The sequence below is a fragment of the Hemibagrus wyckioides genome, linkage group LG09 (genome assembly GCF_019097595.1).
Source record: "Hemibagrus wyckioides isolate EC202008001 linkage group LG09, SWU_Hwy_1.0, whole genome shotgun sequence".
Lineage (NCBI taxonomy): Eukaryota > Metazoa > Chordata > Actinopteri > Siluriformes > Bagridae > Hemibagrus > Hemibagrus wyckioides.
In genome coordinates this window covers 12,306,655-12,541,954 of record NC_080718.1, presented here as the reverse complement: position 1 = coordinate 12,541,954, position 235,300 = coordinate 12,306,655, and the positions used below count along the sequence as shown (strand labels likewise).

The window sequence follows — 235,300 nt, the reverse complement described above, 5'->3', positions numbered from 1 at the left end:
GTAGAGTAGAGTAGAGTACAGTAGTGTAGAGTAGTGTACAGTAGTGTAGAGTAGTGTAGAGTAGTGTAGTGTAGAGTAGAGTACAGTAGTGTAGAGTAGTGTTTGAATAAGAGTAGAATTTGCATATTAATTAAATCTGGAGCTGCAGCAAGAAGGTGGCAGTCTTGAGTGTATTTATCTCCAGGCTACTCACCTGCACATAAAGCTATGTGATTTCTTTTAGTGAGATATTGTTCTAACTGCGGTGCGAGTAATCATATTCCAACCCACACACATCCTTACATTAGCCTACAAGGCAGAAAGACAGAAACGACAGAACAAGAAAGAGATTTTTTTTTTTTGCTGTAAATATAATTCAAGCATCCAGCTACTGCTTATTTTTTCTGTTCTGCACCTCTGGTTCTTTGAACATAGTTTTTCTTTTATGATCACTCTCATCTGGTCAGTTATACATGTGCTAGTAGCTATATTTTAGGAGATAAATGCGATGCTTTCAAATATATGCTTTTTTGTATTGGTTAGTTATTTGTAATGATTTAAAATAAAAAACAAAACAAAACATAAAAATAAAAAAATAAAATAAAAAGCTACTAATACTAATAAAGCTACTAATAAAAAGCCCAGCTACTGTACTTAACTGTCTAGAAATATACCATGATGGGACATGTTTATATAGGAGAATAATCAACACTAAGGTGGTTATTAAAAACAACACAAAGCTTTTTATCAGTTTATAGCTGCATATACTGTCTAGTTAAGACAAGTGAACTGATGCTATCACATTGTAGCAGCTATATATAGTCATTCCCTCACCCAATAACTTAACCAATTTTATTTATATTGCATGTTTAAAAACTACAGAGTTGATCAAACACAGTAAACTGGCAAGCACCATCATCACACATACTGACAACATTATAAACTCCATTAAAAACTGCATACACAAAGTACGACCAGTATCAGAACAAATATCTCCAGTATTCCCCCAGTTCTTGATGTTAATCAGACAAAAATAATACAGCTTGCCATGTTACAGAGATATCAGAGTTTTCTAATGCCTCAAAGCAACATAAGTAATTGTTTTATCCTGATCAGGTGCACAATGGATCCAGAGCCTATCCTGAGAACACTGGGCATGAGGCTGACATACTGGGAAAACTGGAAAAAAGCCTTCGCACTAGAGACTCCATTCATAAATGTTAAATAAACATTATTATTATTCGTAGATTGGAGCATCTGCCAGGGAACTCCCTGTAAATTTAATTCAATTCTATTTTATTTATATAGCACTTTTAACAAAGGACATTGTCACAAAGCAGCTTTACAGAAATCTATCATTTCAGAATGAAACATATAAAATGGAAATTTATTTATTTTTTCCCTAATGAACAAGCCAGAGGCAAGGGTGGCAAAGAAAACCTCACTGAGATGATATGAGTAATAGGGAATTCATCCTCATCTGGGTGACACCGAATAGTGAGATTGTGTAGTAAATGAGTTGTTGCTCCAGAAACAAGACTTTATTACAATTAATACATGATTAAATTCAAATTTTAATTTTATATGTCACATATACACCCAAACACAGTACAACATTCAGTGAAAATAGAATAAAAATAAAAATAGAATTGACATATTTGCATAGGAAAGGTAAATATATGTAAAAAGAAATATGTAAATAGGTGACAGAATAGCATGAATATTATGAATTAAGTGCAAATGTATGCAATTTTAATGCAATGTGTGCTATTATTATTATTATTATTATTATTATTATTATTATTATTATTATTATTATTATTATTAAAGCTACAAAAGCTTTCCCTTCATTTGAATTACAGCTTGTGTTACTGCTACAGACTTGCTGTAATAGAAAATTAATCAATATGTTCTGAGCAGTCAGATTTGTCTGTATCTTTGTGAGTGGAGCCATTTTAGCTGTTCTGCCAGTAGACAGTATAAGATTAACTGGACAGAGATGTGAGGTCTAAGTCTTTCTTTCTCATGGGATCATGTGTAGGTGTGTAAGGAAACACTGATATCTTACTGTTCATTACATGACCATTATATCAAGACCAGTTAAGTCTTTCTGTTTATTTAAGCCCAGTTATACGTTTTTTAGCAGATGGGATGATAAGAGAGAAAAGAATCCCAATCCCTCTCTCAGTATATAACTCTATCATTCTGTCCATCTGTCTGCCTGTGTATCTGTCTCTTTGTCATTATTGTGCCTTGCAGCATATCTCAAATTCCCTCTGGGACAAACTCTTGGACTTTTACACTATCATAATATCCTTGCTATCTTTTAGACAGAAGATCATCCTGACATGCCCTTACACCTTCCTGGGCTGCATGCTACAAGGCAGTGTTACTAAGTGACAAGAGATGTGTGTGTGTGTGTCATGAGCTCTGCGAGAGCAGGCAGGGATGAGACCAAACACAGGGAAGTAGCTTCTTCTGCAGATGCAATTAGGCTAAATCGGATTAAGCCTATCGCATTGCAGCCGGGCCTGGCCCCATGGCCACCTGGGAAAGGGGGATGGGCCCGTCCTAATGGCAATGCGGCAACCAGGGAGGAAATCAAACCAAGAGAGTGAGCTTCTAAACACAACCTTGGCTGAAGTGGTTTGTACATTCTGATACTGTACAGCATATCTTCACCGTACATACTCGCTAATATTTAAACGATTTAAATGTAATATTTATCTGTTTTCTTTCCCTTGCAATCAATCCAACAAGCCGAGAGAATGTGAGATAAGTCCGTTTCTTAAACAAAAAAATACTTCTTTAAGCCTCATTCGGCTTCACACGGATAGCGTTTTTCTTCCCCTGTGCTAAATGTCAATATAAACAAAGAACTAGGCTAAAGAAAAGGGTGACATTTTCACACTGTGTGTCTCATCAGATTGTCATACATCCTTCGCTCTGCCTCTGGGCTGTGAAGAAGAAAAAGAAAAATGGTAGGGGGAAGAAAAAAAAAAGGTGTCCGATGAAACAGAACTAATGGTGTGCTGGAATGGCCTTTCTTAGATGAGGCTCTATCCAGCTGTGACGTCCCATCTACAGAATACATTGATTTCATGTCTTTTGTTCGTAGCCTCGCACAAATTTGATATCGCATCACTATGACAATAGGCCGTGTGCAGTGAGCCGAACACTTATTCATACACCACGTATCAATGTGTGCGTGTGAGTGTGTGTGTGTGTATGGCACAGTCTGACTCAAACTCCTATTCACACACACACACTTACTAAAAGCAAGCGTTCGTCCTTATTCGAAGCTCACCACTGTGCTTGGTGGCAGCAGCTGTATTAGGACAGTCTCTGGGAGAAAGCAGCACTCTCGGCCTCTGCCATTGTTCCCTCTCACAGCGGCACACAAGCTTCCTCCAGCTGTCCAAATGCTGTGTTCCTGTGTGTTTAGAGACTGCATACACCTCACATTTCCCTCAAACAAGCACACAACTATGTGAGAGATTTCACTGTGTATTTTTCCCATTCCAGTTTTTAGCATCTATTCTCTGCTGCTTCACCGTTCAATAAAACACACTGTAAAATAATTCATCAGACTGACTTTTGCTCTACTGTAATCAGTATAGTGCAAATAATATCACAATATTAACGTAAAACAGTACTTGCTTGTTTTTGGATGAAATTAGTTTGAAATAAACACCAGATTTCTAAAATGCCGACATGTCTTTTTAACAGCAAAATCAATGAAATAAATAAATAAATAAATAAATAAATAAATAAATAAATAAATAAAACTCTGCTGCAGGCTGCCTTTTTTTAAAAAACAAAAACATGTAATGTCTACTCTTCTTTTATTTATTTATAACTAATTTTAATCACGTTTGGCTACTTTACTACAGACTGACTAATTAAAACATAATGGATTCTAAATCTAATATGATTTAATTTAATATAATCTAATAATAAATAATATCAATAAAGGCACGATGTAGTAAGATATAATATCAATAAAGTTATTGGTAATGATTTTTTAGTCTAGTCTTTTAAATCTAGTGTACTGTATCTATACCTAATGTATGGTTATAATATTATTAGAATGGCATATTTACATAAATGTAATGTAATGTTTTTATACTTTTAATGTTATTGTTGTTTCAGCTGCTCCCTGTTTGGGGTCACCACAGCAGGTCAGTTGGTCCTCACATTTCAATTTGGCACAGGTTTTATGCTGGATGCTCTTCCTGATGCAACCCTCCCAGTTAATCCAGGCTTGGGACCAGCATTGACAGTTATCACTTCATTGGCTGGGTTAGCTTTAAAGATGTAAAGGTGCATCATCAATTGTAGTATTTTTGGGTTAAACTTTATGAATACAGAGCTCATCAGCTGGGTTAATTAAAGGACAATAATAACACAGTAGTTATAATTCTTTAATCAATAAGAGGATGATCGTTTACATCTTAGTACTGCCAAGCTGTCACTGCTGCTCTCTAGTCTGTAAAGAACCAGCTGCATGAGGGACGTCTTACCACAGCTGACCCTGTGCTCTGAGGCTGTGACACAACATGCAGAAAATAAAAGCATTTCAGTGATGTTTACAAATGCAGGTGGTATACTGTCTTTCATCTGTGCTTGCATTAATGTAGTATGTTTAGGGAAGAAAGGAGTCTAGGAAAGAGACAGGACAATACTCGGGGTGCTGATACATTACTGCACTTCCTCGTCATGTCATCTCAGGACTATAGGCTGTATATATATATATTCTCTGCCTCATCAGCTAGGAGAGCTCCTTTAGCATGCTTTATTGTTGATTTACAGCTGTGTGCGTGTGTGTGTGGACACTCACAAGTGTAAGAAAGCTCCATTTCACGACGTAAATAGTAAATAGATAAAATAAATAGATGTCTGCCAGAGCAAAGCAATTGTTCCTTAATGATGAGGGATTATAAAGAAACACAGTGGCAGCCGCAGAGTGCAATATGGTTCCTGTGCTGAAGCGGTGGCCTGGTGAACTGGCCTGGCGCTACGGCCCATTAATTACCCAATCCGCTGACGGTGTAACAAATGGCTGTGTGTCCTGTAGCCCTAAAACCATTCACTAACAGACAGAGCACTGCGGCCCAAAGTCAGCACAGTAAAAGTAAATGCAGCACATGGGATTTAGGTTATCATGTGCAGGAATGTTACTAATATGTGTATTTTTGTGTGGATTGTTGGATTCACTTTAATTAAAAGTGAGTAGTAACTACTACTACTACTAATAATACTAATAAAAGCTGTTGGTATTTTAAACCATTAGCAATAATTATTAATGAATTATTAACTAATAATTATCAATTTAGGCTTAATTTGGGTTTTGTGTGTGTAGGTAACAAGATTGAGATTTTAATAACTGTATTGTTCATTCTACTTCCTTCTCCTTCTTCTTCTTCTTCTTCTTCTTCTTCTTCTTCTTCTTAATATTATTAAATACATAGCAGCAGAGGCCATTAGAAATAGTCTAAACGTTTTGGCTATAAACATGCTGGTCCATTAACACAGCCCTGTACCTCCTTATGCTCTGGATTTCTTGCAGTCTTTCTGCCTAACATTTCTCCTCTGAGGTATTTTTTCATATATTCATATCTATATAGCAGCCTTTTTATAGTCTATGCTAGAATAAGAAAAGCTATCACTCAGAAGGGGGTTGGTGCAACAGAAGGCTTGTTAGCTGAGTGAGGCTTGTGAAGTAAAGGGACAGTGTGTGGAGGTGAGGCACGGTCAAACACAGCGTTTATGTACTCAGCTGAGGCTTTGAGCTGAACACCGTGGGTGAACTGTAGATACCTCGAAACACCTTCACCTTCTCAAATGAAATCTCATGGCTTGGATAAGCAATCAGGACAATCAGAATACTATACATTGGTCTGATTTGTCTCTATTGTGACATTTAAACTCCCCCTGAAAAGTGTTCTTATTATACTGAAAGATATTGGATATGGAATATTTGCTCGTGTCTATGGCAGAAGGCATACAAATGTGACAGTTATGCCTTTTCTTCCTATCTAAATGATTACTAGTTACACCATGCTTCTGCTAATTGTTCCGTAAATCAAGCATGTTATTTGACACAAAGATTAATTAATGTAATAGTAAATGACCTTGCACGGTGCTGAGCCCTGTTGGCCTTACTGGCTGTAATTCTGAATAATGATTGTTTTATGAATGCAAATAATTTTTAAGAAGAATGAAAATATGAAATTATCAGTGCAAATATGCACAGGTTGTTTTCCAGGGGTAGAAAATAAATGGATTTCTCTGAGCTAGTGGCTGTGACATTGTGTCCTCTTTGCGTGAATGGGTTCCTCTGTTGCTTTCATTAACAGCCAGTCAAAATGCCAAGCCAAGTTTGTCAACATATTTTTTACTAAGACATGCGCAGCTCAGTGTCACGCTTTTCCCTAGCGTTAAACGTTTGCAGTGCTTCTCAGGAGAGGTCAGTATGGATTTAAGAGCTAATTAAGATGAGCTCTATTATTTGTTTCTGCATAAATGACTGGTCCCTTAGGTGTGCTGTAACAAAGTGCGGCTTAAATGCTTTCATTTTTCACTCGCTCTTCCTCTGGTGAGACCTCACACTAAATAATGGGCCTGTTTTTTAGGAAGTCAAACGGTAGGTTGAGAGCCGGAGGAGTATATTTCAAAACGAAACCTTTACCTCGGATCGTGAATACGCAGACGTACACTCGTACACAAACATCTGCACGCATATTTATCCTGCACACACATTTTCCTGGCTGTTTTCTCTTGGGTCGTGCAAAGGTGATTTGAACGTGGAGAGTGCGAAGGTGCCGGGGGCCACGCTTCATCTCGAGATAATGACAGTCCCTGCAGACCTAAGCAAATGCCAGATGCTGCGTACTGGCTGCTGTAAAAGATGGCAGCAATTAGACCTTGCTCTTAAAACAAGGTGAGTCAGGACCTCTTAATGGTGAGCCGTTCCTTTAGCTCCCACACATGTGGCTGTTAGCGTTCCGCAAGCCAGAAAAAAAAATGCATATGAATATGCAGCTCCACAGTTATTCAGGCACATTTTACATGATTTATGCAACCATTAATCCTTATTGAAATTCAAGAGATGTCATCGGGTTCAGCATCGCTTTAATAACATTATGTTTATTGACATTTTTAATTATGTTTTTAATAATAGCTCATAACACATTGTCATAGCGGTTTAATAAAACAAGCCGTCTTCTCTGCTTTTGTAAATACATCACACAGATGAAAAAAGAGGCTCTGTTATTATACATACAATTCATCTGTTTCTGCATGTATTTCACCCCCCCTCTGATCTCAGACCTTGAGGGCAATGAAATTAAATAGCTGATGTTTAGACTATCGGTTGTTTTCCAGTCCCTGAGACATTAGCCTTGAGTGGAGCATGCACACCCAGGACTCAAGAGTGATGCTCATGTACTTTGAAGAAGGTCAGGGATAACAGCACCTACATCATCAGCATTTCATATGCTGCGTATGCAGCTGCAGTCTTCTTTGTTAACTTATTTATTCATCTTCACAGTCTTCTCTATTGCATCTAAATCAAATAATAATAATAATAATAATAATAATAATAATAATAATAATAGACCACTACACACTCGCTACACTAGTTTAAATCAGTATCGAAAATTAATTCTTTTTTATTATTGAACATTTATTTGTTTATTATTATGAAATTATGTTAAGTAAACCATGTATCACTTAGAATAATGTATTTTATACATTATTATTAAAATAATCTTTTTTTAAAAAATAATAAATGCATTCCTGTAATGTCTGTGCTCTGAACATGAGTCTAAACACATAATTAGAATAATTAAATCTGTACATTAAACATGCACAGGAGGTCTTCTCTCAGAAACATGTCTCTAGATCACATTTACAGCATTAGCGCTGTATTTTTTAAGGTTGTAGTGTCCATAGATTTTTCTGCTCGTTCTCCTTCTCATAGCTATTCTTTATTTTTGACAATATCTGGGATAATAATTTAAGAAATGTTATTTATTTACTGCTGAACAGACTATTAACATTTGATACTAAAAGAACGTATTGCAATAATTTTCATAATATCAAAGAGGCAAAGTGTGATAAATAGTGTTGCTGCCTCCAAGGTCCAGAATAAGCTCAAATCCATAATCAGAATCAAGAAAATTAATGACTTAGTCCTAATATGGCAACTGGATACACTAATATGGCCAGTTTTAGGTTTTAGTAATGGTTTGTTTTTTTGGAATGATTTTATTACACAGACATGGCAACCTTGCTGACCAGTTTAACTTCCAGCCTAAAACTTAGCAACTTAGCAGCAATAATCCAAATTTTCCAAAGCGAATAGTTTAAACTGGCAATTTTTAAGACCATGAACCATTTCATTTGACACCTACCCAAATAAAATGGAGCAAGAAATAGACTTTATCTGGTTGATAAAGTATATTTATAATTCCAATCCTGCAAGCACTTCTCTATATAATGTTAGAAACACGAAAAAAAGAAAACTGCCCTGTTCTTTTCCCCCCTTTTCTTTCCTTTCCAGTGAAACAGTTAATAGTTTCATGATGTAGTAGTTAAGGATGTGTGCACGTTTTCGATTAGCATTTGCGTCACCACATAATGCTTGCCCACCCTTTTGTTCTGCTGTTAAGAGCCTTTAAACATTTTAAAAGCATATATTTATCAATTCATTGAAACAATAACAATTATACACTGAGAATTAGAGTATAATGCAATTATGTAAAATATGCTGTGCATTCAGAGAGTTTTCCACCAGTGTACATTACAGTCTTAATCTGTGGAAACAAGAAATGTTCCATAATGAAAATGCAGGAACAATGTTTTGTCTATTAATCATGAATAGGTGACATCACACTTACATAAGACCCTTTGCTATTATTTCCACCAATCAGCCTTAACATGATTCTACAACTTGATTAAAGTTAATCTGTGCTAAATTCAGTTGATTAGACATGATTTTCGAAAGGTAAACATCTGTCTTTATGAATCCCACAACCGGAGATAAAAAAAAGTAAATAAATAAATAAGCTAATAATAATAATAAGTGCAACAAATTGTATGCACATTGTGTTGAGACAATGATCTGTTCACTGGAACGGTCAAAATCTGATTTGACTGTTCCAGTGAACAAAATGGCTTGCATTAAATGAATGAAATAAAATACATTCCAGAATCTCAAAAACTCTTCCTAGAGATAGTAGAGGATGAGACCAAGTCATCCGTCCTGTACAGGGATGAGAGATCATCATTTTTCCGGTCAGAAAAATAACTTATTCCACCAATCAGACCTTCCCATTAAAGTTGGCAGATGGAAGACTTTCCCCAGTAAAAGACACATGATGATGTACTTTTCTAAAAGGCAACAAAAGGACTGTCAGGGCATGAGTATATAGAGTTTGATAAACCAGTATTACACTATTTGGTCTGAAATGTGATCATGTGATGTGTTTCATATTGTCATGAAACATGGTGGTGGTAGCACTGGGTTGTGGTAAGGCTTTTTAGCATCAAAGACTGGTGGTGGTGGGGGAGATTGCGAAAATCTGTTTGGGAACACTCAGAACCTCCAATTGGGCCAAGATTTCATTTCATAGTGCAAAATAATTATAAATCTATACACAGCCAAGACAACACAGGAGTCACTTTAAGACAAGTCTTTCCTAGATGGCCATCCAAAGCACAGATTTGACCCAGACTGATATAACTGTCAGAGAAGAATGGGAAGAGCTTCCCTTTAAATAAGACCTATTACTGTAAATGCTGCCAATTAGATTAAACAATTGTATTACTTTTATTTATAATAAATGTATACATGGAATAATTAATATTATGATTATTATAACAATTACAGTGATTGGCAGCATTGTGGTTTAGTGGTTAGAATGTTTGCCCTGTACCTCCAGTGTTGGGGATTTGCATGTTCTCATTGGTTTCCTCCGGGTTACTTCAGCTTCTTCCTTAATCCAAAGACATGTGCTGTAGGCTGATTAGCATCTCTAAATGGTCCATAGAGTGTGAATGGGTGTATGAGTGTGTGCACTCTTGTGCCATGTGATGGGGTGGCACCCTGTTTGTGGTGACCCCAAGTCTTCTGGCATAGACTCATAGACGGCATAGACGACGAGCATGCAGATGAGCTTCCCTGAGTTTCTGACAGTTTGTGCAGAAATTCTTTGGTTATGCAAACCGATTGTTGCAGCAGCTGTCCGGGTGGCTGGTCTCAGACGATCTCGGAGGTGAAGATGCTGGATGTGGAGGTCCTGGGCTGGTGTGGTTACATGTGGTCTGCGGTTGTGAGGCCGGTTGGATGTACTACCAAATTCTCTGAAACGCCTTTGGAGACGGCTTATGGTAGAGAAATGAACATTCAATTCACGGGTAACAGCTCTGGTGGACATTCCTGCAGTCATCATGCCAATTGCACGCTCCCTCAAAACTTGCGAAATCTGTGGCATTGTGCTGTGTGATAAAACTGCACAGTTTAGAGTGGCCTTTTATTGTGGCCAGCCTAAGGCACACCTGTGCAATAATCATGCTGATATGCCACACCTGTGAGGTGGATGGGTTATCTCAGCAAAGGAGAAGTGCTCACTAACACAGATTTAGACAGATTTGTGAACAATATTTGAGAGAAATAGGCCTTTTGTGTACATAGAAAAAGTCTTAGATCTTTGAGTTCAGCTCATGAAAAATGGGGGCAAAAACAAGTGTTGCGTTTATAATTTTGTTCAGTATATATATATATATATATATATATATACACACAGAGTGTGTATAGAGTGTGAATGGGTGAATGGGTGTATGTATGTATATATATATATATATGATACATTCTGCTGTAACCTTTATCACACTTTAATTCAATGTAAATGTTCTTGAGGCATTGGCATGAACATAAAGTGCTAAAAACACAGTTATCACATGTGTTTGTTAAATTCCACCATGTCTGATTTAGACTAATTAGACATGTAGACATGTCTGCTGTACTATATATACTGTGTGAGTATATTAATAAATTGCTAATTACATATCCTAGGGTGAGTCTGTTTTGAATGCACATGACTGACATAACTGACAGACAGTTTTGTATCAGTGATTTTGTCAGAAGGCCTGAGCTATGAACACTAAACTGGACTTTTAATATACAGACATAAACATGGAGTATCCTGTGTAAGACCAAAATCTTTGTCTTTAAGATTTTACATTTTACTTTTAGAAGATGATTTTATTGTTGGACCCTATAGTGGCCACAAAAATCCAGTAAATCCTACTATTTTAGTGTTCATAGTCGTTCAATGTGTGTCACTCCTCTTAACAAATAATAAATGAAATTTATGTTAATTTACTTTCTCTGGTTGTTAAATCTTCCCATCTTTCTGAGCAACAATAAAGAAAAAAAACTAATAGCATGAACAAGAAATCTGCCTCCTGTCCAGGCTAAAGATATATCCACCCTTGAGGTATGTAAAAACAAGAGCAAGAGCATTAATGCAGGATGGATGACTGAGTGAATATATAAAACTACTAGGCAACAGATTAAAAAGTAACTCTTAGACTGTTATTTAGAAAATCTCCTGAAACCTTGAGTGATCATATAAAGTTGATTATAGAAATCCTTCTGGGTTTGGGCTGAGTCTGGGAATCACCAGGGGTCCCTGACACATGGGCAGAGGATGTCCTGATTTATTATATTTATTTGTAGTTGTGGAAATCATAAATCACCATTATCACTGTCATATATAGAGTTGTAGCCTCTTTGACTTGGCAATTTGGTTTAATCTAGACTTTAAAAAAAAAAACAAATAGGTCTATAAACATTGTCACATGGGCTTAATGTATTCTACTGACAGAAAGTTCAGAACTTCAAAGAACTTTATATCCCAGATGAATAGACTGAATGAATATCTCATTGTACAAATTTACATCATGTGATAATTCTGTACTGAGGGGTCCAGAGAATATATTTTCCAGTTAAATGGGCAACAAAAGCTTTGAGAACCACTACACTACATGACTTTTGATGTCATGCATTCATCTCAAAATATCCATCTCTATATATTAGTTTCTGCACTGAGTTTATTAAACGTGAACTCTGGGAACTCAAGGCCACAGTTGTAAACGGGGCTCTCACAGCTCTCCAAACAGCCATGAAGTAGTGACGACTCTGTCCATCTTTCTTTTTGAGTTAAAAGTGGCTGCCATGCTGAGCACCATTAGCCCAGGATGACTGCTGCACAGTCGTAACCGTGGAGACGGAGGAGTGAGTCTGGTCACAAAAGCTGCGACTGTTTCACCTCAAACTGAAAAAAAAGTGCCAAAAAAATCATCTCAGCTTGGCTTGGCCTCACAGACAGAGTGTGTGTGCACGTGCCCAGTATAGATTAAGCCCCGAGCTGTCACAGCTAATTGAAAGTAATAGAGCCTGCAGTTATTGGATTAGCGTGTCAGACATTGATACTTTAGGGGTGGAAACAGTTGGTCTGGAGATTGAATGATATTAGAATTGGCAGGGGCTGTTTCCAAAACATGACTGTGAGATAGTTTGTGGAGCATTTGTTTATTAGCTGTTTAAATCTTTTATAATAGTGTCAGAATGTAGTTCTGAGTGCTGAAATGAAAGCAGGCCGCAAGGTGAAAAGCGTGCTCATTGGTTCCCCACCTTACATACCTCTCTTATTACCTGCCACTTTACAGAAAGAAGAAGAGGTTTGTATGTACGCCTGAAGAAAATCATACATGCCTGAAATATCTGACATTGATCGATCTAATCTGATTGGTCAGATGGTGTGCAGATGTAATGTGTATCGCAGGTGTGTATATATATATATAAATGCACTTGTTCTAATATATCATTGTTTCTATAGTAACAGCTCATTCACAATGACTTGTATGGCAGATGCTACACAACATCTAAAGAGAAACATGAATAAAAAAGCAAATGTGTTGTATTTTTTTTAAACAAAGAACTACATAATAATTGCAATTAAAGCTTTATACATTCTTGGTTATCGTTACACTAAACCCCGGGTACAGGAACGTTTCACACTTGTGCTTTAGAAGCAGGGTAGGCAAAGCTTTTCACCCTAGGTGATGAAACCCTACTCCAAAGCAGGCTTAGCACCACTTTTGCAGTGTTATCCCGCATTGTGGTGCCAAATATGTACAGTGTGAAACTATGCATTGTTAGAATGTTATGGCTTGATGCTTAGCAACAGACATCCAATAAGAAACTGAACAGAGCGCGCCTCAAATCACATGCATTGTACAGTCACAGAAACCTGGTGTGTTGTGTAAACAGTAGTTAAAAAGTTTTTTCTTTTGTCTTTCTTACCTTTCTTTGTTATGCAACTTTGTGCAGCTCAGCAGGCTTTAAACAGTCAAGGAAGATTTAATGTGGCAACATTTTTTTCTCAGTGATAAGAAAGCGTGAGACAAGCCGTTATTTAAACCGGTTGCAAGCTGTATTTATCCAATCATGGTTGTTGACACTGCAAGGATGCAAGTAAGTATGTTAAGCCAGGGTTTAGGAATGTACATCGTGAAGCATCAGCTTATGAATAACCAGAATTAATTGTGAACCCTGGGTAAAGTATGAGCAGTGTGAAATGTGAAACAAGATATCCCAGGATTACATTTACCCGGGGTTTATAATGACTTAGGACTATTTGTTAACTGTAATTGTGAAAAGCACTATTGTCTTCTGTAAAGAGCTGTGTGTTTAACATTGAAAAAGTCACCAGGGTCAGCATATAACAATTAGCAAGTTTTCCACCTTCAGGACAGAGGACTTCTTAAAAACAATTGGTGGGCACAAGGCAGAAATATACCCTGAATCAGATGCCAGCCCATCGCAGATGTTTAGCCCCTAAAGTAGAGAATTATTATTAAGTTATTCATTTAAAAATGAAATGCTGAGCAGTTGGTCGAGAGCTGCTCAGTAGACAATCAATTATGAGACCCTAGGGATCAGCAGAACCATCTATCACAGAGCAGAGCCCCAAAATGCCCTTTGCAATGACATCACTATGGCACACATTAGTTTTGCTTTTAGCGCTACACAAAGCTGAGGACCTTCACTAAACCCCCACCCTCCTGCTTTAGCTAAGAAAACAGAGCAGACAGGGGATCAAGGTTTATTTTGTCCCTTATGCTTTTTGGGATGGAGGCAGGAAGGGGGAGTATTTATTCTGCCTAAGTGGGTGAAACATCAGCGTCCTTGGCCACAGGAATCTCCTTCTCTGCCACAGGACAGATCTCATTAGGAGATAAAAGCGACAAAGATAACTTGGGATGCTTCAGAGAAATTTAAAACCATTAGCAGGTCATTGTCATAGCTATAATGTGTCCCTTTAAGCGGCTTAGTGAGCTGGTGGTGAAGTGCGATATGGGGATTAACCTATGAGGGAGTATTGCTGAGCGGCATCGAGCTGGCACTGATGAAATTGTGACAGAGCTCCAGAGGGCAGAGCAGAGCAGACGCTATGCAAAGAGGCATTGCAGGAATGAAAGTGAATGCGTGAAAACATGAGTGGGCCTAATAGGTGTGTGAAGTGATTTCCACTCTTCTTTCATGCAAGAAATATGGTAACACTTTACAATAACAGCACATGAAGGATCATGCACTATACATGAATTAATACTGACTTAACTGTGAACTAATGATGAGTTACGGTGTGACTTAATCATGACATAATGAAGAGCTAACCTCACCTAGAATGTGAGTCTTATGAATTCATGCATGAATAAATAACGACCACCTTAAGTACGTTAGTACATTTACAGACATTTTGAGGGGCAGATTATATAAACAATGTGAAATTATGCACATTTAATTCATCTTCTTTGTTACAGAGCATGTTTGAGTTTTCCTCTACATGTTAATGAATACATTAACTAACAAACATGTACTAACATGAACTTAAGGTGGTCGTTATTCATGTATGAATTCATAAGACTCATGTTGTAGCTCTGCTCATTAGCTCATATTTGGGCCATTCTCAGGAATGGGAACTCTTTGTGCCTAAAAATTAAAATAAATAAATAAATGTTATAATTTCTTATCACTTAATTTGAAAAGGCTATTGCTGAAATTTTTAAAAAATCATGCTTTCCCACCTCAGGCCCAAAGTATTAATCGTTATTTTTTTTACAGATTTATTTCTGGTAACAGGTTATTTCATCCCTGTCAGTTTGTAATTTACAGACTTATCATTTGACTAGATAACTGTTGAAAATTTTTTATAAATCTTTACCTATTTTGGGTGTCCCTTGTAACAGATTAAGCATTCAAATTGTATTAAAAAAATAACCCATTTCTCTTCTAAGTTACGTTTTGTGCTTCATGCTCTAACACTAGGTCACTCATTTTCTATGTAAATGTCCAGTATGACACATACAATTCTATTTACTTTGCGAGTCCACACACATTTCTATTAATCGCTGACTTACATTTAATATTAATCAGAACAATACCCAAACGTATTAATTCAACTATTAGTGCATGTTTAGTTATATACTGTTATATAAAGTGATGCCAAAAATAGTATGCAGCCAGTAAATGTATTCATAATACAGCATTTTGGGCTGTTTTTTTTTTTTTTAGATATTGCAATATGATGTCCTAAATAAAGTTCACTTTATTTCCTATATATCAGTGGTCTGTAACCTTGTTTCTGGAGAAGCTCTGCCCTGCACATGTGTTAAGCGTGCTCTAACACAGTATGTAGGCCAGAGTTGGAGCAGGGCTGAGAACTTTATGACTTACAACTGTTTAAGAATACAATGCAACCATGAAGCTTAAGTATGTTCCTCAAGGGTCCAGTACTGATTCTCTGGAAGTTCTAGGAAAGAGATGCGGAGGAACAGTGTGTAGGAACAGTGACCTATAATCGCATTACTTGATGTGACACAGATGAGGATCCTCTCAAGGATTCTTTCTGTTTTTATTTCAGGGTGATTTCCCTATCTTTTTTTGGATCTTGCTTGCTCATCAGACATCTAAAATGCTACATCTGGATTTCTGTGAAGCTGTTTTGTGAGAACAAATCATTGTTTCAAGCACCATACAGATAAAATTGTACTGAACTGAATTGCACTGAAATGGGATATGTGATTCAGGTTATTTAAAAAATGTCAGTAAACATTTTAATAGTCATCCTGCTGAGATCCTTTACATTTGAAGGTCTGGAAATGTAAAAAAAAAAAAATCTATTTGTCAATTTAAAATGATTCAGGTTAACGCATGCCATTCAACAACTATGAATTATTCAGTAAGTACGGATAAGAAATGTAAATTTGCAGAGAGTTTAAAGAGTTAATTACATGTGGCATAATGTGTTCAAGAAACAATAATGTAGTAGGTAATGAATAAAACACATGCTGTTATATACTGGTAAATAATTAAAAGCAGGGTGATATGATGTTATTACACAGAAGTTGATTATTTTCCAACAATAGCACATACATTTTTTTTTTGCCTTTTATCCCACAGCATTTTGCCAATGCTAAAATAAATATATCATTTATTTAAAAAAATAAAATAAATATAGTATTATTGTGTTTCCTGTTACCCTGTAATTTCTTATTTTATATCAGCTATAATATTTCAAGGAACAATTTATTCTCTAACTGTAATTAAAAAGCACTGACACTGGAGACTCCTTACAAAATGAACTCCATAAAAACAAACTTCTATAATTTTTTTTAAATAGAAAGCTTCACTATTGTAACTCTGAAAAGAATAATCTGTTGGAATAAGTGCATTAATATAAACACACGATTTGCCTCCCAGCCGGAACTACTTTCTGACCATTTTTTCATTTACACTGTTGCATATGGATTAAAAATCCTCACAAAACACACTTGTGTAAATCAAAACCATATGTGTGCAACTCTAAAAAGCTAAAAATCCTGAGTGTAATTGTGTTATTGTGTATGATGCCACGATATAGATTAGATTAAATTCAGCTTTGTCGTTATTGTGCATCCTACATGTACAAAGCCAAAGAAATGCACTATATATACTTTGTAAGAGAATGCCTCTAACATTTATGACAGGTTTAGTTTGCATGTGCACAAAGTGTTGCTTTCCAACTGCAAGTCTTGTTTATGAGCACAAATCAAAAGAAGTGACAAGCGACAAATTATGCCAGCACGTTTGCAGACATTAAATGATGAGTGAAAGAGAAATCGATCACACAGAGTGTGCATGCGTGGCGTTCACATCCGTTCTCCAAGCATGATGTGAGCGGGCAAACAAATTATAAATTATCAAACTATCGTAAATACTGTGATTGAGGATTTTGCAATCAGACGTTACAAAAACAGGATGATGCTCAGTATTTTTTTTTTTTAGTTTTCTGCCCATACAGTATTGATTTACGTGTATGTGGTTTTTTTCTCATTTCTTTTTATTCTGGAATTAATTAGTAATTAATATTAACATTTCACCCTACAGTGGTAAAGTAATAGTAATTCCCTTCAACAGCAATACCTAGATATTTCATATAGTATAGTGATACTATATGCTGAAATCATAGTAATGTTATATTTCTGTACATAGCAGAGGGTCATATATAGTATGCTAGCATGCACATTGAAAACTGCCCAAATCTAATCATTTAAAAAAGAGCTTTTGGTTTGGCACACAGCACAATTAAAGACAGGACTGGATTTTGGAGTGTCTGCTCTGCACTAATAAGTTATTACCCAATCCTATCAATCTGTATCATTAACTCTGAGCAAGCCTTTGACATCACATTACTGAGCGTAACCCATTATGTAGATGGAAATGAGTCTGGTGAATATTCAGCTATGCGCCATGTCTCTTTGCCCCTGCTCTAGAGAACACAGAAATGTTTGATACTTATATCTCCTAGAATTGATGTTGATTAAGTAATGGCAGATAGTCTATCTACAATCACACTCAAATCTAATTTATCATTAGTGGCAGCATCACAGGTCGGTAGTCTTACGCAGCTGAGGAAAGCTGTGACATTTTCACACGTTCACGCGAGTAGCATCCAAAATATCAAACTTCACAGATAAGCGGGCCAAATCGCACAATAGCGAAATTAGCGAACGCCCAAGCATACTGTTGAGTTGTGAAGAAAATTGTGAACTTGTTTAGGAGAAATATCCCTGGTCGAGAAACAGAGACAGTGAGCTCCTGCTAGCTAAATCTGTTTCGCAAGCTGCCACAGATATTAAGAATCAAGTCAAAGATGAGTTACCACGAGCAGCGCACACACTCGTAAAGCTGATTCACTGTGCCGTTCAAAAGCCCTTAGGTCAGGGGCTAAATTAGTGAGCTCCCAGGCGTTTACAACATTCTGCTCGAGCAGATGCATCATATCCAATCCCCTTTTGATTACATTCATACAGCTATGACCTTCGATGGGGTAATAATAATCAATAGAGTGGTCATTAACATCCAAGTAATTGCCACAGAAATAATTATCTAACAGCCTCCAAATCTTCTCTCCCATTTGTTTAGCAAGCAGATGGAGGAGCCTAAAGAGCTTGTAGGGAAGATGGATTTGATAAATTAAAACCCAGGATGCAAATTCAGATTTCTGTGATTACACTAGCTGATCATAACAATTTTTCACCGCAAACGCCTTGCTGCCTCATCGTTGCTAGCACGTTAGTCCTTAATAAATTACTCCGAACACATGTTCACTGGGACTGATGTTCAGTTCTAGTGATGTTCAAGGATGACCTTCTCTACACAGCGATGCAACAAAGAACAAAAGTTGCACTTTTTTTTTTTAATGGAGTTTATTTGCATGCAGTCATTGTAACAAGTGCCTTCAATTAATCCATGCCTTTAGATTTCCATATTTCTAAAAAAAAATACTTATATTATGCACATAACTATTCAGAATTCAAATTGTACCTGATTAAACATGTAGACATTGTATGCGAACCCAGCCTTAATATTCAGTTTGTCTAACTATATTGCATGAAAAGCATACAAAAGATGCAAAAGAGCATAAAGAATGAGATTTGCTAATGGCAATAAGCTATGCTCTCACACATGGTAATGGAGGCATGGTTCAGTGTCTCACACTCACACACACGCACATAAAAAAAAATCCATTTGGACCTCTTACTCTAATGGAGGATAGGAAATGTGCACATTGTTTAATGGCATTGATCAAGCTCTACTGAGTACCCAGGCCTTTTCTCATTACAGCCTCTTTATTCATGGTTTTTTAGGTAATGATGCCCACACACCAATTACTGCCAGCTTCATATTTTTTTTATGAAATAATACATTGACTGTATGAACAAAATAATGTATTATAATAATGCATTGATGTGCTGAAATGATGTTGAATAGAGCCAGTGAGATGTGCTATTTTGTCCAGACAGAATACTGGTCACGAGTCGCTCCTCCTGCTTTTCTTATTGGCTCTCCTTCTGTCTGTGTCTCGCATACACACACTGGCATTATGACAGCAGGACAGTGCTTGGCATGTACAAATACACAACAGAGTGCTTAGGGATATCTTCTCTGCTACAAATCTGCAACAGCTGGAGTGGTGCTGAATGCATGTAAACTTTGTATATATAATTTGGTGACAAGTCAGGCTTAATAACGCACAATACTCAGTGTGCCTAAGTAGAAAAGACCATGGGGGAGAGGCATATGGGCTGTAACTGTCAAACAACGAGCATTAGCATTAACATGTGAGCTACGGGGCTGCACGACGAGCTGCCTACCACACTCTCCTTCCTACAGCTGCTGGAACTGTCACAAATACAAACTTTCTTCCTGCAGCGCTAGGTTAAAACATATGACGATTTCAGCATGAGCCTCTGAAGCATGTTCTCAACAGACGAGCTCAGATTTACCTCAAATGAGTGTGTTCTTCCAAAAACGTGTGTTCAGAGGATGCGTTCAGCACATATGGACTACAGATGGCTTGTGCCGATAATTAGACCATATGACGGTGGCCGTTTTGCTGACTACCGTGACCCTCTGACAGACATTCTGCTAACTTTTTTTTTTTTTTTTTGAAGCTGCCATAGTCCGGATATGTGTGTGTTCGAGTGTCCTCAGTCGCAGACTGGTGTGAGGATGAGTGCTGGCGTAGGAGCTGTGTGCGCGTTGGAGAGAGCTCTGAGTCACAGGTCCAGCTGGTCCTGTCTCCACACACATCTGCACAGAGAGAGAGAGAGAGAGAGAGAGAGAGAGAGAAGAAGAGACAAATAGAGAGATAGAGCTCAGAGGGACACCAGAGAGGCTTGTTTACCGAGTAGCCATCTGATATATAGTTTGTGTAACGTGCATTCACCATGACACACGTAGATCCCAGGTGTGTCTGACTTTTTTTTCCTTCAACTTTGTATGTAAAGCACTTACTTGATTGACTCTATATTAAAACTGACATGATTATTAAAAGTGACATACTGTAATTAAAGCCATAAATGATCTCTTCTTAGAGACAGAGCGATGTTTACCTCCATGTTTGGATCTGTTTCTTAGTACTAATTGGAGAAAGAAAAAAAATATATATCTGCCAAGCCTCCTTGGAAACAAGTGACCCACACAACATACAAACAACATGTGGCCTTGCACCAAGGCTGTTCTTGTGACAAAGTGCTTTTTCCTAGCATCTCGAAAATACATTTCATCCAAACGTTAAATGACACACAAGCCAGTAATCACCAATCTGGAACAAAAAAAAAATCTATCCAAATGCGAACAAGCCGACTCGAACGCATGTTGATATTCGATACGGACAAAAGAGGAAGAAGTGATGATGTGTATGCGCATGTTTGCCCTCTTCTCTTTGTCTTAGTGCTGTCGTGATGCATTCTAGTTCCTCCCCAGGAACACATGGCAAGGTATTTACCGAGCCATCTGCTCCAAACTGCCATGCTAACTCTATCTGCTGTTCAGTTGCTAAGCAATGAATGTTTTTTAAAATGAGTGAGTCAGTAGTATTACTCACCTGTGAAAGTTAAGGTCTCTTTGTTTGTCTTTATCCATCAGGGGCTGATGATGAAGGTTCGTTTGTGATACAGCTCATAGCTTTATTCAGGGTCAGTACATTTTTTTGGTCTATGCAGAGCGTGTACACTGAATTTGAAACATTTTGAAGGGGGGATTCTGATAGTAAACTTAAAAAGTAAACTCTCATAACAGTCCATTCTCCAGATCTGGTGATGCAGAAAATTGTTGTTTTGGTATTTAAATATATTTCCCTACTTTTTCACGTTTGATTTAACTTATTTGAGAATTAGATAATGAATTGGCAAAACGTGAATCTGTGGAGAGCTTCTTTATCTGTATTCTGTAGAACTAGGCTTTGCATTGTATCCCTTGTTTGTCTGGAAAAACCCCTCAAATGATAAAATTAATCTTTTACAGTATATAAGTCTGGAAAGTACAGGCTTTCTTGATCTCAATTATGTTCTCCTTCACATATCTCTTAGCCCTTTTTACCAGTATTGGACTATTTCCTCATTTTATTCTAGCGAATTATTTTATTTTATTTTATTTTATTTTATTTTATTTTATTTTATAATCATTTTATATTATATGTTGGCTTTCAGTGTCAGGTGTTTTTACCTCTGATCGGTTAACCTTACACAGAATTTTAATGGTTGAAGATAACGCCTTCACATTTCAGATGCCTGTCTAAGAGCACTTCAGGCATCTCAGCGAGCAGAAATGGGTATGATGTCACCATGTACTTTGAAGACATAAACATTTGTCTAAAAAAAAAAAAAAACCAACTTTTTTGTTTGGATGTGTGTGCGGTCTTGAAGCTCCACAAATAAACATAAACATAATACATAATACATACATTCTTAATACATAAAATAGAAAAATAGAATAAATCAGAAATAATTCTAGTCAAGTCAGGAAGCTTTTATTGTCATTTCAACCATAAATAGCTGACGCAGTACACAGTGAAATGAAACAAGGCTTCCCCAGGACCCTGGTGCTGCATAAAACAACAGAGGTAAGGATTAAAAGTAAGTTGTCCTAGTCTCATAAAGTGCATCATGTGCAACCTTGTGCAAACAGGACAGATGCACAAAATACACAAAATAGCGCTCAACAGTATACATTCTGTATATTATGTTATACAGTACAATTGTTCATTCAGCCACAAGTTCTCCCACACCACCTCACTGCTACAGTACACTCCCTCCACTGGCTTACTCTAGCAGATTTAATACACTGATTCTTGCCTACAAAGCCAAAAACAGACTTACCTTAAAGCACTCGTCACACCCCAACTGCATTACACTCCTTGTGATTCTCCACCACTGGTTGACCGATCCCATAATCTCTCATTGTACAAGGAAGACATGCATCAATACACTTCTCTGTTCTGGCATCAAGGTGGTGAAATAAACTTCCTCTAGATGTCTGAACAGCTGAGTGACCGGCTGTCTGGCTGCCAAACCACGTCTAAAGACCTACCTCTTCCTGGAGTACTTAAACTGGCACTTAAAAATAACAAAAGTTGTCTGTGTCCTTCTGTTGTTGTATTACTCAATAACAGAGACTCATGGTATTCTTAGTCTGTGTCCTATGGAGCTTGATTTTAGCTGGTACCAGTTACATCCGGTAAATGCTACAGGACACAAAGACATTGTGTGTTTCAAACTATGGAGACAGCAGCCTGGAGAAGGTCCAAGGTCCATTTAGGTTTGATGGTCAGGTGTCCACATACTTCTGGCTATATAGTTAGTATATCAGCATATTAGTTGTATTAGTGTAGCTTATCCTATGCAGGAAAATAGCCAATGTTAAGAATAAAAATTTAAGAAAAAGATTTTGAATCTTTTTTTTAAAGCATGTTTATGATTTCACAGATTTTAAAAAGTATTTTCTGACAGAAAAACTCAGTTTGGTCATCATACAGCACCATTGCAATGGGGTTTACCGGATCATTGGGAACATTAAACCATTAGAGGGTATTTTGCATTATCTGAGAGGAACATAATCCAGGCACAACTGAAACAGACACAATAAGGGTCAAATGCAAATTCTCCAAAGGTAAAGAACAATAGCACACTTCAGCATAAAAGCAGGTTAGCAGGAAAATTGCAACAACATATTAAATGTCACTGTTCATCTACCTTCATCTAAAAGCCTGGTACACAAATCACATACTGCAAGCAACTCAGTATAAGATCATCCAGTCCTGATATTACAGTCAGGAGTATGACAAATGACCTGTATTCTTCACTCTAGGTTGGGTGTATGGATTCTCATCAAATGACCCTGAATATGTCAAAAATAATATGTAGCTGTAGTACTTTTTTTTTCTTTTAAAGCATCATATATGGTTTTCACATGCTAAGCTCTCCCAGGTAACAGCTCATTTCCCCATTTCTAAAATTGCCATATGAGACATTTATAATCTAGTGTACCCAATTAAGGGGGGAAAAATGGTTTGAATTTTTATGAAATTATTGTTCAGTGATGCTGTCCAGATCAGTGACAAGCTCCAGAATATATAGCTTTGAGCCAGGTCATGACCCCAGGACAGGAGCTTTGTCATTTTCAGCTGAGCCTGTCCCTGCACAGGTGACACAAATAAGAGGTCAGCATGAGGGCACTTCGTTTGGTCATAAATCACCAAGAGGAACATGGGACATGGTGTCCTTTGCTCCTGGCCTGTCCTCTCTGGGCCTTGTCCTAGATACACAGAAAGGCTATGAAATCATATCAACCCAGGACCTGTCCTACTGTCACATAAAATGCAATTAGGAGACAGTGGAAAGGTCAAGAAGAAGTTTGAAAGGGAAAAAGGAAGAAAGTTTGGGCTTTGTGAAGCTTGTTTTGTTTTTTTGTTTTTAATCGGATATTCCGGTGCATCAGTATGCAGAGGTTATGCTCAGTGGCATGATTCACAGATCTGTTTGGCTGGTCATGGAGTTTATTTTCTAGATAATTCCACTCTAGGGATGAATAAGCCACTTCTTTGCTGTAGAAGATCGGTATGCTCATAACACTGGATATGCATTAGCTTTCTATAGATCTGAGGTGGAAATGAACCCTGTGTGCTATGCTATATCCGTGGCACGACAATGTTGACCTTAACCATATATCTGGATGTAGAGGTTTGAAGCAGCACGATGTACAGGAGCATCTCTTAGAAACATGAACATGCTTTCAATATGTAGCAGAAAGCAAACTTAAATAAAGCACCCTTGCAAGCACAGAACAAAACCAGCATCTTAATTTCCCCCACAGAATACATTAGCTCTAAGTGGCACTGCGGTTATTGCAGGGGTCTGAATCTACAGCGGACACCTGGGATTCTCCAAACTGTTTGATCTGGCCCTTTCAAGCACTGCGATCATCCTGCTAAATTGCGCCTAATGGACAGTGCCTGCCACTCGGAAGCGAGACGAGGTAGGTGGTTGGGAGGGAGTTGGGGGGGTGGTGTGTGGTTGAGGGGGGTGGGTTACAATTTAGTGTGCTTACACACCTGTCCTTTGTAGTTCAGAGACCACATTGTGAGCACCGGCGACATTAGCCTCGATTCGCAAACAGCACTCCCGAGCTACAGAGCTTAGACTCCATTTAGGGACCTTGAATAGCCGTGGGATGCTATTAGCCTTGGTACCTGGGTATGCTTGCCGGCTCCCCGTCAGAACAATGTGGAACGAAGGAGGGAGGACATGAGAGGGGAAAAAGAAAGAGAAAGAGATGCATCACCGCACCTGTCCCTTCAATGGCATCCCCACATGTGCAGCTTGAAGTGATATATGGGAGCTAGTTAGCCACACACAATAGGGCCAGCTAGCTCATGAATAATATGCCAGTCCAGCTCTGAGGAAAACAGCAGCTTTTCTGAAAAAAATGCAGCTCGTGTGCTTCCTATTGTTGATAAAGAACTTCCTATTGTTCTAGTGATTGACTAAGAAGTTGTATTATGAAGAAGATTTACTCACACCTCATTCAGTCGAGAATATAAAATCCTCACCGCCCACAGCTGCTGTTTTATCACTCTTTTGTGATGCTAAGCCAGATGCTAAGAATCATCATATAAAGCTACTTTCATGCTAAGTGAGAATTAGAAGACAGAGGTGTAGCTAAGTGCCTTGGCTTAGCAATCTCAGAGCTCAAGACTTAGATAGTTTGTGAAGTCACTGCGTACTCTATCCACACCGTTTCTTTGTTTTAAGGCTAGAGAGAAGCACACTGCAAAGTAAATACCATACGAAGCGGACAGAGAAAAGGAGCAAGCAGCTTGCGGCTAGTCTGAAATTGCCGAGCATTTGTCATGTGGTTGGAATACGAGGAGGAATGTTATTTTGCAAACGCACCAGGAGATTTTTTGTTTTGTGCGTGGAAGACAATTACAATTCTACCGCTGCCAATGCATCTACTGAGCAGGTGGCTAGAGTGGGAAACAGAACATATTATCTATCCCTCCCTCCTCGCTATTCTCCCTCTCTCATTCACACTGCCGTCCTTGCTAAATGTTTGCTTTTAGCATGTGTTCTCAAAGAGAATTTCCCTGAAAAGATTCTCATACGCAAGTATCAAAAAAAAGCAAGCTATAGAAAATGTCACATACAACCGACACATTTTACACTGCATGTGTTGAAAAAGGCTTTGCTGCTGTCCCTGAATCTCTACTCATAATGAGGAAAGGTGATGAATTATTAATTAAGGTGATCTGGTTATCGGATGAGGATCTGTTAAGACACGGGTCACTGTAAAATGTGAGGGGAACCTGCAGATATCTTTAACACACACACACACACACACACACACACAAGAAAGACAAGCTTAGTAGCTCAGGCTTTTGAATTACATATGACAGGAAGTAAGTTTCACTCCTAGACACACAAATCACATTTGCGGTAATAGCGTGATTGAATGTTTATGTTTCCTGTCAACCATTTTTTATCCTTCAACAGTATCTTATATCTTTCAATATTCATGCCATATTTTAAATGTCATGTACAGATAATAGTAATATACAGAGCCATATTATAAATATAGGTGTGTCTATGTCATGGACTATTGCATGTGTCACATTCCGCAATTTAATATTTAGTGTATATTGCTAAATGTTAATCAATTCATTAATTGTTGTATCGTTAGAGTGGTTCATGCCATGTAACTCAGCACCCCTTCCATTCATGGGTTTTCTAAGCATGACCTCCTATAAGGTACATTCTTAATATGTGTGCACTGTATGCATGGCTAATCTGTTGAGACAGTGTAAGGTTTCTCTTTCATTCAAGCAATCAGGTGTGGAATGGCTCGATTACGGTATGTTCATGTTGCTGTATAATGAAATAGTGTGGAATAGTATTGCATCAGGAACAAACGGCTGCAACAGCTGGTGTATCATCTAATAATCACTTGTATCATCATGTATGAAGATGTTTATATATGTATATATATATATATATATATATATATATATATATATATATATATATATATATATGCATAGTACTGTGAATACTGTGCAAAGTCTTAGGCGTCTTAATTATTTAGAATACTAATGTTGTCTTAATTTATGCATTATTGGTTTACGAAGTCATGTGTATGTCAGATGAAGTAGGCATTTCTTTATAAATCTAATTTTCTGCTAAACAAAATGTACATGAGACTACTGATGCATGTGTAATAAATATTGATTTATTGATTAATTTTTCTGTTACTGTTCATTTTTATGTAGAAAAAGCTTAATTGCAACATTTCTGAAGGCATTTTAGTTTTACAGCATTTATTCACAAGTCTCTTCAGGTTTTTGCCATTTACAGTATATCAGATCATATATAGATACATTAAACATCATCATATGCATGCAATTCTGATACATATATAATATATAAAATCTAAATAATTCAGATTTTCATGTCAAAATTTATGACTTTGATATAGTGTCTTCCAACAACTTTCACATACTGTACTTCACTATTCACATACTGACATAGCCTTATTTATTGATGCACCATTTTACATATTTATCTGCACTTGTTCATTTGCACAATTAGTACTAGTTGCACTTCTGGTTAACAGCTAAACGGCATTTCGTTGCCATGTACCTGTACTTTGCAATGACAATAAAGTTGTATCTATCTATCGATGTATTGTTTTCACACAAATTGCTTTAACAAAAACAAGAAATGGGAATAAAGTCCAATATTCTTGAATAAAAGGAAATTCTAGAATAAAAAATAAGAATAGGTATAAGTGAAATGAGAACTATTTGTTAAGAATGTTTTAAAAAGTTAGACATTTCTCTTTGCACTTATATTGAAATTTTTTTCTTAAAAGGAAACTGTTTCCTTTCATTACAATACTGTGTATTTGTCTTGGAGTTTATACCTGTACTGTATATGAGCTTTACAAACCTACGTGTCACGATCCATGTGCTAATTTAGCATCTAGTTATAATCTTGTGGAGAGTGTGGTCAAAAATGTAGGGATTTGATACAGAATGGTGCTACAGAAATTCACATTTAATAGCTCCTCGTTGCTTTTCCTAAAACGGGTAAACCCACTTCATCAAAAACGATATTTAATCGCAAATAAATGCGTAGTAAGGTTTCTACACAATTTTTAACATAATTTTAAATACCTTTTTTAAGACTATTAAAACAAAAAATAATACAACGGTGCAATAATAATAATAATAATAAAAAACAACAACATTCAAACAGAGCAATCCTTATATATAATTTATATACTGTATGTTTATATATTCATAGTTATTTATTTTATAAAATAGAAACACATGTCAATCTTTAACAGTTATTAAAATGTCTTCAGACTATTTTAACTACTATGCAGTGTTTATTTATTTATTTGTTTATTTATTTATTTATTAATCTATTTATTTTTTTAATACAATTACAGCTGTATCATTGAGTGGCCTTTAAGCATAAACTGTGCAGTGGAATGTAAGAGAAATGCATCACTTAAATGGAATACCTCAGGCCATATTGTGTATCCCAGTCATGAATTATCAATGTTTGCACAGAACTTAATTGACTCAGGGTTCACTGAAGGCTAGTGACACAGATCTTAGATCAGCCTGGATAAATTTCCAAGCCTTTGTAAGAGGAGAGTGAGTTACCAAGCTGCTGTACACTAGAGCCACATATGCCTTGGGGCAATTTCACATTTGCAACAGTGTTAAGTATGCAAATACCCCTGATATTAAGGCCTCGTTTGAATACTGGTTTTCATATTAAAATATTAATGTCGTTTTAACTGGGGCCAGTCTCAGTTCTCATTATAGACTCGAATACACATCAGTGCTGTACTGTAGCCTCATGAATTCAAATGAGCGCTTGTGAACGTCTAATTAGTTTGTAGATCAAGGTCGAAGTTTTTTGTTCCTTTTTGTTTTGGCACAACAATTAGGTCTCAAAGCAAGCGCAACAAATTCGAGCTGTTGTCGTGATTTAACACATTATAAGAAACATATCAAGAAAAAATGGCACTTGAATAGTTTAATCATTTCCGAAAATGTTGTAGCTTTGCTTAACGGGTGTATATCTGAAGAAGAAATTTTGGTTTTCGGTGAGATTTTACAAGGAAATAATAGACAGACCTGCATAGCATCACATTTCTATGGCTGTCACAGAGAAAATCCTTTGTTCATATATGAGTGAACATTCCAGCATTCAGCACAGCGTTTATAGGCTTTACAGTGGTTCATTTTCAGCCCACACATATTTGGTCTGTTTTGGAATAAAAAGGCATGTGGCAAGCTGCTGTTTTTCAGTAAAAGGCTGTCATTGCTGTCAGGAGTGCAGAAAAAGAACGCATATCCTGTTTCCTTTATAGTGTGTTAAACCGAATCCTGAATTCTAGGAACAGACTTATTTGTCTCTCTTTGTCTGCTTTTGTGATTCATAAAAACCAAAGGCGTCGTTTTCCGCAATACAATATAAATTGTACATTTTCCACACACTAGGGCAGAAAACAAACTACAACAGAGTAAGAAAAAGGTCACGCCTTTGGCACGTGCTGTTTGTCATGCAGTGAAACTGCAATTGAAACATACTAAATGTGCAGGTGTCCTGTTTGTGTGTGCGTGCGTGTGTGTGTGTATGGGTGCGTGTGAGTGTGTGTGTGTGTGTGTGCATGTGTACTGTATGCCCAGTTGGGAGTGAAGATTCAGGAGGCTCTCTTCCATCTTGGCAGTGGCTGTGTGCCACTGGGACGCCAGCAGTGTGTGCAGTGATAATTGTGTGAATTGAGCTGTAAGGGGGAACTGCCCATTGACCAGCACACTGGGCCTGTACATTTTGGCAGGTGCAGGGAGGGGAAACGAAGAGAGAGATTGAGAGAGAGAGAGAGAGAGAGAGAGAGAGAGAATCTCTCCAGTGGGCAGGCCACAGCTGCTAGTACAGGGCCTCCATTAGCCAAAGCCTGCCTATTGATTCACTCTGTGGGATGTTTCCTCTTTCTATCTGCCTGTGCTGCTTTGTGCCGAGTGCATTTGCATGGCTCTGAGCGCCGCAGCATAGCCAGAGGTGTTCCGCTTCTCTGATTTGAACCGGTCTCATTTCGATCAGTAGGGACTGCCTTTACCAGAGGCTCTGGTTCCTATAATTAGACAGTATGTTAATAGCCAAGCATCCAAAATGCACATATCATCCTGCTAATATAATTACTTTGACTGTTCAGTGGGAAAAAAAGAACAAATGGAATAGTGTCAATAAATGGGGTCAGTTTCCTCAAACAATGAGGGCAGCTACTTATGACATGTCAGTGGTCTAAATAAAACACAAAACTCAGCTGGGCTAGATTCACTTTTGTAATTTAATCAATTATGTTTTTAAAATTTAATTTATCATAATATTTTAGATTCCTCAGTGAATTCTTAATGATAGATTTGTACATGTGCACACATCATCATCATCATCATCAATAGTTATGTGAGTGCAAGAGTGGGAACTTTGGGTAATTGAGTTCTTGTGTTATAAATGTAATATAAAATGTTTTAAACCAAAAAAAAAAAACACACAAAAACATGAAAACAACACTGCTTTAATGCTTTAGAGTTGTAAAATGCATCCCTTCATCAAGATAGTTATTAGCTGCTGTGTATCTAGATTTCATCATTAGGGTTGCCAGATTTTTCTTGAATAGTATTATACAGAATAGAGGGTTGTTTTTTTTTTTTTTTTTAAATATAGTGTCTATCCAACTATAATATAAAATGTACAGTTATGTAGCAGGTCATAATTGTTTTTATATGATTTTCTGATATAAAAGCAAGAGACAGTATATAAAATAAATAAAAAGAAAGAGTAATGTAATGATACAGTAAATGAATAAGAAAACTGGAAGTCTTGAAATAAACATAGCAGGGTTAGGGTTAAGGTTAGGGTTGGGGTTAGAGTTTGTCAATAAGGGTTAGTGGGATAGAGCCCCAGTATTTAAAAACAATGGACATATATTAATCTTTATAAAAGCTCTATACATTTTACATTATGTTGATTTATAAAAGGTCACAATTTGGCAGATATAAGCCAATATTCTTTAGACCTGATTTCGATTTCTCAATGTTGCACAATCACATAACACGGGGATTACTGCCCCACATAGCTTCCATAAAGTTACTATTGCCTGTAATGGACAAAAATTTGAACAACTGTGAACCGTGAACAGTGAACCATAGTGTCAGGAATCATTCTGTCTCATGCTGATTGTGTGAGTACTTGTTTCATTTCAAGGCTTGAGGAAAAAAGCAAAACAAATCTCCCTTTTTCCAGACCTCAATGTTTATTGGACTAGCTTCAGGTCTTTTGATGGTTTTTGAGACAGAGGCCGGAAATTTTGGTGGTTACTCTTATCATATGTACCACATTAGGCTGAAAGTAGAGAGCTTCAAAATGAGCGTCTACACTATATGCTGTATGGTTATATATTGCCTGCTTATTACAATTACAGCATTTGCCAGACACCCTTATGCAGAGCGACTTACAGTTATCTAATTTATACAGTTGGGCAGTTGAGGTTTAAGGGCCTTGCTGTGGTCCAGCAGTGGCAGCTTGGTAGACCTAGGATTTGAATTCACAACTTTCCAAGCAATAGTGTGATGTCTTAACCTGTGAGCTTCCCATAAAAGATGAAGCCTTTATATTACATATACATTACAGTGCAGTGAAATTTGTTTTTTTTGCATACCCCAGTTTAGGAGGTTGGGGTCAGAGCACAGGGTCAGCCAAGATACAGCATCCCTGGAGCAGAGATGGTTGAGGGCCTTGATCATGGGCTCGACAGCGGCTGCTTGCTGGTGGACCCTGTCGCCCGGTTCACCATTGCTCCTTACTTAGACCACTTTTGAAAGATACTGTACAATGCAGACCGAGAACACCCCATAAGAGCTGCAGTTTTGGAGATGATCTGATCCAGTCGTCTAGCCATCACAATTGTCAAACTCGTTCAAATCCTTACACTTGCCCATTTTTCCTGCTTCTAACACATCAACTTTGAGAACAAAATGTTCACTTGCTGCCTAATATATCCCACCCACTAACAGGTGCCATGATGAGGAGATGCTCAGTGTTATTCACTTCACCTGTCACTGGTCATAATGTTATGCCTGATCGGTGTATGTCTCTTTGTGGTTTGCATGTTTTCTATAGTGTAAATATGTAAGTCAACAATACAATGCTGCTTTGTGTGGTTTTTGTATTGTTGGACAAAATAAATATGGGTATACAATAATTAAATAAGACATTCATTCTATTTTCTTATCAAATATTTGCAGGTTCAGAACACATAATGTACATATAGATTCCTCCAGAGGTAATGGGACAACAAGGCCAGTTCTTTTCTTTCGGTTATACATCATTTGGATTTGAGAACAAAATATGAACATGAGAGGAAATTTAAATACATATTTAGATATTAGTTAGTTAGATATATTTAGTTAGTCTTGATGTGTTATATCATGGCACCTTTAGTGGCACCCAATTTATTGGTGAACAAAAGTATACAAATGAACTAAGCCAAATCTTTGTACATTTCACTGTTTCACTGCAACTAGGCCATGTTTAATGTGCTCTCAGACTTGCTTCAGGTAAGTGCAGCCTTGATCTGTAAGCAAATGTAAGCATCTCTCTCTCTCTCTCTCTCTGACACACACGCACACACATTTTCTCTTCTTAAAAGCCTGGGAACAGAAGGAGTGTCCATCAGTCCTCAGGCTCTTGGTCTTCTCAGCGGCTGCTGCTCTAAATGGGGTCTACACAAATGATGGCAAACAGATGTTGCCCAGATTACCAGTAACACAGAGTGACCTCTTCTTAGCTGTCTTGTACACACACACACACACACACACACACACACACTGACAAGCAGTCAGGATCTTGTTCTTTAAAACCTTATCTCTCTCACCAACCCAGTTTAGGAATTGGTCATGGCCATAAGAGTTTTGCTGTATTAGACGAACTAAGGTGGTTTTCACTCAGGGCACGTTTGCTATGGTCCTCATCTGAGTGTAATTGTTCCTGGTGCCCCCTCCACATTGGTCTGGTTTCCAACTTGATCGTATCGAGCCCCAATGTATTTGTATGATCTTACATTATGACAAACATGCATGAAGAACACAACGCATCTCACCATTTTATTTATTTATGCTACGATGAACAGTAAGGTACTTCATCTCTTCTGTGTCCCACAACATTCCCTTGCATCTCATGGTGCATGCACGTTGCGGAAATTCAACTAAAACTTATGCACAGGTTATTTCATTTCCTTTTTATTTTATTATTGTTTTTATTTCAAGTGCAGACCCGAGTATGAGTTGCTTTCACATTTACAGGAATCCCAGCACCGTTCCAGTGCAACCGAACTCACACCACCTCCTACAAGTAGTCTAGAGTTTGCTACTGCAGTGTGCTTCATGGTCCATATGACCGCTTTTACATTACCAATTTTTCATGTGAACCTACTCTGTTTCAGACTGTTTTATGGAGTGAAAGTGCTCAAAGAATTCAAGACATATTTTACTAGAGGTAATCTCTATTAGTGCTTGAAAAACTGGGAAACCTTCTGTAAACCTGCAAAATATTTGCCCTGGGTATTTTTAATCTCCCTCATTATACCTCATAGTATGACTGCAGTTCACACTTAGCATAGAAAGTTAAAGAATAAATATATTTATTCATCTTCAGTATTTGATTTATCCTGGTCAGTGTCCTGGTGGATCCCAGAAATACTCAGAATCAAGAAAACATTCTGGATCACCAAGCAAACACACACACATATAACCTCAACTTATCCACCTATTGGCTTGTTTTTGGGAGCTGAGAGGAAATTGGAGAACCCAGAGGAAACCAAATTGCACACAGGGACTATATGCCAAACTCTGCACAGATCATATCCCGAGCTGAAGATTGAACCAGGAACTCTGAATCTGTTAGTCAGCAATGCTCCCTGCTGTGCAAACATGCCTCCTGGGTTGAAGAATATTCCCTGTACAATGTATTCAGGCTCATGATACTGGATCATGAGAGTATATTTGAGGAGATTTTTTCAAATCCTTCTTGTACTGTGCTGGATCCTAAGGTTACTTGTCAAAGGTATACAGTGAAAGACTGAAAAACTTCCATTCAAGTCATTCAAGGTGAACAAGAAGAGCAGTACATGATTATTAATGTCTATTAATGTCTATGATTATTAAAATTCAGACACTTGGATAAACTGAGCAGTCATTCTCTTACAAAAAATGAATTTCAAAATGAATTTCAGCAGTGAAACAGAACAAGTCTACTTTAAATCTCTCTAGACAGACATGTAGTATATAACTTAGTCCCGGTTCACCTTACCTGAGCTCATATGTTGCTTTCTGGTATCTAATACTGAATCTTCAGAGCACATAGAAAGATCTCAGTTATGAGATAAAAATGCAATAACCATTCATTTCTCTAGTTTTGTAATGGCCTCATGAGCACTAGACATCACGAACAACAAATAATTCAGACCTTGCAAAGCAGATAAACACCACACAACCAGAGATGATCAATGGTTTCAATTAATATCTCCAAAAGCAGTTGCTGGCCATCGTTTTATGGATTCAGTTCAAATATCAGGATTATCCGGAGCATTTGTGGTGACAAGTCCTGGAGTGGCTGGATTTCTAAGTAGAACTAACAAACTGTCCTGCATGTCCCACATTATAGCAGAAGGAGCCACAGTGCATCGATGTCCCTTCTATGAAGTACCAAAGACAAGCGATGGAGACATTTCAGTAATGGGCCTCTATTGATCCCGGCAGACATTCAATCCAATTCAATCATAGCTTTAAAAGCTTTTCACAATTCTGCTGGCTCACACATGAAAACCAGATCCACACATAAGCTGCCTCTCTGGTATAGGACCTCAGGAATACACTTGCTGACCAATTTATTAGGAACACCTGTACATCCACTCATTCATGTAATTATCCAAACAGCCAATCATAGCGCAGCAGGTATCTCAGTGAGACCTGATCATGACATGGTTGTTAGTGCCAGATAAGCTTTTTTTTGAGTCTTTCAGAAACTGATGATCTGCTGGCATCAGACAGGAAATCAATCTTTCACTGCCCAATATAGGTGTAATATACTCCTAAAGCATTACTCAACTTATTTATATAATAGTAGATTTACTAAAAATAATATTTTCATTTTGTATATTTAAAATAATGTGTAATTCATTTTGTATAATTCGCTGTAAAACTAATTAGTTCAGTAATTGTTATTTGTTATGATCATGTCACTTGCGGAGTTTCAGGAGCTGTTCCGTCGGGAAAAAAAAAATCATCAGAGCGCATGTTTTTGCTGTCGGCATAATCGCTAGTTTTCTGTACATGCATCATACACCTTTAGCAGCATTGTGGGTATGTATTGTTTGTTATTATCTTTTTCTCATCGTTAAGTCATTGTTTGAATGCCCGAGTTATTGTGTTTCGTGAGCGCTGCTGCTAATTTGTTAGCGTAATGCTAATGTGTCACTAGCTCGTTCGGAATTCATATCAGGATTAGCGATCTCTGTCCATGCATTTTTGAGTTAAATATGCTGTGAATAACATGCAGTGATGTAAACTATGTCTACTAGTACATGTACAAGTTCGTCTCAGTGTACTTGTTAAAAGCCATCATATTCATTATGCTGTATTGTACATTGCAATTTCACACTTTCCTAACAACAGTAAACCTGTGGACAGAATGTCTTCAGAGTCTTGCTGTCAAGAGAGAGTTTATCTAACTGTTATAGTGTATCACAACACATATACCGAGGGCAGCACAATAAATTACCCATTTACAGTAATGAGCCTGTAGCAACTGCTACTGTTGTCACTTGTGGTCAAGTACCAATGAGAAACAGTATGACTTATAGCTGGTTGTTTAATTAACATTTATGGCATCATTCAGACGCCCTTATCCAGAGCGACTTATTATATAATATATAAGGGCCTTCTGCACCATACCTCCTGCACCATAGGATGGACTGTTTTCACAAAAAAGGAACACTTTTCTCATTTTGTGCTTAAAATTGAAAGATCTTTCAGAGCAGTGAGACTTAAAAAAAAATGTCTAGAATAGTTTGTGAGAACAATAAACAGCGAAGGATTCCTACTGTATAAAGAATTTAATTTCCTCATGTTTAGAGTAACTGAAGATGAGTAGCTTGACATGTGAGTAGCAGGGACACTGTGTATGTATGTATGAACACATTTCAGTTCATTTCCATTAATCATTTGTCAAAATAATACTGTGAATAAATAATGTGAAGGAGTCTGAAGGAGTTACAGCACCTTTTGCTAATGTTAGCTAGATGTATTACTAGTTAGCTGAGAGACTCATAGTGAGAATAATGAGGGTTTTTTTTACGTTAAACTCACTGGTTAAACTTAGATTAAGAGCTACATTCACATATCAAACCATTTCTGCTCACTGTGGTTTCAGTTTATGTGTCCATAACCATTTCATATGTTAATATTTCACAATTATTCTTTGATTCTCAGCTATTTTTGTTGTTGTTGTTGTAGGTAAGTAAAGTAAAAGTATTCTGCAGTGCTCATTGATCCAAGGAATCAATCACAGCTTTGCTGTGTCATACCTAATTTGTATACAGTAGCAACCATCTCAGTTCAGATGTTGTGTGTCATGCTGTTCTTGCTGCTGGCAATGAAATTGGAGTTATGTAGAATCTGAGCAGTCACCTGTCACTTTCTGGCTTGTTAGTGTGATCAGAAGGTGAAAGTGTTATGTTAATAACCAGAACGTGGCCAATAGGTTGGTAAGTCAGGTACAGGACATGGTTAGATGACTCCCGGGCCTTATTAGAAGCAGGGGATGGAGTCTTGATTAGTGCAGGGCGAACACCCTCTCACTTGCCTGTTTGTAAACAGTCCATTAGTCGCAAGCTCCAAGGTAAACATGTTTACTGGCATGACACTGCCAGGGAGACTCCTCCTCCAGTAGTGGCAACATCACGCAGGGGAAAATTAATGTGCCATTCAGGATGACTGCTCTTCTTTCCCATTGACAGGATCCCAGGCAGAAGCTGGAGGCAAGAAAAGATTCACACCAGTCAGAAATAAAACCAAATGCTGGTATATATTAGCAGCTTTATAAAATTTACAAAAAAATTAAGTCTTTAATTTCTGTCTAATTTCATCTATTGAAATGCATCCAAATGTTTTTCTTTTTCTCAACAAAGACCTTACTTTGTAAATTTGATGTCCACAGTGCAGCACGGGTGATGTATAACTCATCAAAGCCCCGTACCAACTGGCTCCTCCTTGTATTAATGAACTGCTAGTACTTGACCTTGAAGAGGTCAGAGCACAGTGTTTTCAGCTGAGGCGACAGCTGCACATCAAGTCTGCAAGAGATGCTGTCATAGATATTAATACCTCTTTGTTTATGCTTCAGTTGTGCTTCACCTGAGGAGCAGGTGTGGGGCTCTGATAATAACATAACAGAGAGGGCACAGGTGTGAGTACACAGGAAGGAGAGAACACACTTGCTGGTTTTTGGATGTTGCAGTGGATGATGTCAAAACATGACTGTTGCATTAGGAAATAGTTCTATGGGTAATTGCATGTAGCTCTTTTTTTTTCTATGTGCCATTTTGTGTAGTGTGTATAAAAGTTTGTTATATATTCTATTACACAGGGGCTTTGACAGAGAAAAGAAAAAAAAAATTCCTAAAAATGAATGAATGAATAAATAAATAAAATAAATAAATAAATAAATGCTTCCTTGTTATTTGTTTTTAATTAATAAACTATTTAACTTAATTGCTTAATTACATTTTATTTGCTTGCTCATTCATTAATTCATTCATTCATTCATTTATTCATTCAAATTTTGGCTTTTTTGTGTCCCTTGCATCTGATAAAAGACTAGGTAGGTCCTAGAAGCAAGTCTACATCTTAAATGTTTGTTACAAGGAATCTGAAGTTTACACTGCCACTCAATATTGGCATCTCACTAAACAAGGTAGAACAATCTGGGCATGAAGTCTATCAAGAGATTTGGACTGGAACCGTTGGTACTTTCCTACACACAAGGAAGTTACGTTATATAATCTTTGTTAATGGAAATACAGCATATTCATGGATATCTTATGCCTACTCCCATAGACAATAGTCATATTTATTACAGTATAGAAAAATGAAATAAAGAACAAACAATGATAGCAAAAGAAATGACTGCAAAGAGTAATAAATGTTCTGATAATGTACTGAAAGTTTGATTTAGTTAATCTGTAACGTTTTTTTCTTTTTAAATACCAAATGCTGTTTTTGCAAAGATTATATACTATGTATATATAATACAGTGTAATATACCGCTAAATATAATGATAATTGAGGCACTTCACTGTGCTGAGGAGTGTGGTACAGTATTCAGGTCGCAGAGGGTCGCGGCTGCCTGGCCATGTGACACACTAATAACAGGCTTCACAGGGTTCACAAAAGCTGTGGGAACCAAGTGACTCTAGGATTGAAAATACAGATTCCCTGCTGTTTATTCTCAAAATGACAGATTGAGATTCTAAAGATCAACAAGCGCAATATTTTTGTGGTTGTGGTTACTGGCCATAATCTGCGCTCAAGCATGTGTACATGAACAGATTTGAAAAATGAGACGAAGCACGATCGCACCTAAACAATATGTAGGAAAGAAATCAGAGGAATGAGGCATTGCAGAGATAGTACAATCTGTCCAGTCACCTAATTTCAATACAACCATTCAAGAAATGTCTGGGAAGTCCTTTAAGAGGAGGAGCATCTCTGTAGAAAGGATCACAATGCAACTGGTTAGTTCATTTATTACAGACCAATAAGGAAAGAAAAAATAATAAATGTCATTTATTATTGACTTTTTAAAAAGCTAGGGTGACATTTGACGTGAATTGTCATTTATACAACAGTTAGTTCCAGTCCACTAATTTAATTGGATGAGAGGCATTCCAAGACTGCTTATGTTTAATATAGCCACACCGGGACATTTCATTGTTTGTATCACATTGGTATGTGTTTGCCACATAAAATTCCAGTTCTAGAGAGAGTTTGAAATGGTTTGCAGCAATATATTTTTTAACTTCAATCCATCTTTCCATCCTTTTTCTGTACTGCTTATCCTGGAGTCTTTTCCAGGAGACTCGAGCCACAACCTGGAGAACACTCTGGATGTGGTGTCAACCCATAGCAGCAATCACACACCGCTTCACACACTACAAACAGTTTTTTTTAAAAGATGCCAATCAGCCTACAACGCATGTCTTTGGACAGGGGGAGGAAACTGGAGTACCCAGAGGAAACCCCAAAAGCACTATGGGATATTATCCTGGTCAGGGCCACGATGGATCTGGAGCTTATCCCAGAAACAGTGTGTGTGCGCCAGGAATATTCCCTTGGCAGGACATTTGATGATTGCAGATAAATATGTAATTATAATGTAAATATATGTTAAAAATGCATCTGGAGATAAGTCTTCGTATGTTTACTCAAACAGCATTTACACATTTCACTCACAGGATCAGCTCATGATTCAACCACATACAGAATCATATGTTCCTCGATTTATTCACACATGTAAGCAATGTACCGTTGAGCTTAGTTCAAAATATGTAAGAGGAAATGACTGATTTACTAGCAGATTTCCGGAACATCTTACAGCTCTACAGCTCTGTCTCCTAATCCTCAGCGTAATGAATGTATCCTGCGTGTGAACAGCCAGTATGAAACTTGTTTTAGACTCCGCTCCTAACTGCATACAATCTCATCTGCTGCACCATCAAGTGGAGGGAAAAAGTACAGCACTGACTTTAAACACCACTTGCTGACTTTCCTTATGTCACAGTTCGACTAATGCTGCAGTGTTCTATTTAAAGTTGTTGTTTTTTTTGTTTTGTTTTTCCAGGCAGGAAATGATCTTCATGCGGCGATATCTATTAAACTGCAAAAGGTGTTAGTAATCTGCATGAAGGAGAACATTGTGTGCAAGTTTGAGATGCTCGAGTGAGATTTTGCACAAAAAAATGCACAGTTGTTAACAGCAGTGTAAGGATAGCACAGTCCTGCTGAGATCAGCCGAAACGACTGAATGATTTTTACGAACCGGATATGCACTGTGGAATAAATTGTGGGACATTAAGATGATCTTTTCTGTTCATTAACATGTCTCCCTTTTTTTTCATCATCAGCATTCACCTACCAGTCACCACAGCCGTTTAACCAAATCTGTTACAGTTTGCTGATTAATTGCAGGACTGAGTATGTGCTTTTTTCCCCCCATCTTGTAAAATGTTGATAATTACTAATAAGAAATGTTTAATATTTCTACTAGACTTAGTACGAATACAGTGTCTCAGTTACCGGCTCCAGAAAGAAAACAAGAAAAACATGGCTTAAAAAATGCACGATTTTCAACCTTGCTAATTGGTGGTGTTATTGCAGAATCAAAGACACTGGACAGGAATGCTGAACTGCGACAGAAGTGTCAGTGTTCTATCCGCAAGCAATCTGTGTCATGTTTGAGAATGTTGCCACATGAGACAAACAAGGGAAGTGGCATTTTCTCATAAAGCAGAGCACTGGGTTTGAATATGTTATTAGATCTGTCACTAAATTAAAAGCTCCCACATTGTTTGGTTATTTGGGTTACAGGGAATCCTGTGTAAATTCCCTTCTTGGCAAAAATTACACTAAACCTACTGCAATAACTACACTACAGATACTAGGGGTTGCATGACTAGTAGTTTTGTGAGTAATTCAAAAAAAGAGGTTACGGAACAAACACTGTTGTTTACAGGTATTTCAGGCTCCTTTATTAGTGCAGTTATATGCTGATATCCTGTCTTTCTATGTTTAACTTTAAATATACTATTTAGCCCTTTTTTTGCCAGTACACTGAAGTTCCATTCTGTCAGAGGAATTGTAATCGACTTATCAGACATTTCCAATCAGTGTAAAGAAATGCATTACTCTATCACCGCAAGTCTGATATAAAATTAGTCGGGACAATGTTGGCTTTCAGTGTGTGGAGTTTTTACACCTGTTTGCGATAAACTTACACAGAATAACAGTGATTCAAATTTTAGATGTTTATGAGCAAGCACTTGGGGCATCGAAATCACCATTTACTTTATTTTTTTGTGTGAAAATGTAGTCCCTAGGTAAAAACAGAAATACTTGTGAAACACTGCATATTAAAACTCTGAGTATCTACTTTTATATGAGCCATTAATCACCAGTGTGGAGTGTGACATGACAAAGAAATTCAATGCTGAACATGGAAACCCCAAAATAATTCTATTTTTTTTTTTTTTGGCTTTTGGTAAAAAGAGTTCATTCTTACAATGCACTCATGTGGATGAACTGATTCTTTAACTGAGAGCACACAGAATGGAGGCTCATGTCCATCACCAGAGTAATCTTTATAGCTCAAAGAAGCTGTCTTGCTTGGATGGAGGATGCAGCATCTACATCACTCTCTCGAGATTTACACTGACTCATGAATTGAACCATGTTCAGTTCTGATCTCAGAAATATCTAATAAAGAGCCTGGATTAGCCTTCGTGAGCTAGCATGCACCACTGACTAGCTCTAAACTAGCTAAACAGGATTGAATAGTGACATATTTTTCTTTCTCAAAAAATATATGACTAACCTCGATGGGGTTCACTATGCCACAATGCAAGGATTTGTTTTAGTATTATTTTTCTTTAAAAGCCAACAAAATTTTCAGAGTGTAGTCTTATGCAGTCAATGTGCAGTTGACTACAAAATTAGCTTCATCTTTTCTGATATATGTGCAGAATAATAAAGTACATTTTGCTTGCTTTCTTCTTTTTTCTTATCTGCCTGTATTTCTTAACTGTCTGCCTCAATGTTATTTTTTTAGCTGCACTGACTATTCAACAACTCTCCACAGCAACAATTATGTAGCAAACGTACAAGTCAAATATTTTACACAGCTCATACGTTCTACTACGCTTCAATTTGTTTGATATGGCAAAGGGATTAGAAGACATATATTTTAGCAGCTGCTTCTCATCCTCCTTAATGTATGGCTGACCTTACGAAACAGAGAGGGGATGGAGGGACAGACATTCAGCTTTTGGGTGTAGAAATTCTGACATGTGTGATCCTGTTTGTGAAAGTAATGGAAAAATGATTTGCTGCAATTTGGGCATAACAAACAAACATAAAAATTTGCTTACAAACACAAGCATGATTCTATCCAGCAGATGGATATGAGGTTTTCATTGACCATGTGATCTCCCTTTAATCCCCCTCACCAGCACCAGCACCAGCACCACCAGCACCCCACCTACCCTCTTTGCTCTCATAAATTTACAGATTACCAGACCGGGGGGTGGGGGTGGGGGGGCAGAATGAGGTTGGAAGGCCGTGTCTCTGCTGATATCCATTCCAGATGCTGGCTAGACTCGATGGAGTCAGGCCCGTGGTACTGGAGCTGGATTTAGTTGTCTTTTCCTCCAGGTGTGATGCCTCATGCTGATTCCTCCACATGTTTGAGCGACCTTATCCAAACATGTCGAGCCTAGGGATAGCGGCGCCTCCTCTCATATGACTCCATACGAGCCCACCCACAGTAGCAGGGATCTACTGCACAGCTCTTCTACAGACACCAGTCTGTTTGGCTCTGCCTGTCACTAACATCATGCTATAGCCTGCGTGTCAAACACCTTCAGGATTTTATTAGCCTCAAAGAAGAAATAAACCGACTGAGTGGCTTTTTTTTTCTATGTTTAATCTCACTCAATCCTGGTTCATGCTAGAGCCCCTGTTCACATCTGTAGCAACAGTGTTAACGCTTGACCTTCTAGTAGGTCATCTGAGCTATAGACCTGCCAGCCTAATTATTGCTGTTGCAACGTGAGTCTGGTCGACGCTCTTGTACAGCATATTAAAGCTGTCACATTTTAAGCCTGGTGGGTATTTTACGATAATGTACTACTAAGTAATGAGGGTGGAGGTTTGGAGACAAAAAAAAAAAAGGCAAAATTTGCACCATTACTAGAGCTCATTATTGTCATAAATATGGCATGGCTAAATAAAGAGAAACTAAAATGATGGTGCATTTACCGAATTTGTTCAGATGGCATGAATTCCAGGAACTTCTTGTTTTATTTATTTATTTATTTTTAAGCAATGTGTTATGCAGGCTTAAGGGATAAAAAAAAAAAAAACATTCTTCTATTCTTACTTCTGATTCTTACTGAATATGGCTCTACATACCAGACCTTGGAACATGTGGTAGGTAAGTATTCAGTGACGTCTCAATCCATGTATCAAACACGACTGGAAACGAAAATCAGATATTAGAACCTGTACAACTGTACTGTTTAAGTTTAATATGCTCGAATACACACCTTAGAACATGCGAACGCAAGTCAAAGGATGATGGAACATGATATAATAAATTCATTTGGCAGTAATAAAGGCTCTCATTATTATTGCTTATTAATGTGTGAATCTCACTATTTATCGCGAGGCTAGTGCTATATCACCATAAATCAAATGGAACTGTTTTCTGTGGTGTAAAAGTAATTACCAATGTGAAAATGGATCATCCTTCCACATGGATGTGCAATAGCACACAGATGACAACTGCAACATATTTTAGAGCCAATTCTGCATTATTATTATTGTTATTATTCAGAATATTTCCATTCAAATCCATCCCATCATGGATTCATTATAGATAGAGGAAGTGATGCGTGTTATTCGTGACTGTTTTTTTTTTTTTTTTTTTAAACACATCTTTGTTGTAGAATATTGCCTGAACTGTATTAAAGGTTCATTACAAGAAATGCTTGGATGGATTTCTTTTTTTTATTTTACTAGTAGTTATTGAATCTTGTAGACCTCAACATCCAAAAGTGCTTCTCTCATCCAACTCTGGACATATGTTAATAATTCCCAAAGAAAAAAAAAGGTTTGAGTACTGGGAAAAGAAGCTCGAGATAATTATATGTTGAACTATCAAGATCCCACTACAAGTAAATATTATTGTTCAAAGCTCATTGCAAACATGGGGCAGAGGATTATCTTAAGAGCTTTCAGATGGTACCAAAGACTCTGAAAAGACATACGACATCAGAGACACGTTCTGAATGGGTTCTGACTCCATTGTCTCGGTCCAAGTATGGAGAGACCAAAACCATCAGCATCATTTCCAGTCAGTGCTGAGAAGCAGCGTAAGGAGCGTCTAGCTGGAGCCTAATGCAAAAAAAAAAAAAAAAAAAAAAAAGGAATTTGGACCCTTATAGAGCCCCGGAGCTGGTATTAATTTCTGGTGCCTATTGGCCTGCATTCCCTGGCACACTCAAACACTGTTTTTGTAAAGGAGTGTTACTGGAACGCTGGATAGCAGATCTGGAGTTGATAATCAGTTCTGTCCAGATCTGCCAGCATCTGTACCAGATCTTACAGGAGAGTTGAACTGACTGTTGGGGAAAATGAAAGCATTCTAAAAATCATTCATCATCGCCAAGATAAAATGAGGGAAAGTTAACAACGTGTTGCTTTCTGACAAGAAGGATGACTGATCCCACAACCTCAAAAACCTTTGTGAAGTTTTCGAAGTTTTCTCTTTGTCCAAACAATTAAAACCAATTAAAAGCTAGTTAGGGAGATGAATGTAAACGAAAGGCAAAAGCACCATGGAATCGATGTTACAGCACTTTGGTGTAGATAACTGGGATCTGTTGTTGTGCAAGAAATTGCTTAATCATTTGTATTTCCTTATTTAAGCTCACAATCACTACAATCACCATCCTACAGCGTGCTAAATAACACCCTCAGCGTTTCCTTGCTTTTCCACCTCTAACTGTTCCAATGTTGTGCGATCCCTTCTTCCCAAAGCTAATGTGTTTCTTATTTAGGCAGATAGAAGGAGGAGAGCGAAATGACTCATGGCACACAGGCTATATATCATAATACAGCACTCCAGGGAGACTAAACGCTTCCAGCAACATTCACTACTGCGCTGTTAAAAAAGTGTCAACTTCGGCCGGAGTGTGTGCCGCCGACGCTCCTGCTCTGGAGTCGACCGAGGAATATGCCTCTTGGAAATTCCAGCGGTTTGGGAGGCCACGGTTTCTAGGCAATAAGCGAATGATACTAATGAGGAAATACACTGCCTGTTTCAGATGCCAAGTGATTTTCAGCTCATCAAAATATCTTGTGTTGAGCCTTTAAAATAAATAGAAATGCTTGTGGGAGTGTTTAATTTACTGGCATATGAGACAACTTCATAAAAGTTCTTTAGCAAATGGCATATATTTTCACACATGCTTAATGGGGATCTGTGTAAATATGTGTATCTATTTCATGTATTAATGGTATTTTTAGTGGGCAGCGTGGTGCTGCAGCAAGTAGAGTTGCCATCTCACGGCTCCCAAGCTCAGGGTAGTGTGTGTGTGGGGGTGGGGTGGGGGGGGAGTGTACGAATGTGTCACTGGCATCTCATCCAGGGTGAATTCCTATCTTGCATCTTGTGTCCAGTGTTTTTGGGCTAGACACCAGATCCACCAAAACACTGACCAGAATCAAGCGATTACAGAATATGAATGAACATGAAGATGCACTTCTTAGTGTGATGAAATGTGTTCAATGGAAACTAAAACAAAAACACTTCAGTAAGTCATGCTGGACAAGGGGTTAGGAAGCCATTGACTCTACAATGAGTCAACACTGAGGATGGGAACCGGTGTGGACACTAGATCCAATAGACATACCGACTAATTTGGTATACCCAACTATTACATTGCACACATTACATGCATTTACATATTGTCCTTGAACATTCTTACACACTGTATTTACGACTTAATTATAACCACTCTACATTTATTTTACACTTATACTCCCAAACTGCAGATATACACTATATTGCCAAAAGTATTCGCTCACCCATCCAAATAATCAGAATCAGGTGTTCCAATCACTTCCATGGCCACAGGTGTATAAAATCAAGCACCTAGGCATGCAGACTGTTTTTACAAACATTTGTGAAAGAATGGGTCGCTCTCAGGAGCTCAGTGAATTCCAGCGTGGAACTGTGATAGGATGCCACCTGTGCAACAAATCCAGTCGTGAAATTTCCTCGCTCCTAAATATTCCACAGTCAACTGTCAGCTGTATTATAAGAACGTGGAAGTGTTTGGGAACGACAGCAACTCAGCCACGAAGTGGTAGGCCTCGTAAACTGACAGAGCGGGGTCAGCGGATGCTGAGGCGCATAGTGCGAAGAGGTCACCAACTTTCTGCAGAGTCAATCACTACAGACCTCCAAACTTCATGTGGCCTTCAGATTAGATCAAGAACAGTGCGCAGAGAGCTTCATGGAATGGTTTTCCATGGCCGAGCAGCTGCATCCAAGCCATACATCACCAAGTGCAATGCAAAGCGTCGGATGCAGTGGTGTAAAGCACGCCGCCACTGGACTCTAGAGCAGTGGAGACGCGTTCTCTGGAGTGACGAATCGCGCTTCTCCATCTGGCAATCTGATGGACGAGTCTGGGTTTGGCGGTTGCCAGGAGAACGGTACTTGTCTGACTGCATTGTGCCAAGTGTAAAGTTTGGTGGAGGGGGGATTATGTTGTGGGGTTGTTTTTCAGGAGCTGGGCTTGGCCCCTTAGTTCCAGTGAAAGGAACTCTGAATGCTTCAGCATACCAAGACATTTTGGACAATTCCATGCTCCCAACTTTGTGGGAACAGTTTGGAGCTGGCCCCTTCCTCTTCCAACATGACTGTGCACCAGTGCACAAAGCAAGGTCCATAAAGACATGGATGACAGAGTCTGGTGTGGATGAACTTGACTGGCCTGCACAGAGTCCTGACCTCAACCCGATAGAACACCTTTGGGATGAATTAGAGTGGAGACTGAGAGCCAGGCCTTCTCGTCCAACATCAGTGTGTGACCTCACAAATGCGCTTCTGGAAGAATGGTCAAAAATTCCCATAAACACACTCCTAAACCTTGTGGACAGCCTTCCCAGAACAGTTGAAGCTGTTATAGCTGCAAAGGGTGGATCGACGTCATATTGAACCCTATGGATTAGGAATTGGATGCCACTTAAGTTCATATGCGAGTCAAGGCAGGTGAGCGAATACTTTTGGCAATATAGTGTATAATATGTTTTGTACAGTTAATCCTTACATAGACCCGAGTTTCTGTCTATAAATAACTTGAGAGCTCTGTATACATATTTCTTTATTATTTGTATTTGTGAGTATATTGTGCACTTTAGGTTTGCTCTTGTGTTAAGTCCAAGTCGTCCCTGTTGCTTTTGTGCTGTGGCTGTTGACAGCAGATTTCCCCTTGGGATTAATAAAGTACTCTACACTACTCTACTCTACCCTACATTACTCATGCTACTCTATTTTGCAATGCTCTACTCTACGCCTCACTATGCTACACTATTCTACAATACTCCTCTAAAGTCAACTCTATTCTACTCTCCTCCTCTCTACTCTACTCTGTTCTACAGTACATTACTACTCTACACTTCTCTACACTACTCTATTGTACAATACTTCTACACTGCACTACTCTACTCCTCTGTACTCTGTGCTTTACTACTCTACACTGTTCTACACTACAGTATTCTATGCTACTCTATCTTAAAATACTCTACTCTCCTCTACTCCTCTATTCTATAATACACTACTTTACTCTACTTTACAATATTCCACTCCTATCTACTCTACTCAAATATACTCTACTCTATTCTACAGTACTTCACACTGCTCTACTTTACTCCTCTCCATGCTTCACTACTCTATTCTACACTGTTCTACACTACTGTACTCTATACTACTCTATTCTAAAATACTCTGTTTGTCTCAACTCAATTCTACTCTACTTATATCTAAGATAACATAAGATAAGATAACTTTATTAACCCTGAATTAAGTACTGCTTTCTACCCTATTCTACACTTCTTTATTCTACAATACTCTTCTCTATACTACTCTACACTACTTTACTACACTGTACTCTAATCTACACTCTCTACTGTACTCTACTCTACTATACTGTATTCAACTCAGTTGTGTTAAGGCACAATTGTCATTTAACTTCTTATCAAAGTATAATTTCTCTTTTTTTTACTTTTGCGTTAAATGAACATTTACAGGATTTGTAGATTTTAATTAATGATGTCAATATTACTGTTTATTGTAACTTAAGTTTTGTTATGCTACAACTATATGGCTGATTTCTCTTTAACTATAATAATGTTTGGCTTGTTTTAATGTTCTTAAAGTTGCCTACAACACACTGAAGGATCAATCTGATTTTCTACTTGCTTAAAACTTGCTGCCTCTTTCTCATTACTTTTCCCCATTCATTGTGAAATGCCTTTCAGCTCACGGTTGGAATGAAGGTGACCCAGAATTTCCCGCGACTCCTCGGCTGCCCGTTCCGCTGGTGTAGCGCTCGCGCAGCTCAGCCTGTGCGGCTCCCTAATGCACCATCCCTGAGAGCTCCTTCCCATTTGTCACAATACTGAGACAGATAGCCCTCTCCCCACACCCAGATGAAGGTGACCCACTTGCCCACCGGAGATGGAGGCCAAAGAGAATCGTTCTGTGCTCGTCGCGTAACATGCGTCTCCTAAGCTTTTGTTCTGCAACATATCATCAAGGACGGGTATTTAAATTAATTTTATTAATGACACTGACGAGCAAGGTGGTGCTTGACCTCAGGCTTTACCCACTGAAAATGGAAGAAAAAAATCCATACTGGTGGTGGCATCCAAAATGATACCTGGCATAAAAGGTCATGAAATATGAAAAGTATGAAGTTTCACACGGAAAAAAAAAAAAAAAGTGTGATAGCAGAATTGCATCCTGAGGTGGCTCCCACAAAGATACGTGACATGAGAGGTTCTGAAGTATCAATAAAGCAGGACTGTTCTCTCCCAGAGGCTTGAAGGAACGAGTATGATGGAGAGAGAATGAGCCGTGAGAGGTGGCATGATGGGGTCAGTGACGTGGGAGCACGTGGCAGTGCCTCCACACATGGCTCAGGGACCAAGGGAGCCTGACAGATGGCACCTGGTGGGTGACAAACAATTAACAAACCTACAAGAATAGCTGGCACGACATTGTTCTCATAGGCTCCGGAGAAAGAGCGGGCCATCTGAATGCTGAATGCAGACCAAGAGCTGATTTTATCCATGCATTTGTTAAGAAGTCTGTTTTCGATCATAGATTGAACTGCTACCTCGCTGTGTTTTGTCGCTTTCTTTGGTAATAAGAACAGACATGTAATGACATATAATTGACTTGATCTGATGAGTATCAAAACAATAATTAAGGATTCTGTAGTGCACAATTAACATCAATTGGGGAGTTATTCTTTAGCATTTTTTAGTTCACAACTGGTAGAAATTGCATGTTAGCTCAGTCTCAATCTGTCAGAAGAATTTAAGGACCAGCAGTTTCACTTCTTTATCCCTCAAGGGCTTTAAAACAGATTTGAATTGTCCACTAAAGTTTCTTCATCTCAGTGAGATGGCTTGGACCGTGGCTATATATGTGTATGTGTGCGTCTGTACGAACACATCTGGAGTCTAGACTCTGTGACTCTGTGGGCAGGGTTGTATCTGCACCAGGCCCAGAGCTCTGTGCTGTTTACATAGCTGGCACCAGCCATCGTCTGTTTCAACATTCATCTGTAGAGCCCTCAGCTTGCCCACAGTCTCTAACTGTAGAAGCTGAGTGAAGCAGACATGAAGCTGCTGGACTACATTGCTTTTAATACTATAATCAATTCTATCATTTTATACATGATAACAGACTATATGATGATGACTGTGCCTATCAAATCATCCCAGGAGGCCTGGGGTAATCGTTGCATTGAAGAACCCAAATCTCTTGTTGTAGTGCCAAATGAATTTTATGAATTGTCCCAAATGATGTACTGCACACTTACACTATGCACTATGTACTCTAGCATCTAGTGTATGAATATTAGAAGTGTAGCATAATCTCAAAACAAACACTAACATTTTTAATAAGCCGAAATATAAGCTGCTTTCCAGTTGATTCCAAATGACATCAAACGTATGTAATGACCTGTCGCTAACTTTAGCAGAATTCAGTGAATTTTTAAAATGCTAAAAAAAATAAATCACACAATGTTGGCTCATTTAAAATATATTTGTAAGACATTCAGTCCACCACAGTGTCATTGGCTATCTTGAAAAATATTTCTTATCTAATATCAGTGTGGGGTAGCCCCGCCCCCATCCACAATGTAAGCAAAGCTGCAACCATTGAGTGTATGAAGTGTCCAACATTCCACACTTCGTTTTTTTAGCTTAATGCACTTTTTCTTGTTGGTATTTTTGGTCTGAACACACTACCCACACTATTTATACTACACCATAGCATAGAGTAGAGTGTAACCATGTGATTTGAGATGCACCTTTGGTTTAAGATGTGGAGTAGAATAATAGTTTGCCATTATATATATACACATATATATATATATATATATATATATATATATATATATATATATATATATATATATATATATATATATATATATATATATAATGTAGTTGACTGTTGAGTATGAATTTCATTTATAAGAGTTACTATATAGTTAATCATAGAAATGGCCTTTCATTTTCTCAGAGTTGGTCTTGTGGGTTTGCATGAAGTATGCCCTTTGAGAGCTCTTGGCTCTAACAATTGCTTTATTGGACTCTAGATGCTTGCTTGGTTTAATTTATGTCTGTATGCAGAGCAGACTCAGTGTACACACCAGGAAAAATTAGTGATGTAATATTTCTCAAGGAGTTAATATATTCTGCTGAATTATGAACAGAATAGAGCAATGCTTTCCACTAGATTAGAAGATGACTGTGCCTCAGCTATTAAATATTAATTAACATTTCAAATACTGAGACAAGTTGAGGAATTTAGAAACCAAGTTAAAAAGCAAGGCTAATTATTAGGATTATAAAAACGTGTAATGCACATTCATTAGTGAACATGAAATTGCCAAATCACCAGTTTATCAATAAATGATCCTAGGATATCAACAGATTTTGAATTAGTCTTATAAAGCTGTTGTTTCTGCTTCGATTTTTTTTTTTTGACAACAACAAGGAGTATAATTAACAGAAAAGGAATTAGTATTAAAAAAACCTTGCTTGGAATATTAATAAAGTTGTAAAATACAGGAGTTTTATAGGGACTGTGTTTTAAAGATTGCAGAGACAGAGGTTTAAGTGTGTGTGTGTGTGTGTGTGTGTGAGAGAGAGAGAGAGAGAGAGAGAGATAGAAAGAGAGAGTGTGTGTGTCCTAACTCCCTAAGGAGGAGTGCATCAGGGCACCACTTTCAGCCCACCAAAGATGACCGCCATAAAAGCTCTACCAAAAGATTCATGGTGAACCTAAAAACAGCATTGCCCTTTTCTCATCCACTAGAATAAACCCGAGCACTCAAAGCAAGCCTTAATGCTTCATTAAGTGCAATAGCGAATCATTAAAAGAATTACAAGTTTATACATTTTACCATCATACAAACCATATATGGTGCTTCAGCTGCAACAGCATTTTCCAGTGTTGGCAGGTATGTTAACAATGTTTCACTTACAGCTACGTTTAGATCTTTGAACTGACTGTGGGAAAATGTAACACTAACAAATGCAACAAATTGCTTTCATTTCCCTTATTTGGCTTATATGTGCCAAATTGAGACAAACAGCAAAAGAAAACTTAAGAATTCAACCAAATTTTGAACCCATTCGGTAATAGAAAAACGATCCTGTATCCAGTAAGGCATGTACTGTATATACTTTGTCACTCTACTGCCAAGAACTAGTGTTTTATTTACAGCAGATCCTGATTGTGAATTTAAATCCCTGCTCACCTGGACCCTCTGTTTTTGGATGCCCTTCTCTAGTTGCCTCCATCCCTCTGCCCCCCCGGCCTCATCTAGCTAACAATAACAAGAGTCATTTAGCACGCTGAATCACAGGGACGGGAGCCAAGGTGGGCTCTGAGGTGCGCAGTCCTTTTACTCCTGTCTAGGCCTCTGTTCTCCACAGTCCTGCCCTAACACACTTCACAAAACCTCATTGTTGTGCCCAGAGATAAGGATGGGCCGTTTGGTCTGCAGGCCGTCTCCAGAGGCGCCACAACTATCTCCTCTATCTCTCCCTCTCGAGAACCGACATTCCAGGCAACACAGACCCACAGCACATAGCCTAAAGATTTATGTTACAGTAACTTAATAGGCCATGTGACACACACACACACACACTTATCCCTGACCAGTTCTTTGAATGTGAATGTTTTTAAATTGCTTTCACAAGAGGCTGTTTAAACTGGAAACCATTTGTTCTCTGTATCTTTTGGTCATGGTTGATGTAATGTGTGGCTTTCATAAAACACATGTGGGATGATTTATATATACATACATATATGTATATATATGTATGTATATATATATATATATATATACATATATATATATATATATATATATATGTATATATATATATATATATATATATATATATATATATATATATATATATATATATATATATATATATATATATATATATTTATATATATGTATGTATATATAAATCATCCCACATGTGTTTTATGAAAGCCACACATTACATCAACCATGACCAAAAGATACAGAGAACAAATGGTTTCCAGTGCATATATATATATATATATATATGCATGTAACAAAATGGAAATCTACAAATGGATTTTTTAATTTGTGAATTTAATGAACAATTTGAATGTCATGAAGAATTTTGGAACAGAAAAGCAATTATACCTTGAAAAAAATGAGTTCTACTAGGTAATAACAAGAAACAAATAGTTTCTTTCCATATAGTGGCATATGTGGGTCAGGTTTAATTCAGACAGAAAGTATCATGCAATACAAGCTTTCATCACTCTTACATACAATAAAATAAAAAATTTACATGCAACATGTAATACCTTGCAATCCAAGCTGCAGCAACAAACAAGCTGCTTACATATTAAAGCTCAATATGTGGTAAACCTAAATTTGTTGAATTGTATTTCAACATACATATTACAACAACATTTTCTCGTTGTACATTAATCTGACATTGAGATTGTGGCACAGCTAAAGGCAAATGAGGCAACCACAGAAGAGTGCGCTTCGTAAAAAGTTGATGATGAAAGAAAAGAAAAGAAAGAAAAAAAAAACTCTTGCACACACATGGCACACTCCAAGCTGTCGAGAGTTGTCAAAGCACGACTATCTATAGCCCGTCTATCGCACCCACGTCTTCTCAGCATCTTCTGAACATGTGTGGACCCCTAGGAGGGCTCTCGTTCCCCTCCCTCCCTCCACAGTGATCAAACGGTGCGAGTTTTCAGGCCTGGCAGCGCATTCTGTCTGTGGCAGCACACTGAGCTTCACACCCTGGGAGGTGGTAGAGGAAGAGGAAACAGCAGGACAAGGCCCGGTCGGAACGCAGAGCCAGCGGGGGGACAGCAGCCCACCTCTGGGTAAACGTCAGGAAAGCAAGGGCCCAAGGCTGAGCTGATAATAAAGATGAAAGCAGAAAGCGTCAGGGAGGCCTGTTCATGCTCTGCCTGAGGCGTCCAGTCGGCACACACCTCGGACCTGTTTATTAGACTGGAGAGCAATGCTCTGTTATCTTGTACTGGTGGGGCATTTGGTATCCCTGTGTCTGTTTTGTTAATATAAAGTTTTATATGCGCTAGGATTTAGGACTCGAAATCCAACACTCCTTTAATACACATCTGCAAGGAAATCAAATATCACTCTCTGGCCCTGTCCTTGGTACCATCTTTTGTATTTTGCATCGCTTGCTCAAGATTAGTAGAATTTCTGCCTCTGATTTATGCTATGCTTTTCAAGATCCGGCCCTGAGAAAAGATTGCATGGTGAGATTCAGATTTAATAGTGTGTGTCAGTTCACTGTGGGTAGCCAATTATGAACAAATTTGGAAGGAATGCTGTCAGGCACTCCTGGAGATTGAGTGACATTAGAAGCACAGGGCCAATGTTCTTGTGTCAGAGCAATTAGCATTCACTAAAGTAGCCATGCTAGGCCAATTAGCCTTAGATACCAGCAGACACAATCGTCTCTAGCCCCAATTCCAATTGACTGCTCACTATGCTGAACCAGAGTCTGAACTGTTTCCAAAGAAGATGAAAGCAATTTGATAATAAAGTCAAAATGGTCAAAAAGGCATTCTTTGATTAAAAAATGATGAATCAGTGGAGGATAAGGTCATGTCAGAAGGCCACAGTGCTGGGAAGTCAAACCATGATATAAAATCCTCTGCGGTTGAGTTTGAATGAATACATTATCAAGAGGTGTGGTTAAGCTTGCTGATGCAATAAACAATCCAATCATAATCATAATACTTACATAAATATAAACTAATGATGAGTTGATATATGAACTAATGCAGAGCTAACCTAAACTATGATGTCAGTCTTATAAATTCATGCATGAATAACAAACACCTGTTTGTTAGTTAATGTATAATTATAACACAGAAGTAAACTCAAACATGCTCTATAAGAAACAATATGAATTAAACATGCACCCTTTCAAACTGTTTATATAATCTGCCATACAGTATGCAGCTGTGTACACAAACATCACTGGATGACGCTGGATTACTTTCATAATTTATACTGATCCTCCTTATAGAACATAGAAAGACGCACTAATAATGCCGTTTTAACACTGATAATTTAATCTTAACAATTCCTTTTTTCTAAATCCATTTCTCTATAAATACTGTAGGCACTAGTACATGCTCTGGGTGGATTGGACCTCCGGGCTTTGCTTTTTTTACTCACAAGCGAGAGATTAATACAGTAACATTTCTTCCTTTAGCAGACACTTTTATCTATGAACATTTAAATGGATTATTTTCTGGTGTTTTAGTCTTAGATGCATCTATTTTGACCACTTTTCTGTGTGTCAATGTGGTCTCCTGGCTTGAAATCATTGTAAACAGTCACCCATTTCTTTCTTAGGTTCTTACTCATGTTTTGGGTTACCGCTTGGGTTACATGTTTGATTAGTTTTCTTCTATATGTTAATTAATACATGCATGTACTCACATGTACTTAAGTTGGTCGTTATTCATGCATGAATTCATAAGACTTCTGTTGTAGTTAAGGTTAGCTCATCATTAGTTTGTGATTACTTCATGCCTTAACTCATCATTAGTTCATATTTAAGTCAGTATTAATTCAGGTATCAGTGCAGTGTTCTTTAGACCAATCATAAAGTCAGTTTACCTGCAGCCTCCTTTATCCTCAACTCCCACAGCTTTATTCCAACCTGCATTTAGGCCCCGCTCAGTAGCTTTTGGAGCTCTGAAATGGGTCGAGCCAACAGTATGGACTGTAGAGTAGATTGCAACAATTGTGGCTACTATCATCTCTATCAGAACTTAAAATCTCTGAACACAATCATCATATGACACCAATGACTTGAGATTAAGGATTTATATCAGTTTTTAGTAAGGCAGTAATCAACTGATTGTCAGAAATAAGCGCAAATCATTTTCCTATGTTATTAGATATGATGTTGATCTTTACTGGACGTAAAATAAATTCATAAGCCAAACTCCAATCATGCAAGGTGCCAAATATCAGGCTAATGCAAACAGTGAACTGTACTAAAGAGAAAAACGAGCATAAGGTATTTGAGGAATAAAGACGAAATGGAGCACAGTTCATAAGCCACAAACAAAGAGCACATTTTTCCCTTAGGCACAGGTTTCCCATTATAAACACTATAAAATAAGTTTCTTTGTAAAAAAAAAAAAAAATAGAATCCCTGCCACATCTGTTTTTAACAAATTGTTACATACCGCAGGAGAATAAAACTCCTGTGCCCATGAGCTTTATCTAGATAATCAGCTTCACACCAGCTCTGTGCAGTGAACAACAATTCTCACAGTTTTATATATTTATGTTAAGATCATCTTTCTAAGCATCAGAGGAATGCTAAGATTCTGGACATTTTTCAGTACAAAACTGATAATGCTGCTGTTATTCACTCAGCATTGTAATTACTGACGATTATGTAAATAATTTAGCGATTTTAATCATTTCAGTTACACATGTGCAAAAACGAATGTGTGTGCATTTTAACAGTCTCACAGCTGGAGTGGATTTAAACACTATGTAAAATAGAAGCTCGTGTTACTAAAGGGTGCTTCATAATATTTTTTTTTTCATAATTATTAGCTATAGCTGAGTTTTTTGTTACAGATAAAGTACTTGTGTGCTTTATTTAGTTGTTAATAGTTTTCTTCGGGAGAAGTGATTTAAATGGGGAACATGATGTACACAGGGAACATCCATGAAACCAGAGAGTGAGACATGGGGCTAAACTTCTGCAAGTGCACTTACGTAGCAAATAATGGTTAGCAAAATATTGTCTTAATCTTATGTCTGGGCTAAGAGGACAGTCATAAGATATAAACATTTAGGGGACAAAAAATCAGAGCAGATTTTGAATACCACACCCCCTTTTATGCATTAAACAGCATTAAAACACAAAATGCAAAAAGAACACAACCAAAAATAGCAACACACCAGAGATTACTAGCAAATCATGCTTGCATTGGTAAATAAAGGGAATAGTGTTACGCATATTTGTGTATAAGTTTAACAAATGAATATTGTATGTGATAATTCAGTGTTAGGGATTTAGCTGTGCACGTAAAAGGAATGCATAATAGCAGTAAACTTTTTTGACCTCATAGCCAGAGGGCCGATAGGCTGCCGGGTGTGGACAGATTGCTAGGGCATGTGAGACACACTTTACAGCCGGTGGACGAGAGAGAAAGTGAGAGAGAAAGTGAGAGAGAGCACCCTGGAGGGAGCAGGAAGCACGACAAGGTTAATGTACTATGACAGACAGGAGCCAGCAATTCTCTTTAATGTCGTCCCATTAGGGCGCCCCTGGTGCAGGCATCTTTCGCATCTTTCCTTTAGGAGCCTCGCTGCCAACAACTGGTGGGGGAGAAAGCAGCGGACCAGCTGCCAAACATGACATTTGCTGGCTAGGGCCACTGAACCCCAGCAGGTGACATCTGTGGAGCAGCCTCCGCTCTGCCTTTCATCCCTCCATCTCCCCTTGCCTGACGGTGGAACTGGTACCTGTGCGGGGCCTCTGGAGACGAGCAGATGATTGTGCTTGGTCTCCGTGCCCCAGCTGGGGCCTGCGCATAGCCACAGGGCCCGGGCGACCTGTGCCATGAGACTTCCAGCAGCAACATCTGCACCCACGGCCGCTTTTGTCTGTCTCCCCCATCAGCCCAGCGCTTTTCAGAGGCAGCAGCTGCATTAGAGGAGAACGAGGCTGCCACAGCGTAAAGTTATTGCTTCATAGCAGGGTTTTGATCAAATATGGATGAACACGTTGGGAGGATATGAAACAAACTAGACCAGGGGAGGAGTGCTGAGGTATTTCCACGTCCGATCATCTGGAGTTATGGACATGTTTGCACTGTCGCTTTAGTTTAAATTAAAAAAACTAAGAGAAGTTTTTATTATTAGTGTTATAAAACATTTCATGCTGTAGTGAAAAATGAAGCTATGTATTTTTTGCATAATATAGTGGTTTAACTTCCAAACTGTTAAAACTTCACGTGTAATGAAATGAAATTCAAAGCAAATCATTTCTAATCAGTCCATCTGAATCACTCAGCTTGCCCAGCAGCATGCTTAGCATTAAAAGAAGTGACAGATTTGATTTGGGTACACTCGTCTTCCCAACGTGCAGGGCAGACATGACTAATCTCAGCCTGCCATCTGGTTAAAGACACAGCCGCTGCTGCCACCTGCCTCTTCCGTGACTCCTCGCCGCTTCTCTCGCCGCAGGGACGTAGCTGCAGGGGTCAGAGGTCAGCCTAGGGACCTGTGGAGAAAAGCTGGTCCTGCTGCCGTGAGGTCACACCTCCCCTGTGGCACGCTGAGAGACATGAAAACCTGGATGGTGCCGAGCCTCAGGGATTCGGCAGTGAAGTGTTGGAGCTTGTAGGTATTGAAGGTATGCGGATCTTTGGAGGAGGTTTTTGATATGACTCGAAATTCTACATAATATCCAAACATTTGGGATTGGTGAGGTAAAGCTGTTATCGTGCATGCTCCAACAGTGAACTGTATCTACGCATTGATCTTGCAACGATGATTCATCTGATGAAATATTTTTCACACAAAGCGTATGTTTAACACACACCAACAGTAAGCAGTCTGTAGTGAGTAATGTCCACAATGCAATTCACAAGCTACACAGTAGCGCTCTTTGTTCCAGTATTTGGCCTTGTGGATGATTTAGAAAGACAGGATTATTTGCCTCCTGTGCCGATTCCACTGGCAATGGTTCTTCTCTTCCATAGCCTGACGCCTGTTAATCTTAACCACTGGTCCATACCTAAAAATCTCAGCGAGGTAAAACTGTGCCAGTGGTGTATCAGGATGAGTGGAGGAACTATTGTGAAGATGGGTTGTGTTGCTATGGTATATGAGTCTTACGGCTATTAGAGCTTTCTAAAGTGATTAACTGTTTAAGCTTAAATCCATTCACTTATGGGAAAATAAGATTTCTGTAACATATTTTAAAATGTGAACAATATATAAACACTTATGACGTTAAACTTCACCTTGCGTTATGCCTAGAAGTAAACACACACATGATAATACACTATATTGCCAAAAGTATTTGCTCACCTGCCTTGACTCGCATATGAACTTAAGTGACATCCCATTCCTAATCCATAGGGTTCAATATGACGTCGGTCCACCCTTTGCAGCTATAACAACTTCAACTCTTCTGGGAATGCAGTCCACAAGGTTTAGGAGTGTGTTTATGGGAATTTTTGACCATTCTTCCAGAAGCGCATTTGTGAGGTCACACACTGATGTTGGACGAGAAGGCCTGGCTCTCAGTCTCCGCTCTAATTCATCCCAAAGGTGTTCTATCGGGTTGAGGTCAGGACTCTGTGCAGGCCAGTCAAGTTCATCCACACCAGACTCTGTCATCCATGTCTTTATGGACCTTGCTTTGTGCACTGGTGCACAGTCATGTTAGAAGAGGAAGGGGCCAGCTCCAAACTGTTCCCACAAAGTTGGGAGCATGGAATTGTCCAAAATGTCTTGGTATGCTGAAGCATTCAGAGTTCCTTTCACTGGAACTAAGGGGCCAAGCCCAGCTCCTGAAAAACAACCCCACACCATAATCCCCCCTCCACCAAACTTTACACTTGGCACAATGCAGTCAGACAAGTACCGTTCTCCTGGCAACCGCCAAACCCAGACTCGTCCATCAGATTGCCAGATGGAGAAGCGCGATTCGTCACTCCAGAGAACGCGTCTCCACTGCTCTAGAGTCCAGTGGCGGCGTGCTTTACACCACTGCATCCGACGCTTTGCATTGCACTTGGTGATGTATGGCTTGGATGCAGCTGCTCGGCCATGGAAACCCATTCCATGAGGCTCTCTGCGCACTGTTCTTGAGCTAATCTGAAGGCCACATGAAGTTTGGAGGTCTGTAGCGATTGACTCTGCAGAAAGTTGGTGACCTCTTCGCACTATGCGCCTCAGCATCCGCTGACCCCGCTCCGTCAGTTTACGTGGCCTACCACTTCGTGGCTGAGTTGCTGTCGTTCCCAAACACTTCCACGTTCTTATAATACAGCTGACAGTTGACTGTGGAATATTTAGGAGCGAGGAAATTTCACGACTGGATTTGTTGCACAGGTGGCATCCTATCACAGTTCCACGCTGGAATTCACTGAGCTCCTGAGAGCGACCCATTCTTTCACAAATGTTTGTAAAAACAGTCTGCATGCCTAGGTGCTTGATTTTATACACCTGTGGCCATGGAAGTGATTGGAACACCTGATTCTGATTATTTGGATGGGCGAGCGAATACTTTTGGCAATATAGTGTATGTAAATAAGAATTCATTGGGTGAGAAATTAACATGAAATATCCATGCACTATTTGAGACAATAAATTAATTGTTTATTAATGAAAACTGAAATCTGAAAAATGCCTGAAACACAACCGAACCTCATATGTTATGTTGATAATGTGACATTTTTGACCGTTTTTTTTCGTGCATGTATTAAAAAAAGGTCTTAAATCTACATATTACTCAGTATGAGGGAAAAAACAACTCTGCAGTTCCTAACAAGTGGAGTTGCTTTTTTTCCACAAATGTCATGCAGGACATGGAGAGCCTATGAAGATATGAAGAGTTTTTTCGGTAACACTTTACAGTAGATGAACAATCATTAAATAAATTAACATTTAAAAGCAAAGTTCTAGTCAGTTTTTTAGTTTTAGATAGAGATTTACTTTACCTCTACATGTTATTTTTATACGTTTATCTAACAGTCATGTACTAATGTGTGCATAAGGTAGTCGTTATTCATGCATGAATTCGTAAGGTCTCCCGATGTAGTTCATTAGTTTATGATTAGTACATGCCTTAACTCACCATTAGTTCATATTTAAGTATTAATTCAGGTGTTCATGTGTGGTTATTCATGTACTGATCTTTTAAAGTGTTACTGTTTTCCTCTGTTTGTTAGCAAGCTTTCAAAAATACAAAAATATAGCAAAAAAAAAAAATCTAGTTAGATCTATAACCCCCAACGACAGAGCACTTCCCTATCAGACGGGGATCCATTAAGAACCTAATAAGAACGCTTGAAAAATACCCCAAATAATGTTGAGCAGCAGAGACACTTGCTGTAAATACTATACATATGCAGAATGCCCCATTTATGTTCAGTTAATCCTATCAGCACAAAAAAAGCACTGAGAGATAATTAATGAGCCTGCTTTCTTAATCCCAAAAGGTAACCTCTTTGCTGTTTGACACGAACACCATCCGCTTTAAATACAAACATGTGGCAAGTGTGGAGGGGGTGAATGATCCCGCAGAGACCAAATGCAATTATGATCATCAATGATAGGTCTCATTCTCCTTCAGTGTCTGCAATTAAACTCCAACTGCTGGGAGCTGCCCTGACCCAATAAAGTAGCCCCTCACACCTCCTTCACGGCACATACCGATTATTGCAACCCACTGGAATTAAGGAGGAGTCATTATTTATGCCATATGCTTACGAGATATTTTTAATGCCAGAAATCAGGGCTGACATATATAAATTGGTTTGATCCTTAACCCTGGGCTAAAACTCGAATGCTGTCTTTAGTCTTCTTCAAACATAGCCTTGAGACTATCCCTGATAAAGATGCAAACAAATGCAGAAATACACTAAATGCTTTGCTTAGATTTTCTGCTTAACTGTGCACATATTAATGTTTTTGCATTTGGGAATGTTTCTTCACTCTAAAACCATAACCTCATCTGCCACACGCACACACCGAGTGTGAATGTGAACGCATCAGCTAATAGTGTGATGTGTTATTTCTTCACTTTGTTTTGCTGATGTCTCCGCACTGTGTGTCTATGTAAATATGTGTAATGCCTGTAATGAGGGGAATTTATTCTGAGGACTTAAGATACTACTGTAGAGCTTTATTATAAATCAACTCAAGTCCATTCATCTACTCTCTCTCTCTCTCTTTATCCATTTACTCACTCACTCACTATCTATCTATCTATCTATCTATCTATCTATCTATCTATCTATCTATCTATCTATCTATCTATCTATCTATCTATCTTCTCTCTCTCTCTCTCTCTCTCTCACACACACACACACAACACACACAGTTTAGATGAGTACAAATGATGATAATGTTTAATAATGGCATTACTTCTCCAGAAAGTCCTCATGTGATTAACATCCAAACCTGTGTGACTTCTATGACAAGTTGCAATGTCATATACACCAACACCTTAGTGAAACAGCCAGCAGGACATTTCACTGCCACGTTTCTGCTCCAGGTAGAAAACATTGCCACATGGCTGAAATTCCCAAGTGTTGCTGGGCTACTGCTGGCTACTGAGACAAGTGTGTGTGTGTGTGTGTGTCTGTGGTGGGGTAGCGTTCTCTATGGTGACGATCTCCCCATCCCTCAGAAGCCTGCATGTTCGAAGCGTCCATTAGTCATAATGGCGTGGAGCCGCTCCGCTCCGCTGTGCTATCTTGAAACAAAATAAAGGAAGCAGGTGTGGGCAGGAAATTAATGTAAATCCATCAGCGTTCAATTAGGCCTGCACAAAAAAAAAGGAGGAAGAACATCCAAACCAATAGGGCCCACCTTCTTTTGTATGAATGCAGGCTGTCTTTCATTCCATCCATCTCTTTGTATTCGCAAACAAATGGAGCTAACTTTAATTATGAAAAAATAGTTGTATGAATTTATCCAGGTGCAGCTCCTTTTTTTCCTTTTTTTCTCGGCCGAGCAGCCGTGCTGGTGGGTTTCTCCATTAGGCTGACAGCATGGCGGTGGGTGTAATTCGTGTGAGTGCCTGGAGGTGCAGAGAGCATTGGCCCTTAGTGCACAGCCCCCAAAAAAGCACTCTAACCTAATTTGTTTCTAATTAAAAAAACAAACTCACAGGAAGTACACCTGCCACGGTTCTGGCCATGCTGGTCCAGACCAAGCTACAGAATGCCATCTTGCTCTTGAGCACTACACAGGATGACTATATTTACTAAATCTGCTCTCTAGGTGATGCTTTAATACATAAATCCAAAGCTAGGAACCAAATGAAACACTCTGTGTATATTTTACACATGCATTATGGTATTACTCATTGTCTCAGAGGGATATTTTGGATGGATGCAACTGGAACTCAGTTTAGAACAGCGATAGTTTTGTAAACATCCTGAAAAGCACTGATAGATGTAGCACTAAATGATGAAAGGAAACTCATTAAGTCTGACACAAGCATGGATGAGTTACACTTGGGCTGTATGTAATACTGATTAGCAATTAGCACACGACGTCTAAAGAAAAAGAGCGTTTAAACAAGAGAGATGGAGAATGAAAATGAGAGTATCACATTTTGATCAGCATGCTGCTGTCATTCCGGTCACTGGTATTAGTGCAAATATACCAGCAGAGGGCTGGCAGAGCTTCAATGCTGAGGTCAATGTTAATGAAAAACTAGCTACACATATTTCACTCCTCAACAGAAAAGTGGTGTAGATGTATGTAGCGTGAAATTCATGTGTCATGGTGAAGTGAAAGAGCGCTTCTTGCAAAGTTTTCAAATAGAAAGCTTACTATTTCTATTATATCGTTTATTTTATTCGTTACATTCATTGGATGCCAGGCTTGATCATTTCCAACTCTATTTAGCTTTTGTTGAAGTCATTACTCTAAGGTTTCACATCCTTTTTTCCAGTCTATACTAATATATACTGAATTACATGTACAATAAATTAATTTCTGATTAATATTAATTAATATTCTGAATATAATAAGCCCTGTTGAATTCTCAATTGGTGATTGGTCATCTTTTTTTTTAGATCACAGCATGGGTCTGACATTTAGTGCTAGTGTTGTTCCTTCGGCTGCTCCCTGTTCGGGGTTGCCACAGTGCATCATTTGGTCCGCATATTTCGATTTGGCACAGGTTTTTACCCCGGATGCACTTCCTGACGCAACCTTCCCATTTTATCCGGGCTTGGGACCGGCACTGAGAGTTAACTCTTCAGTGTTTATATTATATAATATATTGTATAATTGTTTCTTAAAGGAAGGAAAAAGATCTCTATTTAGGAGATGTCTGTTTAGCATTTATGGAAGGAGTCACCAGTTTCAGCACACTGTAGGTCACTCACTATGTGAGTCATAAAGGCATATGACATTGTGTTTTGTGCTTATTCCAGCTTCAGGACAAAAAAAGAGTCATGAGGAAATATAAGGGAACCGTAACTGATAATAGGAACAAACTGATGATCAACAACACTGTTAGAAAGCATGTGTGTAGGTGCTGTGGTATAAGAGTAATAAAACACAATGCAACATGCTGTTAAATTGCTAAAAACAACTTCAACTTCATTGTGTTAACAGCATCACACCATCCTTATTTTGGTTATTTTCCTATAATAGCACTTCCTCTGACGTTTTATTATATATTACTTCCTTCAGTGATAGACTGCAAGTGGAATATGAAAGCACATGCAGTAAAAATGAATATGAACTACAGCGAGTATACATTAGCACTTGATGTTGAAAAGTGGCATTGTAGTGTTGTTGCTAAAAACAGCTTCAGCAAAGACATCTGGCAGAAAAAGGACAATTAGCAAATGTGTAATAATACTGTTAGTGTTATTAATTATCATTTGTGAAAGTAAATGGCTACTGATAAAGTCTTGTGTAAATATTGACAGTAACTCTATACCTGGCATTTTGTCATATGATTTTGTTGTTCAGTCTAAACCTGACGTCATTTTACAGTATGTGTTGTTCTATCTTATATCTGGTTACAGAATAAGGACACCACTCAGATCACATAATGGCTGTCTCATGGAGGGCATTTGTGTAAGCTGAGCCAGACTGTGCCTATTTACATCCACCGTCTCCATCCGTGAAAGAGAGGGTCACTCCATCTGTCACGGTTTATCAACTGACAAATTCCCACCGGTGCTAATGGTAAGTCTGTGGCTGCCGGCTATTGCATTAGCTAACAAGATAGGAGCTTGTTCCTTTAACGCATCACTTCCTGTGGCATGCTGTCCTAGCAGTGGCAGGTTAGATAGCTTGGGACAAAAGCTTTCTGTGCCACATGAGAAATGTTAGCTGGAATATCAGCCTGCTTTTAGGATAGCGAAAAGAGTGCGAGTGGTGCATGCCAGGGCAGAAACTGAATGTCATTTTGTGGAATGTATCATTCCTGAAAAGCTTGGCTTCTCACCAAGCAGATCTAAACAAGTGAAGAAGAAGCTGTGAAGAAGCTGCAGAATGCATATACTTGCTAGGTTTAAAACGACACTGTGTTTCATCCTTTTTTATTTCATTTAAGTAAAAAAAGAAAAAGAAAGTTATTCTGTTGTGGTGTCCACATCAAAAATTTGCACACCCCTTCACTACTCTGATCTTGAGGTATTAGCGTGAAATCGTGCCGTAATGAAAACAGAAGCTGTAAGAGAGAGATAGTGGTGATGGTAGAGGAGCCTGTTTGGCACACTTTAGCTGCCTCCAAGAAGGAGTGGGTCAACTTCTTGGCAGAGAAAGTGCAGCGTTGCTATGGCAATGGGAGATTCTGTCTCTTTCTTTTTCTCTGCCCGATGTCCCAGGTTAAGGGCGCCATCATCAGCGTGAATGAAACTTAAGAAACAGCATCCATGTTGCCAGATCAGGCCATCAATCTAGTTGCTTTCTTTTATAGGTCAAGCATTTGGCTGCATGGACAAATAGGGCCTGGTTTGTCATGACATGGTGAACTTTTAAATGCAGCCGTCATACATTACATTAATTACATTAATTAGCATTGGTTGCTTAATCATGCAAACAAAATGCACACCAACACCAACAAACTCTATTCATATCTCGGGTTTCAAAGAATTGCTGAGCTTGTACCTGGGTCACTTGTGAATCCGTTGGCTTGAGGTCAGGTTGCCATTTAAAACCAATCCTTTCCTTTGCCTTTAGAAGCTTTGGAGCTGCTTTCTCATTATTTTTTTTTTGGGGTCTTCTGTACTTCAAAGTGCTGTCCTATCAGTTTTGCAGCATTTGACTGCATCTGAGCAGAAAGTAAATTTCTATGCGCTTCAGAATTCATCATATTCCTTTAAGAGTCATACAGTACAGGTACATGCTATAACACCATGTCTGACAGAAGATGTGGTATGCTTTGGATCATGAACCCTTCCCATCATCTGTCCAAGAAATCTTGCTCATGAACTATGCAGACTTTTTTATGATGTTTTCTAAAAAAAAAAAAAATTCAAATCTGTTATTTGAGTGTTCTCACTCTATTCTTGAGTGTTCCCAGTGGTTTGCATCTTGAGGCAAACCCTCTGTATTTACGTTTATGAAGCTGTCTCTTGATTGTAGATTTTGACATGGATTACGCACACTTACTCCTGAAGAGTCTTCCTGACTTGGCTAGATGATGTGAAGGGGTTTTTCTTCAGTTAGGAAAGTATTCTGTGATCATCCACTTTACAAGCCTTTGGTGTTTGCTGAACTCACCAGTATATTCCCTCTTTTTATGAACATACCAGATTGATTTGGCCATTTTCTGCTATCTGCCATGTTTTATTTTTTCTTTCTAAAGATGATCTCCTTTACTTGCACCAATACCTCTTTGGATGCCATATTAAGAGCGCCAATAAACAACTCCAGACCTTTTATCTCCTTAAGGAGTCATTCAATAATGAGGAAATAGGCCACAAAGCCTGGACATGAAGCTGCTTAGTCAACTGTCCAATTATTTTTGAGGCTGTGAAAAAAATGCCTTAATTCCTAAATGATGCAAGCAATACTTTTGTTAAACCCCCAGAATTAAAGCTGAAAGTTTATTCCTCCATCTCATCTTGACTGAATCTTTCTAGTCCATTGTGGCGTATAAAATTACAAAAACTGTGTTTCTGTACAAACACTACACTGAACAGTACAGTATACTGGATATATCACATATCCAACACAGGGTCTATCCCAGGGGACCTGGGCCACAAGGCAGGACAGGGGACACACTGGGACAGGGTGCCACCCCATCACAGGGCACAACTGGGACAATTTAGAGATGACAATCAGCCAACAATGCATGTCTTTGGACTGGGGGAAGAATTCAGAGTACCTGTAGAAAACACCAATGCAAGGCAAGAACTCTCAAACTCCACAAACACAGGGGAATAGAACCACCAACCCACAGGGTGTGAGGCAAACATGCTTTATTAACAATATTATTTACTGTTCACATTAGGCAGAAAGTGAAGAGTTTATTCTTGAAGTTGATGTGTTTAACGCAGGAAAAATGGGCAAGCATAAGGCTCTGAGAGACTTTCCCATTTCTGTAGGAGAATCTGTGGGATGTGAACAAACAAGCCCAATCCATAGAGGCCCACCTCCCAACTTACAGGATTTAAAAGATCTGCTGCTAACGTTAACATCATGGCACCAGATACCACAGCTTCAGAGTTATTTGGGAATCAGTGCTGTTCTAGTGGCACAAGAGGGATCTACATGTGTCTATTAGAGCGCCTATACTCTATTGTATAATTGCACATTTAATTATGGCTTTAGTTTGATGATGGTATAATCATTCATTTGGCTGACATAAGGGTTTGGTAAATACGTTGTGTTGGAATGATGCATTACAGTGGAACCTCAGCGTGCAAATTTCATTTGTTCTGGAGGCGAGTTTTTCAGGCAAAAATTTGTATTGCGAAACAAATTTTCTTATAAGAAATAATGTAAATGCAGATAATCCCTTACAGCCACCCAAAAATATTACCAATATTACCATTACAAAGTGTATGTAAACTGTATGGCTGCTTACAAAGAACTGACCCAAGCCAAGCATTCCATGTCAAGGGTCCTCACAGGAAGTCATGCTACCAGTCTTGGGCTAAAAATAGAACAGACCACCCACGCCACCAATCTGTCAACAAAAAAAAAAAAAACACCCAAAAAATCACCTAGCTTTTGAACACATGCAGAAGGCAAAGTTGGTATCGTGGGTTGACTTTTTTGAAACAGCTTTTGCTGACTAAAAATTTTTTTGTAAAATTGTTAAACTCACTTCTGTTGGCTTTGCTTGGCTTTCAAGTTTTGAATGGCTCCCAGATGTACGTGCAACTTAACTGGTGTTCACTTCGGTTGAAAATGGATCTGAATATGCTAATGCAAATGTCTTGCAAAATTTCAAAAATTCATAAGGGAGAGCATTCGTATGCTGAGCTTCCACTGTATATGAATAAAGTGTTCAAAATGCAAAATGGCTCGTGTATCATAGATCTTGTCTTGATACATTGTCTGATATTTTTTCCTGGATTTAAAAATAAAAATACCTTAAATAAACAAAAAAACATGATACAGGAAACATGTGGAATACGGTAAAGATGAGCATTAATAATATGATAACAATTCTCTGTGTTTTGAATGAAATGAGAAAACGAAACACTTGTTTAATTTTCTTCACTTAAACAGTTTGGAAGCAGAGTTGTAATGTCCATTCCCATGAATAATTGTGCAAAACAGGAGCATTAATACCTGACAGAAGTTGACAGTGTGTTTATAAATTTATTGCTCTTCTTTGCCTTATCAGGATTAACTATTGTGTTACTAATGAGAAGCACTGGCATTTGGAGACGTGTGATAAAAACCAGACAAATGGAGAAAAAGTGTTTAAAACTTTCTACAAATGTGATTCCTCTTTAGCCGAGCTCTTGGTAAAACGTGCAAGGCTACACAAGCTGCTGTTGGAGATTTCAAGAGTGCTTATTATTAAATTATTTGTCATCTTTCGTGCTCCCTCCCACAGCATGCTGACTGAGATGTAGCATTCTCTGTACATCTATGCAAAGGACTTTGGAGGAGGGAAGGGACACTGTATGGAGAAGAGCAAAAAAAAAAAGAGTAAACCTTGGCAAGCATAAGTGAGCGCTCGTGGACTCTCAGTGCCAAGGAGACGTTATTTATGTTTGGATGTCAGCACTCGGTTCAGGTTGGCACAGCTTGTGGGCTGCACTCTTTGGCTTCATCCTGCTGTCTCCTCCATGCCCGTGCTGGGCGCTTGCCTTGCGCCCTGGCTCTGCTCTCTGTCCTGTGGAGGGTGAACGAGGCCTGCTGTGCTCCCATTAACCCCCCAAAATCATGCTCCGCTACTCAATTATGAACTAACTTCAGAAGTATGAACCGCACGCTCAGCGAAGTTGGAGAAGTTGCTTGGTTGCGACGTCACTCGAAGGCTATGCATGAGTCATGCTCCTTTGCTTCTCGCGCTCATGGGCCCGCTTCTCTCTCTGCTTCCGCCTGTGCTGTGTGCTCAGACGGCTGCCAGAGCTAAAACTGTACTCAGTCCCGTCGCATAATGCTCTCAGGGTCAAGCGGACACATCTGTTATCAGTTGAGGATGAAGCAAAAAAAAAAGGAATACTGGCAGGTTTTTTTTTTTTTTTTAACAAGAGCCTTTCACGCTCCATCCTTGCCCATCCATGTTCTTGTTTCACATCAAAACACAGATCTGAGACTTTGTTTTTGGCTCTCTATGCATATAATTATATGGAGTATATATATATATATATATATTTATGTGTCATAGGCAAGCTCAGGGCCTTAAAAGGAAGAAAGGGCCTTTTCCTGGGGCCATCAGAGTCGTAGTCTGTGGAGGCTCAAGCAAGGGTCCTGTGCTTGCCTGGGACTCTTCATCACAGAGCGGATGGCGGATGGAGTTGAAGGAGGAGAGAGCAGCCCAGGCCTGGCAGCCTCAGCAGGGCCAGATAACAGCTGATACTGGGACTAATTTGGTAATGTGCAGGACGGGTGAGTGACGTGGGCCGTGGGCTGAGGGTGCTGCTGATAAAAAGCATGCCTGTTGAACTGGAGCCTGTTATCCTCATAGTCAGTTGAACTGGATCCATTCTCTCACACACACACACACATAGTTGCTATCTACAGTGTTTACATTGATATAGCTAGATAGTAGAACGTAAATACTAACAGGAGTGTCACTCATCTATCATTTCACATTATTTCAGCTGTTCTGAGGCCTTTTTGCTTGCGCCGCACCGCTTAATGTAGAAGTGATGTTGTGTGCACCTCTGGCTATACAATCCTCATGTGCCACTTTATGTATGTTGGTGCTCTAACCATAAAGAGCTATCATGGTAATGAATAATACAGCTTAGCCTGTGAATAATTGAGAATAAGCAAGAGATAATTGCATCTGGCTCAGTGTTATTACCATTTAAATTGAGGCCCTCGAGTTGAGTGCCTCTCTACTGAACAATCTTACAATCTTAAAACTAAGCACACATGTAACACTGAAGCTCTTTTAACCACATATTTTTTTCCAGTTATTTTTCCTCCCACTCTTCCCATACCCATGTTTGAAACATGCAAAGCTTAATGTTAATAATTTTAATTTTTGAGTAGGTGCCCATATGTTCCCATAGCCTGCACAATCTGCAAAAAGGGAAGGATATTATGTAAACACCACTGTTGTCATGGGGGACAGATTGACATTGGCCGACAACAATACACAGTGCTGTTTGGTATGGCTGATAGAGGCTGGCCTGTCTCAGGGTAAATAAAGCCCAAGAAAACCGTGTGCTGCTGCTGTGCTGGAAGGATGAGTGACTAACTGAATGACTGCGTTATGTCTTTGTCACATGTGCTATCCAGAGCAGATGTGAACGCAGAACAGGAGTCAAGATGCTAACTTGGGCAGCCTGTTCTTGATTCACATTTTTATGTAATGTGTAGAATTGCAATGAGAAAAAAAAATATTAATAGAAAAAGAAATACTTACCCTTGATTCATGTACAGTATATATTGAATAAAATCTGTTGGACTATTATGCTTGAATATCATGACTATAACAGACATAATGACAGTCACATTCTGTTGTATATAAACTGAACACAGCAAATCCATTACCTGCCCAATTATCTATTAATCCGAGGTGTAGAACAAGTACACAATAAGAGTTCAGAGTTTCTATGTGCAAAATGTGGAATGTTTTTGCTGGAAGAAAGAGAAGGAGAATGTAGATCATTCAGAAAGACATGACAAACACTTTTTTTTGTTCTACATGAGAGCTACTCCTCAGTGTCCTCAGTGTCTACCAAAAGCCAAGCTGACAGAAGGTAACTAGCACCCCCTTTTGAAATTGCAACTGACTTGAGCTAGAGTTTCTGCTGAGCAACTTGTGTTTCTGTTCATTCTATATCTCTCACACACACTCTATTTTATATTTATATATGCCTCTTTTCATTTCTTTTAGTTATAGTAGATAACATATGAATAAAAAACACACGCCAAGGGGTCCACAGATTCTCTGGGATCTAAAACAAGGTGAACAATGCTGAAAAACAAAGCTGGCCCATTAACTACCAGGTAAAGCTGACAAGGCCCAGACCCTGTATTTGGTCCAGATGTGATTTCTCTCTCGTCTTAGTTAATAACAATATTTTAATGAATAATAAATAGCTTTAAATAAATAAATAAAGCTTTAATTCAAATGACTGGATTATAAGAATAATATGAGAATAAGATACTGTAAAATATTAAAGAAGCTAAGAAAATTACTTCCTATTAGAGATCATGTTGTGAGAGATAGAGCGACCCAATGCACACCAATCGTGCACTTCCTGAAAATATGCTACTGTACCTGTCCTTGTCACTTGTCACAGGAAATGGACCGTAAAGGTTTAGAGGTATTGTACGCTCTATGCACTTTACTAGATAAAAGATATGTACTACATATATAAACATGCATACTAGAGCAACAAGGAATGGTACATTCATGGTTTAGTACCATTTTCCCTGTGAGTGTGCTTTAACAAACCCTTGAATATTTTCTGCACAGATGCAAGATCACTGCTGGAGCGTCTCAATGCTCTTTCTTTTAATTTTTATCCCGGTGAAGAGGATTGTGGAAGCACTTAAATATGCAGCATATCATAAAGAGGATTGGGGTACCAACTGTCTCCTTCTTTCGCTTTCTCTCTCCTCTTGCCATGGAGCAGAAGGCCCTAGTTTAAGCTGCTGTCACTTTCCACAGCTTTCTCATCTGTGTGTGTGTGTGTGTGTTCTTTTTTTTTTTTACAGAGTTTGGAGCTGCTGTAGGTCAAAGAGGAGACTGGCTGGGCGAGCGTTAAGCTGGTCAGGTGCTGCGCCACCAGTGATCATTAGGGTTACAGCTGCTTGGGCCAGATTGTCTGCTGCCTGTGCCGGGCGAGATGTCTCACCCTGGGAAAAAGAGCGAGCATCTGTCTGTCCTTCCCCATAGACACGAACCTCCTACCAGCCTGTCCAACTCAACCCGACTGGTAACAAGGTCACCTAGCTCTCTCTCTCTCCCTAACTCTCTCTCTCACTCTATGCAGACGTTGTTAACTCTTTCCTCACAGTTTGGATCTGAATGGTGTTGGACTGCTTTCTACAAATGTTTCACAAAGTAATGCATTCAAGCTTTAAAGACAGGGATTCATTATTAAGACATGACAATACGAATCAATACAGTATGTTTCTCATCATTTTTGTTATAGATAGATAGATAGATAGATAGATAGATAGATAGATAGATAGATAGATAGATAGATAGATAGATAGATAGATAGATATTAAGCCACATACGCCATTTAAATGTTTAAAAACTGTAGACCACAGCAGACACCAAAGCAAAGAAATCAGGCCATGACCTGAGAAAGCAACCAAACAACAAGTTCATGGATTTAGCTTTTAATCCTTCCAACATATGAAACATCATTGTTGATTATTCTATGCTTCGATGCCCCGGTAATCCCAGTTAAATCAGATAAAACATAATAGATTTTAATCAATGTGAGTGTACCTTTGCCTTTATAGTCATTAGTGTCAGGAATGAAAATTAGAAGCTAGCCTCACTAGGCCTCAAAAAGCGTCAAGCCTGATCCAGGAAACATACCAGAGACTGAAGAGCAATGAATTACACTCATTTAAGTCAGACTGAGATAAAGAACTGAAAAAATGATTTTTGGTGTGAGAACATAGCAAATTTGAAATGTATGTACTTGAACAGACGTTGGATGCATAACTGATCAGTACGGCACCTCAAGAAGGAGAGAGAGAGAGAGAGAGAGAGAGAGGGAGGGAGAGAGGGAGGGAGAGAGAGATTGACAACAAAACAAAACAGGATGAAACAGGTGTGACTCCAACTTTCTACCTCACAGGAGAAAATGAAGCATGCTGTCAATGACATTGCACCTGGACCATTGTCTGTGACGAATAGCTTTTAAGTGCAAATTACTGCCAGGCTTTAAGGAGGTCTACGGCCTTTGCACTTATTTTACTCATCTGAATTCAGACAATCTGCATAATGATAAGAAATGTAAAACAGGACTCGCGGATGTTTCTTTAGAAGTACATGAGGAGAAAGCTTAACTAAATACATTGTACTGTATTTCTTTGTACTGTATTTCTTCATCTGTTAGACACATGTGGAATAAGGACAGCCTTACTTTGATCTTTTTTAAGCAAATTTGCTAATGACAATTTATAGGGTGCTTAAATTTTATTATTAATATTTAAGTATGAGTTAATATATATTATTACATTATTATTAAATGTAATAACAACTATGAGGCATTCAAATATGTTCTCTTTTTAAGTATAGTAGTTCTATATTCAGTAGAATATATAAGAATTACTGGGACAGATTTGGCCATTAATACTAAGTGTAACATGAACATTGACAATGAAAGCCTCAAACGCTAAGTGCAAATTAAAATAATCTATGCCACAATGCTTTTGAATTCTTAAATCTGACTGGTCAGAAGGTGTTGATCGATTTTCTGGCAAATCTGAGAATTCTTTTTCGATGGAGAAAAACATATTTGTTCATATAGTAAAACGTTCTGAAAGATAACATATACTTATCAGTTTTGGGAATGACTCTCCAGTGTCAGCACTTTGTAAAAGTTAGACGTAAAGCTCTTGGATTGTTTTTTTAAACAAATTCTCAATTAGCTAACCTAGCTAGCCGGTTTACATAAAGTTACATCATGACCACTATATAAGTGCACACTAGAAGAAAATGACTGTAAATTTTAGTCATTTGCTGCCAACAGTGTTTATATAGAATTATAATGTATATGTAATACATAGTATAGCCTTTTTTTTATCTTAGATTCAACTTTATTGTTATTGTGCGAAGTACATGTACAAATTCAATGTAATACAGATAGTAACTAACCTGAAGTGTATACGTGGCATATTCACATTATGAGTAAAGATACAGCTATGGGGGTGGTATGTACAGTGGAGAGGAAGTCTTATGTACAGGAGGTGCAGTAGATATTATAAATAGGAATATGCAGGGGTTGGACAATGAAACTGAAACGCCTGGTTTTAGACCACAATAATTCATTAGTATGGTGTAGGGCCTCCTTTTGCGGCCAATACAGCATCAGTTCATCTTGGGAATGACAGATACAAGTCCTGCACAGTGGCCAGAGGGATTTTGAGCCATTCTTCTTGCAGAATAGTGGCCAGGTCACTACGTGATGCTGGTGGAGGAAAACGTTTCCTGACTCGCTCCTCCAAAACACCCCAAAGTGGCTCAATAATATTTAGATCTGGTGACTGTGCAGGCCATGGGAGATGTTCAACTTCACTTTCATGTTCATCAAACCACTCTGTCACCAGTCTTGCTGTGTGTATTGGTGCATTATCATCCTGATACATGGCACCGCCTTCAGGATACAATGTTTGAACCATTGGGTGCACATGGTCCTCCAGAATGGTTTGGTAGTCCTTGGCAGTGACGCGCCCATCTAGCACAAGTATTGGGCCTAGGGAATGCCATGATATTGCAGCCCAAACCATCACTGATCCACCCCCATGCTTCACTCTGGGCATGCAACAGTCTGGGTGGTACACTTCTTTGGGGCTTCTCCACACCGTAACTCTCCCAGATGTGGGAAAGACGGTGAAGGTGGACTCATCAGAGAACAATACATGTTTCACATTGTCCACAGCCCAAGATTTTCGCTGCTGGCACTATTGAAACCGACGTTTGGCATTGGCACGAGTGACCAAAGGTTTGGCTATAGCAGCCCGGCCATGTACATTGACCCTGTGGAGCTTCCGACGGACAGTTTTGGTGGAAACAGGAGAGTTGAGGTGCACATTTAATTCTGCAGTGAGTTGGGCAGCAGTGGTTTTATGTTTTTTGGATACAATCCGGGTTAGCACCCGGACATCCCTTTCAGACAGCTTCCTCTTGCGTCCACAGTTACTACTGTTGGATGTGGTTCGTCCTTCTTGGTGGTATGCTGACATTACCCTGGATACCGTGGCTCTTGATACATCACAAAGACTTGCTGTCTTAGTCACAGATGCGCCAGCGAGATGTGCACCAACAATTTGTCCTCTTTTGAACTCTGATATGTCACCCATAATGTTGTGTGCATTGCAATATTTTAAGCAAAACTGTGCTATTACTCTGCTAATTAAACCTTCACACTCTGCTCTTACTGGTGGAATGTGCAATCAATGAAGATTGGCCACCAGGCTGGTCAAATTTAGCCATGAAACCTCCAACACTAAATTGGCCAGTGTTTCAGTTTCACTGTCCAACCCCTGTATGTGGTCTATATATGTATGTACAAACAGTGTGCAGTGGTGAAGACATGTTAAGTATATAACATACTGAACAGGATATACATATGTAGATATATGCATGTTTATATAATACAATATATACAGAATAGATTATGGATGAAATACACAGTAGTGCAAAGACTGTATTGTAAGTCATGTGTTGTGCAATAATGGATAAACCGTGTGGTAAAAGTAATTAAATGTAAACAGATAATACAGTGAGATAGGGTGTTCAGTACGGAAACAGCCATAGGGAAGAGGCTATTTCTCAGTCTGTTTGTGCGGGAGCTGAGGCACCGGTAGCACCTTCCTGATGGGAGGAGGGTATATAGTTCATGGTTAGGGAGAGAGGTGTCTTGAGAATGAGAAATGTATTAGCCTTAAAATTAGCCTTAAAATTAAAATCTGATTTTTATACATTTATGTCATTAACCTAACAGAAGTCTATCAGACACTGAAGTGTGAACAGTTAAGCTCAGGTTATGATTCATCATGGTTTTATAGATAAATTATTACAGAAGTGCAGAGCAATGTAAAATAAAAGATATGTCCACTGAGATATTGTATTTAATATCTGGCAACAGTTACAGTAACTATATTAAAACAAATGTGGATTTTCAGCTGAAAGTAGATAGGCCACTATGATCCAATGCTGACTCAATGTAAAAATGGCAAAAGTTTAAAATGTGTGTAACCGACTTTGACTTGTAGCTGACTGTAACTGTTCAGTCAACATCATAATTTTCAGCCAGCAATGAATGGTCTCTGAAGATACTTTGAACTGTTAAGACTCGGGTAAGTTGATTGACTCTTTTTTTCTAGCAGCAAATGAACTTTTAACCATATGAACTGCAATGTGTGCAATGAAGGATACACATGCCAACCGATTGTTGGATGCATATAGGACCTAGTCGTCCAAATACGGCAGTGGATGGTGGCCATTAAAGGTGACTGCACTATGCATGTGTCTCTAAAATCCATGGTTTTATTGACTGAAGGGTAGACCTTCTTGTGGAAAATCTGTCTTTGGAAGCACTACCTTGAAAAGCATCTGTGCTTCAGAGTGGTGGAAATTAATATACATGACTGTAAAATAACAACAAAGAATTATTCTCAATTCAAAATTTACAAAATTAATGTAATAGAACCTCTTGTCCTTAACCACACAGTCTACGATTTTGAGTTGACTTCCTGGGACAGAGTGGCAATTTTAGTAGGGTCTTATATAACTCAGAAAACTTTTAATCACTGCAAGACTGCCACCAGGACGTACTGCCTTGGTGTAGTAACTGCTTGATGATCAGTGTTTTGGGCTTGGAATAGGTGAGCACTGTGGGATGCCAGGGGAATTCTTCTTTCTAATTTACTAAAGCTAATCTGTTGCATTTTAATTTTATGTTTATATTTATTTATTTTCTTGTGAAAAGTAACTTTTTATTATCTATAACTGTGAGGAGATTTTTGTTTTGAAGCTACATTACTGTTTTACTTGAAAATATTATTAACTACTTATTGCAGGACAAAATTGAGAAATTTTACCCATGTATTTGGACAGGAGGAAGAAACCAGAGAACCCTGGGGAAACCCCTGAATCATGAAGAGAACATCAAACACTCAACCCTGGAGGTGGGAGGCAAATGTGCTAACCACAAACCCACTGTATACACAAACACCTACAGTGCACACTGCACTGAATAGCATGAGGTGACCTGAAGTGGCAACTTCTTCAGTTTTTTTTTTTACACTGATGAACTTGATGTCAAACTGAAATGATTGGATGCTAATCTGAAGCCATTTGACTGATTATAAAGCATACAGTGATGGACTGGATGAAAGAAGAACAGATTTTCAGATTATTTAGTAGTAGGTTTAAATAAAAATGTAGGGAATTAAAAGACATTTTTCTTGGAAATGTAATTAATAAAGATGCCACTGATCCAATACCCACTATCAGTATTGGATACAGATAACAGAAAACAAATGGTGGCTTGGCTGATAGAAAAGAACATCTGAAGAATGTATCATATCTGATCATGTTTTAGCTGAATGGTTTCTGATCCTGTAAAAATGGAAAAGATGCAATTGGATTTTGGAAGTTTAGTTTTGGAACTAGGAATGTTTACATATAAATAGACTTAATTGCAATTGCTTTTATTTTATATTACATATTATATTTACTATGAATGTGAAAAAAAATGTATATAGGAGGGGCACCAGTATCAGCTGATACTCAAGGTTTGGTACCAAACATTGGTATTGGTATTGGTATTGGTATTGGTATTGGTAAAGATAAAGTGGTATTGTATCTAGTAAATGATTAAAAACGCAGATATTTGCATTCACAAATATTTTCCAACCCTGGACAATAGCTACCTGTATTTTTTTTAAGTCAATATGTGATTTTGTTGATAGTGCATGTTAAAGAAAATTTCAGGATTATAAGTTAAATTGCACTGCCCCTAGTGGTTAGGAGAGGTTAAAAAGATCCTAGAGATATTTCAAGATGTTAGTTAGTGAGCAACCTTTACTTAACCAGGATAAAAATTCACTGAGATTAAATCTCTTTTATAAGTGACTTGATATATGTTAATTAATGTATTACAGGGAGGAGAAAGAAAAAGAAAATACAATATATTTTAAGTAATATATAATCATATATCACACACACCAAAGAAATACAACATAGCTGTATTCAGTTATTTACTGTGCCATAAATTATCTGCCATACTGTCTAGTCAGTGAAGGAAGCACAGTATGTGTTAATTGTTCCTGTATTAATTATTACTGTTTTTTATTATTTTTATAACACTACAGTCACTTTGTGGCTTTGATGTTTAATATTTTATGACATGAGAAATTAACCAGTTAAAATTCACTGCCCCTAGTGGTTAGGAGAGGTCAAATAGATCCTACAGATTTTTCAGGAAGTTAGTTAGTTAGTAACCTTTAACCAGGATGAAAACTCATTGAGATTAAATCTCTTTTACAAGAGTGACCTGGCCAAGGCAGCAAAAGACATCAATTAAAATCACAACAACAATTAATATATTTCTTTTTTAAAAATAGTAATAAATAAATAATAATAAAGAACATCCCCCTCACAGGGATGGGAAAAACGAGGAAAAAGTAAAAATAAATAGAAAATAAAAATACAAAGTGATATACAAGCACATCACAAATCACAACAACAATTAATATATATTTTTTAAATAATAAACAACAATAATAATAATTGTGATTTTAAATTACAGAAATTAAAGAAATTAAATATTGCTTAAAAAGTATTTCCCACTTTCACAGAGAGGTTAAAAAATAATGAAAATGTAAAATAAATAAATAAATAAATAAATAGAAAACAAAAATACAAAGTAATATACGATGATATCACAAATCACAAACATCACAGAAGCAAATTCCAGCACTTAAAGTTATTTACAAGTGCTATAAAATTCAACAAGTGAAGAAAATACTGTAAGTTTGAAGTGTTAATGTCCATTGAGGCAAAGCCCATTTATTTATATATATATATATATATTTAACTTTGTTAATTTTTACAGAAATATAATAATAATAATAATAATAATAATGAATGGCAATTAATTAGGTAACAAGCCACATATTGATTTATAATTAAAACAGAGGCAGTGTGAGCATCATAACAGTAAGAGGTTACTGATGAGTCTGATAGTCACAACCAGTAGCTATGGAAAAGGTTGTCTAAAAATAGTGGGTTTTTTTGTTTTTTTTATTGGAGTGGAGGGTGCATTTGTAATACATCACCATAATTAAATATGGCTAAAAAGTTTCAGTTTAGCTGTGAAGTTATCGCAGTGTGACTGATTGACAGCTCTAGTCGGAGCTGCACTATGAATGAGCTGTAAATGCCCCAGGGTTAATAAAAATACACTTACATCTTAGAGGAGGGACATGAATTGAATAGGTTATGTTGTGTGCCACTCGCTCTGGAACGGGCATTGCTTGTGTGTTGCATCAGCCTTGCAAGTTTGTTTCCTGAACTGGTTCTTGCATATAAAATTGTGGTGTGTGAAAGCCTGCTATAGTACTGGGTTTCCTCTTGATGAAATTATGCATGAACTTGTGCTGTTGTTTGCTTAGTAGTTCAGACAAGTAATACATTTGATTTCAGAAACATGTTATGCAGATCCAACCCTACTATTAAATTTGTAAGCTATTTGCTGCAATTACATGATTGTTTCGGAAATGGAAATGCCTTCCTGTTTTTGAAGATCTCTTTTTGAGAGAAAGTTTCACCACAGCTGACTGTACATGAGCGTGTTTACGTCAGCACTCGATTGGAATAGATACAGCAATGTGTCTATCAGAGTAGCTGATACTAAACCAGCACTCCATACAAGATAATGATGGTTTCTTGCAGCATCTATGTTAACACCTGTGCTCTGCAGTGAGCGTACAGCTGCAGCATCAGTTGCGGTCATCCTTAACTGATGCAGTGCAAACTGTAGAGTGGATCTGCATCATCAGGATTGGCTTCCAGTAGTATGGCTGAGTCATTTCTGCTTGACTCCTGGTTTCTCATGGCCTTAAAAGCTAGAGTGAGTCATGGGTAGTGCATCACAGCTGAAATGCAGAGATGTAGACTCTCACATGAATATGTTTTGTGGTCTGAATGTTTTGTCTTATAAGCTTTGCTGATATTTTCAGAGTAGTAGATCAGCAATGGAAATATGACTATCACTTCAAGTTGATAGAGCAGGTCTGCACCTGGTTCATCTAATTTCATTTCATGTTTCTGGAGTGTTTCTTAATCTTAAGCCCCAATTTTTTGGACCATTTTTTTTTTTTTTTGGACCTGGTACTATACTTGCACACCAAATACCCTCACAGAGTAGAGGACATTACTTTCCTAAGCCAAAAAGAAATAAAGAAATAATAAATCAAAACGTAATTTGATCTGTTTGTTAGACCTCATAATTAGCTGGAGAGAGACACCATAAACAGGCCATTATACAAATTATTGTAATAATAAACTGTAGTATATATATATATATATATATATATATATATATATATATATATATATATATATATGAATCAAATATCACAGAAAAAGTGTGAAAAAGTCCCATAAATCTGTGGTTTATTTGGACGTATGAGTTCAATTTGAAAAATAAGAACTAGTGATCTAGTTTAATTAGCTGACATGCTAAATGCAAGCTACCTAGCATAACATTGCTGAAACATGTAAATCTTTTTAAAGCTCACTAAAAGCTAGTTGAAGCTGTTATAGTTAGTTAGTAGATTAGTTTCACTAAACCTTAAATATGGATTTTTCCATTTTTACTTTGCAGTAACTTAAACAAACCAAGACAGCTGCTCAGGCTGGTTGTCTATGTTTCCTTCTAATCTGTAACAAGGCTCTTTATATTATTAAAACAACTCTATAAAACATTATGTAGATAGTTTACAGAAGCTTAACATACATAGCAACAGTAACCAAGCCCAAAACCCCAAAATTTATTTCCAGTTATTCAGACTACTACGATTCCAACTAGCTAAGACATCCCTTAAATACTAAGAGTGGCAAAGCAAACAAACCAGGAAAAATACATAGTTGATTTTTTATTTTTTTTGAAAGAGTACCTTACATGCCGTTGTTTGCATAGCTTCTCCTGAGATACTTTAAACCACTGTAATAAAACTCTTATTGAGCTTCTGCCAAGTTGGGACATCTGCTCACCTTATCGCAGATAAGTGGGGGTAGTCCCGGCATCTGTTCAAATTAATCCATTTTGCAAACACAGTTATCCTAATCCTCTAAATATTCCCTCTCATACGCAAGGAATGGCATGGTGATGTGTGTTTCTTGATATTTATTTGTTACACACTGTATTCACCAGAAAGAATATTAGAAATCAATGCCACACTTCTTCCCAACATATCTGAAGGCAGAGTGTCCAAAGTGGGGCCGTGTGCATTGCAGACCACTCGGTGTACCTGGCGTCCCTGCATATTCATGAACCACTTCCCCTCTTTTGTTGCCTGCCTAGTCAGCAGTCACGAAACACATGGCGCTCGCTGGCAGCGCCTCGTCTAGATGGTGAGAGGGGGCCGTGGACGGAGGCAATGGCAGGAACCGGGACCTGTGAGGGCTGACTGACGTTTCCATCTGTGGCGAAGGCTGGTAATTATCGGGAAGAGGAGCGCCTGCAGCAGCACGCCATCTGCTAAAGGAAGGAGGAGGGGAGAGAATGGCTCAATGAGGTATGAGCGGGCGCTACCGCACCACCGGGCTACTGCCTGCTTCTGACATGAGGGTCTCGCATCTGCTGCTGATGAGCCGCGGCCGCGACACAACACACATTTAGGCACACGAACCACACACTCACAGCCTGTGTCTGAGGCATCTGACAGGACCAAAGGGAACAGCCAAATGCTCCCTGTGACAACCTCCAAACACCCCCCACTACCCTCCCACCCCCTCACCCTCTTACCCATTTACCACACACTATATCTCCAGCTCATACCACAACACCACATCTCCAACTCATATCACATACCAAAGCTCTGTGCTTGGTAGGGCTGCAAAGTTTTTGCCAGTCTCCCTTCCTGGTCTTTCTACTGATATAATATAAACAATATAAAAATTAAGAAAGAAAATGGACCATGGTACAGTAAGACATAGAGTAGATGTGGATATGCAAGTGTTCCTCGCTGATGTTTGTTGGAATCATTCGCAGGATGTCGCTGATGATGAAGAGAAGAGAAACCCTGGCAGGTGTATCTTCTCTTCTCTCAATTTTTTTTCTTCCTGCTGCTCATTGCACTGTCTTTATATATACAGAAACATCCCCATTACTGAACGAACATGCTGTACAGTCCACCCCAGGGAGCCACAGACTCATGATGAGGATTCACAGTGCCCCACTGCTATTATCTCTAAAGACAGCTGTATATGGAAGCTGTGTGTGTGTGTGTGAGTGGGCATATGAGCTCTGTAAGATGTTTTAACGGAGCTCAATCAGCCACTGATAAACCACAGGAAGGCAAATTGTGCAATTGCAATCATTTCATACACAGAGAACTTTTTCACTGAGAATTGGTTTGCCATTAATACCTTCAATTTAAAATTTTAAGTTTTGAATTATAATTATCAATATATAGCAATACATTATTAAAACTGATTCATTTTCTGGACTCTGGCTCATATAGTCTCATTCTTTCCCAATATCTCCACAGGGAAAGGGTGTATTGCATACGCTTTAATGGAAATAGACCAGCTAAGGTTTTTCCAATCTTTGTCCAACTTGGTGAGTCTGAACGTACTGTAGCCTGTGTTGTTTGCTGAGAGTAATGGTCTTCTGTTGTTCTGCCTCAAGGTTGGATGTGTTGTGCATTCTGAGATGATTTTCTCTTCACCATGCTTTTATTATCATTTTAATCATATAGAGCTGGTGCAGTACACAGAAAAATGAGAGAATATTCTTCAAGGACTAATGATACACAAAACACAGAACTACAAAAGCCGACACAGAACTAAATCCACTACACAGTGCTACATAAAGTGCATGTGTGCAAGCGTGTGCAAACAATGCAAGACAGAAGACTTCAGCATTGACTACGAGCCTGGTTCCTCTCAAGATTTCTACCTCATATCATCTCAGGGAGTTTTTCCTTGCGCCTCAGGCTTACTCATTAGGGATAAATAGTAACTTTAAATTTTTATTATATGATTACTTCTGTGAAGCTGCTTTGAGACAATGTCCACTGTTAAAAGTGCTATACAAATAAATTGAATTGAATTGACAGTTGAAGTAGAAATGCTATGTAGGTAAATCTAAAGCACAGTTAGCATGATGTAGGTGGTCTACACAGCATTTTGTTACAAATGTGTGATGGCAATTGCGAAAGCAATTCTAGTGCAAAAATTTCAATATTCCTGTCAGCTCAGATCACTATGGCTGTTCTCCTCTGACCCTCTCTCATCAATAAATCATTTCTATCCACAGAACTGGACATTTTCTGTTTTTCGCACCATTTTGTGTCAGTGACTGTTGTGTGTGAAAATCCCAAGAGGTCAACAGTTTCAGAAATACTCAAACCAGCCCATCTGGCACAACAGCCATGCCATAGTTATTGAAGTCACTGAGATCACATCATTTTTTTCCATATTCTGTTGTTTGATGAGAACATTGAATGACGCTTTTGACTCACGGGGTTGTATGCATTGCCTAATTATGGCCTATATAAAGCATAGACCATGTGAAATAAATATTTGAACATATAAAACATAGATATGAGAAAATATGAGAACAATTATGTTCCACAATGAGTGGAACATTTCAGCTTATCAACCAAATTGTTATAAAAGGTGTTTTTCACCTTTTGTAAATCAGTTTTTTTCCCTGCTGGTCTGTGCTGTTAAAATTTTTGATCCCTTGTGAGGCTCTACAACAGAAATAGAAAGTGGGAAAAATAAACGTATCTCTACATCATAGGAATTTGTCGGACTATTTCGACAGATTGGTAGAATACAAAATGCAGTAGGGTGCTCTGATGTGTTCTTTGATCACACTCTGGTGTTTTTTTTTCCTCCCTATGCACATGTGCACATCAGAGTCAATTACTGTATATCATATGCAGAGAGGCGTATTCTCACACAGCTTTGAAATGATTGAAATCTTGCATTGTGGAGGTACCGACACGGTGTATCGGTCTGTGTACTCAGCTCCGCTAACTTCCTGCGTAGGCGTGTGACGGTGCATGTGCAGATAAGAGACTGATATATAGCAGAAGGATAGTCCTACGGAAAAAAAGTGAGAAAAACTAAACAAAAAGAGTGCAAGCAACACAATATTTCAACTAACATCATTTCACAATTACTAACCAAAACATTAATTGACCAGGAAAAATTGGAAACAGGTCTTTTTCTTTGGCTGGAGTGGCTTTTTAGATGTTGCCGGCACTTAGGCGAAATTTGTGGCAGCATCAACAGCGGCAGTACCCCCATTCAAAAGCATTAACTCTGTGCCATGTGTCTAACAAACGGAGGCCATTCTGCAGCCCTTAATGACAAGGCAGGCACGCTCCTCTTGTCTCCCTCTCCGCTCTGTTCAAATTGCTCTCCAAATGAAGTACAGCTGTGTCGACCAGGTGCTGCCATCCCTTTCAGAGCAAACAGGAAATTATCAAATCCCCAAATTCCTCGAATGTGGCACACACCGGCCGTCTCCTTGGGTGCTGTGGGCTTTGTATGTGGTGGCTACATCATCTCAGATTTGGAATACATTACTGCATTATACTGAACTGTGTAGTTCAGAAGTCAGTCAGTCAGTCAATCAATCAACTGTATGGTAATGAGGCCAAGGTCAGAAAGGAGCCCTGTGTAACAACAACAACAAAATAATAATAATACAATGAGAAACATTTACACATGAAAAAAACTCATGAATCTTTATGCTTGGAAACAATTCCAACAATCACATAAAATGCAGTGGTTACATTTTTTTTTTTTTGTGCAACCAAATAAATTTCCATTCATCCTTCCTTGTATGCATCTATCCATGAGTCTTTAACATGGTATCTCAAGAGTGCGTGGTTTATAGGGAATTATAACCCACTGCAAGCATCAGATGAACAGATTCAGTTTTTGGAATCGATCCAAACAAAGTCAAGGCCACAGCAAGGTCAAATTTCTGAAATAAAAAAAGAAAAATCTTTCTTGAATAGTTTCCTTCCTGTTTGTTATACAGAGATGCACATATTCAGGAAATCAATCCCATTTTCTTTTTATCTAATATTTTTGCTATCTGGCAGAATGTTGGAAGGAAATTCTTGTGTAGATTTTGTATGGACTTAATGTAGGTAAATGTAGATTTTTTATGGATTCATCCTTGCAACCAGATGATTAACAGATCTGCCACTGATCGAAACATGGTCAAGATATTTATTTATTAACCGATTTTAAGAGTATAGGAGTAGTTTAGTAACAAGAAAGATCAAACATGTTGAGAGCAGAGGATCACGTTCTACTTGTTTGCTATTTAGTCTGAGAAAAAAGACCAGTTTCTTACATAGAGTTTGGTAGGCTGTTTGCAAATAGATTGGCAAGAATAAAAGAAAAACTATTTAAAAAAAATAATGCTGACTCAAAATCGACTTTATATACATGACTGTGTGATTTGCAATATTACTGATTCTTGTATTGAACTGATTATCTATTCTAATATCATTATCTCTTTAAAGTGAAAGAAGTCATGTTGCCATTTACAAAAAATGCTAGCGAGCCCTACAATTCTAAACTCCAGTATATTCCAGGAGCATCTTATTGGTCTGGACGGTCAGCAATATCTGACTTGCAATTTTAACAAACATCAGCGCTTCCAATTCAAAACGCTGTGCTTTTTTTTTATTACTATGAAGGTTACACAAATATCATCTACTCATCATGCGTCTCTGACATATCTGACACAGCACACAGAATATTAAAGGCTGAATCAAGCACCGGTGCCTATTTATTCCATCTAATGTGTGCTCAGATGCTTGGAAGCACCTTGACCTTGGGACTACAGGATGCACAGCTGTCAGCGTCTCCTAATGCATAATCCACGAAACACTGCTTCAGCCAACAGATGCTCACATGTCCTTTAGCTGTATGCCTTCAGTTATAGGACATGTGCTATATAAAAAAAGGCTGTCAAATGCATGACAAACTTCTCTTTGGGTTAATATTTACTGTAAATTAGCTTGGTGACTGTAAACGTGGCTGTGGTCAGAGGCATCATTTTATAATGAAAAATGAAAATGGTTGGAATTGTTTGATGATGGCACGCCACCCTCAGAATGGAAAATTTATTTATGGCGTTTGGCAGACAGCTTTTATCCAGAATGACTTATCATTTATCTTATTTATACATTGCATTTACCATGCACTGCACTTTGCTTTATTATGATCACTTACTGTACTGTTCTGACACCAGACTCTGTATCTGAGTATCCTTGTACTGAATCTACATTAACTTCTTTATTATGTTAATAATTTAGAGTACAGAATACATGCAATATTTCTCACTTTGTCACAAATTGTTCTTTTTTTTTGCGCTGAATGTGGGTAGAAGTGTACAAATTTCACTGTATATAGATGCTTAAACCCTCTATGCACATAACAATAGACTTGAAAAATCTGAGCATTTAAGGGTCTTGCTCAAGAGCACAGGTGTTTGTCAGTCTGGGATTTGAACTCACAACCTTCCAATTAACTATCCAACACTCTAACCACCTGAAAAGCACAACAGTGTCTATAGCAATCCTGCCATTTCTCATGTGTCTTATTCTAACTCCGAGCAACTCACTACTAACTAGTTGGACATGCTAGAAATCTATAGATGGGGATAAGACAATTGTTTATATTTTCTCTAAATGCTTATTCTCATTACATCCACATGCAAGTACATCCATGCAATTCTCTGTATCTTTCTGAAAACAACAGCAGGTTAAATCCACTCTGTACACTACATCTTCTTGTGTACCGTTGCCATAGTATTAAGAATTTGTACCAAAGTACATGTGCAACCTGCAGTACAATTGAATCACTTGTTATATTAAGAGGAAGGACAAGTGATAATGAAAAGATCCACCCACTATTTTCTGTCCCCATAAAAAAAGGCTTGTAAACTGACACAGAACTCGTAAACACATTAGTGTTAAAAACCTTCGTAAAAAATATACCATACCATCGTAATTGTAATTTTTAAAAAAAAAGATGGAAAGGATAACTAGCACTGCTTTGATCCCAGCATCTCTTAGGGTTCAAGGAAGGCATGTATCAAGGCTGTTCTTTGTTCAGGCATGGAGATGATGGAACAATCTTTACCCCAGGGGTAGTGGTGGTGTAAAAAGTTAAGGGTCTGGGTTACTGAGTTAAATGAAGTTCTTCAAGCCTCAGCACTGCCACACTGCCCTTGACTAAGGCCCTTAACCCTTTCTGCTCAAGGGGTGACTTATTATGCCTGACCCTGTGCTCTGACCCCAACTTCCTAAGCTGGGGTATGTGAAGGAAAGAAGTTAAATACAGGCTTCTTCTTGTTAGATGTCTTCAAGAAGTCTTCAAACTACAACTAAAGACCTACCTCTTCAGAAAGTACTGAAATTAGCACTTCTACAAATCTTATGTAGAGTATTTTTTCATGCTATATAGTTTTTTTAATAGATTGGAAATGATACGAATAATTTCAATTGTTTATTAGTCACCAAGTTAAATGCACATTCTGCCAATTCTGCCTATTGGTTTACAATAATATCAGCAACACAAAATTAATACATGTGATGAAATCTCCCCAAACAAACTGAGTAGAAATTGTTACCTCTCTTAGTTTTATTCAGTAGATTCTATAGGATTGTTTTTACAGTGTATTTATTGATAAAGACCTCAAAGCACTTCTGTAAATTGCTCTGGATAAGGGCATTTGCCAAATGTCATAAATGTAAATGAGCTCTCTTTATGAGCTCTGAAGCATCAATCAGATACATCAGTTATAGATATTACATATTTAAATGGGTGATTGTTCTGAGCGTGCTTTTCTGAGCTTCTCTGCATGTGTATAATGGACATTTAATGATCTATTTAACTACTTATTACTCTACAAACTGCCCTCAAAGATAAACTGCAAGGTGTAATGAATTAATAAATGAGATTTTTTTCCTGCTGTACATGTAAGTTTTGAGTGCTTTTTGAGTGACCGGTAATAAAACGTGTTAGAAATGATGTGGGAAGTGAAAAATAAACTGAAAAATGTTACAGTGTACCAGTTCTCTCTTTTGAACACTGACAGTATAACTGTGCCATTACTGTATATGCACTATCCCAATTTCACAATAACTACCATATACATTAACATAATACAATACCATTTGCAATATCATACCATGTGCAGTATCCTATTTTATCTTATGATGTAATCAATAAAGAAAAGCAACACATTTTTTTTTCAAAATGTACAGTATATTATGCTGGGTTGGTGGCATGGAGGTTTATTGGTTAACATGTTTGCCGCTGTGAGTTTTCCCTCTGCTTTAGGGGTTTCCTCCAGGTACTCCATTTTCCTCCCCCAGTCCAGCACTATTTGTAGTCTGATTTTTATTTTTTATTTTTTTGTCATGCCCGGGAATCTAACCCTGGCTGCGGCAATGAGAGCGTGGGATCCTGCCACTGGACCACCAGGAGACCGATTTGTTGTCTGATTGACATCTCAAAATTGTCTGTAGTGTGTAAATGGTTGTGTGATTGTGCCCCATGAAGAGTTAACACTCTGTCCAGGTTGTCCACAACCTTGTTCCCCGGTCCCCTGGGATAGACCCCATGACCCTATGTAGTGGAAGTGGTACAGGAAATGTATGGATATTCTGCTTGCCATATTGGTGCATCATCTTTATTACTGATTCCCCAGATTAATTCACCCTTTTGCTAATACCACCCTCAACCCCTTCACTACACATAGCTTGGCTTTTAATTTAGTACATGATATATTCTGAATAAATTGATGATTTGTTAGTTATATATGCATATATCTATACAATGGTTAAAGTTCTTTGTAAAGCTTTCTTGCCCTTGTGGACTCACTCTTTTTTATTGGAACTATAAATGCCTTTTCTCCAGAAAAAAAAGAAGAGAAATAGGGAAACATGACTCAAGTTCTTTGCCAAATCCAATTCTTTACATGTATGTCCAAATCTGTTCAGTTTTCCCAATCTCATATCTTCTGTGAAGACCATTCCCTAGCTGCAATCCTACCAGAGATGTACTTGAGCATAACTTCTTTCTTTGAGTATACTTTTTTGGCATCCATGTACTGCTTTGGCACTCAATCTCTCTACTAAACATGACCAAGCCAGCACTGGAGTACCCAGGTGGACAGCTGACTGATCAAGCTTGTTAAAAGTCGTGCTTATTGGGATCACAGGACACAAGGCTTTTATGTCCCAGTGTGGTGCTGTGGTTGACCTGAATTGGAGACGATCAAACCTCTGCTGAAATCAGCTAACCTCTGATGGGCAGTCTTACTCATAAACTTGGCAAGCCTTTTACCTAGAAGAAAAAAGAAACCTCTTTGAACTGCTGAGTTCCATGAAGAATTGAGTAGCAGGACAGAAATCAAAGGATTTCTGATAGGAAAAGTGAGAGAGGACATCATTCCTGAATTAAAGATGAAGAGGAAATATGTCAGGTTGTAAATGAGAGCTGAGAATGGAATCAATACTACAATATGTACTAAGGATGTAATTCAATGCCACTATCTGATCCCCTTTAGTGCTCCAAATATACCTACCTGTGTGTATATTCTGATTTATACCCAAAGTGTAAATCCTTACACTATACAGTACCACCAGAAAACACTGAAAAGTGAAAACAATAAATGCTTTAAATGCATCGTGAATCATGGTCTGTTTTTGTCCTGCTTCATATGCGAGGGACTCATACTTTCATTAAACCTCCTACATACACAACTTGCAAGTTTTGTAGCATTCTTTGAGATTCTCTAGTCTCAACCAGACACCTTGTGAATCTTTTGGGTGAGCTTTCTAAATATAAACACTGAAAAAAATGCACTTTTTCCAATTTTTCCACACTTTAGCTTCATATTCCAGTTTTTAGCTGACAGGAGTGGAACCCATATGTGCTCTTCTGTTGTTGTGCCTCTTCTGGCCCCAGGTTTTACATATTCTGCGTTCTGAGGTGCTTTTCTGTTCACCACATTTGCAAAGAGTGGTCATATGAGTTCCTGTCAGCTTGATTCAGACAGACCAATTTCCTCCGAGCTTTCTTGTAAACAAGGCATTTCGATCTCCAGAACTGTCTGGATTATTTTTGGTCATCCTGTATGAAACACAAAACTCCCAGGAGATCACCAATTTCTGAAATTATTAAAATCATACTTCATCAACAATCATGCCATAGTCAAAGTAAGTCAGATGACATGAACTGCAGTTCTTGACCTGTATTTGCATTATTTATGCATTGTGCTGCTGCCACCTGATTGACTGATTGAATATATGCATGAATGAGCATGATACAGGTGTTCCTATTAAAGTGGCCGGTGTGTGTAGTGTATATATAATAGTGCGCCTCCTATTCATATCTGTATTTGTATCTGTTTAGAGCACCTATTCAGCTTCTTTGTACACTGGTCAATAATACATTTCGTATTTTCTGGAGGGGATTATCAGAATAATGGAGTCATTTTCTCACTCCCCTAACAGTAAATAGTAAACATGGGATATAATAGAGAGAATGCTAGTTCTTTGACAGCACTGCTATACATGGACAGAACAATGGGAATGTGTGTCTTGCATATATAACGTTTTATCTTTGATATATCTTTTCTTATCACAGCTAAAAGGAGACAGACCACGGTGGCAGTCTTTGTGAAAAAAAAAGGAGGGAGGAGGTATTGTAATGCAGTCCTGACAAAGCGTGGTGGTGATGGTGACAGCTGATGACTATTATGTCCAGGTGGCCGGGGTTGTGTTGGGGCTCTCAGAGAGCCTCCCAGCTGCCGGGATTCTTCGCATGTCAATTAGGTGAAAAGGGAACGTGTATTTGCAGCTTTTGCAAAGACAACCAGTGATCTGTTATAGTCCATTCTACATATAAGTCTTTATTAAAAAAATAATCTGTATTTCTTGCATTTTGGATAGAGTCTAAAGACTAGAATTACTCGAGTGCTTGTCTATGCATGTGGGTTAAAAAACACCCACCAGATCGTTCATTATTGTAACAGACATGGCTTTCCTCTAATCATGGCTATACTCAAAATGAAGAGCCAATAAAGATTTTTATTCGGTAATGAAAATACATTAAGGGTTAATAAACGAAACTTCACAATATGGTCGTATGAAGCTGTAAGGCAAGGAACATTCATATTCCTGTTGACAGCCCATGGTAACTGTGCATTTTAATCACATACCAGTTTCTAGCCAAAGCTTTGGGTATTTGGAATCTTTCCACCTTGAGTATGTGGTAAAGGTCGAAGCGTGCCAAGATGCTGGCCGTTGCCATGTTATGTTGGCGGCTCTAATGGCATGCGTTGAGGTTATAGGTCGTAAGTGTGATTCCATTTTAATGCCCTGTAGTGTACGGCATAGGCAGTAGGTGTCTGGGTGAGAGCAGCTCTTTGCATTGCACCATGACAGTGCCACATGTATCAGGCTCAGGAAGGTGAATCAGTAATTGTGGCGAGTGGCATGTTCCTGGCTAAATGTTGACACCAGTGTTGGAGGAGGGTGCGAGTGTCACTAGTTGCCATAACATGTAACCTTGTCAGAGGACTACGCCATACAGGTTTATTTTAGGCACTATATGGAACTATTCTAAAAAAATAAAATAAAATAAAGAACAAAGATTTGTCTGTTAAGTACCTTCTCCTATACCGGTTTATAACTCCTTAAGAATGTTTTCTAAGATTGTGTGGCATGTGGAGGAAAAAGAAAAATGTCCAAAAGTCATAGAGGAACATAGTTAGCTGCTAATCTTACTTGTAAAAAGTCCCACGCTAATCCCACGCACAGAGCTTTAAATTCCATATGGCGGAGTTGGACCTGTCTTCCTCTTGGCCTGAGCTTTTTTGAGAGGAACCACATTGCTCCTCAGATTCTCTGCCTACTTTGCTGCACACAGATGGTTATTATGGAGCTGCACATAAATTGATTATGTTGGAAATTAACTGTTGCTGTCAAAGGCAGCCGCCAATCCTGTCCCAGTGTGTCCCTCTGCCCGTTGATGCATAGGATCCAGCTGATGAGCCAGATGTTGCACCAAGCTCTCCATTTTAAGGTCAGCACAGATGTGGTACGCCCTCGCTTTGCTTCTACTTTTACTTTGTTCGTGAGGCTTGTTATGCGTGTGCGTTTCTCATAGACAATGAGATTATAGAGTTTTCTTTGGCCAAGAATGCTTCAAAGGAGGAGGTTGGAGAAATCAGAAATGTACTTGTTATGCTGTACAGCATTTTTGATTGGACACCACTGTTTTAGATTCGTGCCATCTGTGCAGTCAATTCAATTCAATTCCATTTTTTTTCCCCTGGAGTTTATTTCCGACAAAATAAACTGGAATCGAGCTGTCACTGGTTAATCAGGCTATAACAAGAAACATCTTTCCACTCTGCATTCCTCTTATATTTACAAAGCCAGTTTAATATATAATATACAAATGTGAAAGCTATTTTTTTTTTTTACCAGATTAATGTATTAATGTCAATATCCTCTCTAAGCAACTTGAAAGTGCGCTTTACAATGATGTTCTCTCAGTTTTAGTTCCATTCCTGACTCTTTCAGGTCAAAAAGGACTGTTCCTGCCATTCTTCTCAGAAATCTTATCAAATCCTTGAATCTGTCGGAATTGCCATTGTTGGCATTTCTGTTTTTTGATTTGTACCAAATGATACCAAGAACAGACAGTGGGATACTGTGAAGCTGTGTGTCATGCTATGTCACAGAGTAGCTGAGCACATTTGGACTTGGAGGAAAGCCCTCACTGCCCCTCTGTCTCATAAATGAGCTCACAGTCTTCCGTGATTGGCTAGTGTAGCTCTGATCGACAGGTGAAAGAGTAAATCCAGCCCTCTCACACGTGTCATTGTTGCTCTCTTGTACTCCTGACTGTTGGTGGTTGCGGCATAGTATGGATTAAAACTCACAATTTTTTCCGCTGTGCCACACAGAAACCTTAATGTGGGCATTTCTGAGGACATAAAAAATATATTTTCCTGAGATGTCATGCATAAAGTACTATACCGAGTTTCCCCTCAGGGTTGTAGGGGAAAACAAATGAGGCTAAATCACCATCTCCTATCCTTTCAGTGTATATTATTGTCACTGATATTGTAACATTCTAGCAACCTATGTGTGGAGTATTAACATAGAATTCAGTGTTAACTGATTTGTAAACTTAGTAACTTGGTGTCACAGACTTGCCTTAATCCTTAATGTATCACAGAAATAGAGAGAGAGAGAGAGAGAGAGCGAGAGAGAGAGAGAGAGAGAGGGAGAGGCTCTCAAATGTCAAACAAGGAGCAGGTGTATAGATAACACTTTACATTAACAGTACATGAATAATCTTGCATTAATACCCGAATTAACACTTAATTATGAACTAATGATGACTTAAGGCATCATGAACTAATGAGAGCTAAAATTAACTATGATGAAACTCTTATGAATTCATACATGAAAGCTATTCATATGTGCATGTTATGCATTTCACTTGATTTATTAATTAATATGTAGGATTAAACTAAATCAAACATGCTCTATAAGAAAGAATATGAATTAAACATCCATCATTTCAAACTGTTTATATAATTTGCCATATGCAGCTGTGTACACAAACATCACTGGAAGGCGCTGGATTACTTTCACAATTTACACTGATCCTCCTTATAGAACATAGAAAGACGCACTAATAATAAACACTGATAATTTCAACTCAAGCCATTCTCTTCAAATTCTTAATTTCTCTTCAAATTCCACTGTAGCACTAGAACATGTGTCGGGTGGCTCTGGCCTGTTCTTTTACCCACAGCGGAGCATTAAATACCAATAAATCATTATTAAAGCTCATCCATTTCTATTTTGTGCTCTTGCTCACGTTTTGGGACACTGCCCCGATTTTGAGAATTTTTGAGACCCCTACACAATACATTAACTAACACACATGTACTAACATGTACTTAAGGCCATTATTCACACATTCATAAGATTCAAGTCGTACATACTTTAACTCATCATTAGTTTATATTAAAGTCAGTATTAATTCAGGTATTAGTGCAGGATTATTCATGTACTGTGACTGTGAAGTGTTTTTGTATGCCTGTGGTGTTAGCTGATGCCATTGGGCCTCCATTTATGCTTATTTTTTGACTAACAAGCACTTGCAAGGTGTATGCAGAAATAAAATGGGTGTATAAGTTAGTAAAGTGCATGTTTTGACATTTTAGTGAAAGTGACAAAGTTTTCTATTAAAGGCATTAACCTTCCAGACATTATACTATGCGGCATGCAAGTCTGAGGTAAATTTCGAACTGTCCAGCCCCATTTTCATCACACACACACACACACGACTCCTTATCCAGTGTTTCTGTCCACCGCATCAGAATTATCACAGAGAAGCAGCCATATTGAGAGCCTATCTCTTCTGTAACAGCCTGCCTTTATCTGTAAAGTGGGGAGTGCAGGCTGCAGCGAGTGTCTGGCCAAGGATGCTGTCCATGGCCATGAATATGGATGCTGTGTCAGGTGTAAAAGAGTGGGCTCCTGTGATGCGGTGCTGTCTGTGACACATCCTCTGCTCAACTCCCAGCTCCAATCACACCCCAGATGTACCGGAGCTGCTGCTACTGTCACTCAATCTGTGGCCTGCAGTCTCAGCTGACAGCCGGAGCCTGCGGCCACAATGAGAGAAGAGACAGCAGAGACAGAGACGGAGATGGAGGAACCAACAGAATGGTATGATTATATAGGGGTAGGAGGTTTTTTTTAAGGTTGTACGTGAAGAAACGTTCTCATAAATTAATTACAATATTTGAGAGATGGTATTGAGAATGTTGACAAGGATAAAACAAAATATGATAACGGGTTTATCGGTTGAATTATTTTTCTTGGTCATTCTACATTTTCTAATGTCAAGTCAATTTAACAACCTTTAGTGGCATGACGGTATACATGTGCTTTATTGAGAAAGTTTTCCTCATGCCATGTACAATGATCCTCTTTCCATCAGGAATTTATTCAGTAAAAGTTCACTAACTTAGGGATATATTTCTGCACAGACTCAAGTGTCATGTTCTAGTTAATATCAGCATGCTGCTATTTTATTGATACTGATATTTCCACTGTCATGAATTCAAGGTGTAACACAATGCATACATCTGTATCCCATCTTGGTCTAATAATGTGCGTGCATTGTTAACTGTAAGTTTCTATTTTGCTGACCACAAGAGAAGCCTTCAAGGTTCAGTGGCTTTGTAGAGGTTCACTATATATTACCCCACTTCAGAATAAATATACAACAGACTTTATTATTTTATCTGTAACAAATAATAAACCACTTCACACAAAAAGCTTTTAGAAATCCATTTTAGTCATTCATGACCTCCCATTTCAACCAGATGTGAGACACATGATAAAAAAAAAAAACATGCCACTATGCCATCCGAATCCATTACAAAGATGTTCTCTATACTCTAAAATAACAGATCAATATCAGTGCTCTTAGGATGTTAATAGCATCATCAGTTCGCACTTCAGACAAGGTCAGATCATTTTCAAAATCACTGTAAGAGCCAATATACAGTATTTGCATACTCCTATATAAATAAAACAAAAAGTGTGAACCTTTTTTGCTGTTGGAGCTGGTGTGAAGCAGATAATCTAGATAAAGCTGACAGACTTTAATTCTCCTGTAATAGCGAATTGTTGAAAGAGAGGCATGAGATTTGTAGAGAAACGCAACTTTTAAGAATATAATTATCATGCGATCATATATTTGTTAGTACATATGTACATGTTGTGGCCCATGAGCATTCAGTCCTCTTAATAAAAACACAAAGGAAGAATTGAGAGTTTATCATGCTTTGGGGATAAACTAGCCCATGTACTGCAGATCTAGACTACATGTTGTACCATGAATCTATTATTTTATAGTGGGAAACCATGCAGAGAGGTGAAATAAATTCAGTCCACATGACAGTAGTATGCTGCTGGTGAATTCTGTCTGTATTCATCATTGATCATCTGTGCAGGTTGTCACAAATGTACCAAATACCCCAAAATTTCCAATGTCTAGTTATTTTCATGGTCACTAAAATAGATCAAAGTTATTCTAATTTATATGCGTTTTTTTATATATATTACTGCCAGTGTGATATACAGTGAAGTAATGCCTAATGAAAAACATTAGAGCAAGAAATGTCACATAGCTATTATGTCCGTACAGCATCAAGCCTTATTTTGCAAAGATACTGCTGTAAAATGGAGGATGAAGAAAACAAATGAGCATTCACTATGTTCATTTGCAATTGGTGGAAAAGGAGACAGGTAAATTAGAGAAAAAGACCAAAAGATGGATGTAGGTCCATTAGTCAGGTCTCTGTAGTCTTTTATTATGTAGTACAGATTGAGCTAGATAGAACTAAAAGCACTAACTTTTTGAGCTGTTTTCTGTTAGATAGAAAACAACATTTTGTTTTGGCAGAGAAAGTTAAAAAATTGACTTTTGACAGAAGGTTTTGTTGTAAGTGGCAATGTGCAGTATTCTGTGCTGGCAGAGACAACCATATAACATATGGAGGACTGAATCTGCCAGATAAAAAAAAACAAATAAATAACTAAAATAAAATATAACTAAATGACAAACAAACAGCAAATACATTAGTAAATGATTTAGAGGGAAAAAAACAACACAAAACACAAATATTTTGTTCATGTATTGATTCCTGTATTTCTTTGTTTCTGCATTTTTTAAAAAAATTATTTTATCTATTAATTCCAGTATACATTTATTCTACAGTAATTTATACATTTATATACTTTTGGATAGAATAAATTTTTGTTCCTGTGATAATGAGGAGTTGAGACAAGACCTAAGGCCAGACAGATGTTTGGTATGTATTTGAATTACTTGTTCTGTATGGCCAAAGCCTATGTTATTGCAGATGACCAAATTGGGATTAAAAATGGGTTAGTAGACCACAGTTTTAAAGGTATACACCACAGCATCTGGCAGATGCCAAATGTGGACTTGCTCAAGGACCTAACAGCAGCAGCTTTGTGGTGTTGGGCTTGGAACTCACAACCTTCCTATTACTAGGCAATATATATATATATATATATATATATATATATATATATATATATATATATATATATATATATATATATATATATATATATATATTATGGAGAGAGAGAGAGAGAGAGAGAGAGAGAGAGAGAGAGATTCTTTCTTACAAGTTCTTCAGGGAGCCTAGAGCCTATCCAGGGGACTCTGGACACAAGGCAAAAGCCAACCCATCCCAGGGCCCAATCACACTAATCTTTAGGAAAATGATCTACCACTTACTCTGTGATAGGATACTTCCATTTAATTACCATAGAGGTTTTGGTGGGTTATAAAGTTACTTAACCCAACAGGTTACTAATGCAGGTTAGATAAGATGGGTCTAATTTGCTTACCAGAGGTTTTGAGTACTGTAATAACCTCTTCAATAAAGCATATTCCTTATCTTGATAAAAATCAGAGGGAAAAGGATGTTCTAACACTATTGCTTTTTCAAGCAATAACAAGCCTCACATCAGCACTCTGCTGTCTTTTGGGACAGCGTAATAGCATCTAGACAGTGTTAAATATAAAAAAGGAATTTAAAGTTAACTCCTAACTCCTTTCATTTCAAATGAAATGAACATTGAAAAAGACTTTAAAAAACATGAGTAAGGCTTTATTTTTTGTGATAAATGCAGCTCCTGGGCTATGAGATGTCTGAAAATCCAGCGATAGGCTAAAAGAATGAATGATTGTAGTTCATTTTTTATGTTGTTACAACTCAAGAAATTCATACGTTTCATTAAAAATTGACTATGTTGTGTCCCAAGCATTCTATGTCGTGGTCACATTTGCTGTGTTTTGGTCTGCAGTTATTCCTGGTGCCCCCACACCACTGATCTGGCTGCAGATTCACTTGATTCTACTGAACCCGGTCCATTTGTGTTCATCTTACCCAATCACAAATGTGCACAGAGAACACAACATGACTCAACATTTTACTATTATTATTATTATTATTATTATTATTATTATTATTAGTATTAGTATTATTATTTTGGTGCTATAATAAGCAGTAAGTCATCTCACATCGTCTGTGTCCCAAACCATTTCCCTGGTTTTCATGGTACATGTGTGTTTTGTTAACTAATGATGTCGTCATTGTCTAAAACACGCATGCAGGTTATTTTAGTTCTTGAATAAGTGCAGACCCGAGCCTGCACTCATTTGCCACTGATATGAGTTGTGATCATGTTTACGGAAATAACATCATAGTTCCACCAAACTCCTTCTAGACTCCTCCTACAAGTTGTCTCGGGTTTGAAACCACAGTATGCTTTTCAGTTCACATGACTTCTTTTATATTACCACCTTTTTACAGTGTGCTCTATTTTGAAATGTCAGTGTGAATGTCTCTATGAATCTTTGGTTTCTGGACTGCAGAGAGGGTTGGCTGATCTTTTAGATGGGTGGGAGCTAATCAATGTTATTATAAACAGCTTAATAGCTTAAACGATATCAAATGAATTCCATAATCAGAATAATGTGGGGACAAAGTACAAATACACACACACACACACTTACACCCCTACAGGCAGATATGCAGGTTCTTTCATGTTTTCAAATTTGTTTCAGTGTTTTAAGTCTGTAATGCCCAACTAGGTTCATGCTGTGTTTTCTGGTAAATGAAAATTTGGATTTTTCTTTCAAACAAACACAAAAAACCCCACTAAACTTACAGTTATGTTCTCTGTCCTTTTCTGTAATTTGCAATTAATTGTATAATTGGTGTGAATCTTCTTTTATGTTCATTACACCAACAACTGCATTTTTTTGACATTGGTAGCACTGTGCTCAATGCCACAAAAGTCGAAAATAATCCACTTGAAGACATTTGTTGAGAGAAAATAATCTGACATGGGTGCCAAAAAAGAAAACTTGTTGATGTCTTATCATTTGGAAAGACAGAAACCTTAGCCCTGTTAATCTATTTATACCAGCCACCCCTGCTGGTCTGTCTTTCCAGTGTGCTTAATCAGATTTCCACACTTTTAGAAAAGAGTTTTTCAAAAAAGTTCTTCAGCTCTACATCATAAAGGTCTACTTGGAACACTTTATTTTCAAGGATTTTTCTGGTTGTCCTCTACACAATGTCTTCTAACTATACATACATTATATATACACTCTATGGACCATCACACCTATATATGTTATGCTGAACTTCCTTAAAAGAATAGGCATGAACATGGATTAGATGCTCTTTTTCTCTTCTGTTAAGGATTTCCAATGAGGTTTATAGCGTGGCTTTGGGTATCCATGCTCAATCAGCCTCAAGATCATAATTGTGGTTGGGCACTGATGTTAAGTGTGAAGAATTGAAGGGGGCAATCTACCTTCCAGGTCATCGTAAGTTGTGTGAGTTCAGGGATCTGTGCAGAACGACAGTTTTCCCAGACAAACTTTGGCAAACCATGTCTTTATAGTCCTCATTTTAAACACAAGGTCAACAAACAACAGGCTTGGACTTACAGTTATAGTACATACAATGAAGGGAAATGATAATTCTACAGAATGTGAAGAAACACTAGACAAATCTGTACTTGAATTTTGTGGAACAGTTTGTGAAGTTCAGCAGGGTGTGATGGTCAGGTGTCTACAGATGTTTGGTCATATTGTGTAGGTTATCATACATACTACATAAACCCTAGAATTGTTTATTTTTCCATCATATATCCATTTCCTTGGTAGCTTGCTTACAGTGAGGGTGTGTCTATATTTCATTATCCCTGTAGACATTATGCAAACTTTTATTTTATAATCTTTTTTCTTACCAAATACTCAGCTGGTGTATCTGACCCTACATTCACACTAACAGGCAACAAGTCACTTGTCTATTTCTCATGGGTAGATCACTACTGTCACTGGTACCTGTGTTTTTAGTTCCAATAATAAACAATATAAGTAATGATGAGCCTAAATCTCATGATAATGATTCATGCACACCACTTTTGCTTAAATATTGTAAGTTTGATTTACATATTCTTTGCTAAGATTTGTTATAATGTGTTACATTATCAAATAAGCCGGCTACCTGTACTGGGTTTGGCACTGCTACCTCCTTCCAAGCTTAATTTTTCTTTTAATGTCTCTGTATGCATAAAGGAATCAAATGAAACTATGTTTTCCTTCTTTCATGTTCATGGGAACTGATTGCATTTAGTGGCTAGAGTTGTGGACAAAAAGCTGAAAGTTTGATGATTTACTGCATCATTCCTCATGGAATCTTGCTGGCACTTTGATGCTTGCTAGTGTGGAATTACATTATTCCAGAAACTAATGTCAGTTCAAGTCACCTGATGAGAATAAATAAATAAACGGCCCTGTCCCCTATCCATGTGAGTTTGTCATGAAGCCTTGTATGACAATCAGAGGTGATTAATGTATAAATGTATAAACACAGTACTTACCAGGTTGTTCCTGATTCCTGTTATGGATATGGATGATACCAAGGTAGTGTAAAAGAGTTTGGAACTGCAGATTTAAAAGTATATAGACTATCAAAGAAGGAAAGAAAGATTATTGTTTGATGTCAGTGTAAGAACACTGGCTTTCATTTCAGTTCATAGTGGAACTAAACACTTCATCATTAATCACTTGAGCATTAACAGTAGTAGTAGTAGTAGTAGATAAATATGACTGCTGGGTTCAAAGCAATCCACTTACTAGAAACATCCAGCCAAACAATGTCCTGTGATTAGAAATGCACTAATAATGAAGGGATACAGAATAATTAATTAAAAATTGTGTATGGAAAATTTTTTGCTATTGTCTTTACATATACAACATGGACTAAGCTCAAACCAGATTGCACTCATACCCATTGTATACATACATATCGTACATATCGTACTCAAACACATCACACACTATTATATCACTATCTTGTCAGTGCCGTGCCAGTGTAACTGTTGTGTTAGGAATGTATACATACATTATATGCAGTCTCACAGGTAAGGCACTTTATATAGTGTAGGATTGGAGAATATTGTATAAAACACACAGTGCGCTATCATAACAAGAGGTTTAATGCAATAAAGAAAAGACAGCATTTAGTTTGGCTCTACAATTTCAAAAGCCATTCTTTAAACAGTTTATAGAAGTTACACTCTCAAGTAATCTTTTAGCTTCTTTCAGGCAGTTTTGCAAGGGACTGTCGAGGATATAGGCAGTTTTGTGTGCGTAAGGATAAATCTACATTCAAATTCTATGCTAATGGGATATGGTAGGAAATAGTATAAGCAGACAATGCTTTGCATACCCGATTGGGACTATTCAGCCCAATTACATTATTTGAGAAATTAAATGTGTTTGTAAGGAGAGCAACGAAAAAGTGCTTATCTCGTTTCACAAAACGTTGCTGTAGAATATCTCCGAATATCCAGAAAAACAGAAAAAGGGGTGAGACAATGTCGAGATTTTGGAGCAATGTGCACTCATTGTTTCCTGAGTTAGATTGGAAATGAGTGCAAGGGTGGGTAGAGGAACAGGGGAGGGAGGACTTTTTTGTGTGATTCATACCCCTAGTGCAAGAAGCAGAAACCTAAATCCTACTCTATCAGGACTGAACACCTTTGCAGAAAGATGCTATGAAGTGAAAAAAAACCCAGCAAAATGATTTTTTTCCCCGCACTTAGTTGGAGTGAGGGAGACAGAGAGAGACAGAAAAGGAGGGAAGGATATTTTCCCTTTACTGCACCACCAACCCTTCTTTGTTCTGAGAGGCCTGTTCACCATTCTGCATGATTAACAATATTATCTGTACCTGGCCACGTCTGCCGGCAGGCTGCATGCCATTGTGTTCCCGTCAGGGGTGAGTGGCCAGGGCCTGGTGTGGCACTGAAGCCAGCCCATCAGGTGTCACCAGAGGGCTGCCCAATCCCAGGCGAGCTTGCGCTGGTATTTGCAGTAATGAGGGAGAAGCGTTTATGCTAATATCGTCCCAAAAGCAGGAAATTTGGGGGGGGTGTTTGAGCCCCACCGGGCAGCGCATGAGCCTGGTGTACTGACCTCCATCTGTTTGCACTGCTGAACCCAGATAGAATGTGTAACAAAGTGCTGCTGATACAGTCATGAATCAGGCTAGTTCACTCACTCACACACATACAAAAACTGTCTTACTATCCTTATGAGGACCTTCCTCAGACAGTTATTAATGCAGCCAATTAATGCTATGCTTAAAGAAATAGTGGGGAACAAACAAATGTTTGGCAAAACCATCAGATATAGGTTAAAATCAAAATCAGAATAAGAATCAGCTTTATTTCCAAGTACTGTGGGGTTTACATGTACAAGGAATTTGCCTTGGTGTATTGGTGCACACCAATAAATATATAAAGATAAAATATAAAGAAAAATCTAAGAATTTTAAGCAAAAGGAAATATTAACTGTATAATGGTGCACTATAATATTGTATAAAAAGTGAACCAGTGCAAACATGAAATTACAAATTCTACATTCAGTACAGATGGAAAACATTAACTGTACGTTAGTAGGACAAAACTCACAGTTTGAGGTAGGAAGGTAAGATAAGGTGGCTGTCTGAGTTGAATAGAACAAAGGGGGTTTGTGCGTTTGAGTGTTAATGCCCAAGTAGGATTAGAGACCATGGTGGGTCCTGGTGACATCCTGCATATTGCTGAAAAGTATCTATGTTAACGTTTTTAGAGGGAACTAATTGCATATTAGCTAAAATATTTTCAATATATCCATAATTATCAAGTATATCCTATTATAAGACTATAATACAACAAATAGAAGATTATTAACCTTATTTCTAAAAGTTTGTACTAAGTTCAAGCTTTAAAATAGTTATATTGGCAGATCATTTTGCAAGACAAAAGACAATAAGAAAAGTGAGTAAAATGTCTAGAAATAGGTTTAATAATCATATATTTAGTGTATTGTTATCTTACAATAGGAACCGCTAGATAAATTTGACTGTATTTATAATAATTTCACTTGCCATGATGCCGTTTTTTGCCATCTCATGAAGAGATTGTTGTAGAAGGGTGTACCAACAGAACAGATCTCACATTGAGTCTGGGGGGTACTGGTGCTTCTGATTACATTTCGTATTCTCTTTCTCTCTCCTCCCCTATCTGTCATTCACACAGACGCCCTTTACACAGAATAATTGACTCAGCTGCAGTCTCTGTGATATAATAACCAGTTTACCCTACTGAAAGCATTTCACAAGCTCAGCCCTAGCATAAAGCTAATTGTTGTAGAGAGGGTGTGTGTGAGTGTGTGAGTCTGTGTGTGTGAGGCTAATGATAAGAAAAAAAAAAAGGAAAAAAAACACAAAACTCTCGCTGTGAGCTTGTGTGTGTGGTGGAAGAGACATTTATCTTCCGCGAGACACTGTTGTCCCTGAATCCCCCCCCCCCCATGAAAAGAATGGGCTGTGGTATTTTGTGCTCCTAAATACTTTTCAAAAAAAAAAAAAAAACCCCAGTGCTTCTTTTTCTTGCAGCTATGAGCACTGCTCAACCATCCTGCAGAGCAAAGATAGGAAGTTTAATATCATCAGAACATTGCTTTTTTTCCCCTTTCCTATGTAAAAAGTGGAGGTTTTGCTTCATATGTTTTTGTTGTTTGCTTTATGGATTGGTATAAAATCCTTTTGGTTGTCCATGTCACAGAAGAATGACCATTTCTTGCCTCATCACTAAGAGCTTCATTTACTCATCCATAGTAAACATTTTATCCACGATGCCTATCTGATGCCTATCTCAAGAACACAAGAATACACCCTACACACTGGATGGGACATCAGTGCATTGTGGGACACATTGATTCACACAAGAAGCAATTAAAATTAGCTATTGGAAGGTGGACAGAAACTGGAAAACCAGAGCAAAACCCATATGAATTCTGAGATGCAGAAAATTCCTTAAATCTAAGCTATGAAGAAGGAAATTGATTAATTAATTGATTAACTAATGAAATGCTTGTTCCTTGTCACAGTATTCTAGGGTTTAGAGTACTCTAGGGTTTAGAGTTTAAATGGAAGATAATACCAAAATATTTCCAGATGACACAAATAACTGCAAAATGGAATCCTATCACTTTATGAACAGGTGAAAATGTGGACAGCAAGTTAGTTACCGCACCCCTATTCTGTGGTCATGCCCGAAATTGAGAAATTATTGAAAGCATTTGATGCTCTTAAAGAAATTTGCCTTGGGATATGGTAGCTCACTGGTTAAGGTTTTTGGACCACTGATCAGAAGGTTGTATGGTAAATCCAAGGACCACCAAGCTGCCACTGCTGAGCCCCTGAGCTAGGCCCTTAACCCTCAACTGCTCAGTTGTATAAAATGAGATAAAAATGTAAGTCGCTCTGGAGAAGGGGTAAATGTAAATGCTTCTTGCTGTGCATCCAGACGGTTTCATATTCACTACAAATCCTACTAGAGGCTGCTTTTAAGTCTATCACATAGCGCTGGTTGAAAGCTGACCTTCCATTATATAGTGTCTGGGTACATGGTGTGGAAACTGTATGAATGGAACTAATAATATATGTACTCTGGCGTCAGATGGTGAAATTTTTAAAGAGATGGTCCTTTGTAATGTCTTATATTGTAACAAGATAATTCATTCTATATCATACCTCTTCTAACTTCCTCAGTCACCTGCCCTTCTCTTCTTCTTCTTCTTCTTATTATTATTATTATGATTATTACTGTTATTATTATTATTGACGGTAATAATGCAAATATAGCTCTTACTGGCCAGCAAGAAGGTCTTGGGTTCGAATCCCGAGTTTGAACAAGCAGGGGCCTTTCTGTGTGGAGTTTGCATGTTCTCCTCGTGCCTGCGTGGGTTTACTCCAGTTTCCTCCCACAGTCCAAAAACATGTACATTAGGTTGATTGGTAACTCTAAATTGCCCATAGGTGTGTGGTTGTCTGTCTATATGTGGCCCTGTGTTGGACTGGTGAGGTCCAGGGTCCCTGCCTTTCACCCAGTGTGCGCTGGGATAGGCTCCAGCAGACTCCTGGGTATAGACAATGGATGAATAAATATCTCTGACATTAGCACCAGGAACATAATCTCAATAGTTATATTGATATCAAAGGTGGAGTCTTTTCTTTAGTATTCCAAAGCAAAATGATGTACATTTATGAAATTGTTTCTAGAATTTTTTTACATTATACAAATTCTGCTCTGATTTAAAGGTTGGTATGCATGTAAGCAAGTTGCATTTAATTCCAGAATCACAAATCTGGCAATTTTTGTTTAGACATTTGATTTGTCTTGAGCCACTTACAACATCATAAGACATTAAGGAAAAGAAAATATGAAGGGATAATGTGTGCACAGTCTGAACAGGACACCATGACTGACGTTGCGGTTTGTGACTATGATGGTCTGGTGTGTGTGGTTTTTTTTTTTTAATTTCTCTCCTCTCGTCTTCTCCCCCCCCGATAGCCAAAGATTTTAGGGGCTGCAGAAATCTGCTCGGCAGATGGGTCCCTCGCTTTTTACATCTCACTTGAGGGACTAGGGAAAAAAAAACCCTAGCACAATCTGCATCTCACAGTGCAGCATCAGCGAAGTCGTCGAAACGAAATAAGGAATCCATGCAGTAATACAACACAGATTCCCAATCTAACCCCCCCCCCTTTTTTTCCAGACTCTTCAAAGTAAAGAACATGTTTTATGTCTCCAATTGCGGGAGCAAAGCAGAACCCAAGCACACGGTGTGTGCCTTCTGTTTCCCAATTTAAAAAAAAAAAAGAAAAAAAAACTTTGACGTTATCGAGAGCAAGGGAGGGACAGTAGGGATTCGCACATGGTGTGGAGAAAGAACTACAAATCCCAGCAGGGTCGATGGTGGAAACAGACCAGCTGTCCGTGGTTTGTACATCAGATGGATCGCCGTCGATTACGAAATCACGAACTAATGAGGACCAAAGTGCGGGCGTGTGTATTTTCCTCCTTTGTCGTTGCCTTCCTTTATATAAATTCAACAGAAGTTATTTTGTTCTGGTTGCCTCTAAGCTGTGGTGTGTTAGCTGCCAATGTTTGGTGCTCAGCTATGTTTGTTCCCTCAGCCGGAAGACGAGACTCGGGGCCTGGCCCGCTAAAGCTGCCATCTAACTCCTGCCTTTTGGTTTATTTAATTCAGAGTGTGGCCCATACGCCTCCCGCACCAACTGTCGACATCAAAGTTGCAAAAAATCCACAGCAATTAGATGTTCAGAAACGAGTAGAAGTCTCCCGTCTCCTCACTCAAGACACACACAGGTTGTCATGTGTTTGATCCTGGGATGGTGGATAATAAAGTACTACTTGCAGAGACAATATGTATATTTAATCTTTGTGAACTATAAAACTTTGTTTTTTTTTTGCTTTTAAAGAGCATCAGTAATTCAGATTATTTGAAATGTTATGGGAGATAGAAATTTCTGTCCAAAAACAACAAATAATATAAAGCAAAGCAAGCAAGATTAGCAAGCTTAATACATGGCAGAGAGATCAGATATTTAAGCATTTTCAAATTTTCTCGAAACTTTTGCTGTTGTAACACCAGCAGTTCACAGTTTATTATTGTTATTTTATTAAAGAGTTTTTTTTAATAGAGGTTAAGAATTTTAAAGTTTTAATATATTTGTACCTGTCATGTACAATTAAAATCTATCAGTACATGTATTTCTGAACCAAATTATTATATAGTAAGTAATATTATAAATGATCATATCAGTGATTTTATTTGTATCAAAACAAAACAAAAATATTGTAACAAAACAACACAGGCATCAGGACACACTTTGAGCTGCAAAGATTATCTCTGTAAGATCAGGTGTTTTCTCTCTCAGAGCATATTAGCTTTCATTAGCAACACACACACACACACACACACACCGGTGTACTGTATACACTCACTCATTACCTGCTCATTCTCCTCATGACTCCTCCCCCTTCTTTACAGCTAGTGCTCACACTCCTACTGCATAAAACATTCAAGTTTCTCCAAACAAGTAGCTTTCATTCCGTGTTTAACTGAAGGAACTTGCACCTTGTGTCGTTTATTTGCAAACCTTAAGAAAAGCCTCATGGCCGATTCTACCTCATGAAGCTAGCTGAGAAGATGCCAACTATGCTCATCAGGAAGTCTTGCATAAAACAATTTTAAACATAAAATAATTTTCAGTTGAACAACACTTTTCTTATTCAGTATCTTATTCCATTTTTTTTATTTTATAGTGGTCGAAAATGATGGTGGTATATGTGAAAGTTATATGTAACAAATCATATAAAAGCAACACATCTTAATGATAAGATATATGATATCCCCCAAAATCCAATGCTAATGTCTTGACAAACTGACCTCATGAACAATGTAATCAGTTTGAATGAAGATATGAATGCAAACCCCATAACTAACCTTCAAAACGGTTGTGTCTCAATCAGCAGGCTAATTCAGTAGTCAGGGCACTACTCAGTGTGTGAGCTGCCTCAATCCCTAAACCCTCCATTGCACTGAAATGCTTGCTCCCTAAAAATGCATTGTAAAAACTAGTGCATAAGGTGGATTTGATATCATTCCCCATCAACTGGGAAATGGCTTAAACTTTCAGTTTGTACAAAAACGTTCCTTTTGAGACGATAATAACCTTCTCAAATTTATCCACTAGACAGGGGGTGCATAGTGTAAGTGCACAGTGTGTAAGAAGCCATTTGGGTCGCACCATATGCTCCTTTATTCAGAATGATTTCATATTTTCTTGAAGGCTCTCAGCTCAAACTAGCAGCCAACTTCTGGATGGTAAGTTAAGTTGTCTTTATTTGTCACATATACATTACTGCACAGTGAAATTTTTTCTTTGCATATCCCAACCTTGGGGGTTGGGGTCAGAGCACAGGGTCAGCTGTAATTCAACGCCTCTGGAGCAGGGTGGGTTGGGGGCCTTGCTCAAGGGCCCAACAGTGGCTGATAGGCAGAGCTGGGGCTTGAATCCTGATCTTCCAGACAATGAACAAAAGCCTTAACCACTTGAGCTACCACCGCCCCATATGTATTGGACAGAAATTACGTCATCTGAGTCCCAATATTTAGTGAATCACAGGTCCAAACTTGTACAAAATATGTACAATATTGTACAAAAAGTGTACAAAATATACTGATTTACTGGCTAGGGAGCTAGAGAGCTGATTGAGATGCACCCAAATTATTACTAGCCATGTTGTTTTTCTTCTAACAACTGTTAGCATTTCTGTTGTCTGTTAGCATAGCTTGCAAAGTAACAATAAGGCTTTATTGGAGAAATACAGATTATCATGATTCAGACTGATGAAAAAGATCATGCTTACATCCGGGCTGGGGAAAAGTTTTAAAAGAGTATAAAAGAGACAGCTGTTACATGTATTCTGGTCTACAGTAGGTTCTTTTGAGAATTTGAATCTATATTAAAATATAACAAACAGATTGCAGATTCTATACTTCTAGGATGCAGTTTGTCATTTATTTGATACTGTGAACATGATACTGTAAACTCTTCTAACAGAGTTTGACTCATTCAATTATTTCCTTAACCCAGCCATAGAAAGAAAGATGATAAGATCAAGCTGTATCCATGGAGCTGGCTCAAAAAAATGTAGTTTCACAAATCAAGAGCAATAAGCAAGCCAAAAACTGGGGAAAAAAATCTGTGAAATTGAATAAGTAATCTTCCAAAGCAATGTGAAAACCCTTCAGGACCCGATCACTGTAGTCATAGTTTTGATGCCAAGCTTTAGTAGTTAAACTTTATATCATATAAACATCTACAGTAAAATGAGGTCTATCCTATGGCTCGGAACAATTCCAAGCTGTACCATGTGCTCGAGCAGGAGTTTGTAGGGAGACAGAGTGGACACTACAGAAGGGGTCACACTCTCTCTTTTACAGCATGATGTCCTCAACAGACGGACATCCACACAGTCACGTAGCAAGCCGAATGGTTAGCGCTTTATTCTCCCAGCTCGCTCGGCCACACTTTGTCTCGGCAGTTTCACATGCCTCAGAGGAGCCATGTAGCATTTAGTCTCTGTGCTAATATGCAATATGTGCAGAGATTAATCACTCAAATTTAGAGATACCTAAATAGGGTAAGAATGTTCTGGGTTCTGGTTTGGACCTGATTATTGTTTCTGTGGTCAAACATTAGATATCTTTAAAGCTTAAAGAAATTGCTTTAATTCTTACACATTTTAGACCCGCTGGTTAGATTTCACAGAGTGGGCTTTCTTTTACACTTGAACACACACTTTACACAGTTTTTTTTTTTTTTTTTACACATGATTTTATACTCATGAATCCTGATTTAACTTGTTCACACTGCTCATACTTTACCTGGGGTTAACAGTCAATCCTGGCTATTCATAATCTGATGTTTCACACTGTACAGTGCATTCATAAACCCTGGTTTAACCTTCTTATTGGTATATTTGTGGTATCAACAACCATGATCGGATAAATACAGCATGTGACTGCTTTAAATAATGGCTTTCCCCAGTAGCTCACATCATATTCCTCAATCCTCTAGCTGTTTCCCAAATTACATATAATGTGACAATTTTTAAGTTATTTCCTTAAATACATAGTTATTACTGACTGTGCCATCCAGCTTGCCCAGAACAGATATTTCTGGGCATGACTTTGCAAATAAAACTGTCTCCTCTTTGCTCCAATTGATGTATTTTATGTCACCATTTGGTAATCTACTGTTTACACAAAATGCAGGGTTTCTGTGACTGTACAAAATGTGATATGAGGCACAGAAACACTGTTCAGTGTCTAATTGGGTGTCTGTTACTAATCATCCAGCCATAACATTGTGAGCTTGCATCATTTCACACCGTACACATTCACCGACCAGACATAACATTATGACCACCTGCCTAATATTGTGTTGGTCCCCTTTTGCTACAGCCCTGACCCATCACTGTGATGCACTGTGTAAACCTATCTATCAGAACCAGCATTAACATCTTCAGCAATTTGAGCAACAGTAGCTCATTTGTTGGATCGGATCACATGGGCCAGCCTTCCCTCCCCATGTGCATTGACAACCTATGACCCTGTCGCCGGTTCAGCAGTGTTCCTTCCTTGGACGACTTTTGATAGACACTGACCACTGCAGACCGGGATCATCTCACAAGAGCTGCAGTTTTGGAGATGCTCTGATCCAGTCATTTAGCCATCACAATTTGGCTCTTGTCAAACTCGCTGAAATCTTTACGCTTGCCCATTTTTCCAGCTTCAAACACATCAACTTTGAGGACAAAATGTTCACTTGCTCAAAGTCAAAGTCAAAGAAGCTTTATTGTCACTTCAACCATATATAGCTGATGCAGTACACAGTGAAACAACGTTCCTCCTAGACCAGAGGTGCTACACAGAACACAGACAAAGTACAGTGACGCAGACAAACATAGAGCTATGAAAGAGATAAAAAAAATTAAACTATAATTTAAAAATTAAAATTAAACTAAAAAATTAAACTATACTTAAGGTGCAGTCTTTAAGAACTAGACATACAACAGAACTGCACAGGAAGACAAGACAAGACAAGATAAGACAGTGCAGACAAACAACATATAGGCTGACTTTGTGCAATGAACAAGACAATGTGCAAAGAACAGTGTATACAGTGACTGCAGATATTAAAGCGACACATGTAAACAGGATTAATATAAATATATATAAATGTAAAGTGGCATGTGCGTGCAAACAGGACAATTTAGTGTGTGTGTCTGACTATGTCCAGCACAGTTCAGTTCTTTTTTTTTGTGTGTGTGTGTTATGTATGTGTGTGTGTGTCCGTGTCCAGCACAGTTCAGTTCTCCTCTGAGATCAGATCTTGGTTGTCTTGTGTGTGTGTTTGTGTGTGCGTGTGTCCAGTTCAGCTCAGTTCCCTGTTGAGATGCCTGATTGCCTGAGGGAAGAAACTGTTTAACAGTCTGGTTGTGCGGGTCCGAATGCTTCGGTACCTCTTACCGGATGGCAGAAGGGTGAAGAGTGTGTGTGAGGGGTGTGTGGGATCATCCACAATGTTGTTAGCTTTGTGGATGCAGCGTGTGGAGTAAATGTCTGTGATAGAGGGAAGAGAGACTCCGATGATTGCTGCCTAATATATCCCACCCACTAACAGGTGCCATGATGAGGAGATAATCAGTGTTATTCACCTCACCTGTCACTGGTCATAATGGTATGCCTGATTGGTGTATATGACAAAAAGCCATGCTAACCCTGCTCTCTGTTAACTGTTTAATTACAACTGTGAAATGTTTCTTTGCCTGTAGTTAGAAGCAGGGTTGAAAAAAAGTGAAAAAATGGTGTATATTACATTTCCTTCACATTACCTTTGTTGTACCTTTTCACCAAACTGTTCTGTTCTCACTCCTAAATAGCCAGTGTGATGTACAGTACAAGCAGATTTCATTAGTAGAGTATCCTCTATTCTGCTTCTAATATTCATAGCTGTATTCAATATGTAATAGCAAGACCATTACAGTCTGTACATGAACCAGCTGGTCACCACTAGAGGTCTCTTTTTATTGTCACATATACATTACAGCACAGTGAAATTCTTTTTTCACATATCCTCCATAACTTTGGAGGTTGGGGTCAGAGTGCAAAGTCAGCCATAATACAGCACCCATGGAACAGAGGCCTCACTCAGAAACCCACCAATGAAGCTAGTCTGTGCTGGAGTTGATCCAACCAGCCGATCAACAACCCAGAGCCTCAAACACTTCCACACAGCATCACTAGCCCAATCAGAAAGTGAAAAATAAGGGCTGGTCCTTTTGTTTGCCCTGACTTTGGTCTAAAAGAGGGAGAAGATCAAGCCTTTACTGTGTCAGCAGTATTCTTGACTTAAAGGAGGTGCTCCAGTGTAATCACTGTGCGTGGCCTCTAATTGTCAATAACATGAATATCTCCAGCATGAACATCTCTGATGTGGAAGGTTGTAAGTTTGAATCCACCAAGCTGCCACTTCTGGGCCCCTGAACAAGGTCATTAACTCTCAGTTGTATAAAATGTGAAAAATTGTAAGTTGCTCTGGATAAGGGTGCTGAATGTCAGAAATGTAAATATGAGCTGTTATAGCTTGAAATGACCTATGCCTACATTTTCTATCATGCAGTTGCCTAGTAAGCATTTGGAACATACATTGTTAGGACGCACCCCTATGGTGACAGTAGATGCTGCAAAGGTGAAATAATAATGATATTGCAATATTCTTCATCAGCATCAGCAAGCTCAGGTGGATGAACAGCTTTTCAAGCAAATTTGCACGGAATATCATCTAAGATAACAAGAACCAATATCCTAAAATTCTTTGGCTTGCATGGTAGACACTGCTTCAGCTTGATTCCTCGTTATGAAAGGATTTGAGCATTTGCTCATCTACACTATCACATATCACACTAACACTATGAATGCTGTTCATCCTGGCAACAAGGTAAGTTTCGAGAAGACCAATCTGGTCAAACTCATTGAAATCTCTTGTTTGTTGTTCATTGTGGTTTTCCAACTCCATGTTAGTGGCATTACATCAGCAGCTTGCTTGCCATGGCTCCAACATATGTAAGAACCTAAAACAACAACATGTAAAGCAGAGTGCTACTCAAGTTCTGAACAGTCAGGTTCACTAGTTTTTCAGCACACAAACGGGCTGAACTGATAAAAGTCTTCCGTAATCTTTTCTCAGAAAAATCTTTTTTCAGAAAAATTCTTTAGATTTTTGTTAAGGGTTCATGATTTCACCAGCTGGTAGAAGGCTGTCCAGCCAAACATGGATACTCAAGAGACATAAAGACATGCCAGAGCCATGATTTTCCAGTGAGGAATCTGGGAGGTGTTTTTGAACAATCTGTAAATGGAAATACTGCAAAATCTAGGCCCAAATATTTCTAATTTCATTCTTTTTTCCTTTCACTTTTCTCCTGCTGTCTGTCCTCACTATTTAATCAACTGATCTTGATTGGGCTTCTTTCATCAATATAACAGTTTAATATCTTCTGTAGCTTTAATATATTAACATTTTCTGTGAAGAACAGTTAATTTAATGATTTAGAAAAAAGAAAAAGAAGATATTACCAGTTATCATGCTACATACAGTATAATTATACAGTGATAGTCATAGACCATCATTGTATATCATTGTAGAATGGGCTTTTTTTAATTTGCTAAATCCAATATGAGTCATTCATATAAATTTCAGGTAAACCTGTAAACAATGAACATGGTTCTTACTTACTTATCACATAATGTGGCCCTGAGGCTATGCTTTTTTGAAATAACATTCAGTCTCCACATGATGCAGGACCTTATTGGACTGTTTATGATTTCAATCATTTTCTTTGGTTAAAATTGTTAAAAATATATATACGTCTGGGAATATATGCGTGAGGTTTAAAAAGCTTTGTCTTCATTACAAGTGGAGAGTGTTAAATCACAGTTTAACTAAAACTTCCAGACAATAGAACAAGCTTTGAACAAGTTTTAACAAATGATGAAATAGGGAGAGTATTGTGTGTGTGTGTGTGTGTGTGAGTAAGAGAGAGAGAGAGAGAGAGAGAGAGAGAGAGAGAGAGAAAGAGAGAGAGAATTGTGGAAAAAAAAGCTGACAGTGTTAATATGGAACCAAAAACGTGGAGCGCAACCTGGCATTCACTCAAACTCTGCACCTGCACCTTAACAAATGGAGCTCTCCTGTGTGCCTCTCTGGCTTTCTCTGACTCCCACTCTCATTTCTATTCAGCAGAATCTCTCTCTCCTGCCCCACGTCCACACTCCGGGCGACGCTTTTCTGGGCGTTTATTTATTTTTTCTACCCTTTTCTCTTGCATAGCATGCCGGATGTGCGTTAATTTGTGCCCACCCCTAGGGGAGTGGAACAATGAGGTGGACCTGTTTCGTAGTACAGCGCCAAGTTTTGGGGATGACACAGTGCGGTGCTGAAGACACCTGGTCCACCTGAAGGGGATGTGGAAGACGACTTTCCCCTCCTCTTTCTGTCCCCCCTTGCTGTGTAGAGAAAACATCTGCTCATCAGCAACTCACAGCCTTCTTAATGTACAACCTAATAGTTAGCTTAAACCAAACATTACAGCGTCAGCTTCATTATGAGGCATTAAACATGGGAAAATGCTACAGGCTGATTTGGGCAAGTTTTGGAATTTATAGGGTGCCACATATTGCAGAACTTCAGCAGTGTATACTCCTTATTGGGTTATTTAAGAAAAGTCTCACATATCAGAAAAAAAAACCCCACATACACTGGAAGTTTCAACTGAGTGAATAATTCCCACATTCAGGCTAAAAAAAATTCCTAGCTGACTCATACTGGCCAATAATCATTCCAATATGCAATAACACTAAATGCTTTTTGTTCACATTAAGCCATTTTATACTTTACGAGTTCTGCTCTTTCTATTTGTCATGTGTCATTCGCCTTTATGCATGTACTGTGTTATAAATATACTATGAAAAGGTCTACATAAATATTGCAAATATGATTATATGATTATTATTATTTGGCTGGACAGACACCAGAAAAGCACCACAAAACATAGAAGCTTGTAAAAGGAGAGAAACTACACGCAGTTTGGGATGTGTTCTGGCAGTAATGACTCATTTCACCTGTGTGGTGCAAACACCTGGAGCAAACTGAGTCACCTCACATAACAAGCCTCTCTCACCCCTGCTAGAACTCTAAAGAAGAAACCGTCTGCAAGTTGAATCTTCCATCACGTCTGACATATTGAAATATGGAAAGTTGCTGGTGTAGTGCTCGTGGGCAAAGCCAGTGACATACGGACGCAGGCATGAACACACACAGACACACACACACACACACAACTTGGTCAGCACAGATGAGTTGTGGGAAAACAAGCAGCTGCAGGAGGAAGAATGGGCCATAAGGCTCGACTGCTTGCCAAATTTCATCATCTATTATGGATCGCCTGAGAAGCTCGCTCCACTGCGAGCGGGGCCGTGCTTCTGAAACGCATGCAACTGCAAATCAATGCTCAACACCAAGACGCTGGCAACGGATATTTAGCTTGAGTAGGTTTATGTAGGATCAAACAGAAATAAGAGTGGTGCAGTCTCTTTTAGTCAAATTGCCATATGGTTTCAGAGACACACAAAAAAAATGCATTTTATTTTAAGGTTTATCAGAATACTACTGGAACTGCTAATGTAGCTAACAAGAAAACTGTCTCGCATTTCTTAACATACTTAATATATTTTGTTTTAGAACATATGTTTTTTCAGCACCGGTACATTTTCTTCGTGATCACTTTTTACATGACATCGTTGAGGACACTTTCTTTAGTTCTGCTTTAAATCCAACTTAAAGAGATATTTTTGTACATTGCCTTTGTTTGACTCACATGCTATACATGCACACTGGATTTAATCAGGTGAAGTAAAATGTCAATCAAGTATAAATATCTTGAATATAGACAAAGGTATCTACTATTTCCTAATATAATACAATACAAAAACTTCTTCTATTGGTAAATGTTTTTCAAATTCTGTTTATAGAAATAGGTGAAATTATCTGGGAATAGAATAAGAACAATTATGAGGAAAGCATCTATACACCGGTTGAATTATTGACTTAATAAACTGATAATAAGCTCATAATTAATAATAATGCTTTATTATTTTTTGCAGTAATGATATTGCATGCACCTTTTAATACTGCACAAACCAGCTCCACTACTGGTGGTTTGATTCACGCCTCCCTGTGTCCCTGAGTTTGTATTTTCTCTCTCTGTGCTTTGGGGGTTTCCTTCTCCAGTCAAAGACATGCATCTCTAAATGGTATTTAGTGTCTGAGTGTGTATGCAATTGTTCCTTGCAATGGGTTCCTACCCTGTACTGAATATTGCCTGGAATAGGCTGCAGGTTTCCTGGGACCCTGTGTAGGATAAGCGGTACAGAAAATGGTTGGATGGATGGATGGATGGATGGATATTCCGAAATTACACCGATGCTTAGACTCATAAGTTGCTCAAAAGCTCATGGTTACACAACTGCACTTGACTATATAGTGTACAGTCATAGAAAGGAAATTTTATATAATAACACTCTCTTTTGAGTCTGGTTCCTCTCAAGGTTTCTGCAGGGAGTTTTTGCTCAATGTTGTCAGCTCTGCCTTTCTTCTTTAGGGACCTTTATAAAAGCTGCTTTGTGACTGTCCACTTTCAAAAGCACTATACCGATTAAATTGAATAGTATTGAGTTGAGAATTATATCCGAAGACAGCCGATGACAAAATTCTGGCAGATATTTTAATTAAAATATCTGAATATTTCTTCGGCACTCTTCTAAAAGTCACCAAAATGAGAACAGTATAGAATTAAATGAAAGTCAAACAGGAAAGCTACAGACATGATCATGCCAAATGCAAAATATGAATGAAACATGCTAATGGACTGAAAGATATCCTTATTAGCTCAAGCGCATTTTAAAAAATGCTTGTGTGTTTTCTTATTTTCTACACAAACCTGCATCTCGCTGATTGATGATGTAGTAAATTTCTTTAATTGCAGGTCTACCATTACAGGCTCTTCATCAGAAGATATTATGCACAGCTCTTCTTTTATTTGACTGAGGGTTTTGTTGGAAACATCTTGTACTATGCAACAAGTGATAATCTTTAAAACTCTTTAAATAGTATTGAACATACACTTGAACATATCAAGCAAACAGACATTTTGGGGCATTTCTGTCTTCAAGAAACTAGCATACTGTTGTGAGTTTTTGCAGCCTTTTTCTTTCTGGACAACTCTGGCATGCGCCACCTCTACCCAGCAGTCAATTGCCTTGTAAATCACAGGACCTGGGTAATAAAAACTGATTTGTATATCACCAGGAGTGGAGAGTGTGTCTGTCTTGTAAATTTAATTAAACAGCAGGTGCAAAATCGGGTCATATGGCTTTGATGTGCCCCATGTGAGAATGACAACCAGACAAAGATTTTAATATGGGAAGTATTAACATATTTTTGCATGGAGGCTTATATGCAGCAGGGGTTATCACCTGGAAGAGTATAAAACACCTCCTCCCTAACTCCCCCCCAAAAAAATCAAACATGATTCAAATGAGCTGTCACCTTCAATTTTAATAGATCAGCACCAGAATAAACGTTTAAGCTCTTCAGAACAGCCTCTGCTTGCCTAATGTTGCATAAATGTGCCTATTAGAGGCGTCTGTCCCATACTGAGACACTTTGGCTAATTACAGCCTCGCTATGAGGTGAATCACAAGCTCATCAAAGATGGCTAATTCGTAAAACATACACACTGAATAAAAACAGATTGCAAAAAAGCAACAAGAGGACTCTCTCCGATAGATCAAGACTTAACACGAGTGCGATCTCTATTTACACAGCAGCTCCTCAGAGACGTTAAAATCGCTGGAGCTAAAAATCATCCTCTTATTGGGCGATACGACCTGTACCATCAGTCCCATCTCTGAGCCCTACTGATTTGATTTGATTTGCGAGACACATCAGACGCTGACCTGATGGCAAACACCCGTTTTGTGTTTTTACCTCCACTTTTTTTCCTCTCTTGCTTTTTTTCCCTTTCCATGGTGGTGCTGGATAATTACCACCTAGGATGTTGCCATCTGTGCCGCCCTTTCACGGTCTGTTAACTTGCCTCTCAAAAAGTTTTCCAGTGACAGGGGCCACGCATGTAAGAAGGTGCACATTCAAGCATCATTAAATTCAGCACTAAGGAGAATAGACTTACTTATGACTCAAAGCAGCTAGGAGAAGTGTGCCAAACCCTGCCAAAAATAGACTAATGCAAGAAAAATGAAGCCTGCTGAAATATTACGAATTCTATGCCAATGTGCGTGAAAAGTGGTTTTGAATGTTGATTCTGGGGTCATGTTGGCTGTCTCTGGGCCAAATAACACAACTTGCCTTTGGCACACTGTCATTCCAAAGTCAGGCTGACATTTTCCTCCTTATGTCCAACACACATTTGCCTTCGCTGAAGTTTCATTTTCAAGCCTGCATCATAACAAAAATAGCTCTGCTCATTATAACTCATAGACCTGACTTCACCAGCAATATGGTAAACAAACCATTTTTTGTGACAAGATGTTATCTACCAGAATGAACAATTGGCCTGACACGTTCTTTGTTAAAGCCTCAACTTTAAAAATGCTGCTGTCAGGTTGTATGGGTTTTTAATGAGAAATGCCAAACTTCATGCCGACAGCGCTGGAGCGGTTGAGAAAGGAGGGGTACAGGTGCATGGCTGGAAGCAGTGGATTGCTGAACAGCCAAGACAGAACTTATCAATGCTTGTCTGATTATTGCCACATACTATCAGAGAAATTAAGCAACAGCAACCCAGGTGTGTCGAGGAGAGGGGAATTATGGAATTATAAAGACCTGGCTGAGTTAAACCATATATCAAAAGCGTCTCATGACTATAAACTTTGGTTGGGTAAAATGATTATAATAATGACATAGACTCAAACAAAAGGATACATCCAGGATACAGAATAGATGTACCTTTTAAATGTACGTTTGTTCAATTGTGGTTGATGGTGGGAGCAGGTGGGATTCTGTCACCAAGGTGCACACAACTGTTGTAGTCTCAAATATTCAGCCCAAATACATCTCAAATAACACACACAAGTCCTGCAACGTGTAGTCAAAGGAAAAGGGAGAGACATTAAGTTCTTCCTCCATTCCCTCTCCCAAATTTAGAACCACCTACACGCCTATTCATTCATGCAATTATCTAATCAGCCAATTGTATGTCAGCAACACAATATATATAATAATGCAGCTACAGATTAAGAGATTCAGGTAATCTGCCTTTAACTGCGGTAAGGTTTTTGACAGCAGACAGGCTGGTTTGAATGTTTCAGAAACTCCTGGGATTGTCACACACAAAAGTCTCTAAAGTTTACTCAGAATGGTGAGCGGAGAGTCTACAGGCTGAAACAATTTGATCATGTGAGAGATCAGAGAAGACTAACAACAATGAGCTGCAAATAAGTCTATAATAAATCAAATAATCACTCTTTACAACCGTGGTGAGCAGAAAAGCATCTCATCACCACACAGTTAATTGGATTGGTTACAACAGCAAAATGAATTGGTCTTTCCACTTTCCACTAGCCTCAGAGTATTGTTCTTGGTGCATTTGCATTTGTAGCTCATCCATCTCCATGTTTGATGTTTTGTGCATGCTGAGATGCTTTTCTGCTTATCATGGTTGTAAATAGTGATTATAAGACTTACTTTATCCTTCCTATCAGCTCGACTAATCTGGCCATTTTCCTCTGACCTCTCTTATCAACAAGGCATTTCCACCCAGAGAGCCATCACTCACTCAATATTTTCCGATAGGTGTGCTATTCTGTGTAAACTATTGTGTGTGAAAATCCCAGGAGACCAGTAGTCTCTGAAATACTCAAACCATCCCATCTGGCACCAGCATCCATGCCACAATCAGACTCATAGAGATCACACTTTTTCCTCATTCTGATGTTTAATGTGAAAATTAACTGAAGCTCTTGATCTGTATCTCCATGGTTCTTTTTTTTCTACATGATAGGCCACATGATTGGCTGATTAGATAACTGTATGAATGTGTGGGTATACAGTTTTTCCTAATGAAGTGGACTGTAGTCCAAAACTGCATTTTGTTGTGGAAATGTTTCACACAGTGCCATGCAGGTACTTACACTTTGATTTTGTTTGTGGCCATTTGTTACATTTAATTATGATTATTTGTTATTAAACAGTGATAAAAGAGCGATCCTCCCTCAGTAAGCCACCATTAGTATTTGTTGCATTTTTGACCATTAGCAATAATACCTCTATGGGGAGAAATTGGGCAGTAAACACACTGCCCTAAGATTGAGCAAATAATATCTGCTTATAACTTATATATATATATAAGCAGATTTATATATTCAACATTTTACTATGACTTGTTGGTGACTCAAAAGAGGTCATTAGTATTTCAATGGAATTCAAAATGGTTGTTAATGAGGACTTTATGACATACTATAAGGTGTCCCATGAATGAGCTGTCGGTGCCTTACACTGATGTATCAGTCAGCCACTACGCATATTCCAAACCACCACCACCACCAGTGTTCTAGCATTTCTCCTTCACAGTGGAAAGGCCTGAAAGTCTTACAGCAGCTGACACCCACATAGCTTCTTTCCCCAGTCCATAATCCTCCTAAACCAGGGCTACTTAACTTCCCATCTCTCTAATAAGTGGCACGTGCAACCTTTATTATGTATAGCAATGGCTCAATGTACAGCAGTTGCACCAAAAAACTCACTGTTCACATGTTTAACTGTATATTCTTTTTATAATCTCAATCTACATTTGCATTGTCTATTCCTGTCATTTTCAACATGTAGTAGATATAATGTTTATTAAAAAAAAAAATTTCTCTGTATTGCATTTCTGCATTGTATTGTGCTATTGTTATATTGTATTTATTGGATCTTGGATATTGTTTACTGAATGTTGTACTCTGTTCTATTGTTCTATTGTATTTTCCTATTTAATGTATGTGAGTTTCCCTTGTACTTGATTCCAATACAATGTGTGAACTAAACCACCTCAACAGCTTAAAGGTTGTGCCATTTATCAACTCTGACATGTCCATATATTGGCACTCATTACAAACAAATTGCTGAATTGCATTCCAATCTCTGGGTGTTCCCAAAACTCCCATCACCTTCTTTCAAAATGTTCTCCCCTAAAGGCTGGAGCAAACTTTTCAAACTTCAACAGCTGTGTGAAGGGCAAAGCTGAGTAAGCTCAGGTGAAACACTTCAGGCAGCAGTAGGTTTCAGTCTCGAAGGTGCTGGGATCTCATCCCAATCCAGCACAACTACACATATGCTTCGGGCTTAAAATTGAGGCACATGCATGGCTTATGAGTAAGAGCAATAGCAGTGTACGAGCAGTGGATTACTAGGATTGTGAATCTTGAAATAATCAGTATCAATCATAGTATAGTATATATATATATATATATATATATATATATATATATATATATATATAGATAGATAGATAGATAGATAGATAGATAGATAGATAGATAGATAGATAGATAGATAGATAGATAGATAGATAGATATCCGAATTATGTATATAAACCATTTCAAGTATGTTTATAATCTTTATAGTATATTAAATGACATGGCCTATAATACATCTTTTTTACACAAAGCGTTCTTCAAAGCTTACTAGGATAGTTAAGAGTTCATAGCTTCATTAAAGGGTTCTACTTGAAACTTAATTAAACCCTTTGCTCTGCACGGGGTTGTACAGCGAAACTTTAACAGTAGACTAATAGAGTATTGCAAACTTTACAACTATGCCTTAAAAATCATATCTATGTATCAAAGTCACTGCTGGAATTAAATCATCCATATTTCACATTCATTACCTTTAAATAATTCTGTTAAGGATATGGAGCTGAAGAAATGGTTGTTTATCTGTAATGCAGTTGTTGGTTGTAACTGCACTTGCATTGCATTTGAAACCCTTACTATGCCAAAATGAGGGACATGAGTGTGTATACTTTCATTTCTTTCAAGAAAAGAGTAAGGGAAAGAAAAGGAGCTCATGAACTGAAAATGTTTTTTTTTATGGTGCTTTACCTCCCTCATCTGGCCACCCAGTGTACTGCAATTAACCAGTAATTTAAGCAACAACTTTTTACTGAATTATGTAAAAGAACAAGAAAAAAAGAAGAAGATTGTTAACTAAAGGTTTTTTTTTGTTTTTTTTTTGATATTATGAAATCCCAGGTAAATCACTGTCTTTTGTCATGCATTGTTTGCACTAGGTTGCACATGATCCACGATTTATGTGGCTAGGGCAACTTGTTTTAAGTCCTTAGCTCTGTGTTGTTATATAGTTCTACACTGTTTTATGTAGCACCAGGGCCCTGGAGAAACAATGTCCTGTGTCAGCTATATATGGTTGAAATGACAAAAAAAAAGCTTCTTGACTTGACTTGAAGTCCAATGCCTATGCCAGTGGTTTCCAAACCTGCTCTTTACATTAGTTTTATGGTATATGGCAGACACCCTTATCCAGAGCAACTTACATTCATCTCATTTATACATCTGAGCACTTGAGGTTTAAGGGCCTTGCTTAAAGGCCCAGCAGTGGCAGTGGTAGGATTTGGGCTCACAACATTCCAGCCAAGAGTCCAACATCTTAACACTGAGGTATCACTTCTCACTTAGCTCTTGGAGTACCATACACTTAACCCTGCACATTTAAGCTCTTTATCTGCTCTAAAAGCCTTGTTTGTAGGGTACATCTGACACTAGGGATTATTTCAAAGCAAATTTATAGTTATCAGGTACAGTAATTCTTTGGATGATGCTGCAGCATAAAATTATAATCATATCAGTTATCACTTTGGGACCATTTTGTATGCATGTAATGTTTCTTATTTACTATGTCAGCTCATTAACCAGGAATAAATTTAAAGCAGTAGTCACTTAGACTACAAACAGATGACAGATTAAAGGGACAAAATGGTGGCTTTTGTTATACTTTAGGGGGAATGGTTTGCCTCCACTTGTCCCATAATAGGAAAGATCACTTGAAATTAATACAAAGTTATTCTGACTTTATTATAACCTGAAGCTGTTCAACATAAAACTTTATGTTGGGTGATTCTTCTGTAGACACTACAAAAGGCCATCTATTAAATATTTAATCTAATAAATATTCATTTTACATTTTCACTCTGAGAACTTACACCTGAAAGCATTGTTTGTGTTGTTTGTGTGCTAATACACAATTATATATTTATAGCATAAATAGTATAAATATATATACTGAATATATGAATATTCAGTAACTGCTTTATCCCGGTAAGTGTTCAGTGGATCTGGATGACAAGTGGTGGGGAACAACACCTAGCCATCTCAGAGCATAATGTACACATATAGACAATGGAGGAGCAGAACTGCACACAGTAACCTGAGCTCAGGATGGAAGCAGAGGCCCTGGAGCAGTGAGTCGGCAACACGACCTGCTGTATCACCACACACTCTACTCTGGAAAGGTCTTAGGAGAGCATAGCTGCTTTCAAAAGTATGAAAAGTACCTTAATCGTATATAATGATGTTGTAGAAAAACAATATTGAAGAGTTTAACAATAAAAAAATCTGAACTGATATTTGGCTTGTCCACCCATTGATGTTATAACTACATTGATTTGCTTATAAACTGCAGAGCTATTTATACCAGTACATCATCATGCAGTTTAAGGAAGTTTTTTGGTAAAGTGTTCCAGGTTCTCTTACTTGAATAATAATATATAACAATAATAATAATAATTGGTGTTTTATCTGAAAATTGGTCTGAATTTAAAGTTGTAACATTTAACTCAGAAAATAACTAACTAACTAACTAACTAACTAACTAACTAAATAAATAAATAAATAAATAAATAACATTTGGGACATTTGTAAAGGTAAAATTTGCTCAGTAGTGACACACTAGTTCATAAGAAGTTGTACTTGGATTACTAGAACTAATAAAGATGAATTATTTCAGGCTAATGATTTGTTTTTCATTATGAACTGATATTGTTGAACTTCACTTGCTTCTTTGTCAGTTGCTGTCAAATAAAACACTATATATATATATATATATATATATATATATATATATATATATATATATATATATATATATATATATATATATGCAAAAAATAATTTAAGCTCTTTCTTGTGAGCTGACATTCTCATGCGTCAAGATGTAAGACGTAAAATGCTTGGTAGGTCTTCCATGAATTGGAAGGTCTCTAGCACCATCTAATGTTTCATGAGTGCAATCAGTCTGTTGTGAAATGTATCTCCTTCACAAACCTTGCACTAAACTGTTAAAATCTTAACAATTATCCACATTATTTAAAGCCCTGCAGGAGAAAGATGTGAAAAACCTCAAAGATGTGTCCAGTACATAAAGCACATTTACAATCAATAGCTAATTTGAACTGGCTTATTCACAGCAATTAGCAAAACATTTGACATAAGACACCTGATACCATTAAAAGAAATATGTGGAGTTGTTTAAAAAGAATATTCAGATTGTTGGTTTTTACATACCTGTGTGAATCTTAGTTTTTTTTTAGCTTTTGCTAGTTTTAAGAGTGCTTGGAATGCATTTCTGCCTACTGAAACATCTCACAATTTTTGAAGGTAAGAACCAAATAAATACATGCAAATGCAAAGACATCGGTATTGTATTGTCAGTAAATGTCAGTATTCTATTCATATCTGCTGAGGCATCAGCACAACATGAGAAACTGTATTTGTATGGACGTATTTGATGCATATATACTGTATGCCTCAATTTAATAGTAAGCATTGACTTGAAGACTTCTTGTAAAGAGTCACCTGCTTATTCTTTGTCATCAAGTTGTTCATAGATTTTCTGTCTCAATTCCTCAGACCCCAGACAGTATATGTACTGTGTACTATTTTCAAGTATAAGTAGACAAAAATGTAGTCAAGTCAATGAACAAAAAGTTGCTCAAATAAATTTTTAAAACCGATTAATGTTTTTATGTGTAAAGTAACTTTTATAACCAATCTGAAACTGTATGCCTGAAAACAGCATTCAGTCTCTGTGGATTTGTTTCTCTTATTCAAACACAGATCAAAAACAGATCGCTATTGTAGTGACATTGCGTAGCATGAGAAGGTCACTGCAAATTTTTGTTTTCTACATTGATAAAATTGATTTACTGCTAAACTGATTTGGATGGATGTTAAACTGAAGTGACTATACTGATACAAACTGAGCCCATACAATACAGTATAACATACAGCAATTGGCTGTACTTTGAAGGTCTAAATATAAATATAAGACATAATTTTACTTCGAAATGTAATTAAGTAAAAATACCAAGATTCAATTTCTGTAATTCATTCATCCATCCATTTATTTTATGTACCTCTTATCCTACACAGGGTTACAGGGAAACTGGAGTCTGTCCCAAGGGACTCAGGGCACAAGATGGGGGACACCCTGGACAGATTGCCAACCTATTGCAGGGCACAATTGCACACACTTGCACACACGCTCATGCGATCCGATCCAGCAGACAAGCTACTGTTCCTCAAATTGCTGATAAAAGTTAAAGCTGGTGCTGATAGAAAGGTGTCAGAATACACAGGGCATGACGGGTCAGGGCTGTTTTGGCAGCAAAAGGGGAACCAACACAATATTAGGCAGGTGGTCATAATGTTATGCCTAGTCTGTGTATATTTATAGTACCATTCCTCCATTTTCTGAACCGCTTATACTACACAGGGACCCTATCCCAGGGGACTCAGAGGGACACCCGGACAGGATGCCAACCCATCACAGGGCGCGATCTCACAGGCACCATGGACGATTTAGACTTGCCAGTCAGCCTACAACTTGTGTCTCTGGACTGGGGGAGAAAACTAGAGTGACCAGAGGAAACCTCCAAAGCATGGGGAGAACTTGCACACCATACACACAGGGTGAAGGCAGGGGTTCAAACTCCCAACCCTGGAGGTTGAAAATGTGCTCACACTATCTATAATTCCATTATTATTAATGTTCAGTAAGTTACAGGCAACAGCATTTCCAACAAAAAGCAATACTGCAATATTTAACTGTAGTATGCATTTATTATGTATGTGTTGTTTTCTGCATTCGTTATGTTTACAGTATTTAACTGTCATATACCAATTTTACTGCAAACGCATTAATAATTTAGTGCCAATATTCTAAGGGAAAATTAATGTAAATCCTGTCTACTTTTCCAGAATCTAACTTAAGATATACTAAGAATATAATCTTGCTGAGCTAAGCCCATTTCAAGCATAGCTTCTAACGTGAGACTAGATTTAATCTTACTGATGCTACTGAATACAATATTTACCATCAGAGTATTTTTCCTCAACATTTGGAACCCATGCATCAGAGACCAAAGCACAAAAAAAAGCATATAAACCTAGGCCTGCTGTACAGTATACAAAATACAAAGAATTTTTCTGCCGTTGCCTGACTTTGCCTGATGAACCCACACTATTTGTTAGTATATACATACCTTTTCTCTGCATCTAAAGGATTGTCTGAAATGTGTCTTGACTATGAGAATATGACAACAACAAAATATAAAACAAATTTTATTCTTAAATTTTAAGAAACTTCTTTGTCTTTTTACTAATTGTTATTGAGTGAAAATTATTATTATTATTATTATTATTATTATTATTATTATTATTATCAATTTTCTGTATTGCTTCATTTACACATGGCCGCACGGAACCTGGAGTCTATCCCAGGGAACTTAACCTTAAACAGGGTGCCAACTCATCACACACACACACACACACACAAACACACACACACATAATCATTCACACACTACAGACAATTTAGAGATGCCAATCAGCCTACAATACATGTCTTTGGACTGGGGGGAAACCAAAGGAAATCCTGGGAGATCATGCAAACTCTAAGCACACAGGGCAGAGGCAGGAGTCAAACCCCCAGCCCTGGAGGTGTGAGGCAAATATTGTTATTAGAATTTATTGTCCCAAAAGCAGTAACATGTGTACAGGTTTTGAAGGCGAGGGTATCTATTCTGAAAGTGACTTCGGCAACTGTTATAAAATGATTCAATGTGCTTCTTTAAATTTCTGAAAAATCAAATTGTAAGTTACTAACTAGCATGAATGAATTATTGTGACTTTATATAATAGGCTTTGTTAAGCATTAATAAAGGAAGTTGACCACAAAAATGTTATAAGGTTATAAAACGGGACATGATCCATAGGCCTTTGTAACAAATATTTTATTATGCATCTGTATACAATGTTCTACTGTAACGAAAGAAGCATAACACTAGTTCAAACTATGTGCACATGTTTATAATTGAGTCAAGCTGTCCCAAATTACCACGTCATTAAATGCTTAGCAGTCAGTTTTTGACAAAGGGTGAGCCATGCTTCTTTAGAATAGGATATAATTTTTTCCCCCCACGTGTAGATAGACAACACCGTTGAGGATTTCAGAAATATATGATGTTTTGTGTATTTTTGTTATTAATGGCTAGAAAGCTGTTCTCCAAATTCCAAAACCCTCCAATATGTCTGAATTGCTCCTACATTGTGAGCACACTAAAATTGTTTCACTGGAAGCTTTTGGAGGTTCTCATTTAAATTTGCATCTAGATTCCTGGGGGCACTTTTGGGGGGTTTGGCTAGTAAAGTAATACCAAAGTACTCTTAAATGATCTTCTAGGAAGGAAGCTTTAAAGAGTGTATTTATTACAAATAAAGGCAGCTCTGATCGGAAAGCTCATCACTTTACCTTTAACTGTTTGTAACTTTTCTGTCCAGTGTGAATGTTTTCAGGCGGATTTTTTTTTAGTCTTAGCTCCAGATCCACTGAGTCTCTAAGCTCCATGTCGGATTTTACTTGTGCCTTTATTAAACCAGATTTAACAGCGAGTTTCACTCAAAACTCTTCACAGAATGGAGAACTCTCATCCTATGAATAACGTGGCGGGACCTCATTGTGTACTCCCACCTACTCTGATCAGCACATTTTCACAACTTTAGCGGGATCAGATTTCCATTTCAGGTGCTTATCTTTGATATAGATGTAGATCTAGACATGCCTTTCCATAAACGCACAGTCGAGCCTCAGAACTTGTGCAGGTTCAACACAGGACCACTCGAATCTGGAGCAGGACAATCACACATGGGATTAGACCGCTGCATTGTGTTCCGCTCGCAGTTATGGACCTCCTTGAACGATGTGAGATGTACAAGTCTGAAAAACATCCTGCAGCAGCTCTCTGATCTCTCCCGTCATGCCAGCAGCATCTTCTTGGAGATCCAGAGTGAAGCGGCTTCGGTTATTCAGAGGAGCGCAGCGCTGCAGAGGAGACTGAATACTTTACAGAGCACAGTGCGCAAACTGGACCAGAAGAAGATACGAATCCGTAAGTCGTTCCGTTTGCAAAGATTTGTGGTGTATATGCTTGAATGGAAGTGGAATAATAACAGTGTATTAGAATGTAGTTAATGGATGGATGGATGGATGGATGAATTGATGGATGGATGGATGGATAGATGGACGGATAGAACTAAGCTACTTCAAGTTAGGCTGGAAAAAATCTTATCCTTCAAGCTGCTTGTGTTGATTAGTGATTTCTATAATTATGAGATGGTCTAGCAAAGTTACACTTTTGGGCTGATTTAAAAGTGAAGAGGAGAGTTATATTCAATCCATCAGCCCCGAATAGCTTTTTATGTAGGTATATGATAAGTGAATGAATGAATGAACAGACGGATAAGCCATTAGATTAAGTGGGAAACCAATAACACAGTTAAATCAGGTTCATTTATCGTTTATAGAGTACTGCATTAAATGCATCCATTTAAGAGACATAATCTTAAACAAAAATGGCTTCACATATATACGAAGCTGAGTCACTATGGTGAAGTAAGGTGTAAAGTGACCACTGGACACTGGAAGTACATGTAAGCAAACTTATATTTACATTGAGCTACTGCATTCTATATGCAACAGAATGAATTTTACACTTTGACTAAATTCAGCCAGCATTCTCTCATAATCTAAGTTATATACTAATCAGATTTGTGTATAAAGAAGTTTTGGCTTTGATATAGCTTTTATTAAACAACCATCATGCTGTTATTTTTCCAAGAAAGGATGTCAAATGATTTCTTTCTATTCCTTATGCTTCCTGGGACAATATCTCTGTGTTTACTTTTGTTCGTCTTGGTTGTCTTCTTCCTTTTTTGCTACAATAGAGAACAAAAGATTGAATCAGGATGGAGGTTATTGGGTCAGATCACTGGGGGTGACAATTTTGATGATTATGATGCATTTGTGTGTTTCCTGATAAACTGCATTTCTGTTTTATTTTAATTCTGCATTTCTTCAAAATGTATGAGTGAACGCTTTCCTCGTGATAATTGCCTGCACACTAGTATTCATAGAGATAGAGTACATTGATTCATTGAGTGTTCTTGTGAAGGCAACCTAGCAGGACCCTTTGAATCCTGTTACTGCAAAATATCTGAAGATATTATCTATCTATACTTGACATGACCAAAATCCACAAATGTTTTGCACTATTAGGTCATTTTGTCCCCTAAGAAATGTATGAGTATGATGTGATGGTGTGATAATATGCATTAGATTTGAAAGGGACTATTAATCTGGTAATCTTTTATGTATCTTTATGTATCATATCTGTCTCCAGCTATAAAGCAGCTTTGGACACATGACTTAGACCCTGTTTGTGTAAGGGTAAAGAGCATGATTTCTCTTTTTCTCTAAGCCTTGTTTAGATGAATAAGTAATAAATACTCCTACTAGCATCACCACTGCACAATGCACACAACTCTTTCCATTCCTGATGTCCAGTTCTACTTTCATTTCAGTAATATTATATCTCTGTGATATCCATATGAATGACTATTCTTTATTCTATTTGCGGTTTGTTTGTCGTATGTTCCTCAGCCGCCACTGCATTTAGTCGTATTTCTAAAGAAAACAATGGGTGTTTTCACTGCTCTTGCCTGCGGTGCTTAGTCCAGAGTAAGGTGAGCACGGGGCAGGAAACAGACGTTAAGTGAACCCACGTGCACTCCTGCGCCTTAGTAAAACCAGGCCCAAGAAAAGAGAGTACCTCTGTTCTTTGTATAGGATAGGAGGGTATTAAGTACGTATATAATGAAGGGTCGTTCTAGACAAAGACCTGGAATAGATTTGCTCTGTGGTGTTTTTCTGCTATAACACTTGACGTAACTGAGATAATTAGCTAATAGGTTCAGTTTGGTGTGTGTGGCCAAGACTGGAAGGTTTATATTGAGAAGAAGGCAGAGTGGCTTAAAGAAGAAAAAGATTTTACAGATTTTAAGAAACATTTACAGCTTTTTTTATTTTTATTTATATAAGGACTCATAAAGGATCCAGAATTCAATGATTATTAACATTTAAACAAGGATTCATTTCATAGGCTCAATGTAAAGATCTCTAAAATCTAGCATGTTGAGTTTTTGCAACACTGGTTGTCATGCTTCTTTTTTCTACGTTCATATAGCCAATCATTTGATGAACAAGAAAATAATGTGTATGGGTGTATAGCTATTAAACCAGCTAGTATTCTAATGGTTTACTAGAATAAACCAGGCATGTTGCTAGAAGTTGTTCAATGTGGCTTTTTTTCCTGTAGTAATTGTAATCACATGATACATACTCCATGATACAAAACTTACTGCTGAGGCTGAAAGTCAACACAAACACACTCCATGAACTACAGCTGTTTTTTTTTCTTTTCCACTCCTGCCTCTTCTCTGCAGTGTGCTTTTTCTAGTTCATTCCTCAGCGATCTTCTGCAGGGGGAGAACGCGTCAAAACCAGATGTGCCTCCAGCCCTTCTGAAGGCTTTCCCTGACACTACTTTTATTACAGTTACTTACACACACACATACCTGTTCTCCTGTTTTCACATCTGTACTCTTTTTACAGATTTATGTGTGATTTTTTAATTATAACATGTTGATTTTCTGTTCTTTCCTTACTGTTGCTTTTTTCCTGCACCATGTGTAATAAGTTATTTATTGTCCACCTCAGAGGAACATGGTTGGAAAGTTTTGAAAGCTTTCATGCATAAATCCAAATCCTAGAAATGCTGTTACTTGTTTAGAGTTCTTCTGAGGTTCACTGTGATGAGAATATCAACACACACACACACACACACACACACATTGTAAGGCTTGCAGTCTGGCCTCCTGATGGTGAAAGTTGGTATGAAATCAACATCGCCATCAAACATTCTGCATTCCTGCAGAAAAACAATGGACCATGAGAAACAGGACATAATATCTGCACTCCTCCAATTTTAACAGTAAACACTGTTTGTTGTTTCTTATCCCACAAATGATTCACCAAATTTATAGATTTTTCCCCCCAATTTTGTGTAATTTATTATTATTATTATTATTACTATTATTATTATTATTATTATTATTATTATTATCATCATCATCATCATCATCATTATTATTATTATTATTATTATTATTATTATTATTATTATTATTATTATTATTAATAATAATAATAATAATAATAATAATAATAAACACAGATGTAATGCAACTAATGAGCTTTTCGAGACAAGCACACATGCATCATAAAGACAAGCACAAAGATTCGTGTGAGATCAAAAGGTCTCATTTGACTCATATTGATGGCCAGCCCACATTGTTTTTTTGTGAAATATCCAGTGAAACAGGATTCTGTGAAGTTTTAAAATGCTGGATTTTGGACTTTTGCTGTCTCTGGTAGAGAACTGCCTTTGTGGACTACCTATGGAAGAACATATCGTAATTTAGTCTAGAGACAGTGCATGAAAAACTATATGGCACAGTATGTGGACACCTGGCCATTACACTTACATATGTGGGTCTTTCTTAAAGTGCGGCCAGACATTTGGAAGCATGCAATGGTCTAGATTGCGTCTGAATTCAGTTGCTCTGGATAAGGGTGTCTGCCAAATGTAGTAGTTTCTTTCTTTTTCATGTTGTTGTATTGGCTGTGTTTGTGACTCAGACCAATTTCTCTTCTTTTCTCAGCTTCAAAATGGCTAGCATTTCCCCCATAAAAAGCTCTCTGGGCTTTATGTGGGTTTATTAACAGCAAATGCAGTCTTCACAAGTGAAACCCAGGACTCAAACCAAGAGCTATTAATTGTTTATACAGTCAACAGTATTTTCACTTGAAAAAGTTATTCAAGATTGAGATTGTGATCTACCATCTCCTATTTTTTCATATCTCAAATTCAACTGTTTTCTGTGTTGAATGGAATTGAATGGTGTGTAAAATACCACATAGAGAACTGTCATGTATGGTCATTTTAGTACCTGATTTATGTTCCCTGTGTATTTTTTTTTTAAATCTAATTTGTGTATGTTGCTCTTCAGCATCGAAAGAAAATTGATATAGATATTATTTCCTTTAACAAAAGGTCAGTGTATTATAATGTTAGTACTGCATATTGTTTTGTCAAGGACATCTTGTAGAGATACTGTATATTTTATGGAAAATCATTGTTGAACACAAGCCTGCACATAGTCAATAAATCAGCTGGGAAAGATTTCTATGGTGACATCATGTTTAGACATTTGCAGTCTTGCACTTTACAGAGTACACAGGACATCTAATTGGCAGAAAGTTTGTACTGATTGAGTTAGACGGTTTGTATGTAGAGTTTTGTTTTCATAGACCTGATTCACAAAGCATTTATTGCTTGCGGTTAGTCATGCTCTAGTTTTACTGCAAACTAGGCATGTGGTACTGGTGGAACCAAGCATCTGATTAAAATTGGGACAAAAGCATTATTACTAAAATAAAACATTTTCATGGTTTTTGTACGATCCTGCATTTCTCTATTGTCATACATTAACTTGTTGACAATTTTGCCTTGTGGTTAGTGTGACTTCTCAGCTATGACCATTATGTCTTTTGAATTCGAGTAATAAAAACTGTGCTCCACCAGTTCAGCCTGGCATTACCCCAGCTTCAACTGGACCAGTCAGATTTCCATCAATGTGTTCTGAAGAGCTGCGGACTTAGTGTGGTTGATATAATATGCAAAAATTGAATAAGAAACTGTAATAGTCATACACCTACACCCATAAATACAAATGAATTGTGAATGCTAAACCAAATCCAAGGAATGCAACATTGTGAAAGCCCAAAAGCTTAATAACATGACACTGGCAGTTCACCAGTAATACTCAAAGCCAAGACAAAGCTGTTATTGAACAATGATATCCTTAAAGTTAGGGTGCTTGTGTATTTGCTGCATAGGAACTTCAGTGCCTAATTATTAGAAAAATAGAGTTTGGTTTTAGCCATAAGACATTTAACTTATTATATGTTTTACCTAAAAAGGTTAAAGGTTTAATATGTAAGCCTAATTTATTTGCTGATGATTTGCTAACAATGTCTCATTCATCCTTCCTCCAAATGACATCTAAGTTTAAGACTAGTGGACACAACCTCTAAATCATTGTTTAACCCCAAATCACCACCAACAAAAGCCCCAATTGAGATATCACACAATAATAATAATAATAATAATAATAATAATAATAATAATAATAATAATAATAATAATAATAATAATAATAATAATAATAATAATAATAATAATAATAATAATAATAATAATAATAATAATAATAATAATAATAATAGCCTGAGTGGCACGAGCTGCTGGACTGTTCCCCGAGAACCCTGCTTGTTCGTGTGTCTTGTAATTACCTGTCCTATTGTTCTCTCCCCTGATTGTCTCACCTGTACCCAGTTTACCCTAATGTCTAGGGATCCTTTTGTGCTGTTTTTGTCCGTGATTGTTTACTGTTATTCGTTCCGTGGTTCCAGTCCGTCTATGCTCCTGTCAGTCTTAGTCTTTCTTATTTTCCGTTAACCACGCCATGTCTCGTCTTCCGTCTGTTTCCCCATGTCGTGTCTTCATGTCAATAAAAGCAGCGCTTCGCTGAATCCTGTGTCTGGGTCTGCGTTCAGCTGCATGCTAGTGTGGGCACGTGCACCACGGATGGCCTGGGTTCGAGACCCGCCTAGGGCGAGGATCCTGGCCGTGACACTGAGATGTCAGGACATTAAATTTTTGTACAACATGTACACCTACACTTTTTTTTTTAATTATTGCTCAACATACTTTACACAAAACCTAGGACTGAGATAGATTTAAAATCTAAGTACCAGTGATGTGCCTCCACTTTTCATTACTGATAACTCCTGACTTACATTCTCGCTCCCCACAGGTTTTGGCACAACAGCATTGTCAAACACTGAAAGAAGCTCATTCAATTTACTGCATAAATCAAACCAAGGGCTCACACCTGGGCTGAGAATCAAACCCACAACACTGGTGTTTTGTAACAGACACATTATGACTACTCTAGTCTACCATGCATGTTTTAATGACATAAATGTAATACTATAGCTCTACAGTGGATTGCAAAAGTATTCACCCCTCTTGGTATTTGTCCTGATTTTCTGCATTACAACCTGGAATTAACAAACAATCATTAAGACAAACAGAAACCTGGAGGGTGCATAAATATTCACCCCCTTTGCTGTGAAATAAGATGTGGTCCAACCAGTTAACATCAGAAGCCCCATAATTAGTTGATTAGTACTGATCAGTACCAACATGTACTTGTACCATGTGGTTGAGAAACATAATATTTTTCAACTATACCTACTGTTTTTGCTTAAATCTGACTGTCCTACTCTAATGATGTAACCTACATGTGTTCTGTGATATCATTTCGAAATAATTTTTCACTTGCATTCGATGCAAAGCTGTGCAATTATTTTTTCATATCTGAATTTACAGGAACATTTACATTTACATTAACGGCATTTGGCAGACATCCAGACCAATGTACAAAAGTGCTCTGAAGTCTCTAACAATGAATACATCAACACTGGTACACTAGGTCACAGACTTTGGATGCCATCTTTCTAAAACTCTGATTGGAGAAAATATAGCACTTTAAAATAAAAAATACATAAAACAAATAGTGAAAAATAAGCTCTGGTTTAAGTGTTTCAGGAAAAGGTAGGTCTTCAGCTGTCATTTGAAGATGGCCAGTGGGTCAGCTGTTCGGACATCTAGGGGAAGTTCATTTCACCACCTCAGTGCCAGAACAGAAAAGAGTCTTGATGTACTGTATACCTGCCTTTTACCCTGAGAGATGGTGGGACCCGGCAAGCAGTGCTAGTTGATCAGAGGAATTTTGGTGCAGTGTGAGGCTCACATAATGATTATACAGTATTCTTCGGCTTCTCACACCAGACTGTGTTACAGTTTCAACCCCCCAAGCCATCATACTCTTTAATACCCAGAGACTAGACTGACACCAAACACACACACATTCAATCTTAACTGTAACTCATCTTTGCACTCCCATTGCAATTTTTGCACATCACTTTCTAGACTTTTTGCTATATAAAATCTGGAGCAACAATGTATTATTTTACTGTGTACTGCCGCACCAGCTCTGGTTTAAATGACAATAATCGCTTCTTTACTTGACTTCTGTGCCGAAGTTGATTTCCAGTGGATGATCCTGTGTTGTAGTGCAGGACTAGGTTTAGTTTAATGTGCAAACATCTCATGAAATGCCACATTTCTTGTGCTAAGAGGGAATTGGCTTAACTGTGAATCCATTGTCCACAGAGTCCAGGTCTAATTGTTTTTACTGGGGTTTAAACCCTTCAGCTCTCTCAACATTGTGTGATGATTTGCAGTAAGAATCCTTCTTAACCCTACTGTATGATGGAGACCTGTTGTATTTGGCTCTGGTCCAGCGAACTGTGGAATAATGCTCTGCTTGTCTGCTATCAACACTTAATGTTCATCCAGGGAAGTTAATTCATGTCAAGACCTTTTTTAAAACTATTTCTAGGGTGAATTTTGTCTGTGGTGCTGTGATTAATAGCGCTTTGTTATACAGTTTTGGGATACAGTTTTTTTTTTTCTTTTTTTTCCATGTTTGTTTAGTCTGCACTATGGATGAATAAAACATTCATGGGATGGTAACGAGACACAGTATAAAGTCTGTAGAGTGGATTTAAATGGATAACGCTCTTTTTTTTATCCATAAATCTTATTTTCTGACTTTGCCTGGAATATTTGTTCTTCAAGAAATAGGCCAGTCTGTTTTAAAAATATTGTTGCATTTTTCAAGATGTGTGCAGACCTAGAAATGCGTTGAGACGTCATTATCCAGGCATTAAAGCAGGACATTAAGAGTATAACTATTTCTGATCACTAACTCCTAGTATATACATATTAAATACAACTAAACCTACACTTAAGCATTTAAACATTTGTGTTTTATTTTAACTACTCTTTCTGTCTTTTTTCTTCTTCTTTTTCTGAAAATTACTGGCCTTTATAAGAATATTACTTGAATATCTTTATTAAGCAGTTTATCTAGGCACGTTTATCAGTTATCATCTCCTTTGTCTTAGCATTATAAACCCTTTGTCTAGATTCCCCTTTAGCTTGCCCTTCACTGAACGCTAATTAAAAGATCTCAGGGGATGTGGATGGAAGAAGTGGGTCAGTATGGAATAGATATTTGGGTTGAGAGTGAAATATGGTTTCGGGGAGCTGGAAAAAACTAAACACATTCCAGACGCAGAGTGTGCACCAGTGCATTCGCACCTGGAGCCCTGGAATGCTATGAACAGCCCAGTTCCTCTGTACAGTCTGGCTCTACTTGAGTTATTGTTTTTAGTTAACACATCCGTCTACCCTGACGTGCACATGTGCATACACACATAAAATACAGCCTTTTGTAGCATTATGTTTACCACCCACTAAAAAATCTGTTATTTCTTAATCCTTAAAATGAAGGAACTGTTGGAATTTGTCCAGTCAGAATGGTCCCAGAGTGGGACGGAAACACACAAGGTGTCTGAGAACTGGGGAAGAGTCGACACTGGGTATTACCTCACTTATTAACCTTAATTTATTCATAACATAATCATTTGCGCTCTTTATGACTATAAAATAACAATGACAAGATCAAAAATGGAACAGCAAAAATCCAAGAATACAACAGCAAATCAGAAAATAACAGAAAAACTAGAACAGCAAATTTACTAAATGTATCAAAATGAACTCATAACAGAGAGGGTGCTTATTGAACATTGCTTGCAGTTGATTGGACACGGCATGTGACTATATTTCAGTCTGTAATCTTGCTTAGGAGAAACAATCAAATTTAACATTTTGAATCTGTATAGCTACAGTAACTCCATTAGAAGAGTCATTTCAGCAGATAATACCTCTTACTGTAAACATACTCCAATTCATCCTCTCTGACTGATGCACACTCCAATCAGCAATCAGCAATCATTTGATGGTCAACAACGACCTACCATTTTAGTTTTGAGTTCATGTTGTGTTTTTGATGCCGATGTTGCATTCTCATATTTGCTATAGTATTTATGATTTTGCTGCTGTGTTTTTGGTTTGTTAAGGTATTTTGCACTTATGGGCCACTTCATAATCTGTTTACCTCAGCATTGGTTGACAGCTATCCAAATAAAATGGTTAAATACTGTAATTGGGAAAATCTACTAATTCAGATACAGATATTGTTTACATTTTTCATTTTGATCAAAGCTTGACTGTGTTTACACAAAATCATTTTATTTATTAGCAAAATAGTACTGATATAAAAAAACAATAAAGTGAGACAGATAATTTTGTGAAAATACAAAAATGTATAAAAAGACAAAATACTGTATATATGTCCATCATCATATAAATTCAGCCTCAATACATAATATCTGGATGAAATCAGTCTGGCAATCATTTTTAACTTTCAGGATATCGCTTTACTTTTAGAGCTTTCTGATAATGTGTTTGTGATTCGGTTTCAATAAAACATCATGATGTAAATGCAATTAATCAATGCTCTGAAATAATTGTCTCCAAACCAGTTGCATTATTTACTAGTGGTTTCAGAAATGAGTAACATAATAGTGTTTCCTTTCTTTGTTACCTCTCCACAAGGCACAATAGAGAAATACTGTGAGAATCAGAGCTGTTCATAGTGACAGCAGAAAATTAGGGCAAGGCTGGTGAAGAAAGCTGGACTGAACTCTTACAGAAACAGAATTATTTTCCATTAGAGGACAGCTTGTTGATTTGCATTGGCTCATTACAGTAGATTCTGGTGGGGAAAAGTGACATTAATAATCACCTTAACCAAAAAAAGGTTTCTTTTTTTTCACATAACCATATCATTGGTAGTTTAGAGTTAATAGCATGCAACATCTAGCATACATTCTAGCAAGTCATTTTATTGTGATTTTTTAGACTTTCCATTACAGTATGTAACTGTGTTTAGAGGTGATATCACTACCCAAGCTTGTCAGGTTTCCGGAAACTTTCCAGCCTAACCACTTTATTTAAAAAAGTGCATTGGAAAATGGAGCCATTTCTTTTAATGTACAGACTCTATAATCCTCCTTTCCCTCTCCTAAACGGTGTAAAATATTTTGCAATTGAACAGAATCTGTAAATCATAGACATACTGTCTGGCATACTTACATTTTTATTAGATTTAACTCTGATGATTTGTAATAAAACACAATCTACAAATCTTGGCAGCTGTGGTGTTTGTTTAAACTAGCCCACTCATGGAGCTCCCTCAAGCATGGAGCAATTCTTGCTTTAATAGGCCTTAATTAACACTTGTTGCAGATCACATTGTTGACTAGGTGCAGTAATAACTCTGTGGGGCTAAGTGGGGCAGTGGGCACGCTGCACTGTGATCTGGAAAGGTGACCAAATCAATGGATCGTCAGCTTATATATGGCAAATAGCAATTTTAAATAAATGTGTGGTTACTGAAAAGATGCAATTTCACTGGAATATAAAATTTGTTGTTAAAAAGCTGTCATTTCCAGGGGTCATCCATCTGCCCGTGTGGATGCATCAATACTGTTATTGATATCTGACAGATTTGTTAAATCTACCTTAAAGCATATGTTACATATTATTTTTCAAGGCCTTGATAAAAGTTTGAAATGATTGTGTTTTGTGATGTCCCAAGTTCCCTGTTGCAGAGCAGATGTTGGAGTCACGAGTCCATGCTCTGTCCCATTGTGAAGACTTTATCTTGATAGAAATCAGATCAGGTCAGCGTGCTGCAAAAGTCTTCCTTTAAAACCTATTTTCACTTTTGCAAGATGGATAAATCTTTCATTTCTGCCGCAATGTATAATATATGTCTCCTGGATTGAGGTGTGAGAGAGTGAAAAGGGGAAAAGAGCCGTTTAATGTCTTAGTCATATCAAAGTTCACCACTAGTGCTCAGATCTCTGGTCAGGGCTTGGCTAAAAAGGAAAATATATGGCGCAGCATTAGGCATGCTAAATTTACACAAGCTGAAACAGGATGTTGTTATTTGAGACCAATTCTTGGCCTTAGCTTTGCTAAAGCAAAACCACTAAAAAGTCAGTCTGATGACAACATGATTACAACTTCTGTAGTAGACATGCATGGAGTTGACAGCACAGGTGAAGAGGGCAGTGTGGGGGGTGAAAGGTCAACTGCGGTCATTGTTCATGCTTCAGCAGCTTCAGAACTCAGATTCCCAACCCTATTAGCGATGTAACTCCACATGACCACACCACATGGGGTAGAAAAGTGGCTCTGTTGATTTCATCAGCATATCTTTCTTCATGTGTTCATGTTTAATTCGAATAAACATCTGAAAACAGAGAGATCAAGGAGTGTTTGTAATGGCGAGTGTGTGTTTGAAAACTCACACATGAGATTATACAGAAACGCCCACAATAATTATTTGGAATGTGAGAAAGTGAAAGGGAATAAGGATTTTGTCTTGTTATTTGGGTGGGTCTGATTTAGCACATGGCCAAAAAAACAGTTCATGCTTTTTCTGAATATTGTATTTCTAATAGTTCTAATTTTTTCTAGCTCAACTCTCTGTGCAGATTTCTAACAACAAGCACACTGCCAAAGTCATCCAAAATTACTAGCAAGATTTGACATTTTTAGATCAAAATAGACTTTGAGCTTTCTACACATTTGAAAATAATAAAATCTGAAATTGAATTGCATTGTGGATTATGGTACGGTGTTTCCCCTTGGCACTTAGTCTTTGCTGTGGTTAGAAGCAAGTTAGAATTTGTACTTAATTCTAATAGACGCTTTCTCTTTTGGGAGTCCCATGAGAGACATGAAAACCCAAACATGTCATCTGAAATCATTGCTGCTTAATTTCCTCTATAAAGCACTGCTTCACTGCAGGAAATTCAGGGGTTTTCCTTCTTATCCATGAAAGAAACAAATCAGGTCAGGGAGAAAATAGTGCACTAGTGGATAAATAAACATTCAGGTAACTTCATGCATCTGATAAGGGTTTTTATTTATTTAATTATTGTTTTTTTGATTAGCTCTTGCACTTTATCATTTCATTATGATACTGAATAATGTTTAGAGATCATTAAAAGACTTCAGCTATAAAGAAAAAAAAAATATATATATATATATAGAGAGAGAGAGTTCATAAAACAAAAGGGGTAAAGTGTCCAGTCTTATTCAGAAAAAATGGACTTGTGTGAGTGCAGCTTTTTATTTCAGACAAGCAGAAGCCACACCTGAGTCTAGTGAAAGCCAAGAGCAACTGCTTAAACAGGTGGAATCAGGTGTGATGACCACTGCTTGAGTGTAATAAAAACCTGCAAACTCCTCTGTTTTAAATTATTTGTAGAATTTCAGTTTTCCTTCTAACTTAAAGGATGATGGTTCTGCACTGCCATCTGGTGGATAAAATTGTAACAACACACTAAAATGCTGAAGAGGATAATTTATGGTTATTTCAGATGGAGTGATGCCTAAACCTGCTCTGAGATGCATTTCAGCTTTATTAATAATATGATATAACCTTGAAACCTTCACTTATGTAGCAAGCAAAAGGAAAAGTGTGATTATCAGTGTGTGAGAATTTCCAAGTTAAGTTGTCTTTATTTGTCACATATACATTACGGCACAGTGAAATTCTTTCTTTGCATTTCCCATCCTTGGAAGGTGGGGTCAGAGCACAGGGTCAGTCATGATGCAGTGCCCCTGGAGCAGGGGGGGTTTGGGGCCTTGCTCAAGGGCCCGAAAGTGGCAGCTTTGCGGTGCTGGGGCTTAAACCCTGCTCTTCAATCAACAACCCAGAGCTACCACCACCCCAAAGGGCTATTTAGCTCTAGGGGAACATTTAATCCTTTTTTTCTGGCAAATCGACTTATGGAACATTTTCAATCTGTATAAACAAATGAATTATTTTATTGCCACAAGTCTGATATCAAATTAGTCAGGACACTGTTTCAGATGATTATGAACAAGCACTTAAGGCATTTTGATATCACGTGGACTTGATGTCGCCATATACTTTGAATATATAAGCATTTGTATGGGAAAAAAGTATAAGAATAATAAAATAATTTTTAAAAATGATAAAAATATAATAATAATAATAATAACAATAATAACAATAATAATAATAATAATAATAATAATAATAATAATAATAATAAAAGCCACAGTTGGATCACAGGGACTTATGTTAAACATCACTTTATTATTATAACGTGAAAGGTGATTTTAGAACTTTAGAACTTTTTTTGTTACATTTCCACTGCCTTTTATTTTAGTCTACACCCTGTATACATGGCTAAATGATTTTGTATCATTTTAATAATATTCAATTCATTTTATCATTTATCATTATATCATTTTATAATATTCATTCATACTGGGAATTTTTAAATAAAGTGCACTGCTCCAGATGCCCTAGGTAGATGCAATAGGAAATCTACCATATTAAAAACTAATGTTCCCCTGGAGCGAGAATTCCTTACCTCATAGAGAATAACATGACACAGCTGGAAGCCTGATCCCTGATCTGCAATCCTGCTGCAAATTCTTTACTTCATTGAGGTTGTAACTATATAGCTGGCATTATAAACAAAAGATGAAGATTTTGAATCACTCTTGTCCTGACTAAGAGAATTAATGAGCTGTTTAAAAAACTTAAATGTTACTTTGTACTTATTCTATGTACATTCTACAATTTTAACCAAGTATCTCTTGTTGTTTAGGATAAATGAGAAAGTACGGCTAAGCCTATTAGCTTTCAATGACACCAAGACATCAGTATGCCATTTTTATTGTTGGCATCAACTGATTATTTGCTTCTTGCAAATGTCTACAAGTGGATAAATCTGCTGGAAGCAAGAACATCAGCACCAGCAATGATTGGAAGGAAAATATATTACAGTGTTATGATAAAGTGAGGGTGGGGCTGATTTCTTTCTACCCCAGGCTGTAGAATCAAGCAGCTTATCAGTGACAGTCATGTCAGTACACAGAGTGAAACACTTACTAGATTTGGTCGTGATTTGGGCTAATAGTTTCCAGTCCACTTTACTGATACATCTGTATCCCTCCGTCAGCAGTGATTGAGAAGACACATGGGAAATACAGTCGTGGGTGTATTGAATGTGAACCAGGTGGATTTATTTGCTTCTTCCCTCACAGTGACTTTGAAGGACATTTAGACGAGGAAAGCATACTCAGTCAAAATATACAATCAATGTAGAAATCCCGCAAAAATACAGAGAACAGATTTGTTAGTTTAGCAAGTTTTTTGTTGTTTATACAAAAGAACCACAACATTTCTGTTTACTAATGGTATTAAGCAAGTAGGACATGACAGACTGGTAGCACTGCAGAATCAGGGATACAGCTGTATCTCTGTGTTTAGGTGTGTGTAATCGTTTGCCCAACATTATTCTTATAATGCATTATTCAATACTAATCATTTCATTCTTGAGCTATTTATAGATATTCAGTTTTAGGCCTTCAGGCTAATATCATAGCCAAGTATTAGCTATGTTACTAAATTATATGCCAAATGTCTATATTGAGATCTGAGCTCTACACCTTCTGTTGTTTTTAATAAATGAAATATTATGAGTTTAATATTAGGCTTGCAGGAATAGGAAGTGCACTTTAAACTAGCAGAAAGCTAAACAATAGGTACAATAAGCCGGTGTGCCTTTGTCCCAGTCATCTTTAATTCACTTTAAAGCACTTAATCTATTTATAGCCTGTACAGGGGCTGTGGTGAAGTATGACCTTTTGCAGATTAGAGAGAGAGAGAGAGAGAGAGAGAGAGAGACTAAGGCAGAGAAAGCTGTCTGTTACACACTGTGTTGCCTTTTCCACTGTTTTTTTTTTTTTCGACTATGTGCTTCCTGTCTAGATGAATCAGCTATGAACACTGATTGGTTGGCAAGTTTGAGGAAAGGCCTCATCTTTCATAGTTTCTCTGTCTCCATTGTCATATGGACACCTGTTGGGAGAGAGAGGACATGAAGAAACTGTTGGCGTCAGGAAGGTGGGATCTAAAGACCAAACTCACACACAAAAAAATCACAGCATTGGCTTTCTGTGGGAGGCATATTTATACACACTCCAGCCAGATGAACAAGGAAGACGAAGAAGTCATCTGATGTTTTCACAAATCTCTAGTGACTTTAGCGAGGACAAAACCCAGCAAAAGTGCTCTACCACAGTGGAGTTGCTACCGTTGCCTGTGGATATGAGTATGGACTTTTAAACATCATGCATGTGAGCAAAGGGACATAAGGTCTCCGAAGTCTATCATCTGCTCTTTTTTGCCGTTTCTTGTCTCTGTATCCATATGTAAGCCTTAATAAGTCTTAGCAGAGCACTTAACAGACTGAACCTTTTTTTTTTTTGAGCTCTTTGAATTGTTGAAATGTTAAGGGGAAAGCCAAGTGTTTGGCCAATAAGAAGAAACTCAAGTTCACTGAATTTCTGCAGGACCGATGCAAAAACTCCTTTCCTCCACCAATCCCTCAACAAGTCCTCACTATTCCAGTGGTCTGGACAAACCTTCATGTGTTCCACTGATCAACTGGGAACTCAAGAGGATTTTGATGAATGGTTATACACACCCTTTCATGACAGAGGTAAGAAGTTTGTCTCAAAAAATCATGTTTGACTGCGATGTCTGACTTTTGTCACAGTCATAGTATGGAATTTTCTGGCATAATTATTACACATGCAAGAAATTATCTGAAACTATATCATTCTCCTAAATGTCATATATATAATAGGCAAGAGATGATACATGATATATACAGTACATGGCAGAAATGTGCAAAGGTATAATCTTACATTTGTGTATGCTTGCACCTTCAGTTTTTAGTCATTTAATTTATAGCATGAGCATCTAGTATACTGGGTTTCACAGATGTTCACAGATGTTTCTGTTTCATGTAAGTAGCAAAGTGGGCAAATGGTGTGGGTTAATATGTCACTTGTTAAAACCAAATTTTGTTTAACTTGTAAGCAAGTTATTAGGTTTTAGCTTTACAGCTGCATCTAACCTATTTCGTAACCTCTATAAAAAGCTTTTGGATCCTGTTAGACTATTCACCGCCCCCATAGCATTCACGCCAACACATTTTTTCTTGACACATCTGTTACAACTTATTATAACTGCTATAACAGATGTCATACACTGTCTTCCTCAAATCAGTTTTGGAGACTAGAATGATCATGACCTAATACACACACAGTGCATTCAACATTTAACTTTATTAAATGTAATAGATAAGTGGTAAACTATTGGTATTGTTTTCTTTTTTGCATTTAAAAGCTATTAGGGTGCAAACATTTTATACTCATCTGCACACAAAATTAAAAAAAAACTAACCAGCCTCCTACATAACGCTGGAATTTAGTCTTCTGTAGCAGCCAGATGTGACCCTTTGTTCTGTTCTTTTAACTGTAGACAAACTGCATTGTCTATAGTATCTGTAGGTATGTATATACAGGGGTTGGACGATGAAAATGAAACACTGGCCAATTTAGTGTTGGAGGTTTCATGGCTAAATTTGACCAGCCTAGTGGCCAATCTTCATTGATTGCACATTCCACCAGTAAGAGCAGAGTGTGAAGGTTTAATTAGCAGAGTAATAGCACAGTTTTGCTTAAAATATTGCAATGCACACAACATTATGGGTGACATATCAGAGTTCAAAAGAGGACAAATTGTTGGTGCACGTCTCGCTGGCGCATCTGTGACTAAGACAGCAAGTCTTTGTGATGTATCAAGAGCCACGGTATCCAGGGTAATGTCAGCATACCACCAAGAAGGACGAACCACATCCAACAGGAGTAACTGTGGACGCAAGAGGAAGCTGTCTGAAAGGGATGTCCGGGTGTTAACCCGGATTGTATCCAAAAAAACATAAAACCACAGCTGCCCAACTCACTGCAGAATTAAATGTGCACCTCAACTCTCCTGTTTCCACCAAAACTGTCCGTCGGGAGCTCCACAGGGTCAATGTACATGGCCGAGCTGCTATAGCCAAACCTTTGGTCACTCATGCCAATGCCAAACGTCGGTTTCAATAGTGCCAGCAGCGAAAATCTTGGGCTCTGGACAATGTGAAACATGTATTGTTCTCTGATGAGTCCACCTTCACCGTCTTTCCCACATCCGGGAGAGTTACGGTGTGGAGAAGCCCCAAAGAAGCGTACCACCCAGACTGTTGCATGCCCAGAGTGAAGCATGGGGGTGGATCAGTGATGGTTTGGGCTGCAATATCATGGCATTCCCTAGGCCCAATACTTGTGCTAGATGGGCGCGTCACTGCCAAGGACTACCGAACCATTCTGGAGGACCATGTGCACCCAATGGTTCAAACATTGTATCCTGAAGGCGGTGCCGTGTATCAGGATGATAATGCACCAATACGCACAGCAAGACTGGTGACAGAGTGGTTTGATGAACATGAAAGTGAAGTTGAACATCTCCCATGGCCTGCACAGTCACTAGATCTAAATATTATTGTGCCACTTTGGGGTGTTTTGGAGGAGCGAGTCAGGAAACGTTTTCCTCCACCAGCATCACGTAGTGACCTGGCCACTATTCTGCAAGAAGAATGGCTCAAAATCCCTCTGGCCACTGTGCAGGACTTGTATCTGTCATTCCCAAGACGAATTGATGCTGTATTGGCCGCAAAAGGGGGCCCTACACCATACTAATGAATTATTGTGGTCTAAAACCAGGCATTTCAGTTTCATTGTCCAACCCCTGTATGTATATATGGGAATGTACTGTATGTTCAAACACCAATTATATGTTACATATGTCTGTATCACAAAAATAGATTTCAGAAAAATTATATACTATAGAGAAAATTATACTATACTGTACTATACTATACTGTACTATTCTGTACAATACTATAGTATACTTCTATATTATACACTGACCAGGCATAACATTATGACCACCTGCCTAATGTTGTGTTGGTCCCCCTTTTGCTGCACTGTGTATTCTGACACCTTTCTATCAGAACCAGCATTAACTTCTTCAGCAGTTTGAGTAATAGTAGCTCATCTGTTGGATCAGATCACACGGGCCAGCCTTCGCTCCCCACGTTCATCAATGAGCCTTGGCCGCTGGTTCACCACTGTTCATTCTTTGGACCACTTTTGATAGATACTGACCACTGCAGACCGGGAACACATCACAAAGAGGTGCAGTTTTGGAGATGCACTGATCCAGTCGTCTAGCCATCACAATTTGGCCCTTGTCAAACTCACTCAAATCCTTACACTTGCCCATTTTTCCTGCTTCTAACACATCAACTTTAAGGAAAAAAAAACACTTGCTGCCTAATATATCCCACCCACTAACAGGTGCCATGATGAGGAGATAATCAGTGTTCTTCACTTCACCTGTCACTGCTCATAATGTTATGCCTGATCTGTGTATTTTAGTATCTGTGCTATACTGTAATATTCTGCACTATACTATACTGTACTGTACTATGCTGTGCTATATATGCATTTGTATGTTGAAGTACAATGTATATATTGAACTTTTAGATTTTTCATAGTGTTTTAATGTATTTTTTTTCGTTGTTTTTAGGTAGTTATGTTGATGTTCTTGTTAATACTATACAGTAAAGCCAAAGACAATCCACCTTGGGGACTAAGTAACTAATTAACTGAAATCATTTTTGACAGTCATATGTCAGTCATGATGTTATAGGAATGGTGTTATAATGGTGTTATATATGGTGACGTACAGTGACATATAATTCACAAGCAGCCAAGACCGCAGGGTACTTCAAGTTTAATTTGTGAAAACTTGAGTTCAATGACAATTAGATGTGGAGAGATGAAATAGTTTCATGTGACTTTTCATGTGATTTTACACTGCTTTCATGTTTTACAATGTATTCTTACACACTGTATGTTTGAATGAATTTATACTAAAGGTCTTGAAAGCAGATTTTTTGTGGGATTTTCATTTTTAGAAACAAAGTTGTGAGATTTCACTACCTCACTGTGAGTGAAAATCCTTATTTGGGATCTGAATTGGCAGCCTAAAATATCCCCTTCTGCATTTTGCACTTCCTTCTATTTGTATGTTTATTTTACTTGCAAGTGGTGACAGCCTGGGATAGTTCTCTTCTGGTCAGCTTTTTGATAACAATTGAGTCTAGGGGATTTGCCTATTTTTGTCAGATGACCTCTCACTGCCAAGCAGAAAACAATCAATCGAGCTGCAGCTGGAGGTAAAGTTAAGCAAAAAGGAACTCTGACCACATTTCTGTAATGCCCTGTCTTTCTCTCTCATTTTTCTTTCTTTCTCCACCTCTGTCTTTCTCTCTTCGTTTGTATAGCTATAGGAGTCTGTACTGTGCGAGTACAGTAGTATGTATGACAAGCTTGAATAACACTGCCATAGCGCTTAGCAGAGTTTGGATGACTGCCACAGGAGTGAGCAGCAGTGTGTGCGTGTGTGTGTGCAAAAGAAGACCAGGGAGGGGGTTAAAGCCTGTATCTGTGTGAGTGTGTGCTGGGACGAGAGAGGGAGTTTCTTAAGCTGGGACACCAGGCTGTATGAGGGCAGCGCTCTCTGAAAAACTCTGACACACTGGTAAAACACTCAAACGCCCACACAGAGCTGGAGTGGAGACCATGTTCTGTCTGAGAGGTAAGACTCGTTCTTTTAGAAGGAAAAACGGGAGACAGAGAAAGAGAGTAGGAGATGGACTGCTGAACTTGCAGCAGAAAGTTGAGGGAGGAGGACAAAAGAGAGCAGCGCTCAGCTGTACTTGGGCTGCAGTGTTCGGTTTCAAAGTGCTCCCTGCTTCGTTCTACTCTGCTTCCTTTGTTTTCTCGGGAGGAAACCAAGCTAACGGGCTACTAAGGGAGAGATGGGGGAATAAGTGACAGGAGTTTAAGTTTTGCCAGGACAGAAGAGTCTCCAGCTGTTTAAAGGGGAAAGAGATTGTTGTCCTTTGTGTAAGCGTTTCCCTGAGTTTCAGAGAACTTCAATCACAGTGCATGCTGTTGCTGTTGTTCTTGCAGCTTGCAAGAAAGCCATCGAATGGCAAAGGTTATTTTTGTAGATTTATGGCATGCAACTGTGCAATGCATATTTATTTCAGTTCTTCTCTTGGCGAAATTTATGGAGAAGCTCAAATTTTTCCTTCAGTTGTTGGTGATGAGCTCAGGTGGCCTTTTGTATTTAGCCTGTATTCTCTCTCTCTCTCTCTCTCTTTCTTCCTTTCTCTGCCCCAATATCATGTGACCTTTTCACCATGCACAGTCCCTCATGATGTCAGATAGAAGTAATCTGCTCAGCACCATGACCTGGATTCCTGGAGCTCAGTCACCTCTCATTGTCTAGTGTAACGTTTTGAAGCCAGAATTCCCTTTAAATGTGTACAGTAATATTTTATCTATTTAATAGATCCACATATCCTTCTGTTTCTGAACTTTCCATTGACAAATCACATTAGGTCCAAGTTGTTTTTATTTTACTTTTTACTGGAGTTTGGATTAAACCATTCAGGGACCATTAAAACAGGCTAATGACTATAAGAAAGCAATAATAAACAATCATTTTGATAATGGTGGGTTGTGATTTCCACTGCTGTAACTAATAAAAACTATACTTCACAGACTCCTGTCCCCCTGCTTTGAGAACCAGTGTTAGCTCATGTATTAACCACATGTTTACATTTTATATGTAATGTAATATCTCAGTAGTATAGTATTTGGCTTAGTGTACTCTTTTAAGCCCTTAAATCTGAATAGCCCCATTGCATAAGAAGTCTGTAAGAATTACAAAGGAAATTTTATTTAATTTCATTTCATTTCAAGTATTATTTTATTTTTTAGAAATTGAACATGACATTGCCAGTCAGTAAACTCTATCCCTAATATATATCCAAGAACAAAATATTAAAACACAAATAGACTACATCCAGAGTTTTATCTGTCATGATATACACAGAGCTACCTCAGTATAATCTGCATTATCTTTATGTGCACAGTATATCAGTACATTTGCCACGATTCAGCTACAGACTTTTGTATAGTGTACAGATACAATGATTTGTAGATAACTGTAATTGTCTGTCCTTTATTTGCTAAGATCGAGTGCAGCAAATATTAGCTTTTATCAGAAATGAGGGTGCCTGGATGTTACGAGGGAGCAGCTGTACAGGTTAGAACAGGTTTTAAAGAGACGCTTCAAAACAAGCCAATCATAAGAACCTTCCCTGCCAACCATCACCATCACCACCACACCTCCTTTACTAAAAATAGTGTGGTTTTGAGATGCTCGTGTCAACCCAGCTATAATCAGACAAGCCAGAGGCATCAGTGCAGATGGTTATTTCCATAAAGCATGTTTTAAGAATGAACTTGTTATCAATAGGGCAGTATATGTGTGCAAATGTGTGCAGAAACCCCCTGGCTCTAACTTGACTTGCACCTTTGGAAGCTGTTGCATGGTAAATGAGGGAGAGTCAAGGTCAAAGACATCTTTAATGAGCAGGAAACTGCATCTGGTTTTCACCTGTCCTCTTTTCTGGAACAGACAGATCAACAATGTGGCTTCAGTCAGGGCAGGAGATAGTTCTTGTGGGAGGCAGGAGGGTGAAATGTTTAAAGTTTTCCTAATAAATTAAATTGATAGACCTAGAAAAGCCAACACACACACCGAACCCAGCAAAAACAAAACAGTGGTAACTCATTGTTTTAGGCTATTCATTTATCATTTCTTTCTTCCCAATTTGACAAATGCTACACATTTCAGTTTTCTTCTTCCAGTATGACATTGAAGTAATTGGGAAATAGATCCTAACAGTTTTAACCAGGTTTAACAGTTTCTCCTTTTTAACACAGGCCAAAAGATTTGGAGTTTTGGAGTGTCCATGTTCAGCATTGACCTTCTTTGTCGTGTCACACTCCACAGTGGTGGTTAATGGCTTATATGAAAGAAGACACTGAAGGATTTAGGGATTTGTAGTTGTTTGGGAGTATTTCTGATTTTTCTTTTCTGTAGCATTGGGGCATAGATCATAGATAAAAAAAGGTTAGGGTTTTTTTTTCCCACAAAAATGTTTCTATATTCAAAGTAAATGGTGATATTAAACCCATTTTTGCTCTCTGGGATGCCCCAAGAGCATATACAATGTGAAGGTGTTATCATCAGGCACTGAGTTTATCCCAATAGAGGTGAATACATCTCACACTGAAAGCCAACTAATTTTACATCAGACTTGTGGCCATGAAATAATACTTTTGCTTATACTGATAAGTCAATTTCCATTCCGCCAGCAGAATGGAGCACCAGTATACTGGTAAAAAATGGTTAAGAATTATTGGCACCTTTTGTTAAGATTAATTTTTATACATATATCCTTACAATCTTGTTCAAAAATCTATTTATTACCACAACTTATGGCCCAAATTTGTGTCTCTTAACTTCTCATGTAGTTTTTCTGCATATAACATGACTTGTGAAAATAATATCCATCTTGTATGTGTTGAAAGGCATATTAGTTTCCCATGGTGATGACAAAAATAATTTATACATGCACCAGCTCAGATTTTTGCCCTAGGGAAAAAGAGCATGGTTATAGTCAGCAGTAGTTACTGGAAGCTAAGAACTTTTTTAAAGAATGAAACAAAATACTATTATGTTATATACTATTATTATTTCCCCTTGGGGATCAATCCATCAATAGTCTGTGTATATCCCTCCAGTAAGGTATACCTATCAGTCTATACATTCATCCATCCATTTTGTAAGATAAAATTAGATTAAAATGGTTTCTTCAAATGCCCAAGTCAAACATTTAAATTATTAGGTGTAATATGGTATAAAACAATACTTTGTAAGTATATTTTGGCCCATGGTCCTGAAATGTGACCACACTACTGGAATTAAAGGTCATTTGAAATGTATAACATGTCTGCAGATATGTTGATTCAGTGTCAGATCCTCATGAACATGTAACCATACACAGAGACACACCCTGCACAGCTGCCTGGTGTGTGCAGACCCTCCCTAGCATTAATGGAATTTTGTATGTGATCTACTGAGGTTGAGACCTTCACTTTTACACACTCCCAGAGATCAGATGGAAAACAAAGGAAGGTCATTCTTCTTTATGATTAGAAGAAGAAGGAGGAAAGATAAAGAATGCAGTGGTTTAAGATGAAAACCTTTAATGGGGGTGATTACTCCTACCGTGTTAGGAATGTGGGCTATTTCCAATAAATAAATAGGATTGAATAGCTAGAGCTTGAATATGCTGGCTGATTTATTTCTATACTATGATGCTAGAAATTTGAAATCCATTCTCTGTCATAGTAAGTATTCTAGTAATATTTGAATCTTCTTGTTTAACCTTCTTATTCGTTAATGTGTGCCTTTTTCCACATCTAAGGCTGCCCTCCACATCTGGGTCAGGACAGCTATTTCTATACCGTTCCCAAAGATTTCTCAAGTATACGACAACCTTATCTTTTGAGCTAGTGCTTAAATGCTACCGTTGCTTTACTGTAAAATTCACAATCATCCCCCTTGGTACACCACAGATATGCATCAATGTCTGCTGTGCCACAGATCATTGTTCTAATAAAACTACTACTGAGAGGATTGAGAGCCACCAGAGTTTTAGCATTGGAATTGAAAGAATGCAACTTTTGGCTTAAAGCTTAAGTTCCATCGCTATGATAAGCCTTATTAAATAGCATGTCATTCTACCAGTATGGCACTGGCATTGGCTTGAGTGACTATATATAAACAAATATGTTGGCATGTTAAATATGTGCATGCTAATATTAATTGCGTTAATGGACCTTAGAGTAGTTGCAAATTACATATAAGAAGAGGGGTGCAGTTAGAGGTTAGCATGTTTGAGTTCTCCCCATGCTAACAGGGTTTCCTCTGGGTACTCTGGTTTCCTCTGCCAGTTCAAAGACATGCACTGCAGGCTGATTGGCATACCTAACTTGCCCATTCTGGGTGTCCCCGAACTCATGCCCCAATTCCCCTGGGAAAGGTTTCTTGTGACTGTATGTAGGATAAGTGGTAGAGAAAATGGATGGATGGATGGATGGAACAAAATGATGATAAGCCAGATATGGGGAAAAACTCATTATTTTATGCCAAGATGCAGTCACTAAGTTATCCACTAGAGGTCTTTCTCACATTATTTGGCAACAATGTCAGTAGCATATACGGATTAATGTACACAGATGGCCTAACATTGCATTTCATTGAAAAAGAAAAGTTTTTTTTTTTTGTCAATGAAACAATGCTGGGTATTCCAGGACATACAGTGAATAAACCAGAAACCTACTTGTTTAATTTCCTCATAGGAATGGCTGTACCCAAAGAATTGTATAATATCCAAAGGCACTATGAAACCAAATCATGGTAAACCATACAGCCAGTATACTGGGCTGATATGGACAAACAAGATAAACAAGCTAATTGCAGCTTTTGTATGCCAGATAAACAATTCTGCTGTGAAGGCTAGCAAATGTCAAATGGATAAATAGCAATTTGTTGAAGTATTGAGTAGGCCAGTTGCTTACACCAATTTAAATACACCTTATAAAACTAATAAGGAACATATAAAAAGGTGATTTTAATTAGTGTGTTCCCCAACACCAAATGCTTCAAAAGTTTATGACAGAAAATAAGACAGAAAGCTAATCATGAATGAGTGGAAGCAGTAATGAACCTCATAAGCACTATGTCTTGGGTGTCCACTGGTTTTGGTCCTGCAGGTGGTTCTGTTAGTATAAAGCTTCTTGGTCTATGGAAGCCATTGTTGCTCAATCCCAGCCTTTCAATCTTGATGATATGGTTGACTCACTACAGAATGTTCAAACCGCAGCCATCTGAGTCTATCTAGCATGACCTCTGGAGGCATTGTGCTCCCAGGACACCTTGTGGGAGAGCCTTTTCTCTATTCAAAGTCACTGGGTTGTGTTATTTAATGGGGTGTTCAGCTTGGTTGGTTATCTAAAGCTGACCAAAAATCTGTAGCCATTTAGAAATGTAAAAGTCTACAGCAAGTAAGGTTTTTCTGTATACACTGTTTCTGCAGTACCACCTAGTACTTTTCAAAACTTTAGAGATTTATTTAACCTGTTGATCTGCCTCATGCATTCTTTTTCAATACAAAGAAAACATTAAAGTTGAACAAGTATTGACATTAGAATAAGTGTGAGAATCTTGTTTAATAACACACTATTGTATCCATGGTAAAGGGTGCAGCAGCTGTGAAAACTAATATCTTTGCAGCCGTCAGGTCGTTAAAGGCTAAAATTGTCAGCCGGCTAAATGGCTTCAAGATGAACTGGACACAACAATGGCTTTCTCAGAAAAGCTCCTAAACTACAGTATTAAATACCCAGTGGTGTTAGCGGTTCACTGTTTGGAAGTGAGCTACTTGATAGTTTTTGCTTATGACGAGATGGAACTGGGTTGATGGAGGGAGGAAAGGGGAAACCTGGAAAAAGCTTTATTCCACTGAACAAAAAAAATATTGCTGAATGATACTTGTGAAATCGCTTTACCAGCCCAACCACAATTACATTACATTATAGCCACAAACTGTACTTGGACCTGTTTTGGGTTCACCAATGTACCAAAGCTGTTAGTGCAACTATATTTTCAAGTTATTTTAAGTGCCTTTAACATTAGCACAGATTTAACCTCTGGAAACAGTGCAATTTCTAGTGTCATCAATGGAGGTTTTATTTTTTTTTCTTCACTAGGCGACAGAAAAGACGTTTTGCCACTTTTAACTTTCAAGCTTGCTTCAAGAGAGTCAAACTGTTCTGCAAATTAAGCAGTGTGAGAAGAGAAGAGAAGAGAAGAGAAGAGAAGAGAAGAGAAGAGAAGAGAAGAGAAGAGAAGAGAAGAGACAGCTTTTGTGTAGCTTTTTGACAATATAACTGTTTCCATTAGTTACTAAAACTTAGTAGCTTACACTGCTTGAAACTCTTCACAATGAACACAGTGAGGGAGCAAGCACATGCCTAAAGCAGCTAAATATTATCATTGTTACCAAACATGCTTGGATTTGTTGGTGTTTAGCAATAATGTAATCACATTGTTTGTTCTGTGGAGTGGAGAGGACATAAGTGGTTTTGAGTTTGGCATCAGTGATGAAATTAGGATTTCGCTCCCCATGGTTTTGGCATGTTAGTGCTAGGTGGAGCACTCGAATTTCACTGTGGCAGACATCCATAGAGCTGAGCTTGAGGTTTGGATCAGTCCTTGGGTGGACCATAATCAGATCTTAGTGTGATGAAATGGCTGATTGCAATATTTCTGGCCGAGATGTGCAAATAAAGTGATATATGTTATAGGTTTGCTCATATTGTTCTTTTGTATGAGTGATCCTTCTGTGGAACACAGCTCATGGTCAGCAGTTCTCCAACTATCATTCAAGCCATGAAATTTATCTTGTTAGCTTTTGATTCTTACCACAACGATTCTGCATGTTCTGTGTGTGAGCATGTGTGTGTGTGTGTGTGAGTGTGTGTGTGTGTTCGTTCTCGTGATCCAAGATCCTTGGGGTTGCCACGTATATAGTTTTCACTGGACAGTCCAGTTTTCAGGGTGTCCAGTTTTAACTGTAATTTGATCACATGTTTTTGCAAAGTTCTGCAGTGAGAGAAAAACAAACAATAAATACTTGTTAATAAATTCTTTTTTTTAACAGATAATCTTAAAGAAAGCGGCCACAAGACACTTTGTCTGTCTAAAGTAATAAGAAAGCACAAGAATGGTCAAGAATAACATTCCAAAAAGAAGCAAAAAAAGAAAGAAATTCACACTGCCAGGTGGCAAGTTGCAAGTTTATTTGACATGTGCACAAAATGTTGAACATTGAAATGCTTATTGGTTAATGCTTGAGAATCAGGTACTCTAGTAAAAGTGGTAGCACTAATCTGCAAGGGGAAATGTGGTACAACAGGTATGTAGATAAAGTACAGATCCTACCTGTAGACTCTGGAATATGTGCAGTCGCATTATATTATGTGAACAAGAATACAAAAGTAATAAAGTAATTATTAGCTATGTGTAAAGTGTAATGTCTGTGCAGGCATCTGTAGATAAGAAGAGTGTTCACTTCCATGAGCTTTTTTTGAAGAATAAACCACCACTGATAGCAGCAAGGTCAAATACCATATAGCTGGAAGAACCTTTAAGGGGTGTGTCAAATGGAATACTGACCTTAAATATGTGGGGTGTCCGGGTTTGGCATGCTAAACAGGTGACAAGCCTTGGGGCACCACTTAGTGATCACCAGTAGGTGGAGTACATGCTCATTCTTTCTGGTACATCAAGAAACAAGAGGTTCACATATATGTGTTTGAGGAGGGGCTTATGTATAACTCCACAGGTTTGAGTTTAGCATCAGAGTTTAAGCACAAGGCTTAGCAAAAAAAGAATAAGTGCAGATAAACAAGTAAACTGAGTGAGGGTGATTGATGTATAAGACTTGAGACCAGTAGCAGTAATCGCTTACTCCAAGTTGACCATCTGCAGTGTGGGAGCCTCTCATTATTAGCACTTGGATGGAGTCGGATAATCCAGTTTTACAGATTAGCTAAACAAAGTAGGCAAGCTGAGTAATGCATCCTTTCAATCTAGACTCCCAGTGAGTAGCAGGTAAAATCTCCAGATTGCTATCTTATTTCACTTTAGAGACAGTAGCCTTCTTGTGAAGACTGTGGAGATTTAAAACTTGCTTTGCTTTTTACAGTGTTTTAAGTTCATTTTAGCTTGCATTGTTTAAGGTGAACTCATAATTTTAAGTGCTTTTTATGCACGCGACTATGTTGGAATGCTGACTCTGAGGAACTGTTGTGAAGCGGAAGATGATCGCATACGTAGACTGCATCTCTCACCAGCCAGCAGGGAAATGCTGGAACAGGACCTACTATGAAGATGAGGATGAGCTACTTCCTCTCTACATCCACAAGCCAAACAACCTCCAGCCCAAGAATGGAGGCAGTCTTCGTCGTAGGCTCCTCACCTCCAAGATTCACCAGCAGCACGATAGACTCCGGCAATCCAGGCACTGGGATGGAACACCAGTACTTAAGACCACACAGTCACTACAGACGCATCACAGCAGCACTTTCAAGCCCATGCAGGAGGATATTACAGGTAGAGCTTCCAGACACAGTGTCAGCTGGAGCTCATTCACTGCAGGATCTATAGATTTTATTCATCATAATAACAGAATGTTTCTGCTAATCCTAAATCCTGGCTCTTAACCCTGAAGTAACGCTGAGAGAATTGTTTTTTTCTCTGAGGCGATGGTTTCTGTTATCAGATGGAATTAGCAGGTGTTGAAATGGTAAGTGAAGGCTCTGGGGCTGTAAGGGTTTGTTGGAACGAGCACTCTGTTTAAAGTTTAAGGGTGTTGTTCAAACCAGTGTATATTTTGGTGCCTAGGCTAGTTATTAGAATTCATAGATTATTGAAATCTGCACAGTCTTAGGCAGGCCAAGACAAGCAAGCTCCTGAAGCTGTCACTGACAGGTGCTGGTAAAATGAAACACAGAAGCGAGTTTAATTAGATAAACTCACTGAATAACTCAGAGAGCATTGATGTGCATTCTTCCTTTAAATCTTTTAGTAATCTCTTGCAGGTGGATTCACTAAACATTCACTGTTTGGTAGAAATATATAATTCTACATTTAGGGCATAAATGAAAAATTCCATTCCATTAAAGCCCTGAAATAAATGTTGTGGGCTGCTTTTCTGATGGTGTCAGAATTAATATTAATGACTTGACTTAATTTAATGAGTCAGTGAATTATTTAATTAAAATAGGCCTCATACTGCAACTGCCACATGGAGACTGTGCTTCTGTGACAGATTTTCATGAAATTCCTGTCAGCAAAAGCAGATGCTAATTTCTCGGGATCCTTCAGGCAGGTGGGGATTTTAAACACACTTACTTATAGCAGGTGTTACTTGGACACCACACTTCCATATATGTAGAATTTTGTAGCATATCACTGTCATTGAATCTGTGCACCTATTCAGTGTCTGATCTAGTTTTAAAACACAGATGAAGCGCCAGGTTCTTAAGTATCAGAGACGATCACTTTGAGTTAACGGCTCATCCCACCTGACAATATGGAGACAGATGTCTCTCAAAGGGGTGTGCTATACAGAGCCTTAAGAGTTCATTAACTTTGGTTTGTTGTGCAATCAAATACAATTCACAGTGGACATTCTACACATTCTTTGTGTTGTAGGGTTTATAGGTTATACAGATATTCTCCAGAGTACAATACACCCTTAGTGGCTGGCAGCAATGGTGCAATTTTCTATCCAGTCCTGCTGTCCTGTAGTCTGTCTTCATGTACTAGACCTTTCAGATGCTTAGGGTAAATTCCAAGTAAATTAAAAGAGGTAAACTTGCATTCAAAACGGTCTGACCTTTCCATCTCTTTGGTAGGACATTTCTTAATTCCCTCCACCAGATGGCACCAGTTTTAAATTATTGAAATCAAATTCACCAAATTGATCATATTCTGTAGTGCATACTAAGAAATATACAATAGCAGCAGAAAGCACTAGTGTGATTTTAAATGTGCTGTAGAGATGAGACGAGATTTTAGAGGTATGTGCAAGTGTAGCATGGTGTAGAGGTAGGTTGATTTTTTTTTAAATATCAGATTAGTTGATTGACAGGAAGCAAGGTGTCACCCTGCATTACTTTTGGTGCCATTTGGGTACCTTCACTGCAGTGTTTTCACAGAAAAAAGCAGTCCCCATGGGGTAGGGAATAAGTAGCTCAGCAAGGGATTGTGAACATGGTTCTTGACAGATGCAAGTATTAATACCTATAAAGCAAGCAAGCATGACATGGCATCTTGTCAAATAACAGCTGGCCTTTCATCTGAATAGTGAGACTTTTCTTATGCACCAATAGATAAAACATGAAGGCAGAGTGAGTGTAATTTTACACACAGTTATTATTTGTTATAAATCCAAAAAAGTCTCCAACATCAGAGAATATGCTGTCCTGAGTCTTAGCAATTGATGACAAATATCTGTGATTCAGGGCTGCTAATGATGAAAACGCAGCAAAGAACAATGCCTGCTAAGTTCTGGAGAATAAGAGACCACCATGATTGGCTGCTTTTTTCTCTGCTGTTGTCATGTTCTCTTTGAGCCAATGAGCATTCTGCCTCAAGCGCTAAGGCTCTGTGAATCAGAAATGGCTCACACATTGGGAGTCTGCATACTTAACTTCTCTTCACTAGCTTTACTAATATTTTAGTAAAAATAAAAAAAGAAAACATGCTGGAATAACATCTCACACATGGAACAGGACACCAGGAAAATGTAATCTCAATCGTGATCATTGATATCATTACATTTCTTTAAATTACTGAATAAAACCTAGATTAATGTAAAGCAGTGATTTTATTCTTATTGCATTTGTTACTTTATTTAGTTAAGAGAAATTTTATGAATAGTTAATTTTGTCTTTTTTAAAATGAAATTGTACCTGAATTCCCTGTTTTACCAACACTACTGTATATAGCACTGAAATACTGAAAAAAATAATACATACAAATCTACAGAATGGAATTATCCTGAGCACTGTATCTTGCTTGCTAATGCAAGAATGTAGCATTAGTTCTGCCTGTTCTGATAGTTTAAATACTGTTTGTATAAATTGCTTTGTAAAATGTGCATGGAGCACTTTTTGGGGGTTGTGCACGAATAATTTGTTGCAGTGAAGTGCAAAAAAAAGTCTAATCTAGGATGCGATCAACAATTACGCTACTGTTAAATTGCTAATAACTGTTGTTAGCAATCTAATGAGAGTTATTCTAGTTCAGTTTCTATTTAAATGGAGCCTGATTGTGCTTCATCACATGCTCACTGTGACTGCCAGAATCATGCTTATGATTCGTGTAGCTAGCACACTTTGTACATTTTTATGGCTATGCATTCCCCTTTAACCACTAGCGCTAAGATTTTATATGCTTAAATTTATTACCCAAAGAGAATCTATATAACTGACTGAGTATAAATTATGCCTGCACTTAAACTAACCCTTAAACTGGCACATAAATTTCAGTTTAAAGTTTAGTATTGAAGACTTGATAAAGTTCCCTTCACTTTCACTACATTCTCGTTTTATCCAAGATCCACACAGAACCCCACCCTTGGTCACATAATATCTAGTAGACATATAACGGTAATCTCTAAAAGGCTCTGGTATTCTCTGCTGATTTACTGTAGGAGGTCAAATTTCCCATTTAGCTGGAGCCGGCCCAGTTTTCTGACACAGATATTGGCACACTTTTCGATCTCCTGGCAGAGCAGACATTTCATAGATCAATAAGACACATATGTCCATGCAGACAGCGTAAAGGCTAGTTTCTGTATTATTAATGTGTTTGGTCTCTGGATTTATCTCCTGTGGCCTATCAGTTTTATACTTTCGTATATATGAAAACATGTGGAATGCTTGTATAATATGTGTTTTGTTGCAATTGTTTTAACTGAAGGCTGTTATTTTATTTTATTTAATTTGATAATATTATAGTGTAATTATTTTGCCTTCTAATAATAAATAATATTGAAATTACAAAAATATTTGCTTGCATTATAATACTGTATATATATATATATTTATTTATTTATTTATTTATTTGAAGGAATTGTTTTGGATGCAGAAAAGTTATTTTTTATAATACTCATTTGCATATTTGTATTCTGTAGTAAAAATGTAGACTTATAATGTGATAATGTGATAAACTGTAATCATCATTACAGTTACAGGAGCTTATAGTATCTTTTAAAAGCCTGAGTTATTTTGAATAGTTAATTAAAATATAACTGTAGATGTGTGAACTCAGATATCGCTTGTAATACATACCAGGGTTTCTTGGATTGCATTCTGTTAGTGATGTTGCATTGGATTGGAGGTGTGATGTCTAAGCAGCAGTTTGTGTGAAGGGCAGGTCTGCAGTGTGTTCTGCCTCCTGCCTCTACTGCTTTGTCTGCATTGTGTTAATAAACTCTGGTTTGGCTGGGACCGCAGGAGTGCTTGTGGCTCTGCAGTGGTTAAGGTGATTTCGAATAAAAAATGTATCTGATGGATACATATATCCTTTATATGACTGCACTTCTCATATTTCACCCTATTATGAACATAAAATGTTTTACACTCACCTGCAACTTCATTATGAACACCACAGTAATACTCACAAGATCTCCCCTTTTTGTTCTTAGATCAGCTTTTGTGGATTCAACATTGCTGTAAGATTCTGGTCCATATTGACAAGATTGCACCATGTAATTGCTACAGATTTATCCCAGCACATGCTGTGAATCTCATGTTTTACCGAATCCCATAGGTGCTCTATTAGGCTATAAAGAGATCTACATGGTCAGCAACAAAACCCAGATAAGCTGTGGCTTTCAATAGATTCTTGACTAGTATTAAGAAGCCGAAAATGTTCCAAGAAATAATTACCCACACCATTAGATCACTCTTACCAGCCTATACTGTTGACACAAGGCTGGTTGGGCCAGAGGATATATAGTCATGGGAAACATAAAGTTTATTTATCAAGGCCTAAATAACAATTGTGCTAAATGTCAACTTTAATATAAAAATAAATAAATAAATAAAAATAGCCTCAGATGACTACAAAAAAGACAACAGGTTTCATTATGCAGTCATTTTTCCCCCAAAAGCTAACCAACATTCAGAAACCAGGTAGGAAAAATATGTAGAACCACAATTACCAACTTGATGTAATAAACTTGATCTTGGCTTCAACCAGTGGCGGTTGGTGTATGTTGTTACGTAAAGTGTATATGTGGTTACGTAAAATTTTGAAAGCATGTGACTTCAGGCTGAGCTCTGATTGGCTTGTTTAAAATTTTCCTCAGGGTGCCGGACCCTCCCACTTTTGTTGTTAGCGAATCAATATTGTTTTTATATATTTGGCCTCATGTGATTGGACCATTCTCAACGAATCTCATTACCGCTTAGCAGATTGTCAGTTAACGGGCAGGTACTGATTAACGTGGAAGCAAGTGAAATATCTTGAGATGAAAGAAAATTCGGTTATATCTTTACAAAAATACCCTGTCACAAGGTGTTTGGGTGAAGAAAAGAAAAGAATCAAGGATCTTGGACCAGATCGACCCAATTTGCAAATTCAGCATCAGTCAAGTAATTAGGCAACTTTCCAGAGTGTGTGTGTTTTAATGATTACCTTCATTACTGATAATAAACCCACATTGAACTCAAATTCACTGATTCATAGTAGATTTATTGCATGCTTTAACAGTTGACTTTTTCAATATTTTATCTTAGTAATGATACATAATCACCTGATACTATTTACAGTCCTGCATTAGTATCAGTTTGATTTTAGGTTTTTTTAGCACCAGCCGCCACTGGCTTTAACATTGCTTCAGATCTTGATGCTTGGGGGCATTTGTTTAGGTCTCACTAGGTTGACGTGTCCATTCCACCACCTTGAGTTTTTTCTTCTTTAGCCATTCAGATCCCAATTCTCTGGTGTGCTTGGGATCATAGTTCTGTTGCATGACCCAATTTTGGCCCAGCTTTTGGTGGATTTCTGTTAGAGAGTTTGGACATGTCCATATCATCCTTTAACTTGCCTGAAGTCATGGCTGATGTCCTTTCTCTCTCCTGGGATTTTCACACACAACACTCTCCAAAGGTTGTGAAAAAATCTCCATCGCATCTCCATCTGTTTGTATGGCTTGCAGATCCTAAACTTCACCAAACCTCATTTCACCAAAGTACAACTGAAAGCATGTATTATGGCTAGATAAGACTAAAATCCTTTACATATAATTAATAAATAAAATTCAAATTTCCGTTTGCTGAAAGAGCTGACTGCACACTGGAAAGAGATACACAGGATATCACTAGTCACGATGTTGCCATTCGTCCTTACAACATGGTTACTATAGTAATGACATCTACATGTATTATTTAGGAGTCAGAAACAGTTGTCTTTTGTAGCACGTAATAGCCGTGAAAGGCTTCCATGTGTGACTTTTGTTCCTCTGCTGTCCATTTTGACATATGACCTTGCCATATTAACATCATGGATGCTTTATTAATGAAATTAGCTGAGAGTATTTTGTGAGTAGTTAACACCAACAGGTACCCATGTAGTCACATTACTGTCAGTTTAAATCATAATACACTTCCTGATGACTCATGGATGGTCAATGCACTAATCGTAGAGGTGTATTTGTGGAAGATTTGCCTCTCCAGCATACGTATGACATACACGTATATGCTTAAGTGCATTTATTGTGTTATTTTCGTCAGTACAAACACAAACCCACAATCTGTAATGCACATGCAGCGTTTAACAGAAATAGTGGCTTCTTTAAGTGGCTGTCCTTGCCAGTGTGCCTGCTATTAGATTGATGAGTGCTTGTTGACCTGCAGGTGACTGATGACATTGGACATGAATGGCTCTATTGTGCAGAGCTACAGATTGAAGGACAAATGATAAGAGCTTGTTATGATGATATTGTTTAGGCCTCACTTGACTGTCGTCATCACTAACAGTGCCTACTCAATTGTTAAGGGGACTCCACACTATATTTGGATTCTGGCAACTGATCAGTTATATGATTCTTTCCTGCATAAGAAGCAAGCATTTACTCTGTTTTTTTATGATGACTTTTTCTTTCTGCAGCAATGCAGTTGTGAATATATGAATATAAAATCAGCTTTTATGAATATTCATTTGCATCAGTTAAAGTTTGATTAGGGAACAGGGAACACATGTTTTATTTTACACTGAACCACGATCAGCTTATATTACACAGATCATTTTCATAACCATTAAATAGAAATTCAATGTTTCACAACTGATTTCATGGCAGCCCTGTAACACAGCGCCTCACAGCTCTAGGGACCAAGTCTGATCCTGAGCTTGGGTTACAGCCCATATGGAATAAGATAAAGTGCTCTTTTTGTAGTCCAGTACAAAATGATTAGTGAAAGTGGCAGAGTAGGGCATTCAGATGAGTATAAAATGGTGCTATGTAACAATTATTGTTTATAGTCTCCTTAATCTTGTGTATTTTGCAGATAACATTATGCTTTATTTCATTTAAGTGATTGAAGCTATTCCAGCAGCTCTTAATGGCCGAACTCCTTACTAACTTTGTGCTGTTTTATTTCCTTTAATTTGTCACACAAGTGTATTTTCTTCATAAATTCTGAGGCATGTTTTTCTCAGATTTTTATATAATTTCTGTTTTTTTTTCTGTCTGGTAAATTCATAACATTACACACAATAGACACAAAGACTCAACTTACCCAGAGGCTTAAAAATAAACAAATCTTAAAGCAGCTATCGAATCTTTGCATGTTAAACCTACTGCAGATTCCCAACTTGCATGCAATGTCACGTCTTTTGTCATGGGACTGTGTTCTGTAAATTAGTTCCTTTAATTAGGTCAGGCAAGTGATTTCTCTACCCTTCACTCTGCACATTTTCCTTAGTTTTGTCACATCATAACTGACTCCAATTATTATAGTTAGTACCATGCAGACGTTATTGAGCTTCTCAGTGTTGGGGAGCCTTTTTGAAACATTCACATGCAGAATGTAGAGATGATAAATCAGTGCCTATGAGAAACCTGACTCCAGTTCCCTTGCGCTGAGCTGATTAGTGAAGACGTCTCTAACACCCCACTGTTTCTTCACAACATCGTTGCCATGGTGGTGCCTCAGAAGTGGTAGTCTGGGTTTTAAAGCCTTGTTCTGTGTGCCCCCAGCTGCTTATGTACCACTTTATTGAATGTGTTGTCTGAGGTGGAGACGAGCCTCTACAAGCCTGTCTGCTTTTGTAGATCAATCTAGCCCACATAATAGGATCAGCAAGACAGAGACACAGATCATACTGTGAGTCCAGGATACTATAATTTGAGCGTTAGGAATTTATTACTAACTGTGGAAGTTAGGCTGCTATAAGTTCGACAATCATAATTGTTTTTCAACAATGTTTGAATCTTTAAACATTCATCTTGCTTGAATTTTTGTTGTGTGTTATGTAATTCAGTTTCAGCATCCGAATCAGCTTTATTACTAAGTACTGTGGGTTTTACATGTACAAGGAATTTGCCTTGATGTATTGGTGCACAACAATACAAAATATATAAACATAAATATATAAAGAAAAATCTAAGAATTTGAAGCAAGTTTAACAGTGTAGAAGAAAATATATATATATATACATTGTGTAATAGTGCAGTATTTTATTATATAAAAAATGTAGCCAGTGAAATACGATTACGACATACGACATACATACGACATAGAAGATTTGAAATACTTTGAAATCTTAAAAGTACTAACTTTAATAAGTCTTTTGCATAGCTGGGAAATATTTCATAGAGCTTTATTAAATCCTGTTTCCATAAATATTGAAAGATGGTAAATCCTTATCCTAAGTCCTTATGATAGATGGACAAATTTCACAGTAAAGCCTCTAAGTGAGGTCTGCTGGGACCAACTGAAGTCACGTATTAATTAGTCCAACCAAATGCTCTTTCTAAACCCCAGAATTTGTTGGAAAACATTCCTAAAATGCATCATCTCAAGGTCCATGCAGCAATCAATGAATGCGATAAAGTTCTGGAGCAGGTTCAAGGACCAGTGCGGGTTGGGTTACATAAAAATTTACTTCAAAGTGCCATACAATAAGTCAATTAGTCAGTTGATTGTTTATGTGAACCACATTTTCTTCATCCACCTAAACATTCTAGACTACTGTGTATAAAAATCTCTGTTTTAGTGCTATAAAATGTGGAAAAGTAAAAGTATGGTCCAAATCCGAAAAAGACTTATGCAACATAATGTATTTATGCCTGTTTTAATATATCAGCTCTAAAGCCCTTTACCTATGGCAGTTTACAATAAAACAGATTTCCTATTCAGACTCTGCCACAAAAAAAGACCCCAGTCTGCAATTTAATTGTGGTTATCATGCAGGATCTGGTGTGCAGAATATAAATGATGAGTGAATTACTGCACTGAACTACCTACAGCTCTGGACCGGCCCCGCACGAAAACGCTGAGTGCTTCATTCATGCTTCTTGTGAGAGAGAAAGAGAGAGAGATAGAGAGAGAGAGAGAAGGAGAGAGAGAAGTGTGAAAGACAGAAAGAGGTGGCTCTTGCTTCGGTGCTGAGGCACTGCAGTACTTCAGTCTTAAACAAGACTAGGACTTGATTCCTATTTCCCAAGTACACCTACTTTCACTTGCTATAACTCTTTAGATGAAATGCATTGGCTGAGAGAAGACTTGTGTGTGTTAGATAAAGAAACAGAAGCTGCTTGTGGGTGATGATGAATTGCACACTGGTATAGCTGCCACTGCAGGACACCTGCGCAGCTTTCGTGTAAAGACAAGGTGACAGAGGACTTATGCTCGAACCAGCAAAGCATGAGGACGAGCCTCAAAACTGCTCTGCGGCAAGAGACACGAGGAAACGAAACACAATGCATGAGCGGAGGAAGGGTGGGACTGAAAGAGGCAGAACTCTGACAGCGAAGAGAGAGAGAGAGAGAGAGAGGGAAGGCAAGAAAAAGAGAGCGAGGGAAAGAAAGTGGGGAGGGGGAGATTGAATGTAGCTTTTCCAGTCAGCATAAAACGAGTAGACGATGTGTGTAAAGTGGGCAGTACCAATGTGATGCTTTTCCCTCCCTGCTCTCGATTTTTGCCTCTCTTCCCACACACTCTCACACGAACGCAAATGCTAGACTAACAACGTCACACGCACGTTTCTCAAGAGATGCCTTCGTGCCAGCTTTGAGGTTCCACAATGGTGCTCATTGGCATAACTCTCAAATCCGTCATTAAGTACTTCAGGAAGAAGGGTAAGCTTCTCTTGCCTGACACTTTCTGCAGTCAGGTTTTTATCATTGGAGCTCTGGCTCAAGGTCAGATATAGTTTGAGTGTTTAAGGGTATGGGATGTTTCTTTGCTGCCACGCCAGGTTAGATGCATGTGACTGTACAGGAGAATGAATATGCTTTTAATTGACCTTGCGTGTGAAGACTGACAGGTGTGGTTTGTAATTGGGCTAATGCTTCAATATGTCTTGTTGTAGATGACACTGTGGGATTGCAGGACAGTCTCACAAGAGCACTGCATTTTCATTAGTGTTGCTTAGTGACCAGCATAGACAACAATGTCTGTTCTGTTCAGTATACTGCAAGCATGACTGATCATGTTTTCTCTCTAGTGTAAGCATCTGACTTTAATTCAATTATTTGCTATTGAGAAATGTTAGATTAAATAATTAGTTAATGACTGATTAGGGATTTTAATGAAGGAAAAAGCTCTTGAACCAGATGTTGGATCACCTTAAAACAGTTTTTATGAGATGTTAGAGATATGAAAATGTGCATCAGTAGGTTTGCAAATGGTGGAATGGAAGGAGAAAGGATATCAGCGGCTGTGGAGATAGGAAAGATTAGCATATTTTTTTAAATATTTCAAATTTTACCTGACAGCATATATTGTTTCACTGCTAAACAAAAGTTTTGACCACCCTTGTGTGTTTTATAATGTTACCTAAAAAGTATTTTGTTGGGATTAAATGTTATAAATCTGCATAGCATAGCCCATCATATTGACGTGTGTGTGTGTGTGTGTGTGTGTGTGTGAAGGGGTTGGGATTCTTGCTGTGAAACCCCTAAAATTTTTCTGGTGCTTAAACATTGCATAATTTGTTAGTCAGACTGTACAGTGTCACAGAGCTTTTTAGGATTTAGATAGGTCTCTGGGGTTTTCCATGGGCAGGTATATTTATAGTGAGATCATATGACACTATGTACATCAGGCATAGCCTATAATCCAGTTTCTTTCATTTCAGTTCCATTTTCCATAACATTACAAAGGGGGGGTGGGGGGGCGGTGGACTTTACAGGGGAGTGAATCACTCAAGTATACACACTTTAAACTATTTTTTAATAAACCTCATGAAAGCTGCCGAAGGTTCTCTAAGTTAGATCCAGTCATCTTATAATACATATAATCCATTCCGTCTCACAGGTTTGGTTATCCTGAACTGAGCTGTTCTAGTGTGACTATGAGTGGAAGGATCAATAAACACCAGCATGCCCTTCAAGCATTTTACAGTGTCTGACTTAGTTTTGTTCAGCCTGAGGGTTAGTATAATTAAAATTGTAATCAGGGTTTGCTCTGAGCATTCAGAAACATGCAGAGCCACTGTGTTCAGATGCACTGGCCCACAAATGCTTTATTGGACTGCTGGTATACATACTGCATTGGTCATTGCACATTCCAGAGTTCTCCCTCCTTTATGTGCCTGTGTCTGTATATTGTCTTTGAATATTCTCATGACAAAATCTGGATGAAAATGAACCAAAAGGATTTGTGCTGAACGGCTCTAATTCATGTACAAGATCAGTTTACTTAGCTTTGGCTGTGAGATCTGGAGATTGGATTTAAATCAAATAGTTACCTGACTTTATATCTTGTTGTTTTATGTGAGTCCATGTAAAACTGGACTCGAATAAATTCTGGCCAATTTTCAGTGCTTCCTATAAATCTCTGTGTAGTGATCTTTGTCTCTTGCTGTACATTCAGTGACCTGTCTGAATTATCTCCTCTTTCTGCCCTCTAGCTGTGTCCAGTTTAGATGAAGAAAGCAAATGGTCAGTGCATTACACAGCGCCCTGGCATCAGCAGGAGAATGTATTCCTGCCAGGAAGCAGACCTCCCTGTGTGGAAGAGCTGCACTGCCAAGCCAAGGTCAACCTGAAGACTGTCCTCAGAGGTGAGACATACACATAGAGAATTACATTAAGTGCAGTGAAGGAGATCTAATATAGTATGCTATGTGAGAGAGAGCAAGAGAAATGTTAGGAAACGGTGGCAAGGAAAAATTCCCTGAGATGATACTGTAGTTCTTTGCTGAATGAACACAGAAGTAAAGATTCTTACATGGTCATGTTATAAGATAAATAAACTGTCTTGTAAGTGTCCTGTCTTTTTGTAACAGTGGGTGGCTATGTTTAGTGACAGCTCCAGATTTATTATAGGAAACTTAGTGCTTTGTCTAAGTTGCTGGTGAACGCTAATATCTAGAATTCATTTGTGTGTGTGTGTGTGCTGTCAGAGACGCAGAGGAAGGAGCCGGTGTCCACCTCAGCACAGTTTCTGACTCATTTGTATGAGCAATGGCAGCTTTGATGTAGACTAGTATATACTTAATTCAATGAAAAGCTTATAGCAAATCCTAAGGTCTGTTTGAGATTGACATTTGGGTCAGTTTCCCATGTACTGTTGAATTAATGTGTGGATTTAAGGGGGAGTCATGTGTTTGGGGCATGTATTTGTATCTTGGTGGGGACCAAACCATTTGGTTTTATAACCATGGTCCTGAAAAGGCAAATATATACACTATATTGCCAAAAGTATTCGTTCACCCATCCAAATAATCAGAATTAGGTGTTCCAATCACTTCCATGGACACAGGTGTATAAAATCAAGCACCTACGCATGCAGACTGTTTTTACAAACATTTGTGAAAGAATGGGTCGCTCTCAGGAGCTCAGTGAATTCCAGCGTGGAACTGTGATAGGATGCCACCTGTGCAACAAATCCAGTCGTGAAATTTCCTCGCTCCTAAATATTCCACAGTCAACTGTCAGCTGTATTATAAGAACGTGGAAGTGTTTGGGAACGACAGCAACTCAGCCACGAAGTGGTAGGCCACGTAAACTGACGGGGCGGGGTCAGCGGATGCTGAGGCGCATAGTGCGAAGAGGTCGCCAACTTTCTGCAGAGTCAATCACTACAGACCTCCAAACTTCATGTGGCCTTCAGATTAGCTCAAGAACAGGGCGCAGAGAGCTTCATGGCATGGGTTTCCATGGCCGAGCAGCTGCATCCAAGCCATACATCACCAAGTGCAATGCAAAGCGTCGGATGCAGTGGTGTAAAGCACGCCGCCACTGGACTCTAGAGCAGTGGAGACGCGTTCTCTGGAGTGACGAATCGCGCTTCTCCATCTGGCAATCTGATGGACGAGTCTGGGTTTGGCGGTTGCCAGGAGAACGGTACTTGTCTGACTGCATTGTGCCAAGTGTAAAGTTTGGTGGAGGGGGGATTATGGTGTGGGGTTGTTTTTCAGGAGCTGGGCTTGGCCCCTTAGTTCCAGTGAAAGGAACTCTGAATGCTTCAGCATACCAAGACATTTTGGACAATTCCATGCTACCAACTTTGTGGGAACAGTTTGGAGCTGGCCCCTTCCTCTTCCAACATGACTGTGCACCAGTGCACAAAGCAAGGTCCATAAAGACATGGATGACAGAGTCTGGTGTGGATGAACTTGACTGGCCTGCACAGAGTCCTGACCTCAACCCGATAGAACACCTTTGGGATGAATTAGAGTGGAGACTGAGAGCCAGGCCTTCTCGTCCAACATCAGTGTGTGACCTCACAAATGCGCTTCTGGAAGAATGGTCAAAAATTCCCATAAACACACTCCTAAACCTTGTGGACAGCCTTCCCAGAAGAGTTGAAGCTGTTATAGCTGCAAAGGGTGGACCGACATCATATTGAACCCTATGGATTAGGAATGGGATGTCACTTAAGTTCATATGCGAGTCAAGGCAGGTCAGCGAATACTTTTGGCAATATAGTGTATGTGTGTGTGTGTGTGTGTGTATTACATCTTATCGGTAAGTGTGTTAGAGTTACCAGGTTATAATAAGGACAGTATTTAATCCCCTTCTGCTGTGGAATTAATAGGAGAACCTTGACATGTGTTCCTCTCTCTCTCTCTCTCTCTCTCTCTCTCTCACACACACAAACACACACACACACACACACACACACACACTGGCCTGTGTTAGTCACTGCCTACTGAAAACAATTGATTTCTGCTGCAGTCGCAGGTGACAAAAAAAAAGTTGCACAGCCTGCAGCTTAATCTATTTTTTAAACCTAAGCCATATTAGCAGACTGTAAAATTTTTGTCAATGTATTATACAATGTAATAGTATTTATATTGCTATAGTTTTATATATTCATTCTTACGTATTATATCATGAATATACTGTATGCTATTATAGCACTATTAGCCAGCTATAGGTGTCTGTGAGGATACATACTATATAGTGATCCTGTAGTATTGTATGTGACATTAACATTGTTACAGCACCAACTGATGAATCTGGGCATAGCAGGACAAAGCTGATCAATACTGGCACAGCACATGCATAGTGAGATCAGTAAATATTGATGATATTGATGGTGGGGGCTTGTCATGACATAGAGAATGGCTGGGGAAAGCAGGGTTTGGACCTAAAATATGAATAGCAAAAAAAATAAAATAAACATACAATAGTAATTCTATTCAAATTACAGTATAAATTAATCTCATTAGGAGAACAAATGGAGTTAAAGGGATAAACAAAAGCATTTGCTTGTACTTACATTGTTTTTTTTCTCAGTGTATTTGAAAATTTGCCTCATTCCCACTGGGACTGTGTATGTAATACAAAGTTCCATGTGTTCAGAAAGTAGGCCATGTTGTTCACACTTGGGTTTTGTTCAGGCTTGCTAAAGTCCTTGTTTTTCTTAATACCACACTAGGTGATCTACAGAAATGCTACTAAAACCAATTTACATGTCTTGCATATTTATCACATAGAAAAGATCTATTAAAAGCTCATGTTTTTCTTACAATATATTATTTTGCACAAAGATAAGGCTGGAGATGCTGTTATAACCCATATGCAGGATAGCTGAAGAGAACACTGGAACATTTCTGCAGTGTCCTAGATTAAAAAAAAAAGTTTGTATAAGACAGCAACTTATGTCTTAAGAACTACTTAGAGGTTCTTTGAGATGATTTTAATGAAGGATTATAAGATGAAAGTTTTGGAACATGCAGTGGGGTCCAAAGGTCTGACAACATTAATGAAAATGTTTCTATTTAATAACAGTTTTCATTAGAAATGATATTGGTTTGAAATGTCCTTTTTTTTTTTTTGCTTTGACAGTATGCCTTTGTGCACTGGACCTAGCAGGGACCCCACAAATTTCTTCAAAATCATATGCCCCATTCTAGACCAAATCCATTGGACTACAATCTGAACACATGCTTCAGTAGAAGAGATTAGACATGAGGAAAACAACGAGTTAATGTGGTCAATATCACACATTTGCTTACATTTAAATAGATTTAAATTGAATAGAATTATTAAATATTCAACATACTGAACATTTAACTTTTTTGTTTTAAATAGTTTATATCCTTATATTATTCAAAAGATTTCTTCCCCTCTATATATGAGAAATGGATGTTTTTCCTTCACAGGGTTTTATTAGACAAGCAGTCAGTGAAAATCATCATCTGAAATAAATCATTGTGTCAGTCTCAGTGGGTGGAGATGCAGGAGACACCAGTCTGTAGATTCATAACCTAGCACATATTCACGTTAAATTTTAAACCGAAAGATGCTGGATATACCTTTATGATCACATTCTGTCTTGGACTGAAGTGCGCACTATTTCAGTGAGAAAAATGTTCCTGTTGAAGTGACAGTTTTTATTGTGAATCCTTATGCTCCCCAAAGAACTACTGTGATAAAAGGCTTTCACACATACAACCTGTATCTGTGTGTGCCAACAAAAGCTTACTCACCCACATCACAACACGGGCCAGTGAACCTTTCTTAAACCTTTTAAAACAGATTTGACTCAAGCCTTTAGTAACACCTTTCCATTTGAACTAAAGTGGGGAACAAGCAAAATGTCTCCAGGGGAACAAGCAAGATTGTTGTGCTCAAATTTAACCTTCATTTCATTCAATTATTCATCAACTCATGAATATTACAAGGTATTATTTATCACTGTGAAATGAAAAATCTGGAATGCTTGCCTCTTTTTTTGGCTTTAGCCTGACTACAGCTTAATGTGCTACTTCCCTTCAGAATGTGACAAGCTGAGGAAAGATGGTTTTCGTAGTTCCCAATACTACTCTCAAGGCCCAACATTCTCCTCACCCCTCCTTTCTGATGGAGATGGGCAACTGGATCAAGATGAAACAGAAAAGAAAAAAAAGGTAAACAGCTCAAGTATAGCCACTCAAAGTTCCAAGTGTAGCATCGACCTAGCTTCTGATCTGAATTTTGACCTGTCAGATCTACACAAGGGAAGATTAGGGATTTATTACTACTAATAATGCTTGTTAGTACTATTATACTACTTGTTACTACTTTCAGTGGTTAATTATAACATGGATCATGCTGGACGTTAATCTCACGATTCACAGGGGCCAAAAACTTTTGGAACATTTATTTTTCTGTTAAAATGAATTTTTAATGTATAACAGATGGTAATATATTTCTTCATAAAGCAGCAACATTTGACTACATGCTGTGGTTGCTGTAGTTCTCTCTTCATGTACATGAACCAATACTCCTGAATGTACAGTTTTATTACATTCAGATGAAGTGTTAAATGTGTTAAATTTGACATTTGTAACTAAGGCCAATGTAAAAGAGAAGGAATCTTTTGGGGAAAAAAGCACCTGATGTTACAGTAGATGCCAATAAACATTGTTTGTTAGCTGAGTTAAAAAAAAAAAAAACAAGTTTTAATTTTTTCAGGCTGTAATGACTACATCTGTCAATCAATATACTTATATGTACATGAATTACATTCATGTTGACTGTGAAAAAAATTTTATGCCAGGCTTTGAAAAATTATTTTGTACTGCCCTCTAGTGGAACTTTGATATTGGGACAGTCATAGTAAATATAAACCTGACATAAAACATATGGTTATAAGGGCTGTTCTGTATTTGAGACTTTAATTCATATATATATATATATATATATATATATATATATATATATATATATATATACACATATAATGTTTTTATTTTTTTTATTTATATATATATATATATTAGGTTTTGGGTTTTTTTGTCACATTTATTTTTGTTTTTCTCTCATGAAGTTGTCTAGAATACTGAGCTGCTTGCCTCAGTCTTGCCTCTCTTTCTGCTGTCACTTGAAACCTTACAGAAAAAAGGTACAGTTGTTTTTGGCAACAGGTTCTGGTAGAAGTGTCTCCATTTTTGAGAAATGGTAGATCATCATCCTTATTAAAAAAAAATCCTTCTAGCTGTTTCCTGCACTAGTCTAGCATTCCACTACTTGTGTAGAAATAAATTAGTAGATTTATTGAATTGAATGTATTTGAATGTATTGTATACATAACCTGAACATCACAGTGTGACTGTATACAGCTCTTCCAGTCCAAACACTTTATTATCCATTTATCGTTTACAGTCAGGTCCAAAACTATTGATACCCTTGTTTAAGATGGGTAAAAAGTTTAGGAAAATGTCTCTGTGTTTAATTATCTTAATCCCCACACTCAAATATGTAAAGTTGAAGTAAATTTATTCTAAGAAAGTAAAATACCCTTCACACAATTATTGGCATCCCTAGAAATTCTTGAAATCTATGCTTGAGGGTTTAGGACTTGTTGTTTTTCTGTGGTATAAATATGAGATAATAAAAAGGTCAAATTACCTTAGTTATTCATCAACATGGGGAAAATTTGAAAATACAAAATAAAATGAGACAAAAGTATTATTAAACAGATAATGGCTATAAAAAACTACACCTGAAAGTGACCATACATTATGTTAGGGTAATAAATAAGACTTTTAAAACAAGCAGATCTTGCAACCTGCCAGGAAGAGAATGCAAGTCTGTTTTGCCCCATGCACATGTGAGGAAGATGGTTTGAGAGTCCAGATCTTTTTCCAGATTTATAAAAGATGCATGTTGGGGGTCATGTTGGGGGTCACCATATCCATCAATCTCCATTCCAACAAAGTATTTGGTAAGAAAGGAAACAAAATACACAACATCATTCACTCCAAAATGATTTTAAATAAGTTGCAACTGAGCCATGGTTGGATCTTCCAGTGGGACAATGATTCAGTGGTACAATACACAGAGTATCAAGCTTTTGACCTGGAATTTGCAGTCCCTTGACTTAAACCCCATTGGAAAGCAGTTATGCAAGCTGAAGACTGATGTCTGCCAGTGAGAACAGAGGAGGCTGGAGGATGTGGAGACATGGTTTACAGGAGAAAATTCCTTTTACATTAGCAAAGGGAGTTTGCACAAAGTAGTATATGCAGGGGGTAACAATAATCATTTGTTAAATTTGTTTTTCAGTAAAGGTTAGATTTCTCATATTTTCAGTGTGAGATTAAGCTATTTAAGCACACACATTTTTCATAACATACACATTTTCTAGCAAATCTTTACCAAGGGCACCAATAACTCTGGAGCTGACTGTATTATATTTCTGTAAGAATCTAATCTGAGTGAACTTAGAAATAAACAAAAGTGATATCAGCATATTAACAGAGGTTTTATACTTGAGTGGGTAATTTTGTTCCATTACAACCAGTGTGAAGTCTCAGTGTGAAGCAGCCATTGCAACATTCAGCTCAAATTAGCATGAATAATTTAGAGGCCTATGCCAGAGCTTTCTGCACCGAGAAATATTTTGTTCACAATTTTCTCACACAAACAGAGTTCAAGAGGTGGCTAGGGTTTCTTATCTACTTTTTTTCTCCTTTCAACTGAGCAAATCTGGAAAATGACCAAATATGATTCAATTTCCTTCTCTGGACCTAGACTCAGTCATGAGACACTGAGTTTGATGAAGCGTAAGTACGAGTGTATGTGTTGTGTTCAGTCATCAGAGACTTCAACTGAAGAAGAGAAGCTGGTGTACTCCTTCAGGCCACAGACCCCTCAGCTGGATAACATCAGTGATACAAACAACCACAGTTGGAGTAAATGTATGCCCTTACCAACGCCAGAGGAGAAGATGAAACAGCAAGCACAGTCTGTGACCACTGACATCGTCCCCATCAACATTACAGGTACAGTATTTCTGTGTAATATTCTTGAAACATTTTTGACAATTACTGAAGTTTGTGTTCATTCTATACTATAATGTTTGGGTATAATAACTGTACGAAGCATCAAGTATCACTTGCTTAAACCTGCTGTAACTTGTTTGCTTTATTATAACAGGAGAGAACTTTGACCGGCAGGCGAGTTTTCGTCGTACCATAATTAACACTGACACTATAATAAGGAGGTCAAAGAGGGTGAAACGAAGGAAGACAATAACAGGGGTTCCAGACAACATCAAAAGAGAATTAGGTCTGACAATTCTCTTTATTATTAAATTCTTCTGATTATTTTTTTTTAATTGTAATTCTGTTGACATCCAAGCAGCAAGCAGTTCCCTATTCCCAAGACTAACCATCCATAAACGGAAGGAACTAGACATAAAAAGTATTTACATTAAATTTGAATGTTTGGAGGTCTGTATATCTAATACATTTACATCTATCCATCAACTTTAAATTTAAAGAAATTAAAATAATTATTTCCATTGTCTGAAATTTTGTCTGTGTATAATTTGTTCATTCTTACATTGTGTTGTTGAAATTACACTTAACATTTTTTCCAATTTAATAATAGTCATAAATCTAATAATTTTGCTCTTTGTATTCCACTGTTGAATTTACACATTCATAGTTCAGTAGAATTTGTTGTTTGTACATTGTGATCTTATTTATTTTGTATAGTATTATGTTTTAAAACAGGGTGTCAGATTGTAGAACTTTGACTATAGCATCAATCAAACTTACAGAAATACACAAGACAAACACAGACAAGTTACTGAATTTTAGTAAACACAGACTAATTTGACTTTGTCTTTACTTCTCTCCTTATAGCAAACAATGAACAAACTGGCATCAGATCTCAGTCCATACACACAACAGGCCAATACTCCACCCTTGGTGGCGTAGGGAGCATTAACTCTTCCCTCAAGCATTTAGTCACTCGTGACTCTGGCTGCCAGACAGAAGATGTAAAGATTGTACCCCCCTCAATGCGCAGAATCCGTTCACAGAGAGGCCATGGCATCGCTACTCAAGTGGCAAACATCTCTCTCTCATCTTCTGGTAGCATCTCAAACACGAGTGACTGCAATGGTGATATCTATACTTGTCAACTAAATGCCAGTGATCAAGGCTTTCACAGTTTGCCTCGTAATGGTGCTCGAATTTGTCTTCAAAAACTTGAAACCATTTGCAGCAGTTCTCCATATTTGACAGTGTCTGGCTCCACAAGTTCCTTACCCTATCAGGTTACCATGCAACATGGCAGCCCAGACTCACAGCACAAGTCTGATTTAAGAAAAAATACCTCAGTCAGTTCCAGGTCTGATGAATTTCATGGTTTCCAGAATGACTGTCATACTGCAAGTTCAAGCTATATGGTTTCCAAACACAATAGGAGCACATCCTCCTTGAATGCTGGTATTGTTTTGCAGAATGCTAGAAACCTTTGTTCTGTCCACTCATCACAAAGCTTTGAGGCAGTAGAGACCCCACTGCATTCTTTGTCAACTTGTCCCTCAGACCACCCTTTCAGCAGTAGTGGTACCTCATGTTCTACTAGCTCCTCCTGCTGTCAGTCTCCAGCCTCCCAATGTAGTACCCTTGATGGAAGGAACTGCAGTCCCTGTGGTGTCTATGAAGACTCTGAGATTTCAGAGAGCAGCATTCATAGCTGCAGCACACTGACCACTGACCATTGGATATATAAACCTGCTCCAATGGACCAATGGACCTCAAGCTGCTCCTCCCCTATCACTAATGTTTGTAATAGCGTGGCACATTCACCAAACAAGACAGATACCAGCTCATTGTTTTCTTCTGATACTGAGAGATGCTCGGCTTCTATGCATTTAACACCAGATTGCAAATCATACAGTCATGGTTGCATCAACAAAGCAGGCAGTTCAAGACACAATTTGTATGAGTGTAGGGAGCACCATAGTCATGATGACCATGCAAGCCTGCATAGTCATCATTCTCTAAGCCGCAGCATTTCCCTGCGGAAATCCAAAAAGCCCCCACCACCTCCCAAAAGGACTGACTCGTTGCGACGCAAACCACAGCAAAAAACATACAACAATGAGACACTCCTTAATGAGCAACTGATCTCAAGTCTCCATGAATCCCTGAAAAGTCATAGTGCCTCATACTCTGGACAGATACCCTTGAGTGGAATAGAAGACCCTTGGGTACTGGGTCCCAGAAGCCAAAGTTCTGTTAGTGTAGCAAGCAGTGGAATGTCAGCACCAGCTACCATGTGTCCAACCACACCCACACACAGTGACAGCAGCAGTCAACACTCAGAATACACTGAGTCATGGGACTTTCATATGGACTTTCCCCACTCAAGCTCTGAACATGGGCCATCCTCTCAAATTATGAAACCTATACTTACAAAAGAGAATTCAAAAGGTTTGGACAGTAATGCAATTCCATTAACTGTCTGCATCAAGACTGGGATAAATTCCAAGATGGCTGCATCCCCAGACAAAGTCCAACTTTTGACATCACCATCTAGTGGTTATTCGAGTCAATCTATTACCCCAACTGCCGGTACACCAGTAACATCACTTCTAAGAGCCAAATCTCCAGCAGGAAGGCCCAAACCCAAGGTCCCAGAGAGGAAGTCCTCACTGCGGTCCTCTGTTTCCTCTTACTCCAAACCCCTGTCCTCAAACACATCAGATTCTGTCAAGAGCCTTCCACCACCTCCACCGCTGCCTAAAACATTGCCTGGATTAGTCACCCTTCAGTCTAGTTTAACTAGCCCAATGCCTAGTTTAGTTAAGTCCAATGTATCCCCGATCACACCAGTACCATCTCCTCTGGCTATAAGCCCTACTTTTGAGGAAAAGCAAAGTTCTCCCCAAGTGTCATCCACAATACTAGAGGAATGTAGAACATCCATATGCCTCTCTCCTGACTCTTCTTCTTCCACATCAGAAGTCTCATCTCCCCTGATGCTGTGTGAAAATAAAATGACCACTTTACCTCTCCCACCACCTCCTCCACTTCCTCCTTCATCAGCTGTTCACACCCAGCCTCTTACCTCACCAGGTCTTCAAGCAGTAACCATTTTACAAGTAACAAATTCTGCTATGTCTTTGGATACAATGGAGAATGGAAAAGAACTTAATTCTAGTCAATCATACAATTCTGTAAGACAGGAGAGGCCAGTAATTACTGCCCAAGCTCTTCAGAGGGTACAGCTCCGACCAATAAAGCTCATGAAATTGGAAAATATTTTCACAGACATTATTACAACAGTGTGTGGTCCAGAAAACCAAGATCCTAACAAGGAGGCCAAAACTACTACAGACAAACCTGTAGAAACAGAGATTGTCAAAAATATTATTACATGTGACTCTGTCAGTCCACTACAGAATGGTATAGACACAAAAGATATTCCATTTAAGGAGTCCACATCTACTAGGCTGGACTCTAATCCAGCTCCTGTTTTTCTTGAAGTGGTCTGCAATACCCATTCTAGTGAGAACATTCTGGAGCTTTCACTTGACACTGGACCTCTGTGTGCTCCTGCCTACACTGATTTTCTACACTCCACAGCTACTTCATGTAGAACTAGTGATACACTCCAGGGTCAGAGGTCTCCAACATCACCTAGAAAGTCTAATCTCTCTTCAATTATGCCAACCATCTTGTACCAATCTGCTTTGAATGGTCTTGAGCATCTTGAAGTTACTGGCTCAGCAATGTCTGTACTGCCAAAGACCATAAACAGTAACTCTCTGACAGACAGTGTTAATCAGCATGAGCATCCACTACAACTGGAGTCTGAGGTAGAGAGTGATTCTCAGAATTCTCCTCCTGTGAGTCCAAGAAGACACTCAGTCAGCAGTGAAATCTCTTCAGACAGTATGACTGACCCTCAACTCACTGGCCTGACTCTCAGTGACCAAGATATTCAATTGTGTGATACAGATCTTGGACTGAGCGATAAAGAATTTGTGCTAAGTGATTATAAAGGCATTACAGATGATAGTTTAAGTAACAGCTCAGGATCAGTCATCTTCAAAGAAGAAGAAAATGATGAAAATGGTGAGATTCTTAAATGGATTCAATATGATCCTAACTAACAACATAACTGAGCATCTGTTTATAACAGCATATTGTATGTTACCCCAAACCCACTGTCTGTCTGCTTTTATTCAGAGTATTCCTCTTCATCCTCTACTAATTTCTGTCATGTTATGTCTTTTCATGTCATATACAACAAATATTACTACAAATATTTTTTTGCCCTCAGTAACCCTTTTTGGCTATATTATTAGGAAGGATGGCAGTAGGAACAATCAGATTTAATAGACACAGTCCTAAAGTAAAAGCCCTAAAAAACATTGTAATCATTGTATATTGGCAAAGTTAAGATACTATAAAGTACGAGAATGTGAGTTATAGGAGCTAGAAATGCTGTAATTTTTTACAGACATTTATACAATGTCTTGTATTTTTTAGACCATCCTGCCTTTCATTCAGTTTTATCCTTAGCTTTAATGGTGACATATTGGTCTTATTCTATTGTAGAAGAAAAGTAACTAGAACACATATGTTTTGCTGTTGTATGTCCTAGATGCTGTGTTTGATTCTGGAACAGATAGCTCCTCTCCAACGTTCAGCAGCACCGGAGAAGATATCGAGGAAATGATGACACCTGCACGTCCACGCACTACTGATGACCTATTTGCAGCCATCCACAGGTATCCCAAGTCTTTTTTTGTTTAAGATAAAAATTATTTGTGTGCAGCATTAGGTTGTGCTTTTAATGAGGTCTGTCCTGTAAAACAGCAGCAGTTCATGGGACAAATAAATTCACTGTACCTTTCCCCCCATAATCACCAGAGGACTTAAATCTGTGCTTGTAATGTTTTAAGAGGTAAAACATTATTAGGTACCTTCAGAGAGATAAGTGTTCTTGGCTTTGTAAAAGGTTTTCATTTGGAACTTATAATGAGACATCATCAAATCCATCTGTTACAATCATTCCACAGGTCAAAAAGGAAGGTTCTGGGGCGCGGTGACTCTGAAGAAGAACGCTCCCGTAGTTTTATTACCTCACCACCCATCACACCCACAAGTCCCATCCCCAGCATGACTCCGATGCCCCGTCAGAGTAGCAACATCCATCGTAGGCTGCGCCGTTCCACAACCAGCAATGACAGCTTCAAAGCCCTGCTCCTGAAGAAAGGCAGCCGCTCAGAGCCTGGTTTCCGAATGTCTGCTAAGGAGATGTTGAAATGCACCGACCCTCGCCTACAGAGATCCAATGTAGACGGCTCGTCTCCCATTCCGGCTCAGTGCACATCCCCAGATAGAAGCAGGAGAGCATACGAGGAGTGGGCACGTACTGAGGGTGCCTTGCCCCGCCTTTCACCCTCACTAACACACTCCAAATATGGGCGCGCCAGTACTCCACCATGTGCTGCTAGCAGCCGGTATAACTCCCGCAGTCGCATCCCTAGTGGGCCCATGACTGTGATATGTGAGAGGGAAGGGGAACTGACTGAGTCAATAGACTGCTGCAGCATTCCTTTCCCTGTGTCATTGTCCTCAAGTGGCACAGTCTGCGCTCAAGGCAGCACTTAGACCAAAACTCTTATAATCAACCTGGAGATTTCTTTACTTCTAACAACCATAGAAAAATGGTTTATCCTACATTCAACCAGAGCACTACATTCTTGCTTGCTGCACACGCTCATGCTGGCCGCTGTAGCTGAAGACAGATACGGGAAAGGGGAATCTAGATTCTACCACTTTATTTTCATTCTTCTCCATTCTCCAGGAAGAAGAATTTCACTGCCTCAAAATATTTCCAGAGGATTACCCTTTTTTCATCTGTCATTCTGTCTTCTCTTTTTGCAGGTTAGGAAATGCAGGTTACATGTAAGTTTCCTTTTGGCATGATAAGCAGGAAGGATTTAGCTGAAATGAGAGAGGATTTTTATTGACAGCTTGTTCTTGGTTAGTGGCTATATCTTGACCCAATCAAGAATGTGCTAGAAATAATAGCACATTCTACCAACACAAAGGACAAGATCAGGATGTATGGGTCAAAATTGAAATGATATGTTTGGCAGGGTGTTAAGTTAATGTGAGAACACAAAGAACTGTAATAGTAAAGTTGTTGAAGAATGTATATGGAGATGTGTATATGGACAGTCAGATAAAATAAGAGGACGTTTTTAGAAAGACTGACTTCAACAATGTAGATTTGCACTACATTTCAATGGCTAATTTCTGTTGTGTCCAACCATTTTCAGTTAAAAAAAATATTTCTGAATGGGCACATGTTCAACAAATGCTTTAATATCTTTTTTTAACCAAAAAAAATGAATGGTATAATCACTAAGTACTTTAATCTTCTGTACTTTACCAGTATGAAAAGAATACAGGTGCTAAAAAGCTCAATATCATACAGTAAATGGTGCATATTCAGCCTGCTTAGGTTAAAACAAGTATATTGCTAGTACCAGCCCTCTGAAAATTTCTACACTTTTCTATTCATGTTGCTTCAGATGTACTGTACAGTACAGAAAACTTGAAGTGCTAAACAAATGAACAAATGCACAACAGGATCAAAAAGAAAACACAAATGCAAAAGAAAATAACAAAGAGAAATCCAAAAATAGCATGGAATGCAAAAAACGTAAAAAAATCAAACGATCCAAGATCGTAAGAACAAATAAAAATAAACACAATAGCAAATCTGAAAAGCATATTTTAAAGCAAATATAAAGACACGATAGTAAACATGAAAGAACAGCAGTGAGTCTGAAAACCTAGTTCATGAGTTCTCAAACCAAAAAAGACAGGAAAATTACTGACTTGTGTGCATCTATCTGAGTGAACAAATATAAGAGTAAATTATTCGGGCACCTTGTGATGAATGTGCTTATTGGTGATCTAATATTATAGCATATTGCTGTCATCTTCAATAACATATTTATTCTGGTCAAATTCATATCTAGGGTATGTTTTCCCTAGAGGAGATGGGCGAAAACTGAAAATCCTGGATTAAACACAACTTGACAGTAAATCACATCAACACCGTGCCACCCTCTTAAAAAAAAGCACATATATAAGAAATAAGCATCGGTATAGTAAGCACATTGTCAGTAATGCCCAAATATTTTACAGTTATTGATATTCACTTAGCTTTTCTCATGTGAAGACTGACTTGCTGTTTTTTCCTCGGATTTGCCAATGTGATTTTTTTTTTAATTTGTTTAACTGTTAAATTGATTTTGCACTTCAAGGCTTTCACGTTAGAGCATTGTATATTCTATTTGTCCGATATTCAAAGACTCAGTTTACTATAACTGCAATAGAGTGTAGAGAAATTAGAACTGTTGGGGTAAAATCTACGACTTTTCATTTCAATAAAGTTTGTTGACCAATTTTCCTGTGACATTTGACTTGTATAGCAGTGGCCTCATGTATGACTGCATATGAAACTGTTGTGCTGTACATCCACATGATAAAATGTAATAAAAATCTATATGCATTTTTATTTGATTAAACACCCAAACAATTATGTACAGATAAAGAGGTATGACTGAACAGATTCTATTAGTATTACTATATAATACCCAATTAAATGAATGATCTTCTCATTAATAAGTATAGATTTCTGAGGATTATAAGGAAGAGGTAAGATTAAGGGTCATTACCCATTACCCAATACTTCTGCAGTTGCTCAACAAAGAAAACAAGAACAAAAAAAAGTTAGATGGTATCGTTTTAGTTATTTAACCCTTTCTTTTCCAGTGATGATACCCGACATTCATACCCATATGTGAATGATGAACATCCCATTCCAGATTTAGTCCCCTTTACTGTTATAATATACCTCCACTCATCTAGGAAGGCTTCACAATAGATTTAAGCATGGCTTTGGGTGATTTGTGCCCATTTAGTGCCCTTAGGTGATGTCAGGTGAGGAGGTCTGGCACGCTGTCAGTTCATCCCAAAAGTGTTCAATGAGACTGAGGTCAGGTCACTTGTGCCCTTCCATACTATCCTTGGTAAACCTTGTCTTTATGGAGCTTGCCCAGAGGCATCGTCATGGTGGAACAAGTTTGGGCCGTTCGGTTGTAGAGAAAGGAAAGCTTGGTGGTGCTGGGGCATGAACACTGATCCTCCGATCAACAACCCAGAGCTTTAACCACTTGAACCACCACTGCCCACAAGAATTTGGTACAACTACAGCTCTGCATAAAGGAGGTCATCAGAGACACATGCTTCCCGGGGAGTGTGTACTCAGAGTGTTGGGTTTCCGCCAACTCCAATTGGGATTTCATATGGCTCACCACCCATCCATGAAGACCAGCTTTGTAGACACTGCTTCCCCCAGATCAGCTGTGGATCTCTCCAGGTCCTTCAGAGTTACATTTGGCCTACAGGTTGGTTCTCTGAACAAATTCCCTTTTCACTCAGCACTAGCACTAGGAAGCAGTAACTCCAGAAATGATTCACCCCTAGTGATTATCTCTAATTTTGCTATCTTGCACCATCAAATTTATATATATATAAGAATAGGATTTTTAAACTGTGACACTTGACGTGACTCTACTGAAAAAATTGAAAATGATTTAAAGGTTCTCACTATTCTTAGAAAATCAGAAAATAGTATTCACCACCCAGTGACAATAGTGTATTTACCATTTGCAGTTTCCTCTAACTCTCCCAAAATTGGTGGATAGCCATTAATTTCTGGCAGACGCAAACAGACCCTTTCAATATTATAGATAGATTATAGACAACAATGAAAAAAGGAGGAGTGAATTGAGGAAAACAATTCACAATGCACATTACAGAATGATCACAAGACCTTTAAATCTCTCTTATTTATTAGAACCACCTGTATAAAAATATCAGTTATGTTTAGTAAAAACAGTAGACCAATTAGCATTTGATTAGTTATGCATATTATTTAACATCCATCCATTGTGCCAGTGTAATCTAATCTACTCTTTATTCATAAAGGCACATGCGGCAAAGTATATATAAATTTCAAAGTATATCTTCAAAAAAAAAAAACAAATACATTTTTAGACATTTCATGTCTACCAGTAGCTGAGGTGAGAAACAAAAATGCAATGAATGTATTTTATGAGAATGAAAGTACATTTTAAAGTATATTTAAACAGTACAAAAGGTGCATTCATCTGGAAGAAACTAAAAGGCAGAAGAACAATCACTTAACACTTCTTCTAAAAACACTAGCAGCTTGTATGACATCAGATCACTTGAGTCTTTGTTAGCTTTACACTGACTGTCTAAGTGCGGTGCTTAATATATTTAAACAAACCCTGTAATTCAAAATAAAACACTCATGAACCAAAATATAATTGTGATAACCAACCGATAAATATGACCTGCTTAATTCTTTAGACAGTAACCATTAAGACCCCAAACATGAAAAACATTATAAACCCCTGGACCAGTGACATACCACTACCAATCAACACTGTTAGTAAGAAGCATTAACTAAATACAAGCCTTTAACGATGCTGGCTTATTCATTTTTCTCCCTTCATAATCGTGTCCGGCAAACAGGGATCCTTGAAGCCCTCTGCGCTCTCAGTTAAGGGAGACAAAGTTGGCAGGGAAAATGCCCACCTGTCCTCTCAGCTCTCCCTCCCACCAGTCATACTGGGAGTCGGTCTTTGTGATGACGGTGATGCGATCACCAACCGCAAAGCTCAGATCACCAGGCTGCTGCCCTGTGAATGCATGCATGGCGGTGACTACGAGAGCGCCACCTGATGCTTCACCTGTAAACAGAGTTGAGATCCGAGAGACAGAGAGGGAGGAAGGGGGTGAGTTAGAGGATAAGGAGCATGAAATTATAGAGAATTCTATACTAAGAAAATCAGTTAAGTTTTATTTCTGCTGTTCTTCTTAAAGCACATTGGTCACAAGCCAGTGTTGCAGAAACCCAGATTTAGACCTGGATCTCCAAACAATTAACTGACATGGGAAGTTTGACAATGAGTAGTGATTGCCTTTTATTTTAAAAGTAGCACCACGAAAATCCAAAATCTTTGCAGACTGGTGTTATGTTTCTGACTGAATGTAGAATTTCTTTGGTGTTTTGTCTTGCATGTCACAAAGTGTGATTCAATATAAAATCATTTATTTATAACTAATTTGTCAAACTGTGATATTTGGCTAAATGTTCTAGTTATATGCATCAGTGTGTGCTTCGGAGTTTGGTAAAGGCATGTGCAGAATGTACAGCATTTCCTATAATGAACTGTTCTTTTTTTCAGATATTCAACTCAGTATGATGTAAGATAACCAATCACAGCACACTAGAGGGCAGTGTAAGATGGCATTTACCCTCCTCTCTGAAAGTATTGGAGCAGAAAGGCCAATTTGGGTTTGAGATCAAAAGATTTTCAGCTTACACACAAATTTTTTTTAAGTGACCAAAAATAGTGGAACGTGTGACTGACATGTGGTGTTTAATGTTGCGCAAGTATTGTTTAAACATTTAGTAGCTCTTGGCTTGTGCCTTGAGTTTGCATTTGTTATTTAAAAAGATAAAGACCACAGAGCTGCCATTTGGCAGAAAACGAGCCATTTAAGGCTGAGATAAGAGGAACTATTGATGGGAGTCATTGCACAGCCACTGGGCATAGCCAATACAACAATGTGGAATGTCCTGAAAATAGAAAGAAAGCATGAGGGTAACACAATCCACCACAGAATGAAAAACCACAAGATACAATCCACTCATCAGCAGTAGTAATCCGCCAGACTGAAATTCACAAAGAAATACAGATAAGAGCTACAAAAGTTCAAAAGGAACCTTTACAAAAGTGATGGAAGGGGCTGTCCTGGCACTGAAATGTTTTACTATTCTCAGTTTACTTTGCTTTGAGTATACAACGGCATATATAAAATGAGGTGTCTCCTTTGCCTCCATAGAAGCATGCACTCCAATTAATTTGAAAAGCATGTCGAGGTTAGTTTTGCTAATTTGTTAACAAATTAGCTATTTGTCTAACTAACTGTTATTGTGGGGTTTTTGCTAATGCCACCATCAATTCCAGTAGCTAACATAACCAGCTAGTCAGAAAATCACACCTCATCAAAAATGTATTGAGGCAAAATGGCATTAAATAAATAAATAAATAAATAAATAAATAAATAAATAAATAAAAAAAAGAAAAGAGAAGAAAAAGTTTAAAGTAAGCAACAAAAGTTCATTTTCACATGAAAAAATAATATTATCTCAATTTCTTTAATTAAAAACATTTACCTTTTTAATACTTGAGTACATTTTAAAGTATTTTAAAAGTTTTACTTTTTGGCTGTTTATTAAGTAATGACGTAATTTTTTTTGGCACACATTTGCTTTTTTTTTTTATATTATATACATTACATAATATACATTATAAACAGAGTTTGTATGATGATGAAGTACATGAATACATGTGTAAGTGTTTGTGCGATCATTTTGTTCCAGTGTGTAAAGTGTGTCAGGTGTTTGCAGGCTTTCTACACTGGTCTTAGCAGCCTGAGTTCTGATACTTATTGCAAAAAACCTTTGTCAAAGTTTCGACAGGATCTACAGGTCAGGTTGTGATTAGGTCTGAAAGTTTTGTGATTTAAAGGGGAAAAAAAGATCGCTAATATGGTGACGTTTTCTTCTTTATTTAACATTTTTAGAAGAAAATTGCCTTACAAGTCAGAGGCTGATGCTGATCCATTTACAACCTTTGACAGAGGCGCTTATACAAAGTGACATATTTATCTCATTTACACACCTGAGCAGTTGAAGGTTAAAAGCCTTGCTCAAGGACCCAACAATCCTGGGACTCATCTCCAATCTTTAGACCAAAATCTTAACCACTGAGTGTCTACTACTGCCATTTAAAGTCCTGCTCGTTTAATTTCCCACCATTAGAACAGTCTAAGCACAGAGTACATTAAAAAATATAGCTTCTCAGTAACAAGCTGACCTTTTATCTCATCAGCTTTGGAGCATGGTACAGAATTTAGGAAAATTATCTGCTTCACGTTAGGTTGGATCAAAGCACCTGATCATTGATTATTTTCTTATAACTGTGCATCCAGATGTATTTTATTCCATAATTAACACACAAAAATTGTTACACAAGTATGAACAAAGAGGACAAGGGGGGGGGTGACCAAAGAAAGCAGGAGAATAGACAATAGAGGGTACATTCTCACATGCAGTCTTTCACTATTTGCCGGTACATGTACTGAAATCCCCTTACTTCGAACCCTCAGGCAGTCCCGAGTCCAATTCAGACTGGTTTAATTTTTTGTATGTTTGTTTTTTCTTTTTTACTCAAACAATAAACACCTCTAAATGCCTATAAAATAACTGTCTAATCGAAACGTTAATTCCTTTTACCACGCCTGCAAGCCACAACAAGCCATAGAGTTTGACAGCAACATAATCCAGAGTTTTTCCATATCTGTCAGGTTGGTGTGTCTGGGCAGAACGGTGACATTTGAGTTCTGCAGCTTTCTGCTTGCGCATGCAAAGTCGAAATAGTGACAGCTCATGAAAAGGAAAGGCATTAAGATATCTCTCATGTCTACACCAATGAGTCTGATTGGAATTAACCAAAAAAGAACACAACAGTAGCATGCTTTTTTAAGCAACCACACATGTCAGTCATGGGCATTTAGTGGTACATGTGATGCATGAGCGTTAAAAAGAAAGATCTGGGCAATGAAGCCACAAACATCTCTGGTCATGAAAACCACTAGGAAATAAATTGTGGTTAAATAAACTATTACACAGTTGTCTCCATTTATAGACTGATAGTGGATTTTCTTTCTTCAAGAAATTTTGTAGCACAAGAAAGTCTTAATTGTAGTATTGGTTGTATTAAATGTTATGCAAGCTGTGATGAGTGAGCCTTGGAGGTGTCCTTCTATAGTTTATAAAATCTTAATCTTAAACTAACAGACTATGAAAAAGGCCCACAAAATTGTCTTGGTTGTCCCATGGTTTTAGTGGATTCTGTCCAGGAAACACTGAGCACAAGGAAGGAAATTATCCTGCATGGGACACCAGTCCACAGGGAAAAACACACACACACGCACACATTTTCTCTAACCACACTGAATTTTAATGTGTAGAACACCAGCTGTTCCATAATCTATAGGTATGTTACTGTACACTGCACACAGCTCATGATGAAGCAGGAACGATGCAACATCCATTTGAGGCATACCAAAAAATAGTCATAGCTGACCACTTTTTCAATTAAAACAATCACGACACCCAGATCATCTAATTCCAAACATTAATGCATTTCATACACCAAGTCCTCCTTCATTCCCACCAGGCCTGAGTCATAGTCCAGAAGATGTCTTCTGCTTTACGTAGAAGATGTGGGCATTACTGTTTTGTGGCATGCTCTTCTCATAAGCCTAACTAATGTGTCTGAATCAGAGATAAAAATAACAAAAATTAACTACAATTAGATCTAAACCAATTAAGAAAGTAAACCGGGGGAAATGAGTAAGACTAGGAAATTGGATCGAGGCTCACATTCGAAAAAGAGCTTGTTAAAATGTGCATATTAATTCATTTAACTTCATAGTCTAACGCAGATGAATGAAAATTAAACGAGATGTCTATCCATCCCATGACTAAACAACTGCCCTATAGTCAGTAAAACATAGTACATATACCATCACAGCCCTTTATTTCATCAAATCTCTGTGCAAGGACAGAGACACACTTGCATTCAGCCGTTCACATGATGTAAATGAAAACGTCATTCATCAGACCAAGCCAGCTTCTTCCATTGTTTTATGGTCCAGTTCTGATGCTCACAAGGTCAGCATGGGTCAGCAGCTCCAAACACAGCAAGCTGCAAAGAACTGTGTTCTGACACCATTCTATCATAGCCAACATTATCTTTTCCAGCAGTTTGTGCTACAGTAGCTCTTATGTGGGATCAGACCAGATGGGCTAGCCTTCACTCAATGAGCTTTGGAGGCCATGGCCCTGTTGCCATTTTTGATAGGAACTAACCACTAATACAAGTCCTGGCATTTTGGAGATGCTCAGATCCAGATGACTAACCATCACAAGTCACTCAGATCCTTACACCTGTCCACTTCTCCTCCTTCCAACACATCAACTTAGATGGCTTACTTCTAGATTAAAATATGATGATATTTGGTTTTAATGTTAAGGCTGATCAGTGTACAAAGTATGGTGGAATGATTAATGCCTTCATATAAAAATACATACAATCCCTTATGTTTCCTGATAATGTGATATATGCCTGGAATTTGACTGTGCCTGGCCAGGAAACACTGAGCACAAGACAGGAAATTATCCTCCATGGGACACCAGTCCACAGGGAACCACACACATACACACACCTGGGGACAATTTAATGTATCTAATCCAGCTACCAGCATGCTTTTTGTGTAGTGAGAGAACACCTACAGTAATAGGATAATGCAACCACACCTGGAATAAAAAACTTTAAATGGTACAAGTATCTGAGATCATGAACCGGGTTATCATCTTGTTTACTGCTTACACAGTTACACACTCCTGTTCCTTAAAACTATAAAACTGTGGTTCTGTGATGTTGTTTTTATGGAATGAAACCCAGCCCCATCATGATAATGGAAGCAGTAAGTACACTCCATAAAGCATAGGGAACTTGTTTTTCTAGGTCTGCTTTCCTCCCCATTTAGGCAACATGTCTGCAGTTAAATGTTGTGACATTGGTGTTAATGTGGGAGCACGCTATCCCGGCCCTTTACTCACAGACACCCACCAGCTATTGGCCAGCAATCTGTGTAATTTTCCCCTCTGCTAATGATACTGTCATTCCTCTGTGGGAAAGAATGCAGATGACTGCTGACATGACAAACAGCGTGAAAAAGAGACGGGAAAGCAGCCAGACCTCGGCTTGGCTCTTCCGCTTAACTCTTGAAGCTAGCTGAGCAGAGTCTCTTAGAAATAAAGGCTGCTTCACATCTTATTTAATCCTGTAATTAAACTGTAAACAGAGGGCTTCGTAGACTATTGAAAACGAATGGATCTTTATAACAAACAAATCATTCACTGTACTATGATAGAGATGACTCAGAAAATGTCTTGGGGTCATGAAACTTTGAAATGACTAATAATTACTGCTTTTCAATTAAAAAAGGTGTATTGCTTCAACACTAAATGAATATATTTTCTCAAGGGTGATGGAATAAAATACGATAGCGTTAAACCATCAGGATACTCTGATTTTGGTGAGACTCTGCAGTTTGTCTTGCAGAGTCAAGTAGAAGGAACTCATTTTACATTTTGCCAGTCCAGAGAGACCATTTCCAGTTAAAGAACAGAGACTAAAAGCCAAACAAAGCATCAGTAATAAGACACTACACACTGACATGATCAGTGATTAAATACAAAATGGTATTCATGCAGACTATTTATCTAGGTTAGATTAGGATATTAGCTAAATACACTCCAAATGTTTCAACAAGTTTTTCGGATTAGTCTTATGTTGTTAAATGTTTACTTAAAACTACCTTATTATTTAAAATATAAATAGATGTAAATTACTAAACCCCAGGGAGAAATTCTGGACTATTTGGACATAAAGACCTCAGGTAGTCAGGTTCAGAATTACTGGTGTCCTTGGTAAAGATAAAAATGGTTATAAGAAAATGTCACTGTTGTTAATTAGCAGAAGCTCACCTTTAAATAAAACATGAGAGAAGACTCCCTCTGCAACACAACACACTCTCTCTCTCACGCGCACCCTCGCACTCTCTCTCGCACGCACACTCACTCTCTCTCTCTCTCTCTCGCACGCGCACTCACTCTCTCTCTCGCACGCGCACTTGCACTATTGCACGCACACTCACTCACTCTCGCACGCACACTCACCCAATCTCGCATGCACACACACTCACTCTCGCACACTCACTCTCGCACGTACACTCACTCTCGCATGCACTCACTCACTCTCGCACGCACACTCACGCACACTCACTCTCGCATCCACACACTAACTGACTATCGCATGCACGCACACTCACTCTCGCACGCACACACTCTTGCACGCTCACTCACTCTCGCACGCACGCACACTCACTCTCGCACGCACACACACTCACTCTCGCACGCACACTCTCGCATGCTCACTCACTCACTCTCACGCACGCACACTCACTCTCGCACGCACACTCACTCTCGCACGCACGCACACTCACTCTCGCACGCACGCACACTCACTCTCGCACGCACGCACACTCACTCTCGCACGCACGCACGCACACTCACTCTCGCACGCACGCACACTCACTCTCGCACGCACGCACACTCACTCTCGCACGCACGCACACTCTCACATGCTCACTCACTCACTCTCGCACGCACACTCACTCTCACGCACGCACACTCACTCTCTCGCCCACTCACACTCTCTCACACACACACACACACTCTCTCTCTCTCTCTCTCTCTCTCTCTCATGAGAGAACTCTACTGAAGAAATTTCCTTCCTGCCATTTTTGATCTTTGTACTTTGTGCAAGCTCCATCTGCAACATAATATTCTCATTAAATACTGATGAGAACATATACCAGGAATCTAAGATAACTCCTCAATCCACATTCAGTCTTGTGGACTGTTCTGTTTTGCAATAGCGTTTATGTCTGGAGAATGGGAGAGTCAGAATAAAAGCGTGGTTTTGATCGTATGTTTTGGATCATGCTGGGAAAGGTTTTCTTCTAGCACACCTCCCATCATCAGAAAATCTACAACCATGATAGTTGGGGAAACTTTTTGCCTACTTTGACTATTTGTTAGAGCCTCCTGTGCATAAGGGTAAAATACCCTCGAGTATTACTCCAGATTCATGTTAAAAGAGTGAAGGAGAAAAGGAACGTTTAAAGGCTGCTTGAGAAGTAACACTTTGTTGAACTTAAAGTAAAATACATATTTTTATTTTTCACTCACCTGAGCGTTCAGATCCCCAAGTGGAGAGACTGGGATAAAGGGCTGGCCTTGCTCCAAAAGAAGCAGAAGCAGCTGTGGATAAAGATCTTAACTATTAGAGCTGTACGATTAAAAACACTTTACTAAGTGCATCAGGATCCAATCACTAAGCCAAAAGTTTCGTGTTATTTCAATTAGAGCCACACTACTGCGAAAAGAAGAGATATTTAATTTTTTAATAGCCGTTTAGGACTCTTACCTTCAGCCCTTGAACTGAAGGAAGAAGCTGCTCTCTGTGCTGGAGGCGCTGGTCTAGTTGGTGCTACACTCTGTAAAAATGAAGAACACTGTCACACGTCCTATAAAAACTACACTCACTGGTAACTATGCTCAAGTTTAACTACATCACTAACATCACAATTAAACCACAGCTGTTAATTCACTGCACCACTGCTATTTACCGCACTCTCTCTCTTTCACACACTCACTGTCTCACACACACTCACTGTCGCTCACACTCACTCTCACACACACTCCTAGAACAAAAGGTTAAATAAAAGGATGAAGGATGATTCATTTGGTGGATATTTAAGTCCACACATCCCTGATAAAAATCCAGATTTCATGCAATGCAAATAAAATTAAACCAAGATAAATCACGTCAGGTCTTTTTCCACCTTTAATGTAATATTGCAAAGAATAAGAAAAAAATGATTTAAGGTTTGCACACTCTTCTGTAATGGGACTTGCACATGTGGTCAGAATGAACCAATCAGGTTCCAAAGTAATTTTTATGCACATATATATTATCAAATTGAACCCAAATAAACTGCAAGAGATTTTGTAGGATTTTCTTGGTTTTGTAGGTCATCTCCTTGGTATCATCTGATGACTGAATCCATGTTTTGAAAAGACCTTCTGTATGGGACCCAAAACATCAGATGAGCCCTGGACATCATCGTCAACTGGGGAAAATGAGGCTTCACCATAACATTACCAAGAACAGGATGTTCCTTTAAAAACGATGAGATCTTATCAGGGAGGCTGCCAAGAGAGCTACGCCAAAATTAAAGGAGCTGCAGGAATATCTGTCAAGGGCTGGTCACTTTTGCATGTGAAAGCAATCTCTCATATCTTATATAGTTAAAGCTCTTTCTGTGAGAAAAACAAGTAGAACTCAATGTTAAAAAGGTCACTGGGCTTTCACAACAAGACGACTACTTCTTGTTACTAATGCGTGTTAAAAATAACCTTAATATATTTCAAACAGGAGAGCTACTAAAGAAATCTATTTCAGATTGATATTCATGGTAGATGATATTGATATTGCTGATCATAGACAGAACATGAAGCCTGTCTGATCATTGCTGATTGTAGGTGGACAGAAGATGGCCTTCCTGAACATGAAAATGCAAGTGACATTATACTAAGACACTGTACTAAGAAGAATCTTGGAACTTGGCAGAACATACATTTTATGTTTCTACATTTCTATGTAGCAAAATGTTATTTTGTCTTATGAGACCAAGAAAGAATGATTTGGCAATAATTCTAAAAAGATGATTTTGAAAAGTATTAGTTTAGAGGTGTGCCTCCTGGTGGTAGAGTGGCTGGATCCCACGCTCACATTGCCATGGCCCAGGTTCGATTCCCGGGCAGGGCGCTAACCCAGCCACTGAAGAGTTAACTCAACAACAACAATGTTAGTTTAGAGGCGTGCATATACAGTATAATGAACCAGGTTAGACTTAACATGATTAATTTTTGGTATAATTTTTTTTACTTCCCAAAAACCTGAAATTTTAACAGCAGCTTGTAGACTTTTTAATATCTACTCTACCATTAATGTTTTATTTGTAACTCTACAATACAATGCATTATAGAAATTTCTGATACCTTTACTATACACTGACCTTTCGATTAGGATTCATATACTTGCTCTGCCAATCACTGGTGTATTTTTCAGTGTAGTCATCCAAAATAGCATACAGGTCATATGCTTCTGATGGTGGCTCCACATCCCCATTGAGAATAGCAGATGCACGAATGTCTTGGGAATAAAACCTTGCAGACAACAAGTGGACATCTTCAGAGGAACCAAATAGTGCACAATATAATGTAAAATACCAAACTAATATCCAATGAATAGTAAAAGCTTAACAGGACATACTTTCTGTTAGTCTCTTTACGTTCCATGATGTAGGAACCAACAAGAGAAACTCCAGCATAAAGGCCACGCGACCTGCAGTAGGAGTAGACAGCCGCCGTGCTGCGGAATGCCACGTCCGCCTCCAAATTCCTGTTAAAGATGCTTAGTCAGTCGGGTTTGTCCGTGTGCATGCACTGCATGAACCATATTCAAAAACAACAGGCTATTCTCAACTAATGATTAGCTGTGACCACTGCAGCTCAGTGTGTGAGGCTTGTATGTACTATTTTACATTCATAAATATTTTTATATAGATGGCAATGCAATAATACTCAATAGTGGTGCAGTGGAAGGCTCAAGTGGTTAAGGCTCTGGGTTGTTGACCCGAAAGATCAGGGTTCAAACCCCAGCACTGCCAAGCTGCCACTGTTGGGCCCCCAACCCACCCTGCTTCAGGGGTGCTGCATCATGGCTGAGCCTGCTCTCTGACCCCAACCCCCAAGGATGGGATATGTGAAGAAAGAATTTCACTGTGCAATAATGTATATGTGACAAATAAAGACAACTTAACAATATTAAGTGAGACAGAGTGGTTTTATTTAGTTATCACCAAGTCAGTCACCATTATCACTAAGTTTTCTCTATCTGATTGTTAATGACAGCAGGGACAGATTTACAGAGTAGAGGTGTGTGCTTAAACACATACTTAAGCACTGTTCTACACCATTTTTTAGTATAAACAATGAGTAGTGTGTTCACTCTAAAATCTCCAACAAGAAGTGTTGCACTTCAGGTACCTGGATGAAATTTTTTTCAAGATGACCAACACTCAGGTGAAAGAATATTGTCTTTTAAATTAGTTGATGTTGTGTGATTTACTAAAGCTAGCGACGTCACATTAGGTGCGTTTTACATCATTTGCCATTAACAGGGAATCAGTATAACTTCTGTTTAGTAAAAACCTTTGTTAGATGATACTACTACCATTCGATAATGTATACACTAGATCATGCATAATGCAGGTGCATAGTGCAATATGTCAACTGAAAAGCAGCTTCAATCATTTGGAGGAGGAGGAGGAGGAGGAGAAGAATACATTAATGTTAAGTACTTAGATAATAAGCTCATGAACTGTTTGAGGTACTAATTTTATTTATAAGACAGACAGCTAGCTAGCTAGCTTGATAGATATGTGGCTATCAGACTATTAATATCACAATATTCTTTTACCTTTTTCAATTATGCCACAAATCTAACCTCACAGCTTTCACACCACTCTTGTGTGTCTCTAGTTTACGTACCAACCTGTCACTAAGGGAAAATGTCTGTTGCAGGGAAGTCCCCCAGATTAGCCAGAGCTTTCATATGTAGGCAGGTAGGTAATGTCATTCATCTGTCAACAAGATACCTTGGCAGGAAATTAGATACTATTCCCTTCCAATCTGTTCATAAAATTATTGAAACACATACATTTATTATTATAAATCACTCATAATCCAAAAACACCCACTGAATTCCTTGGCTGTTGTTCTAATGGCATGTTTTTAGGGATAAAGTTACTCTTTCAAAAAAAAAAAAAAATAACTACATTTCCCAAGCACAGAGACAAAAAACTGAATGCAACAGTGTTTAATTAAACTACCAGTTCATAATGTGGTAAAGTGGTACCTGTCATTATATGTAATTCTCACCCAAAAGAAAAAAAAAAAGTCATGCATGCTGTGCTTGCTCATGCTTGCTAAAAGCATAAATCACTGTTCATCAATAGGAGGTAGTTTCATGAGGCGCCAAAATGAAAATCAACAGAATGCAACAGACAGCTATGTTCATCTCCATTATACAGAGAGAGAGAGAGAGAGAGAGAGTGAGAGAGAGAGCTCATGTTTTAAATATTATTCATAAAATCACCAAACAAGACACCATTACAACTGAATAACTCCTACATGATATATATCGTACCTAATACAAGTATTACTGTTCTTTGGGAATTTAGACTTGACTCCATAACACTTTGCAAATAGTAGTTAGTAAAAGCCTAGTATACATTCCATCCATATTCTTTTAACGATTTTAAGAGTAGGTATACCCTTGCTTATTGTTAGTAGCAGTGTCATTGTGAGATATTATTGACACCAATCATCATCTCTGAGATTTAATGTGTTTCATTGCTTTTACCTTCATTATGCATCTTTTAATGTGAGTGTCCCAAACCCTATTGCAAAACACCTGCCTCAAGATCTCGTCAAAAAAAAAAATACTTTGGAAACAATAATCTAATTGAGCCGTCCATAAGCGTATCTACTGACGCATTCCAAGAACTGACTACACTCATTTCTTTCAGCAATGCTACAGCCTTACTGTCAACACGCTGTCAACATGCTGAAAATGTTTGGCATGGAGAGTGAAGGATTAGCTCCTACCTGCCAAGAGGACCAACAGCCACAGTGCAATTCCCTCCAAATGTGAGATTTCCCCCTTTGCTGAAAGCTTCCACTGCTCTTCGCTGATTCAAGATGATGACAAAGTCAGACGCCTAAGGATTAAAACCAATTAGAAGCACAAATAAGCTCTAATAAGTCCCAAGAAAGGCATTATATCACATTAAAGATAAACACACTCCTAAATCCTACCATCCTACGGTTTCTGAATCTCAAGTACCTGGCAATCCTCATTTATACTTCCATAGCTGGGATTGGAAAGTAGGACTTTTAGAGTAAGCATTAGATTAATAATACAAATACATTAGTGTTTATGTGCACCAATGCCACAACCTGAAATGTGGACAATTAATCAACACTGTCATTTCACACAGGTACTTGGTACACAATGAGTCATTCAGTGGTGATAAAATGAAATAAAAACCCTGACTTTCTCTTCCTGGTGCTGACAAATGACCAAATGACCTTTGCAGGAGCACATGTGGATGATTGCGTGGGCCAAAGATAGAAGAATCCAGTCACTGTGCTGAAAAATGAAGCCAGGTCATGAGCTGCAAATAGCTCTCTATTTTAAGAGCACCAGTGCCAGCAGGTGTAAAGCATATGTGAAATCCTCTTACAACAGTCCTTTTTTGCCAAAAGTGTGTAAAACCCATTCAAAGAGAAATACAATCTGTAATTTGAGTTGTAAAAAAAAAAAAAGAAATACTGTATGCATTTCTTACATGTAATATACGAGTTGCATTGCTCTAAATCAAAATTTCAAAATGATATACCATCGGCCATACCCTGGACAGTATAGTACAATAAAATGCAAAGCCAAAATAATGCACACACATAAGCTGGTGTTTGTGTTTACATTTTTGTAACACATGCACAATCTTAATATTTTTATGTTGTTGATGTCCATGTCGTTTCAGAATATTTTTATCATTTAATCTCAATACATTTAAAGTGTCTATAATTATATGTTAACATATTAATATATTAACATATAATACAAAATTCAGATACCAGACTTACATCTGTTAATAGAGCATATCTGGTTCAAGTTTTGGGCGTGGTTTTTTTAAGGCCCTGCTTTGAAATCAGATTTAAGCAGAAACCTACCTCCAACCCGATCTCAAAGCCTCCACCAAGACCTGCGATGCCAATGGCTGTGGGAGCCGACCAACCTTTATCACACAAGTAACAAAGTCATGTTTAAGTAGGATGCATGCATTCTATTGCCTTTCATTAATAAAATTGAAGAAAAAAAAAGCACCAATCATACAGTATATACAAGTCTTTTTGTAAAAAGTTAGGTCAAAAGGTCAAAGGCAACATTATTTGTTAATCGCATCCTTTAAACCTTAGGTCCAGCTTTCAATGTAAAATAAAAAGTGCCTTAAAAACAACTCATCAGCAGGGGTGGAATGTTGAGTAACCCAAGCAGAATGCATGCCTGTAGAAGTGGTCAATAGACTGATACATAACAGTTTTACATAACTAGTATCATTATAACTTTGTAATTTGTCAATTCTGTAAATATAAAAAGTTACACTATATGGCCAAAAAAGTTTGTAGACATTTGATCATCAGACCCATTGTGGATCTTCCCCAATACTAAGAAGCACACAAATTTGGAGGCACACAATTGTCTAGTTTGCTGCATGCCCTAGCTTGAGATTTCACTCCACTAGAACTAAGGAACCCAAACCTGTTCCAGAACAAGCATGCCCCTGCACACAAAGCAATGGTTTGTCAAGGCTGGAGTTGAAGTGCTCTGGCCTGCACAGAGCCCTGAACTCAACTCCACTCAACACATTTGGCAGTGACTTCTCAGCATCAGGGCCCGATTTTACAAATGCTCTTGTAGCAGATTGGGCAAAAATCCCCAACAGCCACATTCTAATATAAAGCAAAGTCTTCCTAATAGAGTGGAGACTGTTGTAGTAGCAATAACAGTTAAAACAGAACGTTCAAGAATATATGATCATAAATTGTCATCTAGTGGATGTTTGATAGTGTAAAGCCATGACATTCCGGAAATGGAAATTTTGCAGTGGGCTACCTAATAAATTTAGGATTTGTCATTTTTATAGTCACCAGTACATCAGAGAACAGTTTCAATACAGCAAATCCTACAAAAAGGTGAAGATCAATGATGATAAAAAGATAAAAGGGGTGAAAAAAATGTGTGTTAAACAGCAACACATTTAGTAGTGAAGTTTAAACATATCTGTATGTTCATATATATATATATACACACACATACACATACACACTACCAGTCAAAAGTTTGGACACACCTTTTAATTCAATTTTTTTTTGTTTAGGGGTTTATTTTCTACATTCTTGAACAATACTGGAGATTTCAAAACTATGAAATAACACACATGGACTTAAGTAATCCATATCTAATGACAACAAAAAACAGTCAGTTGTTATTTTAAGACACGAAGGTCAGGTGTTCTGGAATAGTTCTTGCAAGAACAGTATTGTCAAGTGCATTTGCAAAACCCATCAAGCACCATGATGAAACTGGCTCACATGAAGACCATCCCAGTAAAACAAGACCAAAACTTACCTCTGCTGCAGAGGAGAAGTTCATTTAGAGTTACCAGCCTCAGAAATCACCAATTAACAGCACCTCAGATTAGAGCCGTTATGAAGGCTTTACAGAGCATCAGTATCAGACATATCTCAATATCAACTGTTCAAACGAGATTATTGTGTATTTCAGCCGCCTTCAGCATTGTTTTACAATGTAGAAAGAAATAAACATCAGGAAAAACCATGGAATTAGAAGATGTGTCCAAACTTTTGACTGGTAGTGTATATTCAACATATAACATTACATTAACATTACATTATATATATATATATATATAAAAATAAAATAATGCTGTACCTAATCTAATCTAATTTGTGGAGAGTTATTAACCAATACAGATCAGGCTTTACTAATAAGGTGTTTAAAAATATAATCAACTTACTTCCATCAGGAAGACGAGCAATCACTATCCCACTTCCTCCTCGAGCAGTGATCATGAATCCTGCTTTGATGACAGATAAGATTGCCAGTCCATGGGCTTTGGCAATTACATGGGCTTATATGGACAGAAAGAAAAAGGATAGAAAGGACAATCAAAAACTAAAACACCAACATCATGCACATATCCACACAAAACACACTGTCTCATCAAACTAGCTTAACCTGGGTTGTTTACTCAATTTTTTGTATTATTTGCTTTAGAAGTAGACTTTTGAATATAACAGAAAATGAAACTAATTTGAAATATAAAAATCCAATATTTTTTGAAGACAAACAGATGGATGGACGAGATTTATGCACTTTTGCTGTATTTTAACTATTGAGCTATTGAATGGGGAAACCTCACAGATTTTTTAAAAAAAATTTTTTTATGCAGTCTAATAGACCGAACTCATTTTACTAATTTACACTTCAAAATTATGAACTTACTGTATACAAGGTGTCCTAAAAGTTTTCATACTTAGAAGAAATTAACACTTTCAATAAAATGCCTTCCAAAACTGGAAAAGAAATCAATTGAAAAATGAAATCACATTACTGTATCTGTAGGGACCTAATTTACCTAAAACTACAAGTGTGTCAAGACCTTATTTAAATCAATTAAAGTTTATTTGTATAGCAATTTTAACAATGGAACAGGCATATAAAATTCGGGATAAAAAATATGAAGTTAAAACTTTTATTTTATATTTATACCTAATGATCAAGGCAGAGGTGGCAAGAAAGAGATAAAATGAGGAAGAAACCCGGAGAGGAACCAGACTCATAAGGGAACCCATCCTTATCTGGGTAACACCAGTGCAATTAGAAATACTTTCCTTTCTATAACTATACCATATTTTTGTAGTATTCATAGTTTGTCATTAAAATTATCTTTTCTCTAGCAAAGATATGATATGGTACATCCTTAAAATATTACATATAATAACATGTATGAAACGTTCGTTTGTGCTATCCTTTTGACCACATGGACATTTTTGCTCAATGGACCGTTTCCTAACCCAGCAGTGACACTGAGGAGTTTAATAAAAACAGTAACACCCGATGCATTTGACTTGTAGCAGCACTACACACTAACCTGCCAGAAAATGTACAGAAAATGTATGTAAGCAGTTACAAACTAGGGGATCAATAAAGACTGCTCAAAAAAATGCCACAGAAGACATGTCGTAAACAGTGTAAATCATCATCCCCTAGCTTGTCTTACTATCAGACAAGATTTAAGACAAAGATTGTCAAGTAGCATTTTAAGCCAGTTACTTAAAAGGCTAAACAATGTTCAACAAAACAGTACTTGAATCATTTGTTGCAGATGTTATTTTTTGTGAAATATATACATATTGGTGGAGGTTTTTTTAAACACACAGCTAGGCTCAATGTATGTTCTAAAATGATTAATTATTCACTGAATTCAATCTGGAATAAAGTAATGGATAAATATTGTTTACCTGGAATAAGTTTGTCAGGGCCTTGTCTGTTGGAAATCTCAGTGAATTCCCTGAGGATTTTTGCAGCCTTCTTAGCTTCAGACTTTAGGTTGGATGGAATGGGGTTGTTCACTGTAAATAAACAAATGAATAGCACACATAGTACGTCATATATACATACTTACAGCATTAATGCAAAGACTTAATCATCTGTATAGTCTTGTCTTTGGTCAGGAACCTAAACAGCCTTGACAAATAGTTGGATTAGCTACTAGTTTAGTCTTAAAATCAACAATTGTAAATAAGAATGATTTTATCTGGGTTTTATGATTCGTGTCAGATGCAAAAATTCACCTGTGTCGATGTTAGTGGTATAAGAGGAGCCAAATATAAATTTATGCCAGTTTATCGGCTTCATGCCCAAAGCTGATTACACCAATTACTAATCATTTGAGCTAAAACCTTTACTTCAAATATAGACTAGCTCCCCTGGACATTGAAACACTGAAAGTCAAAGGCCTGAATTGATACTGCTGGTGTCACTGTAACCATGATGAATCCGGCTAATTATTTTTAGACATAATTACCAAGTAAATAATTGTGGGTGGAGCCAAAATGCAAATTTTCTGTTTTGGGAGTATCCCACTATAAATGGTCAACTATCACTCCTCAGGTGTCTTTCCCCACCCTCATGTTTATGACTAACGGCACAAGCTAAACGGGTATTTTTAGTTGTACAAATCAAAACGCCTTGTACTTGAATTATCGCTCACACCAATATAATCTGCTGACATCATTCCATAAACTGACTAACGCTAGCTAAATGAATATTTCTCCATTTATTAGACTCTGATAATGACATGTGAAGGTTTCCATGACCATATTAGACCTAGAAGACATGCAGTGTGCTCATATATCTGTACATTCACTGGCCTCTCCTAATTAATCAGATTATACATAAAACATTACATTTATATATGACATTCATTTGGCACTGGTGCTCAACAGCCTAACAGTGGTCAGCCTTGATATTGAACCTATAACCTTCTAGTAGGCACAGATCTGTAACTAGTGAATTACAGTACCACTTTACAGGAGAAAACAGGGTCAACATCCCAATAATGTGGAATCCAGATCATTTGCTTTTCAGAATCTGTTTGGATTCTCAATCCATGTCACTTTGTCTTCCACTGATAAGGTCTACTTCTAGTCTGAGTTGAATTCTTGCATGGCTATTTTTCCCTCACCACCCTAAACCATTTCACACTGACTCATTACATTTTCATGGCTGAATCACTAAATCTACACCTGAAGATCAAAAAGACAACTGGTACACATGAAAGTTATTTTTGGCAACTGGTCCCTTGTCATAGTTTACGCAGGGAGGTGCTTGTGAAATGTCACTTTCAATGCAGTCTTTCAAGTTTTGGAATTCCTTAAAGCAGCTATGACAACATGACAATTCTCCATTACACTTGGGAGACACCTGCTTCAATACACACATACATACATACACACACTGTAATGCTGTACATGGCAACCACTGATTAGGATGTTTTGAAAATAGGTGCCAATCTTCACTTGTTTATTACATACGCAGCTCACAGGGAGATTAACTATGATGAGCAACAATGAAAACAATGCAGAACAATGCCAATTGTGGGCAGAAGACGACTTGGCCATTTATATGTCCCAATTTTAAATTGTTATACTAATGGTTCCTCATACCACAGATCATATAATGAGTCAGGGAGTAAATTATTTACCTTAGACTGACGATAATCACTGGTCTAGAGAAATTGTTTTTTTTAGCAAGTGATTTTCCTTCTTTTATGATTAATGTTTATCAAAGTTGTCATGTAAACTTACACTTTGCTGCTTATTGCTAGAGCACTACTCTTGCTAAAGCATGACTGGGTGTTGTGTTAAAGAAACATAAATCAACAGCAGGGTGTTATTACCCCAAAGTTGATTATCTTCCAAAAACAGCAAATCCTGTAACAGCTGTAGACTTCTATAACAGCAATTTCCAAAACTAACAAAAATTACAGAAGAAAAACACCTCATACTTTTTATATTATAGTTATGTGTAAACTTTATGGAACTTCAGCAGAACGATTTACTTCCTGTTAACTGCTATAAACAGTCGATCCCTCACGAACTACCCCCCCCTTATCTTGAAGGCTGCCCCATGTTAGAAATCATAAAGGAGCACCTTACAAAGCACTGAAAGCAAGGAGCCCTTCCAAAAATGCCACAAACAACTTCCCACAGAAAACTTAAGTATGCAAGAGGCGCAGCCATTCATGATCCCAAGAATGAGCTGTCTTCATAGAAATGGTCAAGTATTAGAACAAGTACATTAAAAAAAATGCTGTTTGCTGTTATAGAAAATTAATCACTTTCAATCACCAATCAGAATTGAGGATTCAAACATGCTGTGGTAGAAGAAGAAGAAGCCTTTATGATTATCACATATACATTACAGCACAGTGAAATTCTTTCTTCGCATATCCCAACTTTGAAGGTTAGGGTCAGCAATGATACAGCACCCCTAGAGCAAGAAGGGTTAAGAGCCTTGTTCAGGGGCCCAATGGTGGCAGCTCAGTGGTGCTAGGGCTTGGACCCCAACCTTCTGATCAACAACCCAGAGCCTTAACCACTTGAGCTACCACTTAATGGTATAACAGTAAGTAGTATGAATTCAACCTAACAGCTGTGAGACAGTCACACACACTGAGAATGTCATCTGTATTTTCAAATGTATTACAACCGTTTCCTAATAAATACAGATGATTCAACTTGACCTTCCTATTCCTTCCTCACTTTCCACCATGTCAAAGTGGGTTTTTTTTTTATCGGTCAATGCCAACTCTTAAGAAAAAGTCACAGCTTTGTCTAACTGGATAACATCTGATCTTATTTTCTGTGGGTGCATCACATGAATAAGCAAATGACTTACAAAGAATTAATTCACTGGCATGGGCACCCAAGGCTCATTAATGGATGTGGGGAGTGAAGACTAGGTTTGGTCTTAGAGCTACAGTAGCACAACTTGCTAAGCAAATTAATACTGACTATACAGTAAAAGCAGGTCTCATTACAGCTTGCTATGTATTGGGCTTCATAAATCGCAGATGCTGACCCCTGTTTATCACTGAAAGTACCTACAATAGACACATATGCATCAGACTTGGACCATAGACCAATGGAAAAAGTGGCCTGGTCTGCTCAATCATGGTTCTGTTTACGTCATGTGGATGACTGGGTATGTGTGCAATGCTTACCTGGGGAAGAGATGGCACCAAAATGCACTATGGGAAGAAGGAAAGCCAGAAGATGCAGTGTGGTGCTCTGGGCAATGTTCTGCTAGGAAGAACATTATGTGGACACTACTTTCACACATACCTACCTAAACATTGTTGCAGACCAAGTACACCCCTTCATGGCAACAGTATTCAATATTGGCAGGAACACAAAAAAGGACTTCAAATTCCCCAAATGTCAATCTGATCAAGTATCTGTGGGATGTGCTGGACAAGTCATGGAGACCACACCTCATAATTTACAGGATTTAAAGGATCTGCTGCTAACATCTTGGTGCCAGATAGCACAGCATATCTTTAGATGTTTTTTGAAGTGTATTAAGTGTATTTAGATGAAGTGTATTTTTATTTGTTTATGTCCCTACTGCATCTTGCTAAAGATATGACAATGAGACCAGTATTATTCCACACACACTGAAATGTATTGTAAATGGAATTAACTTTGTGCAAACACCTGTCTGGCAATTAGATTTTTAGACATGTTAATGCCAACATGAATTCCACTCATACTCTCATAAATAGGATGACATTGCAATTTAGTCCAGTGACGGTCGCATTATTGTTTTTACTAGCAAATTCCACACACGACCTTTTCATATTGTCCATATAACATATGAATATACACTGACCAGGCAAAACATTATGACCACCTAACTAATATTGTGTTGGTTCACCTTTTGCTGCCAAAACAGCCCTGACCTGCATGACCAGCATTAACTTCTTCAGCAATTTGAGCAACAGTAGCTCGTCTGTTGGATCGGATCACACAGGCTAGCCTTCGCTCCACATGTGCATCAATGAGCCTTGGCCGCCCATGACCCTGTCGCCGGTTCACCACTGTTCCTTCCTTGGACTATTTTTGATAAATACTGACCACTGCAGACCAGGAACACCCCACAAGAGCTGCAGCTTTGGAGATGCCCTGATCCAGTCATCTAGCCATCACAATTTAGCCTTTGTCAAACTGGCTAATCAACCTGTCTTGGCTTTCAGTAGACTCAGGTGTGGCTTCTGCTCAGTTGGAATTAAAACCTGCTCCCACACCAGCCCTTTGTGGATAAGATTGGACACCCCTGATCTAAGCATACAAACTCAATGTCCACTTTATTAAATTTATTAAATGTTTACATCACACATTAGAAAGAAAAATGTGAGATCTCTGTGACTGTTGCATGTATGATGGCTTCAGATGGATTGGATTGAGTATTTCAGAAACTGCTGAGCTCCTGGGATTCAGTCTTGAAGAGTTTAAGCTCAAATCCAGTCTTTTCATTCTTCTCTAACCTCTCTCATGAAATATTTCAGGATATACATGAGGTTTGTTTGTTTTCACACCATTTTATATCTGTATGATTTTATACATTTTCATGCTGCCACATGATTAGCTAATTGGATAATGATCTAAATGAGCAACTCATTTAGGTGTGCCTACTAAAGCGGAGCTCCTCAAGCAGTCCTAGGGCTTGAAATTACAGTCGCTTATTCAAAAACTTCTTAATTATTACTTTCTGATAATTATAGCAGCATGTAGCAGTATATATAGTTACAATTACACTCATTTTTATAGGCATTAGTCTAGCTCAGATGCCTTAGGTAATACAGGTGTGATGTTTAAGTCTTTGTACAGTCATGTTTTGTCAGTTATAATTATTATATAGTTCACTGGATTGTTATTTATTACACTTAGCCTGTCTCTAATACAGCTCCACACACACACACAACACCATTCCACTATTATTGTTGTCCTTCAACTGCCCCTTGTTTGGGGTCACTACAGCAGATCATCTGATGAACACGTTTTGATTTTTTGCACAGGTTTTATGCCAGATGCTCTTCCTGATGCAACCCGCCCAACCCTTCCAGCACTAGGCTAGACCCCGGCAATGAAAGTTAGCTGGGTTGGTTCCCTTCCCAGTGAGAGCACAGGATCCTACCACTAGACCACGAGAGAAATACCATTCCACCACCTTGTACATCTGCAAACTGCTCTTATATGGATGGTGTAGTATGGACGCTAGTAAGTCAGGGTTGGTATGGCTAAGAGATGGCTATTTATTAAAAATAAATCCACTGACAGTCTAATATATACTTGAGAATGGTGTCTTTATGCGCTCCCTTTGTGTAATAACAGCTGTCTGCTATCCTGGCATCAGCTGATGCCTAATCTGTGTAAGCAATACGCTGTTTATTCATTTATCACAACAACCTCTTGTCTTCTATACCCAAAGGCTCAAATTCTATCTAAAAATGTTTTTTAAATGCAAAAAAGCACGACTTGTTCAAGAAGGAAAGAGGACAAAGGTGAATGGTCTATTAGTATGACTGTTGCTTAATTATTTATGTGTACTTTTAGAGCTATATAGAACAGGGAACTTTTGTTGATAGACTATCCAAACTAAGCAAAAGTATAGGAACAGACAATAATTGGTCACATCCGTTTTTTTTGTTTTTTTTTTTAATAATGCAATAATTGCACAAACCTGTGATCCACTGATGTCATCAAACTGTTGCTTTCCTCTTTAGTGATGTTTTTCCAGGCTTGTACCACAGTTTTCCTTTTCAGTAGGTGAAATGCGGCTTAGATTGACTTGGCTAGTATAAAATGTTCCCGATGGAATCCTTTGTCAGTGTGTTTTCATTGTCTTGCTGCATGATGAAATTTCTTCCAGTTAGATTGGATTCACTTCTCTGTACATTGGCAGAGAGGATGTCCCTATAGACTTCTGAATTCAATCTGCTGCTAACATCATGAGTTACATCATTATTAATATCTGTTCTAGAAGCATCCATGCAAGCCCAATCCATGGCACTACCTTCATCATGCTTGACCAATAAGATTGTATGTTTTACATCATGAGCAGATCTGTTTTGTTTCTTCTTTGTTTCTTCGTTTGATTAAGTTCCAGAGCTTTTGTGGCTCATCTCTGTATTTCTTTACAGATTCCAGTCTGGCCTTCAGATTTTACTGCCGAAAAGTGGTTTGAATCTTGTGGTATGTTCTATGTTATTTAACACATCTGGGTGCAAATATCAGGGAATAAAATCTGAAATTTTTCATATTCATCTTTTGATCTCAAACCACAGCAAATGGACAAGAATTGGCTGTTCCAGTACATTTAGGTGTGTTGATATAATAATAATGTATATACACACTGCCCATATTAGGAACACCTGTAATAATCCTCGATATACACTAACCAGGCATAACATTATGACCACCTTCCTGATATTGTGTTGGTCCCCCTTTTGCTGCCAAAACAGTCTGACCCGTCATGCACTGTGTATTCTGACACTTTTCTCTCAGAACCAGCATTAGCTTCTTTAGCAATCTGAGCAACAGTAGCTCGTCTGTTGGATCGGATCACACGGTTCACCATTGTTCATTCCTTGGCCCACTTTTGATAGATGCTGATCAATGCAGACCGGGAACACCCCACAGGAGCTGCAGTTTTGGAGATGCTCTGATCCAGTCATCTCATCACAATCTGGCGCTTGCCAAACTCGCTCAAATCTTTACACTTGCCCATTTTTCCTGCTTCTAACACATCAACTTTGAGGACAAAATGTTCACTCGCTGCCTAATATATCGCACCCGCTAACAGGTACCATGATGAGGAGATAATCAGTGTTATTCACTTCACCTATCAGTGCTCAAAATGTTAAGCCTGATCGGTGTAAATGGAGATGAATCTTTGCCATTAATTGGTTCATCACCGCAGCTGCAACATGTAACAGACAAGAACGGTGCATTGTCCCTTGCACTGAAAAACATCTATCCACTTTTCATTCACTTTATTCTTCGCCTTATTTACTAATCCACCCTCTGCTTTGTTGACAGCCGGTGAAAACCTCTGCTAGTTACGCCATTGTTCTGTTTGGCGACAAAAATATCCATATACTTACTGTAGTGTTCGATTCAATTGTTTTTGTTACACAATCTGTGTCATTTCATTTTCGTTTCTTCGGCTCAGCAGTCATTGTTAATCTATTTGTTGGCGCCAATGAACGTAACTTTGTAACCATAGCAACACAAATAACATCACTGCAGAAGAATATGTCAGCATGGACAAGGCTGGACGTTGAGTGTATCTGCGTGGAGTCATAGTGATGCAACCGCGGTGCAACAGATGTAATTATTTAATCTGGTGTTAACAGTTAATATTCAGGGCTGGACATAGTGGCTATTTGGTGGTTTATCATATAATTATTGGCTCAAACCAGTTAGACCTTTCACAACAATTGGAACTGCGGCTCTGAATATCTGCTTATGGTCGACTTTAATAGGATCAGCATGTTAGCAACAGCCTTCAAAGATGTCTGTGGACATTTAAGGGATGTAATCAAAAAGCAAATTTGTGTTATTGTACATTTGCTTTCAAAAGGCCATTTAAACTCAAGCTCACCTTTACCTCTCCAGATTCACCTTTAACAACCGTCATCAATTTCTATTTAGCTTTCAGTTGTTGCTATCCAATTTTGGCTATGACTTTGCCCTCATAACCCTCTCACAATGCCTCCAGAAAACTGCTGCTTTGAATTAAAGCAAGAAAATGTCTTCTAGCTCCCTAAAAAATAATATGTTGTATGCTGTTCCATGTATCAATTCATATCTGCCGACACAACAGCGTGGAAAAAGCTCTGCCGTCAGACTGGACTGCCCAATGGGGGTAGATTAACAAAAGCAGGCATCATATAAGGAATAACAATGAGAATACAATTTTTATGATTACTACTGTACCAGTAATTGTTGCTTACGCAGATTTACATGATATATTAGTCTGTAATAATCTGTGAATAAGTGACTCACAAAGCAAAACGAAAAAAGAATGCGAAATGCAAACGCTTGCGACAATGTGATTATTCCTTAATTCATATTTACCGGAGATAATGACATATTACAAATGCAGCTTCCACCCAGGGTGAGAAAGCGCAAACATCTGCTGCGATCAGAGCCAATTGAGAATTTGACTCCGGATTAATTCGAGAAGGTGAATTCTGAGCGGCCGCGATAGTGAGGGCTTTGTTAATGTGTCAGACAAACAAGTTCAGAGACGAAACTGCAGGATGATATTTAATGTCATCAGGAAGAGATGAGATCTGAATGACTTTAATCTTTCATTTAATACACGTTAAAGTTTCTCTCTCACGTGCAGTGTAATTGAACAGTGTATTATCAAGTGACCATGTCTAGAGTTATTTAAAAGACGCAGCAACTAACTACTTATCACACAGCTTTACATTTCAGGTCTGTCAGACAGAAGCTCTTGATTGCTTACTAACTTTTTCTTATTATTATTTTATTCCTTATTTCTATAAGTATTTTAATTATTACTTTTTTTAATTTCCTTATTACTATTTATTCTTTCGATTATTATTATTACTACAGGGGAGTTATGTATTATGTTATGATTATGTGTCACTATACTGGCATGGCTGTATTATGACCCCATGAGCTGCTGCAACCAGTACCGCAGGTTAAAGGTGATTCAAACACAGTAGTAGCAAGTGAACCTGTTAATAGCTAAATTAAATACAAGGCCATGTCGAAGGAGAAAATGGCCATTTTCAGGAGCAATATGGCCCAAATATCATCAAAGTCGAAATAGCCATCACTGTTTCAATCCACGTGAGTTGGTGTTAAGTGGGGCCAAAAAAATTAAGGGCAGGTCTTTGAATTTTCCTATTTCCGGCACAATGACATTGGACATATCCGTGCTGGTATATGGAGTGTGTGTGTTCGAAAATTTCCCACTAATTCGAACACGACACGTCTGACTGAATTACGGTGAATTACTTTAACAGGATTCCCAGCGTGACTCACATCAGCTCAGGAACATTATGTTTTACAGTATATTTCTTCCCCCAGTCAATGATGCTTTTGCTTTCATTTTTAACCACAAAATCCTGCACCCTGTAAATTTAATATTGCAAAATGACATCAAGCATAGGAGAGAAATCAGAGTAACAGTGGCATTTCTTAAAACTCTACAGCTTAGTGGTGGACAGCTAGCTTACTTTATAGTTGTACACCAACTATAAGGACTGTTCAGGTTACAGGTCAAAATGATCAATTATATCTCATAATTTTAACAAGAGTTCATGCGGTGAAAACTAAAGCCTTGTCTGACATTTCACTCATGAAAATAGTGTTACAAGAGCAAATAATTTATTTCTCCTGTATTTATATACATTGCTGCTTGCTCCAGTGTCCAGAAAATATAAGGTCTACATGTCACAAGCCAGTAACTTAGCGGTTAACGTGTTGGACTACTGACCAGAAGGCTGCAAGTTTAAATACCAGGTCCATGAAGCTGCCCCTGCTGGGTCCTTGAGCAAGGCCCTTAACCCTCAACTGCTCAGTTGTATAAAAAATTAGATAAAAAATGCAAGTCGCTCTGGGCGCTTACCAAATGGCATAAATGTAAGTCAATAAAATTATCCCCAAAAGGCTCTTGGAGAACCCACAATACCAGCATTCATTTATATGTGCTTTATTTTAACTGAACTTAAATTTGTCATGCTCATAATCTCATTACAACATAGGTTGTTCTGTTCTGTACTCTGATTGGTCATTGTTGTGTACAAATTTTATTTATTTATATCATAATTCAATTTTAACCCTAGAGTGCCACTGTAAAACCTGGGCAGGGAGAATGGATGAAAATTATCGGGCCAACACTGGCTTAATTATGATTTTCTCTGTTTATGAAGGAGCATTGTCCCGGTCATATAAAACGTATAAATGAAAATAAATAAAATGAAATGCCTTAGAATTACACCGCTTCCTAACAAGCCGGGATATTCTAGAAAAGAATTTTACTGTACCGTATTATATACTGTATGTGGCAAATCAAGTCTTCATCAAAAATGTGTGCATGAGCCAAACCAATGTAAAAAATTTCCGTCAGCTTCTATGCACAATTCACATTGCGTCTTTAGAAAATCAAAAGGCTTCCTGTCTGAGAAAAACAAATTAACCTCAGCACACCAGGGAGTTTACAACACAGTGCTTATCAGTCACGTAGTGTTGACTCTAATGAAGCACTGCACAGCATTTAAAAAAAATCCACTACAAGCAGAACCAGTGTATATGACGCCTTTTATACACAAGCATTCTTCCTTGAATGACTGCTCTTATTTGTAACAAACCTGAAAGTGTAATCCATATATAATAGTTCAGTAACTCACTGCAATTTATATGATTTGAAGCCAGTCATTCAAATCATTAGTCACCCACCTTACGCCATCATTTATACTCCCTCAGAGGCTGGGCCAGAGTTTCTTTCAGCTCGGGAATATCACTGACGCCCAGACACTCACATGGGATGTGAGTCCACAGTTTAAACTCTTCTGGTTATTAACTTTTCAAGATATTGCACATTAGGGCATCAAATACTACACAAATTAAATACATATATGTGAAATAAATGAACAAGTCAGAATGCTAACATTACATTTATTGAGCTGCCAGCCGACAGCTCACTGGGAATTATCCTGTTTCTCCAGATTGGCAACTCTGACAATGCTCAGAAGTGTGAAAGGGATTTTTAAAAACTAAAAGGTTTATAAGGTATTTTCCAAAACTACAGGATTTTTATGAATGACAAATCTCTTGTGTAAATTCTCAGACAAACAAATTCAATCCTGAGGTGACAAGCTTGATATGAGGGGGCCAACATAATTTTTTTACATATTTTTCACGTAGGGCCAGGTAAGTTTGGACAGCATTTTTCCCTTAATAAATGAAATAATCATTTAAAAACTGCATTTTGTATTTACTAGCATTATCTTTGTGTAATATTAAAATTTGTTTGATGATCTGAATCTTTAAAGTGTGAAAAATATGCAAAAAAATAAACAAACAAACAAAAAAAAACAGAAAGGGGGCAAAAGTCTTTTCACAGCACTGTACATACATACATACATACGGCATGACATGACAGCTTAACATAGCATGACCACCTGCCTAATATTGTGTTGGTCCCCCTTTTGCTGCCAAAACAGCCCTGACTCGTCATGCACTGTGTATTCTGATACCTTTCTATCAGAACCAGCATTAACTTCTTCAGCAATTTGAGCAACAGTAGCTCATCTGTTGGATTGGATCACACAGGCCAGCCTTCACTCCCCACGTTCATCAGTGAGCCTTGGACGCCCATGACCCTGTTGCCGGTTCACCACTGTTCCTTCCTTGGACCACTTTTAATAGATACTGACCACTGCAGACCGGGAACACCCCACAAGAGCTGCAGTTTTGGAGATGCTCTGATTCAGTCGTCTAGCCATCACAATTTGGCCCTTGTCAAACTCGCTCAAATCTTTACGCTTGCCCATTTTTCCTGTTTCTAACACATCAACTTTGAGGATAAAATGTTCACTTGCTGCCTCTCGTGCTCACATCACAGCTGCATGGTTATACGATCAGAGAGCTCAGGTCAACTCACCAACAGATGTTTCCAATGACCAATCAAATTCAAATGATCACCGCAATATTTCATGTTTAAAACTCTGTTCTGATCTCCATTTACATGTAACACAAGTAAGTTTATTGTGTAGTCTATAATCATTTCTTCATGTATTGCCCAGCTGGTCACTAACACAGCTTCTTTCTGTCTGTTTGATTCCGGACAGTAATTATAGTACTTTGTAAATATATAAATACGCCAAAAAAAAAAAAAGCTCACTACCAAAGAAGACTTATTTCAATAAGAACTTTATAATCCTATCTGCTTCAAGTTTATAATCTATCATTATCTGATCTAAAGTCTCTTCTTAACACGATTTATTATACAAATAATATGCAAATCGGACCATGACGTCATTTCGATCATGTGCATTAGCTCCTGATCAGAGAAGGCAAAAATTAAGTTAGTTACTTCCCCTGGACTATGGGATATTAGTTTTGCTATTGGATCGAAATGCCCTGGGGTTGAAATCGCCCTGTTGTTTTAATAGACTGATGCCAGTGGGTCAGTTAGTGAACATTTTCTAAGCTTGCTTTGCTGATCGTATCTACATTTCCTCCAGTCCATTAAAATGACTACCAGAGTAAGGGCTTGTATTTTGAGTAGCTATCTGGCATGATTGTGTTGTGATCATCTTAGAAGTTTGGTGTTATTCTTCCAAAATGTTAGAACTAATGCCGAATGCTTTTTTATCCAGTTGAGTTAATGGGAGTAGACGAATGACAGGCAATATTGAAAAGATCAAGCGAGCGAATACAGACTGCGTGTAGGGAGACTATGACAGTGAAGGAGGAAGAAAAAACTTTCTTTTGTACTTACTGATTTTTATCGAAAGTGGACTTTTGTTTTTGCGAGGCTTGGAGACGCTGAGGATCAGAGTTTTGACTTCTCTCACCTGGCGCAGGTAAAGGAACTTTGGCTACGCATGTTCTTTACTTCCGATACACCTGTCAAACCTGCTGCCCTGGTCTTAAAGGACCCCAGTCACATTACACTATAGAAAATTTATATATAGCTTTATAAAACTCTTCGAAAAGCCGATCTAAATGTATTCGACTTTTTTTTGCGGCAAAGAATAGACTACAGTGTACAATGTTTTTACAGTTTTGGAACAGGCACAGTTTAGACAAAACCGAAAAAAAAAAAAAAAAATGACGTCGGCTGAATGAGGCCCCAGCGCGTTGCTATGGAAGCAGCACCTGCGCAGAGGTGAGACCGCGCTAAGATGGTGCTAAGCTGAGCGGCAAATAATGGCGTTTTATATTCTTTATAATTCTATAATATATTACCATTTTAATATCATTGAATTGACATGATGTATTAAAAAAGTGTTCAGAATCAATTCTGTAAAAAAAAATAAATAAATAAAAATTTAGCATGGAAATGTACACCGATCAGGCATAACATTATGACCAGTGACAGGTGCAGTGAATAGCACTGATGATCTCCTCATCATGGCACCTGTTAGTGGGTGGGATATATTAGGCAGAAAGTGAACATTTTGTCCTCAAAGTTGATGTGTTAGAAGCAGGAAAGATGGGAAAGGGTAAGGATTTGAGCGAGTTTGTCACGGGCCAAATTGTGATGGCTAGATGACTGGATCAGAGCATCTCCAAAACTGCAGCTCTTGTGGGGTGTTCCCGGTCTGCAGTGGTCAGTATCTATCAAAAGTTGTGAACCGGCGACAGGGTCATGGGCGGCCAAGGCTCACTGATGCACGTGGGGAGTGAAGGCTGGCCCGTGTGATCCGATTCAACAGACGAGCTGCTCAAATAGCTGAAGAAGTTAATGCTGGTTCTGATAGAAAGGTGTCAGAATACACAGTGCATCGCAGTTTGTTGCGTATGGGGCTGCATAGTCACAGACCAGTCAGGGTGCCCATGCTGACCACAGTGCACCACAGAAAGCATCAGAACTGAACCACAAAGCAATGGAAGAAGGTGGCCTGGTTTCATGAATCACATTTTCTTTTACATCACGTGGATGGCCGTGTGTCTGTGCGTCACTTACCAGGGGAACACATGGGGGACCAACATAATATTAGAAAGGGAGTCATAATGTTAAGGCTGATCTGTGTATACTGTTTATTTTTTAAAAATATTCAGACCAAATACATTACCCCCCCCCAAACCTTGAATCAGATTGAACTGAGATTGTTTCAGTTTGACCTAACTAATACAAAGAAAAAAGAAACATGGCTGCCTTTGTCTTCTGTCCTTTTCCATTCCTTTTTTTTTTTCAGAGGACATACGTGTTTCAGTCATTCATGAGACCATGTTAAACTATAGGCTCTTAAGAAAATGTATAAGGTGGATATCAATATAAAATATTGATCCTTAATATAAATGTAACTTAATAATATAAATTTGACTCTAGCATTTTCATGTCTGTTTATCAGCAACACATCACTGTCAGACACCGTGTCCAAGAAGCCTCAAGATGAAGATCCGGTGTAGACTGTCTCAGCTGCATTGACAGTGATAGCTATGTGCTTTTATATGTTTTTAAATAATCAGGTTGCAACTGAAGAGGCGACGTTTCACTTAGATTTGCTGTTAAAAACAAGATTACGTCGAATTCTTTATCTGTTCAGTTTTCATATAAAGTCGTTGCAGTGAACAGCTGTGGCTCTAAATGGCTGGCATATAAGAAAATAGGAAAGAAGAAAAAAGAAAAAATTAGATCATTAATTTACCCAGAAATAAAGCTCCCATGTAGGACAGAGTTGGGATCAGGAATATTCATCTCATCTTTTATTTAAGTACCTCACAGCTTTAATACTTTTTATAAAGGGGAGCAAGGATAACCAGCTTAGTGGCAACTTGATAAATAGAACATAACCGGCAGGTAAAGGTCACTCTCTAATTTAACACAACCTTTTTATAATGGCTTTCATTAGGTTGGTCCTGTCTGAAAGATATTGCTGTTGTCTTTCATACGGCTGTGTTTCATCCATCCAGTAGGGGGCATTATGTGATCCCAGCATTCAGTTATTCAGGCCAACTTAATAGAAAACTTTACAGGCCAGATAAGAAATCGTGAAAGATCTCCTGGAGAGTTTAACATTAAATCAAATGCTAGGATTTTCTTTTAATCTATTTATTGTCTGAGGTTACACTAATGTGTTCAAGTGAAAACACTAGGAAAAATGTAACACTGTCTTGACAGGTATTCTGCTGTTGGCATCTAGGGAAAAAAACTGTCTTCCTCCCACTGTCCTGTCCAAACAAAGCTCAGATTCGTCAATGGTAACATTATAGCGCAACTTAATTTAAGTGTGTTAAAACATGACGGAAACACAGTCGAACATAAACTTGTGCATGCGTATGCGTACGTCTTAAATTTCAGCTCTCATACAACAAACCAGACGTTTTATATTTCTCGTTTGTTTCCGGATTGTGAAATATTTATTTCTCAAAAAGAATAGAAGAAGACTTTTGATTAATATGTAAAAAGCAGTGTATTTCTTTTAGTGATTTTCTTTGTATTGTATTTTTTCACAGAACAGGTACAGTCAAGGTACAATCTTTGCATACCTATTATTAGTCTTATTAATCTTAAAATGTATTGTGATTGTAAAAGTTATTGCTCATAGAGGACCATTAAAAAAATCCCAGGATAAATCCTGTATCTATAAACATATGAAAGTATTCTTTAGTTATTAATTCCATTCATTCAATTCTAGTATCCACTTTATCATGTTGGATCTGTGACACTGAGGGTGAGGGATGGGACACCAGGCCATTGCAGGGCACCATGAACACACACACACATTCACACACTTATTTTCACTTACAGGGAATGGGAGGAGATTTAGATTTTAGCAGTTTAGTCAAAAATAGATCATGGTTCACATGAAAAACTGACCGGGAAGAACACTACAGTCCTGAAGTACAGTGTAGTCCAGGTGCACTGGAACTCTGCCACAATTTCCATGAATTTGAACACAGCTCATGTTCGGTTCTTATTCAGGAAGTAAAATAACCTGCGCATGTGTTGACGATCATTATTTTTTTAATTTAATTATTCATTTTCACAACACACGTGTACAATGAGTCGCAGGGAAACATTGTGGGACAGGTGAGGTTCCTTACTGTGCATAATAGCACCAAAATAATAAAAAATCATCTGTGTGCAACAAAAGGTATTAATAATGGGCAACAACAGTGTCAACAGATGTGGTGGCAGACATCTTTACAGGTGGGTTGATGACAGAGTCTGCATGCTTGGCACATGTTTATTCGAGCAGAATATAAAGATGGTTTTAAGATGAGGTTATAAAAAAAAGACAAGTCTCAAACAAGTCGAATGCTGCATGGGCAAAGGGAACAATCACAATACAATACAGACCACAGCAAACATGACCAGCACCTTAGAATTGCCAATAACCTGCATGAGGAGATCCATGTGGAAGATGGGAAGGTCATGACATCCTCTGCAGTGATACTAAGCTCATGATCAAACTAGCAACCCTGAAGCTATGAGGTGGCCAATGTGATGTGACCAATTACACCACCACTATTCCTAAAATCATAACTTATTTACATGCTCACATCCATACTTACCCCTATTTAAATATTCTCTATTCTTAAAACCATGAGAAACTATATAACTTGAAATTATTTCAACTGCTTGAAGCAAAAGATATATCTACAGCTTCCTGTATTGGGGACAGTCGTATCAGTTCACAGAGAAGGGATCCACATCTGCCAAGGGCAGAAAATCCCACAAGGCTGGTTGCTTGGCCACACCTACTTTCCCTCTATACCCATTGTATATAAGATTTGTTCAGGGTGGTGCAAATTTATGTTTTTTTTGTTAATATTTTTTTATCACAGTTATTCGGAAATCTGTGCATGACTACATTACTCAGCTCCTGCACATCACATGACCTTGTTACTTCCTATCACATGACTGTCTCACTGAGCACTCACACCTGTTCTGTGTTTCCCTTAATCAGCACCCCTTACCATTACACCTTGACTTCTCAGGCGTTTTTAATCAGTACAAACAAACGAATAATTTCATCGCTGTAGGTCTGATATAAAATGAGTCAAGACACTGTTGGCTTTCAGTGGTTCAATGTCTTTACCTCTTTTGCGACAAACTTACACAGAATTTTAGTGCTTAAAATTTTTTAAATAGGCACTTGCAAGATATTCCTACAGCTCCTTTAACTTGGGATGTTTTATGTCCGCAATCCTAATCTGAGCCATTTAATATTGAGTGTCTAGCGATCCGTGTATTTTCCTAATGCTGTACTGAACCTGTGAAACTGATAAACATGCAATTCCATATGCTTTAAATCAAAATTCAAGTCAATCCACTGTGCTGTGATGCTAAGCAATGACATCAGAACTCTAAATGTGTGTGGTAAAGGTTTGGTTTCAAACCTTGTTGTAAAGTTCCATTAAAGCAGTGTCTCAAATGTAGCCTTGAGAGAGTAGGCTACAAAAACCATGGCTCCAAAAGATGGTGGAAACCTGTATTTTCTACCACAGTGATCCATTCAATTATCCTCTATGTAAACTTTTTAATTCAATTATCCTCTCTCTCCTTTTAAAAGTATTAGTGTGTGTTGCTTTGGTACAGCCTTTGCCTGAGTATCCTGAGAGAACACACTGTATTTCGGGCACCATAACAAATTTTTGGTAGAACGCAGCTCGGTTGCTACCACCTCGCAAAATGCTAACATTGCAGACATTAGAAGCGGTTGTTGGACTGCTTTCTTTTTCCCTTTTAAATGCAGACATTAGTCCTGCCAAAAATTGAGCTCTCCGCGACACACTGACGTAAAACAAAAGATCTGGCTTAAGTTAGTGCTAAATAAAGGCGATACCAATCAGTTAAAAATGTCTTAATTGGCCCTGACACCAATCTTTGAGATCGTGACATCCCTAAATTCGCCATCCTACTTCTAAAGTTGTCATTTTGTCCATTCTTTTCAACATCCTGTTCTTGTTAATGTATTTTTTTTTCTTGATGATGATGGCCTTCACGTGATCCTGGGTACATCAAATCTTTAGAAATTTTTTGTTTCCCTGTCCACATTTTTGACAATGAGATGCCAGTAGAAACTTTGGAAAACTCTCTGCTGGCCAAGCCTTCAGCTGTCAAATAAAACCAAGAAAATATCACAGAAAGCAGTTGATCTTGATTTGGGGTTAATCGAAATCGCTTCATAAATAAGAGGTTTATAATCATTCGTTTTGAACTTGCGCATGAATGTGGTTCATTCTGAACACAGTCACATGCCCCATCGTACAAGGGTGTGCACACTTATGCAATCAGTTTACTGTAAGTTTTTTTCATGTTTATTTTTTTCTTTAAACATATTTTTACTTGAATTTTGTTTTCAAATGCTTTGTTGTTTTCGCATCGAAGGCGGAAAAAAAATCTGACATGATTTTCTTTGCTGTTTCTCTTTTCTTTTTGGTCTTTTTTTAGCAAAAAAAAAAAAAAAAAAAAAAAAACAGGTTTGTGTAGACTATTTATATCCACTGTAGATACAGATAATGGCATTACATTGCACCCCTAATCAAGAAACCGGTATGAAGACATGTTAGAAGACTCTGGCACCAAAGTGTTGGAATGAATTTTCCATCACTGCCTGGACTACTGAGTCACTGGCAAAGACTGATGACCCACCGTTATGGTATTCTCAAACTGTGACCTATTTGTACTAGAATGAGGACGTGTTTAATGATAAAGACGTCACTAATAAACGTGAAATGCTTTAAACATAATTATCCTTCAAGGGAAAGCCTTGAATATTCTGTTGTGGCATACGTCAGTGTGTTTACCTTTCAGAAAAACAATCATTCGTTCTATATTCTGTGCAACCTCTTTGGAAAGTCACAACTGTTAAGCATACAAAGAACCCTTTTTCTACTGGTGTGGATACACTTGTCAGTGACTTTTTATTTTATTTTATTTTATTTTATTTCATTTCATTTCATTTCATTTTATTTTATTTTACTTTATTTTTCTGCTGGGTTTTTTTCCATGAAATTTTGCCATTTGCCATCTCTCATACGCTCGAGAAACTCGGCTAGACTGGCTTTTCCTGTGAGCTGTGGCAATGACCTAAAAATGAAGTAGTCTTGGTGAGGCAGCACACACACAAACATGCACGGTAACGCAAGCACACACTCCAAACATGAATCATGCGTATGAGTCATCCAATGAAGTTGTGCAGACGTCAGGTTCCTATTTCCTCAAGGAGGCTCCGAAGCCCTCGGCTTGTAGAATGCAGCTCTCGCCGCCCCAGTCTGGAAGCCAAGAGAAAGACGCACTCACTGCTCCCATCAGGGCATTATACTACTACCTCCCCAGATGTCAATCATACACACCCAGCTATGTAAGAAATGTAACAAGTGTCTCCTCCTTCCTCCATACAACAGTGTTTTCTAGCAATGGAAGAGACACCTGGCTGAAATGTAAACAAACTGAAGTACTTACATTTTTTCTGCATATTAGAACTTGTGAAATAAATAGGACTCCATGCATGGACTTTACCACAAACTCTGACTTTTCTATGGCTATTTTTAAAAAGCCTGTGTAGCTACAACTTCTATCCAGTGAGATTCAAAATGAAGTTGGTGGTATTTTATTTAGATTTTGTTTAAAAATCAAGGACAATTTCTTTAGGATTGACACGATCATTTAACCTTAATGCAGTGTACAGTGCTCCTACACATGTATTGTTGTTTTAGTTGCTTATTTTGTTAACACTAAAATCTTAATCTCACCTTGTATATATTATTAACACCTACTTACAACCATGTGAAGAAAGACATTTAACATCTGGGTCAATATTTTCTCTATGATTCTGCACTATTTCTTGGTCACAAGCATTTTATTGATATTAACCATGTCAACTGCTCTGTACCAAAAGACAGATTTCTCTCATGTCTAATCTCTTCTACTGAAGCATATGATCAGATGACACTAATCTAAACTCAATGGATTTGATCTAAAATGGATCATAAGGTTCTGAACAAAATTTTGAAGCCCATGCCGGCTCGGGTGTATCTATCATTAAAATAAAAAGGGGATGGACTGAATACTAAAAACTTCATGTAAATATTTGAAATATTCCACTTTCCACTTAACTTGTCAGTAAGATAATTTGTAATGAAAATGATATTAAATTAGAACTGAATACAAAATAGAAGCATTTTAACTAGCACTCTCGGTCGTTTACATCACACTTATATACATAATACCAACAGTTCAAGACGTCATTAAAATGTAATTATACCAAATACCAAATTATACCATAGGTTATACTGCCTTGTTATTATCAGGTGTTTGCAGTTCGTATGTATTTTGTATTGCTGTTTGGTGTTCTGTGTAAAACCTTTAAAATGCCGCCTTATTTAACACATGAACATATTTGTCTATTTCAGCTGAGTTCAAACTTGCTCCAGGTTTATTCCTCTATCTATTATTTATACACTGCTCAAAAAAATTAGTGGGGGCACTTAAATCACACATTGGATCGTGATGATGAAAATATACAAATCGAAAATCTTTACTTAGATACATTGTGTAATTATTTAAGACCAAATTGATGTATGATGAATGGTCAGTGGTAACCAAAATCATGAACCCAGTGAAGGCTGGATTGATAATCCAACCAAAAGTATCTCATCATGAAACTTAGCAGTGTATATAAAACCCACATGCCTGTATGTACTCCTGACAATGTCTGGGCATGCTCCTGATAAGATGGTGGATGGTGTCCTGGGGGAACATCTAGCAGACCTGGATCAAGATATCAATGAGCTTCTAGACAGTCTGTGGTGCTACTTGGTAGCTTTGAATGCTCCACTATGATTCTCAATTAGATTCAGGTCTGGGGAATGTGAGGGCCAGTCAAAGCATCAATGCCTTTGTCATCCAGAAACTGCCTACACACTCTGGCCACATGAGGCTGGACACTGTCATGCACTAGGCAGAACCCAGGGCCCACTGCACCAGAGCAAGGTCTGATAATGGCCCTAAGGATTTCATCCTGGTACCTAACAGCAGAAAGGGTACCATTGGCACACAGGTGTAGATGGAGGACCCTCCTATGATACTCCTGTTCACCGAGTCACTGCCAAGTTGTTCATGCTGGATGCTGTTGCAGGCAGAATAACGTTCCTTACATTGCTGGGCTATGAGCACAGATCCCACTAGAGGAAATTTTTTTATAAGCTCTTGCTAAATTCTGATTAAATCCATGGTTGTTATATTAATTGAATGGGCTAGACAGATATCTGATAGAAATATTAAATAGTTTATTCATTCATCAAGAGGCTATTGTCCCTGTAGGACAGGACAGTCCATTTTCAAGAATATCTACTTCTCCCCTGATTAGACACACCTGGATTATTTAATTTAATTAATTACTTAGGAGTAATTAATGTATTGTGTCACAGTAATTAATGTACTGTGCACAGTCAGTAAGATCAAACTAGGTGGGGTCTAAAATGTAGTCTCTTCTCACCACCTCTTTAGTGTGTCCCAGAGCAAACACTGCAATCTAATAGATAAAAATTTTCAGTGCTTCAGTCAGCAGTTTGGGACAGGCGATAATACAGTCGTGTCCTTTAGGACAGCAGGCAGGGTTGTCCTTGGACAAGTGGTGTAGCCTGGAATTAATTTTAGTGGTGAATAAAGAAATCTACCAAATAATATTGCTGTGTGATTTCAATATTTATGAATACATATAAAAGTTATTATCATTTTTGTAGTATTGTGAGTCTATTCAGAATTCTCCAGTATTTCACAGTCACTGCCATATCTCTCAAATTTGTCCAACAGAGTGCTGTGGAGTTTATTCGTAATTCACCCGTCTTTCAAATAAAACATGTATTTACATGGACGGAGGATAGAAGTACTGAATGAATGCACGGAAGTATGGGTAGAAATTTGTAACTACATTCAAGTTTTTCACATTCAGTGTAATTGCCTGATTATATAATCAAATGCTATATGTGTGATATGTTCAGACTATCAACATTTCAGGGATTGTTCAAATATTAAAAATACCCCCTCTGTTTTGAGATCCTGATGTTAATGGTGTAGTCCAGGATAATGTAAAGGAGAGCACCGTTCCAGGAGAAGGGCATAGGTCTGCACTCTGGGGTACAAGTCACCAAGGCTAAACCTATGATTGTTTGTGTTTATTCAAGAATCAAGATTAAAAGAACTTTATTAATCCCATGGGGAAATTACCTTTGCCATGTTACAGTTGCTCTAATAAAAATATAAGAGAGAAAGAAAGAAATATATACACCATTAGTTTATGATGAGAAATTAATATTCTGGTTCATACCTCAAGCTTAGCTACTTGAAAGACAACGGCGGACATATGGAAACTAACAGGACAGTTCAGCTGTCATATTAAGTAAATGAATTTCAAACACTCGTTTTCAATAAGAATACAATGCATTTTGGTTACTGTTAAAGCAATCGACACTGATTTGTTGCAGAACTTAGAACCAGGAACATAGAAACCAGTGTAGGATGTTGTCCAAATTTCCACTTGTCTAAGCTATTTCTTTAGGTATATTTCCTAATAGCTTTAGGCCACCCTTCCACCTTTTTAGTAATGCATACCCATAAACCCAGAGACCACTCAATAATATCCTAGCTCAAACTCTCAACACTTTCTACTTCAAAAGTCCATCACCCACCAAAATGTGCAGCCAAACTAGAGGATCCTTGAGAGGACTGTTAGTGGGTTTTCACTTGCTCAAGTGCTGGCAATTAGTGTATTTAATCCCTTTATTAGCTCAGGAGCTGGGAAAATTTGGTTTACTAAGTGCCTGTCAGTGGAATTCATCTTGAATTTTGAATATTGAATATTTAATCGTAATCCATTATGTACAAGAGAAGAAGCATGTGAATGTTTCTGTGCGAATTACTCTGCGATGGACTGTCATCCTGTCCATGCTGTATCCTTGACTTGCATCCTGTGTTCCACAGATTCACCTAGATTCACCACAAAGTGAAGACACTGGTGTTCATGGCATCAAGTGTTACAGATGCCATGAAAGCAGATCAGAATTTTCATTCCTTTTCACTTTCAAGTTTATTTGAATGTAATCTCTGTGAATATTTTCCTGATTCCTAAACTGGAATATTTGTTGGATGGAAACTTTCAACTTGTTAGACATCATTAACCAAGAGATTGCAGATCCTGTATAATCCAGTGGAGATTTTAGCGGTCACTACTTTGCTGTTTTATAATTTATAAAGCTTTGAATGTTTTCAGATCATGTGTTGAGGCTCTTAGCTGAGGTAATGAGCTTATGGAGTTCTTTGAATGCTTCATGTCACTTTGAGGAGAATAAATGTTTTGCACAAGGTGAATAACTAGTGTGAGAAAAGGCAGAAGAGATGAAGCAGAGTATACTTTAAGCTGAGAATGCTGTTTTTGAGGAATGTTGTATCTAGATAAAGACCAATGTAAACATTAAATGTTAAACATTAACTTTTTTTTTTGCAGGGGTTTTGGCCTCACAGCACTATGGTGCTCAGACAGTAATACCATTGTGGCAACACAAGTTTAGACTACTTCATGGTTTGTATAAGTACATAAATAAATATTACCTGAAAGGATTTTACTTACATAACCACATTACATTCTGCAACTAACAATATTATTTGTATGATCAGGACTGACAAAAGTGACTCGCAAAATATGCTCTGTTTATGTGCAGGGATTCTTATAGTTTCTTGCAATGCTTTCCACTTTTATGCATGAATTAGCTGTGCACACCCTTCACAAGCAATGCTCTGAAAATAATAGAATAAAAAGGTAGGGCTGTCTGTTGAAGGTATGAGCAAATGATGTGTCACTCGTCCTCTGAGTCAAATACTGCCAACGATTTGTCGACCAAAACTGTGGCATGATCGTTTTATTGGACGTCATAGTCGTAGTAAATACTAGTAACTAGTAAGCTCTTTAAGAATTCACTGAGCTCAATTTGCTCACTAGCACTACCCACTGGGCAAAAAATATGCCGAGCAACTTTGAAGGGACTTTCCATGAAAATATCATTATTGAATATGTACAAATATGGAGGAGACGTTTAGCCTAAATTACAAGGGCGGTGGTGCCTTCAAGGTTGTGTGTGCAAATTCCAGCAATGCCAAACTAGAGGATCTTGAGCCTTCAAGGTAAAATCCTTTCACTGACATATTGGTTTATTTTCACTTAATGGTTTCCTACATTACCCTCAATGCCATTCCAGTACTTGTGGTACAAGTGAGAATTAGGAATTGTCAATTATTACTATGCAAAGAGGTTGATGCAGCGCATTAGTCCTTTATTCCATCTAGCTCTCTTATCTGTAAGCTATGCTCAAATATTTAGGGATCTAAAGCTTCAAGCTTTATGTTAATACCTCTGTGAACACCATCTTCCTTGTCATATTGTAGGTTGTTAAATAGCTGAGTCCAGTCTCGGTGCAACTGAGTGCACTGATTTCTGGAAATTTTAATCCAATCTTTACTGTCTCCACTTCTTCTCAATCGGGTCTCTCATAAAAAAAAAACCTCCCTCAGGTTTACGTTTTCCTCATTTTATTGCAATTCTGCAGTAAACATGTGAAACATAAATACATGTAAATAAATATTGAACTTAAATCTAATTCTTTGGTTACAGACATTCTTGTTTTTCTCACACAGTGAGACACCCAAACATAATTAAGTAGATTAAGTATAACTGTGGAGCATGTTTATTATTTTCCAACGGTCATCTGTCAGTCAGTGTGATACACTATATGGCTGTGATACTCTGTGGAGAACTGGTGCCATAAATCTGGAAGCAGAGAGATGTACAAATGTCACTGTGTACTGGGCCCAAACATGTCCCAGCATGACAATGCTTCTGTGCACAAAGTGAGGACATGGTTTACCAATGATGGAGTGGAAGAACTTGAGTGTCCTGCACAGAGCCATGTCTCTGACTCAACCACACTGAACACCTTTGGGATGAACTGAAACATCCCAAGCCTACTCTCCATATGACTGCGCCTCATTAATTAGCTGAATGGGCAATTTTCCAAACCCATGCTCCAAAGTCTAGTGAGAAGCCTTTCCAGAGCAGTGGAAATTATTACAGCAGCATAGAACTGAATCTGCAATGGGATGTTCAAAAAGCACATGTAGATCCGATAGTCAGGTGTCCAAAAACTTCTGGCCATAAAGCATACGTGTTATATATAGCACTCACTGATTTACCCTCTGACTTTGATTTGGCTGCCACCCAAGACGATAGTCAGACCAGCTAAACCACAGTGTTGGCAGCTAAATGTTGTGGGAGTTTCCCATGTGGAGGGAATGAGATTGCCTTCGTTGACAGATATTCTCCGCTAACACATGCACTTATATACATACCTTCAAATTGCTAAATGGCACTGTAGACACGGTGACGAATTGTTACATAAACTGCATTTCATTTACCTTCAAATCTAGCACACGGATTTGTATGTTCGCTGCGTAAGGAGTTTCTTATCCGGAAAACATAAATCCGAGGTGCACTTTTTCCTCAAGTCCACCTTCACTTTGCCCCATTCCTAAATTAAACAAATTAGCTGCATGTCTGCTTCATTTATTCACTCATTCATCACTGGCTACCTTCACACGCTATAATCCTTTGATGTGCCTTCTCATGAATATACACCTGTTAGCAAATCTGACTGGTGGACTTAGTCGATAATGTGCTTAATTGCACGTTTGTTCTGAGGCGTTTTTCTCGGCTGACTTCTGATTGAAGAATTTCTGTAAACTTTTTAGCGTGAGTGCTACCTTGGCATGTCTGGGCACATTACACAATATGTGTGTGGGTGCTATGGGCTAGGGGCCTAATGTCTGCCAAAAGCAAACCATCTATTCACAAGTTAAAGAGGAGAACGTTCTAAACTAGGTTAGAGGTAAAGACTCAATCAAATCAGAGTGTGAAGAATGTTGGTTGGCTACTGACCACTGATTAAATCGCCTCAGGTTGCTTTTGGCTTCATTATGTGTGATATCTCTTCTAGTTATATATTTCACAGTAATTGAATCTAGTCACAAATAGCAACTTGAAGTCTAAAGACAAGTTTAAGCAAATAAAACATTCGTTATCCTTTTACGTTTTGAATAAGAAGTGCGAACAGAATCATGCGCTATTCATGTGCCTGTTGTCGACTCTAAATCCTTGCTTTGTGTGTCACAGGATCATTTTATTGTAGAAGTCAAACTTTGTTATCGTGACTGGCAAGTTTGAGTTGTGAAGGAACTTTTCTTTTTTTTTTTTTGCTGCTTGTCCTTACACTTGCACCTGATTACCACATTTTCATCATACAAATATTGCAACATAACATTATATAACAAAGTTTTATTTGAAGATAGATTTTCTTATATTTACAATATATACATATTGCACTCTAGCTGGGATGCGTTCGTGTTCGACGCCGGCAACTGACAATAACTTGAATATATAAATAGAGTATATATTTATATGTGACATTCATATTCAGGGAGAATGCTGATCTGTTTCTTATACACAGCCACCTTCATCCCTAAACTCTGCCAAAAGAAATGTCTTACAAATACAATTCATAACTCAATCACTGATTTAACAGGTTTTGATTTTGTGTAACAAAGGTGGTCAGACTAGAAGCTGTGTTTAATTGCGAACACAACTACTAAGAAACACAGTGAACAGCAACGGCGTTTGCATAACCGTAAATGTATTAGTAAATGCAGTACACCGTACCGTCCAGAGATTTTGGCAGTAGGATTTTTTTTTTTTTTTTTTTTTTGCATGTAAAACATCATCTTCACTTGCACCATTCGTGTTATCAGTAAGTTCGGTGATAACATTGATTTGTCAGTCAATAAGACTTCCATGGTGTACGTAGAACTCTATGGAGGAGTTTGGTTTAAAAAAAAAAAATGTGATGACAAATTATGCTTCAAGGTTTCTGAGGTGTTTTTTTCCCCCTTGTTCTTTCCCAAGGCACTTTATTCTTGGTCCTCCTTTATTTCTTAAGCCTGTTGAAATCTGTGAAGAAATATGACAATTTATGACTGGGATCAACCTGCTTAGACACACCATATTTATTATGAGCTTGGAAAAAAAATGAATTAAAAGTGAAATGATTTCTTACTGGGGAAAACAATTACCCCATGTAACGAAAATATATACTTACACAAGCTATTAATGGATTATGCATTTTTGTCATTTTTTCATCTGGTCACCTTACACCAGCTTTACAACATTTCCTATTCATGTAGTTTGTTTGTGAGTCTAGTGGAATACATTTGCTTTGCTTTAAGAGCGCAGCAGTTAATAAGTGGTACACTGATAATCCATGTGCCTGATAAAGACAATTAATGGCTGTTTAATATGTCTGTTTGTGCTCTGAGAAAACATTCCCAAACATGACACTGCCATTGTGGCACAGAAACAAACAAGAGTGTCAGTAATACACCGAGCTAAAAATTTACCTGCAGCGTCTATCCCTCAGAACACCGCTGACTCTCCGCTAACCTTCTGAGTAGCCGAGCACATCTTCTATAATCTACAGTGTGTACAGTTTTAACAGTATGAGCATGAATACATAGGATGCTTATGTGATTTCCAACAACCTTAGAATTAAATTACCATAACATTTTTACAACATGAACATGTTAAACACATCAATGAATATATAGAGGTCTTATATCAAAATATTATTTAAAAAGTACATTAAAAATGTAAGTTTGCTTTAAGCATAAATATGGCTCAACATTTGAAATATCTTTATATACACAGAATATTCCAATATATTTATATGTAAATATCTGTAAAGCAAGTTCAGTAAGATCGGCACAACTATACTGCAGCTGGATTTCTGTTGTAGGATACAAAACTTCGTAAATAAATGTCATGTACGTCCGTCCACTTACAGGCTGGTATTGTGCAGTCTCTGGTGTTATGATATAATCTATAAAAGCGTTTGCTGCATTTCGGGCTAAAATAGAGAGGCCCTGAAACAGACAGAAACATCCAGAAATAATATCAAGCTAATGCTGGCACACAGTCAACAATCATATGCATACTTTCACTTCACAGACAACAACACATGAATGCTGGAGTGTTGCTTACCTGTTAAATGTTTTAGGAACTTTTCTTTCTGGCGCAGATCTCTAGGAACGACGTCTGTCCAAAATCAACAAACGACTGTTAGTTGTGTTACTATTATTGCTAACAGTTTATCTATGAAAATAGTACGGCTTTTAAAAAAAATACATTGTACTGCTGTTAATTTTTTAAAAATACGTTTAAGAATGCCGCCAAACCATCCTGACTACTTGATGACATCTACAGATATACATAATTATATGTAGTATAAATAGAGAAAATGTAGTATTATTCTCATGTTGATGAAAGTGAGAACAGGTAAACCCTAAGGGATTTGTGAAAAACAGCCTGAGGCTCTGAAATTTATTTAAATGATACAAATGATTTTCTGTTATTCGTATTGTTGTTAATTGTGCTTTTGTGGGTCTTACCCAGAGATGGGATGTGGAAGATAACTTACACTCCCTGTTAGGAATAACCTGTACACCCTTCATATTCAGGCAATTATCCATGTGGCAGCAGCTTCAAACACACACCATGTCAAACTTTAAGGCTACAACTGCAGAAGACGACATCAAGTTTCCACTCCTGTCAGTAAGAGGTAGGCGAGGTTTTAGCAATACTGCTGTTCACTGACAGGAGTGTTACTCGATACGATCGTCTGCTGTTGGGGATCCACCTCGAGGTTTGACGTGTTATGTGTTCTAAAGTGTTTTTCTGCTCACAACCTTTGTTCAGAATGGTTACTTAAATTACTGTAGCCTTTCTCTCAGCTCAAACCAGTTTCTTCATTCGCCTCTGACCTCTCCCATCAACAAGGCATTTCTACAGAACTGTCCCTCACTGTCCACCAACAGCCATGCCACAGTCATGAGCACATTTTTCCCTGTTATGATGCTTAATGTGAACATTAACCGAAGCTATTGACCTGTATCTTGTGTGACTTTATCCACTGAGCTGTTGCTATATCATTCGTTGATTGATTAGATAAGTAAATGAATAAGCAGAAGTACGGGTGTTCCTAATAAAGTGGTCAGTGAGTATATTGTACATAATTCTTGCACTGTTATGGGGATCTTTAAAAAAATGAAATGGAGGTGTTGTTGTCAGAAGATAATGACCAAGGATTGAAAAGAAAAGCAATGTAAATGTTTTAGTTATTATTAAATTACTCTAAATAATAAATGATTATTTATTAACTGACTTTATCTGAAGCTCAGTAATGTGATATAAATATGGAAGTAAATATTATGTCAGTTGTAATCTGATAATATGTTACAGGTTTTGAATCTAAGTGCATGTTAACATTATGTAATTGGATTGAGTTATAAAAAGCTCCTATCAACAGCTCCTTATAAAGTGCTTAATGTGCAATGTGCCTACTTGAAGAGCTGAATTGTGTTTAGAAGATAAATATATGCTACAATCATAAGATCGTTTATTTATTTATTTGTTTGTTTATTTACAATGCCAGGTTTCCCTGGCTGGAAAAGTTTTCCAAACACCATCGCCATAATATTTGGGGCAGATTTAAAACAAAAACAAACTTACTGTCATATCTGGCACTGTCAAAATTTTGCATCCAACCTCTTAAATTGTAAAATAATTCTCCGGACCCTCTCAGTACAGTTTTATGAGCATAACATGACTGCTCAATATATTAGGCTTCTTGTATAATAATATTTTGCCTATTTATTGGCACAAATAATCATTTTTTATTCCTGAACTTTCCACCAATAAAATAAGACTTAAACTGACAATATGTAGAGGCTACCTGTTTTGGACAGGAGGTTTAGATTAAACCTGTATTTAAATAGTCGAGCCAATAGGCTGATTATAATGCCTCATAATAATAATGATAATAATGATGATGATAAATTATGAAATCTGATCGTGCTGGGTTTCCACCTCTGAAACAAAATAAAGAAAGAAAGAAAGATCCCAGTCTGAGAACTGCAGCTTAGATGTTTCCTATAAAAGATGTGTGTATATGTCCTAGAAAAAAAAAAAAAGTAATGTCCTAATTTATTCAACAGAACAGTGTACTTTACCCAGGGTCTGGTCATGCTGATTGGATTTGTTGACTTCGTTCCCTTCCCTCGACTCTATGGAGTATTCCGTCTTGATGGGAAGCGAAGAGTGTGCTTGATACTCGTTGGCTTGCGCGTGATGCTCGGGCGCTTCTCTCCCGCTGGCCGCGAGCAGCTGCAGGAGGCTGGTGGTGGCGCGTGCGGACGCAGAGCCGCTCTGTCCGCCGTAGCCGCCGCTCATGATCAGCAGCGCGAGCGCAGTAATGACTGGCGCGCGCAGGACGCTCATACTGAAGCGCAGCTGAAGCGTGCCTCTCTCGCCACTGAGGCGTGTGAACGTCTGCCCTGGACGAAAAAAACCACAAAGCACACACGATGGAGACAGCGAGTTGAAAAAGTTCAGAGACCCTGATTTTACCAGACTTCCACACAAGTGGGCAAAGCTTTAAGCGTCCCATTACGCTCAGGCGTATTTAGCACATCGCGCGCGCATCGGAATGACGATAGCTAATTCGAAAGTTTATTTTGCAATGACACGGTGCAATCTGAAGGAATGACTCTAAGGAATTTAGCTGAAGTTACGCCCCAACCATGGCTTTCCTCTGCTCCTACTTGGCATGAAGTGTTGACGTGCCAAAGACTGGCTGCAAAACTACAGAGGAGGAATTGTTAGAATTTATCTCAAATAAAACGCCTGAACCAGTGTCCAACTTGTATGAACATGCCTCGATAAATGTGCACGTAGTTAAAGTAGTTGAGTAAGCAGAAGTGTTTTTAAAAAACCCACAGCAACAACTGAAAGACCTCTGAAACTAGACGCATTTTACGCACAAACCCCAAAGCCTTATGATTACCTGTTTGGGGAGTGTCACGATGGTTTAGGGTCCTCCCGGTGTGTTAGCAGATTAATACAGTAATGTAGGAGCTGGTAGGGTTCCTCTCTTCAGGTAGTCTCCGGTTTAGAGATCTATTGCACCATGGCAGACAGAGAGCCCAGTCTCTTTATAGGCTGAGTTTCAAGGCGCCTGTGGTCATTCGCTGCACTGTGTAGTGAGTGACGAGTGACAGAAAGCCGGTGACTTTTCCTTTTTCTTCCTCTTCTTTTTCCTCCTTCTCCTCCGTCGCGTCTCTCGGTGATGTTTGTGTCACATTCATCCGGCATGAGTTCCCTCGCTTTTTATCCTGTGCTGCAGACGTAAGGACTCGTCCCATGCGGATTGTCCCGGCATGCTGGAGTGCTCCTCCAAAAACGCATTTTAGTGCTTTTTATTTATTCCGGTCACCGTCTCATAACTGCAGCATAAATCCACTTGTGGTTCAGGTAAAGTGGTGTCCCCCTCCACTTACTACCAATCTTTTCATTCCCTTAAACGGGAATCTCTAGATCTGTTTCTAAACATGGACTGTGGTTAAATAGGCTTTTAATTTCTCTCTCTCTCTCTCTCTCTCTCGCTCTCTCTCTCTCTCTCTCTCTCTCTCTCTCTCTTTTCTTCCAGTAGCGGATACCGCAATCGATTCCTATTTAGAAGACTTGGTCCATTACGGGAAAGCCTAAAGAGAAAACGTAATTAGGCGCAATACTCGTATGTGCGTATGGCGCGTTGGAGCAAGAAGTCGCTCGTGCCGCGACAAATTCCTAATTTATAGCACAAGGTCCGAGGAGTGAACAGCCAGACCTTATCTGCTTTCGTTTACTCCATCCCAACTTTACCACTCCCTTTAAGCATGTAAAAAATGTTCAGTCATATTTTACTCTCCTCCCTGTTTTTTAGCCTCCCTTTAAACGGTCACCGGAGAGGTATCACGTTAACATAGCAGTTCCCTTAGGTAATCATAATCAGGATTATAAAGCTTTGTACTATTATTACACCTAGGTGGAGTGCCGCAGATTTAACAAGGGACGGCGCAGCGCACTTTTAGTAGGCTTGTATATATATAGTGGATCAACAGTGCCACACAGTGAGTCTGTGCAAGTGATTTACAATTTATTCAAAACATTAAAATATAACTTTAGGATTGTATTGCACCTAGCCGCAATCATCCTATCAAAACACAGTCGACGTGTCAAGGCATCATTCTAACTGGTCTTTTGTACTTAGTGTTCAGAAACGTTTATGACAAAAAAAGGTCTATGATCTGTATTAGGGAATCCCTTCAGTAGCTGTTACAGCAGGACTTATATGATGATGTATATCAAATCGATTAACATTTGCTATTTACCAAAGTGTGGCACTAGATGGCGTGCCAAAGGTGTGGCAGTGAAAAAAATAAAAATAAATAAATTATGCATTCGGCCGTGTGGCTTTTAACTGCTGACTGTATGAAAGTATGTAAACACACACACACACACACACATACATACCGATCAGGCATAACATTATGACCATCTGCCTAATATTGTGTTGGTCCCCATTTTGCTGCCAAAACAGCCCTGACCCGTCATGCACTGTGTATTCTGACACCTTTCTATCAGAACCAGCATTAACTTCTTCAGCAATTTCAGCAACAGTAGCTCATCTGCTGGATTGGACCAAACGGACCAGCTTGCGCTCCCCACGTGCATCAATGAGCCTTGGCCGCTCATGACCCTGTAACCAGGTTACCACTGTTCCTTCCTTCTATTACCTTTGATAGATACTGACCACTGCAGACCAGGAACACCCCAAAAGAGCTGCAGTCTAGCCATTACAATTTGGCCCTTTGTCAAACTCACTCAAATCCTTACGCATGCCCATTTTTCCTGCTTCTAACACATCATCTTTGAGGGCGAAATGTTCACTTGCTGCCTAATATATCCCACCCACTAACAGGTGCCATGATGAGGAGATAATCAGTGTTATTCACTTCACCTGTCAGTGGTCATAATGATATGCCTGATTGGTGTATGAATCATCCTAAATTATTTAACTAAGGTTAGGAAGAGCGTACATTAAAATGACAATCATAGTAGCATCATGTCTATATTCCTGACAGAATGTATCTTTTTCTTTAAGTTTAGTTAAAAAGTTTACTTTTCATTTGTCTGTTTTGAACACATGCTTTAGTTCAGAAAGATGGTGCAAAACTGTTACACCACCACTGCTTGTGTTTTTCTTCTGAAACCTTGACATATGACATAATCACAGTGATTTTCTGTTAGGACACATTTTCAGCCTCAGCCTTCTCCAGGATCACACAAAAGATTTCTTGTCAGAGATTATATAAAGCAGACTGATTAAAAACAGCACCTTATTAAACAAAGACTTTGTTCAGATACTGAACCAGACTAGAAATATGGTCTGTTGGAGCGGATTACACGGGCCAGCCTTTGCTCCCCTTGTGCATCAATGAGACTTAGCCACCCAATGACCCTGTCTCCAATTCACTGTTTTTTTCTTGGACCACTTTTGATAGATACTGACCACTGCAGACTGGGAACACCCCACAAGAGCTGCAGTTTTGGAGATGCTCTGATCCAGTCGTCTAGCCATCACAATTTGGACCCTGTCAAACTCTCTCAAATCCTTACTCTTACCCATTTTTCCTGCTTCTAACACATCAACTTTGAGGACAAAATGTTCACTTGCTGTCTAATATATCACACCCACTAACAGGTGCCATGATGAGGTGATAATCAGTGTTATTCACGGCACCTGTCAGTGGTCATAATTTTATGCCTGATTGGTTTATGTACATAGAGAGAGAGAGAACATGTCAATAAATCTATGTATTAAACACTAATTGAAAGCCTAAATTATAGGCTTGGACTGTTTGTTTGTTTGTTTGTTTTTAACTGGCTTAATTTTGCTTTGTTATTATCTATTACTGCAGATTTCTAAAAAAAAGTTTACAAAATCTACACTTGTTATTTTTGATAAGGCTGTGTACATTACATAATTGGAAAGGTTGAGACTTGGCCTGTGTATAAATCCAAAAAGAAATCAGTACATCACTGTAATCCTACAAAAATTCAGAGATTGATATACTGCAACTTGCCTGATGTGTTTGTGCCTTTGAACAGTCAAGAACCATCCACTTGTGGTTATTTTTTAAATAATACATTCTAACATTGACAACAACTCACTCCACTCCAGAAATTGCACAATCTGTGCCAGTTTGTCCTCCATATTGTTGATCCATTTCACACATGAAGTGTTTAAATGTCTTGAATTGAACTGAATTACAGACCTGGAAGTTTTCTTCTAATATCAAACATTATTAAAAATAAAGGTAAATTAGTATGTATGTTCTTTTGGTGGTTAATGTTAACCATCCTTCATATAAATCTCATATTTCAACAATCCAGCTAAATGAATGATCACTAAAGCTTTTTTGAAATCTTTCATGCATTTTATTAGGCTATTGCAGTGGTGGGCAAACTACAGCTCATGGGCCACATACGATCCGTTGGGCTGTTTAATCCGGCCCATTGAGTATTTACAAAATTAACCTTCAGACCTATTTCATTTCACCTTTTTCCTGCAATGCCCTGCATTTCAGTCGATTCCACTAGAAGGCACACTCTAAAGACTAACCTTTGCTAAAGTCG

At 38.0% G+C, this 235,300-nt stretch overlaps 3 protein-coding genes and 1 long non-coding RNA gene across 8 annotated transcripts; 2 read left to right on the top strand and 2 right to left on the bottom strand.

The window, feature by feature from the left end:
• The first annotated feature begins 64,005 nt into the window (after positions 1 to 64,005).
• On the top strand, positions 64,006 to 77,083 carry LOC131359096 (uncharacterized). The gene is made up of 4 exons (XR_009205739.1): positions 64,006 to 64,141; positions 68,757 to 68,977; positions 71,267 to 71,495; positions 76,356 to 77,083. It is a non-coding gene; the product is annotated as an uncharacterized LOC131359096 (long non-coding RNA).
• A 50,133-nt stretch (positions 77,084 to 127,216) lies between these two features.
• On the top strand, positions 127,217 to 182,227 carry nhsl1a (NHS-like 1a). Of its 4 annotated transcripts, none has more exons than XM_058398671.1 (8): positions 127,217 to 127,695; positions 167,465 to 167,617; positions 171,786 to 171,916; positions 174,586 to 174,775; positions 174,930 to 175,061; positions 175,643 to 178,870; positions 179,403 to 179,529; positions 179,821 to 182,227. In XM_058398671.1, the coding sequence occupies exons 1-8, from the start codon at positions 127,365 to 127,367 to the stop codon at positions 180,413 to 180,415; spliced, it is 4,887 nt and encodes a 1,628-aa protein (XP_058254654.1). In that variant the 5' UTR covers positions 127,217 to 127,364; the 3' UTR covers positions 180,416 to 182,227. The 4 variants fall into 4 exon arrangements, with proteins under 4 accessions (XP_058254654.1, XP_058254655.1, XP_058254657.1 ...); XM_058398672.1 differs by lacking the exon at positions 127,217 to 127,695 and adding an exon at positions 142,752 to 143,363; XM_058398674.1 differs by lacking the exon at positions 127,217 to 127,695 and adding an exon at positions 147,259 to 147,415.
• A 1,419-nt stretch (positions 182,228 to 183,646) lies between these two features.
• Positions 183,647 to 213,549, bottom strand: sh3yl1 (SH3 and SYLF domain containing 1). Its single transcript, XM_058398675.1, has 10 exons — positions 213,451 to 213,549; positions 200,862 to 200,972; positions 199,355 to 199,468; positions 197,487 to 197,551; positions 196,359 to 196,471; positions 193,960 to 194,088; positions 193,703 to 193,853; positions 192,049 to 192,118; positions 191,811 to 191,882; positions 183,647 to 184,605 (listed from the first exon to the last, which is right to left on the bottom strand). Coding segments are annotated over exons 1-10 (1,020 nt in total). The 5' UTR covers positions 213,452 to 213,549; the 3' UTR covers positions 183,647 to 184,411.
• Positions 213,550 to 225,263: 11,714 nt separating this feature from the next.
• On the bottom strand, positions 225,264 to 232,473 carry alkal2b (ALK and LTK ligand 2b). 2 transcript variants are annotated; one of them, XM_058398162.1, is made up of 6 exons: positions 231,627 to 232,473; positions 230,794 to 231,117; positions 228,767 to 228,820; positions 228,568 to 228,648; positions 228,127 to 228,200; positions 225,265 to 227,680 (listed from the first exon to the last, which is right to left on the bottom strand). In XM_058398162.1, exons 2-5 carry the CDS (start codon positions 231,059 to 231,061, stop codon positions 228,136 to 228,138), a joined length of 468 nt encoding a protein of 155 aa, XP_058254145.1. In that variant the 5' UTR covers positions 231,062 to 231,117; positions 231,627 to 232,473; the 3' UTR covers positions 225,265 to 227,680; positions 228,127 to 228,135. The 2 variants fall into 2 exon arrangements, with proteins under 2 accessions (XP_058254146.1, XP_058254145.1); XM_058398163.1 differs by lacking the exon at positions 231,627 to 232,473 and having other exon boundaries at positions 225,264 to 227,680; positions 230,794 to 231,585.
• Between the last annotated feature and the right edge of the window lie 2,827 nt (positions 232,474 to 235,300).

Coding starts and splice junctions, on each gene's coding strand:
- alkal2b (XM_058398162.1), bottom strand. CDS start 231,061: ATGAGCGTCCTGCGCGCGCCAGTCATTACTGCGCTCGCGCTGCTGATC. Junction 228,649..228,766: donor GTTCCTAAAACATTTAACAG/GTAAGCAACACT, acceptor TGTCTGTTTCAG/GGCCTCTCTATTTTAGCCCG. Junction 228,201..228,567: donor AGACTGCACAATACCAGCCT/GTAAGTGGACGG, acceptor TACACACTGTAG/ATTATAGAAGATGTGCTCGG.
- sh3yl1 (XM_058398675.1), bottom strand. Junction 199,469..200,861: donor CCCTGACAAACTTATTCCAG/GTAAACAATATT, acceptor TGTCCATATAAG/CCCATGTAATTGCCAAAGCC. Junction 193,854..193,959: donor CGTAAAGAGACTAACAGAAA/GTATGTCCTGTT, acceptor GTTGTCTGCAAG/GTTTTATTCCCAAGACATTC.
- nhsl1a (XM_058398671.1), top strand. CDS start 127,365: ATGCCTTTCCATAAACGCACAGTCGAGCCTCAGAACTTGTGCAGGTTC. Junction 167,618..171,785: donor CCTGAAGACTGTCCTCAGAG/GTGAGACATACA, acceptor ACTTCCCTTCAG/AATGTGACAAGCTGAGGAAA. Junction 179,530..179,820: donor CTATTTGCAGCCATCCACAG/GTATCCCAAGTC, acceptor ATCATTCCACAG/GTCAAAAAGGAAGGTTCTGG.